Here is a 288,358-nt window from a genome sequence, read left to right as displayed (position 1 = left end):
TAGATGGCAACTCACCTCCTCATAGAAGGTTAATAGATTGGTTTGGAAAGAACGATTCTTCATGAATCCATGCTGATTACTGCTAATGATACCGTTCTTATTACTAAAATCTTGTATATAGTCCCTTATCATCCCCTCCAAGAGTTTACATACTATTGATGTTAGGCTAACTGGTCTGTAATTCCCAGGGATGTATTTTGGGCCCTTTTTAAATATTGGTGCTACATTGGCTTTTCTCCAATCAGCTGGTACCATTCCAGTCAGTAGACTATCTGTAAAAATTAGGAACAACGGTCTGGCAATCACTTGACTGAGTTCCCTAAGTACCCTCAGATGCAAGCCATCTGGTCCCGGTGATTTAATAATGTTAAGTTTCTCAAGTCTAATTTTAATTCTGTCCTCTGTTAACCATGGAGGTGCTTCCTGTATTGTGTCATGAGGATAAACACTGCAGTTTTGGTTACTGAAGCCCCCCAATTCACTCGTGAAGACTGAGGAGAAGAATAAATTCAATACCTTCGCCATCTCCCCATCATTTGTAACCAGATGTCCTTCCTCATTCTTTATGGGGCCAATATGGTCTGTCCTCCCTTTTTTACTGTTTACATACTTAAAGAATTTCTTGGGATTTTTTTTGCTCTCCTCCGCTATGTGTCTTTCATGTTCTATCTTAGCTGTCCTAATTGCACCCTTACATTTCTTGTTGCATTCTTTATAAAGTCTGAAGGCTGAGGATGATCCCTCAACCTTGTATTTTTTGAAGGCCTTCTCCTTTGCTTTTATATGCATTTTTACATTGGAGTTAAGCCATCCAGGACTTTTGTTCGCTCTTTTAAATTTATTACCCAATGGGATACATTGGCTAATGCCCTTATTTAATATGCTCTTAAAGCAAACCCATCTCTCCTCCGTATTCTTTGTTCCTAATATTTTATCCCAATTTATGCCTTTTAGCAAGGTTTGTAGTTTAGGGAAGTTGGCTCTTTTGAAATTCAGTGTCTTTGTATTCCCTTTATGTTTCCTATTTGTGCGATTTATACTGAAACTAATTGACCTGTGATCGCTGTTACCTAAATTGCCCGGTATTTCCACATCCGTGATCAGGTCTGTATTGTTGGTAATCAATAGATCCAGTAATGTTTTATTTCTAGTTGGTGCGTCTACCATCTGACCCATAAAATTGTCCTGCAAGACATTAAGGAACTGGCGAGCCTTAAATGAATGCACGGTTCCCTCCGCCCAGTCTATGTCTGGATAATTAAAATCCCCCATTATGATAACACTTCCCATCTTTGCTGCTAATCCAATTTGTGATAGGAGATCCATCTCTACTTCCTCCCTCAGGTTAGGGGGCCTATAGCAGTATTATTTTCCCCTTAGCTTCATCCCTTTGGAGCTCTACCCATAAGGATTCCACCTCCTCTCTAGCTCCCTCAGTGATGTCATCTCTCACATTCACTTGTACATTAATCTTGATATATAGGCATACCCCTCCCCCTTTTTTACCCTCTCTATCCTTGCGGTATAGGGTATACCCTTGAAAGTTTGCCAGCCAATCATGAGAGCTGTTGAACCAGGTCTCTGAAATTCCCACATAATCCAAATCCTCCTCGTACAACAGTATCTCTAGCTCACCCATCTTGTCCGCCATGCTCCTGGCATTGGTGAACATGCCACATAGTTTAGACCGGTCGCATATTGTCCTCATATTGGGTGTTTTGAGACTGCAACTAGGACTTGCTACTATACTCACCTTGTGTTTTTGTGCTTTGGTTAACCTACCACTAATGCCCCCAATACTACCTTCTGGAATATCTTCCGCGCTGGCTATCTCTGCCTCTGGACCCTCCCCCCCATCGCCTAGTTTAAAAACCCCTCTAACTTTTTGGCCATCTTCATTCCCAGCAGATCTGCACCCTCCTCATTTAGGTGCAGTCCGTCCCTTCTATAGTACCGGTTACCGACGAAGTCGGCCCAGTCCTCCAGGAACCCAAACCCCTCCTTATTACACCAGCTCTTCAGCCACTTGTTTACTTCCCTAATCTCCCTCTCCCTTTCTGGTGTGGCTCCATGCACCAGTAGTATTCCTGAGAATACTACCTTGGAGGTCCTTTTCCTCAATTTAGCTCCTAAGTCCCTAAAATCCTTCTTTAGGACACTCCACCTGCCTCTGACTTTGTCATTGGTGCCAACGTGCACCATGACAGCCGGGTCTTCCCCAGCCCCTCCCAGTAATCTGTCCACAAGATCCGTGATGTGCCGAACCCGAGCGCCCGGTAGACAACATACTGTTCGGCGCTTCAGGTCTTGGTTACAGATTGCCCTCTCTGTCCTTCTAAGAATTGAGTCCCCTATCACCAGAATCTGTCTTTCCTTTCCCTTTGCTGCCCCCCCACTCTCACTGGAGGAGTTCTTCCCCCGGCAGTTAGGAGAGTCCCTCAGCTCCAGCAGTGCTGGTCCCTGACTGGTTTCACCAATGTCACTCAATGGAGCGTACTTATTGGGATGCTCCAGTCCTGGATCGGCCTCCCTGGCACTTCCCCCTCTACCCCTCCTGACTGTCACTCATCTACTCTTTGCTAGTGCCTGCACCTCTTTGTCTCCACCCGCCTCTGTGCTGGCCCCTTCCGGTACCTGCCGTGTACATTCCTGGCTCTCCTTTAGTATGGAGGGACTTCTCAGTGCTGACAGTTGCTTCCCCAGATTCAGAACCTGGGCTTCCAGGGAAACAATGTGCTTACATTTTGCACAGCAGTATTCGCCCTCGATTGGATGATCAAGGAACGCATACATGCAGCAAGATGTACAAAGAGTCACCTCTCCACACCCGCCGGGCATCGTACCTATTAAATTTAGTGAGGATTGGGGATTTTACCCTGTCCAAATTACCTAATAGCTAGCTTCCTGGCACTAATACTCAAGACAATACACAGGTACACAACAAGACAATACACAGGTACTCACAGACCTACGTGCAATCGCAGAACAGTCGCAGACCTACGTGCACTCACAATACTCAAGTATACAGTACACAATACACAAGTACTAACGATCCACACACACTACTCAGACAACACTTATGTACTCACACTACACAGGTACTATGACCCCTGTTATAACCTCCTGTTTTAAATTCTGGTTTTAACTCACCACTTAGACCAGTTCCACTAACTCTGGTTTTAACTCACCACTTAGACCACTTCCACTAACTCTGGTTTTAACTCACCACTTAGACCAGTTCCACTTGGTCTAAGTTCCTACAGCCTCACAATGAGCAGGCTCAGGATGAGTCCTACACACAGTTATATAGGCTGCAATCACATGTGAGCAATTAACCACTCCCCTTAATTGATAGCCTGAAGGAACCAAAGAAGAAAAAAAAAAAAAAGCTATTTAAAAAGTGACAGAAAAAGGTGATTGAAAAACTGAAGGGAAGGGAATCTATTGTTGCTGGGGGGGTCTACTGTTGCTGGATACGGGGGATTTATTGTGACAACAAATTCCAAACAAATTACTTAGCATCACCAATGTTACTGGGCTCTGCATTCTCTAAAAGGGGCTGTACTGGGAGGTGGGTAGGTGGTAGAACCAAGGTGATGTGAGCAAAATGTGTGGGCCGCTCAGGCTCCATAGGGGGGGTATGTAGACAACAGCTGCTAGAATGCTGACAGGGGATGGAGCCTGTCCTGGCTCCTGCAAAGGTTCAAGGAAAGGAAGGGTGACCCCTGGAAGTCGTAACATCTATGGTGGCCTGCTGCAATGAATGGAGTGGCAACCTCAGCCTGGACTCCGACCAGGCCACGACACAAACGCGTTTCATTCTACCCGCGGAGCTTACTGAAATGCGTTGGGGGCGTGGCCTGGTAGGAATCCAGGCTGAGGTTTCCACTCCATTCATTGCAGCAGGACACCATAGATGTGTGACTTCCAGGGATCACCCTTCCTTTATTGGTAGAACCAAGGGACAGTGCTCTGAGGTGGGTAGGGGGTGGAGACAAGAGGGGACTTGGCGGGGGGAGGGATAGGTGCCCCTATTCTGACAAAAAAAGCCCTGATGGTACTTATATAAACAATGAAGTAAAAATAACAAAAGAGAGTATCAGAGCTTGCACTCACTTTGTATGAGGATGTGGACTCAAAATGTTACTTGGCTCTGCACTCTCTAAAAGGAGTGTTAATTGGAGGTGGGTAGGATGGTAGAACCAAGGGATGGTGCTCTAGGGTTGGTAGGGGGTGGAGAGAAGGGGTGAATTGGAAGGGGGGGGGGGTACCTGCAACTATTCTCTAAGAAAAAAAGCCCTGATGGTACATTAATCAAGAATGAAGTGAAAATAACATAAAGGAGTATCGGAGCTTGCACTCACTTTGTACGAGGATGTGGGCTTCAGGGCTCTTTCTTCTAACATTTCCATCCTGGGATTGTACAGAACACTGATACCTTCCTGTGTTCTCTTCTCCGGCTTTACCAATCACATAACTGGTCTTCCTATCAGCACTTCTGATAATCTCAGAGTCTTTATAAAATGTATATAAGAGGATGGTACTACTTTGAACAGGATTGGTCACACAAACCAATGTCATCGGCTCGCCCTCATTCACAGGGAGTGCTGGATCAACTCTTATTTCTGGGAACAACTCTAGAACACATATTAAAAATTAATCAGGTTCAAAAAGACTTACATGAAAATCTGGTATTGTATTCAATATTTTTTAGTGAGCTAATGAAAATAAAAAATGATTAAAAATTCTAGTTTTGTAAAAAGTATTTTTCTGCCCAATGGATTACTCAACACTTGGACAATGGAGAACGTGTAAATATATGTTAAAGGTATAAAAATAATAACAAACAAAATCAGCATGAAAATAAAAATTAAATGGAGAGGGAGAATAAGGAGTTACTTAGGGCTGATTAGAGTAATTTAAGGGATTATAAGGGGTTAAACAGAGGAACATTTAATTAAAAAAATGTTTTTTCTTTTTTTTTATACTTGACTGGTTGCTTTAAACGGACTTCATCAGATTGAAGTTCATCCCTTTGATCTGTAGATGAGTAAACAGAAAGATACAAAATGAAACAATTTTTCTTTTTATCTTTCCATTTCAGCGGCTGAGCGATGTTGTTGATAAACATTTCGTGGCTGTTTTTTTTTTTTGAAAGCTCCAATTGCCGGGACTTTGTTTACACTCCAGCTGTCAAAGGGGAACACCACTGACAGCTGAATGAGTCATCGGTTGTTAAGGACGTGGCGGCCCCGCTCCTTAAAGCAGAGCTCCACCCAAAAGTGAAAGTTCCGCTTTAAGCTCTCCTTGCATTTGGCATGTAATTTATTTTGGAGGGGAAGTGGGTACCTGGTTTTTACAGGTACTTCCTGTCCCACTTTCTTCTTCCGTCTTCTGGCTGCCTAGGTGACTCCTCCTCTGCCCCTAGGCAGCCCCTCCCTCTCTGCAATCTTCTGAGACACGTCACAGGTCCCAGAAGATTGCCTAGCCACTAGGAGAGTGCAGTGTGACTCACGCATGCGCAGTGCGTTCACGGCCGTGAAGCAGCAAGCTGTCACAGCCGGTGCCCTCAGTTGCTTTGACGGCACCGCAGAGAGGAGGGGGAGAAAAGAGGGGCTTCGGGCGGCCGCATTGCTGGACCATGGGACAGGTGAGTGTCTGTTTATTAAAAGTCAGCAGATAAACTTTTTGTAGCTGCTGACTTTTAAAAAACTGAAAAACAAGTGGAACTCTGCTTTAACAACCGATAATTGCCAGCTTTTTTTTTTTTTTTTTTTTTTTTTTTTACATTTAAGCTGCCAGTGGGGGAATCCCGCTGTCAGCTGAAAGAACTGAGCCTGAAAGTATTGGTTTCAGGTATCGGAGCATTTGCGCAAGTACTGATACTCATACAAATTCTTAGTATCGGCACTGATACCGATATCGGTGCAACCCGAATTTCCACCGATGCATTTTTTGGAAAGGTGGAGGGACTTTTTGATATGGAAATTAAGGATATGAAAATTAAGGGGAACCCTGCGCCAATTTAAAAAAAAAAATGATTTGCCCCCTCTGACCCCACAGGGACTTTCCCATGGCTTCCCCGTGGTGTCAGAGGGGGGCGGGGCCACCCGGTTACATAAAATGGGTGACCCCGCCTCCTCTGACACTATGGGGAATCCATGGGAAAGTCCCCGTGGCGTCAGAGGGGGCGGGTCAACTGGGTACATCACCGGGTGGCCCCGCCGTCTGCTATATAAGAACTGTCAAAGGCGAAGAAGCGTCACATGACGGGAGCCTCCCATGGAGGCGGATTGGTGGCGCCTTTTATTTTTTTAATTTTTCGGTCCGTCGGCGGAGCGATATAAGAAGATGAAGGGACATCGTGGGACATTTTTATTTTTTTTATTTTTTAATAAAGGACTTGTCCCAAGCTGTGTCTTGTCTTTTTTAACATTTTGACACTTTTTTTGTGAAATGCTAGGGGAACTTGTACCCTGTTACCATTTCACACGGGGGGGGGGGAGGCCGGGATCTGGGAGTCCCCTTGTTAAAGGGGGCTTCCAGATTCCGATAAGCTCCCCTCCCGCAGACCCCCACAACCACCGGGCAAGGGTTGTGGGGATGAGGCCCTTGTCCCCATCAACATGAGGACAAGGTGCTTAGGGGGGCTACCCCAAGCACCCTCCCCATGTTGAGGGCATGTGGCCTGGCACGGTTCAGGAGGGGGGGCGCTCTCTCGTCGCCCCCCCTCTTTTCCTGCAGCCTGCCAGGTTATGTGCTCGGATAAGGGTCTGGTATGGATTTTGGGGGGACCCCTACGCTATTTTAAATTTGGTGCAGGGTTCCCCTTAATTTCCATATCAAACCCGAAGGGCCTGGTATGGATTTTAGGGGGGGACCCCCCCACGCAATTTTTTTTTTAAATTTTGGTTCGGGGTTCCCCTTAATATTCATACCAGACCCAAAGGGCCTGATAATGGACTGGGGGGGGGGTTCCCATGCTCTTTTTTTCAATGACTTTTATCTATATTGCCGAGACCCGACAATTCATTACAGCTGTGGTCAGTTTTAAATGACAATTTTTCCTTTAGAAATGTCAGTTTGCTGTGGTACTGTTCTAAACACGGGAAAAATATGCCACTTTACAGGCATACTATAGACACCCCCCAGGCACAATATTTAAAAGAATATTTCATTTTTATTGTTTCACTTTAAGCATTAAAAAAAATCACTGCTCCTGAAAAAACGTCAGTTTAAAAAAAAAAATGTTTGCATTGATCCATGTCCCCTGGGGCAGGACCCGGGTCCCCAAACACTTCTTATGACAATAACTTGCATATAAGCCTTTGGAAATTAGCACTTTTGATTGTTCATGTTAGTGTCCCATAGACTTTAACAGTGATTCGGCAGCTTTCAAATGTGCCACGAACACCGCTTATTGTTCGCTGTTCGGCAAACAGGCGAACACTCGATATTTGATTTGAATATCGGGCTCATCCCTAGTGGGGATGGTGTGTTCAGGGTGATGTGCAGTGTTAGTTTTCCACCACACATAGCGTTTTGTGGTGGAGGAAAAAAGTTGAATTTTGGTCTCATCTGACCAGAGCACCTCCTTCCACATGTTTGCTGTGTCCCCCACATGGCTTCTCACAAACTGCAAACAGGACTTCTTATGGTTTTTTTTCACCAATGTCTTTCTTCTTGTCACTCTTCCATAAAGGTCAGATTTGTGGAGAACACGACTAATAGTTGTCCTGTGGACAGATTCTCCCACCTGAGCTGTGGATCTCTGCAGCTCCTCCAGACTTACCATGGACCTCTTGGCTCTTCTATGATGAATGCTCTCCTTACCCGGCCTGTCAGTTTAGGTGGACGGCCATGTCTTGGTAGGTTTGCAGTTGTGCCATACTCTTTCCATTTTCGGATGATGGATTGTACAGTGCTCCGTGAGATGTTCAAAGCTTGGGATATTTTTTTTTATAACCTAACCCTGATTTATACTTCTCCACAACTTTATCTCTAACCTGTCTGGTGTGTTCCTTGGCCTTCATGATGCTGTTTGTTCACTGATGTTCGCTAACAAACTTATGAGGGCTTCACAGAACAGCTTTATTTATACTGAGATTAAATGACACACGGGTGGACTCTATTTACTAATTAGGTGACTTCGGAAGGCAATTGGTTCCATTAGATTTTAGTTAGTGGTATCAGAGTACTGGGGGGCTGAATACAAATGCCCCCCCACACTTTTCACTTATTTATTTGTAAAAAAATGTGAAAACCATTGATCATTTTCCTTCCACTTCACAATTATGTGCAACTTTGTGTTGGTCTGTCACATAAAATCCCAATAAAATACATTTACGCTTTTGGTTGTAACATGACAAAATGTGGAAAATTTCAATGGATATTTATTCATTTCAGGTACTTATATAGCACCATCAATTTACACAGCGCTTTACATATACATTGTACATTCACATCAGTCCCTACCCTCAAGGAGCTTACAATCTAAGGTCCCTAACTCACATTCATATACTAGGGCCAATTTAGACAGCAGCCAATTAACCTACCAGCATGTCTTTAGAATTTGGGAGAACATGCAAACTCCAGGCAGGTGGCGCCATGGTTGGGATTTGAACCAGCGACCCTTTTAGCTGCTAGGGGAAAGTGCTAACTACTACACCATTGTGCTGCCCGGTATGAATACTTTTTCAAAGCACTGTATATGTCAGAGATATATAAATGTATAATAATAATAGTGTCTGACTGTGGGGGGACATTAGAGTGTAAGCTCCTCTGGTGCAGAGTCTGAAGTGAGTGGCTCAGTTTTATTTGACATGATGCATTGCTATTACATAAAAATGTAAAGTAAAGAAATAATGAATACCAAAAAAGCTTTTTGGACAGAGATTCAAAAGCACAAATGAAGATATAGTATACCTTGAACAGTAACATATTCTTCAGCAGATATCCATTTATCAAACGCAAGAACAAGTCTAAAATATTTGTGACATTTGTATTTTCCAGTTGCAGCCGTGGTGACATTTGGAATATGTAAGATGTCGTCTGTGATGACCCATTTCTCATCATCCTTGTAAAAGATAGTCTCTTCATCGGTTTTGTATTTGTCCCCACTGCGACATCTCAGGCTCAGGTGATCGCCTTCTACTATGGCTAGTGGGGTCTGCAGGATGAGATAATCTAGAAACCAACCAAGAAAATTGTAAAAGAGATGTAATCAGAGAACTGCACATTTATTGATCAAGCGGTGATTGCAGTGGCATTGCTACAAAGGTGCGAACAGCATCCGAGTGACACCCACAAGAGGGGTGACACCATCAAGTAGCACTGTGGCAGGCTGGGGGAGGAGAGCCGCGCCAATGCGCTCAGCCTGCTCACTCAGTGCCCTACTGCCCTGTCCTGCTGTCACTCCTCAGTGGCAGGACAGAGTACTGTGACAGGCTAGGGGGGGGGGGGGACACCACTTATTATCACACCAGGTGACACCAACCCTAGTGATGCCACTAGGAGATTGGGAGTGAAGTATCTAAAAAATCATAGGTTTGCCCTGAGATTTTAAATGAGGAGCAACACACATCGCCACATAAATACATGATGTACAAATTTATTAAGGAATAAAAATACAATTCTCATTACATTGCATAAAAAGCAGATACAATGTTGTCAAGCTGATTTTTTAACGATTCCATGATACATTTCATACAGGTTAAAGATATTCCAAGTACTATCCTGTATGATAAAGATGAAAAATGCATCCTAAAAATTTGACGTGTTTCTGTTCACTTCATAAGAAGTAGATGCACATAAAAATATATCTGTAAATTTGAACATCAATCACAGGCACAGACACATGGACTGAAGCTTCTGTTTAACCTCCTCCTCTCAGTACTCATGCAAAAGCAATAAAAGAAATAGTGCTCTCAATACAATTTAAATAGGTTGAAACCCTATAAAAAAATTAAAAAAGAGATCCTGTTCCCTTATAGTAGGTTAAACAGCACAGCGCTTGTGGTGTCGAATCTGTCCCTTTCTATGCTTAAAAAAAAAAACAGGTTGATCCTGCCTGTTCTTAGTGTGCTGCTGATCCATGATTACCGTGGCCAGGTTACATGCCTCCGTCAACCTGCTGCTCTCCTCTCTCCCCCTCCCTCCTTGCCTGTCAGTGCCTGTATGTGTTTGCCGCTCCTCCCCTCTTGCCTTCATTAGTAGCTGGCAGTAAAGTTAAAGAAAGATTACTGCCAGCCCCTCTGTTGTACCAATCCATCCTATACTGTGTACATCAGGGGTCCTCAAACTACGGCCCGCGGGCCGAATCTGGCCCTCCAGCATTTTTTATCTGGCCCGCGGACTGCCCCTTTAACATCGCAGCACTCCCCCTGCCCTCTGCTACTTTTATAGGACAGGAAACATGACAGGTCTGGACAAAGGACCTTTTGTGTTAAGAAGCAGGTGATTGGTTACTAGGCATCGGGGCGGTCCCAGGAAGCAATCACCTGCCTTTCACTTGCAAAGTCCCGCCCTTTGTCCGGACCTACCATGCTTCGTGTCTTGTGTGATACAGGTAACAGAGGGGAGTGGGAGTGCTGTGATATTATACAAGGGGCGGCAGTGTAATATCGATGAGGGGAGTCTGTGATATGGGGGATCTGTGATATGGGGGGAGTCTGTGATGGGGGATCTGTGATGGGGGATCTGTGATATGGGGGATCTTTGATATGGGGGATCTGTGATGGGGGATCTGTGATATGGGGGATCTGTGATGGGGGATCTGTGATGGGGGATCTGTGATGATGGGGGATCTGTGATGGGGGATCTGTGATATGGGGGGATCTGTGATGGGGGATCTGTGATGGGGGATCTGTGATATGGGGGATCTGTGATGGGGGATCTGTGATGGGGGATCTGTGATGATGGGGGATCTGTGATGGGGGATCTGTGATATGGGGGGATCTGTGATGGGGGATCTGTGATGGGGGATCTGTGATGGGGGATCTGTGATATGGGGGATCTGTGATATGGGGGAGTCTGTGATATGGGGGAGATCTGTGATGGGGATCTGTGATATGGGGGAGTCTGTGATATGGGGGGAGTCTGTGATATGGGGGGATCTGTGATATGGGGGATCTGTGATGGGGGAATCTGTGATGGGGGAGTCTATGATGGGGGAGTCTGTGATGGGGAGATCTGTGATATGGGGGGATCTGTGATGGGGAGTCTGTTATGGGGGGATCTGTGATGGCGGAGTCTGTTATGGGGGGATCTGTGATATGCGGGGATCTGTGATGGGGGAGTCTGTTATGGGGGGATCTGTGATGGCGGAGTTTGTTATGGGGGGATCTGTAATGGCGGAGTCTGTTATGGGGGGATCTGTGATATGGGGGATCTGTGATGGGGGAGTCTGTTATGGGGGGATCTGTGATGGTGGAGTCTGTTATGGGGGGATCTGTGATGGGGGAGTCTGTTATAGGGGGGGGTCTGTGCTATGGGGGGGACTGATATGGGGGGATCTGTGACAGGGGAGTCTGTGATGGGGGGGATCTGTGATATGGGGGGACTGTGATATGGGGGGATCTGTGATGATGGAGTCTGTTATGGGGAAAGTCTGTGATGGGCCGTCTCTTATGGGGGTATCTGTGATGGGGGAAGTATGTGATATGGGGGAATCTGTTATGTGGGGCTTTGTGATAGAGAGAAGTTTGTGTTGGGGGCTTTGTGATGGGGGGATCTGTCATGGGGGGCTTTGTTATGGGCTGAGTCTGTGATGGGGAGGGGGGGTCTGTGATTGGGAGTGGTTCTGTAATGAGGGGAGTCTGTGAAATACTGATAAGTTCATATTGATTACAATTGTTCTTTATTTTAAATATTGTACTGTTATTTCCTGGTTTTTTTTGCACTACATATAAGATGTGTGCATAGGAATTAGTTCATATTTTTTTAAACTATAGTGCGGCACCCCAACAGTCTGAGGGACCGTGAATTGGCCCCCTGTCTAAAAAGTTTGAGGACCCCTGGTGTACATGTTTGTATGAAATTATGCCTTTAAATAACTTATCTCAGATCTTTTCTGGACGGTCATGTGACCTCAGCCCACTCTTCTCCCCTGATCTATGGGCTACAGTGGGAGAGGCCAAAATCCCCTCTGAGGTCACGTGACCACGGCGCCGGGGAGGTCATGTGACCATGGTGCTGTCTGCTCAGCCCCTCCTGCTGTAGCTCTTGGATCGGGGAAAGCGAGTAGCCAGAGGTCACGTGACCATCCAGAACAGATCTGAGTTATTTAGAGGCATTATTTTATACAAGTATGTACACGGTGTGGGATGGCCTGATAAAACAGAGGGGCTGGCAGTAATATTTATATGAGTTTACAACGCCTTTAGTCCTACTGAGGAAGCCTTTAGCGGTGTAACACATATAATCAGCACATTTGATGTCACCACTGGGAGGTGTGGAGACCCTACTTTTTTGGTAGAGAAAAGTACAGGTGATACTCGAAAAATTTGAATATTGTGAAACTAATATATGAGATAGACTCATTACATGCAAAGCAAGATAGTTCAAGCCACGATTTGTCATAATTGTAATGATTATGGCTTACAGCTCATGAAAACCCGAAATCCACAATCTCAGAAAATTAGAATATTGTGAAAAGGTGCAATATTCTAGGCTCAAAGTGTTCCACTTTAATCAGCTAATTAAGCCATAACACCTGCAAAGGGTTCCTGAGCCTTTAAATTGTCTCTCAGTCTGGTTCAGTAGGAATCACAATCATGGGAAAGACTGCTGACCTGACAGTAGTGCAGAAATCCACCATTGACACCCTCCATAAGGAGGGAAAGCCTCAAAAGGTAATTGCAAAACAAGTTGGATGTTCCCAAAGTCCTGCATCAAAGCACATTAATAGAAAGTTATGTGGAAGGGAAAAGTGTAGAAGAAAAAGGTGCACAAGCAGCAGGGACGACCGCAGCCTGGAGAGGATTGTCAGGAAAAGGCCATTCAAAAGTGTTGGGAACTTTCACAAGGAGTGGACTGAGGCTGGAGTCAGTGCATCAAGAGCCACCACACACAGACGGATCCTGGACATGGACTTCAAATGTCACATTCCTCTTGTCAAGCCACTCCTGAACAACAAACAACGTCAGAAGCGACTTACCTGGGCTAAAGAAAAACGGACCTGGTCTGTTGCTCAGTGGTCCAAAGTCCTCTTTACTGATGAAAGAAAATTTTGCATCTCATTTGGAAACCAAGGACCCAGAGTATGGAGGAAGAATGGAGAGGCACACACTGCAAGATTCTTGAAGTCCAGTGTGAAGTTTCCACAGTCTGTGTTGATTTGGGGAGCCATGTCATCTGCTGGTGTTGGTCCGCTGTGCTTCATTAAGTCCAGGGTCAACGGAGCCGTCTACCAGGAGATTTTGGAGCACTTCATGCTTCCTTCTGCAGACGAGCTCTATGGGGATGCTGACTTCATTTTCCAGCAGGACTTGGCACCTGCCCACACTGCCAAAAGCACCAAAATCTGGTTCAATGACCGTGGGATTACTGTGCTTGATTGGCCAGCAAACTCGCCTGACCTGAACCCCATAGAGATTCTGTGGGGCATTGCCAAGAGAAAGATGGGAGACATGAGACCGAACCATGCAGAAGAGCTGAAGGCCGCTATTGAAGCATCCTGGTCTTCCATAAGACCTCAGCAGTGCCACAGGCTGATAGCTTCCATGCCACTTTGCATTAAGGCCTACTGAGTACATATGCATGATTATACTTTTCAGAGGTCCGATATTGTTCTATGTACAATTCTTGTTTTATTGATTGCATGTAATATTCTAATTTTCTGAGATTGTGGATTTGGGGTTTTCATGAGCTGTAAGCCATAATTATCACAATTTATGGCTTGAACTATCTTGCTTTGCATGTAATGAGTCTATCTCATATATTAGTTTCACCTTTTAAGTTGCATTAGTGAAATAAATGAACTTTTGCACGATATTCTAATTTTTCGAGTATCACCTGTATAGAATAACAGATGGGCATTGCAGTGCCATGCAGGATAATACAAAGTACAGAGATGTAACTCCAGTGCGTAATAGTAATCTAATAATCCCATTATAGAACTGTAACAATAAAATGAAAAGTGGTAACATATAAAGTAGCAATATCATAACTTGTAGTAACAAAGATACTTCTGAAAGGAGGTATCAGTTTATGAACATAATCATGTAGGTGAAACAGTAGGCACCAAGAGTTTCCTCGAAATAAAACTACAAAAACTTGCAAACCAAAATCACATGAAAACAAAAGGAAACACAGAGAATGAAACAGAAGAAAGAAAAGAGAAGGGAAAAAGAAGAGGGAGTCAGAGGGAAAGGAAGTACTCTGAGAAAGAAGAAAAATCTAGGTTAAAAAAAGAGACAAAGAAAGGGAGGAGGAGCCCAGAGACCTTGACAAGCTGGTGGTCTGAGAGAGAGGAACGTGGAGATATGTTGCCCAAGGTTCCCAGGTACGCTCAAAGAGGGTCTGATGATCAATACTTGCAACTTTTTCATGAATCATAATCCACAACATTTTATATTTCAACGTTCTGAATGACACTAAATGACACTTCCATGCTCCTGCTATGGTGATCTTAGCAGCTAGTAGAACAAAGTAAACCAAACCTTTTAGTGGACAAGGCCACTCATGTGGGAACTCATTAAGCAACGTTAAACTGGGCTGTTGGTCAATAGACAACCCAGTCAGCTTCCAGAGCATCGAAAACACCCTGTTCCAGAAATACCTACGTTGAGGCAGGGCTGGTGTAAGGATTTTTGACACCCTAGACAAAACCTAATTTTGACTACACCCCCCTCTGCCCAGCCCATGTATACCTCACCTTTTTAATGAATCAAATGCAGCTTCACCAGCGCCCATCAAGTGCAGCCTCACCAGCGCACATCAATGCAACCTACCAGCACCCATCAAATGCAGCCTCACCAGTGCCCATCAAATGCAGCCTCACTAGTGCCAATCAAATTCAGCCTACCAACGCCCATCAATGCAGCCTCACCAGTGCCCATCAATAAATATTTGCTTGCTTCCATTCATTTGGGAGTCGGGACACAGACAAAGTCCTCCACTGCTGCTGCACCTCTGACACTATGTGCAAACGGAGCAGCGGCCGGAGGTCCCTCTCCAAAGCCAGCATGTATGATTGTTTCTGAACCAGGTTGAACAGCGACTTGTACACCATAGAAAAACCACCACGCATACACTGGTCTTTAGTACACCATTGTTCATAAGCTGTTACTGAGGGGGTAGGGGGGGGGGGTCTCCAGAGGGCCAGATAGAGCCTAAAAAGTGAAAAGAAGCTCCAGTCCATGTGTTGGTGCCTGTGATTGTTGCTGAGAGCCAGCTGGAGTATAGCTCTAGTGCGGCAAAAGTGCATTTGAACCTTGATTATTGATTAAGATCCAGTCTAGGAGGTGAGCGTATATGGTTCACTGGGTGTTATGCATGTGACATATGGGTGATCCGTCTAAGAGAAGAAGGCTGTGATATCTGGAATTCACTGGTGGTTGGCCACACATACATATTTAAACCCTTGCCTAATGGTCACTTTCACCTCCTTCCTGCCCAGACCAATTTTCAGTTTTCAGCGCTGTTGCACTTTGAATGACAATTGCGCGGTCATGCAACACTTTACCCAAACTAAATTTTTTTTTTTTTAGACAGACAGAGCTTTCTTCTGTTGGTATTTAATCACCACTGGGGTTTTTACTTTTTTCTAAACAAATGAAAAAAGTTCAACAATTTTGAAAAAAAACCCCAACTTTTCCATAGTTTGTTATAAAATTTTGCAAACAGGTAATTTTTCTCCTTCACTGATGTGCACTGATGAGGGTGCACTAATGGGCACTAATGGGAATTGATGGGCACTGATAGGCTGCACTGATGGGCACTAATGGGAATTGATGGGCACTGATAGGCTGCACTGATGGGCACTAATGAGGCTGCACTGATGAGCACTGATAGGCGGAACTGATAGGCAGCACTGATAGGCACTAATGGGAATTGATGGGCACTGATAGGCTGCACTGATGGGCACTGATGAGGCTACACTGATGGGCACTGATAGGCTGCACTGAAAGGCACTAATGGGAATTGATGGGCACTGATGAGACTGCACTGTTGGGCACTGATAGGCTGCACTGATGGGCACTAATGGGAATTAATGGGCACTGATAGGCTGCACTAATGGGCACTAATGAGGCTGCACTGATGAGCACTGATAGGCGGAACTGATAGGCAGCACTGATGGGCGCTGATAGATGGAACTGATAGGCAGCACTGATGGGCAGTGATAGGCGGCACTGATGGGCACTGACAGGTGGCACTGATGGGCACTGGTAGGCAACACTAATAGGTGGCACTGATGGGGAGGCACTGATGGACACTGATTGGCAGCACTGGTAGGCACTGATTGGCAGCACTAGTGGGCAAACTTTGGCAGCACTGGTAGGCACTGGTGGGCCTGCACCGATAATCAGGACACTAATAATCAGCATGAGGAAAGGAGTGCCGATCACTGGCTTCTGTTTACCTCCATGATGTGGTAAAGAGCTGCTGATTGGCTCTTTACCTCAATCTGTGATCAGCAGTGTCCATAGGACACTGTAATCACAGAGCTCGCCGCCCGCCCCTAGCAACAGGTGCGCTCACGGGATGCCATCATATGACAGCGTCCCAGAACTAGACGACCGCGCTGTAGCCATCATTCGGCTATAGCACCGTCGACAAGTGGTTAAGGACATTTTTTTGTTTTGTTTCACCATTTGGAACTCATTTATTTAAGAGACACTGTTTTAGTTGTGCTGCATCATTATTTGTATCATACAATTTATTGTCAAATTAGTAAAAAAAACTCACCTTGGGGTATTACACAGAGTTGTACAGGAACACTATGCGTGCCTCCTTTATATGAACACTCATAGGAGCCGCTATCTGCAACTATGGCAGTAAATTCTTTCTTCTCTCCATAAATGTGAAACTTCCCATCTTTATACCAAATGTAATCATTCTTTGTATATTTTCCTGATTTTGGTGAGCCCACCATACATGACAGGGTCACTTTATCTCCGCTATATACCGGGTTCCAGTTAGGGTCTAGTGTCACTATGGGTCTTTCTGAAGCATCTACAACACAGTACAATGTAAATTGTCGGTTTAAACTCCATACAAAATAAACAAGATTTAAAAAATTACTATCCGATATAAATGTAACATTGAAATGACAGTTTTTGTTAATTTTCAGTTTGGAGCTCTACCGAGAAGTAATTGTTTTCTGTCACTAGATGTGCTCAGTCTGATAGCCAGCATCATTCAACCCATGTCCTCTGAGCCCAGGTCATCCTGGACCCCCCCCCATCCTGTGACTGGACATTGAAAGGAGGAGCAGCACAGCGATAATCACACCTCTCTCTCATCCAACCAGTGCATGAACTGAGTGGCTCATTGTGCTGTCTCTTCCTCTCACACTCCAGGCTTGCTGAACAGGGATTGTCAGAGGCTGATGCCAGGTCACATTTAAACCTGACTTCTAGGTATGAATTCAATTGCATAGTCGCATTGGTTCACCAATGTAAGTGTGCATATCACATATCCGAAGGATGATTGGGGGAACCAACAACCACTAAAGTAGTAGGCACTACCGCAGTGATCACCACTTCACTATATTGCCAAAAAGTATTGGGACACCTGCCTTTACACGCACATGAACATCCCAGTCTTAGTCCGTAGGGTTCAATATTGAGTTGGCCCACCCTTTACAGCTGTAACAGCTTCAACTCTTCTGGGAAGGCTGTCCACAAGGTTTAGGAGTGTGTCTATGGGAATGTTTGACCATTCTTCCAGAAGTGCATTTGTGAGGCCAGGCACTGATGTTGGACTAGAAGGCCTGGCTCACATTCTCTGCTCTAATTCATCCCAAAGGTGTTCTATCAGTTTGAGATCAAGACTCTGTGCAGGGCAGTCAAGTTCCTCCACCCTAAACTCACTCATCCACACTATATTGCCAAACGTATTGGGCTACCCCTCCAAATCATTTGGTGGAGGGGGGATTATGGTGTGGGGTTGTTTTTCAGGGATTGGGCTTGGCCTCTTAGTTCCAGTGAAGGGAACTCTTAAGGTGTCAGCATACCAAGACATTTTGGACAGTTTCATGCTCCCAACTTTGTGGGAACAGTTTGGTGATGGCCCCTTCCTGTTCCAACATGACTGCTCACCAGTGCACAAAGCAAGGTTCAAAAAGAAATGGATGGGGGAGTTTGGGGTGGAGGAACTTGACTGGCCTCCACAGAGTCCTGACCTCAACCCGATAGAACACCTTTGGGGTGAATTAGAGCAGAGACTGTGAGCCAGGCCTTCTCATCCACATCAGTGCCTGACCTCACAAATGCTCTTCTGGAAGAATGGTCAAACGTTCCCATAGACACACTCCTAAACCTTGTGGACAGCCTTCCCAGAAGAGTTGAAGCTGTTATAGCTGCAAAGGGTGGGCCAACTCAATATTGAACCCTACGAACGAAGTTTGGGATTCCATTAAAGTTCATGTGTGTGTAAAGGCAGGCGGCCCAAAACTTTTGACAATATAATGTATTTTGATAGTGTGTAATCCACCAGAGTAATCCGAGCCAAAACTATTGAATTATATTTATTATATATGTATTGACAACTGCTACATTTTATTTGCATCATGCATCCAGGCACCCCTGCAAGACAAGCACAGCCAGGTTCTAGACTATCTACAAACTTGTATGTATAGTGAGTGATGCTGTGCTGTTGTGAAATCGAAATGTCCAATATAACACAAGATGATGCGAATGATGATATAAACAAACAATACTAAAAATGTGCACTTGGTGGCACTGAAACCAAACTTGCAAATATAAAATCTTCAATCACAATAAGGTATATAGCAAATAGTGTCCAATAGCATATATAACAAGCCAAAGTGGTGGATCAATCAGTGCTCGCTAACATCAACGTAACACTGAAAGGTGAAGTGAGAATGTGACACATGAACAGTTTCTGAAAAATCTTGAGATGAGGTATCAAACATATAGTGCATAATGAATATAAACAGGTCTTCATTCCATGCTGTGACACCTCTCTGTGAAGTGGCCTCTCACCTTACTGCTGTAAGGTAACAGCATAGGAAAGCCAATGATTCCAATATCCTCTGGGGGTCTTTACATGGATGACTGATGACTTTTAAAATCTCAGTTTCCTTTCTGGGTTGCACGTTTTGAGTTACAGAGGAGGTCTAGGGCTACAATTATTGCTCTCACTCCACCAATCGCGGCGATACCTCACATGAAGCTTGATACCTCACGTGTAGCACCGTTTTCATATGCGGGCGCTACTCACAAATGCGTTTGCTTCTGCACGCGAGCTCGGTGAGCTTTTATTTTTTTATTTTACACTGTTTTTAAAAAAAATAAAAATTGTGTTACTTCTATTCCTATTACAAGGAATGTAAACATCCCTTGTAATAGAAAAAAAGCATGACAGGTCCTCTTAAATATGAGATCTGGGGTCAAAAAGACCTCAGATCTCATATTTAGACTAAAATGATTTAAAAAAATGGCCCTTTAAGAGCTATGGGCGGAAGTGACGTTTTGACTTTGCTTCTGCCCTGCAATGTCATGGAGATGGGTGGGGGCCATTTCCCCTCACTCATCTCCATGCACAGCCACAGAGAGGACCAGATCACCTCCGCCGCAGTGGGAGGGGGGCCCTCTCCCGCCGCCGATAAAAGTGATCTTGCAGTGAATCTGCTGCAGAGACCACTTTTATCTTGTAGTGGACCACCGACCAAACACGAGGCTACCGGGGTTATGGCAGCTAGCTGCTGCCATAACAACGATATCTGTCCTCAAAGTAAGGACGTATATCGGTGTGCGGCGGTCCAGAAGTGGTTAAATAACATGTTGGGTTTCTTGATTTACACCAATTTAGTTATATGCAGAGCACAGGTGCCACCTACTGTTCTTTTTCTGGTATAGCTTTAGCTGTTTTGTATTCCTTACATATTGTAATTTATTAGAATGTGTTAATAAAGTTGTTAGGAACCAGTGCATTCTTGGAGAATTTTCTAGAGGAAGTGAGTCAGTCACCATTTTAAGAATCTTCAGCAAGACAGTGAGGCATATTTTCTTCAATCTCTCGCCATCACCCCTCAGCGAGCTTAAAAATTAGTTCTTGTTTTTTCATTCTGTGTTATAGAGCATTGTTTCTTTATTATATGCAAAATTGATGTTTATTTTATCAATTTGTAGTTTCACCTGGCTTGTTCTAATAAATTTAAGATAAAAAAAAATATGGTATCTGAAGTTTTATGAGGCAAGAAGCCTCTGTCCTAGAGACAGAACAAATTATTTTATTGGACACTATTTGCTATATACCTTATTGTGATTAATTTGAACATTGTATATTTGCACGTTTGGTTTCACTGCCACCTAGTGCACATTTTTAGTATTTTTTTTTATATTATCATTCACATCATCTTGTGTTATATTGGACATCTAAATTTCACAACAGCGCAGCATCACTCACTATACATATGCATTTATTGGTTAAGGATTCACCTATCGGTGTTTGCAGCAGTTGTTTTGGTTTATTCCTTTTTTTAGTTTTCTTCACTGCCAGTGGTAGTATGGGAGTACTCTTCAAAAGTTTTGCATCTAGAAACTTGTGCTATGGAACCCGGTCAGGGACCCACCTCAGCCCATGATTGGACAATAAATAGGCATCAGCACTCTGATGAGGCCATCTCTGCACCGTCCATTCTGGTAAGCGTAGCAACCGTGTAGCACTGTTCTAAAGAAGAGAGCTATCATTACTTTATAGTGGGGTCTTCAAATTATGGCCCAGGGGCCAAATAAAGCCCTCTACAGGATTGCATCTGACCTGCAGCTAGTGTCAAGTTCCAAGCATATGTTTTCTTTCCCCAAGACAGTCAGTAATGCCCTGTACACACGGGCGGACTTTTCGTCATTAAAGGTCCGAGGGTCTTTCCGACGATCTTTCCGACGGACTTCCAATGGACTTTCGAACGAACGGACTTGCCTACACACGATCACACCAAAGTCCGACGGATTCGTACGTGATGACGTATGACCGGACTTAAATAAGGAAGTTGATAGCCAGTAGCCAATAGCTGCCCTAGTGTCGGTTTTCATCCGTTGGATTAGCATACAGACGAACAGATTTTTCGACTGGACTCGAGTCCATCAGAAAGATTTGAAACGTTTCAAATCTAAAGTCCGTCTGATTTTCGACCAAAAGAGTCCGCTGCAGGTCCGATGAAGCCCACACATGGTCGGATTGTCAGACAGATTCATCCCGTCGGACCAGTCCGGTTGAAAAGTCCGCCCGTGTGTACACGGCATTACTAGAACTGCTGGTATAATAGAAACCAATGACATGTTTGTCCCAGCACTAGGATGGAACTTCGTCTGTCCATACCGGTGCCAGCTCCAGTCCTGCTGCTACAGTGACTACAGCCAAACTGTAATCAAGGTAAGGGCAGACCACTGATAGGGACTCCTTAGGTGGATTCTGATGTAGAGGATGACTCCTATGGTGGACTCTAATGTAAAGGGAACTCTGATGTATAAGGGGACTCCTATAGTGGGCACTGAAGGAGGTCTCTGATGTATGGGAGACTCTGATGGGGACTCTGATGTATGGGAGGACTACAAAGGTGGACTCTGATGTAAGAGGGCACTACTAAGGTGTTCTCTGAGGTAAGGGGGCTCTGATGTTAGGGGGGAATTTGATGTAAGGGGGGGCTTCTAAGATGGACCCTGTTGTATGGGGAACTCTGATGTAAGTGGGAACTACTAAGGTGTACCCTGATATAAAGGGGATTCTGATGGGGACTCCTAAGGTAGATATTTGATGTAGGGTGGACTCCAGTGGTGCCCGCTTCTTTAGGGGTGCAGAGGCAACACCTCCCCTAATCCATGCGCCTGGCCCCTTATCTGCATGCAGGGCGCCGGACCCATGGATTTCAATGGATTTTTTTTTTAGCACATGATTAGAGCCTGAGGCTCTAATTGGCTCCAAGAGCACTGCACCCACCTAGTTGTGTGACATTAGCAAATTAATATTTTATATGTTTCTCCTCCCAGCCAATCAGGAAGTGGGTCCTGAGACCCTGTTGGCCGGGAGAACCTAATACCCATTTGGCCGTGAGTCCTAAGTCCTGATTGGCTGGGAGGAGAATCGACCGCCAGGACTCGGGAGAAGATGCAGGTGGGGGAGCCGGGACCTGGATGAGGTAATTGCGGAGCAAAACGATGATTGATTGAGCGAGCGACAGGGGGGGTCGATGGCGATCAAACCATTGAGCGCCGGGGGTGGGGGGTGGTTGGCTGGCTGGGGTGGGTTAGCTGGATGGGGGCTGTGCTGCCACTAGTGGACTCCCCCCAAGGTGGCCCCTAATGTAAGGCAGAATGTGATGTAAGGTGGACTCTGATGTAAGGGGGGGGACTCCTGAAGTGCACCCTAATGTAAGGGGAACTCTGATGGGGATCTTGATGTAATAAGGACTCTGATGTAAGGCTGTGATCGGATCTTGATGTAAGGGGAACTATTAAATTGTCTCTGACATAAAGGGAGACTCTGATGGGGACCTTGATGTAAGGGGGAACTTGTGATGTACCATGTGGCCCACTTAGTGAAATGTTTGGAGATCCATATTTTAGAGCATTGCCCCTTCAACTTGCATTCTAATTGCTGCTGTACAGAAAGTTACAGGAGGATGATATCAATGCAGATAAGCTGCTAATTCTAGTTGTATTTAAATACATTTTAATTTTGGAGAACTCTAGATGGAATAAAAAAAAAAAAAAAGAGGGAATTAGCGAATAGATATAACTTACATTTATTTGCTAATTCCCTCTAGCGCTCTTTGAAATCGAACATTGTATCTCTCAGAAAGACATACCTATGCTCCTCAGCTACATCTAGTGGCCATAATGTGGTATTTTACTTTTGCCCATAAAAAATATAATTCATTCAGAAGAGAAAATAGATGAAAGGACATGAAAGGACATTTGTTTTTGCACAGAACGAATGTATAAAAAGAATAACTGGATGAACAGTTATGCAAATTCTTTTATAAATAGATCTCACAGTATCTCAAAGTCTGCATAGATACCTTCCAATACAGCACACATGGCAATCTATAATATATAAATCAACTATTTGTGAGAAGATTGCAATGTATATAAAGTAACAATGAAGAATTAGTTAGTAGTTACATATCACAACGTTCGCTCACGTAAACTACCCTTTCAGATGCTAAACCAGTTTGCTTATTTTTGGATTCTTTCCGTTTACTGACCTGCATTCTTCACTGCCAGAACTGAAAGAGAAAAGAAGAGAAAAGAAGAGACATAAAATACATATAAAATTGCTTTGAAGAGTTACATAATGATGAACCAACACAATACTTTAACTATAGGACCCAGTCTTTTTCTGACATTTGTTGTTTACAAGTAAAAATCAATATTTTTTTGCTAGAAAATTACTTAGAACCCCCAAACATTATATGTATTTTATTATTAGAGACCCTAGAGAATAAAATGGCGGTTGTCGAAAATTTTTATGTCACATTTTTTGCACAGCAATTTTTAAAATGCAATTTTTTGGGGAAAAACTACACTATTATGAATTAAAAAAAAAACATTATATATATATAGATATATCTATATATATAGATATAGATATATCTATATCTATATATATAGATAGATATAGATATATCTATCTATATATATATATATACACAATTTTTTTTTTATAAAATGAAAGATAATGTTCTTCCAAGTAAATAGATACCTAATATGCCACGCTTTAAAATTGTGCACGCTCGTGGAATGGCGCCAAGCTATAGCTATACTTAAAAATTTCCATAGGCAACGCTTTAAAAAGAGTTAGAGAAGGAGGTCTGGTGCTAGAATTATTCCTCTCCCTCTGATGTTTGTGGCGATACCTCGCATGTGTGATGCAAACATCATTTACATACAGTTGTGCTCATAAGTTTACAGATTTTTATGATTTCCTGGCCATTTTTCAGAGAATATGAATGATAACACAAAAACTTTTCTTTCACTCATGGTTAGTGTTTGGCTGAAGCCATTTACTATCAATCAACTGTGTTTACTCTTTTTACATCATAATCACAACAGAAAAATGACCCTGATCAAAAGTTTACATAACCCAGTTCTTAATACCGTGTATTGCCCCCTTTAACATCAATGACAGCTTGAAGTCTTTTGTGGTATTTGTGGTTGAGGCTCTTTATCTTCTCAGATGGTAAAGCTGCCCATTCCTCTTGGCAAAAGCCTCCAGTTCCTGTAAATTCTTGGGCTGTCTTGCATGAACGGCATGTTTGAGATCTCCCCAGAGTGGCTCAATGATATTGAGGTCAGGAGACTGAGATGACCACTCCAGAACCTTCACTTTAATCTGCTGTAACCAATGACGGGTCGACTTGGCCTTGTGTTTTGGATCATTGTCATGTTGGAATGTCCAAGTACGTCCCATGTGCAGCTTCCTGGCTGATGAATGCAAATGTTCCTCCAGTATTTTTTGATAACATACTGCATTCATCTTGCCATCAATTTTGACCAAATTTCCTGTGCCTTTGTAGCTCAAACATCCCCAAAAACATCAGCGATCCACCTTCGTGTTTCACAGTAGGAATGGTGTACCTTTCATCATAGGCCTTGTTGACTCCTCTCCAAATGTAGCGTTTATGGTTGTGGCCAAAAAGCTCAATTTTGATCTCATCAGTCCAAATGACTTTGTGCCAGAAGGTTTGAGGCTTGTCTCTGTGCTGTTTGGCCTATTGTAAGTGGGATACTTTGTGGCATTTGCATAGTAATGGCTTTCTTCTGGCAACTCGACTATGCAGCCCATCTTTCTTCAAGTGCCTCCTTATTGTGCATCTTGAAACAGCCACACCAAATGTTTTCAGATAGTTCTGTATTTCACCTGAAGTTATTTGTGGGTTTTTCTTTGCATCTTGAACAATTTTAATGACAGTTGTGGCTGAAATTTTAGTTGGTCTACCTGACCGTGGTTTGGTTTCTTTCAACAGAACCCCTCATTTTCTACTTCTTGATTAGAGTTTGAACACTGCTGATTGCCATTCTCAGTTCCTTGGATATCTTTTTATATCCCTTTCCTGTTTTATACAGTTCAACTACCTTTTCCTGCAGATCCTTTGACAATTCTTTTGCCTTCCCCATGACTCATAATCCAGAAACGACAGTGCAGCACTGGATGAAAGATGCAAGGGTCTGTCAGGAGTCCAGAAACTCATTGACCTTTTATACACACACACTAATTATAAGCAAACAGATCACAAGTGAGGATGGTTACCTTTATTAGCCATTCAAACCCCTTTGTGTCAACTTGTGTGCATGTTACCAGGCCAAAATTACCAGGGTATGTAAACTTTTGATCAGGGTCATTTGGGTAGTTTCTGTTGTGATTATGATTTAAAAAGAGTAAACACAGTTGATTGATAATAAATGGCTTCAGACAAACACTAACCATGAGTGAAAGAAAAGTTTTTGTGTTATCATTAATATTCTTTGAAAAATGGGCAAGAAATCGTAAATTCTGCCAGATTATGTAAACTTATGAGCACAACTGTATGGGGGCATGACCTACATATGCGTTCACTACTGAATGCGAGAATTGGGCGACGGGGGCGCTTTAAAAAAAAAAATTATTTTTTTTCATTTTTATTACATTTTTTATATTTTTACACTGTCCCTTGTAAAAAAAAAAAAAAAAAATCTTCCTTAAAAACGAAAGATCATTAATGTGGTTAAAGGCGAAGGACAGGCCTACCATGATGTGCCCGAGCCTGTCTTTCTCCCTAAATTTGTGGGACAGACTGTCTACAGCACATGGGTTTGGTTCCCAACACTCCCCCTTGGCTCCTCTACTCGGGAATACCCTGTTCACTCCGGGTCTTCAACCCCGGAACTTCTCGTGGTGGACCAATAAAGGTTTAATGCGCATTGCAGATTTTTGTGACCACAGAGGTGCCCTATCGAAATCAACTCTACAGGAGAAATACGAATTTCCAAATTCAGAACTTTTCCGCTTTACCCAGATAAGACATTTTTTAGCGACATTGAATCGCACCTTTGATATCACCACATTCACCCCAATGGAAAACCTCTGTAAGAATTTCGATAGGCACACTGGTCATATTTCACAGATATATAATATGTTGACTTCATCTACCTCAAAACTGTATTATATGCACAAATGGGATCAGGACTTAGATACGGATTTAGATATGGAAATATGGAATAAGATAATATTGAATGCATCTAAGTCGCTAGTTAATACCTCCCTGATAGAGGCAAACTATAAAGTAATGATGCGATGGTATATGGTCCCAGAGAGGATAGCAACTTTCGTTCCGGGGGCGTCCCCCCGGTGCTTCAGAGGATGTAATGTAAATGGCACCTTTTTCCACACTTGGTGGACGTGCCCCAAAGTGAGGAGATTCTGGATACGTACGTACAACCTAATATATTCCCTCACACAAGTGAATCTAATCAAGTCACCTCTGCACGCGCTGTTGGGACGCCCAGTGGAAGGGACTTCAAAGGCAATGCGCAGACTAATCACATTTATATTTGTGGCGGCCAGAATTTCAATAGCTAAGTCCTGGAAGTCTCCCACAGTCCCCTTTTACCTACTAAAAGCCAAACTATCATGGATAATGGTAAACGAACGCCTTACGGCAATCCTGAAGGATAAGATGACCGGATTCAACAAAACATGGGATCCTTGGATAAAATACCTCACCAACACGTAGGTTGCCGAATGATTGCGACACCTGCGGTGGGGCAGGAGCGTATCCCCTACCACCTTTCCCCTCCCCCCCCCCCCCCAACTCCCTCCCTGGTCTGTCCTTCCTCCTTTCACTTCTCTTTTCTTTCTCTCTTCCCAGGTTCTCGATGACACTATCATGCATTAACGGGTTGATGAATAGTTTGTGCTCGGCAAATATAGTAATGTAAAATGCTTAGATGTCGGGTAGCACACAGGTTACAACAACACAATAAGCTAATGATTGAGTCCATTACAGTGCTAAAATCCTCACATTGGTGAAGTACATGGACACTTGTATTCCCCCGGTCTGGTTCGGGAGCTTTACTGATAATGAATAAAAGATAGATGCCAATAAATGGATATAGCGTGGAGGGGACTGCACCCTCGCCTAGCCACAGCAAGCTCCCAGGGGGGTGGCGGGTGGGGGAATGCAGCGCCATCTGCACAAGGAATGAACTCCATGAACCAGGCCGGGAGGAGGTAACTTTAAGTTTAAAACTAACCTGAAAGAGGTTACTCTCCCCCATAATTTTGTCCCCCCCCCTTCCCCCCTCCATTTTCCCTCCCCCCCCCCTGTTTTTAAATTTTTTTTTCTTTTTTTTTTCTTCTCTTTTATTTACTTTATTTTATTTTATTTTATTTTATGTTCCATACCTCTCACCACAGTAAATGACATCTGTAACAATATGTTAAAATAATGTTCTTGGTTGTTTACTTTATTTTCTGTAAACTTGAAAAACTGAATAAACACCATTGTTTAAAAAAAAAAAAACGAAAGATCAAAAACTTTTTTTAAATCTTTTGCTTTAGGAAAAAAAAAAACATGTTTGCACGGCCTGGGAACCGGACGTGATGTCCTCCAGTCCTCCAAGGGCATAGAGATGAGCGGTGGCCATCTTGCCATCACTTATCTCTATGGGAAAAGAATGCCGACACTGGATAGGTCCCAGGCTCCGGAAATGTAAGCCTGGGAACCACCAGGAAGTTGAAAGACAGCCACCTGAGAGAAAAGAAAATACTGGGTTATGGCATCTAGTTGCAGCCATAATCCCGATATTTAACGTCAAAGTCATGACGTATATTACCAGTTAGGTGGTCGACAAGTGTGGAAGGGTTAGACATCCTGTTGGGTTTTTTTTTTGCTGTCTGTGTCCCCTTTAGGGAGCTTCACCCCTCTATTTGTCCAGTTGACCATAGCCTCTAAGAAAAGAATTGATGGGAAATACAAAATGTTAGAGTTATCACAATAGCAGGAGGTGATTGTAGATCTTCCCATGAGAAAACCTGTTTGGTATGGATTTTGGGGGGACCTCATATAGTTTTTTTTGTAAATTTTGGCATGGGGTTCCTCTTAAAATCTATACCAGACCTGAAGGGCCTGGTGTGGATTGGAGGCGGGAAAGGGGAGACTAGAAGTTGTGAATCCTCTACTTATTATAAAGGTTTATCTAAAAAAATTACACTATCATCAAAAAGTTATTTTATTTTAGTAATTAAATTCAAAAAGCGAAACTAACATATTTTATATACTGTAGATGTGTTACATACAAAGTGATATATTTCAACCATTTCTTTTTGATTATTATGGCTTACAGCTAGTGAAGATTACACCAAGATTCAGTATCTCAGAAAAATAGAATATTACATAAGACCATTAAAAAAAGGCTTTTTAATACAGAAATGTTTGCTTACTGAAAAGTACGTCCATGTACAGTATAGTATGCACGCAATACGTGGTCGGGGCTCCTTTTGCATGAATTACTGCATCAATGCGGCGTGGCATGGAGGCGATCAGCTGAGATGTTATGGAAGCCCAGGTTGCTTAGATAGCGGCCTTCAGCTCGTCTGCATTGTTGGGTCTGGTGTCTCTCATCTTCCTCTTGACAATACCTCACAGATTCTCTATGGGGTTTAGGTCAGGCGAGGTTGATGGCCAATCAAGCACAGTAATACTATGATCATTAAACAAGGTATTGGTACTTTTGGAGGTGTGGGCAGGTAGCTAAGCCCTACTGGAAACTGAAATCAGCATCTCCATAAAGCTGATGAGCAGAGGGAAGCATGACGTGCTCTAGAATTTCCTGCTAGAGGGTTGCGCTGACTTTGGACTTGATAAAACACAGTGGACCAACACCAGCAGAGGACATGGCTCCCCAAATCATCACTGACTGTGAGGTCCAGTGTGAAGTTTTCACAGTCAGTGATGATTTGGGGAGCCATGTCATCTGCTGATCCCATTATTCAAGTGTGCCATATTGTAGATCGTTGCTTTCAAATATGTTGGCACATGGTCAAGCAAGATGATGACAACCTTATCTCACATATGAAAGATGTAAGGATGAGAGATGATGGCTCTCCTTAGTTTAACCCCTTTGCGCCTAAAGGTAAAACAAATGTTAATGACTAACCAAAATGTTACAACTTTGACACGTGTTAGTAAAACGGTACATAGCATCACAACTACTTTGTACATCCAGGTGGCTTATACCACATTTTTTTTCGGGACAAATTGGGCTTTCATTTGGTGGTAAATGGTAATGGATATCTCCTGATTTTTTTTCTATTATCGAAGAAAAACTGGCCCAAAGTAGTAAAAATAATCCTTTTTTAAAATATTTCTTGCTATTACCATAACCCATCACCAAAAAACAACCCAAAATAAATTCTCCTGCTCCTGGCGATTGCAGCGATACCACATATGTGTATGTTAGTTGTTTAGCACTTCACCCCGAGCCCACCCACTTGTGTGACAATAGCAAATTAATATTCGCTAATGTCTTCGTGCTTCTCCTCCCGGCCAATCCGGAAGCAGGTCCTGAGCCTAGATTGGCCGGGAGTAGGACTCAGGACCCGCCTCATGTTCGGCTGGGAAGAGAAGCAATGGCCCCCGGTGGCAGCAAAACCCTTTTCCAGGTGCCCGGATTCAGCAGTGCACCACCACTTCATGCTGCACCCCGCACCTCTTCCGCAGTACAAGGTAAGGCCAAGGATTGCGCTCACACGCACGGGCGCGGGGGGATCAGAGCCGCGACGTATACTTGTGGATTGAGAGAAAAGACTTACACTTGCCGACCAGCGCAGCAAAAATAAGTCATTTCTTTGACATTTTTATGTTGGTGTTATGGCAGCAGCTATCTACGCTAACCTTGGTATAATTTTTTACTCTGGCTGGTTCTCTGTAACACTTTTAGAAGCAGCGGGAGTGCCCCCCCTCCTTTCCCCGTCGTTCCCGGGCTTTCCTGACCCATTAATGAAGCTCGGGAGTGATCCGATGCAGCCATTTGCTTGGCAGGAAGACAAGTGAGGCCGAGATGGCCGCCACTCATCTCTATGCCCTTGGAGGACCGGAGCAAAATCTAACGTCACTTCCGGTTCTCGGGCCATAATACATTTTTTTTTGTCTTTTGCTTTTAAAGGTAAATGAGAGATTAATGGTATTTTTGAACCCCAGATCTCATTTCTATTACAAGGGATGCTTACATTACTTTCAATGGGAATAAAAGTGATAACATTTTTTTTAAGTGAAGGGTCAGTTTAAAAATAAAAAATAAAAAGTTAAATAAATAAGAAAAAAAAATTAAAGCGTCCCGTTCCTCCGTGTTTGTGCGCAGAAGCGAATGCATATGTAAGTCGTGCATGCATATGTACACAATGCTCAAATCAAACCACACATGAGTGAGAGCAATAATTCTAGTGCTAGACCTCCTCTGTAACTCTAATCTGGTAACCTGTGAAAATGTTTAAAATGTCTTCTATGGAGATTTTTAAGTACCGTAGTTTGTCGCCATTCCACGAGCGTGCGCAATTTTAAAACGTGACATGTTAAGTATCTATTTACTCAGTAAACATCATCTTTCATGTTATACAAAAAATTGGGGTAACTATTGTGTTTTCTTTTTTTATAATTCATTTAAATGTATATTTTCCAAACAAAATTGCGTTTAAAAGACCATTGCGCAAATACGGTGTGACATAAAATATTGCAACAATCGCCATTTTATTCTCTATGGTCTCTGCCAGGGCTGCTGTTAGAAATCACGGGGGCCCCATACAGCCTACCTGACAGGGCCCCACTGGCCGAAAGTGACTGAGGACATAGATTTATCAGTCCCTTTTTCTGCAACCTCAGCTGCACAGATGAATGAATTGGAAGCGCTCCAAGGATTCCTACTCATTCACAAACTAAAGCATATTAAATACAGTGTACAATGCTTCAGTGATAAATGGACACAGGAGTGACCGGTACCAATTGCTCACTGTGTTCATTCAGTAAAGGAAGGGGCCAGAAAATGACATATTTACTGGCCCCTTCCCCCGCTCTCCATCCTGAAACATCCCCCTGCCTGCCTGCAGAAGCTGTCAGCGGGAGAGGAGAGGAGGGAAGCCAGCAGCACTGCTGGGAAAAAGGGGCACACAGGGGGGATGGACAGCAGTTGGAGGCAGCACATGTGCTAAAACCAATCCCCCTGCAGTGCAGCCAGAGGCAGGAAGAGGAGGAGAAGCTAGCAGTGTTGCAGGGGGAGGCAAAAGTGGATTGGTGTCTGCAATAAGACAGTAAAGCCAGCCCTCGTGCTCCCCTTTTGAACTGATGGGGCCTGGGCCCAGTACAGGAGGGCTGGCTGTACTGCCTTATCAGCGGCCCTGGTTTCTGCTAAAACAAAAAATATATTGTTTAGGGGTTCTAAGTAATTTTTGAGCAAAAAAATACTAATTTAAATGTGTAAACAAAATGTTTCAGAAAAAGCCTGGTCAGCAAGTAGTTAAAGTGCATTGAAACCTGGAATTGTACTTTTAATTGGCTCTCCGCCTTTTTATTTTGGATATCCCATTTGGCTTTATTCCCTCCCTCCTTTTTTTCTGTTCCCAATGATACTGCACATGGAATCAAGGGAAGGGCTGCTCTTAGAAATCATGGGGCTACCTGACATGCCCCCCCCCCCCGGCTGAAAGTGACTGAGGACATAGATTTATTAGTCCCTTTCTCTACAGCCTCAGCTGCAACGATGAATGAAGAGGAAGCCCTCTGAGGCTTCCTGCTTATTCAAAATTTGAATGGACACATGAGTGATTGGTACAGATCACTTGCTGTGTTCATTCAGGAAAGGAAGGGGCCAGTAAGTGATATCCCCCTGTGCGTCCACAGCAGCTGCTGGTGGGAGAGGAGGAAAGCCAGCAGTGCTGCAGGGGAAAGGGGCACACAAATGGGCCCAGACAGCAGATGGAAGGGGCGTATCCACTATAACAAATTCCCTTGCAGTACAGCCAGAAGGAGGGAAAGAAAGAGAAGCTGGTAGCACTGCAGTGGGAGACAGAAGAGGATCAGTCTGTAATAAGACAGTTCAGCCAGCCCTCCTGTTCAGCAGGTGGCTGGGCCCCCCTCTTTGAAATGATGGAGCCCGGGCCCAGTACAGGAGGGCTGGCTGACCTGTCTTATCAGTGGCCCTGATCAGGGGTGAAGGGAAATCCCCCCAAAGGAGAAAAGCCAACATTCTCCAACCCTTTCCCACACTACACAAAGTGGAAATCATTTTTAACATAAATGAGCTACAGTAACAAAATAAACCCATTATATATTTAAATATCTACTTTGAGATAGCTCAACAATGCTACTATCCTGTGAGTAACCTTGTTATGCATCAATAGACAGAACATGACCTTTTATATTTTGCAGAAGCTGATGATCTGTGACTGTGAACCTTATCTGATTGGGAGTGGCCCTCAACTGAGCTTCCTCAAAAAAAAACAAAACAATGAAATAAAAAAAGATTTAATACAGCCACTGGTACTGATATTAATACTGTTATGTCAAGTCCCCAGATGCCGTGATTGGTGACAGAATATAATAATGAAGACCCAGGTGCTGTATATGAGGTCATTAGATAAAAAAAATTCCATCTAGCTAAGCATGGAACTCCTTGTGTTCTGTATACAGATGGGAGGCTCTCAAGAAGACTCGGAAGAGACCAGCCCTACCACAGTAAGATGAACAGATTTGAAAAATTAAATCTGGGGACAACCTACTGACCACACCCACTTTTATTGGGGGTGGGGCAGGATCGGAGCAGGAGGTCAGGGATATGAGCGGCATGCAAAAAAATGGCACACCTAATGTTGGGTGTGGCAAAAAATTTTTGTTAACAGTTGGTTGGGCTTGAATGAAGGTGGTTTAAAACACCTGAACAACTTTGCTCTGGTGCGCAGGCCCAGATGTGCATTTCATGTCACTTGCACAAGCAAGGTCAAAGCAGTAAATAATCCCTATCTTTACCTCCCGCAACCAAGTCTACACAAGCGAGAGAGGGACTAGGAAAACCACATAATATCAACATGTGACATCATTAACTACTTCCGCCGGGAGGGCGTACATTAAAGTCCTCCTGTCTCAGTGGTTATATCTGGATGATGCCCTGCACCTACAGGCTGGTATTGATCTTTTCAACCAACCATTAACTGCACCATAAGAACAATAATAGCTGTTGTTCAGCCATTGATTGTCACTTCTACCAGCTCGCCCGTGCGATCGGTGAGCCGGAGAAGGAATCCGCCGCCAGCGGAAGTTTATCTTAAAGAATACAAGTGACCAGATGGTCCCTGGCAGTCTCTATAACTCTCGGAGGCCCGGGCGCAATGTTACATCACGTCAGGCCTGGCAGCTGTAAATATTGCCGTGTATTCGGCCTGAAATCTGAGATCGCTTTATTTTATTTTTGATCTCAGGACCTGTCATACCCTATTCCTATTCCTATTACAAGGGATGTTTACAAATTTTAAGGGAAAGTGTAAAAAAAATAAAAAATAAAAACATTAAATAAAATAAACAATAAAAAAAAATAAGTTAAATTGCCTCGTCCCTGCGTGCTCACATGCAGAAGCGAGCGCATACATACGTCGCGCCCACATATGTAAACAGCGTTCAATCCACACATGTGAGGTATCACTGCAAACGTTAGAGCGAGAGCAACAAATCTATCCCAAGACCTTCTCTTTAACCCTAAACAGGTAACCTATAAAAATGTGTGCACAATTTTAAAGCGTGACATGTTAACCACTTCAGCCCCGGAAGGATTTACCCCCTTCCTGACCAGAGCACTTTTTACAAATTGGCACTGCGTCGCTTTAACTGCTAATTGCGCGGTCATGCAATGCTGTAACCAAACGAAATTTGCGTCCTTTTCTTCCCACAAATAGAGCTTTCTTTTGATGGTATTTGATCACCTCTGCCGTTTTTATTTTTTGCGCTATACACGGAAAAAGACCGAAAATTTTGAAAAAAAATGATATTTTCTACTTTTTGTTCTAAAAAAAATCCAATAAACTCAATTTTAGTCATACATTTAGGCCAAAATGTATTTGGCCACATGTCTTTGGTAAAAAAAATGTCAATAAGTGTATATTTATTGGTTTGCGCAAAAGTTATAGCGCCTACAATCTAGGGTACATTTTCTGGAATTTACACAGCCTTTAATTTATGACTGCCTATGTCGTTTCTTGAGGTGCTAAAATGGCAGGGCAGTACAAAACCCCCACAAATGACCCCATTTTGGAAAGTAGACACCCCAAGGAAATTGCTGATAGGCATGTTGAGCCCATTGAATATTCATTTTTTTTGTCCCAAGTGATTGAATAATGACAAAAAAAAAAAAAAAAAATTACAAAAAGTTGTCACTAAATGATATATTGCTCACACAGGCCATGGGCATATGTGGAATTGCACCCCAAAATACATTTAGCTGCTTCTCCTGAGTACGGGGATACCACATGTGTGGGACTTTTTGGGAGCCTAGCCGCATACGGGGCCCCGAAAACCAATCACCGCCTTCAGGATTTCTAAGGGCGTACATTTTTGATTTTACTCCTCACTACCTATCACAGTTTTGAAGGCCATAAAATGCCCAGATGGCACAAACCCCCCCCAAATGACCCCATTTTGGAAAGTAGACACCCCAAGCTATTTGCTGAGAGGCATGTTGAGTCCATGGAATATTTTATATTTTGACACAAGTTGCGGGAAAGTGACAATTTATTTATTTATTTTTTTTTTTTTGCACAAAGTTGTCACTAAATGATATATTGCTCACACAGGTCATGGGCATATGTGGAATTGCACCCCAAAATACATTCTGCTGCTTCTCCTGAGTATGGGGATACCACATGTGTGGGACTTTTTAGGAGCCTAGCCGCGTACGGGACCCCGAAAACCAATCACCGCCTTCAGGATTTCTAAGGGTGTACATTTTTGATTTCACTCTTCACTGCCTATCACAGTTTCGGAGGTCATGGAATGCCCAGGTGGCACAAACCCCCCCCAAATGACCCCATTTTGGAAAGTAGACACCCCAAGCTATTTGCTGAGAGGCATGGTGAGTATTTTGCAGCTCTCATTTGTTTTTGAAAATGAAGAAAGACAAAAAAAAAAATTTTTTTTTTCTTTTTTTAATTTTCAAAACTTTGTGACAAAAAGTGAGGTCTGCAAAATACTCACTATACCGCTCAGCAAATAGCTTTGGGTGTCTACTTTCCAAAATGGGGTCATTTGGGGGGGGTTTGTGCCACCTGGGCATTCCATGGCCTCCGAGACTGTGATAGGCAGTGAAGAGTGAAATCAAAAATTTACGCCCTTAGAAAGCCTGAAGGCGGTGCTTGGTTTTCGGGGTCCCATAAGCGGCTAGGCTCCCAAAAAGTCTCACACATGTGGTATCCCCGTACTCAGGAGAAGCAGCAGAATGTATTTTGGGGTGTAATTTCACATATTCCCATGGCATGTTTGAGCAATATATAATTTAGTGACAACTTTGTGCAAAAAAAAAAAAAAAAAAAAAAAATTTGTCTCTTTCCCGCAACTTGTGTCACAATATAAAATATTCCATGGACTCGACATGCCTCTCAGCAAATAGCTTGGGGTGTCTACTTTCCAAAATGGGGTCATTTGGGGGGGGTTTGAACTGTCCTGGCATTTTATGCACAACATTTAGAAGCTTATGTCACACATCACCCACTCTTCTAACCACTTGAAGACAATGCCCTTTCTGACACTTTTTGATTACATGAAAAAATTATTTTTTTTTGCAAGAAAATTACTTTGAACCCCCACACATTATATATTTTTTTAAAGCAAATGCCCTACAGATTAAAATGGTGGGTGTTTAATTTTTTTTTTTCACACAGTATTTGCGCAGCGATTTTTCAAACGCATTTTTTGGGGAAAAAACACACTTTTTTACATTTTAATGCACTAAAACACACTATATTGCCCAAATGTTTGATGAAATAAAAAAGATGATCTTAGGCCGAGTACATGGATACCAAACATGACATGCTTTACAATTGCGCACAAACGTGCAGTGGCAACAAAATAAATACATTTTTAAAAGCCTTTAAAAGCCTTTACAGGTTACCACTTTAGATTTACAGAGGAGGTCTACTGCTAAAATTACTGCCCTCGATCTAACCGTCGCGGTGATACCTCACATGCATGGTGCAATTGCTGTTTACATTTGACGCCAGACCGACGCTTGCGTTCGCCTTAGCGCGAGAGCAGGGGGGACAGGGGTGCTTTTTTTTTTTTTTTTTTTTTTTTCTTTATTATTTTTTTGCTTTTTTATCTTATTTTAAAACTGTTCCTTTCATTTTTTTTTTTTTTTTAATCATTTTTACTGTTATCTCAGGGAATGTAAATATCCCCTATGATAGCAATAGGTAGTGACAGGTACTCTTTTTTGAAAAAATTGGGGTCTATTAGACCCTAGATTTCTCCTCTGCCCTCAAAGCATCTGACCACACCAAGATCGGTGTGATAAAATGCTTCCCCAATTTCCCAATGGCGCTATTTACATCCGGCGAAATCTAAGTCATAAAATGCTCGTAGCTTCCGGTTTCTTAGGCCATAGAGATGTTTGGAGCCACTCTGGTCTCTGATCAGCTCTTTGGTCAGCTGGCTGAATCACTGGCTGCATTCTCAGGTTCCCTGTTGAGACAGGAGAGCCAGAGAAAAACACGGAAGACGATGGGGGGGGGCATTCTCTCCCACTGCTTGTAAAAGCAGTCTAGAGGCTAATTAGCCGCTAGGATTGCTTTTACATGAAAGCCGACCGCTGGCTGAAAAGAATGATACCAAGATGATACCTAAACCTGCAAGCATCATTTTGGTATAACCACTCAAAGTCGTGAATGCTGTACCTGAAGACAAAAATATGGCTAACAATAAAGCACAGTAAATGGTAAAGTATAAAAAATTGCATACCTGAAAAGCAAACATGATAAAACATAATAACAATAAAACATTGCAGAATAGAATACAGTAAAAAAGAGCAGAACAATAGAGAGAATAGAGAGAGAGAGAATAGAGAGAGAACAATAAAACGACAACTATTACTTTTTATTTTATATTTTTGTTTGTGTTTTTTTTTTTTTTTTACACTTTTTTTGTAACTGTAACTTTTATAACTGTAACCGGTTCCAGGTTCGGGTCTCTCAAAATGCGATGGCATCTTGGGAGACCCTGTGAAAGTGTGCCTAGTCTGTGCAATGCTGTACCCTACGCTAATACTCAGCTAGTGAATGGTAGCATTCAAAACATTCACCAATGCAAAGACCAGGATTGTCAGGACAGGAGGGACAATAATAGCGGGTGTCACGCCTATATCCGCGCTTACTGCAGACACGACATCTTTTTTGGGGGAGTTCGTTGGGTAGGGGTACTCGGGGGAGGACATAAAGAAAATGCCTCTCATGCAGCCGACTGCATTTGGTTGGGGATGTGAATGGGGGAAGTACGGGCGCTGCAGAAGTGGTGGGTTCCCAATTAGGATTGGCGAATGCAGCAGGAAGGGCATTATGGGCACGACGGGCCTGTGTTTGTCTTCTTTGTGGCAGCGGGACACTACTTGTGCTTGCCACCTCACCAGCTTGAACTGCACTTATGGGACTCGCCACGTCACCAAGTGTTACTGCAGTGCTGGTTTGACTATGACCGGGGTGTACTAGGCCACTGGCGCTTGCCAGTTCACCAAAACGCTACCAAAAAAACTGTTAACGATCGCAGGGATCAGGCCTGACTCTGCGAACGCTGCAGTTATGCGTTTAGAGTTTTGTAAGTGACAGTGATCGATCGATACTGCACTTGGGTGGGCTGGGCTGGGCCGGGCGGAGGGGCAAAACGCAGGTGCTAGCAGGTATCTGGGCTGATCCCACTAACACTGCGTTTTTGGGAACCCTAAACTGCTGGGGATGCCAGTATAGATCTGATCGGATCAGATCAGATATTGATCAGTTCAGATACTATACCACTAAGGGAGGTGTACGGTGCGTGCATGGGTGTTAGCGCTACTGGCACTAACCTGACGCTGCCTGGGGCTGGTGCTTGCCAGTTCACCAAAACGCTACCAAAAAAACTGTTAGCGATCGCAGGGATCAGGCCTGACTCTGCGAACGCTGCAGTTATGCGTTTAGTGTTTTGTAAGTGACAGTGATCGATCGATACTGCACTTGGGTGGGCTGGGCTGGGCCGGGCGGAGGGGCAAAACGCAGGTGCTAGCAGGTATCTGGGCTGATCCCGCTAACACTGCGTTTTTAGGAATCCTAAACTGTTGGGGACGCTAGTATAGATCTGATCGGATCAGATATTGATGCGTTCAGATACTATACCACTAAGGGAGGTGTACGGTGCGTGCGTGGGTGTTAGCGCTACTGGCACTAACCTGACGCTGCCTGGGGCTGGTGCTTGCCATTTCACCAAAACGCTACCAAAAAAACTGTTAGCGATCACAGGGATCAGGCCTGACTCTGCGAACGCTGCAGTTATGCGTTTAGTGTTTTGTAAGTGACCGTGATCGATCGATACTGCACTTGGGTGGGCTGGGCCGAGCCGGGCGGAGGGGCAAAACGCAGGTGCTAGCAGGTATCTGGGCTGATCCCGCTAACACTGTGTTTTTGGGAACCCTAAACTGCTGGGGACGCTAGTATAGTTCTGATCGGATCAGATATTGATCCGTACAGATACTATACCACTAAGGGAGGCGTATGCTGTGTGCGTGGGTGTTAGCGGTACTGGCGCTAATCTGACGCTGCCTGGGGCGACGCATATCACCGCCGGGCGATCAGGGGGCTAAACCTTTATTCGGTAATAAACGGCGGGTGCCCTGACACTATAAAAAATAAACAAACTAACCTGCGTCACCCGTAACGGTTATACGGTGATCAGTGGTGAAAGGGTTAACTAGGGGGCCATCAAGGGGTTAAAACATTTATTAGGTAGTATATGGGGGTCCCTGTCGCTATAAAACGCTGACGGCGAACCTAAATATTTACCTCACTAACTAGCGTCACCAGCGACACTAATACAGCGATCAGAAAAATGATCGCTTAGCGACACTGGTGACGGGGGGTGATCAAGGGGTTAAAACTTTATTAGGGGGGGTTAGGGGGGTACCCTAGACCTACAGGGGGGTAATACTAACTGTCCTAACACTGTAAATGTCACAAACTGACACCAATACAGTAATCAGAAAAAAAAAAAAAAAAAAAAAAAACCTGCTGGTGTCAGTTTGTGACAGGGGGGGGAGGGTAATTGGGGGGGGATCGGGGGGCGATCGGGGGGGGGATCGGGGTGTTTTGTGTGCCTGGCATGTTCTACTGTGTGTGTGTGTGTTGTGCACTCACATTGCAGTCTTCTCTCCTCGGCCCGGAACGGAAAATACCGAGCCGAGGAGAGATGACATCATTTCCTCTGCCTCTGTGTACAATACAGAGGCAGGGAAATGATCCCATTGGCTGAGAGCGATCGCGAGGGGGGGCCACGAATGGATGGCCTCCCCCTCACCTCCGATCGCCGGGGGAGATTTGCCGACCGCCGCTGGCACCGGGGGGGGGTCCGATCGGACCCCCCACCCGCGGGCAGGCAAGGACGTACATGTAAGTCCTTTTGCCTGCCCGTGCCATTCTGCCGACGTATATAGTCGTGCGGCGGTCGGCAAGTGGTTAATCTATTTACTCGACATAACATCATCTTTCACAATGTGCAAAAATATTGGGCTAACATTAGGGTTTTTTGTAATTTTTTAATTCATAAAACTGTTTTTTTTCCAAAAAAAGTGTTTGAAAAATTGCTGCGCAAATACCATGTGACATAAAAAGTTGCAACAACCATCATTTTATTTCCTAGGGTCTCTGCTAAAATAGTCCCCCTCCAACAGAATACACAGATCAGCACTGATCGAATGCTGGTTTTCCAGTGTAACACACTGCACTGTTACTGATTGCAGGATGTTAATTAACCACAAGATGGCAGTGTTCTGCAGTTTAGTTATTATAGACTTCAATATAGCCAAGCAAAGCATTGTTAAACTTGTATGCTGATAACAGGACTTCTGTACCCGCTGAATGAAGACTACACTTCCCAGAAGAGCTGGCAAAGGAGTGGGAGCCTAAATAATCAAAATCCTGGGAACTTTGAGGGAGAGAAAGGAGGAGACTGTGAGAGGGTGAGGATGTGTGTGAGACGACATTGCTGGACTTGGAGGACCCAGGCCTGCTTGGGTAGTATCTGGGAGCCACAAAGAGTGGCTACAGTATACTGGTATCGCTGAGAGGCAGGAGAGTCGACCCTGCAGGCAGTTGGATTGTGGTATCCTCATCGGCATCACTTCTACCACAGAAGGGGCGAGAGAACAAGGGGCCCCCCCAACCGAGAGACCTTTCTTCACTTTGCTAAGACTACAGACTGCGTGAGAGGCTTCCATAACCCAAACCATCACAAGCTAAAAGTGATTCTGTTGTTTCCATTTTTTTTCAGTTTAGTACACCTCACATCACAGTTTGCCACACGCAGACTTCCTAGCCCATTCAGTACTGCTTAGTGTCTCCCTATTGCTCTGAAATTTCTGGACTCTTGCTACAGCATGTTTCTCTGCAGACACGAATACTGTTAGTATCTTATCTAGGGCCTTATCTAGGAACTTGCTTCATCAGACTGGTTAACCACCTACAGGGGTTCAATTCTGCTGAAGTCTACTTCCACTTCTTTCTCAACTTTAGCCATTCTGTATTCATCTTTAGTGTTAAAAGCGACCTTCTCCAGTTTTTTACCATCAGGCCAAGGAGGAATTTTCTTGTTGCTGTACCATCTTCAGGAGACCCGTTTCCAACCTAAAGGTCCTCAACTCTTACCTGCACCAACTAGGGCCCCATCAAGCATGCAGAAGAGTTTGTTCCTATACTTGAAAGCCTAATCATTGTATATCTTCGATGTGAGATCTCAGGTACTGCTGCTTCTGTTGGTCTCAGGTTAAGACTAAGACTAAGATTTGGTGATGTCACTTCTGTGCTGCTCACTGTTATCCTTGCTAGAGGTTTGACATGAGGAAGCAAAGCCCTGCCTCTACCAAGATGGCGTCTCCAACAAGAACACAGCGCAAGATAAAGCACGGTAAGTCAGTAATGGGGCAATTGGAGAGAAAACACAGAAAATACCAGTGACTAGTCCTTTACCCTCTGCCTAATGTTTTTGGGCACAGGTTCCAGAGTTCAGTTCCTATTAAAGTCGTCAAACCTGCTAAATACAACATTAAAAAAAACAAACATCCATTGGGTTTAATTAATAAAGAAGCAGATCATGTTTGCTTTTCAAAGTGATCATCTTTTACTCTTACTATATCAATCAGAGGAGAACTGGAGAAAGTACAGAGAAGGACAACCAAATTAATAAAAGTCCTAGGGGAGCTCAGCTATGGGGAAAGATAATATTGAGGAAAGATTATCTGAACTAAATACATTCTCTCTTGAGAAGGAGAGATTAGGAGTGGATATCATCACCACATAAATATATAGGTAGTCCATATAGTGAACTTGGCAGTGGCAGCCCATAATGCAGGGTGCACGGGCTCCGCCCCACCTATCCATGCGTCTAGCCCCCTAATTCTAATAGGGTTCTAATAGGCATCAAAAAAGGGTGGGCTGCTCTGCGCCCCGAGCCCACCCAGCTGTGTGACAATAGCGAATTAATATTCTCTATTGTCTTCCTGATTCTCCTCCTGGCCAATCAGGAAGCGGGGTCCTGAGACCCGTCACCCGATTGGCCAAGAGGAGAAGCGATCCTATTGGCTGCCTAGGAGGAAAGAGGAAGAGGGAGGAGACGAACGTCAGAAGCCGCCGTGATGCCGTGGGAGGAGACGCTGGGGGAATTTGCTGCGCACTGCCCACAACCTAGATGGGGTAAGTGTGGGGCTGGTGACCGACTGATTGGGCTTGCTTGTTTACCACCCCCCCAAAAAATATACCACCATCCGCCACTGGAACTTGGTGTAGAGTTATTCATTTTCAGGTCATTACAGAGAACAAGAGGGCACTCTTTACGTCTGGAGGAACAGATTTAACCTCCACATATGGAAAGGTTTCACAGTAAGAGCTGTGGAAATGGTGAAAAGACTCCCTCAGGAACTAGTTCTGATCAGCTCAGTGGATTCTTTTAACCACTTATGGACCACCTGCCCGTAATGTACTGCGGATGGGTGGCCTGTGCAAAGTGTTGCTGCCTGCTTCTGGGTTTAGGCCACGAATGTACCCCCGACCCCTGCTGTGATCGCAAAGTAGGGATAAGAAACAAATAGATATGTTAAAAAAAGCAGCACACATTACACATTGTTAAGCACACATTTAACTCTTTGATTGCCTTAGATGTTAACCCCTTCCTAGCCAGTGTCATTAGTACATTAACAGTGTATAGTATTATCATTCATCACTGTATTATTGTCACTGGTGATGTCAATGACAGTTAGTCAGTTCCCACCCAATGTAAGTGAATGTCAGATTTCCTGCTGTCCCATTAAAAGTCACCGATCACCGCCATAAAAGACTCCATTCTAATGCCCTGTACACACGACTGTTTTGCCGTCGGAATAAACTCCGAAGGTTTCTCTGACGGAACTCCAACGGAATTCCATTAAAGCGGTCTTGCCTACACACAGTCAAACCAAAGTCCGACCAAAGTCCGACTGTCCAGAACTAGGTGACGTACAGCACGTACAACAGGACTAGAAAAAGGAAGTTCAATAGCCAGTAGCCAATAGATTCTGTCTTGTACTTGCTTCAGAGCATGAGTCGTTTTTGGTCCATCGGAACAGCATACAGATGAGCCGTTTTTCCGATAGGAATTGGTTCAGTCGGAAATATTTAGAACATGTTCCACTTCTGGGTCCGTCAGATTTAAAAAAAGAAAAAGTCCGATGAGGCATACTCACGATTGGAATAGACGATGAAAAGCTTCCGTCTGACTTTTTCTGTCGGACATTCCGCTCGTGTGTATGCAGTATAATTCATCCCAAAGGTGTTCTATCGGGTTGAGGTCAGCACTCTGTGCAGGCCAGTAGAGTTCCTTCACCCCAAACTCGCTCATCAATGTCATTATGGACCTTGCTTTGTGCACTGGTCCAAATCATTTGGTGGAGGGGGGATTATGAAGTGGGTTGTTTTTCAGGGGTTGGGCTTGGCCCCTTAGTTCCAGTGAAGGGAACTCTTCAGGCGTCAGCATAACAAGACATTTTGGACAGTTTGGGGATGGCCCCTTCCTGTTCCAAAATGACTGCGCATCAGAGCACAAAGCAAGGTCCATAAAGACTTGGAAGAGCGAGTTTGGGGTGGAGGAACTTAACTGGCCTGACCTCAACCCAACATTTGGGATGAATTAGAGCGGAGACTGTGAGCCAGGCCTTCTCGTCCAACATCAGTGCCTGACCTCACAAATGCGCTTCTGGAAGAATGGTCAAACATTCCCATAGACACACTCCTAAACCTTGTGGACAGCCTTCCCAGAACAGTTGAAGCTCTTATAGCTGAAAAGGGTGGGCCAACCCAATATTGAACCCTATGGACTATGTAATTATGTAACTAGAGGGGGAGAAATTTCATTTTTTTTCCTGGTATTAACATTACAGGAGAACTTGGTCTACAGCTCTGCAGGGGCACTAAAATTATGTAGTGACCTATTAGTGGAAAATAAGAAACAGCCCCTTATTTACTATTCCCTTTAATCAACCCCCCCACCCCCCAGCTTTTATCCTGTCTGCATCCAGACTTATTATCAAAGAGAAGTCACCAGGTAAAGTGAAAATGTACTAAATCTTCCCCATTACATCCAATGACCAGGAAAATAAAAGGAAAGTTGTCCACTTACAGATGAAGATGATTGGAGTCAGGCGAGGCATGGTAACTGCTCCGTGGTAACATAATCCTATTCTCATCTCTGTGCTGGGATTCAACAATGACAACTTCCTCTTTTTTTTACAATAGAAAAATGTGTTGGCAGAAGGTGGAGCGTCTGTTCACACTTTTTGAGACAAAAGAGGAAATTAATGTGACACTTCCAGTAAATTCAGCAATGTTAGAGCAAAATTCAACTATATGATATCTGTTTTTATTTCAGATAAATCTTTCCAGAGAAATATATGGAAGCTTCTATCATTGACCCCCTCCAAAAAACCTATTGGCTGCCATGTTGGTTCCTGGCAGTGGCAGCTGGTACTCAAAAATGTTTGGGGAGGGTGCAAACAAACTGAAAAATACTGACCCCCCCATCAATTGCAGCCTCTCTGTGCCCATCAAATGCAGCCATTGTGCCCTTCAAATGCAGCCATGTGTGCCCATCATATGCAGCCACTTGTGCCCATCATATGCTGCCATTGTGCCCATCAAATGCAGCCACCTGGGCCCATCAAATGCAGCCACTTGTGCCCATCAAATGCAGCCACTTGTGCCCATCAAACGCAGCCACTTGTGCCCATCAAACGCAGCCACTTGTGCCCATCATATGCAGCCACCTGTGCCCATCAAATGCAGCCACCTGTGCCCATCAAATGCAGTCACTTGTGCCCATCAAATGCAGCCACTTGTGCCCATCAAATGCAGCCACTTGTGCCCATCATATGCAGCCACCTGTGCCCATCAAATGTAGCCACCTGTGCCCATCAAACGCAGCCACATGTGCCCATCAAACGCAGCCACTTGTGCCCATCAAATGAAGCCACTTGTGCCCATCATATGCAGCCCCCTGTGCCCATCAAATGCAACCACCTGTGCCCATCAAATGCGGCCACTTGTGCCCATCAAATGCAGCCACTTGTGCCCATCAAACACAGCCACTTGTGCCCATCATATGCAGCCACCTGTGCCTATCAAATGCAGCCACCTGTGCCCATCAAATGCAGACACTTGTGCCCATCAAATGCAGCCACTTGTGCCCATCAAACGCAGCCACTTGTGCGCATCATATGCAGCCACCTGTGCCCATCATATGCAGCCATTGTGCCCATCAAACACAGCCACTGTGCCCATCAAACGCAGCCACTTGTGCCCATCAAATGCAGCCATTTGTGCCCATCATATGCAGCCACCTGTGCCTATCAAATGCAGCCACCTGTGCCAATCAAATGCAGCCACTTGTGCCCATCAAATGCAGCCATTTGTGCCCATCAAACGCAGCCACTTGTGCCCATCAAACGCAGCCACTTGTGCCCAACAAATGCAGCCACTTGCCCATCAAATGCAGCCACTTGTGCCCACCGACCCCCCCCCCACTCGCAGCTCTGGCATTATCCCCCTCCGAGTGGATCACGGCTCTGGCACCCCCCCACGGATCACGGCTTGGGGCTCTGCCACCCTCCCCGTGTGCTTCTCTGACAGATCCGAGGGGACTTACCGCAGCACTGTCAGCAGCAGATGCTTTCAGAGTGGTGGCGACTTCCCTTCCAGCACGAGTCTCCTCGTTCTCTTCCAAAGCACCAGGCATCCAATAGGGTGGCCTGGCATTTTGGCCAATCAGGAAACAGGTCTGACATCCTGTCTCCTGATTGGCGGGGAGGAAGGTTAGTGTGAAAATAGCGAAAATTAATTCGCTATCGTCAGACAATTGGGTGGGATCAGGGCACACTCTCTGTGCCCCGAGCCCACCCTATCTTGAAGCCTATTATAGCCTCGGGCTCTAATCAGGTGCTTCAAAAAATACCACCCCCTCCCACCCCTGCCATAGGAATCCATGCATCCAGCGTCCTGAAAGGGGCCGGGCGCATGGATGGGGGGGCGGTGCCCGTGCACCCACAGTGCATGGGCTGCCACTGGTTCCTGGCTTCAATACTTCTTAAAGAGGAGCTCCAGGCGTTATGATGCTTATTAAAAGTCAGCAGCTATTAAAATCGTATAGCTGATGACTTTTAATAAACACACACCTGTCCCAGGATCCATCAATGCGGCCGCCCAAATGCTCGATTGTCTTCCTCTCCTCTCGCTGGCACCAGCATTGCAAGTGTGGGAACCCGGCTGTGACAGCTTGCGGTTCACAGCCAGGTGCGCACTGCGCATGCTCAATTCGTGCTGCGCCTCCCGAATGGTCAGGCAATCTTCTGAAACCTATGACGTGTCCCAGAAGACTGCAGGGGGGGAGATGAAGAGGAAAACTTCAACTTGGATCACCTAGGTGGTCCGAGTGGAAGTGGGAGCAAGTACCTGTCAAAACTAGAGCCTTTTGGGTGGAATTCACTGATGCAAAACAAGTATGATGAACAGGGAAAGCAAAGAAAAGTCAGAAATCCTTATTATTATTAATATTATTATTCAGGATTTATATAGCGCCAACAGTTTACGCACCGCTTTACAACATCAGGGCAAGACAGTACAGTTACAATACAAATCAATACAGGAGGAATCAGAGGGCTCTGTTCGTTAGAGCTTACAATCTAGAACGGAGGGTCAAATGGAACAAAAGGTTATAACTGTGGGGGATGAACTGATGGAGAAAATGAAAATACAGTTGTTAGGTGTGGGTAGGATAGGCTTCTCTGAAGAGAAGTGTTTTCAGGGATCGTCTAAAAGTTAATAGAGTAGGAGATAATCGGACAGATTGGGGTAAGGCATTCCATAGGATTGGAAAGGCTCTGGAAAAGTCCTGGAGGCGAGCATGGGAGGAGGTGACGAAGGAGCTAGAGATCAGGGGGTCTTGAGAGAAACAAAGAAAATGAATAGGTTGGTATTTAGAGACTAGGCTAGTGAAATAGCTGGGGGCTAATTTGTGGATGGCTTTGTAAGTTGTTGTCAGTATTTTGAATTTAATTTGTTGGGTGAGCGGAAGCCAGTGGAGGGATTGACAGAGAGGAGTAGCAGATTCTTTGCAGTTGGTAAGGTGGATGAGTTTGGCAGCAGCATTCATAATGGATTGAAGAGGTGATAGACTACAGTATGTAGAGGTAAGCCAATGAGAAGGAAGTTACAGTAGTCGAGGCGAGAAATGACCAGGGAGTGAATTAAGAGCTTTGTTGTGTCATTGGTTTGAAAGAGGCGTAATTTGGAGATGTTGTGGAGGTTGAGGAGGCAAGATTTGGACAGTGATTGGACGTGGGGATTAAAGGAGAGTTCAGAGTCCAGGGCTACACCTAGGACCTTGGCATGTGGGGATGTGATTATAGTTGTGCCATCAATTTTGACAGAGAGATCAGGGGAAGGGGAAGGGGCACATGGGGGAGGAAAAATGATAAGTTTGGTTTTGAAAAGATTGAGTTTGAGGAAGTGGTGTGACATCCAGACTGATATATCTGTTAGCAAATTAGTGATACGTGAGGAGATGGAGGGAGTGAGCTGAGGGGTAGAGAAATAGATTTGGGTATCGTCAGCATAGAGGTGGTATTGGAAGCCATGGGAGGCTATCAGCTGACCCAGGGTGGAGGTGTAGATTGAAAATAGGAGAAGTCCAATAACAGAACCTTGGGGGACCCCAACAGAGAAAGGAAGAGAAGAGGAGAAAGTAGAATTGTAAGTAACGCTAAAGGTGTGGTTGGATAAGTAGGAGGAGAACCAGCGAACAGTACAGTCACAGAGACCAAAGGCATGGAGTTTTTTGAGGAGGAGAGGGTGGTCAACCATATCAAAGGCAGCAGAGAGGTCCAAGAGTAGAAGTACAGAGCAGTATCCATTGGTTTTGGCCATTAGTAGATTGTTAGTTTTAGGAGAGCAGTTTCTGTGGAGTGTTGAGGACAAAATCCAGACTGAAGGGGATCAAGAAGACTATTATCAGCAAGGTGGTTGCTCAGTCAGTTGTAGACCAGACGTTCAAGGAGTTTGGATAAAAAGGAGGGCTAGAAGATGGGGTGTAGGTTGTCAAAAATGGATGGGTCAAGTGAGGACTTTTTGAGTATGGGGCTGACAAGTGCATGTTTTAGAGAGTTGGGGAAGATGCCAGAAGAGAGGGAGAGAGTTAAGATGTGGGTTAGAGTGTGTAGAATAGAGCCAGAGGGTGAACGTAGCATTTGCAAGGGACAGGATCCAGAGGGCAAGTGGTAAGATGGAAGTTAGCAACCTTGCCTATAGTGGTGGGGTTGAAAGAGGAAAGTAATACTTGTACCTGTGGGCATGAAGTGTAAAGCATGGAGGGTATCTGAACAGTAGAGATCTCCTTGCAAATTGTATCAATGTTCTGTTTGTGACTGGCGATCTCTTGGGCAGTGAGTGAGTTGGTGGGTGGAGGCAGTGGAGGACGAAGTAGAGAGTTGAAGGTAGAGAAGAGTTGATGGGGACGGGATGATAAATTGTTAATGAGAGTGATAAAATAGGTCTTCTTGTCAGTAACGAGGCTGGAATTGTATTTTTGAAGGGCAGATTTATACTGATTGAAGTGTTTATGAGATGTTTTTTCAGACTTCTAGTATTATCTGTTTGCCAAGGTTGAAGGGGTCAGGGCCTAATTCTGTGTGTACTGAGGGGGGCCAGTGAGTTCAGTGAGGCTAGTAGAGAAGCGTTGTAGTCAGAAGAGAATAGGTCATGCAGGATAGGAGTGAGCTTTTGCCATAGAGGTCATCGGTAGCAGAGAAAAGAAGGGTTGAGATGATGTAGGTTTCTGCGGGTAACTTTTAAGCGGTTGGAAGGAGAGGAGGTAGATGAGAGGGAGAGAGTAAAGCTAATAAGGTAGTGCTCAGAGAGAGCGAATGGATAGTTTACAGAGGTTGCATGGAGTGCATAGGTGGGAGAAAATGAGGTCAAGGGTATTGCCTTCAGAGTGAGTAGGAGCGTGTATCCATTGCTTCAGGTCAAAGGAGGAGGTTAGACTGAGAAGTTTGAAAATGGCAGGAGTGTTAGTATTAATAGGGATGTTAACCACTTCAGCCCCGGAAGGTTTTACCCCCTTCCTGACCAGAGCACTTTTTACAATTCGGCACTGCGTCGCTTTAACTGCTAATTACGCGGTCATGCAATGCTGTACCCAAACGAAATTTGCGTCCTTTTCTTCCCACAAATAGAGCTTTCTTATGATGGTATTTGATCACCTCTGGCGTTTTTATTTTTTGCGCTATAAACGGAAAAAGACCGAAAATTTTGAAAAAAAATGATATTTTCTACTTTTTGTTATAAAAAAAATCCAATAAACTCAATTTTAGTCATACATTTAGGCCAAAATGTATTTGACCACATGTCTTTGGTAAAAAAAATGTCAATAAGCATATATTTATTGGTTTGCGCAAAAGTTATAGCGTCTACAAACTAGGGTACATTTTCTGGAATTTACACAGCTTTTATTTTATGACTGCCTATGTCATTTCATGAGGTGCTAAAATGGCAGGGCAGTATAAAACCCCCCCAAATGACCCCATTTTGGAAAGTAGACACCCCAAGGAAATTGCTGAGAGGCATGTTGAACCCATTGAATATTTTTTTTTTTTTCCCAAGTGATTGAATAATGACAAAAAAAAAAAAAAATTACAAAAAGTTGTCACTAAATGATATATTGCTCACACAGGCCATGCGCATATGTGGAATTGCACCCCAAAATACATTTAGCTGCTTCTCCTGAGTACGGGGATACCACATGTGTGGGACTTTTTGGGAGCCTAGCCGCGTACGGGGCCCCGAAAACCAAGCACCGCCTTCAGGATTTCAAAGGGCATAAATTTTTGATTTCACTCCTCACTACCTATCACAGTTTTGAAGGCCATAAAATGCCAAGATGGCACAAAACCCCCCCAAATGACCCCATTTTGGAAAGTAGACACCCCAAACTATTTGCTGAGAGGCATGTTGAGTCCATGGAATATTTTATTTTTTGACACAAGTTGCGGGAATGTGACAATTTTTTTTTTTTTTGCACAAAGTTGTCACTAAATGATATATTGCTCACACAGGCCATGGGCATATGTGGAATTGCACCCCAAAATACATTCTGCTGATTCTCCTGAGTACGGGGATACCACATGTGTGGGACTTTTTGGGAGCCTAGCCGCGTACGGGGCCCCGAAAACCCAGCACCGCCTTCAGGATTTCTAAGGGCGTAAAGTTGTGATTTCACTCCTCACTACCTATCACATTTTTGAAGGCCATAAAATGCCCAGATGGCACAAAACTCCCCCAAATGACCCCATTTTGGAAAGTAGACACCCCAAGCTATTTGCTGAGAGGCATGTTGAGTCCATGGAATATTATATTTTTTGACACAAGTTGCGGGAAAGTGACAATTTTTTTTTTTTTGCACAAAGTTGTCACAAAATGATATATTGCTCAAACATGCCATGGGCATATGTGGAATTACACCCCAAAATACATTCTGCTGCTTCTCCTGAGTACGGGGATACCACATGTGTGGGACTTTTTGGGAGCCTAGCCGCGTACGGAGCCCCGAAACCAAGCACCGCCTTCAGGATTTCTAAGGGCATAAATTTTTGATTTCACTCCTCACTACCTATCACAGTTTTGAAGGCCATAAAATGCCAAGATGACACAAAACTCCCCCAAATGACCCCATTTTGGAAAGTAGACACCCCAAGCTATTTGCTGAGAGGCATGTTGAGTCCATGGAATATTGTATTTTTTGACACAAGTTGCGGGAAAGTGACAATTTTTTTTTTTTTTTGCACAAAGTTGTCACTAAATGATATATTGCTCAAACATGCCATGGGCATATGTGGAATTACACCCCAAAATACATTCTGCTGCTTCTCCTGAGTACGGGGATACCACATGAGTGGCACTTTTTGGGTGCCTAGCTTCATACGGGGCCCCAAAATCCAATCACCGCCTTCAGGATTTCTAAGAGCGTTAATTTTTGATTTCACTCCTCACTACCCATCACAGTTTTGAAGGCCATAAGATGCCAAGATAGCACAAAACCCCCCAAAATGGAAAGTAGACACCCCAAGCTATTTGCTGAGAGGCATGGTGAGTATTTTGCAGCTCTCATTTGTTTTTGAAAATGAAGAAAGACAAGAAAAACATATTTTTTTTTTCTTTTTTCAATTTTCAAAAGTTTGTGACAAAAAGTGAGGTCTGCAAAATACTCACTATACCTCTCAGCAAATAGCTTTGGGTGTCTTTTTTCCAAAATGGGGTCATTTGGGGGGGGGGGGTTGTGCCATCTGGGCATTCCATGGCCTCCGAAACTGTGATAGGCAGTGAAGAGTGAAATCAAAAATTTACGCCCTTAGAAAGCCTGAAGGCGGTGCTTGGTTTTCGGGGTCCCGTACGCGGCTAGGCTCCCAAAAAGTCTCACACATGTGGTATCCCCGTACTCAGGAGAAGCGACAGAATGCATTTTGGGGTGTAATTTCACATATTCCCATTGCATGTTTGAGCAATATATCATTTAGTGACAACTTTGTGCAAAAAAAAAAAAAAAATTGTCTTTTTCCCGCAACTTGTGTCACACTATAAAATATTCCATGGACTCGACATGCCTCTCAGCAAATAGCTTGGGGTGTCTACTTTCCAAAATGGGGTCATTTGGGGGGGTTTTGAACTGTCCTGGCATTTTATGCACAACATTTAGAAGCTTATGTCACACATCACCCACTCTTCTAACCACTTGAAGACAAAGCCCTTTCTGACACTTTTTGTTTACATGAAAAAATTATTTTTTTTTGCAAGAAAATTACTTTGAACCCCCCAAAAAAAACTGCTATTGGGGTCAGAGTGACAGGGGGTACAGGGGGGTGATCGGGGGGTGATCGGGGGGTGATCGGGGGGTGACTGGGGGGTGAAAAGTGTGCCTGCGTGTTCTACTGTAAGTGTAGTGTTGGATGTACTTGGATGTCTTCTCTCCTCTGCGCCGGGACGAAAAGACCGGCTCGAGGAGGGATGACATCACTTCCTTTCCCTCTGTTTACATTACAGAGGGAAAGGAAGTGTTTTCATTCGCCGGGAGCGATCGGGAGGGGGTGGCCAACAATGGATGGCCTCCCCCTCACCTCTCATCGCCCGCGAACGAGAGCCGACCACCTATGGCACCGGGGGGGGGGGGGTCCGATCACGTACAGGTATGTGATTCTGCCTACCCGTGCCATTCTGCCGCCGTATATATGCGTTAGGCGGTCGGCAAGTGGTTAAAGTCACCCAGAATGATTGTGGGGATTTCAGAAGAAAGAAAGTAGGGTAGCCAGGCAGAGAAGTCATCAAGAAAGGTTGATACCGGTCCATGGGACCTGTAGATCACAGCTATTCTTCGAGAAACTGGAGAGAAAAAACAAATGTAGTGTGCTTCGAAAGAGGAGAGTGACAGAGAGGGAGGTGAGTGAAATACCTGAAAGGCGCTATGTGGGACTAGAAGGATTCCAACACCTCCTCCCTTATGTCCACTGGATCTGGGGGAGCGAGTCCAGAGTAGACCACCATGGGATAGGGCAACAGAGGACACAGTGTCGGATTCATGAAGCCAGGTTTCGGTAATGGCGAGTAGGGATGAGCTTTGAGTTCGAGTTGAACCCATGTTCGACCATTCGTCGAATTGGGAACGATATAGGCCATCACGGCCCATAATTCACTGCGGAATTGCATTGCTGGCTGATGATTGGCCAAGCATGCACTATATATATATATATATATATATATATACACTGTATTCTGTTTAGCTAAATCCATTCCTGTTATTCTCTTCCTAATATACTGACAGGCAGGCAGGTGTTTTTACAGTATTTACAGTTAGTGTACTGTGTACCCTGCACAGTTGCAACTACAGTATAGCTACCTGAAGACAAGTGCTTGTGTTCTTCTGATCCTATTAATAGCACAGGCAGGCTCTTGAAATATTTACAGTTAGTGTACTGTGTACCCTGCACAGTTGCACCTATAGCTACCTGAAGACAAGTGCTTGTGTTCTTCTTCTGATCCTATTAATAGCGCAGGCAGGCTCTTGAAGTATTTACAGTTAGTGTACTGTGTACCCTGCACAGTTGCACCTATAGCTACCTGAAGCCAGGTGCTTGTGTGCTTCTTCTGATCCTATTAATAGCACAGGCAGGCTCTTGAAGTATTTACAGTTAGTGTACTGTGTACCCTGCACAGTTGCACCTATAGCTACCTGAAGACAAGTGCTTGTGTTCTTCTTCTGATCCTATTAATAGCACAGGCAGGCTCTTGAAGTATTTACAGTTATGTCGCGTACACACGACCGGACTTTACAGCATACTTTGCTCGACGGACCGGAGTCCATCGGACAATTCGATCGTGTGTGGGCTCCTGCGGCCTTTTTTTCCCCAAAATTTAGACGGACCTAGAAATGAAACATGTTTCAAATCTTTTCGACGGACTTGAGTCTGGTTGAAAAGTCCGCTCGTCTGTATGCTAGTCCGACGCTCAAAAACTGACGCTAGGGTAGCTATTGGCTACTGGCTATGAACTTCCTATGTTTTAGTCCGGTCGTACGTCATCACGTACGAATCCGTCGGAATTTGGTTGATCGTGTGTAGGCAAGTCCGTTCATTCAGAACGTCCGGCGTAAAGTCAGTCGAAAAGTCCGCAGGACAAAGTCTGCCGTAAAGTCCGCTCGTGTGTACGCGGCATTAGTGTACTGTGTACCCTGCACAGTTGTACCTATAGCTACCTGAAGACAAGTGCTTGTGTGCTTCTTCTGATCCTATTAATAGCACAGGCAGGCTCTTGAAGTATTTACAGTTAGTGTACTGTGTACCCTGCACAGTTGCACCTATAGCTACTGTTCTGCCCATATTGTTCATAATAATATGTGCTATGTGCTGTTACAGTTTATACTGTAATGTTAGTTTTATGTTGTTGCCATCTAGTAGTCAGAGATGGTTATTACTTTGCCAGAGCTTGAAGGAAGTAGGATTCTCCTCATAGTAAAGGCAGTAACCTTTAACCTGGAACTGTATTTCCTTCATTTCTTTACTGCTCCTGGATCTAACAGACTGCATGCAGAAGAGCTCTTAAACTATTCCTGGACTAATGATGGAATTGTCTTTTTACAAAGTTATTCGGGATAAAGAATACATACAGATCGGATGTCTCACGTTTCTTGACTTCTGAATTATTATTAAGCTGTCTGACTAGTGTTATACAACAGTTCCATAACGTGAAGCAGAACAGTAAAAAGACACCCATGTGGCAGTCTGGAATAAACTGAGATGCCATTACTGCAGCATGAGTCTAAGATCAGGAACAAAGTACCAGGCTGATGGCACGCTACCGCCGACACAGCAAGGAAGGGAGAACATTCCCAGTGCCCAGCAAGACGATGCACATTCGCATGTGTCCAGATCTTTACAGGCTAGCAAGATGTCCCCAGCAGTTAAAGCTCGTGCCAAGGCAGAAGCTGCCCGAAATCAGCTACAGTACGCAGAAAAAGAAGCCATGATGATGCCGGAGTTAGCAGCAAAGAAAGCTGCCATCGCACAAGAAGAAGCAAAGAAAGCTGCCATCACACAAGAAGAAGTGGAATTAGAATCAAAAGTGCTCATCCTGCAGCTGCTGAAGCAGAGGCCGCTGCCTACATGGGAACAAGTCGTTCTGGAAGTGAAAAATCATATAAAGACTTAGAGGTTCCAGAAAAACCTCTATTCTCTGCAGATTGTACAAGCGACTACATCCAGAACCTTACTACTGCGCATGCAAAGGAACAGTCTCTTAAACCTGAAGCAAAGGAATTCAGGCCGAATTCAATAAGCCCCCTGAGCAGGCCCAATCAACCACATGAGGTCAGCGGCTGCCAGCAAATCAAGAATGAAGCACCAGAAACCCCTAAGAACAAAAAACAAGTGTTCCCATCACCTCAACCTATAGATTACATGTGCAAACAACAATGTGCAGTGGATGTCACCAAATATCTCATCCGCAAAGAAATCGTAAGCTCGGGCTTTCTCCAATTTGATGACTGTCCTGAAAACTATTGGGCATGGAAATCTTCCTTTCTGAATGCCACTGAAGGTCTAAACTTTTCACCAGCAGAAATGCTTAATTTAATGATAAAATGGCTTGGTACCGAGTCAGCAGAGCATGCTAAGAGGATGAGAAGAGCAAACCTGTTCAACCCTGCAGCAGGACGCAACATGATCTGGAAAAGACTAGAAGAAACGTATGGATCCCCAGAGGTAATAGAAGGAGCACTGTTGAAAAAACTTGAAGTCTTTCCCAAGGTGGGCTACAGAGACAACGTGCAGTTACAAGAACTAAGTGATCTTCTACTAGAGATAGAATACGCCAAAGAGGATGGCTACTTGCCAGGACTTTCATACCTAGATACAGCTAGAGGCACTAATCCCATAGTAGAGAAACTACCCTCAAATCTGCAAGACAAGTGGATGTCTGTGGGAGGTAAATTCAAAGAAGATTATGGAGTCGCTTTCCCCCCTTTCTCTGTGTTTTCTAAGTTTGTCCATCAGCAAGCGAAAATCTGAAGTGATCCCAGTTTCGCCTTCACCACCAGCGGCAATCAATCACACAGACCTGAGAAACCTCACAGACCTCACGGTAAGACCTCTGTATCCACACACAAAACAGCTGTACCTTCAGAAGTCACAGACTATCAAAGCACACACAAGGTACACACCCCATAGAAAACCCTGATAGACATTGCCCAATACAGAAAAAACCACATCCACTAAAGAAATGCAAAGGCTTCAGAAGCAAACCTATTGCAGAGCGGATGTCCTCCCTTAAACAAAATAGCATCTGTTTCAAGTGTTGCGGATCTACTTATCACGTTGCTAAAGACTGCAAAATACCAGTAGAATGTACAGAATGTGGCAGTGAGAGACATATTGCAGCTTTGCACCCAGGCCCTGCTCCTGCCCCACTAGAGACTGTAGAACCCAGGAAAGATCAGGGCAGGGAGCAACAAGAGATCCCACTCTCCTCAGTAATGTCTAATTGCACTGAAGTATATGGACAAGGCAAGAGTGCACGTTCATGCTCTAAAATCTGTTTAGTGGCTGTGTATCCCACTGGCAAGAGAGAAAGAGCAGTGAAAATGTATGCAGTGCTGGATGAACAGAGCAACAGATCCCTTGCAAAGTCAGACTTCTTTGATATCTTTAATCTTAAGGCAAGTGCAGTTCCATACACTCTAAGGACATGTGCGGGGACAATGGAAACCACAGGGAGAAGAGCTTCTGACTTTACCATTGAGTCCTTCAATAAGAAAGTGCAGTTCCCACTTCCTACCCTAATAGAGTGTGGCATGATACCTGACAACAAAACTGAGATTCTCTTTCCAGAAGTAGCCCATCACCACCCTCACCTCCGCTCAATTACTCACCTTATCCCAGCTGTTGAGCCAGATGTTTCTATCCTTCTACTTCTTGGGAGAGACATCCTTCAGGTACACAAGGTGCGCCGGCAAATCAGTGGACCTTATAATGCCCCCTATGCACAGAGACTGGACCTGGGGTGGGTCATTGTAGGAGAAGTTTGCCTGGGGACAGTGCACCAGCCTGACAATATTACCACTTTGAAGACATCTGTGTTAACAAATGGACGCACATCCCTTCTCAGTCCCTGTCACAACAGCTTCATTGTCAAGGAAAGCTTTGGCAGGTCAACACAACAATGTGACTCTTCTACTCTATATGGTAAAGAAGAAGTCAATTTCAACATTGAGACAGACAATTTAGGGATTACAGTGTTCCAGAAAACTAAAGATGATGATAAACAGGCCCTCTCTATAGAGGATCAGACCTTCTTGCAGATTATGGATAGAGAGGCTTACCAAGATGACAATCACAGTTGGGATCTAGAAACAGATAGTTTTGTTTTCAGAGTTTCCTCAAGGGAAAAGCCTTTTACACGTAGAGGCATTCTATCTATTGTAAGTAACTTCTATGATCCCCTAGGGTTTGTATCACCTGTGACAATAAAAGGCAAGGTCTTAGTTTGAGAACTGTCATCTGGGAAAAGTGAATGGGATGCATTGCTTCCACAGGAGAGACTAAGCGAGTGGGTTCAATGGACAGAATCCTTGCAAGCGTTAGAGCACCTAAAGATAGACAGATGCTATGTGCCCGTATCTCTATCATCAGCTTGCAGGAAAGAACTGTGCATCTTCTCAGATGCATCCACCACAGCTATAGGTGCAGTAGCTTACTTGAAATTAATTGATGCAGAAAATGTGTGTCATGTTGGATTTGTCATGGGAAAGTCCAAAATAAGCCCTAAACCAGCCCACACCATTCCTTGTTTAGAGTTGTGTGCTGCTGTACTTGCAGTCTAAATGTCTGAGCTAATCACAGATGAACTAGACACTGACTTTGATGCTGTGAAATTCTTCACTGATAGCAAGACTGTCCTAGGGTACATTTGCAGCGCCACTAGGAGGTTCCAGCTGTATGTCTCCAACAGAGTGAATAGAATCAGGCAATCTTCACACCCAGATCAGTGGTTCTATGTATCTACAGAGCAAAACCCTGCAGATTATGCCACTAGACCTACTCCAGCAACATGTCTTCAGAACTCTATATGGTTCTCAGGCCCATCCTTTCTGTACCAACCACACTGTGAGCAGATAGACACTGCTATTGTTTATCCACTCATAGAGCCTGAAGCTGACCCTGAAATCAGATCGGAAATTACGAGTTTCAGTACCAAAGCTTCTGAAGCCACACTTCACTCACATTGCTTTGATAGATTTTCTTGCTGGAAGATATTAGTTAAGACCCTAGCCAGACTCATCCATGTCGCTAAAACCTTCCGGAGAGAAACCAATAGCGGTCAGGTCAGGAGGTGGGAAAGTTTCCATGAACAGGTCAATCTGGTAGAACTTGCTCAAGCAAAGTCTGTTATAATTTCTTCTGTTCAAAACAAATATTTCCAGAAGGAAATTGACTGCATCAAAAAACAAAAGGCATTCCCAAAACAAAGCCGTCTTAGGAGGCTTAGCCCCTTTTTAGACAAGAATGGGTTGTTGAGAGTAGGTGGACGTTTGTCTCCTGCTGAACTTTCAGCAGAAGAGAAACAGCCTGTCATTATACCTTATGATCACCACGTTGCGACACTGCTTGTTAGGTACCATCATGAACAAGTAGTTCACCAAGGGCGACACATCACAGAAGTGCAATTAGATCCGCAGGTCTCTGGATTCTTGGTGGCAAACACTTGGTATCAGCTGTTATACACAAATGTGTCATCTGTCGCAAACTGCGAGGAAGTTTACAAAGTCAAAATATGGCAGAGCTACCAGAGGACAGAGTAATTGCTCAACCACCTTTCACCAATGTGGGCCTAGATGTATTTGGTCCATGGTCTGTTTTAACCCGTCGCACTAGAGGAGGCAGCACGGACAGTAAACGATGGGCAGAGTCCTTTTCACTTGTTTGTCCACCCGAGCTGTACACATAGAGCTACTTGAAGCCATGTCAACATCAAGCTTTATTAATGCCTTGAGGAGATTCTTCTCAATTCGTGGCCCAGCAAAACTGCTCCGTTCTGACAGAGGGACAAACTTTGTGGGAGCCTGCAAAGAACTTAACATTTGTGACAGCGAATCACAATTGCAAGACTTTCTCCAAGACAGAGGATGTACATGGGTCTTTAATCCTCCACACTCCTCACATATGGGTGGTGTCTGGGAAAGACTTATAGGTATTGCCAGGCGAATCTTGGACGCTATGTTGTTACAAACCAAATCTGCTCACTTGACCCATGAGACTTTAAGCACCTTTATGGCAGAAGTTACGGCTATTATGAATGCCAGGCCTATAGTTCCTGTGTCCTCAGACCCAGATACACCTATGGTCCTTACCCCAGCAATGTTGTTGACTCAAAAGGTAAACTCTTTGTCTGCTCCATCTGGGACCATAAGTACAACACAAGTTCATGCAAAATAATGGAAGCAAGTGCAATGCTTGGCAGCCACCTTTTGGAAAAGATGGAAGAGAGAGTATCTGTCAAATCTGCAACGCCGTAGGAAATGGACTGAGGATCGCCCAAACGTAAAAGTGGGTGATGTTGTTCTGTTGAAGGACAGCCAAGAGGGCAGGAACGAGTGGCCCGTACAACTTATTGTCAATGCTCTACCAAGCAGGGATGGCAAAGTTAGAAAGGTGGAGGTCAAAACTGTAAAAAATTAGACCGCCAGAATTGATCTCAGACCTATAACTGACATTATAGTTTTGATCTCAGACTAGCTAGGATTCCATTTTCCTGTTTATATGTTTTTTCTGCATAGCAGTAGTTATTTAGGTAATGACATAATAAATTATGCCAGACAGGGAGTGTTCTGCCCATATTGTTCATAATAATTTGTGCTATGTGCTGTTACAGTTTATACTGTAATGTTAGTTTTATGTTGTTGCCATCTAGTGGTCAGAGATGGTTATTACTTTGCCAGAGCAAAGGAAGTAGGATTCTCCTCATAGTAAAGGCAGTAACCTTTAACCTGGAACTGTATTTCCTTCATTTCATTACTGCTCCTGGATCTAACAGACTGCATGCAGAAGAGCTCTTAAACTATTCCTGGGCAAATGATGGAATTGTCTTTTTACAAAGTTATTTGGGATAAAGAATACATACAGATCTGATGTATCACGTTTCTGGACATCTGAATTATTGTTAAGCTGTCTGACTAGTGTTATACAACAGTTCAATAATGCGAAGCAGAACAGCTACCTGAAGACAAGTGCTGGTGTGCTTCTTCTGATCCTATTAATACGACAGGCAGGCATTCTGCTAGCTGCTGTATAATCAGTATATATATATATATATATATATATATATATATATATATATATATATATATACATCCCAGTTTTGTGCAGCTACATCTCACTGCAGTGCAGGCCATTAGTATGTCTTGAAGGCCAAGGAGAGGCAGACAGTCACAAGCCAATAAAAGAGGGCAAGCAGGCTCTGTGTCTGAAGGCAACAGTGCTGGTCATGGACACAGTGCATCCTCATCAGCATGTGGCCGTGGGACACGCTTGTCCTTTTTTTCGGCAGCTGGTCGCGTTGAGCAGCAACATGCAGAAGACTTGGTAGAGTGGATGACCAAGCCGTCCTCATCCTCCTCATCCTCTCTCACCCAGGCTCGTGGGTACGTTGTCTGGCAAAGCAGCTGCAAACGCGGCCTCTTCCCTTGGCTCAATGGCATCAGTCACTCCTTCCCTAGCCCCACCATGTCCTCCTGAGGAGTCCCCCGAACTGTTTGACCACAGTGTTGGGTACATGCTCCAGGAGGATGACCAGCGTTTTGAAGGCTCCGATGATGGTACTCAGCTAGAGGAAGGCAGTAACGTGAGCCCAGACAGAGGGGGTGCCCAAGAAGGACAGCAATCTGGCAGTCATGTTCCCCCAGCTGCAGCATACTGCCAGCTTTGCTCCAGTGATGAGGAGGGAGGGGATGATGAGGTCACTGACCCCACATGGGTGCCTAATAGGAGAGAGGAGGAGGAGGCACATCACCAACGAAGCAGGATGCCCTCCAGGGGCCAGCTTAAGGGCAGCACACCGACTGTATCACACCGCAGAGCTCCACATGTGCAGGGCGCTGCTGTCTCTGCACGCTATTCCAAAAGTTCTTTGGTATGGGCCTTTTTTGAGACGAATGCATCAGATCCCACTGCTACTATTTGCAACATATGTCTCAAGCGTATCTCGCGTGGCTAAAACATCACCCACTTGGGCACCACATGTTTGACCAGACATATGTTGACCTGCCATGCAGTTCGTTGGCAAGCGTACCTGAAAGACTCACACCAAAGAACAAAGTGGACCTCTCCTTGCTCCTCATCAGCTGGGATCTCCAACCCCACTATACCTTCAGTCCTCTCTGAGACCTGCACTGAGAGGAATTAAGGTGTAGAATTAGGTGTGTCACAGCCAAGTACTTGCGGGCAATCTGCTATTGGTACACTGACGTGAGATTGTACCAGGCAAATTTCCCTGCCCCAGCTGCTGCACTGAATAAAGAAGTTCGCTCCCAGCCATTCACATGCCCAGCGGTTGAATGCTAGCTTGGCTAAATTGCTAGCACTTCAACTGCTGCCTTTTCAGTTGGTAGACTCTGCCCCCTTCCATGAGTTTGTGGAATGTGTGGTTCCTCAGTGGCAGGTACCCAAACGCCACTTTCTCTCATGGAAGGCGATTCCGGCTCTCTACCGTCACGTGGAAGGCAATGTCTTGGCCTCGCTGGACAGGGCGGTCAGCGGTAAGGTGCATATTACCGCTGACTCATGGTCCAGCAGGCATGGACAGGGACATTACCTATCTTTCACAGCGCATTGGGTGACTCTTCTGGCAGCTGGGAAGGATGCAGGACAAGGTGCAGTAGTGTTGGAAGTTCTTCCGCCACCACGCCTCCAAAATTCTACTACTGGTGATTCTGACACACCTCTCTCCTCCACCCCCTCCTCTTCTTCTTCCTCCATGGCCTCTTCCTGTGCTTTATCCTCAGAACCAGCGGTGCTCCGTAGGCATTCAAGGGGCTACACAAGTATGCAGGCCAAAAGATGCCATGCGGTGCTTGAGCTGGTGTGCTTGGGGGACAGGAGCCACACGGGGGCAGATATTCTGTCAACTCTGCAGGGGCAGGCTTAGAGGTGGTTGACGTCACACCAGCTTCAGCCAGGAATGGTGGTTTGCGACAATGGCACCAACCTCCTCTCCGCCCTCCAACAAGGACAACTGACCCATGTGCCCTGTTTGGCTCACTTCCTTAACTTGGTGGTGCAGCAGGTCTTGGGTAGGTACCCGGGCTTACAGGATGTCCTGAGGCAGGCCAGGAAAGTCTGTGTGCATTTCTGCCGGTCATATAATGCCAGTGCTCGGCTGGCTGACCTCCAAAAGGAATTTAACCTGCCCAAGAACCGCCTAATCTGTGACATGCCCACCAGGTGGAACTCAACGTCGGTCATGCTGCAGCGGCTGCACATGCAGCAGAGGGCCATCAATGAGTACCTGTGTGACTATGGCACCAGGACAGGGTCAGGGGAGCTTGTTTTTTTCCCACGCCAGTGGGCCATGATCAGGGATGCATGCACTGTCCTGTCACCATTTGAGGAGGCCACGAGGATGGTGAGCAGTGACAGTGCATGCATCAGTGACACTGTCCCCCTTGTCCACCTGTTGGAGCACACGCTGCGTGGAATAATGTACAGGGCACTTGAGGCAGAACAGAGGCAGGAAGAGGAGGACTTCCTTACCTCTCAAGGCCCCCTTTATCCAGACAGTGTTCCTGCATGCCCGTACACAGGAAGAGGACGAGGAGGAGGAGGAGGATTGTGTCAGCATGGAGGTGGAGCCTGGCACTCAACATCAGCAGCAGTCTTCAAGGGATCATTTACAGCCACGTACAAGTCCAAGAAACCCATGGACTTGTACGTGGCTGGGAGGAAGTCGCTGCAGGTCATGTCGTTATTAGTGACCCAGAGGACTCCGGACCGAATGCCTCAGCAAACCTACACTGCATGGCCTCCCTGATCCTGCAAAGCCTGCGGAAGGATCCTCATATTCGTGGTATTAAGGAGAGGGATCGTTACTGGCTGGCAACCCTCCTTGATCCACGTTACAAGGGTAAGGTTGCGGATCTTCGAGAGGCCTTGCAGAAAGGTCTGTGCAACACGTTCCCAGAGACTGGGAGGTTACAAACCCCTGTTTCTGGACAACGTGTTGCTGAGGCTTCGGTCAGTCAAAGAAGGAGCGGTGGAGAAGGTGGCCATCTGACCGATGCGTTCAGACAATTTTTTAGTCCGCAGCCCCAAGGTATGATCAGTTCCAGCAACCATCGCCAGCGTCTGTTTTACATGGTGCAGGAATACCTAGGGGCAAGATTTGACTTGGACACCTTTCCCACCGAAAATCCTCTGGTTTACTGGGTCTTGAGGATGGATCACTGGCCAGAGCTTGCACAGTATGCAATTGAGCTACTGGCCTGTCCTGCATCCAGCGTTCTTTCGAAACGCACATTCAGTGCTGCTGGAGGCTTTGTAACCGATCACAGGGTGCGCCTGTCCACCGACTCGATCGATCGACTGACCTTCATAAAAATGAATCGGTCTTGGATCACCACCAGCTACCAAGCACCTGATGATGATGTAACCGAATAATTTTTTTTGAAATGTCAGATCCCTTCAAGACTGCCTATGCTGATGCTGAGTGACTATCCTGTTATGCGGAATGACTATCCTCTTCCTCCTCAATGATCATGCTGATAGCTTGTAAGAATATTTTTGGCTCTGGGCACCGCCACCAGTGGCTAAGGCCCAATTTTTCAGCCCCTGTTTAACAGGGGCGTGTAATTACAATTTTTGATGCAATAATTTTCAAGGAGGTTTCGTTGCTGCGCTCAACTAGAGTATTTGTGTGGGGTTGCAGTGTTGTGGCACCAGCACCAGTGCCTAAAGCCCAATTTTTCTGCCCCTGTTTAACAGGGACGTGTAATTACAATTTTTGATGCAATACTTTGCAGCGGGGCTTGTTCCTGCGCTCAAACTAGAGTATCTGTGAGGGGTTGCAGTGTTGTGGCACCAGCACCAGTGCCTAAGGCCCAATTTTTCAGTCCTTGTTTAACAGGGGCGTGTAATTACAATTGTTAATGCAATAATTTGCAGCAGGGCTTATTCCTGCGCTCCAACTAGAGTATCTGTGAGGGGTTGCAGTGTTGTGGCACCAGCACCAGTGCCTAAGGCCCAATTTTTCAGTCCCTGTTTAACAGGGGCATGTAATTACAATTTTTGATGCAATACTTTGCAGCAGGGCTCGTTCCTGCGCTCCAACGAGAGTATCTGTGAGGGGTTGCAGTGTTGTGAAGGGAGCACCCAGACCTCGCCCCTCCCCCCATGTGAATGAGTATCGGGTACATAGTACCCCTACCCATTCACCAAAAAAGTGTCAAAAAGTAATAAAAATACAGAGAAAGTTTTTGACAATTTCTTTATTAAAAAATAAAAAAAAAAGTGTCCCCCGATTTAAATCCATCGTTGTCAATCACGCTGCCAGCCACACAAGAAAAAAATTAAAAAATGCTCCGCCTCCATTGATGGCTGACCACTGAAAGCCTCCTCTGCCGTTTGTCAGTTCTTATATTGGTAAGGACGGGGCCACCTGGCGACATCACCTGGTGGCACCACCCCCCTTGTGACATCACCGACTCAGCATGCACCCAGCATTTTCTTTATGTTTTAAAATAGCTGGGTGCTGGCCATTGCAAACGTAAGTCAATTTAAATGGGATTTGATTCGTTTTTTTATCTTTAGAAATGCCATTTTTTTCTGCAGCATGTTCTATGCATGCTATAGATGCTCCATTTTACAGGCAGACTACGGGGACCCCCAATGCTCTATATTAAAAGGATTTTTTCATTTTTATTGTTGCACTTTAAGCATCATTAAGATCTCTGCTCCTGAAAAAACAATTGTTTAAAAAAAAAAATGTTGCATTGATACATGTCCCACAGGGCAATGTCCAGACCCCCATACCCCTTTTATGGTCAATTACTTGCATATAAGCCTTCTAAATGGGCACTTTTGATTTTTAAGGTTCGGCTTACATAGACTTCAATGGGGTTCGCCATTTGGGTTAGAACATTGATCTGGGGGTTTTGCTGCAAACCAAACAGAGTGGGTCATTTGGCCCATCTCTAGTAGCGAAGTGATGCAATTTGTTTTTGAAATTCTTAATAAAAAGAGTTAAAAAAGTGCAGACATTATTTGAAGAACCTTCATATAAAATAAAATTAATGATATATTTTTATAGTCCCCCCTGTCACCCCCATACACACCCTATATAAAAAGCTCAGTGTAGGGCAAGCATGTATGTAAACATCAATTAGACCACACATGTGAGGTATTGTCCCATACTGTATGTTGGAGTGAGCACAATAATTCTAGGGCCATAATTCACAATTAACTCTAAACTGTTAACTCTGACATGGGCTTTTGAAGTGTCATCTATGGAGAATTTTGTGCACCAATTCCATGGGCGTGTGCAAATTTAAGACCTGACATGTTTAGTATCGATTTACTTGATGCTACCCAGTCTTTTATTTTTACCAAAAAAATGGAATAATATTGTGTTAGCACTAAACTTTGTTTTGGTGTATTGTCTTCTGAAAATATATGTTTGATAAATAACTGTGCAAATAGCATATAAGGAAAAAAATTGCAATTTTACCAATCAAAATTTTGATTTTAACATGTACAAAAAAATTACAGCATTGGCCCGATAGGCAAGTGGTTGGGTAAAGGAGTGAAGCATCTTTGCTTCACAAAGTGATCATGCTCTACTCTTGGTGTGTCAATCACCACCACTGGAGAACTAGAGAGAATGCATAGAAGGGCAACCAAACTGATAAGAGGCATGGAGGAGCTCAGCTACGAGGAAAGATTAGAGGAACTGAATTTATTCTCTCTTGAGAAGAGGAGATTAAGGTGTGATATGATCAACATGTATAAATATATAGGTGGTCCATATAGACTTGATTGGAGTCAAGTTCTTCACTTTAGGGTCAACCCAAAGGACTAGAGGGCACACTTTACATCTGGATAAAAAAGAATTTAACCAGCACATACAGAAAGTCTTCTTCCCAGTAAGAGCAATGAAAATGTGGAATAGATGCCACTCAGGAATTAGTTCTTACCAGCTCAGTAACAATTTCATCAACAATGAGCTGGACGCTTTCCTCAATACACAAAATATACTGTAACTGGTTACTAGCATTTTATAGGTAAGGGGTAGTTAATCCAGGGAATATCTGATTCCTTCTTTGGGGATCAGGAAGGAATTTATTTTCCCCAACTGGAGCAAATTGGATCATGCTTTTTATAGGGTTTTTTTGCCTTCTTCTTCCAGTTGTGAGTTTAGGGTTCTGTATATGGAGGTCTTCTATTTATTTTGTTTTTTTCCTATTGGTTGAACTAGATGGACTTGTGTCTTTTTACAACCTATGTAACAATATAACTATGTAACGAGGGAGAGAGAGAGAGAGAGAGAGAGAGAGTGTTAAAATTGCAGAACTTCCATCCCTCAGTCCACAGCTCTGCAGGGACACTATAATGATGTAGTGATCTATTGGAGGAAAACAGCAACAACCCTTCTTTTGCTATTCCCTTTAGGCAGCCCCCCTTCTTCTATCCTGTCTGTGCCCTGCCTTATTATTGAAGAGAACGTCACTGAGCAAAGTGAAAATTGTACTAAATCTTCCTCATCACATCCAATGACCAGGAAAATAAAATGAAAGTCATCCACTTACAGATGAAGATGATCGGAGTCAGACGAGACATGGCAACCGCTCCGTGGAAACATAATCCTTTTCTCGTCTCTGTGCTGAGATAATGAACAATGAAAACTTTCTCTTTTTGGTCAAACTCTGAGTTTGGTTTTACAACAGAAAAATGTGTTGACAGGAGGTGGAAATTCTGTTCGCATTAATTTAAAAGAAAAGAGGAAATTGGTGTGCACCTACTAGTAAATTCAGCAATGCTAGAGCAAGATTCAAATATATGATAGCTGTATTTAGATAATCTTTACAGAGAAATATATGGGAGCTTCTATCACTTGACCCTCTTCTAAAAACCCATTGGCTGCCATGTTGGTTCCTGGCTTCAATACTAGTCACCAATGCAGGACAAGTATACTGAACAGGGAAAACAAAGAAAAGTCAGAAGTCCTTATTTGCACCCTTGTTCTGAGTTAAGCCGCGTACACACAATCGGATTTTCCGATGGGAATTGTGTGATGACAGGCTGTTGGCGGAAAATCCGACCGTTTGTACGCTCCATCGGGCAATTGTTGGATTTTCCGCGGACAAATGTGGGATGCCAGGTTTTAAAATTTTGCACGGACAAATGTCTGTTGTCGGATTTTCCTGAGCTTGTGTACACAAGTCAGTCGGACAAAAGTCCAAAGTACAAACACGCATGTCGCGGCGAATTATGAAATCTCAAAATGCAGTGTACTTTCTCTTCTTCTTTAATAGGATAATAATGAAGCTGCTTTGCTGGTGATACTGATGGAGCTATTGCAAACAATTTTTGAAAGGCCTTTTTTTTAGTGATATCAAGAATAATATTATTATGCTTTTTTTTTTTTATTTTGGCAAGTTACCACAACACCATTATCCCGTAGTTTTTAAGATCAAAGATACAACTATGTTGGTGTCCCTTGTCAATTTTACATTGTATTTTATTTAAATGTAACTGCCTACTCCCAAACTGTCATTTGAAGTAAAATACATAGCCAAGTATTATTCTCCACAATTTTTTTATTGTGCATTAAAAAAAGAAAACAAATAAAATTAGACATGCTATCTGCCAATAGAACTTAATCAAAAAGTGCATTCTATGCATCCAAAAATAAATAAAATATAACAAATCAAATCATTATTATTCAACCAAAAAATAAAATAAAAGCTTCATGCATGTGTGCTGCTTCTTAATATAGGGGGTCACCAATCCCAAGAGTTGGTGAAAGCAGGGGTCCTTCATCTGGAGATAATTCTGAAAATCACCAGGATTATTCTCCTGGAGCTCCCGCAGCAAAGGCATATCACATAATTGGTCACGATTAATAAAGCAACCAATTTTTGGTCCAAGAACTCCTCCTCCTGTTCCTGGACTGGACTTGGGTCAAAGCAATAACTCCAAGGCCAATAATAAATAACACGTTATCTCCTCCGATTCCGCAACATGTCTGGTTGACGAACGGCCATTCAGAGACGAACTGAAAAGCACAAAATGAAAAGCGCAAACTGAAAAGCACGAATCAACACTCACCAAACTTCTACTAATATGAAATTAGCAGAAGGAGCCCAAAGGGTGGCGCTAAAGAGCTGAAAAACCATGTAGTATGTCCCTACGTTCGTGTTTGTTGGCCGACAATTACTTGCTGTTTGTATGCAAGACAAAATACAGGCACACGCCTTCGGACAAAAGTCAGAGGTTTTGTATGCGGAAAATCCGATTGTGTGTACGAGGCTTAATGCTGGCCATAGATTATGCAATTTTCTTTCCTTCAACCATGGTTTGAAGGAAAGAAAATAACTTGAAGCCCCCATCAACACAGTCAGCGGGAGGTTTTTCCACTATTAGAATACAATGAGTAGTGCTGGAGGCTAAAGCCTACTAAACTGGCCAAATTCTGATCTTTCTTGATGGGCTTTAGTTACTTAACCACTTCAATACCGGGCACTTTCCCCCTTCCTACCCAACCACGTTTCAGCTTTCAGTGCTGTCGCTTTTTAAATGACAATTGCGCGGTCATACAACACTGTACCTAAGCAAAATTTTTAGAATTTTGTTCCCACAAATAGAGTTTTCTTTTGCTGGGTTTTTATTTTCTGCTAACAAAATAAAAAAAGACTAAAAATTTTGAAATATGTTTTTCTTTTGTTTCTGTTTCAAAACTTTGTAAATAAGTTAGATTTCTCCTTCACTGATGGCCACTGATGAGACTGCACTGACGGGCACTGATAAGGCGGCACTGAAGAGGTGGCACAGATGAGGTGGCACTGATGGGCACTGATGATGGGCACTAATATGCGGCACTGATGGGCACTTATGGGCACTGATAGGTGGCACTGATGGGCACTGATAAGTGGCTCTGATACGCAGTACTGATGGGCATTGATAGGTGGCACTAATGGGCACTGATGGGTGGCACTGATGTACACTGATAGATGGCACTGATGATCATCACTGATAAGGAGGCACTGGCAGGCATTAGTGATGGGCGCTGATTGACATCAATTATGGGCACTGATTGGCATCCCTGGTAGCCATGGGTGACATGCCTGGTAGTCACAAGTGGTGGGCATCCCTGGTGGTCCTGTTGGTGTCCCTGGTGGTCCTGGGTGGGCATCCTTGGGGGGGCTGCGCTGATAATTAATCAGCGTAGACCCCCCTGTCAAAGGAGCAGCTGATTGGCTCTCCTCTACTCACATCTGACAGACACGAGTGAGGAAAAGCCGATACATGGCTTTTCCTGTTTACACCGTGATCATCTGTGATCATGGTGATCTGCCCCTTTTACTAGCACTCCTAGCTGTCTATCTACACCAGTCTGCCCCACTGACTCTTCCTCAGCCCACCTGGCTGACTCTCAGGAGATCTCTCAGGGAAAAGGCTGAAGACTTATGCACACCACTGTCTTCAAGGAAACTGACTACATGTGGCAGTCTCTCCACTTTGTTAGTCCCCAACAGTGTTGCACTACTCACTCTGCCCTCACTTGCTCCCATGCCTCCAGGAAAGATTCCTTCCTTGTGTCTTTGGCAGCATCCTTCCAGCACCAAAGCCCTGGCCTAAGGTAGGGCACCCCCCCAGACTAGGGGCACCAGGGCCATCAACAGCCTCCTCAACACTGTATCTCCATCTTCCACCCGACTGCCTTTGCTGGCATGGACCATGTCTATTTAGGTAGGTAAGCTCTGCCCCCTCCCATCCCACTACTGGTGAAGTGGTGATTGGCTGAGGCCTCATAAATATGCAAGGCAACTCCTGCTAACCCCCACCCTCTAGTTCTATAAGATTCTCCAAACTTCTAGACCAGGGGGAGGTACAAGAGAGCTGCCAGGATGAGTCACCCAGCCCTGAACTCTAATAAACCCTGACCCAATTAAGATTCATCAGCTTAACTGTGAGTCAGAGTATGCCCACACTTACTTCTAGCACACACTAGAGGGTACTTTATCAGTACAATGGTTTACAGGATCAGTGCCAGCAGAGACATGACCTCTACAATACACACATATATCACTAGCCAGGTTACACCTTCATTGTATGCAACTAGTCTGTAATGCATGTGTATAACTCATCAGTGACAGGTTTCCAGTCTATAAGGTTTAACCCCTCAGTGACCGCTCCTCAATGTTTAAGCCATAACCCCTAAGTTACAGATATTTAAGTGTTTAAGCCTTAACCCCTCAGTAAAAGTCACCAATGTATAAGCTTTAACCCCTCAATGACTGGTCTCCAGTGTATAATCCTTAACCCATCAATGGCTGGTCTCCTGTGTATAAGCCTTAACCCTTCAGAGACTGGTCTCCAGTGTAAAAGCCTTGACCCCTAAGTGACAGGTCTTTGGTTTATAAGCCTTAACCCCTCAGTGATTATTCTCCATGGAATCAACCCATCAGTCATCTATCCTCAGCAGGATCAAAGACAGCAATAAAACATAAATACAGGAAAAACATAGAAGCACTACTCCATTTATAAAAGTCCAGAATAAGATTTTATTTGCAATAGCAAAGGAAAGGCCGACAAGTTCTGAGGGTTGCAATGATCCCCCTTCTTCAGGGCCCATTTAAAGCCACGCTCCACTACAGATCATGTTTATAAAACACACATATATATGTATACATTATGTCCTCCCTATATGAATGTGTGGCCCATTCACGTGGATTTACTGATGGATAAGATCTATTTGAAGGTCATTATCATATTGTGTGATTTATTCAACTGATATCATGCAAAATAAGATAAGCAGCAATGCATGCGGGTCCATATGTACATGTGTCTTTTGCAACATGATGGATGTGTATTATATTGTTTGTGAATGAAGGGGTTAACTCCCGCCCACAGGATGAGTGAGAGGTGCCCCTGCTTGACAGTAGGTACACTATTTGGTCACTTAAAGTGGATGTAAACCCGATTTTTTTTGTTTTTTTTAAATATATATATTATACTGTAGAGTATAAGATTTCCTATCATTTGAGCCCAGTCTTGCCACACAGAGCTAATCCATCTCTGAGCAATCCCCTTTTATTGTTCAGTGAGAAAAATCTTGACAAACTGAGGAAAACTTTGTCAAATCCTCCCCCTTGCTGTGAGTGACAGCCTAAGACACAGGCATGATTTTTTAATTCCCTCCCCCACTCCTTTCTTCAGCAGCTCTGCAAGGATTGGCTGTTCCACACCTCACCATGATTTGGCATGCTGAAATCATGTGGTTACAACATACAGGGATATACAATGCAATACTGACACATAATCACACACATAGGTTGGACTTGATGGACTTGTGTCCTTTTTCAACCTCACCTACTATGTAACTATGTAACTATGTAACTATGTACTTTCCTGTCTTTTCACTGGATGTTAGAGATCATAGCAGAAGTTCAGTGTAAGAAATACACAGGAGAAAATGCATATTGACAAGGGGAGTGTAGAGGTGGGCGGGGAGTCTACTGACATCACAACTCCACCCACCGAGCTCCAGACAACAGACCCACCCACAGAATCTGCAGTTTTTCGGGTCTCATAACAGACAGAGGGGAGACATTTGACAGGTAAAGATACAATCAGGAGGCATGTATATCCTTATAGATAACCCCTATGGCAGTAGTTTAGAAAGGATGACATTGGGTTTACATCCACTTTAAGTGTTGGTGCAAGGCATAGGTCCTTTGGCTCTGAAGAAGAAGGCAAATCCCTCAAAATGCGTTAGCCTGCTGGATTTTTATTGAGATGCTGAAGCTGATGTATTATGACAAGTTTTAAAGTACCTGTTGGTTTGTGAGTATATTACTTACCACTTTTTAACAATAAAAGTTATGCTTTTAGGACAATGCACTATGCTGGTGTGTCCTCTGTTTTGTTTTATGGTTACATCCAATGATCTAGGCTAGTGTTCTCCATTAAAAAATTGGTAAAAAGATTTACCTACTCGCGCATATGGAAAATTAAATTGGTTAAGGAGCAGCACGTTATAAATGAAGAAAAATTAAGAAAAATAATTAGCTGTCTAATTACAAACCGCGCTCCTGTGCAAAATTACTCTATATAAACAACATGATGAAACCGTGAGAAATTGTGAAAAATTATATATCTGCCAACTAAATGTTAAATTATCAAAGTGAAAGATACCAGGCAAAGGTTAAATTAATCAGATGTGCAAAATTCAAAAAGAATATTAAAATTCAAAAAGAAAGTCCACCATTATTAGCCAATGTGTGCAACAAATTAGTGTTCAAAAATTCAAAAACTAATGTTCAAAAAATAAATGTTCAAAAAATATTTATATTTTGAAAACAGAGCTTCTGGGTGGGTAGAGCTTCTAGGCATATCTTCCTTGGGTACAACAAAGCATCAAACAGCAGCATTCAATTGCCATCACCAGCCACACAGCCTACTCACCAGATGGAGGTGTCAGATGCGCTTTGGGGTTAACCAACAAGGCTTCTCCCGATCATGACCAGGTGCAGATGCTGGAGCTCAGGCGCTAGAACTCAGGCGTCTTGATCAGCGGTAGGTTACTTGGATGCATGCGACCGGACTTCCCAGATTCCCAGGGTAGGTCACAAAGACCGTGAATGTTTGAAGTTGGGGAGAGATAAATAAGAAACTCCCATAGTGAAGTAAGCCAAAATATTTATTTAAGGTAAAAACGGCTTAAAACCACATTCCCCACATTAGGGTACATGCGGGCAAAATTCAAACAGGGAAAGCAGGAAATAAAATACGAGCGGAAATGGCGTATCACGTTCGTTTACGTCCGACCGGTTTTGTCAGAACGTTCTGACGTCATCAGGGATCGTACGGACGGGCACGCCACCTCCTTAAATATACATCTCCATTAGAGGCATCCAATCCGGTGACATCTCCTCTAATGGGGAATTAATCCGAAAATAACTGCCATCTTGTGGCCAGAAAGTAAAATGCAACGAAAATTTGTTATAAATTTGCAATGACATACATACTGCCATCTTGTGGAGAGATGCCAGACTGCACAACCAAATCAAATTAAATTAGATTAAATAAAATATGTAAATAAATTTTAATTAAAATATAAAATTTAAAATATATTTTAATAATTAAAATGTGATAAAGAATACAAAGAGGTGAAACCGAAATGGACAGCCCCTTTACAAATGAAAGGATGGAAAAAACAGATGTTCAGTAATTGGACAAATAGAAGTTTAAATCAATATCAACATTGATACCTGCCAGGGTAAGTGTGTCCAATCGGTAGATCCATTCCGTTTCGTTTTTTGATATTCTCTGAACCATATTGCCTCCCCTCCAATCAGCATCCAGCTTATCAATGCCAAAAAATCTGACCAAGCTAGGATCCTGTAGGTGGTGGATTCTGAAATGGTTAGAGAGGCTGTGCTTGGGAAAACCGTTTTTAATATTTGCGAGGTGTTCATTGATACGTATGCAGAGATTTCTTTTGGTACGCCCAACGTACTGTAACCCACATGGGCAAACGATAAGGTACGTGACAAAGGTGGATTTACAAGTGATAAACTTATCTATTTTATATTCTTTACCTGTACTGAAGGATGTGAAAAGTTCCACTTTCCTTACATTATTTCTAGTTAGTTTACAGGCTTTGCACTTCCTACAATAGAAAAACCCTTTTACATCCAGGAAAGTGGGAGCTCTCCTGGGAGGATTTAAAACATTCGGGGCTAGCTTGTTACGTAGATTCGGTGCACGTCGATAGATAAACCTAGGATGTTCTGGTAGGAAGCTCGACAAGGTCTTGTCACCCAACAGAACCGGCCAATGTTTTAAAAGGTTTTTTCAACACTTTTATAGTCCCTGTTGAAACTAGTAAGGAAAGGGACATAATCCAGTTCACATTTCTCTTTAATGTTATCTTTCAAAAGCTGATCCCTGTCCATCTGTAAAATTAGTGATTGAGTAGCCCTGAGATCTTTTTCACGGTAACCTTTTTCTTTAAATCTATCCACTAGTAAGTTGGATTGAGACATGTAATCTGACGTAGAGTCACAGTTACGACTAATTCGTAATAATTGACCCTTAGGGATCCCTCTTAGCCAGTTTAGATGGTGACAGCTGGCCGTGGGTATATAGCTGTTCCTGTCAGTCCCTTTAAAATAAGTTTTTGTCTGAATTCTACCATTATTCTTATATAGGATTAGATCAAGGAAACTAATCTCACTATTGTTCCAATTACCTGTAAATCTAAGGCCATAGCTATTGTGAATAATATTATTGATGAACGACTCTAAAGCCTCCACTGTGCCGTTCCACAAAATCACAATGTCATCTATGTACCTTTTGTACAGGCAGATCTCGGGGGCACGGGTTCCAAATATGCTGTGGTCCTCCCAGAGGCTCAAGAGTATGTTGGCCACACTAGGAGCATACTTGGTCCCCATAGCCACACCCTTGATCTGCCTGTAACAAGACCCCTCATGCCAGAAATAGTTGTTGGACATAGCCAACTCCAAAATCTCGATCAAAACATTTTTTTGTTCTACCTTCAGATTAGACTTAGAATCAAGAGCCCTCCTTGTAGTTCTCAAAACATCCTTCTGAACCAGATTGGTGTATAGCGATTCAACATCAATCATAACAATGATTGTGTCATCTTGAACCGGTATATCCTTAAGCAGGTTCAGAAGATGCTTACTATCTCGCAGGTATGAAGGGTATGATTGAACAATGGGCTGTAGATAATAATCGACATATTCCCCTAACCTGGAAAAAATGGAGTCTATGCCGCTGATAATAGGTCTACCAGGTGGGCACTGGGGATTTTTGTGTATTTTGGGCAATTGGTAAATTATAGGGAGTCTAGGCGCATCAGGGACTAAATATCTAGCTTCTTTCTTGTTGAGAATTCCTATCTCTCTAGCTTTGTGTATACTATCTTTCACTAACGTTTTAAGTTTTTTTGTGGGATCACTGGTTGAGAAGGAAATCAGTCTGTTTTCAACCCCAAAAGGTCATCTAACCATTTTCTTGAAACGTTCAAAAGTATGATTGAGAAGGATATTAACCTTATTAAAACCAAAAGAGGGAAAAAGAAGGGTAACATACAAAAAGGTATAGAGGCATTAGAAAAAAAGAAAAATATCGCCATCCGGCAAGCGGATAAAGGGGGGGAATAGTGGTTCTTAATAGAGACGATTATTTGGAAGAACTTAATATGTTGGTAATTGACACAGTCACCTACAAGAAAATTAAAAGTGATCCCACAAAAAGATTTTGGAGTTGGCTATGTCCAACAACTATTTCTGGCATGAGGGGTCTTGTTACAGGCAGATCAAGGGTGTGGCTATGGGGGCCATGTATGCTCCTAGTGTGGCCAACATACTCTTGATGTTTCATATTCCCATCGCACACGTTCCTGGTATAAGCTCTTAAAGGGCGGGTGCTGCAGCAACAACTAGCTGGATACTGGTTCAAGTCACAATGTATATATTTGCCAGCACACCAAGGATCAGCACACGGTGGCGTCCAAACGGTTTAATTTATTGCATGATCACAACACAAAAGGTGCTAACGTTTTGGAGTCGCGCAGCACCCCTTCGTCAGGCATGTGATAAATGTGACAATTTCAGTGAAGAGAATTTAAATAACCATCAACCAATCAAAAATCAAGGAAAAGTAAAGAAACAATGAAACTCCTCCCCCCCAGGGGGGTGTGGCCTCACAAAACCCGCCAGAAAGACTCAAAAATAAACATAATAAAAGAATAGCATGTTTAAAACAGATCACCAAACATATGTAAATGAGGGGTTAAAAAAACCCCTGACATTACCTGTATTTGATAAGTGAAATGGTGGATCCTGAGCCCATACAGGGACGAGCCCGTTGCTAGGGAACGGAACTGATTGTAGCATGCTTCAGTAAGGTGTCAACTGGTACTAGTACGGAGATGTATAGGTTAATCTTGGATGGCAATCATCGATCACACTTGTGCGATGTGGCGGCGGAACCAGGCAGCAGTGACACTGTAATGCCAGGGGCCTGCCGATGCCATAAACTTGTATGCGATCGGCACCAGATCGGCGCTCTTGTGGGGGTATTTTCTTTTGACTAGGTAGACACTGGCCGCGCGTGCGTGATGCACGGGCGGTAACTAAGCAACGGGAGACGCTGCATTGTCGGGGCCGCCGGTGTTCTGCCGAATAAGTTCCGCTCGGCGGATAAGTTCCTCACTCTACTGCGCATGCACAGTACGATCCGGCGGAGATAGCCGAAGCGGAACAGCTGAAAATCAGCTGTACACGGCGCCTGTAAGAGGGCCCCTCGCGGGCTCGCTTTGCTCGCCACGCTTCGGGCACGGCCTCGCTGCGCTCGGCTCTTTTAGATTCCCCCTCTAGGTCCACTTGGATGGTGGGGAAGGAATCTGGACCCAGAGCGCAGGCGCCGTGTACAGCTGATTGAAGCGTTTGAGCTTCGGCTATCTCCGGCGGCTGACAGTAGTTGGGGAGGAACTTATCCGCCGAGGGAACTTTCTCGGCAAGACACCAGTGTCATAGAAACCAGTGACGCCCGCTGGCCCCACCCACCAAGGCGGACGGCATCCAATCAGGGGAGGTGGGGAGGATGTGAGTAGTGTGAGTGAAATGGATGAAGAGAGACAGAACGTGAAGGTAGTAAAGAAGGGAAAAGCGCAGGGGGAGGAAAGAGGGAGAGATCGAGACCTAGGAGTTGAAAATAAAAAAGAAGGAAAGGATTGAAAGAGAACGAAGAGGAGAGAGAGAAGGGAGAGGGGGAAAAGGTGGTGAAAATTAGAGGTGCAGATCATTTTGAAAAAAGTAGTGGTGACACAAGAAAAAGAAAAAAAGAAAAATAAATAAACAATAAATGAAAAAGATTGTAAGAGATGTGAGTCATAAAATGGGTAGGATACAGAGTAAATAGACAGAATGCAGCAGCACAGCAGTCTGAGCAGTGGCCACACTTTGGGATATGTGATCAACCGTGTGGAGAGGATATTTCCATGAAAGCATTTGGGACCCCTATTTCTCCTGGTTGCCAAGATCCCCCTCATTGCCGGTGGGCAATACAAGCCGGTTTGACCCTTACAGTATATGCTGTTTCGGGTTCAAACCCTCCGGTAAGCCTCCAACTTTACTGGTTGTGGGAATTTCACACATTCTTTTATAGGACACTGAGGTGGACTTTGTTCAGTTTTGTCGGATTTCTGGAAATCTTTGTTTACATTTGATTGATGAACGATCAACAACCATCACCATAATATTTTGTTTATGTTATTTTGGGGCGCAGGATAGCCCAGACTGTTTTCGCTTATTCTGGTGACGGTATTTTCACTAGCCTCACAGCTAATGACTATAATGGTCCTATTCACATATGGACTACAATGATGAACTTTTTCACGTTAATATAAGACACGTTAAATTAGTGTGTTCATCTCTCGCTGAGGCTACTGGAGAATGAAAGCCGGCACCCTCAGCATCCAATTGGATTCAGGCGCTATCCAACCGACAATTTTCCACCTGATCTCTTTAGTTTTTTAAATGAACGATGTTGGGTCAGTGGAGGGGATGACAGGGCTACCTACAGAGTAAATGTTAGCTGGTTCAATCGGACAAAATTTGCTCAGTGGTGTCGCTATGGGGGTGCAGACCACACTGTGGCAGGCTAGTGTGGGGGGTGGGGATGACACACCTTGATTTACCTACCAGGTGAAACCAACCCTAGTGACGCCTCTGAGAAAGAGAAAGTTGTCTGCTTACAAATGAGGATAACCAAAGCTGGGAGGGATACGGTGTCTGTTCACTGAGTACATGATTATATTTTCTGCCCCGCTTTAGAATGAAGTACATCCAACTAGGGTTGCCACCGCATCCCTTTAAACCCGAACACTTTTGAATTACACAGGTTCTGAGGCTAATTAAATGCAGATAAGGCACCAAGTGAGTTTAATTACCACCTTAATCAGCCACAGAACCTGTGTAATTAATATGTGTTTGGGTTTACAGGGATGATGTGGCAACTCTACATCCAACACTTCCTCATTTTCTTCAGATGCTCTGATATGATTGAACAATTGATCAATATTTTTCAAATAAAGAGGAAACATAATTTGCATGTATCCCTTTATTTAGTTTTGTTTAAAGTAACATGATAAGTCACAGCTACTATTACCGTATACTGTATATCTGTCCAGAGTCCAGTATACTCCAGTCCAGTCCAAAGCACCTTCTGCATCCCAGCTTCTATGTTTTCATGCATAGGACATGGAAACAATTCTAAGCAACTTAACTATGCAGGAAAACATAGGAACTGGGGTGGAGAAAAATGGCAGCTGTTGGAGAAGGGCTGGAGAGCGGTACAATAATAAATGTCTGCAGGCAACTGGTGGAGTCCTTTTTTTTTTAGCAAACTCCATGTGTCTTGCACTAAGGAGAGGCTTCCGTCTGGCCACTCTGCCATAAAGCCCCAACTGGTGGAGGGCTACAGTAATGGTTGACTTTCTACAACTGTCTTCCATCTCCCAACTGCATCTCTGGAGCTCAGCCACAGTGATCTTTGGGTTCTTCTTTACCTCTGTCACCAAGGCTCTTCTCCCCCAATAGCTCAGTTTGGCCAGACGGCCAGCTCTAGGAAGGGTTCTGGACATCCTAAACGTCTTCCATGTAAGGATTATGGAGGCCACTGTGCTCTTAGGTACCTTAAGTGCAGCAGAAATTTTGTTGTAACCTTGACCAGATCTGTGCCTTGCCACAATTCTGTCTCTGAGCTCTTCAGGCAGTTCCTTTGACCTCATGATTCTCATTTGCTCTGACACGCACTGTGATCTGCAAGGTATTATATAGACAGGTGTGTGGCTTTCCTAATCAAGTCCAATCAGTATAATCAAACACAGCTGGACTCAAATGAAGGTGTAGAACCATCTTAAGGATGATCAGAAGAAATGGACAGCACCTGAGTTTAATATACGAGTGTCACAGCAAAGGGTATGAATACTAATGGCCCGTACACACGATCCGAATATCGTATGACAGATCGTACGACCGCTTTTGCTTAATAGTCACAAGCAGAAATTGAATAGGTAAATAAAGTCACGACATAAGCAAAAAGTAAAACCGCGCTAAAGAGTTAAATATATCCAAGACTATAGCTGCACGAATGAAACACCAATATCTGTGTAAATTAACCAAATAAAACAAAAAAAGTGCGCTCATAATCAGTGTACAAAACGGATCGTATTAGAGCGATCCAAATCAATACAAGTGAATTAGTGTGCAAAACAGATCGCGTTGAAGTGATCCGAATCCATACAAATAGATTAAAATAAATTACTTGGAACAAACATTGATCAAAATACCATTAATAGATGATCTAAAATGAAATGTGTGCTGGTGTGCTTAAAACCATATATCTATGAACAACTTAAAATATCCCACACTGAATAAGTTGTTACATTAACCAGTCCACAAGTATAAAAAAACTTCTCAGCAGTGAAAAAGGTGGAGGTAGTCCATAGAATGGATGACAGAAGGAAAAGTTCCATAAGTAAGTATCAGCTTCACGAAAGCAGAGGGAGGCATCCGCGATCCATCAGGTCAAAAGCCACACAAATAGATGGAGAGGGAGGGAGTGTGCAGATGAAACTCTCACAGAATCCAAAGATATTAAAAGATGGACCCTTACCCTCAATGGTGGACCTCCCTTCTGGCGAAGTCTAACGTGCAAGCAGACTTAGCCCTCTGCGGGGACTGTAGGTAGATGGTATCCAAAACTGCTGATGTGCCCTGCATCTCTGACCTGGCGTAAACCAACTCGTCCACCTGAGGGGGGGTGATAAGCCCACTTGGCTTCTCCATTCACACAGAGCCAAAACAGGAAGTGACAGGGCGTTAAGTTGTTCATAGATATATGGTTTTAAGCACACCAGCACACATTTCATTTTAGATCATCTATTGATGGTATTTTGATCAATGTTTGTTCCAAGTAATTTATTTTAATCTATTTGTATTGATTCGGATCACTTCAACGCGATCGGTTTTGCACACTAATTCACTTGTATTGATCGCTCTAATACGATCGGTTTTGTACACTGATTATGAGCCCACTTTTTTTGTTTTATTTAAATAAAGTCACGAAAATTCTCGTACAACAGAAAAAAAATCGGAAGTGATGTCATGTGTAGTAATGTATTTATATTGTATTTTCGGACGACAACTATACTGACTAAACGAAAATTGTACGATCTGGAATCGTACGAGGAAGATTTTCGTGCATGTGCGCTTGAATAATATCGGATGAACTGTCGTGATCAGATGTCGAAAGTAGTGTACACACAATCCGAAAATCGTATGATTCTTCCTCGGACGACCGTTTTCTTCCGATATTCGGATCGTGTGTACGGGTCATTAGGACCATGTGATATTTCAGTTTTTCTTTTTTAATAAACCTGCAAAAACGTCAACAATTCTGTGTTTTTCTGTTAATATGGGGTGCTGTGTGTACATTAATGAGGGGAAAAAAAATGAACTTAAATGGTTTTAGCAAATGGCTGCAATATAACAAAGAGTGAAAAATTTAAGGGGGTCTGAATACTTTCCGTATATACATACTCGTACAACTGCACCACAGTTTCCAGCGTTTCTTCATCAGGAACGCTTGGACTTTTGGCCCAAATGCAATGCTCTCCATGCACACATTCAAGAAAACTGTCTGTTCAGTGATGCTGGGTGCTGTAATGACCATGGGCAGAAAACTGTGGATGATCAAAGTGAAGAAAATGTCATCAGTACACCAAGGATTTCTCGAAAGGGTCCAAAGCTTTATTTCAGGGTCACATGATAGATATACAGCAACGTTTCGGAGCCACGCAGAGACCCTTCGTCAGGCAAGGTCAAGGATGGGTGAACACAATGATGATGATGATGATTAGACTTCTGGAAGACGCTGCAGCCCGCATTACATTTGAATGTGTGACATGTTGTTAGTGATGATCTTCAGCTGTTTCTATAGAACTATTTGTAAGAAAGAATAGACGGGGCACCAGCCTAGGTGTAGTAGTTTTAAATACAGTTTTAATATATAAAATATATATATATATATATATATATATATATATATATATATATATATATATATATATATATATATATTAGCTACTCACAAATGTGGTGCTATACAAAGCATGTATCGAGCAAATATCAGGATAGTTAACATTGTCCCCGGCATCTGTGGCAGATGGTGAACACTGTGAAGCCTGGTGTATGTGTCTGGATCATAGAATGTCAGCCGACAAGCTGACAACCAGCCGTGCCGTCCAATAGGAGACCTCGGAATGGCCAGGTGACACCTTTCAAAGCTTCCGCTTCTTCTTCAGACCTCTGGTTGAACAATTGCACAGAGCAGGTAAGGCATCAAAATAAAAAGTGCTCAAAGTTTTTGTTTTCTTTACAAATCAGTCACAGCATGGGTAGAAATGCCTGTCCCCCGCCAGCATTCTGCAGACTAGGATCTTAGTTGTATTGAAAAATAGACCCAAAAGCCCAAATAAACTCACTTTAAATCAACTACGTATGTAAATTCCAGGGTCTTAGAGTGGGAATTCATAGGAAAATACCCACAGCTTAAGTAGAAAAGTCTTACCTATTCCAGCTGCTGCTGCAAAGAAAGCAGTGGTATCGCTGCGGAGGTTTAACCCCCTGCAGAGTCTGAGCTATCACCCTGCTAATTGGAAAGGTTTAGCTCTGAACCACAGAGGGGCATATTGGACTCACACCACAAGCTTCTTGGACCACATGCTGTCAGTAGGGATTATGGCATGTTCAGGGATTTGGTAGATACGGGCAGGTTGAAGATTCTGCACTGACTCCTGGACCAGTTTTCATACATGTGCCAATGGTAAGGAAATGACTATCATTAATCTATGTAAAGAGGAACATTTTAGTCCATCCCAAGACATCACACTCTTCTTAGAATGAACCTTCCTAGTGTCGCTCGGCATTGAAATTCTGGTAGACGTTGGCAGAGTCATCTGTCTCCTGGGTGGCTTGAGACTCCGTTGAAGCGCCCGGAGGTTTAAGCACAGAATACACAACAGAGGGCTCATCCTGGACAGAAACCACAAAGAGCTTGTTATAAAACAGATTTAAAAAGTAAAAACATTTACTTTTTATTTCTTACAAAAAAATTGAAGAATAGAAAAAACTTTATGATCTATAGATATCTAGGTAGACACTCATAGTATTATAAACGTCACTCTATTTGAGGAGTTTTGTATGGTCCTTAGAACAGAACAGAAAACAGTTACATTACAGTAGATGTAAACCCAGTTACTAAAATCCAATATAAGATTTAAAGTGGAGTTTCAGGCAAAAAAGAGAACTCAGTGTCAAACAAAAGAACACCCCAGCCCCCCTCGTTTTTGGATATTTTTTTTTTCGTTTTTGTACCATTTTGGTATGTTTTCTTCAGGACTTCCGTCCCATGTCACCACTTCTGCGGTTTTATCCGGCCCTCCTCCTTCCCCCCTGTTGCCTTCTGGGACCTGTGTGTGTCCCAGAAGATGACAGGACCATTCAGGAAGTGCCGTGCAGCTTGCGCATGCACAATAGGAGACCAGCTGTAAAGCCTGAAGGCTTCACTGCCAGTTTTTCTTACTTGCAGTTGCCGACACCTGCATCCGCAGCCGATGGACAGATTGGCTTGGAGTGCCAACATTGCGGGCTCTCTGGACAGGTAAGTGTCCTTATATTAAAAGTCAGCAGCTACAGGATTTGTAGCTGCTGACTTTTAATTTTTTTTCCCCCAGGCTGGGACTCCGCTTTAACATGTTAATGTCTTTGCAAAAGTTGTTTTTAAGATTTTTAAATCTGCAGCTTTTATTAAAGTGGTATTAAAGGCTTTTAAAAAAATAAAATAAATAACAAACTTGTCATACTTACCTGCCCCCTGCAGTGGTTTTGCACAGAGCAGCCCAGATCCGCCTCTTCTCGGGTCCCCCACCGGTGCTCCTGGCTCCTCCTCCTTGACCAGTGCCCCTCATAGCAAGCGCCTTGCTATGTGGGCACTGGTGAGTGCTCGCTCCCAAGCCGTGCTCTATGTCTCCATAAGACACACAGAGCTGTGGCTCAGCCCCACCCACCACACTCTCCTCATTGGTTTACTGGCTGTGATTGACAGCAGTGAGCCAATGGTTTATACTGCTGCCTCGGCTAATGAGGAGAGGGAGTCCCAGAACAGCCAGGCTCTTGTGCGCTGGATCCAGAAGGGGCTCAGGTGAGTATTAGGGAGGCTGTGGGGGAGCAGCACCTAGAAGGTTTTTTACCTTCATTCATAGAATACATGAAGGTAAAAAACCTTCAGCCTTTACAACCACTTTGAAATAATCCCTGGTGATCCTGCCATAGGTTTTTGTTCGGGCACTTCTTGTTATGGTATGACAATGTTTTGCCTCTGCCTTCCAGCTGTAGTCCTATGTTGTCCACCTGTAGCCCAGGTGGAGACTACAATTGCTGTCACACATTGCTCAGGCATGGCCCCCCATTGTCTGGGTTCGGAGAGTCCTGAACAATAAGGCGCAGCCAATACTGGAGCGTGTGACTGTAGACAGGAAGTGGTGGCTACAAATCACCTGGTTGGGGTTTAGATAGACTTTGGGTGTTGGGCTAAGGGAGTTCCTGATGGTTCCATCAATAAAGTTTTTATGCAAAACCCTACACACTCTTATGTCTTATAAATAAACGCTTACCTTTTTGTTGGTGGGACCTGCAGAAGCCGGGTAAAGGAGGACACAAAATAAAATAAAAAGTATCAGGTGTTATGTATGTAAGTGTAATCACAGAGTGATATATATCACACCAAAGTATATTCCCTTTATTGGACAACTAAATTGATTGCTGGGAAGATTTTGAGGTACACTGACCACTTCTTTGGGCAGAAAAATCCAGTGTGCCTCCAAAGCTTACACCTCAATCTATTTCAAAAGGACTCACCTTTCTTTGTATAGGGGTCTCAAGTGTGGCCACTGACATTACCAAAGGGCCACACATAATATTCAGTAAGGGCAATGCATCAAAAAGCTGTCAGAGATGCAGACATACAACTGGAGATGGTCAGAGACTATGGGCATGTTATAAGAGATGGGCAGAGAATACGGACATGCTACGAGAGATGTCATAGACTACGGGCATGCTACAAGAGATGCCTGGAGACTATAGGCATGCTATAAGAGATGATCAGAAGCTATGGACATGCTACAAGAGATGGCCAGAGATTACAGACATGCTATAAGAGATGGTCAGAGACTGCAGGCATGCTACAAGAGCTGGTCAAAGACTATGATCATACTACGAGTGCTGGTTGGAGAGTACAGTCATGCTACAAGAGATGGTCAAAAGGTATGGGCATGCTACAAGAGATGGTCAGAGACTACAGGCATGCTACAAGAGCTGGTCAAAGACTATGATCATACTACGAGTGCTGGTTGGAGAGTACAGTCATGCTACAAGAGATGGTCAAAAGGTATGGGCATGCTACAAGAGATGGTCAGAGACTACAGGCATGCTACAAGAGCTGGTCAAAGACTATGATCAAGCTATGAGCACTGGTTGGAGAGTACAGTCATGCTACAAGAGATGGTCAAAAGGTATGGGCATGCTACAAGAGATGGTCAGAGACTACAGGCATGCTACAAGAGCTGGTCAAAGACTATGATCAAGCTATGAGCACTGGTTGGAGAGTACAGTCATGCTACAAGAGATGGTCAGAAGGTATGGGCATGCTACAAGAGATGGTCAGAGACTAGAGGCATGCTATAAGAGATGGTCAGAGACCACAACTATGCTGTAGAAGTTGTTGGAGACTGGAGACATGCTGTCAGAGATTACAGACATACAAATGGAGATGGTCACAGGCTATGGACATGCTACAAAAGCTGATCAGAAACCATTGGCATGCTACAAGAGATGGTTAGAGACTAAGGGCATGCTACAAGAGATGGTTGGAGACAATGGGCATGCTACAAGAGATGGTTGGAGACTATGGGCATGCTGCAAGTGATGGTCAGAAACTAGGGTCCAGCTACAAGAGATGGTCAGAGACTATGAATATGTTGTAGGAGTTGTTGGAGACTGGGGACATGCTTCAGGATACATGAACAGGAGTCACGGTACATGAGACTCTGATAATACAGCACAATGAGGAAACACAGACTACTGGTGGTACGCGCCCCGAGGACTGCACAGAAAGTCCGAAAGGACCGTATGTGACCCCGGGGCTCCAGGTTGGGCACCACATTGAAATTTATAAACAAACTATAGTATAAGACAAAAAGCAGTTGCTGACCTTTTATCTTACTGATATCAATGTAAGTGTAGGAGATGTCACCTTCCTCTTCTTGTGAAGACACTAAGGGGGGACAGAATGATAAAGTAATCTTCATATGTATTTTCCAAATTCCCATATTATGACTTGGTTTGCGAGTGTTATTTTGCAAAACAAGCAGAATTCTTGCTAATGGGCGGTACAGTACTGCATTTGGCCAGAGGTGCAGGGGCGCCAGGGACACTCAGATTGGTTCGGAGCTGCCCGGAGCCATTCGAAAATACTCGTAACTACTCGGAAATACTCGGAAACACTCGGAAATACTCAGTTCCCGAGTGTTTTGGAGGCTTTCCGAGTTCAGCCGAGCTGTCCCTGAGTATTTCCGAGGCTCTCTGGCACCCCCCACCTCTGGCCACATATGGTGTTGGATGTAATAGAAGTCAATGTGGAACGAATTATCTTTGTTTCCATTGACTTCTATGGGGAAACTCATTTTGATATGTGAGTGCTTTGGATTACAACCATTCTCCTGGAACGGATTATGCTTGTAATCCAAGGTTCCACTGTAATACTATGACTTCCTATGATCATCAGCTCCATCTAGTGGCCAAAATGTGATATATTTTTCTGAAATGTATATCGCATTTTGGTCACTAGATGGTGCTGACGATCATAGGATGTATTAATATTAGAGAAAATATGGAGAAAATGTGTAAAGTCTGGAAAAATACTTTAAACATTCACCCAATGAATATTTTATAAATAGAACCTCATAAAGGCATGATCATTTTAATAATCTAATAGTGAAGTGGAAGAAGTAGCTGGTCATTCAACCCACCATTGCCATAGAGTTGCTGATTGTTATCGGTTTCATCTGGACCATTTGTACCCTCATTTTCTGATCTTCCATCATCCCTAGATTAAGAAAGATGGCAGAAGCCACCACACCAAATTATAAAATACAATAATAAATAGATGTACTTATTTAGTTTAAGCAAGAAAGTAATACAATAATAAGTCTTATCCACTCAGATGATTGAATGGCAAGAGACCATTCTACTTTTATTTTATACATTGATACTTATTATCGGTCAGCAATCTTCCATTGGTTCCGGGGATTCTAATACCGTCATACAGGACCATATATCACAGAATCTCCAAATCTTATAATATCCCTACAAGAATTCTTGCAAGGTGTGCTTTTTTTATCTGTTATATATCTTTATAACGAATTTACTAAATTGTTTTAAAAAGCAGAACAAGAATAATAGCGCCACATAACAATGAATAGCTGATTAAAAGATAAAGGGGTCAATTTACTAAGAGTTAATTAACAGTAAATAAAATGCGGTGAAAATAACGCTCGTGTTTAATCCGTTTTGAGTGCAATTCACTAAGAATTTTGCTTTAAATAACGAATGTGTTGTTTGTTCAATTGAGCGGTAATTACAGCATTTTTTTAATGCGATCATTTATCGCATTGAGCTGGTTGCTGAGGAGCAGTTTGGGAAGCCGGCCGCTGTGTCCTTAACAACGGATGACTCATCAGCTGCCAGCGGGTTTCCTGCTGACAGCTGAATGTAAAAAAAACATGATGGCAATTAAAATTATGAAAAAAAAACCCAGCCTGGGGTTCCCCCCCCCTCAAAGCCTACCAGGCCCTTCGGGTCTGGTATGGATTTTAAGGGGAACCCCATGCCAAAATTTAAAAAAATGGCGCCGGGTCCCCCCAAAATCCATACCAGACCCTTATCCGAGCATGCAGCCCAGCAGGCCAGGAAAGGGTGCATGCTCGGATAAGGGGAATCCGCTGACAGCTGATGAGTCATCCATTGTTAAGGACACGGCAGATGGCTTCCTGGCCTTCTGCTTAGCAACCAGATATTGGGGTTACCCCCATGCTGTTTCTGACAAATACCACACGCGATACCGCCAGCAAGACTCTGGTGATAAATATTGCATGTTTTTTTACTCTCTGTTCTGTTTGTGAATTGGACTTAAGAGCTCACCGCATGGTTTTTGGACGATATTTACCGGCACATTTTGCGGTGAATACCGCATTTTTCATTTTGCGGTAAATACTGCATACAGTAAACGTTAGTGATTTGCACCTATGATAGCAAAACCAGTTTTTACTGCAATTTTTTTTCCCGGACACTAGGTGTCCTTAGTCTGATGCAAAGCATCATTTATCAATGCATGCTGGAATCTGTGGTCCACCATCCTTGCTATATCCCTCAATGCATGCTAAGACCTGTAGTCTTCCACCCCGTATCTTCCTCAATACATGCTGGGACCTGTGGTCTTCCACCCCCCATATCTTCCTCAATACTAGCTGAGACCTGTAGTCTTCCATCCCCCTTATCTTCCTTAATACATGCTGGGACCTGCAGTCCACCACCATCCCCATTATCTTCAACAAGGCATGCTGGAATCTGTAGCCCGCCATCCCCTTTATATCCCTCAATGTATGCTGGGATCTGTTCCCCATCCCCTTTTTGCCATCAATGCATGCTGGGATCTGTAGTCCGCCATCCCCTTTATCTCCCTCAATGCATGCTGGTATTGGTAATCTGCCATCCCCTTTATCGCTTAGTGGTGTAGGTATTTTGGGAAACGGTTAACTAGCCCCTTAAATCCCACAACCTGTGGAGTAGATAGGCTGCATGTACTGAGGAAAAGATCAACACTACTTCTGACAAGGGCTGGTCGGGAGTAGCAGAGATCCTTTCCTCAGTACATTTACTAACCCCCTGGATTGGTATTAGGACAAGTTTGCACCCAGCAGTGTATTGAGGTTTTGTGCTGCCCTAGGCAAGACTAAAATCGGGCGCCCCCCCCAATTTAAATTTGTCCCACCCCAGCTGTAGTATACCATTCTTGTCTCAGAGTCTGATGGGGAAGCTGCAGCCATTCATAGTGAACAGCTGCGACTTCCTCCTCAGACCCTAAGACACGATTCGTCCAAGTGCCATATATAGAATTACTGCCCATGATGTGAGATACCTCACATATGCGGGATGATTGTGTACAGGACCGACACATGCATTTGACTTTGAGCATGAGCACAAAAGGATGGGGCACTTTAATTTTTTAAATTTTTTTTACACTGTTGCTTTAATTTTTTTTTCATTATTATTATTATTTATTTATTTATTTTTACACTGTTGCTTTCATTTTTTTTAATATTATTGTTTATTTATTTTTTACACTGTTGCTTAAATTTTTTTATATATAATTATTATTTTTTTTTACACTGTTGTTTCATTTTGTATTTATTTTGCAATCACTTTTATTGCTGTCACAAGGAATGTAAACATCCTTGTGACAGCAATAGGCATGTGACAGGTACTCTTTATGGAGAGATCTGAGGTCTATAAGATCCCAAATCCCTTCTCTGCACTTAAAACTTCAAGATTGGTCATGTCATCGCTTCTGGTTTACTGTTACGAACAGCCGATCAAAGACTATCTCGTCTATGATTGGCCATCCAGGCAGCTGGCAGACCCACCGGCTGGTTGCTTGGGTCTCCCGGGGGGATGGAAGAGCCAGAGAGAGCTGCAGAAGGTGAGGGGAAGGGTGGAACGTCCTATCCCAATGCTGGTAATAGCAATTAAGCTGCTAGTAAGCTGCTCTGATTGCTATTACAAGAGAGCCGACCAGCAGCTCTAAAAAACAATACCGGAGTGATGACTGCAGTAACAGGTTTCATCCCGGTACAACCACAGAAAGGATGGGAAGTGGTTAAAGAGCCGCCTCTGCCCTTCTGCCCCCCCGGAAAATACCGCCCAAGGCAAACGCCTTGTTTGCCTTGTGGTGGTTACGCCTCTGCCTGCACCCCATGTTCTACGACACAGGGGTATGCTTTCACCTGTACTTTGAGCGGCACCAAAAGCAATCAAACAGGTCACAGACTGTATGTACCCTTATATAAGAATTTAAAGAAACAAATGGGAGTGACTACTCACCGAGGGCGATCTTTATCAAAGGTGGATTCTGGAACAAAACACATTTCATCGTTAGGTAACATTAAAAAAAAGATATCTTTGTTTGTATAGTTAGTTATAAACATTCAAATTAGTTTTAAAGAAAATAAGTTACTAATTTTCACAAAGCTAATGAGTAGTACTTCGAAAAACCAAAATATCCAACTAACCACAATGAGACCGTGACAGCACCAAACCAAAAGTAATGACCCCAGCAATGCAAAGCTGACATGCGCTCCATTTCAAAGGCAGAGCGTTCCTTAATAAGCTTGGAAGGGTTTATGTATAAAATATCCCTTGTGCAAATGTAACAAAAATCTGCACATTTAAAATGAAAATTGCCATATTTCTCTGATATATACTTCATATTTTATCGGCGCCAACTAGGGGCCATACTGTGTTTCTTTTTCCATATATGCCTCAATCAGGAAAAAGAAATAAATCATATTTTAGCCACTTGGTGGTCCTGACAATATAGGAACTATATACACTATATCACCAAATGTATTGGGACACCTGCCTTTACACGCACACGAACTTTAATGGCATCCCAGTCTTAGTCCGTAGGGTTCAATATTGAGTTGGCCCACCCTTTGCAGCTATAACAGCTTCAACTCTTCTGGAAAGGCTGTCCACAAGGTTTAGGAGTGTGTCTATGGGAATGTTTGACCATTCTTCCAGAAGCGCATTTGTGAGGTCAGGCACTGATGTTGGACGAGAAGGCCTGGCTCACAGTCTCCGCTCTAATTCATCGCAAAGGTGTTCTATCGGGTTGAGGTCAGGACTCTGTGGAGGCCAGTCAAGTTCCTCCACCCCAAACTCACTCATCCATGTCTTTATGGACCTTGCTTTGTGCACTAGTCCAAATCATTTGGTGGAAGGGGGGATTATGGTGTGGGGTTGTTTTTTGAGGGTTGGGTTTGGCCCCTTAGTTCCAGTAAAGGAACTCCTAAGGCGTCAGCATACCAAGGCATTTTGGACAATTTCATGCTCCCAACTATGTGGGAACCATTTGGGGATGGCCCCTTCCTGTTCCAACATGACTGTGCACCAGTGCACAAAGCAAGTTCCATAAAGACATGGATGAGCGAGTTTGGGGTGGAGGAACTTGGCACAGAGTCCTGACCTCAACCCAACAGAACACCTTTGGGGTGAATTATAACCGAGACTGCGAGCAAGGCCAGTCAAGCCCAACCCCTGAAAAATAACCCCACATCATAATCCCCCCTCCACCTAATGATTTGGACCAGTGCACAAAGCCAGGTCCATAAAGACATGGATGAGTGAGTTTGGGGTGGAGAAACTTGACTGACCTCAACCCGATAGAACACCTTTGGGATGAATTAGAGCAGAGACTGCAAGCCAGGCCAGTCAGGTTCCTCCACCCCAAACTCGATCATCCATGCCTTTATGTACCATTTCTATAAATGTTTCAATTTCAAATAAGCACAGGGCCATGATTACCTGAATTTTGTTGGTGACATAACGAAGAAAATAATGAAGATAATTTTCTCTTCTTTACAAACAGCAAGATGACAACAAGCAACAGCAGTAAAGCTAAAACTCCGAGTACCGGCCATATGATATTGCTTCCTGAAAATAAAGAGTTAGTTATAACTTATTATCAATATCTGAATGACAAATTACAAGAAATCAATGAACTGCAATAAACATAAATGAAAATGTACCCACTATCCCAAACAACTCTTTTTGATTTCTCTGGATTAAATTCTAAGAACCCTTAACATATTCTTCCTTCACCAGAATTGAATGCATATGGGTATTAGATTTAATTGTTACCCATGTGGCCTTTATTTGATCTACTTAATAGACATTAGCACTGCCAAAAAATTCATTCATTTTCGTTTAATTTGCTTTTTTGTTTGTTTTTTCGTTTTTTGGGTCATTCATTATGATCGAAATTTGTTAATTTGAAAATGTGAAAATCCGTAAATTCGTAAATTAAAAAAATTCAAAAATTTGTCAGTTCGAAAATTCAGAAATTCGAAAATCCGAAAATTTGAAATTCCGAAAATCCAAAAAAATTAAAATCCGAAAATTGTAAATAATAACTAAACAACTAATAATAACTAACTATTGTAATTTCCTTTCAAATTTGGTTGTATTCAACGTAACGAATACAAAGTTATCCAAAGTTACAAATTATCCGAAATAATGAATGCCGCATCTAGACAAATGAAACGGAATGAATTAATAATAATAATAGAAATAAAATGTTTTTATTAGCATTATTATTGTTATTTAATTTTATTAATTCGTTACATTCCATTCGTTTAGATATGGCATTCGTTATTCATAACTTCGGATAAATTCATATTCCTTACATTCTCTAATGAAAGCCAAATTTGAAAGGAAATTCCAATACCCATAATTTAATAGTTAGTAACAGTTAAGTTATTATTAGTTAGTTATTATTTCAGGTTTTTGAATTTTTGGGTGTTCGAATTCTCGTTCTTATTTTCAGATTTTTGTTCTTTTGAATTTTCGTTCTTATCTCCGAATTTCCGAATGTTTGAATATTCGAATTTACGAAATTACGAAAATTCAACTTTACGAATTTTGGAATATGCAAATTTACGAATATTCGATTATTCGGATATTTCCAAATTAACGACTTTGCTCAAATTCATGAAAAAACTATTTCGGAACAAAACGAATTGCACATGTCTACTACTTAATATGTTTTATAGCACTAATACTTTTCAAAAGCCAAAACATATTTTTCTCATGTGGATAGAGTAGCAAGTAGTAGCGTAGTTACACCCCTGGAAAACTTTTTGCCATCTGTCTTATCGGGGGGGGGGGGATTTCCCAAAGTGAGGGAAATCCCCTTAGGCAGTTGTCCTCAGAAAGATTTCCCCATTGGTAGATTTCCACTTTAAAACTTTTCTGGTGACAGCTCAATTTTTTAAAAATGTTTCCCTATTTTAAGTTCAGTTGCCAATGATCACCAGGGCAAATACAGTAGATCTCCCTGATAGGGACAGTAATGTAAACCCAATAGTAGTTCTAACTAGGGATGAGCTGAACATCCCCCGATTCGGTTGGCATCAGAACATGCGAACAGGCAAAATATTTGTTTGAACATGCGAACACCGTTAAAGTCTATGGGACACAAACATGAATAATCAAAAGTGCTAATATTAAAGGCTTATATGCAAGTTATTGTCAGAAAAAGTTTTTGGGGACCCGGGTCCTGCCCCAGGGGACATGTATCAATGCAAAAAGAAGTTTTAAAAACGGACGTTTTTTCGGGAGCAGTGATTTTAATAATGATTAAAGTGAAACAATAAAAGTGTAATATTCCTTTAAATTTCGTACCTGGGGGGTGTCTATAGTATGCCTATAAAGGGGCGCATGTTTCCCGTGTTTAGAACAGTCTGACAGCAAAATGACATTTCAAAAGGAAAAAAAGTCATTTAAAACTACTCGCGGCTATAATGAATTGTCGGTCCGACAATACACATAAAAGTTAATTGATAAAAAAGGCATGGGATTTCCCCACAGGGTCTGGTATCGATATTAAGGGGAACCCCGTGCCAAATTTTTTTTAAAAAAATGGCGTGGGGGTCCCCCTAAAGTATGGATATTAAGGGGAACCCCGCGCCAAAATAAAAAAAATGGCGTGGGGGTCCCCCTCAAAATCTCGTCCCGCATCTTCCTCCAGGCTTCTTCTCCGCTCCATCCGCACGTTCCACCCCAGTGGGAGTCTTCAGCCGTGTGACGCTTCGCTTCTTCTGACATTTCTTATATAACCCGGTTAAGTGACCACCCCTCTGACAAATCGGGGAAAGCCTCAGGGAAGTCCCGTGAATTCACTGTGCGTTAAAGGAGGGCGGGGTCACCGGGTGGCCCCGCCCTCCTCTAACACACGGGGAATTCACGGACTTCCCTGAGGCTTTCCCCGTGTTGTCAGAGGGGGCGGGGTCACGTAACCGGGTTGTTATAAGAAACGTCAGAAGAAGCGAAGCGTCACCGCTGAAGACTCCCACTGAGGCGGATTGTGCGGACAGAGCAGAGAAGAAGCCTGGAGGAAGATGTGGGACAAGAAGAGCGGAGGAAGAAGAAGATGGAGAAGAAGAAGATGGAGGAAGAAGAAGAACACTGAAAGAACACCTGAAGAAAGAAGATGGAAGAAGAAGCCGAAAGAAGAAGAAATTAATAAGCTAAATTGAGGAGCTAAATTGAGGAAAAGGACCTCCAAGGTAGTATTCTCAGGAATACTACCGGTACATCGAGCCACACCAGAAAGGCAGAGGGAGATTAGGGAAGTAAACAAGTGGCTGAAGAGCTGGTGTAGTAAGGAGGGGTTTGGGTTCCTGGAGGACTGGGCCGACTTCTCAGTCGATAACCGGTACTATAGAAGGGACGGACTGCACCTAAATGAGGAGGGTGCAGATCTGCTGGGAATGAAGATGGCCAAAAAGTTAGAGGGGTTTTTAAACTAGGCGATGGGGGGAGGGTCCAGAGGTAGAGATAGTCAGTGCGGAAGATATTCCAGAGGGTAGTATTGGGGGCATTAGTGGTAGGTTGACCAAAGCACAAAAACACAAGGTAAGTATAGTAGCAAGTCCTAGTTGCAATCTCGAAACACCCAATACGAGGACACCGGTCTAAACTATGTGGCATGTTCATCAATGCCAGGAGCATGGCGGACAAGATGGGTGAACTAGAGATACTGTTGTACGAGGAGGATTTGGATTTTGTGGGAATTTCAGAGACCTGGTTCAACAGCTCTCATGATTGGCTGGCAAACATTCAAGGGTATACCCTTTACTGCAAGGATAGAGAGGGTAAAAAAAGGGGAGGGGTATGCCTATATATCAAGAATAATGTACAAGTGAATGTGAGAGATGACTTCACTGAGGGAGCTAGGGAGGAAGTGGAATCCTTATGGGTAGAGCTCCAAAGGGATGAAGCTAAGGGGAAAATAATACTGGGAGTATGCTATAGGCCCCTTAACCTGAGGGAGGAAGTGGAGACAGATCTCCTATCACAATTTGGATTAGCAGCAAGGATGGGAAGTGTTATCATAATGGGGGTTTTTAATTATCCAGACATAGACTGGGCGGAGGCAACCGTGCATTAATCTAAGGCTCGCCAGTTCCCTAATGTCTTGCAGGACAATTTTATGGGTCAGATGGTAGACGCACCAACTAGAAATAAAACATTACTGGATCTACTGATTACCAATAGGGATGAGCCGAACACCCCCCGGTTCGGTTCGCACCAGAACCTGCGAACGGACCGAAAGTTCGCACGAACGTTAGAACCTCATTGACGTCTATGGGACTCGAACGTTCGAAATCAAAAGTGCTCATTTTAAAGGCTAATTTGCATGGTATTGTCCTAAAAAGGGTTTGGGGACCCGGGTCCTACCCCAGGGGACATGTATCAATGCAAAAAAAACTTTTAAAAACGGCCGTTTTTTCGGGAGCAGTGATTTTAATGATGCTTAAAGTAAAAAAAAAAAAAGTGAAATATTCCTTTAAATATCGTACCTGAGGGGTGTCTATAGTATGCCTGTAAAGTGACGCGTGTTTCCCGTGTTTAGAACAGTCCCTGCACCAAATGTCATTTTTAAAGGAAAAAATCTCATTTAAAACTGCTTGCGGGTTTAATGTAATGTCGGGTCCTGGCAATATGGATGAAAATCAGTGAGACAAACGGCATGGGTACCCCCCAGTCCATTACCAGGCCCTTTGGGTCTTGTATGGATATTAAGGGGAACCCCGCACCCAAATTAAAATAAGGAAAGGTGTGGGGCCACCAGGCCCTATATACTCTGAACAGCAGTATACAGGCTGTAGGTTTGTTGTTAAGTAGAATCTCTTTGTAATTTTGAACGGGTACATTTTTAACGTGTTTAGCTCCAGCCAAAAAATCTTTTTTAAGCTTTTTGGAAAACATAGGGAAGGGTTATCACCCCTGTGACATTTGTTTTGCTGTCTTTCCTCCTCTTCAGAAGATTTCACCTCACTTTTTGTCCCAATGGATTGGAAAGCATCAGTGGAAAGGAGAAATGTTTTTCCCATATTAACTCTTACAGGAGAGAATTTCCCTTCCTAGGGGTAGATTTATTCTCACTTCCTGTTGTCTCCTTCCATTTGCAAGTAGGAGTCGTTTGTAAGTTAGTTGTTTGAAAGTAGGGTCCTGCCCTATATACTCAGCAGAAATTTGGGCCTTAGGTGTTGCTGTGGCCACAACACTGTAAGCCCTCACAGGGCTCTGCTGTGAAATATTAGATCAAGAATTGTAATTACATGCCCCTGTTGAACAGGAGCTGAAAAATTAGGCCTTAGGCACTGGTGCTGGTGCCACAACACTGCAACCCCTCACAGACACTCTAGTTGGAATGCAGGAACGAGCCCTGCTGCAAAGTATTGCATCAAAAATTGTAATTACACGCCCCTGTTAAACAAGGGCTGAAAAATTGGGCCTTAGGCACTGGTGCTGGTGCCACAACACTGCAACCCCTCACAGACACTCTAGTTGGAATGCAGGAACGAGCCCTGCTGCAAAGTATTACATCAAAAATCGTAATTACACACCCCTGTTAAACAGGGGCTGAAAAATTGTGCCTTAGGCACTGGTGGTGGCGCCCAGAACCAAAAATGCTCTTACAAGCTATCAGCGTGATGATTGAGGAGGAAGAGGATAATTACTCAGGAATAGTCACTCAGCATCAGCATAGGCAGTCTTTGAAGGGATCTGAGATTTCAAAAAAAATTATTCAGTTACATCAGCATCAGGTGCTTGGTAGCTGGTGGTGATCCAAGACTCATTCATTTTTATGAAGGTCAGTCGATCGACCGAGTCAGTGGACAGACGCACCCTGTGATCGGTTACCACGCCTCCAGCAGCACTGAATGTGCGTTCCGAAAGAACGCTGGATGCAGGACAGGCCAGTAGCTCAATTGCATACTGTGCAAGCTCTGGCCAGTGATCCATCCTCAAGACCCAGTAACCCAGAGGATTTTCGGTGGGAAAGGTGTCCAAGTCTGATCTTGCCCCTAGGTATTCCTGCACCATGTAAAACAGACGCTGGCGATGGTTGCTGGAACCGATCATACCTTGGGGCTGCGGACCAAAAAATTGTCTGAACGCATCGGTCAGACGGCCACCTTCTCCACCGCTCCTTCTTTGACTGACCGAAGCCTCAGCAACACGTTGTCCAGAAACAGGAGTTTGTAACCTCCCAGTCTCTGGGAACGCGTTGCACAGACCTTTCTGCAAGGCCTCCCGAAGATGTTTCATCCTCTGCTCCCTCTGCGATGGCAAGATAAGGTCCGCAACCTTACCCTTGTAACGTGGATCAAGGAGGGTTGCCAGCCAGTATTGGTCCTTCTCCTTGATACCACGAATACGAGGATCCTTACGCAGGCTTTGCAGGATCAGGGAGGCCATGCAGCGTAGGTTTGCTGAGGCATTCGGTCCGGAGTCCTCTGGGTCACTAAGGACGACATGGTCCGCAGCCACCTCCTCCCAGCCACGTACAAGTCCATGTGTTTCTTGGGACTGATCCCTTAAAGACTGCTGCTGATGCTGAGTGCCAGGCTCCACCTCCATACTGACACAATCTTCCTCCTCCTCCTCCTCCTCCTCTTCCTCCTCGTCCTCTTCCTGTGTGATCGGCGGGCACGCAGGAACACTGTCTGGATAAAGGGGGCCTTGAGAGCTAAGGAAGTCCTCCTCTTCCTGCCTCTGTTCTGCCTCAAGTGCCCTGTCCATTATTCCACGCAGCGTGTGCTCCAACAGGTGGACAAGGGGGACAGTGTCACTGATGCATGCACTGTCACTGCTCACCATCCTCGTGGCCTCCTCAAATGGTGACAGGACAGTGCATGCATCCCTGATCATGGCCCACTGGCGTGGGGAAAAAAAACCAAGCTCCCCTGACCCTGTCCTGGTGCCATAGTCGCACAGGTACTCATTGATGGCCCTCTGCTGCGTGTGCAGCCGCTGCAGCATGGCCAACGTTGAGTTCCACCTGGTGGGCATGTCACAGATTAGGCAGTTCTTGGGCAGGTTAAACTCCTTTTGGAGGTCCGTCAGCCGAGCACTGGCATTATATGACCGGTGGAAATGCACACAGACTTTCCTGGCCTGCCTCAGGACATCCTGAAAGCCCGGGTACCTGCCCAAGAACCGCTGCACCACCAAGTTAAGGACGTGAGCCAAACAGGGCACATGGGTCATTTGTCCCTGTCGGAGGGCAGAGAGGAGGTTGGTGCCATTGTCGCAAACCACCATTCCTGCCTTAAGTTGGCGTGGCATCAACCACCTCTGAACCTGCCCCTGCAGAGCTGACAGAACCTCTGCCCCAGTGTGGCTCCTGTCCCCCAAGCACACCAGCTCAAGCACCGCATGGCATCTTTTGGCCTGCGTACTTGCGTAGCCCCTTGAACGACTACGGAGCACCGCTGGTTCCGAGGAAGAGGCCATGGAGGAAGAAGAAGAGGAGGGGGTGGAGGAGAGAGGTGTGTCACAATCATTAGCATTTTGGAGGCGTGGTGGCGGAACAACCTCCAACACTACTGCACCTTGTCCTGCATCCTTCCCAGCTGCCAGCAGAGTCACCCAATGCGCCGTGAAACTTAGGTAACGTCCCTGTCCATGCCTGCTGGACCATGAGTCAGCGGTAATATGCACCTTACCGCTGACCGCCCTGTCCAGCGAGGCATGGACATTGCCTTCCACATGCTGGTAGAGAGCCGGAATCGCCTTCCGTGAGAAAAAGTGGCGTTTGGGTACCTGCCACTGAGGAACTGCACATTCCACAAACTCACGGAAGGGGGCAGAGTCTACCAACTGAAAAGGCAGCAGTTGAAGTGCTAGCAATTTTGCCAAGCTAGCATTCAACCGCTGGGCATGTGGATGGCTGGGAGCAAACTTCTTTCGGCGGTGCAGCAGCTGGGGCAGGGAAATTTGCCTGGTACAATCTGACGTCGGTGTACCAAAATCAGATTGCCCACAAGTACGTGGCTGTGACACACCTAATTCTACACCTTCATTCCTCTCAGTGCAGGTCTCAGAGAGGACTGAAGGTCTAGTGGGGTTGGAAATCTCAGCTGATGAGGAGCAAGCAGAGGTCCTCTTTGTTCTTTGGTGTGGGTCTTTTAGATACGCTTGCCAACGAACTGCATGGCAGGTCAACATATGTCTGGTCAAGCATGTGGTACCCAAGCGGGAGATGTTTTGGCCACGCGAGATACGCTTGAGACATATGTTGCAAATAGCAGCGGTGCGATCTGATGCACTCGTCTCAAAAAAGGCCCACACCAAAGAACTTTTTGAATAACGCGCAGAGACTGCAGTGCCCTGCACATGTGGAGCTTTGGGGTGTGATGCAGTCAATGTGCTGCCCTTAGGCTGGCCCCTGGAGGGCATCCTGCCTCGTTGGTGATGTGCCGCCTCCTCCTCCTCCTCCTCCTCCTCTCTCCTATCAGGCACCCACGTTGAGTCAGTAACCTCATCATCCCCTCCCTCCTCATCACTGGAGCAAACCTGGCAGTATGCTGCAGCAGGGGGAGCATGACTGCCAGATTGCTGTCCTTCTTGGGCACCCCCTCTGTCCGTGCTCGTGTTACTGCCTTCATCGAGCTCAGTATCATCATCAGAGCCTTCCAAACGCTGGGCATCCTCCTGGAGCATGTACCCAACACTGTGGTCAAACAGTTCGAGGGACTCCTCAGGAGGACATGGTGGGGCTAGGGAAGGAGTCACTGATGACATTGAGCCGAGGGAAGACGCCGCTGCTTTGCCAGACAAAGTACCCTGGGCATGGGTGAGAGAGGATGAGGAGGATGAGGACGGCTTGGTCATCCACTCGACCAAGTCTTCCGCATGTTGCGGCTCAACATGGCCAGCTGCCGAAAAAAAGGCCAAGCGTGTCCCATGGCCACATGCTGATGAGGATGCACCGTCTCCACGACCAGCACTAGACACAGAGCCTGCTTGCCCTCCCTTATTGGCTTGTGACTGTCTGCCTCTCCTTCTTGGCCTTCCAGACATACTAATGGCCTGTAGCTGCACTAAGCTGGGATATATATATATATATATATATATATATATGTACTGATACTGCAGCTAGCAAAATCAACTGCCTGCCTGTAGTATGAGAACACCACCAACCTTCTACAGGTAGCTTTAGCTGAACACTGTGAGCAAGACGCACCTCACTAACTTGTAGGTTTAGCAGAACACTGTGAGCAAGACGCACTGCACTAACTGTAAATAGTCTAGCTGCCTGACTGTGGTACTAATAGGATCAAAAGAACACCAGCAATTTTCTTTAAAATACTGTAACAAGACAAGCCTGCCTGTCAGTAAGAAGATAACAGGAACGGATGTAGCTGAACACTGTGAGCAGGACGCACCCCACTAGCTTGTAGGTTTAGCTGAACACTGTGAGGTGGACGCACCCCACTAACTTGTAGGTTTAGCTGAACACTGTGAGCAGGACGCACCCCACTAACTTGTAGGTTTAGCAGAACACTGTGAGCAGGACGCACTGCACTAACTGTAAATAGTCTAGTTGCCTGACTGTGGTACTAATAGGATCAAAAGAACACCAGCAATTTTCTTTAAAATACTGTAACAAGACAAGCCTGCCTGTCAGTAAGAAGATAACAGGAACGGATCTAGCTGAACACTGTGAGCAGGACGCACCCCACTAGCTTGTAGGTTTAGCTGAACACTGTGAGGTGGACGCACCCCACTAACTTGTAGGTTTTGCTGAACACTGTGAGCAGCACGCACCCCACTAACTTGTAGGTTTAGCAGAACACTGTGAGCAGGACGCACTGCACTAACTGTAAATAGTCTAGCTGCCTGACTGTGGTACTAATAGGATCAAAAGAACACCAGCAATTTTCTTCAGGTAGCTGTATTTACTGTAACAAGACAAGCCTGCCTGTCAGTAAGAAGATAACAGAAACGGATCTAGCTGAACACTGTGAGCAGGACGCACCACACTAGCTTGTAGGTTTGCTGAACACTGTGAGGTGGACGCACCCCACTAACTTGTAGGTTTAGCTGAACACTGTGAGCAGGACGCACCCCACTAACTTGTAGGTTTAGCAGAACACTGTGAGCAGGACGCACTGCACTAACTGTAAATAGTCTAGCTGCCTGACTGTGGTACTAATAGGATCAAAAGAACACCAGCAATTTTCTTCAGGTAGCTGTATTTACTGTAACAAGACAAGCCTGCCTGTCAGTAAGAAGATAACAGAAATGGATCTAGCTGAACACTGTGAGCAGGACGCACCCCACTAGCTTGTAGGTTTAGCTGAACACTGTGAGGTGGACGCACCCCACTAACTTGTAGGTTTAGCTGAACACTGTGAGCAGGACGCACCCCACTTACTTGTAGGTTTAGCAGAACACTGTGAGCAGGACGCACTGCACTAACTGTAAATAGTCTAGCTGCCTGACTGTGGTACTAATAGGATCAAAAGAACACCAGTAATTTTCTTTAAAATACTGTAACAAGACAAGCCTGCCTGTCAGTAAGAAGATAACAGGAACGGATGTAGCTGAACACTGTGAGCAGGACGCACCCCACTAGCTTGTAGGTTTAGCTGAACACTGTGAGGTGGACGCACCCCACTAACTTGTAGGTTTAGCTGAACACTGTGAGCAGGACGCACCCCACTAACTTGTAGGTTTAGCAGAACACTGTGAGCAGGACGCACTGCACTAACTGTAAATAGTCTAGCTGCCTGACTGTGGTACTAATAGGATCAAAAGAACACCAGCAATTTTCTTTAAAATACTGTAACAAGACAAGCCTGCCTGTCAGTAAGAAGATAACAGGAACGGATCTAGCTGAACACTGTGAGCAGGACGCACCCCACTAGCTTGTAGGTTTAGCTGAACACTGTGAGGTGGACGCACCCCACTAACTTGTAGGTTTTGCTGAACACTGTGAGCAGCACGCACCCCACTAACTTGTAGGTTTAGCAGAACACTGTGAGCAGGACGCACTGCACTAACTGTAAATAGTCTAGCTGCCTGACTGTGGTACTAATAGGATCAAAAGAACACCAGCAATTTTCTTCAGGTAGCTGTATTTACTGTAACAAGACAAGCCTGCCTGTCAGTAAGAAGATAACAGAAACGGATCTAGCTGAACACTGTGAGCAGGACGCACCACACTAGCTTGTAGGTTTGCTGAACACTGTGAGGTGGACGCACCCCACTAACTTGTAGGTTTAGCTGAACACTGTGAGCAGGACGCACCCCACTAACTTGTAGGTTTAGCAGAACACTGTGAGCAGGACGCACTGCACTAACTGTAAATAGTCTAGCTGCCTGACTGTGGTACTAATAGGATCAAAAGAACACCAGCAATTTTCTTCAGGTAGCTGTATTTACTGTAACAAGACAAGCCTGCCTGTCAGTAAGAAGATAACAGAAATGGATCTAGCTGAACACTGTGAGCAGGACGCACCCCACTAGCTTGTAGGTTTAGCTGAACACTGTGAGGTGGACGCACCCCACTAACTTGTAGGTTTAGCTGAACACTGTGAGCAGGACGCACCCCACTTACTTGTAGGTTTAGCAGAACACTGTGAGCAGGACGCACTGCACTAACTGTAAATAGTCTAGCTGCCTGACTGTGGTACTAATAGGATCAAAAGAACACCAGTAATTTTCTTTAAAATACTGTAACAAGACAAGCCTGCCTGTCAGTAAGAAGATAACAGGAACGGATCTAGCTGAACACTGTGAGCAGGACGCACTGCACTAAATGTAAATAGTCTAGAAGATAACAGGAACGGATCTAGCTAAACTGAATACAGTGTATGTATATATATATATATATATATATATATATGCAACACCTGGGATGCATATATATACACAATACACTTTAAGTGCAGCTAACTGACTGACTGTCCTGCCTAATCTAGCTAACTCAAATGAAATGACACTGTCTCTCTCTCTCTCTAAGCACACCGGAACACGCTGCACAGGGCCGCCGTGCAGGCGGCCTTATATAGTGTGGGGCGTGTACTAAATCCCCTGAGCCATAATTGGCCAAAGCCTCCTTGGCTTTGGCCAATTATGGCTCTCTGTTAAGGCGGCGCTGTGATTGGCCAAGCATGCGGGTCATAGTGCATGCTTGGCCAATCATCAGCAAGCAATGCACTGCGATGCCGCAGTGAATTATGGGCCGTGACGCGCCACACGAATTTGGCGCGAACGGCCCATATCGTTCGCAATTCGACGAACGATCGAACAGCCGATGTTCGAGTCGAACATGGGTTTGACTCGAACACGAAGCTCATCCCTAATTATCAACAATACAGACCTGATCACGGATGTGGAAATACGGGGCAATTTAGGTAACAGCAATCACAGGTCAATTAGTTTCAGTATAAATCACACAAATAGGAAACATAAAGGGAATACAAAGACACTGAATTTCAAAAGAGCCAACTACCCTAAACTACAAACCTTGCTAAAAGGCATAATATGGGATAAAATATTAGGAACAGAGAATATGGAGGAGAGATGGGTTTGCTTTAAGAGTATATTAAATACATTAGCCAATGTATCCCATTGGGTAATAAATTTAAGAGAGCGAACAAAAGTCCTGGATGGCTTAACTCCAATGTAAAAATGCATATAAAAGCAAAGGAGAAGGCCTTCAAAAATTCAAGGTTGAGGGATCATCCTCAGCATTCAGACTTTATAAAGAATGCAACAAGAAATGTAAGGGTGCAATTAGGACGGCTAAGATAGAACATGAAAGACACATAGCGGAGGAGAGCAAAAAAAATCCCAAGAAATTCTTTAAGTATGTAAACAGTAAAAAAGGGAGGACAGACCATAATGGCCCTATAAAGAATGAGGAAGGACATCTGGTTACAAAGGATGGGAAGAGGGCGAAGGTATTGAATTTATTCTTCTCCTCAGTCTTCACGAGTGAATCGGGGGGCTTCAGTAACCAAAACTGCAGTGTTTATCCTCATGACACAACACAGGAAGCACCTCCATGGTTAACAGAGGACAGAATTAAAATTAGACTTGAGAAACTTAACATTAATAAATCACCGGGACCAGATGGCTTGCATCCGAGGGTACTTAGGGAACTCAGTCAAGTGATTGCCAGACCGTTGTTCCTAATTTTTACAGACAGTCTACTGACTGGAATGGTACCAGCTGATTGGAGAAAAGCCAATGTAGCACCAATATTTAAAAAGGGCCCAAAATACATCCCTGGGTATTACAGACCAGTTAGCCTAACATCAATAGTATGTAAACTCTTCGAGGGGATGATAAGGGACTATATACAAGATTTTAGTAATGAGAATGGTATCATTAGCAGTAATCAGCATGGATTCATGAAGAATCGTTCTTGCTAAACCAATCTACTAACCTTCTATGAGGAGGTGAGTTGCCATCTAGATAAAGGAAGGTCCGTAGACGTGGTGTATCTGGATTTTGCAAAAGCATTTGACACAGTTCCCCATAAACGTTTACTGTACAAAATAAGGTACGTTGGCATGGACCATAGGGTGAGTACATGGATTAAAAAATGGCTACAAGGGCGAGTTCAGAGGGTGGTGATAAATGGGAAGTACTCGGAATGGTCAGGGGTGGGTAGTGGGGTTCCCCAGGGTTCTGTGCTGGGACCAATCCTATTCAATTTGTTCATAAACGACCTGGAGGATGAGATAAACAGATCAATCTCTGTATTTGCAAAGGATACTAAGCTAAGCAGGGTGATAACTTCTCCGCAGCATGTGGAAACCTTGCAAAAAGATCTGAACAAATTAATAGGGTGGGCAACTACATGGCAGATGAGGTTCAATGTAGAAAAATGTAAAATAATGCATTTTGGTGGCAAAAAATATGAATGCAATCTATACACTGGGGGGAGAACCTCTGGGGGAATCTAGGATGGAAAAGGACCTGGGGGTCCTAGTAGATGATAGGCTCAGCAATGGCATGCAATGCCAAGCTTCTGCTAACAAAGCAAACAGAACATTGGCATGCATTAAAAAGGGGATCAACTCCAGAGATAAAATGATAATTTTCCCACTCTACAAGACTCTGGTCTGGCCGCACCTAGAGTATGCTGTCCAGTTCTGGGCACCAGTCCTCAGGAAGGATGTACTGGAAATGGAGCGAGTACAAAGAAGGGCAACAAAGCTAATAAAGGGTCTGGAGGATCTTGATTATGAGGAAAGGTTGCGAGCACTGAACTTATTCTCTCTGGAGAAGAGACGCTTGAGAGGGGATATGATTTCAATATACAAATACCGTACTGGTGACCCTACAATAGAAATAAAACTTTTTTGCAGAAGAGTTTAACAAAACTCGTGGCCACTCATTAAAATGAGAAGAAAAGAGGTTTAACCTTAAACTACGTAAAGGGTTCTTTACTGTAAGAGCGGCAAGGATGTGGAATTCCCTTCCACAGTTGGTGGTCTCAGCGTGGAGCATCGATAGCTTCAAGAAACTATTAGATAAGCACCTGATTGACCGCAACATACAGGAATATACAATGTAATACTGACACATAATCACACATAGGTTGGACTTGATGGAATTATGTCTTTTTTCAACCTCGCCTACTATGTAACTATGTAATTAAGGACTTGTCAAAAACCGTCTCTTGTGTTTTTTAATCTTTTTTACACTTTTTTGTGAAATGGTTGGGGTACATTTGTACCCCATTAACAATTCACACAGGGGGGGGCGGGATCTGGGGGTCCTCTTGTTAAAGGGGGCTTCCAGATTCCGATAAGCCCCCTGCCTGCAGACCCCCACAACCACCGGGCAAGGGATGTGTGGATGAGGCCCTTCTCCCCATCAACATGGGGGCAAGGTGCTTTGGGGGGCTACCTCAAAGCACCCTCCCAATGTTGAGAGCATGTGGCTTGGTATGGTTCAGGAGGGGGGGCGCTCTCTCGTCCCCCCTCTTTTCCTGCAGCCTGCCAGGTTGCGTGCTCGGATAAGGGTCTGGTATTGATTTTGAGGGGACCCCCACACCATTTTTTTAAAATTTTGGCGCAGGGTTCCCCTGTGGGGTAATCCCATGCCGTTTTTATCAATGAACTTTTATGTGTATTGTCAGACCAACAATTCATTATGGCCGCAAGTAGTTTTAAATGACTTTTTTTCCTTTGAAATGTCATTTTGCTGTCAGACTGTTTTAAACACGAGAAACATGCGCCCCTTCACAGGCGTACTATAGACACCCCCCAGGTATGAAATTTAAAGTAATATTACACTTTTATTGTTTCACTTTAAGCATTATTAAAATCACTGCTCCCAAAAAAACGTGCGTTTTTAAAACTTCTTTTTGCATTGATACATGTCCCCTGGGGCAGGACCCAGGTCCCCAAACACTTTTTATGACAATACCATGCATATAAGCCTTTAACATTAGCACTTTTGATTTCTCCCATAGACTTTTAAAGGGTGTTCCGCAGCTTTCGAATTTGCCGCAAACACCCAAATTGTTCGCTGTTCGGCGAACTGGCGAACAGCCAATGTTTGAGTCAAACTCATGTTCGACCCGAACTCGAAGCTCATCCCTAGTTTTAAACCTTTCTTACTTTATCCATAACTACCCATTTTACCTTTAGATGCACTTTAAGGCCATGGTGTGATCTGAACACTATTTAACTCATTGAACAGTTTTTAAAACAAAATATCTATTATAATACATATGAATAGGGATGAGCTTCGTGTTCGAGTCGAACCCATGTTCGACTCGAACATCGGCTGTTCGATCGTTCGTCGAATTGCGAACGATATGGGCCGTTCGCGCCAAATTCGTGTGGCGCGTCACGGCCCATAATTCACTGCGGCATCGCAGTGCATTGCTTGCTGATGATTGGCCAAGCATGCACTATGACCCGCATGCTTGGCCAATCACAGCGCCGCCTTAACAGAGAGCCATAATTGGCCAAAGCCAAGGAGGCTTTGGCCAATTATGGCTCAGGGGATTTAGTACACGCCCCACACTATATAAGGCCGCCTGCACGGCGGCCCTGTGCAGTGTGTTCCGGTGTGCTTAGAGAGAGAGAGAGACAGTGTCATTTCATTTGAGTTAGCTAGATTAGGCAGGACAGTCAGTCAGTTAGCTGCACTTAAAGTGTATTGTGTATATATATGCATCCTAGGTGTTGCATATATATATATATATACACTGTATTCAGTTTAGCTAGATCCATTCCTGTTATCTTCTAGACTATTTACATTTAGTGCAGTGCGTCCTGCTCACAGTGTTCAGCTAGATCCGTTCCTGTTATATTCCTACTGACAGGCAGGCTTGTCTTGTTACAGTATTTTGAAGAAAATTACTGGTGTTCTTTTGATCCTATTAGTGCCACAGTCAGGCAGCTAGACTATTTACATTTAGTGCAGTGCGTCCTGCTCACAGTGTTCAGCTAGATCCGTTCCTGTTATCTTCTTACTGACAGGCAGGCTTGTCTTGTTACAGTATTTTAAAGAAAATTACTGGTGTTCTTTTGATCCTATTAGTACCACAGTCAGGCAGCTAGACTATTTACAGTTAGTGCAGTGCGTCCTGCCCACAGTGTTCTGCTAAACCTACAAGTAAGTGGGGTGCGTCCTGCTCACAGTGTTCAGCTAAACCTACAAGTTAGTGGGGTGCGTCCACCTCACAGTGTTCAGCTAAACCTACAAGCTAGTGGGGTGCGTCCTGCTCACAGTGTTCAGCTAGATCCATTTCTGTTATCTTCTTACTGACAGGCAGGCTTGTCTTGTTACAGTAAATACAGCTACCTGAAGAAAATTGCTGGTGTTCTTTTGATCCTATTAGTACCACAGTCAGGCAGCTAGACTATTTACAGTTAGTGCAGTGCGTCCTGCTCACAGTGTTCTGCTAAACCTACAAGTTAGTGGGGTGCGTGCTGCTCACAGTGTTCAGCAAAACCTACAAGTTAGTGGGGTGCGTCCACCTCACAGTGTTCAGCTAAACCTACAAGCTAGTGGGGTGCGTCCTGCTCACAGTGTTCAGCTAGATCCGTTCCTGTTATCTTCTTACTGACAGGCAGGCTTGTCTTGTTACAGTATTTTAAAGAAAATTGCTGGTGTTCTTTTGATCCTATTAGTACCACAGTCAGGCAGCTAGACTATTTACAGTTAGTGCAGTGCGTCCTGCTCACAGTGTTCTGCTAAACCTACAAGTTAGTGGGGTGCGTCCTGCTCACAGTGTTCAGCTAAACCTACAAGTTAGTGGGGTGCGTCCACCTCACAGTGTTCAGCTAAACCTACAAGCTAGTGGGGTGCGTCCTGCTCACAGTGCTCAGCTAGATCCGTTCCTGTTATCTTCTTACTGACAGGCAGGCTTGTCTTGTTACAGTATTTTAAAGAAAATTGCTGGTGTTCTTTTGATCCTATTAGTACCACAGTCAGGCAGCTAGACTATTTACAGTTAGTGCAGTGCGTCTTGCTCACAGTGTTCTGCTAAACCTACAAGTTAGTGGGGTGCGTCTTGCTCACAGTGTTCAGCTAAAGCTACCTGTAGAAGGTTGGTGGTGTTCTCATACTACAGGCAGGCAGTTGATTTTGCTAGCTGCAGTATCAGTACATATATATATATATATATATATCCCAGCTTAGTGCAGCTACAGGCCATTAGTATGTCTGGAAGGCCAAGAAGGAGAGGCAGACAGTCACAAGCCAATAAGAGAGGGCAAGCAGGCTCTGTGTCTAGTGCTGGTCGTAGAGACGGTGCATCCTCATCAGCACGTGGCCATGGGACACGCTTGGCCTTTTTTTCGGCAGCTGGCCATGTTGAGCCGCAACATGCGGAAGACTTGGTCGAGTGGATGACCAAGCCGTCCTCATCCTCCTCATCCTCTCTCACCCATGTCCAGGGTACTTTGTCTGGCAAAGCAGCGGCCTCTTCCCTCGGCTCAATGTCATCAGTGACTCCTTCCCTAGCCCCACCATGTCCTCCTGAGGAGTCCCTCGAACTGTTTGACCACAGTGTTGGGTACATGCTCCAGGAGGATGCCCAGCGTTTGGAAGGCTCTGATGATGATACTGAGCTCGATGAAGGCAGTAACACGAGCACGGACAGAGGGGGTGCCCAAGAAGGACAGCAATCTGGCAGTCATGCTCCCCCTGCTGCAGCATACTGCCAGGTTTGCTCCAGTGATGAGGAGGGAGGGGATGATGAGGTCACTGACTCAACGTGGGTGCCTGATAGGAGAGAGGAGGAGGAGGAGGAGGAGGAGGAGGCGGCACATCACCAACGAGGCAGGATGCCCTCCAGGGGCCAGCCTAAGGGCAGCACATTGACTGCATCACACCCCAAAGCTCCACATGTGCAGGGCGCTGCAGTCTCTGCGCGTTATTCAAAAAGTTCTTTGGTGTGGGCCTTTTTTGAGACGAGTGCATCAGATCGCACCGCTGCTATTTGCAACATATGTCTCAAGCGTATCTCGCGTGGCCAAAACATCTCCCGCTTGGGTACCACATGCTTGACCAGACATATGTTGACCTGCCATGCAGTTCGTTGGCAAGCGTATCTAAAAGACCCACACCAAAGAACAAAGAGGACCTCTGCTTGCTCCTCATCAGCTGAGATTTCCAACCCCACTAGACCTTCAGTCCTCTCTGAGACCTGCACTGAGAGGAATGAAGGTGTAGAATTAGGTGTGTCACAGCCACGTACTTGTGGGCAATCTGATTTTGGTACACCGACGTCAGATTGTACCAGGCAAATTTCCCTGCCCCAGCTGCTGCACCGCCGAAAGAAGTTTGCTCCCAGCCATCCACATGCCCAGCGGTTGAATGCTAGCTTGGCAAAATTGCTAGCACTTCAACTGCTGCCTTTTCAGTTGGTAGACTCTGCCCCCTTCCGTGAGTTTGTGGAATGTGCAGTTCCTCAGTGGCAGGTACCCAAACGCCACTTTTTCTCACGGAAGGCGATTCCGGCTCTCTACCAGCATGTGGAAGGCAATGTCCATGCCTCGCTGGACAGGGCGGTCAGCGGTAAGGTGCATATTACCGCTGACTCATGGTCCAGCAGGCATGGACAGGGACGTTACCTAAGTTTCACGGCGCATTGGGTGACTCTGCTGGCAGCTGGGAAGGATGCAGGACAAGGTGCAGTAGTGTTGGAGGTTGTTCCGCCACCACGCCTCCAAAATGCTAATGATTGTGACACACCTCTCTCCTCCACCCCCTCCTCTTCTTCTTCCTCCATGGCCTCTTCCTCGGAACCAGCGGTGCTCCGTAGTCGTTCAAGGGGCTACGCAAGTACGCAGGCCAAAAGATGCCATGCGGTGCTTGAGCTGGTGTGCTTGGGGGACAGGAGCCACACTGGGGCAGAGGTTCTGTCAGCTCTGCAGGGGCAGGTTCAGAGGTGGTTGACGCCACGCCAACTTAAGGCAGGAATGGTGGTTTGCGACAATGGCACCAACCTCCTCTCTGCCCTCCGACAGGGACAAATGACCCATGTGCCCTGTTTGGCTCACGTCCTTAACTTGGTGGTGCAGCGGTTCTTGGGCAGGTACCCGGGCTTACAGGATGTCCTGAGGCAGGCCAGGAAAGTCTGTGTGCATTTCCGCCGGTCATATAATGCCAGTGCTCGGCTGACGGACCTCCAAAAGGAGTTTAACCTGCCCAAGAACCGCCTAATCTGTGACATGCCCACCAGGTGGAACTCAACGTTGGCCATGCTGCAGCGGCTGCACACGCAGCAGAGGGCCATCAATGAGTACCTGTGCGACTATGGCACCAGGACAGGGTCAGGGGAGCTTGGTTTTTTTTCCCCACGCCAGTGGGCCATGATCAGGGATGCATGCACTGTCCTGTCACCATTTGAGGAGGCCACGAGGATGGTGAGCAGTGACAGTGCATGCATCAGTGACACTGTCCCCCTTGTCCACCTGTTGGAGCACACGCTACGTGGAATAATGGACAGGGCACTTGAGGCAGAACAGAGGCAGGAAGAGGAGGACTTCCTTAGCTCTCAAGGCCCCCTTTATCCAGACAGTGTTCCTGCGTGCCCGCCGATCACACAGGAAGAGGACGAGGAGGAAGAGGAGGAGGAGGAAGATTGTGTCAGTATGGAGGTGGAGCCTGGCACTCAGCATCAGCAGCAGTCTTTAAGGGATCAGTCCCAAGAAACACATGGACTTGTACGTGGCTGGGAGGAGGTGGCTGCGGACCATGTCGTCCTTAGTGACCCAGAGGACTCCGGACCGAATGCCTCAGCAAACCTACGCTGCATGGCCTCCCTAATCCTGCAAAGCCTGCGTAAGGATCCTCGTATTCGTGGTATCAAGGAGAAGGACCAATACTGGCTGGTAGGGATGAGCTTCGAGTTCGAGTCGAACTCATGTTCGACTCGAACATTGGCTGTTCGCAAGTTCACCGAACAGCGAACAATTTGGGGCGTTCGCGGCAAATTCGAATGCCGCGGAACACCCTTTAAAAGTCTATGGGAGAAATCAAAAGTGCTAATTTTAAAGGCTAATATGCAAGTTATTGTCATAAAAAGTGTTTGGGGACCTGGGTCCTGCCCCAGGGGACATGGATCAATGCAAAAAAAAGTTTTAAAAACGGCCGTTTTTTCAGGAGCAGTGATTTTAATAATACTTAAAGTCAATCAATAAAAGTGTAATATCCCTTTAAATTTCGTACCTGGGGGGTGTCTATAGTGTGCCTGTAAAGGGGCGCATGTTTCCTGTGTTTAGAACAGTCTGACAGCAAAATGACATTTTGAAGGAAAAATCTCATTTAAAACTACCCGCGGCTATTGCATTGCCGACAATACACATAGAAGTTCATTGATAAAAACGGCATGGGAATTCCCCAAAGGGGAACCCCGAACCAAAATTTAAAAAAAAAAATGACGTGGGGGTCCCCCTAAATTCCATACCAGGCCCTTCAGGTCTGGTATGGATATTAAGGGGAACCCCGGCCAAAATTTAAAAAAAAAAATGACGTGGGGTTCCCCCTAAATTCCATACCAGACCCTTCAGGTCTGGTATGGATTTTAAGGGGAACCCCGCGCCAAAAAAAAAAAAAAAAACGGCATGGGGTCCCCCCAAAAATCCATACCAGACCCTTATCCGAGCACGCAATCTGGCAGGCCGCAGGAAAAGAGGGGGGGACAAGAGTGCGGCCCCCCCTCCCTCCTGAACCGTACCAGGCCACATGCCCTCAACATTGGGAGGGTGCTTTGGGGTAGCCCCCCAAAACACCTTGTCCCCATGTTGATGAGGACAAGGGCCTCATCCCCACAACCCTGGCCGGTGGTTGTGGGGGTCTGCGGGCGGGGGGCTTATCGGAATCTGGAAGCCCCCTTTAACAAGGTGACCCCCAGATCCCGGCCCCCCCCCTGTGTGAAATGGTAAGGGGGTACATAAGTACCCCTACCATTTCACGAAAAAAGTGTAAAAAATGTTAAAAATGACAAGAGACAGTTTTTGACAATTCCTTTATTTAAATGCTTCTTCTTTCTTCTATCTTCCTTCATCTTCTGGTTCTTCTGGCTCTTCTGGTTCTTCTGGTTCTTCCTCCGGCGTTCTCGTCCAGCATCTCCTCCGCGGCGTCTTCTGTCTTCTTCTCCTCGGGCCGCTCCGCACCCATGGCATGGGGGGGAGGCTCCCGCTCTTCTCTTCTTCTCTTCTTCTTTTCTTCTTTTCTTCTCTTCTTCTCTTCTTCTTCATTTTATTCTCCGGGCCGCTCCGCAATCCATGCTGGCATGGAGGGAGGCTCCCGCTGTGTGACGGCGCTCCTCGTCTGACAGTTCTTAAATAACGGGGGGCGGGGCCACCCGGTGACCCCGCCCCCCTCTGACGCACGGTGACTTGACGGGACTTCCCTGTGGCATTCCCCGTGACGTCACAGGGAAGTCCCGTCAAGTCACCGTGCGTCAGAGGGGGGCGGGGTCACCGGGTGGCCCCGCCCCCCCCGTTATTTAAGAACTGTCAGACGAGGAGCGCCGTCACACAGCGGGAGCCTCCCTCCATGCCAGCATGGATTGCGGAGCGGCCCGGAGAAGAAAATGAAGAAGAAGAGAAGAAGAGAAGAAAAGAAGAAAAGAAGAAAAGAAGAAGAGAAGAAGAGAAGAGCGGGAGCCTCCCCCCCATGCCATGGGTGCGGAGCGGCCCGAGGAGAAGAAGACAGAAGACGCCGCGGAGGAGATGCTGGACGAGAACGCCGGAGGAAGAACCAGAAGAACCAGAAGAGCCAGAAGAACCAGAAGATGAAGGAAGATAGAAGAAAGAAGAAGCATTTAAATAAAGGAATTGTCAAAAACTGTCTCTTGTCATTTTTAACATTTTTGACACTTTTTTCGTGAAATGGTACCCTTACCATTTCACACAGGGGGGGGGCCGGGATCTGGGGGTCACCTTGTTAAAGGGGGCTTCCAGATTCCGATAAGCCCCCCGCCCGCAGACCCCCACAACCACCGGCCAGGGTTGTGGGGATGAGGCCCTTGTCCTCATCAACATGGGGACAAGGTGTTTTGGGGGGCTACCCCAAAGCACCCTCCCAATGTTGAGGGCATGTGGCCTGGTACGGTTCAGGAGGGAGGGGGGGCCGCACTCTCGTCCCCCCCTCTTTTCCTGCGGCCTACCAGGTTGCGTGCTCGGATAAGGGTCTGGTATGGATTTTTGGGGGGACCCCACGCCGTTTTTTTTTTTTTTTTGGCGCGGGGTTCCCCTTAAAATCCATACCAGACCTGAAGGGTCTGGTATGGAATTTAGGGGGAACCCCACGTCATTTTTTTTTTTAAATTTTGGCCGGGGTTCCCCTTAATATCCATACCAGACCTGAAGGGCCTGGTATGGAATTTAGGGGGACCCCCACGTCATTTTTTTTTTTTAATTTTGGTTCGGGGTTCCCCTTTGGGGAATTCCCATGCCGTTTTTATCAATGAACTTCTATGTGTATTATCGGCAATGCAATAGCCGCGGGTAGTTTTAAATGAGTTTTTTCCTTCAAAATGTCATTTTGCTGTCAGACTGTTCTAAACACAGGAAACATGCGCCCCTTTACAGGCACACTATAGACACCCCCCAGGTACGAAATTTAAAGGGATATTACACTTTTATTGTTTGACTTTAAGCATTATTAAAATCACTGCTCCTGAAAAAACGGCCGTTTTTAAAACTTTTTTTTGCATTGATCCATGTCCCCTGGGGCAGGACCCAGGTCCCCAAACACTTTTTATGACAATAACTTGCATATAAGCCTTGAAAATTAGCACTTTTGATTATTCATGTTCGTGTCCCATAGACTTTAACGGTGTTCGCATGTTCGAACAAACTTTTTTCCTGTTCGCATGTTCTGGTGCGAACCGAACAGGGGGGTGTTCGGCTCATCCCTACTGGCTGGCAACCCTCCTTGATCCACGTTACAAGGGTAAGGTTGCGGACCTTATCTTGCCATCGCAGAGGGAGCAGAGGATGAAACATCTTCGGGAGGCCTTGCAGAAAGGTCTGTGCAACGCGTTCCCAGAGACTGGGAGGTTACAAACTCCTGTTTCTGGACAACGTGTTGCTGAGGCTTCGGTCAGTCAAAGAAGGAGCGGTGGAGAAGGTGGCCGTCTGACCGATGCGTTCAGACAATTTTTTGGTCCGCAGCCCCAAGGTATGATCGGTTCCAGCAACCATCGCCAGCGTCTGTTTTACATGGTGCAGGAATACCTAGGGGCAAGATCAGACTTGGACACCTTTCCCACCGAAAATCCTCTGGGTTACTGGGTCTTGAGGATGGATCACTGGCCAGAGCTTGCACAGTATGCAATTGAGCTACTGGCCTGTCCTGCATCCAGCGTTCTTTCGGAACGCACATTCAGTGCTGCTGGAGGCGTGGTAACCGATCACATGGGGCGTCTGTCCACTAACTCGGTCGATCGACTGACCTTCATAAAAATGAATGAGTCTTGGATCACCACCAGCTACCAAGCACCTGATGCTGATGTAACTGAATAATTTTTTTTGAAATCTCAGATCCCTTCAAAGACTGCCTATGCTGATGCTGAGTGACTATTCCTGAGTAATTATCCTCTTCCTCCTCAATCATCACGCTGATAGCTTGTAAGAGCATTTTTGGTTCTGGGCGCCACCACCAGTGCCTAAGGCACAATTTTTCAGCCCCTGTTTAACAGGGGCGTGTAATTACGATTTTTGATGTAATACTTTGCAGCAGGGCTCGTTCCTGCATTCTAACTAGAGTGTCTGTGAGGGGTTGCAGTGTTGTGGCACCAGCACCAGTGCCTAAGGCCCAATTTTTCAGCCCTTGTTTAACAGGGGCGTGTAATTACAATTTTTGATGCAATACTTTGCAGCAGGGCTCGTTCCTGCATTCCAACTAGAGTGTCTGTGAGGGGTTGCAGTGTTGTGGCACCAGCACCAGTGCCTAAGGCCTAATTTTTCAGCTCCTGTTCAACAGGGGCATGTAATTACAATTCTTGATCTAATATTTCACAGCAGAGCCCTGTGAGGGCTTACAGTGTTGTGGCCACAGCAACACCTAAGGCCCAAATTTCTGCTGAGTATATAGGGCAGGACCCTACTTTCAAACAACTAACTTACAAACGACTCCTACTTGCAAACGGAAGGAGACAACAGGAAGTGAGAATAAATCTACCCCTAGGAAGGGAAATTCTCTCCTGTAAGAGTTAATATGGGAAAAACATTTCTCCTTTCCACTGATGCTTTCCAATCCATTGGGACAAAAAGTGAGGTGAAATCTTCTGAAGAGGAGGAAAGACAGCAAAACAAATGTCACAGGGGTGATAACCCTTCCCTATGTTTTCCAAAAAGCTTAAAAAAGATTTTTTGGCTGGAGCTAAACACGTTAAAAATGTACCCGTTCAAAATTACAAAGAGATTCTACTTAACAACAAACCTACAGCCTGTATACTGCTGTTCAGAGTATATAGGGCCTGGTGGCCCCACACCTTTCCTTATTTTAATTTGGGTGCGGGGTTCCCCTTAATATCCATACAAGACCCAAAGGGCCTGGTAATGGACTGGGGGGTACCCATGCCGTTTGTCTCACTGATTTTCATCCATATTGCCAGGACCCAACATTACATTAAACCCGCAAGCAGTTTTAAATGAGATTTTTTCCGTTAAAAATGACATTTGGTGCAGGGACTGTTCTAAACACGGGAAACACGCGTCACTTTACAGGCATACTATAGACACCCCTCAGGTACGATATTTAAAGGAATATTTCACTTTTTTTTTTTTTTACTTTAAGCATCATTAAAATCACTGCTCCCGAAAAAACGGCCGTTTTTAAACGTTTTTTTTGCATTGATACATGTCCCCTGGGGTAGGACCCGGGTCCCCAAACCCTTTTTAGGACAATACCATGCAAATTAGCCTTTAAAATGAGCACTTTTGATTTCGAACGTTCGAGTCCCATAGACGTCAATGGGGTTCTAACGTTCGTGCGAACTTTCGGTCCGTTCGCAGGTTCTGGTGCGAACCGAACCGGGGGGTGTTCGGCTCATCCCTACATATGATCTGGCCTGGACATTTCTTCAAAATTTGTTTGAAAGACCTGACTTTCTCTTAGCTTTGATGTAAACTGTGTGACATTTTACGAAACAGACAAATGTGGAATTTGTTGGACCTAAAACTGGACACATGCATTGCATGAATCTATCCATAGCCGCTGCGGCCACCCCCTATTCAGGTGTCTGGCCCCTTTTTGGACGCCGGGCGCCTGAATTACAGTGGCTCTAAAAGGCTTCAAAAAAGGTGGACTCCAAGCGCAGAGCATTGCGCTCGGAGTCCACCCAGGTGTGTTAGAAAAGAAAATTAATATTTGCTTTTCTAACACTGAACCGCCTCTCCACCAATCACAAGTGGGCACAAGGGGCACAAGTGGCTGCATTTGATGGGGCACAAGTGGCTGCATTTGATGGGCATAAGTGGCTGCATATGAAGGGGCACAAGTGGCTGCATTTGATGGGGCACAAGTGGCTGCATTTTATGGGCAAAAGTGGCTGCATTTGATGGGCACAAGTGGCTGCATATGACTGGCAAAAAGTGGCAGCATTTGATGGGCACAAGTGGCTGCATTTGGTGGGCACAAGTGGCTGCATATCATGGGTAAAAGTGGCTGCATTTGATGGACACAAGTGGCTGCTTATTATGGGCAAAAGTGGCTGCATACAATGTGCACAAGTGTCTGCATTTGATGGGCACAAGTGGCTGCATATTATGGGCACAAGTGGCTGCATTTGATGGGCAGAAGTGGCTGCATTTGATGGGGCACAATTGGCTGCATATGATGGCCACAAGTGGCTGAATTTGATGAGCATAAGTGGCTGCATACGATGGGCACAAGTGGCTGCAATTAATGAGCACAAGTGGCTGCATATGATGGGCAAAAGTGGCTGCAATTGATGGGCACAAGTGGCTGCATTTGATGGGCACAAGTGGCTGCATTTTATGGGCACAAGTGGCTGAATTTGATGGGGCACAAGTGGCTGTATATGACGGGGCACAGTGGCTGCATTTGATGGGCACAATGGCTGCAATTGATGGCACAGTGGCTGCATTTGATGGGGCACAAGTCGCTGCATATGATGGGCACAAGTGTCTGCATTTGATGGGAAAAAGTGGCTGCAAATGATGGGCACAAGTGGCTGCATTTGATGGGCACAAGTGGCTGCATATGATGAGGCACAGTGGCTGCATTTGGTGGGCATAAGTGTCTGCATTTGATGAGTGCAAGTGTCTGCATTTGATGGGCACAAGTGGCTACATTTGATAGGCACAAGTGGCTGCATATGATTGGCAAACGTGGCTGCATTTGATGGGCACAAATGGCTGCATTTGATGGGCACAGTGGCTGCATTTGATGGGCACAAGTGGCTGCATATGATGGGCAAAAGTGGCTGCATTTGATGGACACAAGTGGCTGCATTTTATGGGCACAAGTGGCTGAATTTGATGGGGCACAAGTGGCTGTATATGATGGGGCACAGTGGCTGCATTTGATGGGCACAATGGCTGCAATTGATGGCACAGTGGCTGCATTTGATGGGGCACAAGTGGCTGCATATGATGGGCACAAGTGTCTGCATTTGATGGGAACAAGTGGCTGCATATGATGGGCACAAGTGGCTGCATATGATGGCGCACAGTGGCTGCATTTGGTGGGCATAAGTGGCTGCATTTGATGGGCACAAGTGGCTGCATATGACTGGCAAAAAGTGGTGGCTATTGATGGGCACAAGTGGTTGCATTTGGTGGGCACAAGTGGCTGCATATCATGGGTAAAAGTGGTTACATTTGATGGACACAAGTGGCTGCTTATTATGGGCAAAAGTGGCTGCATACAATGTGCACAAGTGTCTGCATTTGATGGGCACAGGCGGCTGCATATGATGGGCACAAGTGGCTGCATTTGATGGGCAGAAGTGGCTGCATTTGATGGGGCACAATTGGCTGCATATGATGGCCACAAGTGGCTGCATTTAATGGGCATAAGTGGCTGCATATGATGGACATAAATGGCTGCAATTGATGGGCACAAGTGGCTGCATTTGATGGGCACAAGTGGCTGCATTTTATGGGCACAAGTGGCTGAATTTGATGGGGCACAAGTGGCTGTATATGATGGGGCACAGTGGCTGCATTTGATGGGCACAATGGCTGCAATTGATGGCACAGTGGCTGCATTTGATGGGGCACAAGTCGCTGCAAATGATGGGCACAAGTGTCTGCATTTAATGGAAACAAGTGGCTGCATATGATGGGCACAAGTGGCTGCATTTGATGGGCACAAGTGGCTGCATATGATGGGGCACAGTGGCTGCATTTGGTGGGCATAAGTGTCTGCATTTGATGAGTGCAAGTGTCTGCATTTGATGGGCACAAGTGGCTACATTTGATAGGCACAAGTGGCTGCATATGATTGGCAAACGTGGCTGCATTTGATGGGCACAAATGGCTGCATTTGATGGGCACAGTGGCTGCATTTGATGGGCACAAGTGGCTGCATATGATGGGCAAAAGTGGCTGCATTTGATGGACACAAGTGGTTGCATTTGATAGGGCACAAGTGGCTGCATATGATGGGCACAAGTGGCTGCATTTGAGGGGCACACGTGGCTGCATTTGATAGGGCACAAGTGGCTGCATATGATGGGCACAAGTGGCTGCATTTGATGGGCACAAGTTGCTGCATATGATGGACACAAGTGGTTGCATTTGATGGGCACAAGTGGTTGCATTTGATGGGCACAATGGCTGCAATTCATGGCACAGTGGCTGTATTTGAAGGGGAACAAATGGCTGCATATGATGGTCACAAGTCGCTGCATTTGATGGGGTACAAGTGGCTGCATTTGATGGGCACAATGGCTGCAATTGATGGCACAGTGGCTGCATTTGATGGGGCACAAGTGTCTGCATTTGATGGGGCACAAGTGTCTGCATTTGATGGGAACAAGTGGCTGCATATGATGGGCACAAGTGGCTGCATTTGATGGGCACAAAATGGCTGCATATGATGGGGCACAGTGGCTGCATTTGATCGGTATAAGTGTCTGCATTTGATGAGCGCAAGTGTCTGCATTTGATGGGCACAAGTGGCTGCATTTGATAGGCACAAGTGGCTGCATATGATTGGCAAATGTGGCTGCATTTGATGGGCATAAGTGGCTGCAATTAATGAGCACAAGTGGCTGCATATGATGGACAAAAGTGGCTGCAATTGATGGGCACAAGTGGCTGCATTTGATGGGCACAAGTGGCTGCATTTTATGAGCACAAGTGGCTGAATTTGATGGGGCACAAGTGGCTGTATATGATGGGGCACAGTGGCTGCATTTGATGGGCACAATGGCTGCAATTGATGGCACAGTGGCTGCATTTGATGGGGCACAAGTCGCTGCATATGATGGGCACAAGAGTCTGCATTTGATGGGAACAAGTGGCTGCATATGATGGGCACAAGTGGCTGCATTTGATGGGCACAAGTGGCTGCATATGATGGGGCACAGTGGCTGCATTTGGTGGGCATAAGTGTCTGCATTTGATGAGTGCAAGTGTCTGCATTCGATGGGCACAAGTGGCTACATTTGATAGGCAGAAGTGGCTGCATATGATTGGCAAACGTGGCTGCATTTGATGGGCACAAATGGCTGCATTTGATGGACACAGTGGCTGCATTTGATGGGCACAAGTGGCTGCATATGATGGGCAAAAGTGGCTGCATTTGATGGACACAAGTGGCTGCATTTTATCGGCACAAGTGGCTGAATTTGATGTAGCTCAAGTGTCTGTATATGATGGGGCACAGTGGCTGCATTTGATGGGCACAATGGCTGCAATTGATGGCACAGTGGCTGCATTTGATGGGGCACAAGTCGCTGCATATGATGGGCACAAGTGTCTGCATTTGATGGAAACAAGTGGCTGCATATGATGGGCACAAGTGGCTGCATTTGATGGGCACAAGTGGCTGCATATGATGGGGCACAGTGGCTGCATTTGGTGGGCATAAGTGTCTGCATTTGATGAGTGCAAGTGTCTGCATTTGATGGGCACAAGTGGCTACATTTGATAGGCACAAGTGGCTGCATATGATTGGCAAACGTGGCTGCATTTGATGGGCACAAATGGCTGCATTTGATGGGCACAGTGGCTGCATTTGATGGGCACAAGTGGCTGCATATGATGGGCAAAAGTGGCTGCATTTGATGGACACAAGTGGCTGCATTTGAGGGGCACAAGTGGCTGCATTTGATAGGGCACAAGTGGCTGCATATGATGGGCACAAGTGGCTGCATTTGATGGGCACAAGTCGCTGCATATGATGGACACAAGTGATTGCATTTGATGGGCACAAGTGGTTGCATTTGATGGGTTTGATGGGGCACAGTGGCTGCATTTGATGGGCACAATGGCTGCAATTGATGGCACAGTGGCTGCATTTGAAGGGGAACAAATGGCTGCATATGATGGTCACAAGTCACTGCATTTGATGGGGTACAAGTGGCTGCATTTGATGGGCACAATGGCTGTAATTGATGGCTCAGTGGCTGCATTTGATGGGGCACAAGTGTCTGCATTTGATGGGGCACAAGTGTCTGCATTTGATGGGAACAAGTGGCTGCATATGATGGGCACAAGTGGCTGCATTTGATGGGCACAAATGGCTGCATATGATGGGGCACAGTGGCTGCATTTGATCGGCATAAGTGTCTGCATTTGATGAGCGCAAGTGTCTGCATTTGATGGGCACAAGTGGCTGCATTTGATAGGCACAAGTGGCTGCACATGATTGGCAAACGTGGCTGCATTTGATGGGCATAAGTGGCTGCAATTAATGAGCACAAGTGGCTGCATATGATGGGCAAAAGTGGCTGCAATTGATGGGCACAAGTGGCTGCATTTGATGGGCACAAGTGGCTGCATTTTATGGGCACAAGTGGCTGAATTTGATGGGGCACAAGTGGCTGTATATGATGGGGCACAGTAGCTGCATTTGATGGGCACAATGGCTGCAATTGATGGCACAGTGGCTGCATTTGATGGGGCACAAGTCGCTGCATATGATGGGCACAAGAGTCTGCATTTGATGGGAACAAGTGGCTGCATATGACGGGCACAAGTGGCTGCATTTGATGGGCACAAGTGGCTGCATATGATGGGGCACAGTGGCTGCATTTAGTGGGCATGAGTGTCTGCATTTGATGAGTGCAAGTGTCTGCATTTGATGGGCACAAGTGGCTACATTTGATAGGCACAAGTGGCTGCATATGACTGGCAAACGTGGCTGCATTTGATGGGCACAAATGGCTGCATTTGATGGGCACAGTGGCTGGATTTGATGGGCACAAGTGGCTGCATATGATGGGCAAAAGTGGCTGCATTTGATGGACACAAGTGGCTGCATTCGAGGGGCACAAGTGGTTGCATTTGATGGGCACAAGTGGTTGCATTTGATGGGTTTGATGGGGCACAGTGGCTGCATTTGATGGGCACAATGGCTGCAATTGATGGCACAGTGGCTGCATTTGAAGGGGAACAAGTGGCTGCATATGATGGCCACAAGTCGCTGCATTTGATGGGGTACAAGTGGCTGCATTTGATGGGCACAATGGCTGCAATTGATGGCACAGTGGCTGCATTTGATGAGGCACAAGTGTCTGCATTTGATGGGGCACAAGTGTCTGCATTTGATGGGAACAAGTGGCTACATATGATGGGCACAAGTGGCTGCATTTGATGGGCACAAATGGCTGCATATGATGGGGCACAGTGGCTGAATTTGATCGGCATAAGTGTCTGCATTTGATGAGCACAAGTGTCTGCATTTGATGGGCACAAGTGGCTGCATTTGATAGGCACAAGTGGCTGCATATGATTGGCAAACGTGGCTGTATTTGATGGGCATAAGTGGCTGCAATTGATGAGCATAAGTGGCTGCATATTATGGGCAAAAGTGGCTGCATTTGATGGACACAAGTGGCTGCATTTGAGGAGCACAAGTGGTTGCATTTGATAGGGCACAAGTGGCTGCATATGATGGGCACAAGTGGCTGCATTTGATGGGCACAAGTCGCTGCATATGATGGACACAAGTGGTTGCATTTGATGGGCACAAGTGGCTGCATTTGATGGGGCACAAGTGGCTTCATATGATGGGGCACAGTGGCTGCATTTGATGGGCACAATGGCTGCAATTGATGGCACAGTGGCTTCATTTGATGGGGCACAAGTGGCTGCATATGATGGGGCACAGTGGCTGCATTTGATGGGGCACAAGTGGCTGCATATGATGGGGCACATGGGCTGCATATTATGGGGCACAGGGGCTGCATTTGATGGGCACAATGGCTGCAATTGATGGGCACAAGTGGCTGCATATGATGGGGCACAGTGGCTGCATTTGGTGGGCATAAGTGGCTGCATTTGATTTGCACAAGTGGCTGCATATGACTGTCAAAAAGTGGCGGCTATTGATGGGCACAAGTGGTTGCATTTGGTGGGCACAAGTGGCTGCATATCATGGGTAAAAGTGGCTGCATTTAATGGACACAAGTGGCTGCTTATTATGGGCAAATGTGGCTGCATACAATGTGCACAAGTGTCTGCATTTGATGGGCACAAGCGGCTGCATATGATGGGCACAAGTGGCTGCATTTGATGGGCACAATTGGCTGCATATGATGGCCACAAGTGGCTGCATTTAATGGGCATAAGTGGCTGCATACGATGGGCACAAGTGGCTGAATTTGATGGGCACATGTGGCTGCATATGATTGGCAAACATGGCTGCATTTGATGGGCACAAATGGCTGCATTTGATGGGCACAGTGGCTGGATTTGATGGGCACAAGTGGCTGCATATGATGGGCAAAAGTGGCTGCATTTGATGGACACAAGTGGCTGCATTCGAGGGGCACAAGTGGTTGCATTTGATGGGCACAAGTGGTTGCATTTGATGGGTTTGATGGGGCACAGTGGCTGCATTTGATGGGCACAATGGCTGCAATTGATGGCACAGTGGCTGCATTTGAAGGGGAACAAGTGGCTGCATATGATGGCCACAAGTCGCTGCATTTGATGGGGTACAAGTGGCTGCATTTGATGGGCACAATGGCTGCAATTGATGGCACAGTGGCTGCATTTGATGAGGCACAAGTGTCTGTATTTGATGGGGCACAAGTGTCTGCATTTGATGGGAACAAGTGGCTACATATGATGGGCACAAGTGGCTGAATTTGATGGGCACAAATGACTGCATATGATGGGGCACAGTGGCTGCATTTGATCGGCATAAGTGTCTGCATTTGATGAGCACAAGTGTCTGCATTTGATGGGCACAAGTGGCTGCATTTGATAGGCACAAGTGGCTGCATATGATTGGCAAACGTGGTTGCATTTGATGGGCATAAGTGGCTGCAATTGATGAGCACAAGTGGCTGCATATGATGGGCAAAAGTGGCTGCATTTGATGGACACAAGTGGCTGCATTTGAGGAGCACAAGTGGTTGCATTTGATAGGGCACAAGTGGCTGCATATGATGGGCACAAGTGGCTGCATTTGATGGGCACAAGTCACTGCATATGATGGACACAAGTGGTTGCATTTGATGGGCACAAGTGGCTGCATTTGATGGGGCACAAGTGGCTTCATATGATGGGGCACAGTGGCTGCATTTGATGGGCACAATGGCTGCAATTGATGGCACAGTGGCTTCATTTGATGGGGCACAAGTGGCTGCATATGATGGGGCACAGTGGCTGCATTTGATGGGGCACAAGTGGCTGCATATGATGGGGCACATGGGCTGCATATTATGGGGCACAGGGGCTGCATTTGATGGGCACAATGGCTGCAATTGATGGGCACAAGTGGCTTCATATGATGGGGCACAGTGGCTGCATTTGGTGGGCATAAGTGGCTGCATTTGATGGGCACAAGTGGCTGCATATGACTGTCAAAAAGTGGCGGCTATTGATGGGCACAAGTGGTTGCATTTGGTGGGCACAAGTGGCTGCATATCATGGGTAAAAGTGGCTGCATTTGATGGACACAAGTGGCTGCTTATTATGGGCAAAAGTGGCTGCATACAATGTGCACAAGTGTCTGCATTTGATGGGCACAAGCGGCTGCATATGATGGGCACAAGTGGCTGCATTTGATTGGCACAAATGGCTGCATTTGATGGGTACAGTGGCTGCATTTGATGGGCACAAGTGGTTGCATATGATGGGCAAAAGTGGCTGCATTTGATGGACACAAGTGGCTGCATTTGAGGGGCACAAGTGGCTGCATTTGATAGGGCACAAGTGGCTGCATATGATGGGCACAAGTGTCTGCATTTGATGGGCACAAGTCGCTGCATATGATGGACACAAGTGGTTGCATTTGATGGGCACAAGTGGTTGCATTTGATGGGTTTGATGGGGCACAGTGGCTGCATTTGATGGGCACTATGGCTGCAATTGATGGCACAGTGGCTGCATTTGAAGGGGAACAAATGGCTGCATATGGTGGTCACAAGTCGCTGCATTTGATGGGGTACAAGTGGCTGCATTTGATGGGCACAATGGCTGCAATTGATGGCACAGTGGCTGCATTTGATGGGGCACAAGTGTCTGCATTTGATGGGGCACAAGTGTCTGCATTTAATGGGAACAAGTGACTGCATATGATGGGCACAAGTGGCTGCATTTGATGGGCACAAATGGCTGCATATGATGGGGCACAGTGGCTGCATTTGATCAGCATAAGTGTCTGCATTTGATGAGCGCAAGTGTCTGCATTTGATGGGCACAAGTGGCTGCATTTGATAGGCACAAGTGGCTGCATATGATTGGCAAACGTGGCTGCATTTGATGGGCATAAGTGGCTGCATTTGATGAGCACAAGTGGCTGCATATGATGGGCAAAAGTGGCTGCATTTGATTGTTATACCTGAAAGGTTCCACATGTACTGTCACTTTAAGGCTGGCTCCACCCAGAAATGATGACAAGGGTCAAGGGGTATAGTAGCCATCTTAGAGCACATGTAAGGAAGCATATAAGATGTACCTGTGCTGAGATGCATGTTGCAGTGTACAGTGTGTACTGTAATAAACATCCATTGTTCCAGACCAGAGTCTTGTGTCTCTCACAACTCAGAGGATATAACAGTGGCGACGAGGATGGGATTTACAAAGTGTCTATCAGTCTGAGAGAGAGACAAAGACAGTGTGGATTGTCATCTGGATAAAAGCAATCACAGAGCCCAGCAGGAAAATGTCATTGATTGGGACATTAGGTGAATTTGATGGGGAACAGACATCCTGGAGTTCCTGGGTTGAGAAACTGGAACAGTATTTCAGTGCAAATGCCATCCCAGACAACAGGCAAGTAGCAGTATTCCTGACAGTGGTTGGTGCTAAGACATATGACACTCTTAGAGATCTCCTTTTCCCTGTAAAGCCAGCAACTAAGACATTGGCAGAGCTCCTGACACTGTTAGAGGATCACTTCCAGCCTAAACCACTAGAGATTGCAGAAAGATTTAGGTTTTATCAGCGGCAGCAGCAGCCAGGTGAAGAAATTAAAGCTTATGTGCTCGCCCTTCGCAGACTAGCCTCTACCTGTTCTTTTGGGGAGTATCTACCTACTGCACTGAGAGATAAGTTTGTAATGGGACTGAATTGTGAGTCTAGCCAAAAGAGACTTTTAACAGAGAAAGATCTTACCCTTACAAAGGCAATTGAAATAGCTTCAGTGAAAGAAATGGCTGTGAAAGATACAGAGGAATTGAACACCCAGGGCAGAAGGGAAGAGGTGAAACAGGAAGTTGTCATAACAGCAGTCAAGCCAACTGCTGCAAACTGGAAATACAGACCCCCACCAAGTCGGGAGTCAGCCTGCTACCATTGTGGAAATACAGACCATGACCACAAAGTCTGCCGGTTTAAGGATCAGACCTGTCATAATTGCGGTAAGACAGGCCATCTTAAACGAGTTTGCCGTAGCAAGAAGGTGCGAGATAAACAACCTCTGAACCCCAAGACAAAGACATATATGGTGGGAAGATATACATCATCATCTTAGTCAGAGGATGAGGAAGTGCTCCACAGATTAGACATACATCATATGCATCCAGCACCCTCCGCAATGACTGTAGAGGTAACTGTGGAGGGAAAGAAACTCAAGATGGATGTAGACACAGGAGCAGCAGTTTCAGTTATCACCCAGAAACAATGGAGACAACTTCAGACCCAAACAACTGTCCGCCCAACACCAATCAAACTGCAGACATATTCAAAGCAGATACTCCACCCACTGGGTTATGCGAAAGTACAAGTATTGTACAAGGATCAGACAAAGAGACTGCCATTATATATCCTAGAAAATGGGGGACCCCCTCTCTTTGGGAGGGACTGGATTGCTCACTTTGGTATGCCGGACATCACCATAAATCCCTGTAACACTGTTACAATTCCATTAGGAGATAATGAGGGATGGGTGGTGTCCCTGAAGCAGCGTTTCCCAAAGATCTTTGATGACCAGTTGGGGAAAATAAAGCACGACTGTGTAAGACTCAAGCTGAAACCCAACGCTCAGCCTAAGTTCTTCAAAGCTCGGACAGTACCTTTCGCACTGCGAGCAGGAGTGGAAGCAGAACTAAGTCGGCTGGTGGAACAAGGTGTCATCTCCAAGGTAGAGCACAGCGAGTGGGCATCACCAGTTGTACCAGTAAAGAAAGCGAATGGGGACTTACGCATTTGTGTCGATTTTCGCATGGCACTGAACTCCCAACTGGAGATAGACCAGTATCTTCTACCCAGAGTAGATGACATTTTTTGCCTCTCTTGCAGGGGGCCAAAAGTTCACCAAGCTTGATCTCAGACAAGCATATTTACAGTTTGAGGTCCATCCTTCTTCCCGCAAGTTTCTAACCATCAACACCCACAAGGGACTGTATGAATACAATCGGATGGTGTTTGGTGTAGCCTCCGCCCCAGCCATTTGACAACGAAAAATGGACGAGATTTTGGCGGACATTCCTTTCACGCAGTGCCTGCTAGATGACATGCTCATCACAGGACGGACAGAGCAGGAACACAAGCGGAACGTGGAGCTTGTGTTGGCGAGACTCCAAGAACAGGGTCTAAAAGTGAACTTAGCAAAATGCCGATTCATGGTGCCTAAATTGGAGTTTTGTGGCCACCTAGTGGATGCAGAGGGTATACACACCACGGAGGCCAAGGTTGATGCTTTAGTCAAAGCTCCAGCCCCAACCAACGTCCAGCAGTTGCGATCATACCTTGGCTTGCTGAACTATTACCACAAATTCCTGCCAGATCTGGCACACACCTTGTTTCCGCTGGACAAGCTTTTGGAAAAACACTCAAGATGGGACTGGTCAGCTGCATGCCAACGGGCTTTTAAAGTCTCTAAGCGGAAGCCGTTGGCGTCACGCATGCCCGTGCACTATGACCTCCAGAAACCTATCACCTTGGCTTGTGATGCCTCACCCTATAGTCTGGGTGCTGTACTATCTCACATCTTACCAGATGGGTCAGAAAAACCAGTGGCATTTGCCTCCAGGTCTTTGACAAAAGCAGAAAGCAATTACTCACACATTGACAAAGAGGCTCTAGCGCTGATATGGGCAATTAAGAAGTTTCATCTTTACCTGTATGGTAGGAAATTCACCATACTGACAGACCATAAACCACTCCTTCAGATCTTTAGCCCTGACAAAGGCATCTCTCAGACTACTGCGGCCCGCCTCCAACGCTATGCCCTATTCTTGGGAGCATACAGCTACAAAATCCAGTATCGCGGTCATGATTCCAATGCGAATGCGGACGCAATGTCCCGACTGACAGGGAAGTCAATGGACTCTTCTCCACCGGTCAAGAGTTGTCATTACACCAGCCTGTCCTTCTTGTCTTCTGGGGAGATAGCAGCCCATACAGCCAAGGATACCTTTCTGAAAACAATACTCTGCTGGGTACGGTCCGGTTGGCCTGCAACCGTCACACAGGATTATGAACCTTATTTTCATAGGCGTATGGAATTAACTGTGGCTGGCAACTGTGTTTTATGGGGAGACCGAGTGGTCATTCCACAGACACTCCGGAGACATATTCTGGACTTGCTACATACTGGTCATCCCGGGGGCACACGTATGAAACAAAAGGCCCGAGGCTATGTGTGGTGGCCAAACCTAGACTCAGATATCACAACATATGTGAATGCTTGTGCTGGATGTGCACAAACTGCAAGAGACCCTCCTCGAGGGTTGTGTCCAGCCCTGGACTTGGCCCACGGTTCCTTGGTTTCGCCTACACTTGGACTTTGCAGGTCCGATCAGAGGACACACCTTCTTGATCATAGTGGAAGCCCATTCAAAGTGGCTTGAGGTAATTCCTGTTACTCAGCCAACGACTAAGGCAACGGTTTCCATACTGTTACATCTCGCTGCTATGTTTGGATACCCCAGAGAGATCGTCACTGACAATGGTGCACAATTCACCAGTCAGGAGTTTCAGCGTTTCCTGACTGCCCACAACATCAAGCACAAGTTGACTGCACCTTACCACCCTGCTACTAATGGTCAAGCAGAACGGTTTGTGCAGACTTTTAAACGCTATTTCAAAGCTACAGTGGCTGCAAGTAAACAACTGTCCCTGTCACCCCAGCAGCTGGACTCCTTCCTTTCTGCTTACAGAAACACACCACATGCAACCACCGGGAAAACTCCAGCAGAACTCCTTCTGGGTCGGCAGCCATGGACTGTTTTGGACATGCTCCGTCCTCAAACAGTCCAGGAACATGTACTGCAATCCCAAGACAAGATGGTCAAACATGATGAGCTCCCTCGATTCACAGCCCAACAAAAGGTATGGGCCGATCTTATGGGGCTTCCAACGCCCGGTGGCTTCCTGCTGTCATTGCAGAGACTTTGGGACCCAAGATGTATAGGGTCTGCCTGGAAGATGGTTCCATTTGCAGACGGCATGCAGACCAACTGCGTCCTCGTTTTCAATTGCCCGAATCCCTGACGCCAGCTGAACCACCAGTGTCACAAGGATCTGCTCCCAGCGGATCAGAATGCACGGGGACTGATGATTGGGGGGACTCTGAACTTTTTAACTCAGCTCCAACAGAGCCCCCCCAGCCCTGGTCCGGAGGTCTGTTCACCCACTGAGCTGGTGGATCCCTTCTTGGCCCCGCCGGTGCCCATTCCGGCCAGCCCTGTTTCCTCCGGTCCCGAGTCACTGGGTGCCCGACCTCAACGACACTGTCGCCCTCCTGATCGGTTTCAGCTTCCAGACCGGTTACGAGACTTTCAACGGGTCCGCCAAAAGTGATCCGATGACATTGTATCCCCGCAACTGTCCCTGGAAGCTTGGTCTCACATCTGGATGCAGGAAATATCCGGTGCATCTCCTGTGTTTGGAGGACTGTTATTGGACAGTTATTAGTTAATGTTTTGTGCCTTTTCTCGTTTTGTTGTAATTTTTTTTTTTTTTTTAGGGATGGATGGAAGGTGTTATACCTGAAAGGTTCCACATGTACTGTCACTTTAAGGCTGGCTCCACCCAGGAGTGATGACAAGGGTCAAGGGGTATAGTAGCCATCTTAGAGCACATGTAAGGAAGCATATAAGATGTACCTGTCCTGAGATGCATGTTGCAGTGTACAGTGTGTACTGTAATAAACATCCATTGTTCCAGACCAGAGTCTTGTGTCTCTCACAACTCAGAGGATATAACATGATGGACACAAGTGGCTGCATTTGAGGGGCACAAGTTGTTGCATTTGATAGGGCACAAGTGGCTGCATATGATGGGCACAAGTGGCTGCATTTGATGGGCACAAGTCGCTGCATATGATGGACACAAGTGGTTGCATTTGATGGGCACAAGTGGCTGCATTTGATGGGCACAAGTGGCTTCATATGATGGGGCACAGTGGCTGCATTTGATGGGCACAATGGCTGCAATTGATGGCACATTGGCTGCATTTGATGGGGCACAAGTGGCTGCGTATGATGGGGTGCAGTGGCTGCATTTGATGGGGCACAAGTGGCTGCATATGATGGGCACAAGTGGCTGAATTTGATGGGGCACAAGTGGCTGCATATTATGGGGCACATGGGCTGCATATTATGGGGCACAGGGGCTGCATTTGATGGGCACAATGACTGCAATTGATGGGGCACAAGTGGCTGCATATGATGGGCACAATGGCTGCATTTGATGGGGCACAAGTGGCTGCATATGATGGGCACACGTGGCTGCATTTGATGGGGCACAAGTGGCTGCATATTATGGGGCACAGGGGCTGCATATTATGGGGCACAAGTGGCTGCATATGATGGGCACAAGTGGCTGCATTTGATGGGGCAAAAGTGGCTGCATTTGATATGGCACAAGTGACTGCATATAATGGGCAAAAGTGGCTGCATTTGATGGGCACAAGTGGCTGCATATCATAGGCACAAGTGGCTGCATATGATGGGCACAAGTGGCTGCATTTGATGGGCATAAGTGGCTGCATATGATGGGCACAAGTGGTTGAATTTGATGGGCACAAGTGGCTGCATTTCATGGGCATAAGTTGTTGCATTTGATGGGCACAAGTGGCTGCATTTTATGGGCACAAGTGGTTGCATTTGATGGGTTTGATGGGGCACAGTGGCTGCATTTGATGGGCACAATGGCTGCAATTGATTACACAGTGGCTGCATTTGAAGGGGAACAAGTGGCTGCATATGATGGTCACAAGTCGCTGCATTTGATGGGGTACAAGTGGCTGCATTTGATGGGCACAATGGCTGCAATTGATGGCACAGTGGCTGCATTTGATGGGGCACAAGTGACTGCATATGATGGGCACAAGTGGCTGCATTTGATGGGGCACAAGTGTCTGCATTTGATGGGGGCACAGTGGCTGCATTTGATGGGCACAATGGCTGCAATTGATGGCACAGTGGCTGCTTTTGATGGTGCACAAGTGGCTGCATATGATGGGCACATGTTGCTGCATATGATGGTGTACACTGGCTGCATTTGATGAGCGCAAGTGTCTGCATTTGATGGGCACAAGTGGCTGCATTTGATAGGCACAAGTGGCTGAATATGATTGGCAAACGTGGCTGCATTTGATGGGCACAAGTGGCTGCATTTGATGAGCACAAGTGGCTGCATATGATGGGCAAAAGTGGCTGCATTTGATGGACACAAGTGGCTGCATTTGAGGGGCACAAGTGGTTGCATTTGATAGGGCACAAGTGGCTGCATATGATGGGCACAAGTGGCTGCATTTGATGGGCACAAGTCGCTGCATATGATGGACTCAAGTGGTTGCATTTGAGGGGCACAAGTGGTTGCATTTGATAGGGCACAATGGCTGCAATTGATGGCACAGTGGCTGCATTTGATGGGGCACAAGTGGCTGCATATGATGGGGTACAGTGGCTGCATTTGATGGGGCACAAGTGGCTGCATATGATGGGCACACGTGGCTGCATTTGATGGGGCACAAGTGGCTGCATATTATGGGGCATATGGGCTGCATATTATGGGGCACAGGGGCTGCATTTGATGGGCACAATGGCTGCAATTGATGGGGCACAAGTGGCTGCATATGATGGGCACAATGGCTGCATTTGATGGGGCACAAGTGGCTGCATATGATGGGCACACGTGGCTGCATTTGATGGGGCACAAGTGGCTGCATATTATGGGGTACAGGGGCTGCATATTATGGGGCACAGGGGTTGCATTTAATCAGCACAATGGCTGCAATTGATATGGCAAAGTGGCTGCATATGATGGGCACAAGTGGCTGCATTTGATGGGGCAAAAGTGGCTGCATTTGATATGGCAAAAGTGACTGCATATAATGGGCAAAAGTGGCTGCATTTGATGGGCACAAGTGGCTGCATATGATAGGCTCAAGTGGCTGCATATGATGGGCACAAGTGGCTGCATTTGATGGGCATAAGTGGCTGCATATGATGAGCACAATGGCTGCAATTGATGACACAGTGGCTGCATTTGAAGGGGAACAAGTGGCTGCATATGATGGTCACAAGTCGCTGCATTTGATGGGGTACAAGTGGCTGCATTTGATGGGCACAATGGCTACAATTGATGGCACAGTGGCTGCATTTGATGGGGCACAAGTGGCTGCATATGATGGGCACAAGTGGCTGCATTTGATGGGGCACAAGTGTCTGCATTTGATGGGGCACAGTGGCTGCATTTGATGGGCACAATGGCTGCAATTGATGGCACAGTGGCTGCTTTTGATGGGGCACAAGTGGCTGCATATGATGGGCACACATTGCTGCATATGATGGTGTACACTGGCTGCATTTGATGGGCACAATGGCTGCAATTGATGGCACAGTGGCTGCATTTGATGGGGCACAAGTGGCTGCATATGATGGGCACAAGTGGCTGCATTTGATGGGGCACAAGTGGCTGCATTCGATGGGCACAAGTGGCTGCATATGATGTGCACATGTGGCTGCATATGATGGGCAAAAGTGGCTGAATTTGATGGGCACAAGTGGCTGCATATGATGGGCACAAGTGGCTGCATTTGATGGGCACACGTGGCTGCATTTTATGGACACAAGTGGCTGCGGTTGATGGGGCATAGGTGGCTGCATATGATGGGCACAAGTTGCTGCATTTGATGGGCACAAGTGTCAGCATTTGATGGGGCACAAGTGGCTGCATATGATGGGCACAAGTGGCTGCATTTGATGGGCACAAGTTGCTGAATATGATGGGGCACACTGGCTGCATTTGATGGGCACAATGGCTGAAATTGATGGCACAGTGGCTGAATTTGATGGGGCACAAGTGGATGCATTTGATGGGCACAAGTGGGTGCATTTGATGGGCACAAGTGGCTGCATTTGATGGGGCACACGTGGATGCATATGATGTGCACAAGTGGCTGCATTTGATGGGGCACAAGTGGATGCATATGATGGGGCACAGGTGGCTGAATATAATGGGGCATGTATTTTTTGTTTATATTTAAGAGATTTTTGAGATCCTTGCTATCTACTCCAGTGGTTCTCAACCTCAGTCCTCAAGTACCCCCAAGAGGCCATATTTACAGGTTTTCCTTTATCTTGTACAGGTGCTTTAAATCAGAGTCAATGGCTTGGTATTTTGGACAGCTATTTTATCTAAGAGAAGTTCCCAAAACATGGTCTGTTGGGGGTACTTGAGGACTGAGGTTGAGAACCACTGATCTACTCTATTCCTCTTTGATCTTTGAACTAAAGCCCCTGGAGTGTCTCTGCCACTTCTGGTTAATATGCAGCATCAGCTTTAGACACACTCTGTTATACATGTTATGTGAGTATATAATCTAAGTCCTAACATCATTGGTTAATAAGGAAGTTATGAGATGTTTGGACTATTAACATATGTTAACTTATATTATTATATAGTACTCCATGGTCTCCTGAGGAAGTGACACACTGCAAAACACATTGGGACCTTTAGGACCTTCTTGTAAACTTTGAAGATGCAGAACCTCCTACCATTTAGGATTGTCATGCCTTCTATGTGACTTAACAACTACTGTATGTGATAGTGACTTGATGCATTGACCTATGGAGGTCTGGTCTATTTGTAGGGAGATACAGAGGTTGTGTTTGTGGCTCAGCTTAGGAAATTATGAATACATACTTAGTTGCTTGGCTTTATTTAAGTTTAATCTTTTGTACACAATTAATATAATCACTTTTAAGACTTTTAAGTTGTGGCTTCATTCCTGAGAATTATGGCACAGTAGAAAATCCAATTTTTTTTGTCTATTTACATTTTTTCCCAAACAAAACCAGATTCACAGCTAGAATTCAATTCATTTGAGAAAAGTTTTCCATCCTGCTCCTTCAAATTTTCTCATTCCTGTGATCAAAAATGAACATCAATGTGACTCAACTAAGCACTGGAAAATTTAAGAACGTGCCGAAAATAAAAATCCTTTAATGAAATTCTGCTGTTGTGTGGCCAGCAGGGCTGGATTTCCCACAAGGCCACCGAGGCCAGGCCTCGAGGCGGCAGTGGTGCAGGGGCAGCGGCGCTCCTGCGGGGCCCCTTTGAAGACGTCATCTATGATAAAACATGTAGGGCGTGGCTACGTACTGTACGCCATCACGCCGTCCACCCCATGTTTGCACGGGTGTTCGCTTTTTATGCCGGCTTTTTTATATTTATTTTAATTACTGTATGGTGGAGTTGTCTTTCCTGCCTGCGTTCAGCAATAAATTTTAAATCCTACTACACCAACGGAGCCTTTGTTTTTTGCTTCTTTTTGCAAGTATGGCCCCTCGGGCCCAGCAGGTGCCCCCCTCCAGGTAGACGCGCTGGAATCATCCCCTATTGGAACGCTGTTCACATCGGCTGATCCGGACGCCATCATCCAGCTGTCCCTGCAGAGGGCTGTATCTGCACGGTTACATGACCTTGCTATCAGGGAGGTCCACCATTCCTGGTAAGGGTCCATCTGTAGTATCCCCCGGAGTCACTGTCTGTTCGGATATCCCTTCACACCATTTTCCCTTCCTTCACCTACACTAGTGGTTTTCCAAAGAACTGTGGATATGTGATCCTTCCTTAATGGGACTGATGCATCGTCATTGAATTTTTTATGAATGAACTTTTCTTTTTATCTAGTTTTATCACTCAGGATATTTTGACCCCTCTATGTTTATTCACATGTTTTATTATTTATTGTGCACTTAACTTATTATTTAAGTTTACCTATTTTTAAGCACTTTTTGATTGTGTTATGTGATTCACCAATTACGCACAGTATACACGCACTCATATATTTATGCAAGTAGTATATGAATTTACATCTGTGATCATTTGATTGCAAGCGCACTTAACTTTTTTACTTTGGTTTACTACACAGATATTGGTGTTTTTTTGTTGCAGCTGCAGTCTAGTTTTCTGTTTATTACTTTTTAGCGCAGGTTCTCCTTTTATATTTTTTGGGTCTGTACTAATGGAGGGGGGTTTGTCCTGGGGGGGTCTGTACTAATGGAGGGGGGGGTGGTTTGTCCTGGGGGGGTCTACACCCAGGAAAGTACACCCAGGGCTCCAGAGGGAGAGGGCAGTGCTGAGAGAACACCATCAGAGAGAGAACCCCGCTGCCCTGCGCCACCAGAGGGAAAGCCACACAGCCTGGCACCATCCCCGGCAGAGAAAGGAATGGAGTCATTGCAGGAATACAGATCTGGGTGCTACCCAGCGGAGTCGCCACGGGCAATTCAGAGTGAGCTCACTCCTGATCAGAGGAACCATTGCTGTATCGCTGGGTCAGGTGAGAGGGCCGATCGGCCATTATCTACTAACGTCCATAGGAACTGCAGTCTCTGACCATCTCCTGTATTATATATGCAGTCTCTGTCCGTCTCCTGTATCATGTTTGTAGTCTCTGACCATCTCCTGTATCATGTCTACAGTCTCTGACCATCTCTTGTATCATGTCTTCAGTCTCCGACCATCTCTTGTATCATGTCTGCAGTCTCTGACCATCTCCTGTACCATATAGTAGTGGGTATGTGGACAGGGGATTATAGCGGTGCTAGGGTCCAGGGATATAGAGAAGAGAAATGTGAAAACAAGAGATTTATACAAAAAAATATAAAAAATTACAAAGTTTATTAATAGTTGTACATAAGTGAAAAATTACATTTAGGACGATTGACATTTAAAATAAGTACATAAATTGTATATGACCCAAAGTATAGTAAAGGAGGCCTGATGGAGATGGCCATCAAAAGAGGGGGGGCTCGATTTCCTACATGTTTCGCCAAGACATTGGCTTCTTCAGGGAACAAGAGCTCAAGAAATGGAAATAGAGAAAGGGTTCTGTATACGGAGATATAGAAAACATCATGTGAGCAGATATATTCGTCAATACAATACTTGGTATATACTTGACAGAGTTAATATTGTGGCTGGACAATCATGCACCCCAATGGTCCCACCAATTCCGATATTGCAAACGTACCTGTAGCGTCGGCACCAAAGGAGCGGCCGCACGGAGGCGTCACTGCAAGGGAGTGGGCAGGCCGCACCGTAAAGTATGCCTGCAGGGGGTATACAATATACCTGGCAATGGAATGTATTGACATTGTGTAAATAATTGTTAGATTTTACATATGAAGATCAGTAGATAGTTATATGTCAATTGCGTGAAACTAAATTGTGTATATATAGTGTATCAGATTGTCATTAGGGCGATATAAACTCACTTTGTTCTTTAAAAACGGTAGAATAGAGTGGACATAGAGTGCCTGTGGATGGATGCACACACACAGCAGGGCAGTCAATGAAATCAACAAGATTGGCAATCAATTGAGAAAAAGCCTGAGCAAAAAAATAAATTGCTTAGAGAGTAGTACTAGTAATAGTTCTGGACTTCACATGGCAAAAGTCATCAAAAAAGTATATTTACTTACTCTGACTGTCAAATAGAGGCTTAGAAATGATGCAGCCACATATGTAAGATGTTTAGCTTAGGGGTTTTTTAATAAATTTTCTTTAGAGTAAGACAGAAGCTGCAATACATCCTAAAAAGAGTAAATATAAAAAGAAAAGACTTTTTTTTTTTTTTTTTTTTATTATAAAACATCATGGATTCTATTGAACAGAAACAAGGCTGATAGGGAGACAGAAAATATCTTACCTAATCAGCCATACAATAGATGATGTTGCTCAAGGAAATCTGTATTTGCAAAAAGGATGGATGATGAGTCCAAAATGCCTCCTATAAATAGTGTTTAGGAGCACAATGAGTGGTATACTAGGAGAAAAGTCGTAGCAAAGTGCCATAGAATAAAAGAGTTACCTGAATGCTGTGTGTGGGATAGAAGCAGGCACGTCCCTCGTCCAACAGAGGAACTGAGGGACTGGCCGGTTATTGTTATACCCCCCACACCTGATCCAATGCTGATCAGGTGTGCGGACGCAACAAGGGCACATCCGCGCCTGCGCATAGCGCGGTGCCGCGGAACTACACGTTCCACCATGCATCGCGAGCGCATGCTCAGAACAAGCGGGCCGTCTGGCGAACGGGAGAGCGAGACGTCACGGGATAGGAATTCCCTAGGCGCCGCTTTCTCCCATCAGCCGATGGAAACAGAAGGGCCAAGGAGTCCGAGTGCGGCGCGGACGTGCTGGGCAGACAAAAGTCTGCCCTGGGCGTCCGTACAAGCAAAACACAGTGCTGGCGAAGCACCTCCCAAGAGGGAAGTCAGCGCCACGACCACCTACCCCAGATTGCCGAATTGCCAGAGATGCGAAGCGATCGGGTGAAGGGGCACATCGAGCGCACAAAGAGGTGGGCGGAGACACAGGGTGGGGGAGCATAACTAGCTGACCCTCACACGGCAATCCCCAAGGGTCCATGGGGATGCCGGAAATACCTGTGTGTCAGCTCATAGTGTCCAGCCACAAATTGCATAGTATACATAGAGAACCACAGGGTTCTAGTGACGGAACAAAGTATCTAAAGAAACAAAAACAATACTTAAGTGATATAGGCTTGCATCAGAAAAACATGTGGATCAAAAAGATTATTTTTGTATGAATACAATATCCAACATATCTGTAGACATAAAAAGAAATTTTAAAAGATTTTTTTTATAAGACAAAAAGTCAAAAAGTAAATGAAGTGTGTTGCTGTGGAAAAAAGAGCATTTATGGCAAATCACAGTGACATAATAAAAGTTACCTTAACAGAGCTGTAAACGAAGCCACAAGTGGAGCCATGGCAGGAGAGTGGAAAACGAAAAAGAAAAAAGTTTTCCACTCTCCTGCCATGGCTCCACTTGTGGCTTCGTTTACAGCTCTGTTAAGGTAACTTTTATTATGTCACTGTGATTTGCCATAAATGCTCTTTTTTCCACAGCAACACACTTCATTTACTTTTTGACTTTTTGTCTTATAAAAAAAATCTTTTAAAATTTCTTTTTATGTCTACAGATATGTTGGATATTGTATTCATACAAAAATAATCTTTTTGATCCACATGTTTTTCTGATGCAAGCCTATATCACTTAAGTATTGTTTTTGTTTCTTTAGATACTTTGTTCCGTCACTAGAACCCTGTGGTTCTCTATGTATACTATGCAATTTGTGGCTGGACACTATGAGCTGACACACAGGTATTTCCGGCATCCCCATGGACCCTTGGGGATTGCCGTGTGAGGGTCAGCTAGTTATGCTCCCCCACCCTGTGTCTCCGCCCACCTCTTTGTGCGCTCGATGTGCCCCTTCACCCGATCGCTTCGCATCTCTGGCAATTCGGCAATCTGGGGTAGGTGGTCGTGGCGCTGACTTCCCTCTTGGGAGGTGCTTCGCCAGCACTGTGTTTTGCTTGTACGGACGCCCAGGGCAGACTTTTGTCTGCCCAGCACGTCCGCGCCGCACTCGGACTCCTTGGCCCTTCTGTTTCCATCGGCTGATGGGAGAAAGCGGCGCCTAGGGAATTCCTATCCCGTGACGTCTCGCTCTCCCGTTCGCCAGACGGCCCGCTTGTTCTGAGCATGCGCTCGCGATGCATGGTGGAACGTGTAGTTCCGCGGCACCGCGCTATGCGCAGGCGCGGATGTGCCCTTGTTGCGTCCGCACACCTGATCAGCATTGGATCAGGTGTGGGGGGTATAACAATAACCGGCCAGTCCCTCAGTTCCTCTGTTGGACGAGGGACGTGCCTGCTTCTATCCCACACACAGCATTCAGGTAACTCTTTTATTCTATGGCACTTTGCTACGACTTTTCTCCTAGTATACCACTCATTGTGCTCCTAAACACTATTTATAGGAGGCATTTTGGACTCATCATCCATCCTTTTTGCAAATACAGATTTCCTTGAGCAACATCATCTATTGTATGGCTGATTAGGTAAGATATTTTCTGTCTCCCTATCAGCCTTGTTTCTGTTCAATAGAATCCATGATGTTTTATAATAAAAAAAAAAAAAAAAAAAAGTCTTTTCTTTTTATATTTACTCTTTTTAGGATGTATTGCAGCTTCTGTCTTACTCTAAAGAAAATTTATTAAAAAACCCCTAAGCTAAACATCTTACATATGTGGCTGCATCATTTCTAAGCCTCTATTTGACAGTCAGAGTAAGTAAATATACTTTTTTGATGACTTTTGCCATGTGAAGTCCAGAACTATTACTAGTACTACTCTCTAAGCAATTTATTTTTTTGCTCAGGCTTTTTCTCAATTGATTGCCAATCTTGTTGATTTCATTGACTGCCCTGCTGTGTGTGTGCATCCATCCACAGGCACTCTATGTCCACTCTATTCTACCGTTTTTAAAGAACAAAGTGAGTTTATATCGCCCTAATGACAATCTGATACACTATATATACACAATTTAGTTTCACGCAATTGACATATAACTATCTACTGATCTTCATATGTAAAATCTAACAATTATTTACACAATGTCAATACATTCCATTGCCAGGTATATTGTATACCCCCTGCAGGCATACTTTACGGTGCGGCCTGCCCACTCCCTTGCAGTGACGCCTCCGTGCGGCCGCTCCTTTGGTGCCGACGCTACAGGTACGTTTGCAATATCGGAATTGGTGGGACCATTGGGGTGCATGATTGTCCAGCCACAATATTAACTCTGTCAAGTATATACCAAGTATTGTATTGACGAATATATCTGCTCACATGATGTTTTCTATATCTCCGTATACAGAACCCTTTCTCTATTTCCATTTCTTGAGCTCTTGTTCCCTGAAGAAGCCAATGTCTTGGCGAAACATGTAGGAAATCGAGCCCCCCCTCTTTTGATGGCCATCTCCATCAGGCCTCCTTTACTATACTTTGGGTCATATACAATTTATGTACTTATTTTAAATGTCAATCGTCCTAAATGTAATTTTTCACTTATGTACAACTATTAATAAACTTTGTAATTTTTTATATTTTTTTGTATAAATCTCTTGTTTTCACATTTCTCTTCTCTATATCCCTGGACCCTAGCACCGCTATAATCCCCTGTCCACATACCCACTACTATTTGATCAACTTTGGGGATGAGGTGCTGTATCTCACGGTACCACCTAGCCAACCACATATTATCTCCTGTACCATGTCTGCAGTCTCTGACGTCTCTTGTATCGTGTCTACAGTCTTTGACCATCTCTTGTATCACGTCTGCAGTCTCTGACCAGCTTCTGTACCACGTCTGCAGTCTCTGACCACCTCTTGTATCATGTCTACAGTCTCTGACGTCTCTTGTATCATGTCTTCAGTCTTTGACCATCTCCTGTACTACGATTGCAGTCTCTGACCGTCTCTTGTATCATATCTGCAGTCTCTGACCATCTCCTGTATCATGTCTGCAGTCTCCGACCATCTCTTGTATCATGTCAGCAGTCTCTGACCATCTCTTGTATCATGTCTGCAGTCTCCGACCATCTCTTGTATCATGTCTGCAGTCTCTGACCATCTCTTTTATCATGTCTGCAGTCTCCGACCATCTCTTGTATCATGTCTGCAGTCTCTGACCATCTCCTGTACCATATCTGCAGTCTCTGACGTCTCTTGTATCATGTCTACAGTCTTTGACCGTCTCTTGTATCATGTTTGCAGTCTCTGACCAGCTTCTGTACCACGTCTGCAGTCTCTGACCGTCTCTTGTATCATGTCTACAGTCTCTGACGTCTCTTGTATCATGTCTTCAGCCTCTGACCATCTCCTGTACCATGGTTGCAGTCTCTGACCGTCTCTTGTATCATATCTACAGTCTCTGACCATCCCCTCTGTGTGTGCATCAGAGAGACTCCCCTCCAGGTCTCATTAGAGTACTCTCTTCCTGTATTTTCTTTATTGTTAAGAGATCATGGGAGGATCCCAAGGTAATGACTTCTAAGGGGAGCATCTCTGTGTTTGAGTTGTTGCCATAGAAACATTTATAAAGGGGAGGGGTTGGTAAGATGACCACGCCCATGTGGGGGCGCCAGAAATATTTCTGCACCCAGGCGTCTGTGACCCTAGGATCGGCCCTGGCTGCATGGCAGGTTCGGCAGGTCCGTGCCTTCTTTAATATCACTGCACTGCCCCCTCCCCACACTGCCTGTCTTATTCACACAAAACATGAAGTGTGGCCGCTCTAGACAAAGGGCGGGACTTTTTAAGTTAAGAAGTGGGTGATTGGTTGCTAGGCAGTGGGGCGGTCCCAGCAATAAATCACTCACTTTTAACATGAAAAGTCCCACCCATTGTCCAGAGCGGCCAGGCTCCATGTTTTGTGTGAATAAGGTAGGGTTCTCTGGGGAGGGGGGAGTGCTGTGCTGTAAAGGAGTTTGATATTGAGAGAGGACTGTGATGGGGCTCAGTCTGTGATTGGGGGGGTCAGTCTGTGATTTGAGGGGTCAGTCTGTGATTTGGGGGGTCAGTCTGTGATGGGGGTCTGTGATGGGGAGTCTGTGATGAATCAGGACCAATTTGTGATGGGGAGCCAGTCTGTGATGGGGGGTCTGTGATGGGGGGGTCAGTCTATGATGGGGGGTCTGCTATGGGTCAGGTCAGTCTGTAATGGGGGGTCTGTGATGGGGAGTCAGTTTGTAATGAGGGGTCTGTGATTTGGGGGGTCAGTCTATGATGGAAGGGTCTGTGATGGGTCAGTCTGTGATGGGGGGTCTGCTATGGGTCAGGTCAGTCTGTAATGGGGGGTCTGTGATAGGGAGTCAGTTTGTAATGAGGGGTCAGTTTTTGATGGGTCAGTCTGTAATGGGGGGTCTGTGATGGGGGATTGTGATGAGGCAGGGGGGGATGTGACATAAGGGGGGGGCTAAGGACACTGATGTAAAAGGGGGTTGTGATGTAAAGGGAGGACTGAGGACACTGATGTAAAAGGGGGTCTGTGATATGATGTGAAAGAGGGGACTGAAGACACTGATGTAAAAGGGGGTCTGTGATTTCTGCACTAGCAAAACACAGGTCTCTGCAAGGGCAATAGAAAACAATTGTTTTTTATATGTCCTTTTCACACTGCAACAGCGCCACTGCGTGCTGAGCAGTGTGGTGCAAAATGCATACTCTTTCTATGCACTGCAACTGAGCTGTGGTGCATAAAAATCAATGAAATGTATTTGCATAAAGAACTATTTATGATCATCTTTGGGTCAAGAAAGACTGAACAGTTTAGCTTTACTTGCCATTGAGTCAGAACTTTTAAATACTTTATCTTACGAAGATATTATCGATGAGTTTGCCAAAAGAAAAGTTAGAACTAAAAAATTGTAGGGAGTTTCTTACTGCTATAATCTTTAAAAGGCATTTTCTGCATTACAGAGTATTTTCAGCCTGTACAATTAAAGCCAGTTATTTTCAGTGTTTTCGTGTGTGGAGATATGTTTTTAATTGATCTATTGTAGCAGTCATCGATAAAGGATGAGAATGGTGGTGTATGTGTGTGTGTGTGTGTGTGTGTGTGTGTGTGTGTGTGTGTGGGGGGGGGGGGGCATTGAAGGAGCCAGCCTTGGGGCGGCAAAGGGAGTAAATCCGGGCTTGGTGGCCAGCCTAATGATTTACTGTATATTGGCTAGACTACTCAAACAAGACAAACAGACTTTATCGGTCTTCATAAATGTGGACTCACCAAGTGGATGGCTTTCCAAGATTTGGTTGATCTGAAATGTTTCCACAATATAGAAAGGCTTATTGTCTGCCAAATTTTTGCTGACCTTACAACTATAAGTTCCTGCATGATGACTTTGGAGGGATTCAATGTATAGGACTTTGCCATTGTCTCGTAGTTGGTAGAATGCAGAGTCTTTTTCTACCACTGTCTCATTGTGCAACCACAGAAATAAGGGGGACATTCCTTTCTTTATGGAGCAATTCAACGTCAAAGATTCTCCATATACAAAATCCTTATTGTCTTTATCCATGGTGATATTTATACCTGTAAAAAAAGAAATAAGCTTAAATATTTTAATAAAAAAAAGACACAAAACTGATATCTTGGTTGTGGAAAGAAAACTGCGATGTGTTATTTTGCAGACACAAAACAAATCTCTCCTGCGCTCAGGTGTCCAGGAACTGAACATGTGGTGCGACCACCTATACCAAGGTATTGCCTAGCGTCTTGCAGCCCTCCTCTGAACAATGGGTATTCATGCTAGAAAAAACAGAAAAAGAAGGAGGGCGCACTAACCTAGTGCATTACCACTATAAAACTTTATTGCAGCATAAAAACAGCAAAGATTATACTCACAAACGAGCTATCGAAGCCAGCTTTAAAAAGGGCGCAAATGCGCTGTTCTATGGATCGACACACCAGGACCTATTGCCAAGAGAATCAGACCGGTGCAAATGGCCAATGGCTAACGCGTTTCAGGGGAGCACCCCCTTCTTCAGAGCCTGAACGGGCAATGGCTAGTCTCTCGAAATTGCCATTTGCACCGGTCTGATTCTCTTGGCAATAGGTCCTGGTGTGTCGATCCATAGAACAGCGCATTTGCGCCCTTTTTAAAGCTGGCTTCGATAGCTCGTTTGTGAGTATAATCTTTGCTGTTTTTATGCTGCAATAAAGTTTTATAGTGGTAATGCACTAGGTTAGTGCGCCCTCCTTCTTTTTCTGTTCTTCTTTTTCTGTGTTATTTTGCAGGACATTTTATACTTTTTAGAGCTGGTGTTAAATTTGGTTGTTTTTGCATCATTCCAACAGTGAGTAAATATATTTATATATCCAGGCTAAATTACATCATGCACAATGTCAAACAATGAGGCGAAGATAACACAATAGACAGCAGAGCTGGCACTCACTTTGTATGAGGATGTAGATGTTGGTGCTGTTTTTTCTAACATTCCCATCCTGGGATTGTACAGAACACTGGTAGCTTCCTGTGTTCTCTTCTTTGGCTTTATCAATCACATAAATGTTCTTTATAGCAGCACTCTGGATAATTTGAGAGTCTTTATAAAACAAATATTTAAGGCCGGTCTTTTCTTTAGGATCAGTCACACACTCCAATGTCACCTGCTCGCCTTCTTTCACAAGGAGTGATGGACCAACTCTGATTTCTGGTGTTGTGAACAACTCTAGAACACATTTCAATAATTAAATAAATATAAAATAAACTTATATGACAATATGACGTTCTTAGACCACCATATGGGCCTTCAAATTTCTTATCTATCTGGAGTCTATGGTGACTTTATAATAAAAAAACAAATTCAAATGTAAACACTACTAATTACACTACAATGGACCTTGGTCTATAATGATCTATAAAGGAGGGTGGGCTGACGTGATGTGCGGCTGACGTCAGCACAGGGGAGGAGCCCAGCGCCGGCTCCAGGAAGTTGTGAGACGGGACGCTGACAAGCCGAGGTGATGCCTCGTGGGGTGAGAGACCACGAGCGGCCGGTCTAGGTACGAGCGTCCGGCTCTTCATCCGTCCCGCTCCCCCCCACCACCGCAACTAGCAGCAGCGGCCTTGTAGTGCCCCTCCGTTACTGACCCAGTGAGGGCTGTCCTCTGTGCACCCCTCCTTATGTGCCCCGCCGGGAGAGGCAAACCACCGGCAGAAAATTCTCTCCACATGTCCTACTAGGGAGGTCACAGAGCGGAGCTACGGCCCCCTAACTGAGGCGAGTGCTGGGCGCTGCCAAAGGAAGCAAGACAAGCAAGCAACAGACCCTCTACATCGCTCAATGGGTTGGATGGGAGAAACAGGTAGGAGACGCGTCATCGATCCTACTGTTGATTCCACCGCCTAATAATATTTAAATCTTGGACATGATTTTATTGGGCTTACCTTGAACACCTGGCGTCAACTAGGGGGTTTGGAAAACGCACATAATCAGGGGGCACTACTATCCTGTCCAAGGACAGGTCAAAAGGACTGGAATACTGAGGCCTATCTGGCTTCTCCCCTCCCCCCATGTTCATTAGTTTGAAGCGGACATCCTAGCTGAGCGGTTTAGCTTATGCTTACTGTGCCCCCCCCGGCAGGGATTGTCGGCTTGCCACCCCCCAGCTGTTAGGGGACCAGTCTCTCAATCCCTAGCACTTTCCATGGGTTGGGGCAGGCACTGATAATACACGTTGTCATAAGTAACCCTCCCCAGCGACTTGTGGTCTGGAAGGGGGAATAAAACAGGTTACCCACCACAGAGACTCTATACACCCCCCAGGGATGGTGTAAACCCTCCACCCTAACTGACCGAGGGTGGGAGGGGATCATTAAACTGCAAAGCATATAGAGCTGATACTGTGAGACGGCGCCTCCTTAAACCACAAAAAGGGGACAACCGGGAAAGGGAGGAAATATGAGGGGCCGGTCATCGAGATCAGCGGAACCCAATAACCCAAGAGAGAGCTTAAACAATAGCTCCATTCAAAAATATTTAAAAGAAGCAGGTGCAAAAAGCCCAGGAATGGAGGCGAAACACCCAGGTACTAAGAAGAAGGAGCAACAGAAACCAAAGGGGGGACAGGGTGACAGACCTCACGAGGAGCTGGATCTGGTGGGGGCGCCAGCATGTGTCGCAGCTGATGAGCAGAGAATTATGGCCCTAGTGCCTAGTAAATCAGACATGAGTGAAATGCTTGCTAAACTGGAAAAAAAACTAGAAAGCGTCATAAAAGAGGAGATCTTAAATGTTCGCTCTGATATGGGACACCTCCTTCGCCGAGTAGAGGAGGCTGAAGAGGCCTTCGGCATTCAAGCTAAGGACATAGCAGATTTAAAAGAACAAGTCAAGAAGATGCAAAACGAAAACCGCTTGCTGGCGTTCAGACTTGAGGAACAGGAGAACCAGAGTCGATGACAAAATTTACGCATTAGATCTATCCCGGAACAACAAAACGAGGATCTGGGGGAGAAGATGAGGAAGATTTTCAATCCCCTGCTGGGCAGGCAAGAAGACGAAGCTCTGAGGATCGACAGGGTCCATAGAATAAGGAAGCCCCCCCATATTAAGCAAGACACCCCTAGAGACGTTATAATTAAGTTTCATCTATATGAGGACAAAGAAAAAATTTGGAAAAAACTAAAGGGGGCCCCTCCATTAAAATTTGAAAACAAGGATCTGCAGATCTTCACTGACCTTTCAGCGGGGACTCTGGAGAGGAGAAGACGGATGAGACCAATTCTGGACCAACTCAGGAGGGCTAATTTAAAGTACAGTTGGGGGTTCCCAACATCCCTGATAGTTATCAAAGATGGAAGATCCTACAGAATGAGACACATGGAAGAAATGCAGGACTTCTGTAACAACTTGGGGGGGGGTGGGTCTCCTTTTTTTTTTTTTTTTTCTTTCTCTTTCTTTACGCTCTCTCGTCTCCTCCCCTCCCCCCCCCTTCACTCCTCACGGGGGCAGCTATCCCTGGAGCACGAGGACTTATGTATCATGGACTCTAGTTATTAGCGAATACAAAGCAGTAAGGGGGACAGAGGAGGGTTACGTGGCCTCACCTAATCAACATAAAATAATCTGCAGCAAGCATAGGGGAGGGGATCGCGGGGCGCTTGAGGGTGCACCCCTGGGCGGGGACGTCCCGAGCCCCCACCTCCTGCTTCTCCCCATTATTGGGAGGAGCGGGCGCTGGATGCCGGTGCTGGAGCTCACCCCCTGAGGGAGAAGCACCGCAGTGTGGAATGAGTGTATTTCCATACGGGTGGGCTTTCGGCATAGCTAACGCCACGGGGGGGAAGGTGGGAGGTGGGTGGGAGGGGGAGGTGGGGAGGGGGTGGGGGAGGTGCGAGGGGGTGGGTAGCGGGACGGGGGGAGGAGGAGGGGAGGGGGGGCTTGAGGGAAGGAGGGTCATCAGATGGGAGGGGATAGGAAGGGGGAGGGGGCCGGCGGGATGTGTTCGAGGGGTGCAGAGCACAGAGGTAAACGCTTGCACCATTAACGATGCCTGATATCAAATTTATATCTTACAATGTAAAGGGGTTGAACTCACCCAGGAAAAGACACAAAATATTGGGGGAACTGTGTCTTCTACGAGGGGACATAGTCTTCCTGCAGGAAACCCACCTGACCCTGGACACAAGGGTCAGGTTGTTTTCCCCAAAGATCCCTCAATGGTTTTACGGTGATTCCCTCGATAGGGGGTCTAAAGGAGTAGCGATAGGGCTGTCCAAGGCAGCAAATTTTTCAGTAAGGGACAGATTAATAGACCCTGAAGGTCGTTATATATTTTTGAAGGGCTCTATAGGCACAAGAATGTTTACGTTTGCCAATGTGTACTGCCCGAATAGAAGTCCAACCACCTTCCTGGGACAAGTGCTGGAGAAACTGTTAGGATTTGGGGAAGGAGAGGTGGTCTTGGCAGGTGATTTAAATTTTTGCTTGGACCCTGCTCTAGACAGTACGTCCCGTGCCCAGGGGATCAAGAAGGTGTCACTAGGAGCTATCAGGCGGAAATTATTCCACAGCCAGTTAATGGATGTGTGGAGAGTACAACATGTTAAAGAGAGGGACTACACCTTCTTCTCCCCTGTGCACGGGACCTACTCCAGGCTGGACTACATTTTTGTGGACCACAGCCTGCTGGAGGGGGTCGCAGAAACTAGAATCGAAACAACAACCCTCTCAGATCATTCACTGGTCACGATGAGGCTGAAGCTCCCAGAGGTGGGACGAAGTTCTTGTTTGTGGAAGCTGAATGAGGACCTGCTCAAGGACCCCGAAGTGTTAGATCGGATCCAGAATGAGTTGAACCTGTTTTTTAAAATAAATGACACGGGTGAGGTATCACCCTCTATTCTCTGGGAGGCGCACAAAGCCTATATCCGAGGGATCCTTATATCCATAGGAGCAGGTCTAAAAATAGAAAAAGAAGGAGAAAAGGGAAAAACTGATAGCGGACCTGTTCCATCTGGAACAAGCACATAAAAAGACCAAAGGGCAGGATCAGGACTGCTACCGTGCATTGGTTGCCGGGAGAGAGGAGCTGAGGGACATGATGGAGCAGGAGGCTAAGAGAGCCATCAATTTAATAACCAGAAATAAATATCTATGGGCCAACAAATCCAGCAAACACTTGGCGAGATTAATTAGGAAAAAAAGAGGGTGGAATTTTATCGAGAAAATAAACGGTCCAGGAGGGAAAGAGATTGTGTCTAGTGAAGGCATGGCCGACGAGTTTAGAAAATTCAATGCCGATCTGTATTCTATAGGACAAAAGGGGGGGGAGGATAGTGCCCGGTTGGCAAGGAGCAGAGAATTCCTAAAAGAAGCAGGTCTGAAGGTACTACCGGGGGAGGATAAGGATCTCTTGGATAAACCAATTGAGGAGGAGGAAATCGTGGCAGCGCTTAGAGACACCCCAAAGGGCAAGAGTCCAGGCCCAGACGGTTTCCCTTCCACCTACTTAATGAAAATGAAACACATACTGGTCCCCAGGCTATGCCAATATTGGAACGACCTGGGCACCAGATGTGAGATGGAACGTGAGGCCCTGTCTGCTACGATAACCTTAGTATTGAAAGAAGGGAAGGATACTAGGCTATGTTCAAGCTACCGGCCCATATCTCTGCTCAACGCGGATGTAAAATTATACGCTAAGGTCCTAGCGAACAGACTAAAGGGATATTTGGCCGGCCTGGTGCACCCAGACCAGTCCGGCTTCGTCCCGGGAAGACAGTGCAGGGACAACGGGGTACGGGCGGTGCTGCTATCGGAGTATTGTAGAGGCAGGGGACCCCCAGCTCTATTCCTGTCGATAGATGCCGAAAAGGCTTTCGATAGGGTAGACTGGGGGTTCCTGCTGAACACGTTGGAAGTCATGGGGTTCGGGCCCAGGTTTATTTCCTGGGTCAAGGTCCTATATAGTAAACCAACAGCAGTGGTAAGGGTGAACGGGGCCATTTTAAAATCTTTTGGAATGAGAAATGGAACAAGGCAGGGGTGCCCGCTCTCCCCCCTTCTGTTTGTTTTGTCCCTCGAACCTCTCCTGGCCTCCATCCGGAATAGCCCTGACTGTAATGGGGTATGGGTGGGAACGGAGGAGCACAAACTGGCAGCATTTGCCGATGACATACTATTTTTTGTCACAAATCCCAGAGTAACCCTCTCCAACGTTCTCCGAATCCTTAGATTATACGGAGAGGTTTCCAACTTCAAAATCAACCCCGGCAAGTCCGAAATCTTAAATATTAGTCTAACTAAGCAGGAAGAAGCTCACTTGACCTCAGTGTTCCCCTTTCCCTGGAGAAAGGAGATCAAGATTGCGGTCTAGGCCGCTCTCATGGTTTGGACGAGCGAATGCGGTCAAAATGATGATTGCCCCCAAAATTTTGTATAAATTTCAATTGCTGCCGATTCCCCTCCCAAGGTATTTCCTGAGGGTTTTAGGGAAATTAATTAGGGAGGCTGTCTGGGGTGGCAATATACCACGCATCTCCTATGCAACATTGAGTAGAGGGAAAAAAAAAGGGGGAATAGCAGCACCAGACTTTAATAGGTACTACATTGCTGTAGTGCTTTCACGGGTTATAGAATGGAGTAAGAAAGGGACAGATACGCGTTGGGTGAACATAGAGTTCTCCTTAAGTGATAATAATTTGGCACACTCACTATGGAATCCCCCAAAATTTTGAATATTCAGCATTAATACTTCTTTGTTAACTCTAAACACTTTTAAACATTGGGACAAAATTCACACTCAACACAAATGGTCGTACAATTCACCGTTAATATATATGAAAAATAATTTATTTTTCGAACCAGGGATGTGGGCGGTGGGAGGGAACTGGTTAAAAGAGGATGCCCTCCAACTGAAAAACTTTATTAAAAAGGGGAAAATACGCACTTTCACGGAATTGAGTAGAGAATCAGAACTTTGGGTGATGGATAGGTGGTGGTATCTCCAGCTCTCCCATTTTATAGGAAAACTTCCGAAAACCCTAAGAGGCATGGAAGAGCTTAGACCCCTGGAGAAACTCTGTACGACGGAGTACCCAGGTGGTGTCATTGGTCAAATTTATAAAATACTGGGGGCGGAACAGGAGGATATCGCCTCCGTACATCAAAAGGTGGGAGCAGGAATTGGGGTCACTTTGTAATAGAAACACGTTAGGAAAAATCTTGAATTTGGTCCACTACTCAGCACTTGACAATAGGAGAACGGAAATCCATTACAAAGTCCTAGCAAGATGGTATGCCACCCCAGACAGAGTAAGCAAGATAGATGGGACAAAGGGCAACACCTGCTGGAGGGGATGCCCAACTGTAGGCACAATGTCCCATATCTGGTGGGAATGCCCCATCATTAAGGTCTTCTGGAAAAAAATTCTGTCACTGACAAAGGAATTCACGGGGAGGGAAATTGAGGAAGACCCATGGGTCTGTCTCTTCCATGGTACTCAGGATCCAGCCAAGAGTTACAAAACCTCCTTGCTCCCTATAATATTAGATACGGCCAAGAGACAGATTGCCCTAAACTGGCTGAACCCTTCAAGCCCCAAAACGAGAGACTGGTTATTTGATCTTAATGAAATATTTAATGTGGAGTGCGTAGACCGGCGGGGAATGGAAAGAAATCATGGTCCTATTTAACGGAGATTATATAAAAAGGGTATAACAAAGAAGGGTCGATCATGGAGGAGGGAGTGAGTAAGTCGCGATTAGCCCCCACAGAAGTACATCCCGCAGGGGAGGGTAGGGGATGGGAGGGGGGGAGGGTGGAGGGGGGGGGGCGGGCATGGGGAGGCAGCTTGTCTATCTTTTTTTTTTTAACTTATAGAAGGATTTGTATTACTGGCACGCCCCCTTCGGGAAATGTTTTGTATTGGAAAATGATAAATAAAGATTAAAAAAAATATATATATAATGATCTATAAAGCATCAAACTATTAATTAACCAGTTAATGCTTCAATAGCGATGTACCAGTTTTATAATCATTTAATGTGCAAAATATATACATAAAACTATCCTGGTATAAAAAATAAAAAAAACATAAAATCACACCCAGCGCATCTCCCACAGAGACCTCTTTTATATATTTAAATGGGCTATTATTCCCAGGATGATTTTGTTCAGAAAGGGAAAGAGCCTAAAGGACTAAGAAAGAAAAAAGCAGCCCACATAAAAATAAAAAATGTACATGCATTCTGATGCAGATCATAAATGTACATGTAGGACTATTTCATTTTATAGACAAAATAAAGAACCAGAAAAGACATGTCCTATAATATTAAACAACATTCCAGAACTTGTATTCAGTTGCAATAAGACTAATGACATGTCTTTGAACCACCGCTTCCATTAGGATCTTTTATATGAGTCTTCTGACCCATGGCTCACGAATGAGGAAGAAATCCATATTACCCTTGTAAGGTCTATTGTTGCTGGCTGCTGGAGATATATTGTTGCTGGGGTGGATCTATTGTTACTAGGGGGAAGGGACAACAAATTCCAAACAATTTACTTAGCACCGCAAAATGTTACTTGGCTCTGTATTCTCTAAAAGGGTCTGTACTGGGAGGTGGGTAGGTGGTAGAACCAAGGTGGGGTGAGAAATATGTGTGTGGGCCGCTCATGCTTAATAGGGAGGGGGTATGTGGACAACTGCTGCTAGAGTGTTGGCAGGGGATGGAGCATGTCCTGGCTCCTGCAAAGGTTCAAGAAAGGAAGGGTGACCCCTGGAAGTCGCACATTTACGGTGTTCTGCTGCAATGAATGGAGTGGCAACATCAGCCTGGATTCCGACCAAGCCACGCCCCAAACGTGTTTCGCTCCGCCCCCCGGGACTTATGAAATGCGTTGGTGGATCGTGGCTTGGTTAGAGTTCAGACTGAGGTTGCCACCCCATTGATTGCAGCAGGACATCATAGATGTGCAACTTCCACATTCACACATGAAAAATACCTTTAAATATTGTGCCCAGGGATCCCCTTAGTCTGCCTGTAAAGTGACGCATCTGTACTGTGTAAAGAAACCTGCTGCAGAAAAACAGACATTTCTAAAGAAAAAGAAATTAGATTTAAATTTCCGGCAACACAATACCAATGGCAATTTAAAAAATGTAAAAAGAAACAGCGCAGGGGTTTCCCCCCAGGTCATACCAGGCCCTTTGGGTCTGGTATGGATTTTAAGGGGAACCCCATGCCAATTTTTTTTTTTAAATGGCGTGGGGTCACCTCCCAAAATCCATACCAGACCCTTATCCGAGCATGCAGCCCAGCAGGTCAGGAAAGGATGGGGGGGACGAGCAAGAGGGAAATTGAGGAAGACCCATGGGTCTGTCTCTTCCATGGTACTCAGGATCCAGCCAAGAGTTACAAAACCTCCTTGCTCCCTATAATATTAGATACGGCCAAGAGACAGATTGCCCTAAACTGGCTGAACCCTTCAAGCCCCAAAACGAGAGACTGGTTATTTGATCTTAATGAAATATTTAATGTGGAGTGCGTAGACCGGCGGGGAATGGAAAGAAATCATGGTCCTATTTAAGGGAGATTATATAAAAAGGGTATAACAAAGAAGGGTCGATCATGGAGGAGGGAGTGAGTACGTCGCGATTAGCCCCCACAGAAGTACATCCCGCAGGGGAGGGTAGGGGATGGGAGGGGGGGAGGGTGGAGGGGGGGGCGGGCATGGGGAGGCAGCTTGTCTATCTTTTTTTTTTTAACTTATAGAAGGATTTGTATTACTGGCACGCCCCCTTCGGGAAATGTTTTGTATTGGAAAATGATAAAGATTAAAAAATATATATATATAATGATCTATAAAGCATCAAACTATTAATTAACCAGTTAATGCTCCAATAGCGATGTACCAGTTTTATAATCATTTAATGTGCAAAATATATACATAAAACTATCCTGGTATAAAAAATAAAAAAAACATAAAATCACACCCAGCGCATCTCCCACAGAGACCTCTTTTATATATTTAAATGGGCTATTATTCCCAGGATGATTTTGTTCAGAAAGGGAAAGAGCCTAAAGGACTAAGAAAGAAAAAAGCAGCCCACATAAAAATAAAAAATGTACATGCATTCTGATGCAGATCATAAATGTACATGTAGGACTATTTCATTTTATAGACAAAATAAAGAACCAGAAAAGACATGTCCTATAATATTAAACAACATTCCAGAACTTGTATTCAGTTGCAATAAGACTAATGACATGTCTTTGAACCACCGCTTCCATTAGGATCTTTTATATGAGTCTTCTGACCCATGGCTCACGAATGAGGAAGAAATCCATATTACCCTTGTAAGGTCTATTGTTGCTGGCTGCTGGAGATATATTGTTGCTGGGGTGGATCTATTGTTACTGGGGGGAAGGGACAACAAATTCCAAACAATTTACTTAGCACCGCAAAATGTTACTTGGCTCTGTATTCTCTAAAAGGGTCTGTACTGGGAGGTGGGTAGGTGGTAGAACCAAGGTGGGGTGAGAAATATGTGTGTGGGCCGCTCATGCTTAATAGGGAGGGTGACCCCTGGAAGTCGCACATTTACAGTGTTCTGCTGCAATGAATGGAGTGGCAACATCAGCCTGGATTCCGACCAAGCCACGCCCCAAACGTGTTTCGCTCCGCCCCCCCGGGACTTATGAAATGCGTTGGTGGATCGTGGCTTGGTTAGAGTTCAGACTAAGGTTGCCACCCCATTGATTGCAGCAGGACATCATAGATGTGCGACTTCCACATTCACACATGAAAAATACCTTTAAATATTGTGCCCAGGGATCCCCTTAGTCTGCCTGTAAAGTGACGCATCTGTACTGTGTAAAGAAACCTGCTGCAGAAAAACAGACATTTCTAAAGAAAAAGAAATTAGATTTAAATTTCCGGCAACACAATACCAATGGCAATTTAAAAAATGTAAAAAGAAACAGCGCAGGGGTTTCCCCCCAGGTCATACCAGGCCCTTTGGGTCTGGTATGGATTTTAAGGGGAACCCCATGCCAATTTTTTTTTTTAAATGGCGTGGGGTCACCTCCCAAAATCCATACCAGACCCTTATCCGAGCATGCAGCCCAGCAGGTCAGGAAAGGATGGGGGGGACGAGCAAGTGCTCCCCTCCTAAACCATACTAGGCCACATTTGGGGCGGGGGGCCCCCAAAGCACCTTGTCCCCATGTTGATGGGGACAGGGGCCTCTTCCCCACAACCCTGGCCATTGGTTGTCGGAGTCTGTGGGCAGGGGACTTTTTGGAATCTGGAGGCCCCCTTTAACAAGGGGGTCCCTTCCCTATGTGAACGAGTTTAGGGTACATTGTACCCCTACTCATGCACCAGAAAAGCGTCAAAAATATATAGACAGGAAGCAGTTTTTGACAATTGTAATCGTCAATCATGACGCCCGCCACACCGCAAAAAAAAAAAAAGGCTAACCGCCAAATGCCTGCTTCGCCGTTTAACAGTTCTTAAATAGGTAAGGGGCAGGCCATCTGGTGACATCACCTGGTGGCACCGCCCCACCCTTGCAACGTCACCGGCTGGTGCATGCCTGCTGGGGGATCTATTGCTCTGGGGGGGGTCAATTGTTGCTGGGAGGGAGCTACCGTTGAGGGAGAGGTCTATTGTTGCTGGCTGCTGGAGATATATTGTTGCTGTGGTGGATCTATTATTATTATTACTGGGGGGATTTCACTGCAGGGGGAAGGGGGGGTCTATTGTTGCTGGGGGGTGTTTCATTATAGGGGGGTTTATTGTTGCTGGGGGGTGATGTTGCTAGGGGTCTACTATTGTTGGATGCAGGGGATCTATTTCATTGCTTTTCTTGTTATCAACAACACATTCCATACATATGACTTAGCACCGCAAAATGTTACTTAGCTCTCTATTCTCTACAAGGCGCGGTACTGGGAGGTGGGTAGGTGGGAGAACCAAGGGATGGTGCTCTGAGGTGGGTAGGGGGTAGGGTTGCCACCTGTTAGGGATTCACCCGGACAGTCCGGGTTTTGAATCATGTGTATGGGTTTCAAGTGGACTGAAACCCAGACACATTATTCAGACTGGACTGTGGCTCCCCAAGTAACCAACATAGTCACATACAAATCTGTTGCCATCCAGGAATTGTGAGCAACTGTCTGGGGGCACTTTCAGCATCACTGAGGGGCAGGGCAATGATGTCAGCAAGAGCAATTTGGCCACACCCACTGTTGGCCATGGTGCGCTATGTGGACCGCATTTCTGCTCTCCTTGGGGCACCCAAAGGTGTCCCAGGCTGCTAAAGTGTTCGGGTTTGGCTTGAAGAAAAGGTGGCAACCCTAGTAGGGGGTGGAGAGAAGGGGTGACTTGGAAGGGGGGATAGCTGCACCTATTCTCTGAGAAAAAAGCCCTGATGGCAAATATATAAACAATGAAGTGAAAATAACATAAGAGAGTTTCAGAGCTTGCACTCACTTTGTACGAGGATGTGGACTTCAGTGCTGTTTTTTCGAACCTTTCTATTCCAGGATTGTACAGAACACTGATATCTTCCTGAGTTCTCTTCTCCGGCTTTACCAATCACATAACTGGCCTTCCAATCAGCACTTTGGATAATATGAGAGTCTTTATAAAATGTATATAAGAGGGTGGTGCCACTTTGAATAGGATTGGGCACACACTCCATTGTCACCCACTCGCCCTCATTCATGGGGAGTGATGGATCAACTATTATTTCTGGTGACGGGAACAACTCTAGAACACATATTAACAATTAATCAAGTTCAAAAAGACTTGCATGAACATCCGGTATTGTATTCAATATTTTTTTTTAAGGGGCCTAATGTAAAAAATGATTAAAAACCCTAGTTTTGTAAAAAGTCTTTCTCTGCCCAATGGATTATTCAGCACTAAGACAATGCAGAGCTGATATGACCAACCTGAGATCCTGGACTGCTAGCTGTTCACAAATCCCCCCCCCCCCAACCCTGCCCCACTGGGTTATAACTAGAGATGCACCGATACCATTTTTTTTAATAGGGAGTACGAGTACCAATACTTATTTTTAATACTCGCCGATAACAATTACCGATACCTACTGACAACTGTTTGGTTTACACGTTAGCTGTCAGCAATGGTACAAAGCATTGAAAAGTTATTTACAAATTGAATACATTTTTTTTTTTTTGCGCTTTTTTCAAATGTGAACTATGTAAATATATGTTAACGGAGTAAAAGTATAAACGAACAAAGCAAACAAAAAAAAGTTATAATTATCAATAGTTCATAAAAAATCAGCAGAAAAATAATAATTAAATGGAGAAGGACACTAAGGAATTAGGGCTGATTAGAGTAAATTAAGGGTTAATAAGGGGTTTAATAGAGGACCATTTAATAAAAAATAAAAAAATAAAACATCTTTTTTTTTTTTTACTTAAAGCAAAGGTCCGCCCACCGCTGAAAAATTAAAAGCCAGTAGCTACACATACTGCAGCTGCTGGTTTTAATTATAGGACACCTACCTGTCCTGGAGTCCAGGCACCCAGCTGATGTTTCCATCAGCTGTCGGGTGCTGCCACCACCATTACCGGTAAGGGAAGCCGGCAGTGTAGTCTTATGGCTTCACGCCGGGAGCCCTACTGCGCATGCGCGAGGCTCCGCTCCTCTCTCCTACTAGCCTGGCGACAGGGGGAGGAGGAGGGAGCCGAGTAGTGATGTTCATAGCCACCCCAAACTCGCTCATCCATGTCTTTATGGACCTTGCTTTGTTCACTCGTGTGCAGTCATGTTGGAACAGGAAGGGGCCATCCCCAAACTGCTCTCACAAAGTTGGGAGCATGAAATTGTTCAAAACGTCTTGGTATGCTGACATCTTAAGAGTTCCCTTCACTGGAACCAAGGGGCAAAAACAATCCCCTGAAAAACAATCCCACACCATAATCCCCCTCCACCAAATGATTTGGAGGGCTGGCCCAATACTTTTGGCAATATAGTGTGGATGAGCGAGTTTGGGGTGAAGGAATTTTACTGGCCTGCACGGAGTCCTGACCTCAACCCGATAGAACACCTTTGGGATGAATTAGAGCGGAGATTGCGAGCCAGGATTTCTTGTTCAACATCAGTGCCTGACCTCACAAATGCGCTTCTGGAAGAATGGTCAAACATTCCCATAGACACACTCCTAAACTTTGTGGACAGCCTTCCCAGAAGAGTTGAAGCTGTTATAGTTGCAAAAGGTGGGACAACTCTATATTGAACCCTACGGACTAAGACTGGGATGCCGTTAAAGTTCATGTGTGTAAAGGCAGGCGTCCCAATACTTTTGGCAATATAGTGTACATACCTATATTACTCCAGCAGGACCAATGCAACTATCCAAACATTTCCATACCTTGAATTCTTATTTAAGAACACAGTAAGGACATGGAGGTTTAAGAAACCCCCTAAAGTGTTGGTTGCCCAACAGACTTTGGACATTTGGCGGGGAATGCATTAGGGGAGGTAAGCATTTGTGCTTTTTATTTGTAGGCTAATCTTTTGGCCACTTTATTTTAACAACAGGGTCACTTTAAAGAACAGTTTTCAGAGTCATTCTTCCATGCTCACCTTGGATCTGAATAAATATCACATTGCTGTTCTTCCTCACAGTGTCAGATGTCGTCCTCACTTCACAGGTATATTTTCCAGAATCCTCCAGCTGAGCTGACTGCACTCTGTATGTATTGGATGAACTGAGTTTCTGCACAGTCCGTCCATCTCTGTAGAAGGCAAAGTGCAGCTCTGTGCCGCCTCTGAGACGGTTAAGTCTGGTGTTACAGGTAAAGGTTGTCTGAACTCCTTCTAGTACAGAATTAAGATCATTTTGTATTTCTGGAGCACTGAACAGATCTATAAAAGATAATGAAAATTCCGTGAGCTGATTTTTTTATTTATTTACACAAACAGTATAGATATAGCCTTATAGGGCCAAATCAATTGATTATAGCAGATAATTGAGTGGGGGTAACATAGGGTGCTGGATGGGTGTCCCCACTATATCTAGGGGGACATGGCAACCCTGGGCCTGAAGACTTGCTTTAAAATCTATATAAAGCCAAACCATTTTTTTTGTAGTATTGGATATAGTAGGATTTCCGTGATATACGAATTGACATACATTCTTAAACCCAGTCTTTCTGGACAGTATGGTCATCTGCTGACTTTGCTACCATCCACATGCAGTCTAATGCCTCGTACACACGATCGGACATTGCGAGAACAAAATCCATGTTTTTTTTTTCTGACGGAATTTGACTCAAACTTGTCTTGCATACACACGGTCACACAAAGTTGGTTGGAAATTCTGAACGTCAAGAACGCGGTGACGTACAACACATACAACGGCACTAAAAAAAGGAAGTTCAATACCAAGTGCGCCACCCTTTGGGCTCCTTCCACTAATCTTGTGTTAGTAGAAGTTTGGTGACAGACAATTTGTGCTTTTCAGCCTCCTGCTTTTCCAATACTTACTGCTCTTCAGTTTGTGCTTGTGGGTTCGTATTTCTATTACGTATTTGTTTTTCAGTGCGTTCTTGTCCGCTTGTTTCTGATTTTCAGCTTCGACCTTTGTTTTTCAGTGCTTTCTGTTAGTTCGTTCTGACCAGCCGACCGTTTTGAAGCCATGAGGACCCTCACCCCGGACCAGAGGGTTAACAACTACGGTCTTGCCAGAGCCAGGAAGAGTGGTGGAGAATGTTTTCGGGATAAAGCACTGTGGGAGTTATTTCCTAAAGGCAAATACACTTTACACTCCAACACTTAAAAGTGCACATGAAACTGCACTGAAAGTGCACTTGTAGTGCAAAGTGGATTTGCCTTTAGTAAATAACCCCCATTGTCACTGTAAACACCAACTTACAGCAAAAATTGCTATTGAGCATTAAAAGAAGAAGCCACACATTGTTGAGTAGAAAACATTTTACTCAAAGCACATTCACATGTGCTTTAGAAAAGGGTTTTTGAACAAACCAACATCTTTGGTGTATATTTTTTTTCACATGGTAAAGATCCTTTTTTTGGTTAAACAGGCATTTTTCAAAGCATAACATACACAACTCAGGAACTTACAAAGTTCAACTTTGATAAAGTGAAGGCAATATCAGACATTAGTATGTCCAAACTGTGCTGATGTTGCCTTCATTAGATAGGGTGATGTCACCCCTGTAAAAGCCAAATTTTGAAGATGCACACAAATTGAGAGTAAAAATGGGGATTTCCCTCCTGATCCCATGCCTAATGTCAACATGTGCTAGCTCCCATCATGGGGATCAATGGACGTGTTTTGGGGGTGCAACCCCTTCCTCTCATCTAATTGAGTTGGGAGGAAGGGGTTAAACCCACAAAACGCGTACATTAATATCCCCTGATGGCAGATAGCACATGTTGACACACTGTGTGTATCTTCAAAATTTGGCTTTTATAATACTTTAAAGTGTTTTTTTTAAATAAAAAATACACAATAAAACAGTACATTTTTGTTATTTTTTATATTCTGCCTAAAACATCAATGATGTTCTTCATTTTTTGTTGAACATCATTGATGTTTTCCTTTATATTTTCTAAATCCCTATTGCACCCCATTCTCTCCCCGATGAGGATCTGGGCACTTTCACTTGTGAAATGAGATTCTTCTTCCACAACATCCACATCACCTAAAATAAAAAACACACCATGTATTATAAATATGCAGGCATAGATCTCTTACCTGAAGCTGTGGTCTCAGACACTCACCTGTTGTGGTGACAATTTCACCAACTTCATAAACCTCGCCCTTCTCATCCTCTGCTTGTGTTTTGGTGACTTCCCCTTCTTTATGAGGTGGGGGGTCCCTGGTGTCCCCAGATGTCCCGAGTCTTTTCTCCCCTATGTGAATAAAAAATAGGTATACTTAGCACACAGATATTTTATGGCAGAAATAGGAATATGAAACATTGCTTGGAAGTGTTGTACAATTGTCTGTTTTGGCAGAGTTCCAAGCTGAAGAACATTTTATTTCCTTTCTCAAGCTGGAATACTTCCCTTTTTTGTTAAAGTATCACACATGTAGAGACCCCTAGTATCCACTGGAGCACCTGTGTGGGACACCCAAAAAAGTTTGTTCTGGTGTCCCACACTAGTGCTCCTGCATCCAGATGTGTAAACAGCTGCTGAGTGTCCTCTCCTTACACTGAATCAAGTTTACATTTCATTGTAGTTACAAACCCATCTAGACAACAAACTTATTTTAATACAAATAGGCACGAACAAATGTAGTTAACCTGTATCTGCCAAAATCATCTTAAATTGGGCAGACGAACGATGTTTCCTACGACCGATTACTGTGCCCATGAACATCAAAAGTAGCCATTTTAAAATGTACAAGAGTAAAGAAAAGCACATGGGGCAGCACGAATGTTAAGAAGAATAGAAACACACGAAAAAAAATACTTTTTGCAGCACTCTCTTGCTTCTTCTGTACTAATCCTGCTCCCTCAATTTGAGGTCTGACCATCGTTTCCTCAGTTGATCCTTGGATCGCCATACCCCAAAATTCCACTGCAGACTCTTCACAACTTTAGGCATGATCTTGGTCTTTCTCACATTTGGGTTTGGGTAAGGTCCATGCTTCCCGTCATAGTCAGCCCTCTTCAAGATGTCCACCATCTCCACGCATGAGAGATGGTGGACGCATGCGCGGTGTATATAAAGCATAACACGCATGCATCGTACGTACGATCTGTGAGAGGAGGACGAAGTAACGGAAGCGACAATCGTTATAACGAAGGTACAATTTTAAGTTGGTGCATTAGTGGCCTATACTGCTTATAGATTAAGGCCTACTGTATATTGGGTCAAGATTAGGAGAGTTTCGCCTGACACTAGGGTTTGTCTTGTCTTGTGTCTTGCATAGAAAATGGATCTATTCAACAATGAGGACTTTATCCCCATATTCATTGATATGTACAGGGAGCTGCCCTGTCTGTGGCAGGTAAACCACCCATTTTATAACAATAAACCAAAGAGGAAGGCAGCGCTGGATCAATTGCTGGAATTTGTGAACCCGGTGATCCTCACGGCAGATATTCCTTATTTGAAGGCCCTAATTGGTGGCATGAGGAGCACTTATAATAGGGAGCGCAAGAAGGTCCAGGATTACCAGAGATCAGGAGCTGCAGCAGATGACATTTATGTACCCAGGCTGTGGTATTATGACAGACTGCATTTTCTGGCAGGCCAGACTGAACCCAGGCCAGCACTCTCCAGTCTTCCTTCAAGACTTCCTTCCCCCCAGCTGAGGCTTCCAACGACCAACCTGGGCTTTCCAGGCAGCAACATGTGGAGGAGCCCAGCTTGAGTCAGGTATTTCTGGTTGTCAAATTAATGATGTTAAATATATGTTAGTTTTGATAACTACTTTCTGATTTCACAAAGTGTTTTACATATCAATAGACAGTAGTGGCCACAGATTGGGATAAGAATGAAAAATGCTTGGGTCAGAATGATAGTCTTTTCTATTTATTAACATTCAATTTGCAACAGTCATGAGCTGAAAATTGTATGTGATTGATGAACAAAAAACTAAAACTATGTCCCATTTTCATACACAGGAAAGTCTCAGCCAAGAGGAGGCTGTGGAAAGTGGCAGCCAGGAGGTGGCGGGGTAAGTGGCAGCTAGGAGGTGGCCGGGCTCAGTAGCCTGCGAGAATCCCAGATCCCTCCCCTCGGCCTTCCACAAAAAAGTGCCAGGAAGAGGAGTAACCTGAAGGAGGCAGCAATTGACCTATTTCTGAAGGCTACTGCGGCCCTCAGAAACCCCCCCAGTGTTCAAGAGGACTATGCCTACATGACAGCCTGCAAAATGCTGGAAATAGAGGAGGGCCAACGTCTCTTATGTGAGGAAGTGATGTTACAAGCCCTAAATAAGGGGTTGAGAAGCGAACTCACAAGCCAAAGCCACGTTTGTGAGTTCAACCATGGTCCTCCACCTCCTGCCACAACTCAACACCAGAGCCACAGCCTGGAAGGAAGCGTCTAAGGAGGACAAGAGTGTGATGGCCTGGGTTCAGTCTGGTCTGGCAAGAGCTGCAGGCTGTGGTCTGACCACAGCCTGGGGACATAGAAGTCATCTGCTGCTGTTCCTGATCTCTTGTAGTCCTGGACCTGATTGTGCTCACTATTATAAGGACTCCTCAGGCCACCAATTTTGATTGTAAAATTATTGATGTCTGCCTTGGGGTACAAAGACATCGCAAATTTCAGCTGTTTCTGCAGCATTGCCTTCCTCTTTATTTTGTTATGACCCAGAATAAATGGCTATTTATTTTTCACAAATACTTGCCTATGTGTTTTACTTCAAAAAGGACAGTTTGTTTGTGAGTAGGCAGGTACATTTAAAAAATACAAGGTCAAATTAACAAGGGACACCAACCAACCTCCTTGAGGTAAAAAAAATACAAGATAATAATGGTGTTGTGGTAACTTGACACACAAAACGAGAAATAATATTATGGAGAGCACTAGAAAAATAAGAAAATGCAGATCTTGATAAAAAAACAAAAAATAAACAAAAAAAGCACATTATTATGGAGATGTGACGAAAAACAAAATTAATATTATTCATGAGATCAAGAGAAATACTAAAGAAATCAGTTTGTGAGAACTCTGTGTGAATATGAGCAGCAAAACAACTTCATTCTTCTAGCATTCTAAAGAAGAAGAGAATGCGCTGCATTAAACTATTCAAAAAATTGCAGCCTGACGAATGTGCTATCTCCTTTACGAACGCTAGTTTTACCAGACCGAGCGCTTCCGTGTCGTAATCTATTCTGAGCATGCGTGGCACTTTGTGCGTCAGAATTGTGTACACACGATCGGAATTTACGCGAACGGATTTTGTTTTCGGAAAATTTGAGAACCAGATCTCAAATTTTGTGCGACGGAAATTCCGATGGAAACTGTCCGATGGAGCCTACACACGGTCTGAATTTCTGACAAAAGGCTCACATCGAATCCGACCATGTCTATGAGGCATTCCTCTTCAATAAGACACAGAAGTTGAATCCAACATCATTTTACTTAAGCTAATTGAAGTACAGAGGATGTGTTTGTAGTCTTTTAAAGTGTAAGAAGACAATGACTTTCCCGAGCCCTGTCTCTATGAATAACTAACACTGACTGAGGGAACATGGAAGGAGTAGGGAGCAGGGCTGGTGCTGCCACTAGGCAAAATAGGCAGCCACCTAGGGCGCACTGCTGCCTAGGGAGCCCGGCCACTGGTGTTCCTACTTTCTTCTCTCTGCAGCAAGCAACTAAGTCTCAGCATCAGCAGGCAGCCGACCCGCTCTGTTCGCACATAGTGTCAGAGGCGCAGCAGCGGTGGAGGACTGTGTCTGTGTCCCGACTCCCGAATAAATGGAAGCATGCAAACATTCATTGATGAGCACTGGTAGGCTGTTCTGATGGGTGCTGGTAGGCTGCATTTGATGGGCGCTGGTGAGGCTGCATTGATGGGTGCTGGGGAGGCTGCAATTGATGGGCGCTGGTAGGCTGCATTGATGGGCACTGGTAGGCTGCATTGATGGGCGCTGGGGAGGCTGCAATTGATGGGTGCTGGTAGGCTGCATTGATGGGCACTGGTAGGCTGCATTTGATGGGCGCTGGTGAGGCTGCAATTGATGGGCGCTGGTAGGCTGCATTGATGGGTGCTGGTAGGCTGCATTAATGGGCACTGGGGAGGCTGCAATTGATGGGTGCTGGTAGGCTGCATTGATGGGCACTGGTAGACTGCAATTGATGGGCGCTGGTAGGCTGCATTGATGGGCGCTGGTGAGCCTGCATTTGATAGGGGTTGGTGGGCTGCATTTAATGGGCGCTTCATTAAAAAGGTGGGGTATACGTGGGCAGGGCAAAGGGGGTGGAGTCAGGGGTGGAGCCAATGGGGGGGAGGCAAAATGAGGTTTCGCCTAGGTTGTCAAATATCCTTGCACCAGCCCTGGTAGGGAGGGTCTAGCTAGGACTGAACTAACCACACTAAACAGAAGAGGAGGACAAAGGAAGATACCAAAATCACATTGAAAATAAACTGCAGCCCAAAACCACCACTACATATGAGCATACTGCAAAGAAAAAGTGGGGCAGAACAATTCCTGTTCTGGTGAAAACTCAAAATGTTGCATTTCCATCAATTTATATCTTGGTCAAAGGAACAAATAGAGAGAGTGAGTCTTCACAATGGAGGCACAGACAACAATGAAAACCCCACAGGGGTTCTAACCAATCACCACTCCATTCCAAATTAAATAGAAAGTTTTGACTTTAGATACATTTTAACTTAAATTGTGCTATATACTGTATATATACTGTATATATACTATACATACACTATACTGTCAAAAGTATTGGGACACCTGCCTTTACATGCACATGAACTTTAACTACTTGCCGCCCCCCACCCGACGGCGGGACGTTGCGGCTCTCGTTCTGGGATGGTGTCATATGACGGTGTCCCAGAAAAGCCACTATCGTGGCCGCGCCATGTTGCTAGGAGACGGCGCGACCCCAATCACAGCCGGTCACATATAAACATGAAAATACCGGTAAAAAAATGCGCTCCTCACCTCACATTGACAGAGGGTGTGGCGAGGAGAGACGATCAGCAACATCTCCTCATAGGAGATAGCAAAACATGTAAATCAGGGCACTGATCATCAGTGCCCTGATTAAAATATAGCGCCACCATGTCACCAATCACTGCCAGCAATTAGTGCCGACCATTGCCCACCAGTGCCTGCAATCAGTGCCAACCAGTGCCAACCAACAGTACCCATCAGCGCCCACAAGTGCCATCAATCAGTGCCCATTAGTGATGTCAGTCAGTGCTGGCTATCAGTGACGCATATCAATGCTGCCCATCAGTGCCCATCACTGCTGTCCATCAATGCCTATCAGTGTCGCCCATCAATGCCCATCAGTGCCCATCAGTGCCGCCTATCCGTGCCCTCTATTAGTGCTCACCAGGGCCACCCATCAATGCCAATCAGTGCCACCCATCAGTGCCCATAAGTGCGGCATATCAGTGCCTCCTCATCAGTGCCACCTAATCAATACTCATAAGTGCCGCCTCATCAACGCACAGCAGTGAAGGAGAAAAATGATTTACAAAATTTACTGACAGAAACTAAGTAAAAAAAAAAATAATTTTCAAAATTTTTGATCTTTTTTTTTTTTTTTTTTCAGTAAAAAAATAATAAACTCAGCAGTGATTATATACCACCAAAAGAAAGCATATATTTTGTGCCAAAAGCTAAAAAATGGCCTGGGCAGGAAGTGCCCTGTAGGCAAGTGGTTAATGGCATCCCAGTCTTACTCCGTAGGGTTCAATATTGAGTTGGCCCACCCTTTGCAGCTATAACAGCTTCACCTCTTCTGGGAAGGCCGTCCACAAGGTTTAGGAGTGTGTCTATGGCAATGTGTGATCATTCTTCCAGAAGCACATTTGTGAGGTCAGACACTGATGTTGGACGAGAAGGTCTGGCTCGCAGTCTCCACTCTATTTTAAACAAAAAAAAAATGCGCTTAGGTGTATGCTAAGCTGCTGCTCCCCTGAAAGAAGACTTAACGGGTGAAGTCCAATAGATTGATTTTAAGAGGAAGGGAAATTGGCACTGCTTACAACAATTAGTAAAAATCATGTGTACTAATAACTGTGAAATGCAATCGGTATTTATAAAATATGTGTGAATCCCTAAAAAGGCTTGCTTATATTTTTAGGGATTCACGCATATTTTATAAATACCAATTGCATTTCACAATTATTAGTACACATAATTTTTATTAATTGTTTTAACCACTTCCCTACCCGCCCATAGTCATATGACGTCCACAGATGGGATCTCCCATCCTGGGTGGATGTCATATGACGTCCTGGGATTCCCGGCCGCCTAGGGGGCGCGCGCGCGCCGCCAGGAGAGCGCGCACGCGCCCGCCACGTTCCTCGGGACCCGGTGCTTGTGCCCGGCGACCGCGATGTCCGCCGGGCACCCGCGATTGCCCGTTAACTGGGCCGGCATGTGGATCTGTGTGTGTAAACACACAGATCCACAGCCTGTCATTTCTGAGGAGAGCGATCTGTGTTCCCAGAACGGAGGAACACAGATCGGTCTCCTCCCCTAGTGCGTCCCCTCCCCCTTCAGTTAGTAATCACTCCCTAGGAAACATATTAACCCCTCCCCGCCCCCTAGTGGTTAACCCCTTCACTGCCTGTCACATTTACACAGTAATCAATGCAATTTTATAGCATTGATCGCTGTATAAATGTGATTGGTCCCAAAAATGTGTCAAAAGTGTCCGATGTGTCCGCCATAATGTCGCCAAAAAAAGCGATCGCCGCTAAAAAAAATAAAAAAATATATTTTTTTAAAAAATGTCATAAATCTATCCCGTATTTTGTAGACGCTATAACTTTTGCGCAAACCAATCAATATACGGTTATTGCGATTTTTTTTTACCAAAAATATGTAGAAGAATACGTATCGGCCGAAACTGAGGAAAAAATGTGTTTTTAAAAAGAAAAATTGGGATATTTATTATAGCAAAAAGTAAAAAATATTGTGTTTTTTTCAAAATTGTCGCTCTTCTTTTGTTTATAGCGCAAAAAATAAAAACCGCAGAGGCGATCAAATACCACCAAAAAAAAGTTCTATTTGTGGTGAAAAAAATGACGTCAATTTCTTTTGGGTACAACGTCGCACGACCGCGCAATTGACGTTTAAAGTGCGACAGCGCTGAAAACTAAAAATTGGCCTGGGAAGAAAGGGGGTGAAATTGCCCTGTATTGAACCGGTTAAGCAGCGCCAATTTCCCTTCCCCTTATAATCAGTCTCTACTCTAATTCATCCCAAAGGTGTTTTATCGGGTTGAGGTCAGGACCTCCACCCCAAACTCGTCATCCATCTCTTTATGGACCTTGCTTTGGGCACTGGTCCAAATCATTTGGTGGAGGGGGGATTATGGTGGTGGGGTGTTTTTCAGGGGTTGGGCTTGGCCCCTTAGTTCCAGTGAAGGGAACTCTTAAAGTGTCAGCATAACAAGACATTTTGGACAATTTCATGCTCCCAACTTTGTGGGAACAGTTTGAAGATGGCCCCTTCCTGTGCTAACATGACTGCACACCAGTGCACAAAGCAAGGTCCATAAAGACATGGATGGGTGAGTTTGGGGTGGAGGAACTTGACTGGCCTGCACAGAGTCCTGACCTCAATCTGATAGATCACCTTTGGGATAAATTAGAGTGGACACTGTGAGCCAGGCCTTCACATCCAACATCAGTGCCTGACCTCACAAAGGTGCTTCTGTAAGAATGGTCAAACTTTCTCATAGACCCACTGAACCATCTTTCTTCCTATCTCTGCCATCTTTCTCATATTGGAGACATTGAGCTAATGCAGCACATTCCTTTTTTTTGGCTTATGATCCTCATTGGCTTATAGCCAGACTGGTACTAGTTCTGGCTTATGATCCATATTGGCTTATGATCAGACTGGTACTAGTTTTGACTTATGATCCATATTGGCTTATGACCGGACTGGTACTAGTTTTGGCTTATGATCCATATTGGCTTATGGCCAGACTGGTACTAGTTCTGGCTTATGATCCATATTGGCTTATGATCAGACTGGTACTAGTTCTAGCTTATGATCCATACTGGATTATGACCAGACTGGTACTAGTTTTGACTTATGATCCATATTGGCTTATGACCGGACTGGTACTAGTTTTGGCTTATGATCCATATTGGCTTATGGCCAGACTGGTACTAGTTTTGACTTATGATCCATATTGGCTTATGACCGGACTGGTACTAGTTCTGGCTTATGATCCATATTGGCTTATGACCAGACTGGTACTAGTTTTGGCTTATGATCCATATTGGATTATGACCGGACTGGTACTAGTTTTGGCTTATGATCCATATTGGCTTATGGCCAGACTGGTACTAGTTTTGGCTTATGATCCATATTGGCTTATGATCAGACTGGTACTAGTTCTAGCTTATGATCCATACTGGATTATGACCAGACTGGTACTAGTTTTGACTTATGATCCATATTGGCTTATGACCGGACTGGTACTAGTTTTGGCTTATGATCCATATTGGCTTATGGCCAGACTGGTACTAGTTCTGGCTTATGATCCATATTGGCTTATGACCAGACTGGTACTAGTTTTGGCTTATGATCCATATTGGATTATGACCGGACTGGTACTAGTTTTGGCTTATGATCCATATTGGCTTATGGCCAGACTGGTACTAGTTTTGGCTTATGATCCATATTGGCTTATGATCAGACTGGTACTAGTTCTAGCTTATGATCCATACTGGATTATGACCAGACTGGTACTAGTTTTGGCTTATGATCCATATTGGCTTATGGCCAGACTGGTACTAGTTTTGGCTTATGATCCATATTGGCTTATGGCCAGACTGGTACTAGTTTTGGCTTATGATCCATATTGGATTATGACTAGACTGGTACTAGTTTCAGCTTATGATCCATATTGGCTTATGACCAGACTGGTACTAGTTTGTCTTCATGACTGTGATGGAAACAGTAAGCTCTTTTGGAGCAGACACTGTTGTCAGTTTTATTTTGTCTGTAAAATGCTGAACAATAAACAGCTTACATAAAAATAAGTGAAGTGAAAATTGAAAACAGAAATTCAAAATGGTCACAATTAAGGTAAGAAATAGAAAGTTACCTTGTACATAAATGTATTTTTCAGCCTTTATCCATTGTTTATACATAATAAGAAAGTTGAAATATTTTTCACATTTGTAAGTCCCACTCATACTCGTGTTTACATTTGGAATGTGTAAAATATCATTCCTGGATCCTGATAGTTCATTATCGTTGTAAAAATAATTTGCTGTTGAGACTGTAGAACGTGGCCGGTTGATGCAACTCAGACTCAAGGAGTCCCCTTCAATAACATTGGGTGGTGCTTGTAGGATGAGGTAGTCTATAAAAAGAAAGGTCAATATTAACACCCATTTCCAGGAAAACTTTTTTTAAGAAAGGGGAGATAAGTCTCTTGTGGGTATTTTTTTTAAGCTGGAGGTTTATTTGGTCAATCAGACACAAACATTGGGGTTGATTTACTAAAACTGCGGAGTGCAAAATGTGGTGCTGCTGTGCATGGTAGCCAATCAGCTTCTAACTTCAGCTTCTTTAATTAAGCTTTGACATCAAAACCTGGAAGCTGATTGGTTTCTATGCATGGTTGCACCAGATTTTGCACTCTCCAGGTTTAGGAAATCAGTCCCAATGTCTTTTGTGGCTAACCAGTCCACTTCATCAGGTTGGGTGCTATACAACACAAGGGGGTGGAGTTACTAAAGGCAAATAGACTGTGCACATTGTAAAGAGCAGTTGCTCCAGAACTTAGTAAATGTGCAAAAGCTCTGCTGACTTCCATCATCCAATCATGTGCAAACAAAAATGCTGTTTTTTTTTCCTTGCATATGATTGGGTATTCTTTGCAAAGTGAAGGTGTACCTCATTTACTAAGCTCTGGAGCAACTGTACGTTGCAAAGTGCACAGTCTATTCCCCCATACCTCCATGCACTTTGCTTTTTTATTGTCTCTTTTTCATGTCTTTGTTCACTTCTTATTTGAAGAAATTGCAGAATGTGGAAAACCGAAAAAGTTGTGGAGTGGCCACAAAAAACACAAGTGGTCATTCTATGATCTCCTTCCAGCAACTTACTGTTGAAGTAATCTTCCCCCAGTATGATATTAATACCTTTTAATTGCACAAATCCAAAGCAAAAGACTGCAATCAGAAAAATTCACATGCGGGAAACTTTGTTCATCCAGACATCATGAACAACAAGTTCCCGCCTGCAAAATCCTGTCTGACATGTTTCAACCACAAAGCTGGCCTAAATTGTAGAGTTGAGGAGGAATAGGCAAAGGAGAGAAATCTATAATAAATGTTATTAGTATATGATGATGATATTAAAAAGAAACAGACACATGCATGTTCTTTCAAGTGTCACCATTTGTAGTAATGATATCTCTTCAACTTGGAGCTATACAGCGAGGGGAAAAAGTATTTGATCCCCTGCTGATTTTGTACGTTTACCCAACGCCAAAGAAATTAACAGTCTATAATTTTTATGGTCGTTTTTTTTTATAACAGTATGAGACAGAATAACAACAAAAAAATCCAGAAAAACGCATTTCAAAAAAGTTGTAAATTAATTTGCCTTTTAATGAGTGAAATAAATATTTGACCCCTTCGCAAAACAAGACTTAGTACTTGATGACAAAACCCTTGTTGGCAATCACAGAGGTCAGACGTTTCTTGTAGTTGGTCACCAGGTTTGCACACATCTCAGAAGGGGGTTTTGTCCCACTCCTCTTTGCCGATCCTCAACAAATCATGAAGGTTTCGAGGCTGACATTTGGTAACTCGAACCTTCAGCTCCCTCCACGTATTTTCTATGGGATTAAGGTCTGGAGACTGGCTAGGCCACTCCAAGACCTCAATGTGCTTCTTCTTGAACCACTCCTTTGTTGCCTTGGCCATGTGTTTTGGGTCATTGTCATGCTGGAATACCCATCCATGACCATTTACAATACCGTGGCTGAGAGAAGAAGGTTCTCACCCAAGATTTGACTGTACATGGACCCGTCTAGCGTCCCTTTGATGCGGTCCTGTCACCTTAGCAGAAAAACACTCCCAAAGCATAATGTTTCCACCTCCATGTTTGATGGTGGGGATGGTGTTCTTGGGGTCATAGGCAGCATTCCTCCTCCTCCAAGCACGGCAAGTTGAGTTGATGCCAAAGAGCTTGATTTTTGTCTCATCTGACCACAACACTTTCACCCACTTCTCCTCTGAATCATTCAGATGTTCATTAGCAAACTTCAGATGGCCTGTACATGTGCTTTCTTGAGCAAGGCGACCTTGCAGGCACTGCAGGATTTAATTCTTCACGGCGTAGTGTGTTACCAATTGTTTTCTTGGTGACTATGGTCCCAGCTGCCTTGAGATCATTGACAAGATTCTCCCGTGTAGTTCTGTGCTGATTCCTCACCATTCTCATGATCATTGAAACTCCACGAGGTGAGATCTTGCATGGAGCCCCAGACCGAGGGAGATTGATCGTTATTTTGTGTTTTTTCCATTTGCGAATAATCGCACCAACTGTTGTCACCTTCTCACCATGCTGCTTGGGGATTGTCTTGTAGCCCATTCTAGCCTTGTGTAGGTCTACAATCTTCTCCCTGACATCCTTGGACAGCTCTTTGGTCTTGGCCATGGTGGAGAGAATAGGAATCTGATTGATTGCTTCTGTGGACAGGTGTCTCAGCTAACAAGCTGAGATTAGGAGCACTCCCTTTAATACAGTTCTCCTAATCTCAGCTCATTCCCTGTAAATCTTGTTGATTGATATGGGAACAAATACTTATTTCACTCACTACAATACAAATCGATGTATAATGTTTTTGAAATGCGTTTTTCTGGATATTTTTGTTGTTATTCTGTCTCTCACTGTTAAAATAAACCTACCATTAAAATTACGGACTGATCATTTATTTGTCAGTGGGCAAATGTACAAAATCAGCAGGGGATCAAATACTTTTTTCCCTCACTGTAAGTTATCCCCTCTTTGGGAAAATCAAGATGTAAAGCCAAAACACTGCTAAGAGAAGATAATGCATATAACAGATGATCGTGCTTGATACATGTGTCTATTGCTTTAAATGTCATAAAATACTACTTACACTGTGTGTATGCATATACACTAACCGGCCACTTTATTAGGCCCACCTTCCTAGTACCGGGATGGACCCCCCTTTTCCTTCATTCTTCGTGGCATAGATACAACAAGGTGCTAGAAACATTCTGCAGAGATTTTGCTCCATAGTGACATGATAGCATCACGTAGTTGCTGCAGATTTGTTGGCTGCACATCCATGATGCCAATCTGCCGTTCCACCACATCCCAAAGGTGCTCTATTTTACTGAGATCTGGTGACTGTAGAGGCCATTGGAGTACAGTGACCTCATTGTCCAGTGGTGAGATAATTTAAGCTTTGTGACATGGTGCATTATCCTGCTGGAAGGAGCCATTAGAAGATGGGTACACTGTAGTCATAAAGGGATAGACATGGTCAGCAACAATACTCAGGTAGGCCGTGGCATTTAAACGATGCTCAATTGGTACTAAGGGGCCCAAAGTGTGCCAAGAAAATATCCCCCCCACCATTACACCATCACCACCAGCCTGATCCGTTGATACAAGGTAGGATGGATCCATGCTTTCATGTTGTTTACGCCAAATTCTGACCCTACCATCTGAATGTCCCAGTCAGTGGTGGCTGGTGCTCAATATTGTGGGAGGGGGTGGCAAACTAACGCCACCCCCCCACCCACCCATGGGAGATGGCTGGGAAGGTGGTGATCACCCCCCATGGGAGATGGATGGACTGGAAGGCAGCGATCAGAGGCCTCCTTACTTTAGGAGGCAGATGACAGGTCCTGGCCGGGAAGACATGGAGATCTCCCTTTCTTTTTCCTCAACTGTCCAAAGTGGGGGAGTGCTGGATATGGCTGCAGTTGAGCTGTCCCTGGAAGTTGGTCACACTTCTCCTCAGGAGGATCTGATGCTAATCTGCTGGATCATGGCTCCTGACTGGAGAGGACCATGCCACTGGCTGAGCTGCTCCCTGACTCTCACCCTGATGGTGGCTGGTGCTCAATATTGTAGGGGGGGTGGCAAACCAATGCCACACCGCCACCCACCCATGGGAGATGGCTGGGAAGGTGGTGATCACCCCCCCACGGGAGATGGATAGACTGGAAGGTGGCGATCAGAGGTCTCCGTACCTTAGGAGGCAGGTGACAGGTCCTGGCCAGGAAGACACACAGATCTCCCCTCCTTTTCCTTCAACTGTCCGAGTGGGGGAGTGCTGGATGTGGCTGCGGTTCAGCCATTCCTGGAAGTTGGTGGCGCTTCTTCTCCTCAGGAGGATCTGATGCTGATTTGCTGGATCATTGCTCCTGGCTTGAGAGGACCATGCCACTGGCTGAGCTGCTCCCTGACTCTCACCCTGATGGCTTCAGTCTTCTAAGGTGAGAAGACCTTGCTCCAGGGCCGTTGATTTTCCTCCCGAACAGAAAGTGGGTCCTGAGACCTGATTGGCCAGGAGTCCTAAAACTCCTTGGCCAATTGGGTCTCAGGACCCACTTCCTGATTGTCCAGGAGAAGAATCAGGGAGGCAATAGCAAATATTAATTTATATTGTCACACAACTGGGTGGGCTCAGGGCGCAGTGCTTTGCGTCCCAAGCCCACCCTTTTTTTAAGCCAATTATAGCCTCAGGCTCTAATCATGTGCTTCAAAAAAAAAAACCCCAATTGGAATCTATACATCTGGCGCCCTGCATGTAGATTAGGGGCTGGGCGCATGAATTAAGTGGGCAGCGCCCCTGCTCGCAGCTTAAATCGAGAACCATCAGACCAGGCAACATTTTTCCAATCTTCTATTGTCCAATTTTGGTGAGCCTGTGCGAATTGCAGCCTAAGTTTCCTGCTCTTAGCTGGCAGGAGTGGCACCTGGTGTGGTCTTCTGCTGCTGTAGCCCATCTGCTTCAAGGTTGGATGTGTTGTGTGTTCAGAGATGGTATTCTGCATACCTTTGGAGTAATGAGTGGTTATTTGAGTTACTGTTGTCTTTCTATCATCTGGAACTAGTCTGCCCATTCTCCTCTGACCTCTGACATCAACAAGGCATTTTCCTCCACACAACTGCCGCTCACTGGATATTTTCTCTTTTTCCCACCATTCTCTGTAAACCCGAGAAATGGTTGTGTGTGAAAATCCCAGAAATACTCAAACCAGCCCGTCTGGCACTAACAACCATGCCACATTTAAAGTCACCTAAATCCCCTTTCTTCCCCATTCTGATGCTTGGCTTGAACTTCAGAAAGCTGTCTTCACCACGTCTAGATGCCTAAATGCACTGAGTTGCTGCCATGTGATTGGCTGATTCACGATTTGTGTTACCAAGCAATTGAACAGGTGAGCCTAATAAAGTATATATATAAAATGTATCTCCTTTACCTTCACCGTTTCACCGCTATGATTAAGCCCAGTCTTGTACAGTGCCTTGCAAAAGTATTCACCCCCCTTGGCTTTTTATGTATTTTGTTACATTACAGCCTTTAGTTCAATGTTTTTTTTTAATCTGAATTATATGTGATTATATGTGATGGATCAGAACACAATAATCTAAGTTGGAGGAGTAAAATTAGAAAAATATATACATAAAACTATTTTTTACAAATAAAAAACTGATAATTGGCATGTGCGTATGTATTCACCCTCTTTGTTATGAAGCCCATAAAAAGCTCTGGTGTAACCAATTACCTTCAGAAGTTACATAATTAGTGAAATAAATTTAAAAATGTCCTTCGCGCTGGTGGATAATAAAAAGTGAAGTGGCCCAATGGTTAAAAAAGTGGGTAGTGATTGTGAAAGAAGTGATAATATTGCAGCAAAATGGGGGTGTTCACATCAACACTTAATAACATAAATATTTAAATATATTTCGCGCAATATTAAACCGAAATAAACTGTGTAGGTGAATAAATAAAGTGCATATTATAATGCAGATGTGGGATACTGGTGACTAATGTTATTAATGCAGGGATCAATGATCTCTGTTTTGCAATATAATAATCGCTGCTATAATGATCGTATTCAAATAATTGCAGTAAATACTATAATAAAAAATGCCACCCTGTAAACAGCATGAAAGAATAAACAATGGCAATTCCTGGTGAATAAAAAATATAATCTTCTAAAATCAATAATCAAGTGTTAGAATATTATAAATGCCACCCTGTAATCAGCATAAAAGAATATGTGCATAAAAATGATGATTCCTGGTGGATAAGAGCAAAATGAAATCTTCTAAAATCAACAATCCAAACTGTGCAGTGAAACATAAGTGTAACCTTAAAAAATACACATATATATAATGACCATTCAAAATAAGTGTAAAGAGTCTGTTTTGGTGCTACAATAAAGTGTGGGTGTTCAGGTAAAGAAGTGCTTTAAAAAGACATAAGTGGGTACTAATGTATGAAAAAGTCTGTGAATAATTCTTCTATTTAATTTTGAAAGTTGAAATGTGACAAATGTGTATCCTTCTGCTGCTGGTGTCTCCTAGTGTGGTCTCACAGAACCCTCACCTTCAATTGGTAGTAATCAGGCATTCAGTAGTATGTCTTTAAGGTGTGGGAGTGGTCTCTGGCAGCCTTTTCTTTCTTTGTTATTTTTTCTCCTCCAACATTTCCTCTATGCAGCTCCGCTCTGGTAAACTCAGTTTTGGGGGGGGGGGGGAATAAAATAGGGAGGGGGGAGAAGAAAAAGGCTCCACTAGTGCATTAAACTTTTAAAATCAAAGGGGGAATGTTTATTAAGTAATGCTCTTACATCTCTCATAATAAACCTGCCTGTTTTTATTATGCACTAGTGGAGCCTTTCTCTTCTCCCCCCTCCCTATTTATCTCCCCCCAAACTGAGTTTACCAGAGCGGAGCTGCATAGAGGAAATGTTGGAGGAGAAAAAATTATAGTATTTACTGCAATTGTTTGAATACGATCATTATAGCAGCGATTATTATATTGCAAAACAGATCCCTGCATTAACAACATTAGTCACCAGTGTCCCACATCTGCATTAAAATATGCACTTTATTTATTCACCTACACAGTTTATTTCGGTTTAATATTGTGCGAAATATATTTAAATATTTATAATTAGTGAAATGATGTCCATCTGTGTCCAATTTAAGTGTCACATGATCTGTCATTACATAGACACACCTTTTTGAAAGGCCCCAGAGGCTGCAACACCTAAGCAAGAGGCACCACTAACCAAACACTGCCATGAAGACCAAGGAACTCTCCAAACAAGTAAGGGACAATGTTGTTGAGAAGTACAAGTCAGGGTTAGGTTATAAAAAAAATCCAAATCTTTGATGATCCCTAGGGGCACCATCAAATCTATCATAACCAAATGGAAAGAACATGGCACAACAGCAAACCTGCCAAGAAACGGACGCACACCAAAACTCATGGATCGGGCAAGGAGGGTATTAATCAGAGAGGCAGCACAGAGACCTAAGGTAACCCTGGAGGAGCTGCAGAGTTCCACAGCAGAGACTGGAATATCTGTACATAGGATGACAATAAGCCGTACGCTCCATAGAGTTGGGCTTTATGGCAGAGTGGCCAGAAGAAAGCCATTACACAGCAAAAAACAAAATGTCACGTTTCGAGTTTACGAAAAAGCATGTGGGAGACTCCCAAAATGTATGGAGGAAGGTGCTCTGGTCTGATGAGATTAAAATTTAACTTTTTAGCCATCAAAGAAAACGCTATGTCTGGCACAAACCCAGCACATCACATCTCCCAAAGAACACCATCCCCACTGTGAAACATGGTGGTGGCAGCATCATGCTGTGGGGATGTTTTTCAGCAGTTGGGACGGGGAAACTGGTCAGAGTTGAGGGAAAGATGGATGGTGCTAAATACAGGGATATTCTTGAGCAAAACCTGTACCACTCTGTGTGTGATTTGAGGCTAGGACGGAGGTTCACCTTCCAGCAGGACAATGACCCTAAACAGACTGCTAAAGCAACACTTGAGTGGTTTAAGGGGAAACATGTAAATGTGTTAGAATGGCCTAGTCAAAGCCCAGACCTCAAGCCAATAGAAAATCTGTGGTCAGACTTAAAGATTGTTGTTCACAAGCGCAAACCATCCAACCTGAAGGAGCTGGAGCAGTTTTGCAAGGAGGAATGGGCAAAAATCCCAGTGGTAAGATGTGGCAAACTCATAGAGACTTATCCAAAGCGACTTGGAGCTGTGATAGCCGCAAAAGGTGGCTCTACAAAGTATTGACTTTAGGGGGGTGAATAGTTATGCACATTGACTTTTTCTGTTATTTTGTCCTATTTGTTGCTTGCTTCACAATAATAAAAAAAAACATCTTCAAAGTTGTGGGCAGGTTCTGTAAATTAAATGATGCAAATCCTCAAACAATCCATGTTAATTCCAGGTTGTGAGGCAACAAAACATGAAAAATGCCAAGGGGGTGAATACTTTTGCAAGGCACTGTAGGTGGATGACATCAATTGAGGAGATCCTGGGTGATCCTGGGTGGCTACTCCCTGTTCATGTTGCCTAGATAAATAAAGTTAGCAGCATTTGAATTGTTCTCAGAGTGCATACAGTCTTGTACTTTAAATTTGAGCAGTCTGAGGGGTACACCCTGCTGGCATTTAGCACCCGATCTTCCAAAAGAGTAATAAGGAGAGCTGGCAAAACTGTAATCCTTGAAGTGACGTTTATTGGTACATCAGAGTGACAATAAAACAATAAAGCTTTATTGTTTTATTGTCAGTCTGATGTACTGTACCAATAAACGTCACTTCAAGGATTACAGTTTTGCCGGCTCTCCTTATTACTGTTGCATTGGAGTGTGCTGGGACACATCGAGCCTCGGCACCTGTGAGTGGACCTGGTGTATTGATTAAGTTGTCCCTGCAGAGAGCGCTGTTACCTTTCTTCTTTTCCTTCCAAAAGAGTGGCCCAATTCAGGTGGTCTTCAAAGCAGCATATCCCATACTTCTACCAACACATTATCAATTTAGGTTTTGTTGATCTGCACAATATCGATATATGAAATGTACATCCTAACATGATCTCCTCTAATTATACATTGCTAAATTCCCTCCTAGACATGTGCGATCTGTTAAGTTACGAATCGAAATTCTGAAGAAATTTTCATTATTCAGAGATTCTGGGGTATCCGAATTTTCAAATCACAATAGTAGCAAATTTCAACAAATCTGAAATAAATTATAATGAAACAAATTATCCAAATTCCAAAATTAATTCACATTTAAAATGGAAACATTGCAATAAATACAGTAAGGTATAACATTGAAATAAGATGGTAATTCCTATTTAGACTGCTTTATAGAAAAGAATAGAAAAAAAAATAAATAAAGGAATGGAATAGAATAACATAGAATAGAATAAAACAGAATACAATTCAATACAATAGAATAGAGTATAATATATAAGAATAGAATATAATAAGCAGAATAGAATGGAATATAAACGAACAGAGTATAATACAAAAGAATAGAATAGAATAAGCAGAATAGAATATAATAGAAAGTAGTAGAATAGAATAGAATAGAATAGTATATAATAGATAAAATAGGTTAGAATAGAATAGAACTAATATAGCCGTCTTCCGAAATTCTAATTTTGGAATTCAAAATTTGAACTTCAAATTTCGGAAGGTAGTTATATTTGTTCTATTCTATTCTGATCTATTCTATTTCTTCTAGTCTAGTCTATTCTGTTTTATTCTATTATCTTATTTTCTATTTTATACTATTGTTCTATTCTGTATTTTATTTTCAATTCTATATTGTTCTGTTATATTATGTGTTATTTTATTCTATTCAAATGTATCCCTTTATTGTCTATTCTATTCTACTCTGTTTTATTCTATTCCAATCTATTCTTTAATTTTCTATTCTAGTCTGTTTTATTCTATTCGATTCTCTTCTATTCCTTTATTTTCTTTTTTGTTTTATTCTATTATATTCTATACTATTCCTTATTTCCTATTCTATTCTATTCTGTTTTATTCTATTATTTTATATTCTCTTATATTCTATTTTTTATATTCTATTCTATTCTTTTTTATTCTATTCTATAAAGCAACCTAAGTAGGAATCATAATCTTATTTCACTTTTATACATTATAAAATACTATATTATACCTTATATTATACCTTATAAAATACTGTATTTATTGCAGTATGTTTCCAATTCAAATTCACTTTCAAATTCATGTTGATAATTTTTTGAACATACAAAATGAATCCAAATAAACAAAACAAATTTGGAAAAAGAATAATTCTAACATAACAAATATGATGAAACCAAACGATTAACTTAACAAACTAATCCACAACAGAACACATTTTAGTGTTGTGCACATCTCTATTTCCTCCAGCATTCCTCACCACGGCTACAGAAAACTGTATAAATCTGGGTTGTATAAATAAGCTGGATTCCATTTCAGATGAAAAATGAAATTTTCTTTTAATGGACGACAGTTCTCTACAACTCCAGTTTTACAAATCTACCCTTATGGCTTTTTTTAATATTTCAAATGGATTAATATTAGCGATGAGTGAATAGATTCACCCAACAAAGTATCATCCCTGATCAAATATGTGCACAATTTGGGTATTGGTGCAATTCACTGGAAAACCCTCTTTTGGTGACTGGCAGAAGAAGATGCAGCCATCTGATGTAATTGACTTAGTAAGAAAATAATATGGGGTTACATAGTAGGTGAGGTTGAAAAAAGTCCATCAAGTCCAACCTATGTGTGTGATTATATGTCAGTATTACATTGTATATCCCTGTATGTTGCGGTCGTTCAGGTGCTTATCTAACAGTTTTTGAAACTATCAAGGCCCCCGCTGAGACCACCGCCTGTGGAAGGGAATTCCACATCCTTGCCGCTCTTACAGTAAAGAACCCTCTACGCAGTTTAAGGTTAAACCGCTTTTTGTCTAATTTTAGTGAATTGCCGCATGTCTTTTTATGTTCCCTTGCTCTGAAAAGTTTTATCCCTATTGTGGGGTCACCAGTACAGTTATTTGTATATGAAATCATATCCCCTCTCAAGCGTCTCTTCTCCAGAGAGAATAAGTTCAGTGCTCGCAACCTTTCCTCATAACTAAGATCCTCCAGACACTTTATTAGCTTTGTTGCCCTTCTTTGTACTCGCTCCATTTCCAGTACATCCCTCATGAGGACTGGTGCCCAGAACTGGACAGCATACTCCAGATGCGGCCGGACCAGAGTCTCATAGAGCGGGAGAACTATTGTTAATTCTTGATTTACTAAAACTGGAGAGAGAAAAATCTGATGCATCTGTGCATTGAAGCCAATCAGCTTCTAACTTCAGCTTGTTTATTTAAGCTTGGACAATAAAACATGGAAGCTGATTGGTTTCTATGCAGTGCTGCACCAGATTTTGCACTCTCCAGTTTCATTAAATCAACCCCATAGTATTTTCTTACTAGGTCAATTACATCAGATGGCTGCATCCTTTTCAATCCCCATCTTCTTTTGCCAGTCACCAAAAGAGGGTTTCCCAATGAATGGCACCAACTGATCCAGTTTTAGTAAATCAACCCCTATATGTCTATTTCAAAATGCCCCCCTAATACTGTACTTGCCAAAATAGGATAGGGGTGCTCAATGATCTAAAACTAAAGAACAATATTAAATAGCTTAAGCTGGCCATACACCTATAGATTATCTGCAGATTTTCTATGGTTAGATGGAAAAAGTGGGAGATTCCTCCATCCACACAGTTTAGCGAACATGGAGAAATCTGTTGCACTTTTTCCATCTAACCAGAGAAAATCTGCAGATAATCTATAGGTGTATGGCCAGCTTTACGCTTATTTCTGAACTGATTGAAGGATAGCAAGTCCACCCTTGTGAACTATGGAACACTTCGATCTCTTACTAGTTCACTACAAGCAGGGCAGATTTTTCATTGATGGGCTTTTTGCTGAAGCTGTCTCATCATTAATTATTATTCTAAGGTTTGTTAGTTCTAAAAAGACAGAACAATTCCAGGAACACATCTTTAATACAATGGATAGTTGCTGTTTGATTTCTGTGTCCCTCCCTTTAAAAGTAATAAGACTTACCAGATTTTACTTCTAAAATGACTGGGAAGCTGAGATCATTTCCTCCAAAACCGCACTGATAATTCCCACTGTCTCCTACTGTAGACCTATTGATGATGAACTCTTTCTTTGAATATCGTTTGATTTGTTTTCCATCTTTCTTCCAGACATAATGCTGTTGGGTTTTGGTGGTATAACAAGTCATAGTCATCATCTCATTTGTGAATATTATCCCCCAGTTAGGAGACATGGTTACAAAAGCTCTTTCTGATTTTTCTGTAACACACAAAATAAAAGATCAACCAAGTTTTATTTTCTAAACAGCAGAGGTCCCACACACTCCCTGCTAACTTAGAGTAGAGTAGAGATCTCCAATCAGCAAGGAACATGAGCTTTCCCGATTGCAGAGCTCTAAATATGAGCTGAAATTTCCCATGGTGTGTGTAATAAGAAAAGTAGAGAAAGTCAGGAGCTGACTTGTAGAGGACCATCCTGAAGGCATTGATGTCCTGTCGGTAAATGGAGGACAGAGTAATTTCTACCTTATGGAGAGTAATGGTGAAGGGTGTGATATCATATTGGTGAATGGAGGACAGAGTATTTTCTACCTTATGGAGGGCCATCTTTAAAGTGGATGTAAACCCTCACATATAACCAGTGAAGTATATCAAGTAAAAAGGCGCAGCTCATGTAGATTATTGCAATTGCAATCCATATGGTTTATCTTTTACCCCCGTTGCTGATCCCACCAGTCTTGCTTTTTTGGATTTAGAACTATCCCATGCAGGTGACACCATTATCGCTAAAAACTATACCAAACCTACTGCCGGCAATTCCTTTCTACACCACAAAAGTTGCCACTACCCAAAATGGATACAAAATATACCCAAGGGACAGTTCTGCTGATTACGACAATGTGACAGTCAATTTGGGTGGGGGGGGTTTGTGGAACTTAGCTTACCTTGGAGAGCTCTGGAAACTCCGTGTCCAGCTTCCCCGGACCCTCTTATGTGTAAATCACCCTGTGTCCATTAGGGGCCCAGAGTGCCTGAGAACTCCACTATGATCTGTGCTATTTAGACACACTGTACAGCCACACTGGAATGTTGTATATATGTATATATTGTGTGTTGTCTCATGCTGTTGTGGACTCTTTGCTGTGATCCTTTGGGGTGGGGTTGTATTCCAATGTTCTATTGTGTCTGTTTGCCTTGGATATTATGGGACGTGTATGTAAATTAGCTGTGAGATTGATGGGGGCGAATTCCTCCAACAGCTCTCCCTGCTGATAAGACTGTTCACTGATGAGAAATTTGAATACACCTGACCTGTGTGTCTATTGTGATTGGACAGTTTACCCCCCCCCCCCGAATCCAAGGGTCGGGGGGAGTGTCTCTGAGTTATATATCTGTTGTAACATGTGCACAAAAGGAAAAACCTATTTACTGGATCATTTCTACAACTGTTCATCAGACTTTGTGGGCTATGGCCTTACATGCCTCTGTGGACTCATCTATGTTGGCTGTACTATCTGCCCTCTTAGGCAGTGGTTCGGCCAACCTAGAAGACTCATCGAAGGGGGCAAAGACATGCACAGTGTCCCACTGCATTTTGCAGAGTACCACAAAAAATCCACCATTGGCCTAACAGTATAGGTAATTGAACAAATCTCTAAATCCCTGACAGCAGCTGAACGTTTCAAAAAACTTTGCTCCAGAGAAATGTTCTGGATATATAATCTTAATGTCCTCTCACCAGGTGGCCTTAAGGAGGGTATCGAGATTGCGACTGTACTTTGAATTTTTTTCTATAGATTATTGAATGACATTCATCTCAACTCTACTTTTGTTATCATTACCACAGGTTCCTATATCCTTCTCTATCTTATATGGGGGTATCGGGTTCGCATTCCTGTGAGTATATGGTAATTCGGCCCTGATACAAGATTTGATATAGAACATTATGTATTATGCTATGACTTTTTCTTCCCTTATCCCCTCATACCTCCCTTCCTTTTCTTTTTCTCTCCCCCCCAAAAAACACCCCCTCTCCCTTTTTAAAAAAAAACAACCCCTCTCCCCCGATGATAATGAATCATTATCATATACTCTATCTATTAATTGATTTTCTGTCCACAGATCTCTAGGTAGTTCTAGGTCATTTAAAATATAAATTGAATACATTATATATCTATTTAATGATCAATCAAATTACTCTTATCCTTTATTTATTTCTTTTCCCTAAATAAAATTCTATCTATCAAATAGTAACCGATGTGTATGTGTGTGTGTGTATATATATATATATATATATATATAAGTTAATTTACACATGGGCCAGGCTGCAGTATATGTTATATTTTTTCATTATGCACAAATAATCACATCATTATGTATTTGCTATAGTGCTAAATGTCTGTATTATGTGTCATTTGTTTATAATCATTAATATATATTACATTCCAGCATATGTTATTATTCTTTTATTATTTGTCTTTTGGTTTATCCACATGTATGTATTGTCAGTATTTCGATTGGATTTTACTTAAAACCATTGCCATTGTTATTATTGTAATGTATCCCTCTTGACTCCGCCCCTTGCTTCCCATAAATCATTGCCCCTTCACCCCATTCATCATGCTTGACAAAGGAGCAAGGCTATCACACTACTCATAGCCTGCACATTTAGAAACGTGTCACATACTAATGACGTCATCATCCTGTGGTGCCACGCTGTTTTGCTGCTCAAGCCTCGTTCTGGTTCCCACACCGCACGGCTGTTCTCCATCCTCGCGGTCACCGGACAGGATCATCAAGCTACAGCGTTGTTCTTCCCATAGGCTCTGACGACCCACCACCCTTATCCTTCCTGGGACCTGATGTGCTGCACTGTGCCAGCAAGAAGAGGACTGTCTGTGACGTGTAGTCCTACCTGCTAAGCCCATGGATGCACTATCTTCCATGTGAGTGGATATTATTTTTATAATAAAATATTTTTGATACATATTCAGAGGTGCCCCTCTTCTTGTCTATACCCAGTGAAGTGAACAGCCTCAGATGATACACAGAGATGAAACAAATCTCCCTACATATGTTTTACATGTATATCTGTTGTCTTCAGCTTGAGATATTCTTCAGAAAGTTCAGATCGTGTTACAGATTTTCTCTTCCTGGTTAACACTGCAGCGAAGCTTGGGCATACAGCCAAGACAGCTGATTGGAGGAAAGACACACACCCTCTCCTCATAGGCAAAGACAGGCAGAAACTTGCAGAGCTGTTTCCTGAATAATTCAGCTCTCTGCTAATCCATTTATAGCAACCTCCCTAACACATAATTCAGGCTGCTTTTATCTCAGTTGGCAAGGAACTTGCCAGAAGTTATCATGCTGATAAAAGAAGAACGGAGCAGGAGGAAGTCACGGGACATAGTGCTTTGAAGAGAGATAAGAAAACACTGCAGATAGATGTGCCCAGCTCAAATTTCATGAATTGGGTTTACATCCACTTTAAGGGTGTGAGATCATAATGGCGAATGGAGGACAGAGTATTTTCTACCTTATGAAAGGTCCTGTTGAAGAGTGTGATATAATTTTGGTGAATGGAGGACAGAATGTTTTCTACCTTATGGAGAGTCATGTTGATGTGTGTGATATCATCATGGTAAACGGAGGACAAAGTATTTTTCGACTTATGGAGGGTCATCTTGAAGGGTGCAATATCATAATGGTGAATGAAAGACAGAGTATTTTATGACTTATGGGTGGTCATGTTGAAGATTGTGATATCATAATGGTGAATGGAGGACAGAGTATTTTCTGCCTTATGGAGGACAGAGTATATTTTGCTTTATTAAATGCAACAATCTAAAGGGCGTACTATTAGTTCTACACAGTTCTGTTTTTGGTCTAATTCCATCTATCAAACACATAGAAACTCAACAGTGCTATGTGTAATCGAATGCAATCTTTGAATATCCAACTTGAAAAAGCTGAAGTTCTATTCAATGATCAGAACAGGGATATCTAACATAGACAAGTCCAGGCTACTCTCCAGTCAACATTGCATTCTTACTGAGATTACCCAAAATGTATAGACCAAAGTTCTAACAACATCAAGTTTCAAGTTATTTTGTAAAGTCTATCTAAAGCAGGGGCGGAACGTCCATTAGGGGGGAAAGGGCACCGCCAACCGCCATCCATGCGTCTGGCCCCTTTCAGGACACCAGCGCATGAATTCCAATGCGGAGGGGCTGTATTTTTGAAGCTCCGATTAGAGCCAGAGGCTCTAATAGGCTTCAATATAGGGTGGGCTCAGGTTGCAGAGAGTGCGCTCTGATCCCACCCAGGTGTGTTACAACAGCAAATGAAAATTTGCTGTTGTAACACTGATCCTCCTTCTGGGCAAATCAGGAAGCCATTTTTTTCACTGGTCACCCGATTGGATGAAAGGACAGGCGATCCTATTGGACGCTTAGTTAGAGGAGGAGGGGAGGAGCTGGAAGCCCCCATGGAGGAGAGGACATGGAGCCACTGCACCACGCCGCCTGCTGCCTGCCACCTACCGCCACTGCCGATGGAGTAAGTGAACTGATCTAAAGCTAAAACTTTGACTTTAACTTTTGATGTAGCAGAGGAGGGTTGGAACCCCTGCCTGATTTTCATTGTTTAGTAATGAAAATAAGTAAAGTAATCAAACCAGTGTAAAGTTGGCCCTACACTGTAAGATTTCACTTGTTCATCCCCATGGGCCCTTCTGCCCTGCTAGTTATTGTACTAAGGGTCAAAATGATAAGAGGTGTTGGACCAAAGATCCCAGAAGGTGGATGAAACTTGATGACTTAATCTAGGCAGCTCCATCACAAGGTGGATTCCCACAAGATAATGGGCAAGGGTTTTTCACTAGAATATGAGACCAAAAGAAATTAATCCAGTTGGTCTTTTTAAGTCTGCTAGCATTTTATTTTCTGATAAAGTTCAGATCTCTGGAAAACAAAAGATAATATTCCTCTTCATCAGGACAGAAACAAGACACATTGGGGTTGATTTACTAAAACTGGGGAGTGAAAAAGATGTGTTCTGCATAGAAACCAATCAGCTTCCAGGTTTCATTGTCAAAGCTTAATTGAACAGATATATATAAAAACACTTTAAATAATAATTTTAAATAGACCAAAATGGAGTAAACAAGAGAAGTACGTTGTCAGGTTTATTTGTGTATACACTTTTATAAATCAGTACAGAGAACTTACCACCAGAGATAACATGTAGTTGGACGGGGTTACTATAGATGTCAGATTCCACTGAGCACTTATACACTCCATTGTGTTCTACATTGGCAATAATAATAAATGTTTTGCTCCTTTCATACTTGTTGTTATCTTTATACCAGGTGTAGGAGTATGTGCGGTCATTGTCTTCTACCGATCCCACACTGCATGACAGAGTCACCCAATCTCCGGAGTATACATTGTTCCAATTAGGGCTCAGGGTGACTACAGGGGTGACTGCAGCTTCTACAAAAATTACAATACAAATGGTTAATCCCTTTATTACAGCAATATACATATATGTGATGGTACTGTGGGTGGGCGTAAATGTCCAGCTGCTGCACATATACATCACTGCCTTGTTCTGGATTCTGCTTCATTGGTGCCCCTAAAACTGTGACTGAGTTGTCAGCAACAGCTCATGGTCAACTACTGACGATCAGAAGCTGGTGGGGGGGGGGGGTCCCAAGATGGTTGCACTGTGCAGGCCATCACAGTGCTGCATGATTGGGAGCCACTCATACCAGTCTTGGGCGTTATGGTCCCAGTAGCATAAAGGGGTAATATAACAACTAGATATATGCTGGTACAGGTGGAAGAATAGCAGGGGGCAGCGGCGGCCCCTACATACGGGGCGCAGAGGCATTACCCCCCAATCCATGCAGCCAGCACCTAATCTACATTCCGGACGTATGGATTCAAATGGTGTGTTTTTTTTTTTTTTTTTAAGAAGCACATGATTAAAGCCTGAGGCTCTGAATGGCTTAAAAAAAGGGTGGGCTCTACGCCCCGAGCCCACCCACTTGTGTGACAATAGAAAATGAATCATGGGTTTGTGCAGGGGGTGTGCCAGGTGTGCCTGAGCACACCTTAATCACTACGTGCAGTGCAAATTCCATCTACTGCCCAGGCTTCCCCCGTGTTGGCCCCTGACCCGCAGTGCTGCTGGCTCCCCACTCCCCCCAGCTGCTGGGGGGGGGGGTGTTTCAGGATAGAGAGTGAGGGAAGGGGCTGTTAAATATGTAATTTACCAGCACCTTCCTTTTCTAAATGAACACACTCACTCACTGTGTCCATTCAGAACGGAAGCATAGTAAACTGTGTTTACTATGTTTCCGTTTGTGAATGAACAGGAAGCACAGAGCACTTCCCATTCATTCACTGTCCAGTGTAGCTGAGGCTGCAGAGAAAGGCATGTGTGTTTGAGCTTTGGGGTGCACACCCTAATGTAATAGGCTGTGCACACCTATAGAATTAATTTTCGCTGTTGTCTTCCTGATTCTCCTCCTGGCCAACCAGGATGTGGGTCCTTAGACACGTCACCTGATTGACCAAGAGGAGAAGTGATCCTATTGGCTGCCTAGGAGGAGTAGCAGGGAGGAGATGCATGGCGGAAGCCGCCATGATGGGGGAGCACATTGCAGGGGCTTTTATCTCTAAGTGATTCTTTCTACAAGTGATATGCACTTCAATCTCTTCTTCAAGTTCTGCCTCACCTGAACATTCCTTCTCTGTCTCTCTACAGGTATGTGTCAGCTCAACCTCATCTTCCACCTTTAAATAAAGTTGGGATCTACTTGCTGTTTCTGTGTATGTGTCTTTGGTATGTGGCCTTCTCTATCTGTTGCCCTGTGTGCATAACCATGACGTTGTTTTTTTGTTGCTCTGGACTATCCTACCTAAGTTTTATGTGTTGATCTTATCTTGGCCTCTGGCCTCTTGCTATTCTGACTTTAGAAGCGAAAGGTCTACTTTGATTGTTAGGCATTCTTATATTCACTCATGATTAGTTAACAAACTTCCACCCCACCCTCATAACAGTATAAATTTGAGCATCGTTAAGGGGTTTAGCATATTGCTGGGGGAGCACATTGCAGGGGCTTCTATCGCTAAGTGATTCTTTCTACAAGTGATATGCACTTCAATCTCTGCACTTCAGCGATTTCATGAAGCAAACATATATAGCAAATTGCACTGGAAAGCACCTAACAGACTGCAGGTGACCCTGTCTCTCTATTAAGCTCTCCTTCCACTCTGTAACATGCGCTCTCTACCACTTCTTCTGACACTTGTGTCCTCTCTCCTCAAACTCTCTTACCTTCACCCCTCTTCTCTGCTTATACATATCACCCTGCCTTCTGTACTCTCCCTACTACTGCTCCTACCAACTCTTGCTCATTCTACATCCATATACCGATAAATCCTCCAATACTCTGAGACATGCCCCTTCATATCAATCACATTCCCACATTACCTCCCTCACCCTCCTGCTTCTCCTAACCTCTGGTGACATATCCCCAAACCCTGGGCCACCATCATCTGTTTTTGCCCAACGTTCCCATCCCCCTACACTCTCTGGCAGCAGCCACAACCCACAGAACTTGGTCTCTATTCCTCTTCTTTCCAAAACCAGCCCCCCCCCATTTTCTTGTGCCCTTTGGAACACACGCTCTGTCTGTAACAAACTCACCGCCCTCCACGACCTCTTTATCACAAATTCCTTTAACCTACTTGCCATTACTAAAACCTGGCTTCATGAATCAGATACTACTTCTCCTGCTTCCCTCTCCCATGGTGGCCTTCTCTGTACTCACTCCCCCAGACCAAGTGGACGGAAGGGAGGTGGAGTGGGAATCCTTCTAGTCCCATGCAGCACCTATCAGATACTTCACCCACCTCCCTCTTTGACACTCTCCTCTTTTGAGGCACATTGCATTCGTCTATTCTCTCCCATTTCTCTAAGAATTTCTGTCATCTACCGGCCCCCTGGACCAGTATCAGCCTTCCTTGATGACTTCTCTGCCTGACTACCCTACTTTCTCTCTTCTGAAATCCCCACAATTATTCTCTGTGACTTCAACATCCCTGTTAACATTAACACTACTATTACTTCTAAACTTCTCAGTCTAACCTCATTGATTGACCTGAAGCAATGGATAAAGGCTCCTACTCAATCCAACGGCAACACCCTTGACCTTGTCTTCTCCTATCTGTGCACTCCGTGCAACCTTTCCAACAATCCTCTCCCACTCTCTGATCACCACCTTATTAGTTTTGCTCTCTCCCTGTGTTCCACCTCCTCTCCCTCCAACCGCCTAACAGTTACACGTAGAAACCTTCGTCACTTCAACCCTTCTCTTCTCTACTCTGCTACTGATTACCTCTATGACAAAATCTCACCCCTGTCCTGCCCCAACCTAGCCACTTTCATCTACAACAGCTCACTGTCTTCCTCCCCAGAGAAGCTTGCCCCCCTCACTACATGCAGAATTAGGCCCCGACTGCTACAACCCTGGTAAACAGATGACACCAGAAGTCTCAGAAAAAGTTCCAGGAAGACTTCACACAATATAAATCTGCCCTCCTAAAATATTATTCCTGCCTTCTAGGGATGAGCCGAACACCCCCCGGTTCGGTTTGCAGCAGAACATGTGAACAGGCAAAAAATTTGTTCGAACACGCGAACACCGTTAAAGTCTATGGGACACGGATGTGAAAAATCAAAAGTGCTAATTTTAAGGGTTAATATGCAAGTTATTGTCATAAAAAGTGTTTGAGAACCTGCCCCAGGGGACATGTATCAATGCAAAAAAAGTTTTAAAAACGGACGTTTTTTCGGGAGCCGTGATTTTAATAAAAGTGAAATATTCCTTCAAATTTCGTACCTGGGGGGTGTCTATAGTATGCCTGTAAAGTGGTGCAGTTTTCCCGTGTTTAGAACAGTCCCTGCACAAAATGACATTTCTAAAGTAAAAAAAGTCATTTAAAACTACTCGCGGCTATAATGAATTGTCGGGTCCCGGCAATACAGATAAAAGTCATTGAATAAAACGGCATGGGATCCCCCTCAGTCCCTTTGGGTCTGGTATGTATATTAAGGGGAACCCCAAACCAGAATTTCAAAAAAAAAAATTGCATGGGGGTCCCCACAAATTCTATACCAGGCCCTTCAGGTCTGGTATGGATATTAAGGGGAACCCTGCACCAATAAAATCCACTCCTTTGGTCTCTGTGACTGTACTCTTCGCTGGTTCTCATCCTACCTATCCCACCGCTCCTTCAGTGTCACTTACAACTCTACTTCCTCATCTCCTCTTCCTTTCTCCATTGGGGTCTCCCAAGGTTCTGTTCTTGGACGTCTCCTTTTCTCAATCTATACCACCTCCTTGGGTCAGTTGATTGCCTCCCACGGCTTTAAATATCATCTCTACGCTGATGACACCCAAATCTATCTCTCCACCCCCCAGCTCTCTCCATCTGTCTCCTCACGCGTTACCAACTTACTAGCAGACATATCAGCCTGGATGTCACATCACATCCTCAAACTCAACCTATCCAAAACCGAGCTTATGATATTTCCTCCCTCAGGTGCTGCTTTCTCTGATTTCTCTGTCAATACCAACGGCTCAACTATCAACTTGTCCCCCCCACGCCAAGGTCCTAGGTGTGTAATCCTGGACTCTGAACTAACCTTTCAGTCCCACATCCTATCGCTATCCAAAATTTGCCACCTCAACCTCCGCAACATCGCCAAGATACGCCCCTTCCAAACCAATGTCACCACAAAGCTTTTAATTCACTCCCTGGTCATCTCCCACCTCGACTACTGCAACTCCCTCCTCATTGGCTTACCTCTAAATAGGCTATACCCACTTCAGTCCATCATGAACGCTGCTGCCAGGCTCATCCACCTCACAAACCACTCAGCGTCTGCTATACCCCTCTGCCAAATCCCTCCATTGGCTGCCACTCATAACCTGGCCCCCAGCTACATCACTAACCTAGTCTCAAAATACCAACCTAATTGTTCTCTTCGCTCCTCCAAAGACCTCCTGCTCTCAAACTCCCTTGTCACCTCATCCCCTTCAGGACTTCTCCAGAGCCTCTCGCATCCTCTGGAATGCTCTACCCCAATCTGTCAGATTTTCTCCTACTTTATCCACTTTCAGACGATCCCTGAAAACTAATCTCTTCAGAGAAGCCTATCTGGCCCCCACCTAACAACTGTACATTTATCTTCTCAATCAGCACATCCCCCACAGTTATTACCTCTTGTATCTCTTGACCTTCTCTCTTAGATTGTAAGCTCTAAGGAGCAGGGCCCTCTGATTCCTGCTGTATTAAAGTGTATTGTATTTGTTCTGTCTACCCTCAAGTTGTAAAGTGCTACGTAAACTGTTGGAGCTATATAAATCCTGTATAATAATAAAAAATAATAATAGAAAAATACATATCAGCCGAAACGGAGGAAGAAATTCGTTTTTTGATATATTTTTGGGGGATATCTATTATAGCAAAAAGTAAAAATTATTGCTTTTTTTCAAAACTGTCGCTCTTTTTTTGTTTATAGCACAATAAATAAAAACCGCAGAGCTGATCAAATACCACCAAAAGAAAGCTCTATTTGTGGAAAAAAATTTTGTTTGGGTACAGCGTCGCACGACCGTGCAATTGTCAGTTAAAGTGATGCAGTGCCGAATCGCAAAAAAGCGCCTAGTCAGGAAGGGGGTAAATCCTTCCGGGGCTGAAGTGGTTAATAAACAGCAGGAACTTTTGGCCCGCTCACAGCTGATGACTGGTTTCCCGGCTCTGCTCCCAACAGCATATTGACTGTGCGTTTGGCGGGCGAACCTCCCGCCGAACACACAGAAAATTCGGGTGTTCGCGATGTTCAGGCCGAATGGTTCACCCAACACTAGTTTTTTAAGACTTCTGAATAACTAAATATCATCCAATTAGGTGTTAGATCTTCTTATTAAACACATAACTGGCGTAAATACATTTTTAAGGGCGTTTTTTTAGGGTCCATGTTGAAAGGGACGCAGGTTAGATGCAGGTAAGAAAAATCCTATTGACTTTAAATGTGTTGTAAACATGGCAGTTTAAAGGCTGTGCCTGACCTGCAACACGTTGGGTTTCTTTGGAAGTAGCATGTCCTATAAAGTTGCTTTTGAACTGCAGGCAAATCAGGTCAAACACGGCCTTTCCTGTGATTTTTTTAAGTGTTTGACCAGAATGCCTATTGACATGAACCCGACATTTTACTAGAGTCCGGTTTCAGTCAAACATTGACCAACAATTTTATTCTCAATATGACTGAACATATAGTGCCTCAACATTTGCATACCGTGTTTCCCCCGAAAATAAGACCTACCCCAAAAGTAAGACCTAGCGTTATTTTTCAGGAGGGCTGCAATATAAGCCCTACCCAGAAAATAAGCCCTAGTTTAGAATGATTGTAAAATCCTATAACCCACTCTATTACAGTAGTATATAATGTACAATGTGTGTGTTTCTGTCATATAATTGCGGGGAAAAGAGCTCCGGCGGGTCACAGAAACGCAGAGCGGCGCTATAACGAAGGCATTTGGCACAATTATATTACAGAAACACACACATTGTACATTATATACTACTTCAATAGAGTGGATTATAGGATTTTACAAGCATTTTAACTCAGTTCACACTGGGGATTCCTGACAGGCAGGGAGAGAGAGGGGGAGAGAAGACAGTACATTACATGGTAAGACCTACCCCGAAAATAAGCCCTACTGTGTCTTTTGTTGCCAAAATTAATATAAGACTCAGGCTTATTTTCAGGGAAACACAGTAGATATATACCCAACCTTATAATACACAGGATAACCATCTAATACAGTCAACTAATCACGACCAGATTATTATTTTGAAGGCATTAAGGGTTACAATGAGGAACAAGTAGTTTTAAAAAAAAAAATTCTTTTCATTCACACAAATACAGACTGTCATTTCAGGTTTTAATCCAATACATAATCCATTAGTAGATCCTTCTCATTTACTGACCTGTGTTCTTCAATGCCAGAACTGGAAAAGAAAAAAAGAAACATAACATACATATAACAAAAGACAAAAACACTTACATAATTAATTAATTGAATACTTAAATTTTTTTTACATTCGCTTCTTGTTGTCTTCCTGCATTCATTTTGTTTTAAAAACTAAAGCTATCACTTTACTGCTTTTAGATATACACTATATTACCAAAAATATTGGGACGCCTGCCTTTACACTCACACATGAACTTTAATGACATCGCAGTCTTAGTCCGTAGGGTTCAATATTGAGTTGGCCCACCCTTTGCAGCTATAACAGCTTCAACTCTTCTGGGAAGGCTGTCCACAAGGTTTAGGAGTGTGTCTATGGGAATGTTTGACCATTCTTCCAGAAGCGCATTTGTGAGGTCAGACACTGATGTTGGACAAGAAGACCTGGCTCTCAGTCTCCGCTCTAATTCATCTCAAAGGTGTTCTATCGGGATGAGGTCAGGACTCTGAACGTAACGAATACAAATTTATCCGAAGTTACAAATTATCCGAAATAACCAATGTCGCATTTAAACAAATGGAACGGAACTAATTAATAATAAATAATAATAATAAAACGTTTTTATTGTTATTATTGTTTTTTATTATTATTAATTCATTGCGTTCCATATACGGCAATCGTTATTTCATATAATTCGTAACGTCAGATAAATTCGTATTTGTTACGTTCACAAACAGCCAAATTTGAAAAGAAATTCCAATACCTATAACTTAATAGTTAGTTTTCTAATTTACAATTTACGAATTTACAAATTTTCGAATTTTCAAATTTACAAATTTTCTAATTTACGAATTTACACATTTTCGAATATTCAAATTTACGAATATTCTGAAAAATTTGTTAAACGGGTTTTCGTTAATTCGAATTCGTAATGAAACAAATTGCACATGTCTATAGGCCAACTCAATATTGAAAACTATGGACTAAGACTGTAACGCCATTAAAGTTCATGTGCGTGAAAAGGCAGGCGTCCCAATACTTTTGGTAATATTGTGTATTTTCTATAAAGTTTCAATATGGTCAGGTTTTAACTTCCTTTGCTAGTTCAGTCCTTAAAAGGTTATTAAAGGGTCCACTTTATTTCAGTTCAGTAGTAGGAATTAGGGATGAACTGAATTTCCTTGGGTCTGATTCAATCATGGTTGGGCAACATTTCCTTGCTGACTTCTATTTGACAAAGAAGTCAATGGCATTGCCCAAATATGGCCAGTTATCTCTTTTGGGCAGTGATGCCACTTCTATCCTTGCCCTGCAAGGCAATGTGGCGATGATAATGGCAGTTACCAGGGATGCAGTGGAAGCCAGCACCCTCTGCTTCTTTAGGAACCATTGATGGCAGGAAGCTGTCATATATAGAAGCAGTAGAAATACCACTTCTATACATAATGCTTGGCTCCCGCTAAACAGATGTTTGAACTGGCAACATTTTGGGTGAATGTTCCTCAAAGTTTGAACCGTGTGAACTTTGTGATAGACCCAATTAAAGTGTGGCAGTGGCAAATCTAGTTATTCAATTTTGGACATTTGTAGAGTTTATATGCTTGCTATTGTCAAGCAAAAAGACATGGAAAGCTGGACACTGCCATGGGTGCCATACCACAGCCAAAATTAAACAATAAATAAATTGTTAAAAAGAAAGCGCAAGGCAGTCACTAATAGCTCAAACATACATTGATAATATGGCTGGCAACATTTTGGGTGTTCTTCCAATCGCCTAAAGAGCCAAAGTTTGCTCTGGACCTAGGTTTGGACCAAACTATTTGTTTATTCCTAGTAGGGATGAGCAAATCTGCCTGGGTTCAGTGTGCAAGCAATTTTGTGAATTTTCCTCAAAGTTTGAACTGTGTGAACTTTGTTATAGACCCAATTAAAGTGTATCAGTGGCAAATTTTGTTATTAATTTTTGGACATTTGTAGAGTTTATATGCTTGCTATTGTCAAGCAAAAAGACATGGAAAGCTGGGCACTGCCATGGGTGCCATACCAAAGCCAAAATTAAACAATAAATAAATTGTTAAAAAGAAAACGCAACGCTGTCACTAATAGCTCAAACATACATTGATAATATGGCTGCTGTGAGCCCATCCTTTTAAAAAAAGGGGCGTGGTTATCTATTCCTTCAAATGATTGGCTCAGCTGACCAGAAGCAGTAGCTCCACACTGTGTCACAGGTTGTTTCTTATTTCTGTTGAAGAACCTGTGAAAGTTTGTGATATGCAAACTCAGTGAATCCCAGGGAATTCAAAGAGAACATATGGGACAGTGAGCCCAAACCACACCCCTATGCATTAGTCCAACACAATTGGATTGCATAATTTTTAAAGCAAAATCTTTGTGTTAAGATTTTGGGATAAAGTATGATTAGTCGATCATTGTAAGAATGATGTAAATTATTACTTCATTATTATAACACCACCCTCTCCCTCCTCTAGGAGTCATCTTCCTGTCAACCAATCTTGTTCTAATTGCTAGTCTTGGTTGCAATCATTTTTCCAAAATTTTGCTAATATTATTCTCAATTTCCCAAAGCCAGTTCCTCAATTTTAGTCTGCCATCTTGTAAATTTGCTGGCACATCATCAAGCAAGATGATGACAACCTTATCTCACAGATGACAGATGTAAAGACAAGAGATGATGGCTGTTCATGATTTAAGATTTCCATTCCCTGTTACCATTTTATTCTTATCAGTTTTGACTCGGTCATACACTAAGCCACAAGAACTAGCACATACCTCCACAAGGGTGTGCACTGAGAACTGCTAGCTGACCACATACGTGCCAAATTCATTTGTGTGAAAACGATAACAATCAACTTACTGAAACAAAGCAGGAAGGAAATGGAACTCAACAGAACCCCCAGAAAGAAAAAAAAAACCTCACAAGGCAAAAAAACAAAATACAAGGAACAAAACTGTTATTACTTAAAATAAACTGGCCATAGTTGTTTTTTTTTATTTTAGCAAAAATTAGAACATGCCTATTTATCCATTCTACAATCATCACTGAGCTTCTCACTGAGAACAAATGTTTTGGGTCCAGGTTGGCAATTTTGGTTTTGAAAAAAAGTGATAGTCAAGGTGAGTATGTGCTGGCAAAAAGGCATTACCACAAACCTTTTGCTTTTACCTTTATGGTTTAAGCTGTCTATACAGGTTTAAGCTGTCTACACATTTGTAGGTTTTTCCATGAAAAATCTCATAAGCATGCAATTGGAGACTTGACAAATGTCACTCGAAAGTACTTCAAAATTGCATTTACCTTTTGGATTCCATTTATGGAATGAATGGAATTTCCTAAATAAAAACCATATTCTCTACAGGAAAATTGTTCTTTCATGAAAAATTTTCCATCCTGTTCCTTTAATGTTCCCCCAGTCAAAAAAGATCCTCGATTTGACCCCACCAACAATTAGAAAATGAAACGAACATTCCAAAAACAATTTGTTTTTTTTAGGGAAATTGTACTAGTGTTAGGCCAGATTTATTTTGAGTTTAGGTTAAGGTCAGGTTTAGGGTTCAGTCTGAGATTCAGGGTTGGGCTCAGATCTCGTGATAAGTCATTGGGTAGCTAAGCACACAGATAAATAGAATTTTCATTTTATTCTAATTGTTCTAATTGTTGGTCACTGTTGGCCAGGTTAGATGTGTTTTTAGCTTTTTGTTCCAGAAAGCTATCAAGAACCTACAGCTAGTGGATCACCCATACCGTATTTCCCCAAATATAAGAACTACCCCGAAAATAAGACCTAGCGTTATTTTCCAGGAGAGCTGCAATATAAGCCTTACCCCAAAAATAAACCTGAGTTTAGAATGATTGTAAAATCCTATAGCCCACTCTATTACAGTAGCATATAATGTACAATGTGTGTGTTTCTGTAATATAATTGCGGGGAAGAGAGCTCAGGCAGGTCACAGAAGCGCAGAGTGGAGCTATAACAAAGGTATTTGGCACAATTATATTACAGAAATACACATATTATACATTATATACTACTGTAATAAAGTGGATTATAAGATTTTACAAGCATTTTAACTCTGTTCACACTGGGGATTCCTGACGGGCAGGGGGAGAGAGGGGGAGAGAAGACAGCACATTACATGGTAAGACCTACCCTGAAAATAAGCCCTACTGTTTCTTTTGTTACCAAAATTAATATAAGACTCAGGCTTATTTTCAGAGGAAACACGGTACTGTAGATTGTAGCTTTGTAGTAAGTCAATATGTGAGCGACTGCAGCAGGGGATGATGGAAATCAGAGGAAGCCTTGTGTCCACCTATAAAAATACAAGGCTTCTCATGATTGGCTCACTCTCCAATGCCAGCAACAGACAAGAAGTTGTTTGTACAGTTGCCAGAACAGTGTAGCTTACTATATGTAGCTAATGCAATGCACACAGCAGCCCCATCTTTATGTAACAGATATAATTCATTTCGGCCAGCTTGGCCCAAACAAACAATTTAAAGTGCAAAGAAACCTGGAGTTCTACTTTAATATGGCCATACACTTGTTACTTCTAGGATATCCCCTTTGGGGTATTATCCCCTCCCCCCTTTTCTGGTCCTAATTATACTGCACATGGGATTTGGAGTTAAAGGGAATCTTCCCAATGGTGCCCACAAAGGAGAAAACCCAACAGTGTCCCTCCGACCCTTTCTTACACTACACAGTGGAATTAAGCGGAGATCATTTCTATTCCACATTAAATTTCTATTCAACATACATGAGTTACAGTAAAAAAAAAGATAAACTATTTATATAAAACTTCAATGAAGCAAGAAAAGCCGTTTCAGGTGAGCGAGTCTCTGGTTAATCCCCAGCTTGCATGCTGTGTAACATAAGAAAATAGTTCCGGAGGGCTGCACTTTCAAAAATCCTTTTATTGAAGCTTCATATGACAAGTGGTTGACAGATGGAGCAGGGGACAAAGAGGTAGACGCATTTCACGCAAATGTTAGCGCTTAGTCATTACCTATTGGAACTAGTCACCACAATCACCTATATACTGCTCTAATGTGTCATCATTAGGTTAAAGGTGAACTAACCAATTAAAATTAGTACTCAGCTGGTGTTACAAAGAAAACCCAGCTAGAATTTATATAAAACTATCTGCTGTGTCTGAGCTCAAGCACACCAACATTGCTACCCTGGGGAAAAAAACCTTGTTATGCATCAACAGACAGAACATGACAATTTATATTTTGCACGAGCTGATGATCTGTGACTGTGGAGCTTAGCTGATTGGGAGTGGTTCCTAATTTAGTTTCCTCATCTCAAAAAATAAATAAATAAATAATAAATAAAATAAAGATATAATACAAAATAGTAGTTTATAGTCCTGTGAGCCTCCAAGTGTTAATAGACCAAATATGGTCTCCGAACTGATGTAACCCACAAATGATCAGCTGCTAACGTATATACATGTCTCATAAACCATGCAAATAGTCAAGTCAAGTTATAAGTACGCTGCGCTATCAGAATGGCTAATATATAATTTAGTGCTAAATTACAAGTGGCATCATTAAGATCACTGCTCCTGAAAAAAACAATTGTTTAAAAAAAAAATGTTGCATTGATACATGTCCCCCAGCGCAATCCCCAGACCCCCATACCCCTTTTATGGTCAGTTACTTGCATATAAGCCCTCTAAATGGGCACTTTTGATTTTTCATGTTCGGCTCACATAGATTTCAATGGGGTTTGCCGTTTGGGTTATAACATAGTTCTGGGGGTTTTGCTGCAAACCGAAAAGGGGGGGAGGGGGGCGTTTAACCCATCTCTAGTAGTGAAGTGATGTAATTTGTTTTTGAAATTCTTAAAAAAAAAAAGAGTTCAAAAATTGCAGACATTTTTTGAAGAAAACTCATATAAAATAAAATAAATTATATATTTTTATACCCCCCCCCGTCACCCCCATACACACCCTATATTAAAAGCTCAGTGTAGGGCAAGCATGTATGTAAACATCAATTACACCACACATGTGAGGTATTGTCCCGTACGTTGGAGTGAGAGCAATAATTCTAGGGCCATAATTCACAAATAACTCTAAACTGTTAACTCTGATATTCTATAAAGGCTTTTGAAGTGTCATCTATGGAGAATTTTGGGCACCATAGTTTCTTGCAATTCCATGGGCGTGTGCAAATTTAGGACCTGACATGTTTAGTATCGATTTACTTGATGCTACCCAGTCTTTTATTTTTACCAAAAAAATGGAAATCATATTGTGTTTGCACTAAACTTTGTTTTGATGTATTGTCTCTTGAAAATATGTGTTTGATAAATAACTGTGCACATAGCATAAAAGGAAAAAAAAATCAATTACCACCATTTTATTGTCTAGAATCTTTGCATCCAGAATTTTTTCCTTTTTATGGGGGGGTTGGGGGCATCGCTTTTCATTCTACCAAAAACTTTTGATTTTAACGTGCACAAAAAAATTACAGCATTGGCCCAATAGGCAAGTGATTGAGTAAAGGAGTAAAGCATGTTTGCTTCACAAAGTGATCATGCTCTACTCTTGGTATGTCAACCACCACCACTGGAGAACTGGAGAGAAAGCATAGAAGGGCAACCAAACTGATAAGAGGCATGGAGGAGCTCCGCTATGAGGAAAGATTAGAGGAACTGAATGTATTCACTCTTGAGAAGAGGCGATTAAGGTGTGATATGATCAACATGTATAAATATATAGGTGGTCCATATAGACTTGACTGGGTCAAGTTCTTTACGTTAGGGTCACCCAAAGGACTAGAGGGCACTCTTTACATCTGGATAAAAAGGAATTTAACCAGCACATACAGAAAGTCTTCTTCCCAGTAAGAGCAATGAAAATGTAGAATAGATGCCACTCAGGAATTAGTTCTTATCAGCTCAGTAACAATTTCATCAACAATGAGCTGGTCGCTTTCCTCAATACACAAAATATAACTGGTTACTAGCATTTTATAGGTAAGGGGTAGTTAATCCAGGGAATATCTGATTCCTTCCTTGGGGATCAGAAAGGAATTTATTTTCCCCAACTGGAACAAATTGGATCATGCTTTTTATAGGTTTTTTTCTGCCTTCTTCTTCCAGTTGTGAGTTTAGGGTTCTGTATATGAAGGTCTTCTATTTATTTTGTTTTTTTCCTATTGGTTGAACTAGATGGACTTGTGTCTTTTTACAACCTATGTAGCGAGAGAGAGAGAGAGAGAGAGAGAGAGAGAGAGGGGTGGAAAACAGCAACAACCCTTCTTTTGCTATTCCCTTTAGGCAGCCCCCCTTCTTCTATCCTGTCTGTGTCCTGCCTTATTATTGAAGAGAACGTCACTGAGTAAAGTGAAAATTGTACTAAATCTTCCCTATCACATCCAATGACCAGGAAAATAAAATGAAAGTCATCCACTTACAGATGAAGATGATCGGAGTCAGACGAGACATGGCGACTGCTCCGTGGGAACATAATCCTTTTCTCGTCTCTGTGCTGAGATAATGAACAATGACAACTTCCTCTTTTTGGTCAAACTCTGAGTTTGGTTTTACAACAGAAAAATTCATTAATTTAAAAGAAAAGAGGAAATTGGTGTGCACCTACTAGTAAATTCAGCAATGCTAGAGCAAGATTCAAATATATGATAGCTGTATTTATTTCAGATAATCTTTACAGAGAAATATATGGGAGCTTCTATCACTTGACCCTCTTCTAAAAACCCATTGGCTGCCATGTTGGTTCCTGGCGTCAATACTTCCTAAGTCACCGATGCAGGACAAGTATACTGAACAGGGAAAACAAAGAAAGGTCAGAAGTCCTTATTTGCACCCTTGCTCTGAGTTAAGCTGCGTACACACAATCGGATTTTCCGATGGGAATGGTGTGATGACAGGCTGTTGGCGGAAAATCCGACCGTTTGTACGCTCCATCGGACAATTGTTATTGGATTTTCCGCAGACAAATGTGGGATGCCAGGTTTTAAAATTTTCCACGGACAAATGTCTGTTGTCGGATTTTCCAAGCGTGTGTACACAAGTCCGTCAGACAAAAGTCCAAAGTACAAACACGCATGTTGCGGCAAATTATGAAATCTCGAAATGCAGTGCACTTTCTCTTCTTCTTTAATAGGATAATAATGAAGTTACTTTGCTGGTGATACTGATGGAGTTATTGCAAACAAATTTTAAAAGGCTTTTTTTTTAGTGATATCAAAAATAATTTTATGCTTTTTTTTTTTTTTTATTTGAGCAAGTTACCACAACACCATTATCCTGTAGTTTTTAAGATCAAAGATACAACTATGTTGAAGTCCCTTGTCAATCTTACATTGTATTTTTTTAAATGTAACTGCCTCCTCCCAAACTGTCATTTGAAGTAAAACACATAGCCAAGTATTATTCTCCACAATTTTTTTATTGTGCATTAAAAAAAGAAAACAAATAAAATTAGACATGCTATCTGCCAATAGAACTTAATCAAAAAGTGCATTCTATGCATCCAAAAATAAAGAAAATATAACAAATCAAATCATTATTATTCAACCAAAAAATAAAATAAAAGCTTCATGCATGTGTCCTGCTTCTTAATATAGGGGGTCACCAATGCCAAGAGTTGGTGAAAGCAGGGTCCGTCATCCGGAGATAATTCTGAAAATCACCTGGATTATTCTCCTGGAGCTCCCGCAGCAAAGGCATATCACATAATTGGTCACGATTAATAAAGCAACCAATTTTTGGTCCAAGAACTCCTCCTCCTGTTCCTGGACTGGACTTGGGTCAAAGCAATAACTCCAAGGCCAATAATAAATAACACGTTATCTCCTCCGATTCCGCAACATGTCTGGTTGACGAACGGCATTCAGAAACTAACTGAAAAGCACAAAATGAAAAGCGCAAACTGAAAAGCACGAATCAACACTCACCAAACTTCTACTAACATGAAATTAGCAGAAGGAGCCCAAAGGGTGGGGCTAAAGAGCTGAAAAACCATGTAGTATGTCACTACGTTCCTGTTTGTTGGCCGACAATTCCTTGCCGTTTGTATGCAAGACAAAAGCCAGGCACACGCCTTCGGACCAAAGTAAGAGGTTTTGTATGCGGAAAATTTGATCATGTGTACGAGGCTTGAGGGTGGCCATAGATTATGCAATTTTCTTTCCTTCAACCATGGTTTGAAGGAAAGAAAATAACTTGAAGCCCCCATCAACACAGTCAGCGGGAGGTTTTTCCACTATTAGAATACAATGATTAGTGCTGGAGGCTAAAGCCTACTAAACTGGCCAAATTCTGATCTTTCTTGATGGGGTTTAGTTACTTAACCACTTCAATAACGGGCACTTTCCCCCTTCCTACCCAACCACGTTTCAGCTTTCAGCGCTGTCGCTTTTTAAATGACAATTGCGCGGTCATACAACACTGTACCCAAAAAATTTTTTTAGAATTTTGTTCCCACAAATAGAGTTTTCTTTTGCTGGGTTTTTATTTTCTGCTAAACAAATAAAAAAAGACCGAAAATTTTGAAAAAAAATATGTTTTTCTTTTGTTTCTGTTACAAAACTTTGTAAATAAGTTAGTTTTCTACTTCACTGACGGCCACTGATGAGACTGCACTGATGGGCACTGATAAGGCGGCACTGATGGGCACTGAAGAGGTGGCACAGATGAGGTGGCACTGATGGGCACTGATGATGAGTACTAATATGCAGCACTGATGGGCACTGATAGGTGGCACTGATGGGCACTGATAAGTGGCTCCGATACACAGTACTGATGGACATTGATAGGCGGCACTAATGGGCACTTATAGGTGGCACTGATAGGCGACACTGATGGGCACTGATAGACGACACTGATAGGTGGCATTGATGGTCACAGATGGGCACTGATAGGTGGCACTAATGGGCACTGATGGGTGGCACTGATGTACACTGATAGATGGCACTGATGATCATCACTGATAAGAAGGCACTGGCAGGCATTAGTGATGGGCACTAATTGGCATCCCTGGTAGCCATGGGTGACACACCTGGTAGTCACAAGTGGTGGGCATCCCTGGTGGTCCTGTTGGCATCCCTGGTGGTCCTCGGTGGGCATCCTTGGGGGGGCTGCGCTGATAATTAATCAGAGCAGACCCCCCTGTCAGAGGAGCAGCCGATTGGCTCTTTCCTGTTTACACCGTGATCATGGTGATCTGCCCCTTTTACTAGCACTCCTAGCTGCCTATCTACACCAGTCTGCCCCACTGACTCTTCCTCAGCCCACCTGGCTGACTCTCAGGAGATCTCTCAGGGAAAAGGCTGAAGACTTATGCACACTGCTGTCTTCAAGGAAACTGACTACATGTGGCAGTCTCTCCACTTTGTTAGTCCCCAACAGTGTTGCACTACTCACTCTGCCCTCACTTGCTCCCATGCCTCCAGGAAAGATTCCTTCCTTGTGTCTTTGGCAGGATACTTCCAGCACCAAAGCCCTGGCTCAAGGTAGGACACCCCCCCAGACTAGGGGCACCGCTCAGGGCCATCAACAGCCTCCTCAACACTGTATCTCCATCTTCCACCCACCTGCATTTGCTGGCATGGCCCATGTCTTTTTAGGAGGTAAGCTCTGCCCCCTCCAATCCCACTACTGGTGAAGTGGTGATTGGCTGAGGCCTCATAAATATGCAAGGCAACTCCTGCTAACCCCCACCCTCTAGTTGTATAAGATTCTCCAGCCTTCTAGACCAGGGGGAGGTACAAGAGAGCTGCTCAGGATGTGTTAAAAAACTACTGCAACAGACATAAAAAATGTAATGATTTAATAAACCAAAATGTAATTAGATAGTGGTAACTATTGAATGATTAAACCACAATGTGTACAAAAATATATATAGAAAAGCTGTTGCAGAGAGCACCACAGTAACACAGAGTTAAAAAACAATAATAATTAAAAAACAATAACCAAAAATGATAACGAAGATAAAAAGTGCATTTAAATAATAACATATGAAAGGCACTAGCAATAGCGGACAGTCAGCTCTCTAACGACAGGAGACCAGCACAGGAGATTAGTCCAGAAAAAAAGTCAATACAAAGCAATGAGTAGGATGACAAATGTGAAGTGTAGTACTTGGAGCAAATGACAATGGGTAGAGTGATGGAAGCAGGAGAACGTGGAGAGAAGACACTAACAGCCTACCCGTGGTGAAGGGAGTCTAACCTCATGACGGGGAGCTAGCCGGCTCCAGTGAACTGTCGGGTGGCTGTGGTGTTCAGGGAGATTGGAGGAATGTAGCCTCATGCAGGGGGGCTCGCCGGCTCCAGTGAGCTGTCGGGTGGCTATGGAAATCGATGAGCCGACGCTCTGTCATGTGGAGTATTCAACCACCAATGACGGTCTTATATAAGACCGAAATCTCCTAGACTCCCATCTCCCGAGTCTGCGCACAGCAGCCTCCTCCAAACCGCATCTGGCAGCTTCTGTAGCTGCCCCTATGTGGAAGGAGTGTGAAGCATACTCCGACCCTACCAAACCAGCCCTTTGTAGACATCTTTGAAAAATCGTTACAAATTGATAACGTGACAGATAAGACCCATCCTTGTGCCTAAGGAAAGGCCCTGCCCCCTTGCCCCTGACCAACCTAAATGCCCTTACCGCCTCCACTGGGCATACCCTTGACCCTGGTAACTCAAAAAGGGGGACATCTTTCCCCGTCGGTCAGTTTTGGACTTTCGCAAACGTAAACACACCCTCCCCCTCTCCAAGCGAACATCATTGTCCAACAAACCTCCCCCAACCCGTCTTGACGGGCTAACCAATTCCCCTATCCGAAAAGCCCCATAAAAAGCCAGTGAAAAGGCCGCCGTGAACAGTCGGCTTTCATACTCTGACCGACAAACGAACTCCAACATTTCACATATTGAGACTAGATTCGCAAATGTGACAGGCCATCTCACATCCCGTTTTTTGTGTTGTTTTCTATAGCCCTTTAAGGCCTGCCGAACCCAAAAATCCCTGGTCCAATCTTCATCCCCCATTAATTTAAACAAAAACGACAAACCTGCCAACTTCCGATCAATAGAGGACGCTGCGCACCCCTTTTCCATATTCCTAGAAACAAAATACAACACCAATAAACTAGTGAATACCCCCTAGGGATCAGCATTTCAGGATTATCCCAGCTGCCTCGATGTAATCTCTTCCCATCCATGGCATCGGAGGGAGCCCTTGTGAACATTCTACCTATTAGAAAGCCACCTGCATACCCGGGTCTGGGAATCTATTGGGATAACCAACGGATACCATCCTGCAAAGTCCGCCAGATCAGCGTGGAAAAGAGATCGTGAAAGAGACATCTCATGCTGGTTGCCCCTTTACGGGGCTGTTGCATCTGGTGAGTGGGGATCTGAAGGGGGAGCACTAAAGTCACAGGAATTACCCGAGAGCACCCAAGTCACGAAATTGTTTGGAATACTGGATTTGAACAAGTTTATTTTATGGACTATTATCACTAATTACTGGTCTCCTTTGCACTTAATTTGATCACATTTATGTTCATTTGATTATTATATGTAATGTTTGGGTAACACATTTTTTATGTATGCTCATTTATGTATGTTCACTTTGCACGGGAGCAGAGTGTTTGGATTACTTTGGATTATTTTGGATTATTTTTGCAGTAGAGCAATTATAAGGTTACACACACATGATTACCTAGTGGTGGCATATGTATCACAGCCACAGGGGCTCTAGCCCACACCCCTTGTAATTAGGTCTGAATGAACCAGCCCACACCTCTTTTAATTAGGTCTGAATGAACCATCTTCAGAATTATTATTATTATTATTATTTTTGTTGATATAAGCGGGTGTATATGGATGTATGTGTGTATATCTAACCATAGACATACATACCCGTACGGTAACATAGTTTGTCCCTGGTAGATACCAGGTACCTGTATTGGGGTTCATTGAGAGAACCACACGTGTACATTACTAACACCCCTCCCATCCAGTACCCCATAGGAAGCGCCACAACCCTTGTTTATACATATATTAACACCAATAACCTGCCTTCTGACCCCAGTACCACCACACCGGCCTCCCTTACCAACCCCGACCACTCCTTCCATACCTTGCTGTAGGCCGTCCAAGTGGAATCACTTAATGACTGCCGGATCCATCCCGCGGCGACTCCAAAGGCAGCTCCCACATCCAAACCGGGCAAGAAACTCCTTCCTTGTCTGCCCCCGGCGCCAGCTCCCTGAACTTGTCCCACTGAAAACGAGACAAGGAGTCAGCCAGCGCATTGTCCACACCCGGAATGTGAACCGCATAAATGAAAATATTTAGACTCAAACACCTAAACACCAGCTGTCTCAAAAGCCGAATCACCGGCTGCAAAGATGCTGACATGCGGTTCACCACCTGCACTACACCCATGTTGTCGCAATTGATCCTTAGCTTCAAATTCCTGCATGCCTCTCCCCACAACTCCAATGCCAGCACCACTGGAAACAATTCCAGCAGGACCAGATTACCTAGTAAACCCGCCCTCTCCCACGACTGTGGCCATGGTTCCGCGCTCCATTTTCCTTGAAAATATGCCCCGAAACCCGTGGAGCCCGCCGCGTCAGTGACCAATTCCACATCAAAATTGCTCACCGGGCCAGACATCCACACCGCCCTCCCGTTGTATGAAGTTAAAAATTCATACCAAACTTTTAGATCCTCCCTGCGTTCCCTTGTCAGCCGGATGAAATGAGTTGGCCGTTTTACCCCTGCTGTAGCAGCCGACAGCCGTCGGCAAAAAACCCTCCCCATTGGGATAATTCTACAAGCGAAATTCAACTTACCCAACAATGACTGAAGGGCTCTCAACTGCACCTTCCTCAGCCCGTGGATGTCCCAAATTTCCTTCTGCAGGTCCTCCAACTTCCCCCTGGGTAAACGGCACTCCATAGCCGTCGAGTCTATAACTATGCCTAAAAAACTAAGTTCAGTCTTGGGGCCTTCAGTCTTTTCAGCCGCCAAGGGGACTCCGAACCTGCCTGCGATGTGCTGCAACGTGGAAAGTAAAATCGCACACACAGCGGAGGCAGGGGGGCCTATACACAGAAAATCATCCAAATAGTGTATCACTGAGTCTAGGCCCGCGACTTCCCTAACTACCCATTCTAAAAATGAGCTAAACACCTTAAACATGGCACAGGAAACTGAACAACCCATGGGCAAACATTTGTCAATGTAGAACTGTTCCTGCCAGTGACACCCCAACAGCCGAAAACTCTCCGGATGCACCGGCAACAATCGAAAAGCTGACTCTATGTCAGCTTTTGCCATGAGAGCCCCTTGGCCGTAGCGCCGCACCCACTTGACTGCCGCATCAAAGGAAGTGTATGACACTGTACACTCCTCCGGGTCAATGAAATCATTGACCGAACCCCCCCTTGGGAAGGACAAGTGGTGTATCAATCGGAACTTATTAGGTTCTTTCTTGGGCACCACCCCCAAAGGTGATACCACTAAGTCCGGCCAAGGTTTATTGGCAAACGGCCCTCCCATGTGTCCCAATGCTACTTCCTTCTGCAATTTTTCCCCAACTACCTCTTGATGTTCTAATGCCGATTTAAGATTCCGTGCCATAGGGGGAACGATCACCAATGAACAAGGAATCCTAAAACCCTCCTTAAACCCCGACTCCAACAACCTAGCTGCTTCCCGATCCGGATACTTACTTAGAAAAGGGAGCATTCTTTCCACTCTCACCGGCGTCATCCCTCTTCTGCGCTGTGTCACCGGCACGCTTTCCTCGTTTAAAACATTTTGACAACGGGTGAGCCCCCCCACACCCCGAGCATTCATGTCTAAACTTACATGTCCCCCCGAATTTGCAGGCGCCTTCATTATACTGCCAGCACACACCCCACTTTTTTCCGGCCGACGATCCTGAGGAATTTGCACCCCCGGCCCCCCCTTGAAACGGCTTCGCCGAAGACATGAGCCTCATCCATAAGCTAATATCTTTATGGTCCCAACGCAGGGACGGGCGAACCGCCATCCGCTGTCTGAACTGCTCGTCATATCTCAGCCAAGCAGTACCCCCATATACCCTATGTGCCTCTCCAATAGCGTCCATGTAACAGAATAACGCTGAACAATGCTCGGGGCTCTTCTCCCCAATTACGCTTGCCATAATGGCAAACGCCTGAAGCCAGTTTACAAATGTCCGCGGTATCAGCCTATACCTCCTCTTTTCTTCATCATCCTTTTTGGACGAATCGGGTTTTACCCTGTCCAAATTAAATTTTTCCAATGGTAGCAGTGAAAAAATTTCCACATACTCACCTTTTTGAATCTTCTCCCTGACATCCTGCTTCAGATGTGCTCCCAAGGGGCCCTCGAAGCAGACGTAAACCTCGCACCTCGCAGCATCCGCCAACCTAACCACATCGGACCTTTCCGCCTTCTCTGTGGACCCTGCTTTTTCTGCCTCCACCACCACCCCGCCAACCCCGGATTGTCCAGGAGGCGAGATTGCCGGAGATTGCTCTACCGGAGATTGCTCTACCCCCCTGCCCCATTACTCCCCCCCCGGACTCTGTCACCGGTGCTGTCCACGGGGCCACCTGGGGAGGCTGTCCGTGTCCCCCTTCAAATCTTCCCATTAAGGTCCGTAGTCCCTGTAAAAATTCCATCATTTGTTGGCCGGACCCTGCACTGGCAGGATTGCTCCCCGCCAGCTGCTGTTCCGGCCTGACCCCCCCCGACTGTGTCCCCAGACCCCCTTGTGCTACCATACCCACTGTAACCCCCCCTAATAAATCCTGAACTGCCCCAGACAATGATACTGAATTAATCGACTTACCAGGCTGACCAGGCACATTTCCCACAGCCGTCGCGGTGTTCGCCCTCGCTGGTATTGTTGGCTCCTCTTCCTCCGACAGCTCCCCTTCCGACCAGTCGTCCCGCTCTCCATCCTCCTGACTGTGAAGCCGCCTGGGTGACGCAGCCCCAGAGGCCGTGGGGTGAGATGGCGATGGAGCCATCCTCACTTCGGAAGCACTGCTGCTGTCAGACAGGCGTCGCTGACCTGACTTGACCGTCTGTGCACTAACAGTCTTGTCTCCTTCACCATCCTGCTGACTGGACTGCTTGCTGCTCTTCTCCCGTCTCCCGCTCCTCCGTCAGGCTCCGCCCCCTCCCGATCTTCACAGCATGTCTGGGGCCCTCTTCCAAAGCTCTGCTCGGCTCACCGACCATCCTCGCCGTCCTCTCCTGCATTCCTCTGCGCTCCACAGATGGACTCTTCATCCTGCTGCTCTCCCTGGGCAGGGAACCGGCGCCATGTTGGCCCGTGGCCCCGCCCCCCCAATTTGGCCAGCGGCGTGTGGACCGCCCGGGGGCCGCCGAGTCTTGTCTCCTCTTCCCTGGGGGGACCGATCTCACCTCCCTCTGGCTCCTAGTGCTCTGAACGGGCCGCGATGTAGGCCCTGGTGAAAAACGCGACCTCTGCGCGTGATAAGGCACCTCACCCACCGCCGATCTGCTCGGTTCCTCATCTCCTATGTCCCCTACTTGCTGCTGCAACCATTCGGGTCCCTTCTGTGCTGCCACCCTCCTCAGCAATTTGCTCAGTGGTGTCGCTATGGGGGTGCAGACCACACTGTGGCAGGCTAGTGTGGGGGGTGGGGATGACACACCTTGATTTACCTACCAGGTGAAACCAACCCTAGTGATGCCTCTGAGTAAGAGAAAGTTGTCTACTTACAAATGAGGATAACCAAAGCTGGGAAGGATACGGTGACTGTTCACTGAGTACATGATTATATTTTCTGCCCTGCATTAGAATGAAGAACATCCAACTAGGGTTGCCACTTCATCCCCTTAAACCCGAACACATATGAATTACACAGGTTCTGCGGCTAATTAAATGCAGATAAGGCACCAAATGAGTTTAATTACCACCTTAATCAGCCACAGAACCTGTGTAATTAATATGTGTTTGGGTTTAAAGGGATGAGGTGGCAATCCTACATCCAACACTGCCTCATTTTGTTCAGATGCTCTGATATGATTGAACAATTGATCAATATTTTTCAAATAAAGAGGAAACAGAATTTGCCTGTATCCCTTTATTCAGTTTTGTTTAAAGTAACGTGATAAGTAACAGCTACTATTACCGTATACTGTATATCAGTCCAGAGTCCAGGATAACCATCAGTCCAAAGCACCTGCTGCCATTTTTCTGCACCCCAGCTTCTATGTTTTCATGCATAGGACATGGAAACAATTCTAAGCAACTTTACTATGCAGGAAAACATAGGAACTGGGGTGGAGAAAAATGGCAGCTGTTGTACCTGGAGAGCGGTACAATAAGTGTCTGCAGGCAACTGGTGGAAATTTCTTGCACGTTTAAGGTTGCATTTCCGCAAATGGAGTTGGAGATTTGGGCAGGATCAATGCTGAGAAATACAGGCAGATGCCTATCCATCATGCTATACCATCAGAGAGGTGTGTGATTGGCCCCAAATTTATTCTGCAGTAGGACAACCACCCAAAACATACAGCCAATGTCATTAAGAACTATCTTCAGTGTAAATAAGAACAAAGAGTCCTGGAAGTGATGGTTTGACCCCCACAGAGCCCTGATCTCACCATCATGGAGCCCAGCTGGAATGACATGAAGAGTTAAAAGGATTTGAGACAGCTGACATCCACAGAAGATGTGTGGTTCATTTTCCAAGATGTTTGGAACAACCTACCTGCCAAGTTCCTTCAAAAACTGTGTGTAAGTGTACCTAGATAACTTGATTCTGTTTTGCAGGGAAAGGGTCATCACACCAAATATTGATTTAATCTGTATTTCTCTTCTGTTCATTTACTTCCCATTTTGTTAACCAATTCTATTTCTAAAAAGCATTCTTCATTACAGCATTTTTTACATCAAAAACTGTGTGCAAGTGTACCTAGATAAATTGATTCTGTTTTGCAGGGAAAGGGTCATCACACCAAATATTGATTTAATCTGTATTTCTCTTCTGTTCATTTACTTCCCATTTTGTTAACCGATTCTATTTCTAAAAAGCATTCTTCATTACAGCATTTTTTACATCTGCTTAAAACTTTTGCACAGTACCGAATGTATATGTATTTATATATATATATCTATATATCTATATATAGATATATATATATATATCTATATATAGATATATAGATATATATATATATATATATAGATATATATATATATATCTATATATATATATATATAGCGGGGACGGAAAGTATTCAGACCCCCTTAAATTTTTCACTCTTTGTTATATTGCAGCCATTTGCTAAAATCATTTAAACTCATTTTTTTTCCTCATTAATGTACACACAGCACCCCATATTGACAGAAAAACACAGAATTGTTGACATTTTTGCAGATTTATTAAAAAAGAAAAAATGAAATACCAGTATTACATGGTCCTAAGTATTCAGACCCTTTGCTCGGTATTTAGTAGAAGCACACTTTTGATCTACTACAGCCATGAGTCTTTTTGGGAAAGATGCAACAAGTTTTTCACACCTGGATTTGGGGATCCTCTGCCATTCCTCCTTGCAGATCCTCTCCAGTTCTGTCAGTTTGGATGGTAAACGTTGGTGGACAGCCATTTTTAGGTCTCTCTAGAGATGCTCAATTGGATTTAAGTCAGGGCTCTGGCTGGGCCATTCAAGAACAGTCACGGAGTTGTTGTGAAGCCACTCCTTCGTTATTTTAGCTGTGTGCTTAGGGTCATTGTCTTGTTGGAAGGTAAACCTTCGGCCCAGTCTGAGGTCCTGAGCACTCTGGAGAAGGTTTTCGTCCAGGATATCCCTGTACTTGGCCGCATTCATCTTTCCCTCGATTGCAACCAGTCGTCCTGCCCCTGCACCTGAAAAACACCCCCACAGCATGATGCTGCCACCACCATGCTTCACTGTTGGGACTGTATTGGACAGGTGATGAGCAGTGCCTGGTTTTCTCCACACATACCACTTAGAATTAAGGCCAAAAAGTTCTATCTTGGTCTCATCAGACCAGAGAATCTTATTTCTCACCATCTTGGAGTCCGTCAGGTGTTTTTTTTAGCAAACTCCATGCGGGCTTTCCTGTGTCCTGCACTGAGGAGAGGCTTCCATCGGGCCACTCTGCCATAAAGCCCTGACTGGTGGAGGGCTACAGTGATGGTTGACTTTCTACAACTTTCTCCCATCTCCCGACTGCATCTCTGGAGCTCAGCCACAGTGATCTTTGGGTTCTTCTTTACCTCTCAAGTCCAATCAGTATAATCAAACACAGCTGGACTCAAATGAAGGTGTATGCAATTAGGGATATGCAATTAGCGGACCTCCAGCTGTTGCAAAACTACAAGTACCATCATGTTTCTGCCTCTGGGTGTCATGCCTGTGGCTGTCAGAGTCTTGCTATGCCTCATGGGACTTGTAGTTCTGCAACAGCTGGAGGTCCGCTAATTGCATATCCCTGGTGTAGAACCATCTCAAGGATGACCAGAAGAAATGGACAGCACCTCAGTTAAATATATGAGTGTCACAGCAAAGGGTCTGAATACTTAGGATCATGTGATATTTCAGTTTTTCTTTTTTAATAAATCTTCAAAAATGTCAACAATTCCATGTTTTTCTGTCAATATGGGGTGCAGTGTGTGCATTAATGAGGAAAAAATGAACTTAAATGATTTTAGCAAATGGCTGCAATATAACAAAGAGTGGAAATTTTAAGGGGGTCTGAATACTTTCCCCACTGTATATATATATATAGATATATATATATATCTATATATATATATACACACACACACACTCGTACAACTGCACCACAGTTACCAGCATTTCTTCATCAGGAACGCTTGGACTTTTGGCCCAAATGCAATGCTCTCTCTCCATGCACACATTCAAGAAAACTGTCTGTTCAGTGATGATGGGTGCTGTAATGACCATGGGCAGAAAACTGTGGATGATCAAAGTGAAGAAAATGTCATCAGTACACCAAGGATTGCTCGAAAGGGTCCAAAGCTTTATTTCATGGTCACATGATAGATATACAGCAACGTTTCGGAGCCACGCAGGGCCCCTTCCTCAGGCAAGGTCAAGGATGGGTGAACACACTGATGATGATGATGATTAGACTTCCGGAAGACGCTGCAGCCGGCATTACATGTGAGGGTGTGACATATTGTTAGCGATGATCTTCAGCTGTTTCTATAGAACTATTTGTAATAAAGAATAGATGGGGCGCCAGCCTAGGTGTAGTAGTTTTAAATACAGTTTTAATATATAAAAAATATATATTAGCTACTCACAAATGTGGTGCTATATAAAGCATGTATCGAACAAATATCTGAATATTTAGCGTTGTCCCCGGCATCTTTGGCAGATGGTGAACACTGTAAAGCCTGGTGTATGTGTCTGGACCATAGACTGTCGGCCGACCAGCTGACAACCAGCCGTGCCGGAGGTGCCGTCCGATAGGAGACCTCAGAATGGTCAGGTGACACCTTTCAAAGCTTCCGCTTCTTCTTCAGACCTCTGATTGAACCATTGCACAGAGCAGGTAAGTATAACATGGTTGTTTTTTTACTTAAAAAAAAAAAAACACAAAGGTTTATAATCACTTTAATACTGTACATTCCAGAGGCATCAAAATCAAAAGTGCTCAAAGTTTTTGGTTTTCTTTACAAATCAGTCACAGCATGGGTAGAAACGCCTGTCCCCCGCCAGCATTCTGTAGACTAGGATCTTAGTTGTATTGAAAAATAGACCCAAAAGCCCAAATAAACTCACTTTAAATCAACTATGTAAATTCCAGGGACTTAGAGTGGGAATTAAAAGGAAAGTACCCACAGCTTGAGCTGCTGCTGCAAAGGAAGCAGTGGTATCTCTGCAGAGGTTTAACCCCCTGTAGAGTCTGAGCTATCACCCTGCTAATTGGAAAGCTTTAGCTCTGAACCACAGAGGGGCATGTTGGACTCACATCACAAGCTTCTTGCACCACATGCTGTCTATGGGGATTATGGCATGTTCATGGATTTGGTAGATACGGGCAAGTTGAAGATTATGCACTGACTCCTGGACCAGTGTCCATACATGTACCAATGGTAAGGAAATGACTGTCGTTGATCTATGTAAAGAGGAATATTTTGGTCCATCCCAAGACATCACACTCTTCTTAGACTGAACCTTCCTAGTGTCACTTGGCATTGAAGTTCTGGTAGACGTTGGCAGAGTCGTCTGTCTCCTGGGTGGCTTGAGAACCCGTTGAAGCGCCCGGAGGTTTAAGCACAGCATACACAACAGAGGGCTCATCCTGGACAGAAACCACAAAGGGCTTGTTATAAAACCGATTTAAAAAGTAAAAACATTTACTTTTTTCTTCTTACAAAAAAAATTGAAGAATAGAAAAAACTTTATGATCTATAGATATCTAGGTAGACACTCATAGTATTATAAGCATCACTCTATTTGAGGAGCTTTGAATGGTTCTTAGAACAGAGCAGAAAACAGTTACATTACAGTAGATGTAAACCCAGTTACTAAAATCCAATATAAGATTTAAAGTGGAGTTTCAGGCAAAAAGAGAACTCAGTCTCAAACAAAAGAACACCCCAGCCCCCCTCGTTTTTGGATATTTTTTTTCTTTTTTGTACCATTTTGGTATGTTTTCTTCAGGACTTCCGTCCCATGTCGCCACGGTGAGGTACGTCACTTCTGCGGTTTTATCCGGCACTCCTCCTTTCCCTCTGTTGTCTTCTGGGACCTAGGGAGGCTGTGGGGGAGCAGCACCTAGAAGGTTTTTTACCTTCATTCATAGAATACATGAAGGTAAAAAACCTTCAGCCTTTACAACTACTTTGAAATAATCCCTGGTGATCCTGCCACAGAGGTACTTGGTCAGGCACTTCTTGTTATGCTATGACAATGGTTTGCCTCTGCCTTCCAGTTGTAGTCCTGTGTTCTCCACCTGTAGCCCAGGTGGAGACTACAATTGCTGTCACACATTGTTCAGGCATGGTCCACCATTGTCTGGGTTCGGAGAGTCCGGAGCAATGAGGCGCAACCAATACTGGAGCGTGTGAATGTAGACAAGAAGTGGTGACTACAAATCACCTGGCTGGGGTTTAGATAGACTTTGGGTGTTGGGCTAAGGGGGTCGGGGAGTTCCTGATGGTTCCATCACTAAAGTTGTTATGCAAAACCCTACACACTGTTATGTTTTATAAATAAACGCTTACCTTTTTGTTGGTGGGACCTGTAGAAGACGGATAAAGGAGGACATGAAATTAAATAAAAAGTATCAGGTGTTTTGTATGTAAGTGTAATCACAGAGCGATATATATCACACCAAAGTATATTCCCTTTATTGGCCAACTAAATAGATTGCTGGGAAGATTTTGAGGTGCACTGACCACTTCCTTGGGCAGAAAAATGCAGTGTGCCTCCAAAGCTTACACCTCAATCTATTTCAAAAGGACTCAACTTTCTTGATATAGGGGGTCTCAAGTGTGGCCCTTGACATCACCAAAGGGCCACACATAATATTCAGTAAGGGCAATGCATCAAAAAGCTGTCAGAGATGCAGACATACAACTGGAGATGGTCAGAGACTATAGGCATGTTATAAGAGATGGTCAGAGAATACGGACATGCTACGAGAGATGGTCATAGACTACGGGCATGCTACAAGAGATGCTTGGAGACTATAGGCATGCTACAAGAGATGGTCAGAAGCTATGGACATGCTACAAGAGATGGCCAGAGATTACAGGCATGCTATAAGAGATGGTCAGAGACTGCAGGCATGCTACAAGAGCTGGTCAAAGACTATGATCATGCCACGAGTGCTGGTTGGAGAGTACAGTCATGCTACAAGAGATGGTCAGAAGGTATGGGCATGCTACAAGAGATGGTCAGAGACCACAACTATGCTGTAGAAGTTGTTGGAGACTGCGGACATGCTGTCTGAGATTACAGACATACAAATGGAAATGGTCACAGGCTCTGGACATGCTACAAAAGCTGATCAGAAACCATGGGCATGCTACAAGAGATGTTTAGAGACTAAGGGCATGCTACAAGAGATGGTTGGAGACTATGGGCATGCTACAAGAGATGGTTGGAGACTATGGGCATGCTGCAAGTGATGGTCAGAAACTAGGGTCCAGCTACAAGAGATGGTCAGAGACTATAAATATGTTGTAGGAGTTGTTGGAGACTGGGGGCATGCTTCAGGATACATGAACAGGAGTCACAGTACATGAGACTCTGATAATACAGCACAATGAGGAAACACAGACTACTGGTGGTAGGCGCCCTGAGGACTGCACAGAAAGTCCCAAAGGACCATATGTGACCCCGGGGCTCCAGGTTGAAATTTATAAACCAGCTATAGTATAAGACAAAAAGCATTTGCTGACCTTTTATCTTACTAATATCAATGTAAGTGTAGGAGATGTCATCTTCCTCTTGTTGTGAAGACACTAAGGGGGACAGAATGATAAAGTAATCTTCATATGTATTTTCCAAATTCCCATATTATATTCAAATACATAAAAAAAAAACACTATCTATCTATTTAAAAAAAACATTTGTTGGGATGAATGTCACAAGCATTCGTACAAACTGCATGAATTACATATTACAGTGGAACCTCGGTTTAAGAATAACACGATTAACAAGCGTTTTGAAAGATGAGCAACTTTTTTTTTAAATTTCTGACTTGGTTTGCAAGCGTTATTTCGCAAAACGAGCAGAATTCTTGCTAATAGGCAGTGCAGTACCGCATTTGGCCAGAGGTACGGGGGCACCGGGGACACTCGGAACGGTTCGGAGCCACCCGGAGCCGTTCGAAAATACTCGGAATTACTCGGAAATACTCGTAAACACTTGGAAATACTCAGTTTCTGAGCCTTTCCGAGGCTTTCCGAGTTCAGGTGAGCTGTCCCCGAGTATTTCCGAGGCTCTCCGGCGCCCCCCCACCTCTGGCCACATACGGTGTTGCATGTAATAGAAGTCAAAGAATTATCTTCGTTTTCATTGACTTTTATGGGAAAACTCACTTTGATATGCGAGTGCTTTGGATTACAAGCATTTTCCTGGAACGGATTATGCTTGTAATCCAAGGTTCCACTGTAATACTCTGACTTCCTATGATCATCAGCTCCATCTAGTGGCCAAAATGTGATATATTTTTCTGAAATATATAGCGCATTTTGGTCACTAGATGGTGCTGACGATCATAGGATGTATTAAGATTAGAGAAAATATGGAGAAAATGTGTAAAGTCTAGACAAATACTATAAACATTCACCCAATTAATATTTTATAAATAGAACCTCATATAAGCATGATCATTTTAATAATCTAATAGTGAAGGAGAAGGAGAAGAAGTAGCTCACCATTGCCATAGAGATGCTGATTGTTATCGGTTTCATCTGGACCATTTGTACCCTCATTTGCTGATCTTCCATCATCCCTAGATAAAGAAAGATGTCAGCCACCACACCACATTATAAAATACAATAATAAATAGATGAACTTATTTAGTTTAAGCAAGAAAGTAATACAATAATAAGTCTTATCCACTCAGATGATTGAATGGTAAGAGACCATTCTGCTTTTATTTTATACATTAATACTTATTATCGGTCAGTGATCTTCCATTGGTTTCGGGGATTCTAGTACCGTCATACAGGACCATATCACAGAATCTCCAAATCTTATATCCCTACAAGAATTCTTGCAAGGTGTGCTCTTTTTATCTGTTATATCTTTATAACTAATGTTATAAATTGTTTTAAAAAGCAGAACAAGAATAATAGCTCCACATAACAATGAACAGCTAATTAAAAGATAAAGGGGTCAATTCACTAAGAGTATTCACTAAGTATTTCCAGTTACTGTACTGTGTACCCTGCACAGTTGCACCTATAGTATAGCTACCTGAAGCCAGGTGCTTGTGTAGGCTCTTGACATATTTCCAGTTACTGTACTGTGTACCCTGCACAGTTGCACCTATAGTATAGATACCTGAAGCAAGGTGCTTGTGTAGGCTCTTGACGTATTTCCAGTTACTGTACTGTGTACCCTGCACAGTTGCACCTACAGTATAGCTACGTGAAGCCAGGTGCTTGTGTAGGCTTTTGACGTATTTCCAGTTACTGTACTGTGTACCCAGCACAGTTGCACCTACAGTATAGCTGCCTGAAGCCAGGTGCTTGTGTAGGCTCTTGACGTATTTCCAGTTACTGTACTGTGTACCCTGCACAGTTGCACCTACAGTATAGCTACCTGAAGCCAGGTGCTTGTGTAGGCTCTTGACGTATTTCCAGTTACTGTACTGTGTACCCTGCACAGTTGCACCTACAGTATAGCTACCTGAAGACAAGTGCAGGTATTCTCATACTAATAATACTACAGGCAGGTAGTTGATTCTGCTAGCTGCAGTATAATCGGTATATATATACATCCCAGTTTTGTGCAGCTACATCTCACTGCAGGCCAATAGTATGTCTGGAAGGCCAACAAGGTGAGGCAGACAGTCACAAGCCAATAAAAGAGGGCAAGCAGTCTCTGTATCTAGAGGCAACAGTGCTGGTCATGGACACGGTGCATCCTCATCAGCACGTGGCCGTGGGACACACTTGGCTTTTTTTTCGGCAGCTGGCCGTGTTGAGCTGCAACATGCCGAAGACTTGGTCCAGTGGATGACCAAGCCGTCCTCATCCTTTCTCACCCAGGCTCAGGGTACTTTGTCTGGCAAAGCAGCTGCCAACGCGGCCTCTTCCCTCGGCTCAATGACATCAGTGACTCCTTCCCTAGCCCCACCATGTCCTCCTGAGGAGTCCCCCGAACTGCTTGACCACAGTGTTGGGTACATGCTCCAGGAGGATGCCCAGCGTTTTGAAGGCTCCGATGATGGTACTCAGCTAGAGGAAGGCAGTAACGTGAACCCATACAGAGGGGGTGCCCAAGAAGGACAGCAATCTGGCAGTCATGTTCCCCCTGCTGCAGCATACTGCCAGGTTTGCTCCAGTGATGAGGAGGGAGGGGATGATGAGGTCACTGATTCCACATGGGTGCCTGATGGGAGAGAGGAGAATGAGGAGGAGGCACATCACCAACGAGGCATGATGCCCTCCAGGGGCCAGCCTAAGGGCAGCACACTGATTGCATCACACCGCAGAGCTCCGCATGTGCAGGGCACTGCTGTCTCTGCACATTATTCCAAAAGTTCTTTGGTGTGGGCCTTTTTGAGATGAATGCATCAGATCACATCACTGCTATTTGCAACATATGTCTCAAGCGTATCTCGCGTGGCCAAAACATCTCCCGCTTGGGCACCACATGCTTGACCAGACATATGTTGACCTGCCATGCAGTTCGTTGGCAAGCGTACCTAAAAGACCCACACCAAAGAACAAAGAGGATCTCTCCTTGCTCCTCATCAGCTGGGATCTCCCACCCCACTATACTTTCAGTCCTCTCTGAGACCTGCACTGAGAGGAATGAAGGTGTAGAATTAGGTGTGTCACAGCCAAGTACTTGCGGGCAATCTGCTATTGGTACACCAACGTCAGATTGTACCAGGCAAATTTCCCTGCCCCAGCTGCTGCACCGCAGAAAGAAGTTCGCTCCCAGCCATCAACATGCCCAGCGATTGAATGCTAGCTTTGCAAAATTGCTAGCACTTCAACTGCTACCTTTTCAGTTGGTAGACTCTGCCCCCTTCCATGAGTTTGTGGAATGTGCAGTTCCTCAGTGGCAGGTTCCCAAACGCCACATTTTCTCACGGAAGGCGATTCCGGCTCTCTACCGGCATGTGGAAGGCAATGTCTTGGCCTCGCTGGACAGGGCAGTCAGCGGTAAGGTGCATATTACCGCTGACTCATAGTCCAGCAGGCATGGACAGGGACGTTACCTAAGTTTTACTACGCATTGGGTGACTCTTCTGGCAGCTGGGAAGGATGCAGGACAAGGTGCAGTAGTGTTGGAGGTTGTTCCGCCACCACGCCTCCAAAATGCCACTACTAGTGATTCTGACACACCTCTCTCCTCCACCCCTCCTCTTCTTCTTCCTCCATGGCCTCTTCCTGTGCTTTGTCCTCGGAACCAGCGGTGCTCCGTAGAACCAGCGGTGCTCCGTAGGCGTTCAAGGGGCTATGCAAGTACACAGGCCAAAAGATGCCATGCGGTGCTTGAGCTGGTGTGCTTGGGGGACAGAAGCCACACTGCGGCAGAGATTCAGAGATTCAGTCAGCTCTGCAGGGGCAGGTTCAGAGGTGGTTGACGCCACGCCAACTTAAGCCAGGAATGATGGTTTGTGACAATGGCACCAACCTCCTCTCTGCCCTCCGACAGGGACAACGGACCCATGTGCCCTGTTTGGCTCACGTCCTTGACTTAGTGGTGCAGCAGTTCTTGGGCAGATACCCGGGCTTACAGGATGTCCTGAGACAGGCCAGGAAAGTCTGTGTGCATTTCCGCTGGTCATATTATGCCAGTGCTCAGCTGGCTGACCTCCAAAAGGAATTTAACCTGCCCAAGAACTGCCTAATCTGTGACATGCCCACCAGGTGGAACTCAGTGTTGGCCATGCTGCAGCGGCTGCACATGCAGCAGAGGGTCATCAATGAGTACCTATGTGACTATGGCACCAGGACAGGGTCAGGGGAGCTTGGTTTTTTCCCCATGCCAGTGGGCCATGATCAGGGATGCAGGCACTGTCCTCTCACCATTTGAGGAGGCCACGAGGATGGTGATCAGTGACAGTGCATGCATCAGTGACACTGTCCCCCTTGTCCACCTGTTGGAGCACATGCTGTGTGGAATAATGGACAGGGCACCTGAGGCAGAACAGAGGCAGGAAGAGGAGGACTTCCTTAGCTCTCAAGGCCCCCTTTATCTAGACAGTGCTTGCCGATCACACAGGAAGAGAACAAGGAGGAGGACTAGGAGGAGGATTGTGTCAGCATGGAGGTTGAGCCTGGCATTCAGCATCAGCAGCAGTCTTTAAGGGATCATTTACAGTCAAAAGAAACCCATGGACTTGTACGTGGCTGGGAGGAAGTGGCTGCGGATCATGTCGTCCTTAGTGACCCAGAGGACTCCGGACCGAATGCCTCAGCAAACCTACCCTTCATGGCCTCCCTGATCCTGCAAAGCCTGCGGAAGGATCCTCGTATTCGTAGTATCAAGAAGAGGGATCGTTACTGGCTGGCAACCCTCCTTGATCCACAAAATGTAAGGGTGGCTAGATGGTACCAAAGGATGCAGCACCTCATCCCCAAAATAGTCAAATATTTAATGGGTATGTGGACGGGGGATTATGGCGGTGCTATAGTCAAATAGATTTCTCAAAGAGGAATAAACAAGAAAAAGTGTAAGAAGCAAAAAAATAATAAAAAATACAAAATTTATTGATAATCTAACATAGACAAAATATACATTACAAACAATTCATGTTATACTTAAAAAAAGAGATTATGGGTACATGTACTGTAAGTGACCCTAGGGATGGTAGAATGGGCCAGATGGAAAATGGCCGTTTAGAGGAGAAGGGCTCGATTTCCTACATGTTTCGCCAAGACATTGGCTTCTTCAGGGAACAGGAGCTCATAAGATAGATAAATAAAACAGTTCTGTGTAATAAACATGAAAAACATAGTAAGAACAATAATTTAACCAAACACTGCATAGTGTAGACAGTAAAGAGTTAAAATTGTGGCTGGACATTTATGCAACCATAGGCTCCACACAAAATACCGATAATGCAAACATACCTGGGGCGTCAGTGCCCGATAGGGGAAGCAGGAAAGGGGAAGGGAAAACACAGCCAAGCGAGGGGATCCCCGTAAGCCCCAGGTATGTTTGCATTATCGGTATTTTGTGTGGAGCCTATGGTTGCATAAATGTCCAGCCACAATTTTAACTCTTTACTGTCTACACTATGCAGTGTTTGGTTAAATTATTGTTCTTACTATGTTTTTCATGTTTATTACACAGAACTGTTTTATTTATCTATCTTATGAGCTCCTGTTCCCTGAAGAAGCCAATGTCTTGGCGAAACATGTAGGAAATCGAGCCCTTCTCCTCTAAACGGCCATTTTCCATCTGGCCCATTCTACCATCCCTAGGGTCACTTACAGTACATGTACCCATAATCTCTTTTTTTAAGTATAACATGAATTGTTTGTAATGTATATTTTGTCTATGTTAGATTATCAATAAATTTTGTATTTTTTATTATTTTTTTGCTTCTTACACTTTTTCTTGTTTATTCCTCTTTGAGAAATCTCCTTGATCCACATTACAAGAGTAAGGTTGCAGACCTTATCTTGCCGTCGCAGAGGGAGCAGAGGATGAAACATCTTCAGGAGGCCTTGCAGAAAGGTCTGTGCAACGCGTTCCCAGACACTGGGAGGGTACAAACTCCTGTTCCTGGACAATGTGTTGCTGAGGCTTCGGTCAGTCAAAGAAGGTGGCACAGTATGCAATTGAGCTACTGGCCTGTCCTGCATCCAGCGTTATTTCGGAACGCACATTCAGTGCTGCTGGAGGCTTTGTAACCGATCACAGGGTGCGCCTGTCCACCAACTCGGTCGATCGACTGACCTTCATAAAAATGAATCAGCTTTGGATCACCACCAGATACCAAGCACCTAATGCTGATGTAACCGAACACATTTTTTTGAAATGTCAGATCCCTTGAAGACTGCCTATGCTGATGCTGAGTGACTATCCTGTTATGCTGAGTGACTATCCTCTATCTCCTCAATGATCATGCTGATAGCTTGTAAGAATTTTTTTTTTTCTGGGCGCCGCCACCAGTGGCTAAGGCCCATTTTTTCAGCCCCTGTTTAACAGGGGCGTGTAATTAAAATTTTTGATGCAATACTTTGCAGCAGGGCTCATTCCTGCGCTCCAACTAGAGTATCTGTGAGGGGTTGCAGTGTTGTGGCACCAGCACCAGTGCCTAAGGCCCAAATTTTCAGCCCCTGTTTAACAGGGCCATGTAATTACAATTTTTGATGCAATACTTTGCAGCAGGGCTCGTTCCTGCGCTCCAACTAGAGTATCTGTGAGGGGTTGCAGTGTTGTGGCACCAGTGCCTAAGGCCCATTTTTCAGCCCCTGTTTAACAGGGGCGTGTAATTACAATTTTTGATGCAATACTTTGCAGCAGGGCTCGTTCCTGTGCTCCAACTGGAGTATCTGTGAGGGGTTGCAGTGTTGTGGCACCAGTGCCTAAGGCCCAATTTTCTCAGCCCCTGTTCAACAGGGACATGTAATTACAATTCTTGATGTTATATTTCACAGCAGGGCCCGTTTCTACTTCCACCAAGAGTAACTGTGAGGACTTACAGTGTTGTGGCACCAGCACCACCACCACCACCAAAGGCCCAATTTTTCTGCCCCTGTTCAACAGGGGCATGCAATTACAATTCTTGATCTAATATTTCACAGCAGGGCCCGTTCCAGCGCCCACCAAGAGTAACTGTGAGGACTTACAGTGTTGTGGCATCAGCACCACCACCACCAAAGGCCCAATTTTTCTGCCCCTGTTCAACAGGTGCATGTAATTACAATTCTTGATCTAATATTTCACAGCAGGGCCTGTTTCTGCGCCCACCAAGAGTAACTGTGAGGATTTACAGTGTTGTGGCACCAGCACCCCACCACCACCAAAGGCCCAATTTTTCTGCCCCTGTTCAACAGGTGCATGCAATTACAATTCTTGATCTAATATTTCACAGCTGGGCCTGTTCCAGCACCCACCAAGAGTAACTGTGAGGACTTACAGTGTTGTGGCACCAGCACCACCACCATCACCAAAGGCCCAATTTTTCTGCCCCTGTTCAACAGGGGCATGTAATTACAATTCTTTATCTAATATTTCACAGCAGGGCCCTGTGAGGGCTTACAGTGTTGTGGCAACACCATCACCTAAGGCCAAAATTTCTGCAGAGTATATAGGGCAGGACCCCACTTTCAAACATCCAACTTACTGTACAAACGACTCCTACTTGCAAACAGAAGGAGACAACAGGAAGTCGGATGAAATCTACCCCTAGGAAGGGAAATTTCGTCCTGTAAGAGTTAATATGGGAACAACGATTCTCCTTTCCACTGATGCTTTATCACCAATCCTTGTTTCACTAAAAACCCCAAATTTTCTAAAAACATTTGTCATTGGGACAGAATATGAGGTGAAATCTTCTGAAGAGGAGCACAGACAGCAAAACAAATGTCACAGGGATGATAACCCTTCCCTATGTTTTCCAAAAAGCTTAAAATAGATTTTTTGGCTGGAGCTAAACACGTTAATAATGTACCAGTGCAAAATTACAAACAGATTCTACTTAACAACAAACCTACAGTCCCTGTCTTGTTTGCACCGCCTGTATACTGCTTTTCAGAGTATATAGGGCCTGGGGGCCCCATGCTTTTCCTTTTTTCAATTTGGGTGCGGGGTTCCCCTTAATATCCATACCAGACCCAAAGGGTCTGGTAATGGACTGGGGGGTACCCATGCCGTTTGTCTCACTGATTTTCATCCATATTGCCAGGACCCGACATTACATTAAAGCCGCAAGCAGTTTTAAATTACTTTTATTCCTTTAAAAATGTCATTTTGTGCAGGGACTGTTCTAAGCAAGGGAAACAAGAGTCACTTTACAGGCATACTATAGACACCCCCCAGGTACGATATTTAAAGGAATATTTCACTTTTCTTTTTCACTTTAAGCATCATTAAAATCACTGCTCCCTAAAAACCGGACGTTTTTAAAAGTTTTTTTTGCATTGATACATGTGCCCTGGGGCAGGACCCGGGTCCCCAAACACTTTTTAGGACAATACCATGCAAATTTGCCTTTAAAATTAGCACTTTTGATTTACAACATTTGAGTCCCATAGACGTCAATGGGGTTCTAACGTTCGTGCAAATTTTCGGTCCGTTCGCAGGTTCTGGTGCGAACCGAACCGGGGGGTGTTCGGCTCATCCCTAGTGGTGATACCTAACATGTGTAGGACGATTGCTGTTTGCGTGTGTGCAGGACTTACACGTACATATGCGTGTGAGCACGGAAGGATGGAGGCACTTTAATTTTTTTTTACACTGTTTTCATTTAATTTTATGTAAACATCCCTTATGACAGCAATAGGCAGTGACAGGTACTCTTTATGGAGGGATCTGGGGGTCTATAAGACCCCAAATCTATCCTCTGCACTCAAAACATCAAAATCGGTCATGTCATAGTTACATACATAGTTACATATTAGGTGAGGTTTGAAAAAGACACAAGCCCATCAAGTCCAACCTATGTGTGTGATTATATGTCAGTATTACATTGTATATCCCTGTATGTTGCGGTCGTTCAGGTGCTTATTTAATAGTTTTTTGAAACTATCGATGCCCCCCCGCTAAGACCACCGTCTGTGGAATGGAATTCCACGTCCTTGCCGCTTTTACAGTAAAGAACTCTCTACGTAGTTTAAGGTTAAACCTCTTTCCTTCTAATTTTAATGAGTGGCCACAAGTCTTGTTAAACTCCCTTCCGCAAAAAAGTTTTATCCCTATTGTGGGATCACCAGTACGGTATTTATATATTGAAATCATATCCCCTCTCAAGCGTCTCTTCTCCACAGAGAATAAGTTCAGTGCTCGCAACCTTTCCTCATAACTAATATCCTCCAGACCCTTTATTAGCTTTGTTGCCCTTCTTTGTACTCGCTCCATTTCCAGTACATCCTTCCTGAGGACTGGTGCCCAGAACTGGACAGCATACTCCAGGTGCGGCCGGACCAGAGTCTTGTAGAGCGGGAGAATTATCGTTTTATCTCTGGAGTTGATCCCCTTTTAATGCATGCCAATATTCTGTTTGCTTTATTAGCAGCAGCTTGGCATTGCATGCCATTGCTGAGCCTATCATCTACTAAGACCCCCAGGTCCTTTTCCATCCTTGATTCCCCCAGAGGTTCTCCCCCCAGTCAGTGGAGGAATAAGGTGGTCATGGGCACCTAGGCTACTTTTTGTGTGGCCCCCTCCTAAGCATGCTTTACCAGAAAATCGTATTTTCTATCGGACATTTTGCCGCTTTGCTGACCTGTAGCACCCAGGCAGTGACGTATCATTTGAAGACCAATTTGACCTTAGGAACCCTGGCAACATATAGGGATAAAGTGAGCACTGAGCCCAACACAGTGTACACCTCTATCTCTATTGCTCCCAATGGGGAATTAATGTACAAAAACAATACAATTTTAAGAAAGGAAAAAGAATAAAATATGAATGACATTAGGCTGTAATAATGTCCATGAGGGCTATAATAATGTCCATAAAGTTCATGGAATAATAGCACTTGTGGAAGGCAGCCTCATTGAAGAAAAAGAAGCAATCCTCTGAGCACTCTGAAAATGAAACAAAGGCGCCACTCTAAGTGATATTTTTATTAATTAATATATATTTATGTATATGTAGAATAAAAGCATGGATGGGGAGACCTTTTTGATAGTCTGTGTGGGCCCATGAAACAAGGAATGGCGTGTAATGTTGAAAAAAGGAGGGGATAAAGAATGTGCGAGATGAAAAAAGGGGTTTGAAGAAATAATGATGATGGATGGTTTCATGGTTTCCCGAATAGCTCTGAACGATCGCAGCATTATCCAATGCACGGAGCGTTTTGTCAACCTATCAGTGTCACTCACTGGCTGTATAAACCCTGCCCAATCACAACCCACGTTAGGCCTGAGGAAGGAGCGTAGCTCCAAAAAAGCGTTGTATATTTGTGCCCTCTTCCGGAAGTGACGTCATCTTCCTGGTTCCCACTGTGCGTTCCAACGGCCGGAAGTGCCAGCATCAATCGGCGCAGCCTGTCCATCGGACACCACTGTAATACAGGAATCGGACCAGACTCACTCCCAGGATATCCGGTGTCTTGCCGAGAAAGTTCCCTCGGCGGATAATGACCTCCCCTGTACTGCGCAGGCGCAGCGCCTGCGCAGTACGAACTACTATCAGCCGCCGGAGATAGCCGAAGCTCAAAATCTACAATCAGCTGTACACGGCGCCTGCGCCCTAGGTCCAGGTTCCTTCCCCACCATCCAAGTGAACCTAGAGGGGGAATAAAAAAGAGCCAAGCGAAGAGAGGCTGTGCCCGAAGCGTGGCAAGCGAAGCGAGCCTGCGAGGGGCCCTCTTACAGGCGCCGTGTACAGCTGATTTTCACCTATTCCCCTTCGGCTATTTCCGCCGGATCCTACTGCACAGGCGCAGCGCCTGCTCAGTAGAGGGGGGTCCTTATCCGCCGAGCGGAACTTTCTCGGCAGAACACCGGCAGCTTTTGCCAACATGATTGTTCACTATGTACCTTTGTGAGTACCTTTTTACAGTTTTATTAAACTCCATGGTTTTTACTGCACTTAGAGTGGCGCCTTTGTTTCTTTTTCAGAGTGCATATAACATGCACCCTAACATTAAGAGGGAAGTTTCAGGACAAAAAAACTTCCCACAGCCCACTGCACAGTATACAGCACCCCTGCACAGTACACAGACCCCCAGCACAGTACACAGACCCCCTGCACAGTACACAGACCCCTTTCTCTGCACAGTACGCAACCCTCTGCACAGTACACAGACCCCCTGCACATAACACAGCCCCCTTTCCCTGCACAGTACACAGACCTCCTGCACATAACACAGCCCCCTTTCCCTGCACAGTACACAGCCCCTTTTCCCTGCACAGTAAACAGACCCCCTGCACAGTACACAGACATCTCACATCTGCATACTACACAAACCCCTTTGCCTGCATATCACACAGGCCTCTTTCATTATAAAGCCTCCCTGCACTCCCAGGAGACCCCCAGTCTCCTGGGAATGAATACTCTAAAGTTGAGAAAACATCACTGCCAGCCCTTTCTCATACACTGGTCCTCCTGTGTCACTCATTGTAAATCAAAGCTTCTAAATACCTCAATTAACGCCGTTCTTCGTGACCCGGTCATGTGACTGCTCTCCTCTGCTGTTTCATTGATGGTCACATGACTGCTCTCCTCCTGCAATCAAAGGCTACACTCGGGAAGGAGGTGGAGCGGGAGGAGGAGAGCGGACAGACAGCTTTAATTGAGGTATTAAGAGACTTCCATTTACATTGAGAGTGACATATGAGGAGCTGTGCATAAGAGAGGGCAGGCAGTAATGTTTTCTCAACTTTAAAGTATGCTGGCAGCGCTGTCCCAGGGCCAGAAGAGGCGGTACAGCTGGCCTGACACCCCCCCAATGGGTGGCACGCGGGGCGGATCGCCCTATCCCCGCCCCCTGTTGGTAAAAAAACATTTATCGGCTTATTCGTATAACATGCAGGCATGGTTTTTATTCTACATATACATAAATATATATAAATTAATAAAAATATCATGGCCAATCGGGGGCCCTTGCACATGTGGGGCCCTAGGCTGCAGCCTAGACCAGCCTGTGCATTAATCCGCCCCTGCCCCCATTGTATAGATTGCATTCATATTTTTGCCACCCAAATGCATTATTTTACATTTTTCTACATTAAACCTCATTTGCCATGTAGTTTCCCACCCCATTAATTTGTTCAGATCTTTTTTCAAGGTTTCCACATCCTGCAGAGAAGTTATTGCCCTGCTTAGCTTAGTATCGTCCGCAAATACAGAGATTAAACTGTTTACCCCATCCTCCAGGTCATTTATGAACAAATTAAATAAGATTGTCCCAGCACAGAACCCTGGGGGACCCCACTACCCACCCCTGACCATTCCGAGTACTCCCCATTTATCACCACCCTCTGAACTCGCCCTTGTAGCCAGTTTTCATGTACTCACCCTATTGTCCATGCCAATGGATCTTATTTTGTACAGTAAACGTTTATGGGGAACTGTGACAAATGCTTTTGCAAAATCCAGATACACCACATCTACGGGCCTTCCTTTATCTAGATGGCAACTCACCTCCTCATAGGAGGTTAATAGATTGGTTTGGCAAGAACGATTCTTCATGAATCCATGCTGATTACTGCTAATGATACCGTGCTCGTTACTAAAATCTTGTGTATCATCCACTCCAAGAGCTTGCATACTATTGATGTTAGACTAGCCTGTAATACCCAGGGATGTATTTTGGGCCCTTTTTAAATATTGCTGCTACATTGGCTTTTCTCCAATCAGCTGGTACCATTCCAGTTAGTAGACTGTCAGTAAAAATTAGGAACAATGGTCTAGCAATTACTTGACTGAGTTCCCTAAGTACCCCCGGGTGCAAGCCATCTTGTCCCGGTGATTTATTAATGTTAAGTTTCCCAAGTCTAATTTTACTTCTGTCCTCCGTTAACCATGGAGGTGCTTCCTGTGATGTGTCATGAGGATAAACACTGCAGCTTTGGTTACTGAAGCCCCCCGATTCCCTCGTGAAGACTGAGGAGAAGAATAAATTCAATAACTTCGCCATCTCCCCATCCTTTGTAACCAGATGTCCTTCCTCGTTATTTATGGGGCCAATATGGTCTGTCCTCTCTTTTTTACTGTTTATAGATTTCTAGGGATTTTTTTTGCTCTCCTCCGCTATGTGTCTTTTATGTTCTATCTTAGCCACCCTAATTGCACCCTTACATTCCTTATAAAGTCTGAATGCTGATGATGATCCCTCAACCTTGTATTTTTTGAAGGCCTTCTCCTTTGCATTTATATGCATTTTTACATTGGAGTTAAGCCATCCAGGAATGTTGTTCGCTCTTTTAAATGTATTACCCAATGGGATGCATTGACTAATGCGCCTTATTTAATATGCTCTTAAAGCAAACCCATCTCTCCTCCGTGTACTTTGTTCCTGATTTTATCCCAATCCATGCCTTTTAGCAAGGTTTGTAGCTTAGGGAAGTTGGCTCTTTTGAAATTCAGCGTCTTTGTATTCCCCTTATGTTTCCTATTTGTGTGATTTATACTGAAGCCAATTGACCTGTGATCGCTGTTTCCTAAATTGCCCCGTATTTCCACATCCGTGATCAGGTCTGTATTGTTGGTAATCAGTAGATCCAGTAATGCTTTATTTCTAGTTGGTGCGTCTACCATCTGACCCATAAAATTGTCCTTCAAGACATTTAAGAACTGGCGAGCCTTAGACGAATGCATGGTTTCCTCCGTCCAGTCTATGTCTTGATAGTTAAAATCCCCCATTATGATAACACTTCCCATCCTTGCTGCTAATCCAATTTGTGATAGGAGATCCGTCTCCCCCTCCTCCTTCAGGTTAGGGGGCCTATAGCATACTCCCAGTATTATTTTCCCCTTAGCTTCATCCCTTTGGAGCTCTACCCATAAGGATTCCACCTCTTCCCTAGCTCCCTTAGTGATGTCATCTCTCACATTCACATCTCATCGCTTCTGGTTTACTGTTATGAACAGCAGATCAAAGCCAATCTCATCTATGGTTGGCCGTCCAGGCAGCTGTCAGGTGCGCCGGCTGGTTGCTTGGGTCCCCGGTGGGATAGAAGAGCCTGAGAGAGCCACGGAAGGTGATGGGAAGGGTGGAACGTCCTATCCCAATGCTGGTAATAGCAATCAAGCGGCTAGTAAGCTGCTCTGATTGCTATTACAAGAGAGCCGACTGGCGGCTCTAAAAAACAATTCCCGGGGTGATGACTGCAGTAACAGGTATCATCCCGGTACATTCATAGAAAGGATGGGAAATGGTTAAAGAGCCGTCTCTGCCCTTCTGCCCCCCCTGAAAAAACACCTTGTTTGCCTCGTAGTAGTTACACCTCTGCCTGCACCCCATGTTCTGGGACACAGGGGTATGCTTTCACTTCTACTTTGATTGGCATAAAAGCAATCAAACAGGTCACAGACTGTATGTACCCTTATATAAGAATTTAAAGAAACAAATAGAGTGACTACTCACCGAGGGTGATCTTTATCAAAGGTGGATTCTGGAACAAAACACATTTCATCATTAGGTAACATTAAAGAAAGATATATTTGCATAGTTAGTTATAAAGATTTAAATTAGTTTTAAAGGAAATACAGCTCCTTGCAAAAGTATTCACCCCCTTGCAATTTTTCATCTTTTGTTGCCTCACAACCTGGAATTAACACAGATTGTTTTGAGGATTTGCATCATTTAATTTACAGAACAATTTAATTTCATGCTCCCAAATTTGTGGGGATGGCCCCTTCCTGTTCCAACATGACTGTGCACCAGTGTACAAAGGAAGTTCCATAAAGACATGGATGAGGGAGTTTGGGGTGGAGGAACTTTGCACAGAATCCTAACCTCAACCGGACAGAACACCTTTGGGGTGAATTAGAGCAGAGACTGCAAGCAAGGCCAGTCAAGTTCCTCCACCCCAAACTCGCTCATCCATGTCTTTATGGATCTTGCTTTGTTCACTGGTGCGCAGTCATGTTGGAACAGGAAAGGCCCATCCCCAAAGTGTTCCCACAACGTTGGGAGCATGAAATTGTCCAAAATGTCTTGGTATGCCAAAGCCTTAAGAGTTCCTTTTACTGGAACTACGGGGCCAAGCCCACCCCCTGAAAAACAACCCCACATCATAATCCCCCCTCCACCAAATGATTTAGACCAGTGCACAAAGCAAGGTCCATAAAGACATGGGTGAGTGAGTTTGGGGTGGAGGAACTTGACTGGCCTGCACAGAGTCCTGACCTCAACCCGATAGAACACCTTTGGGATGAATAAGAGTGGAGACTGCAAGCCAGGCCAGTCAAGTTCCTCCACCTCAAACTCGCTCATCCATGTCTTTATGGACCATTTCTATAAATGTTTTAATTTCAAAAAGGCACAGGGCCATGATTACCTGAATTTTGTTGGTGACTTAGCAAAGGAAATAATGAAGATAATTTTCTCCTCTTTACAAACAGCAAGACAACAACAACAAGCAACAGCAGTAAAGCTAAAACTCCGAGTATCGGCCATATGATATTGCTTCCTGAAAATGAAGAGTTAGTTGTAACTTACTATCAATATAACTTATTATCAATTACTTATATCTGAATGACAAATCACAAGAAATCAATGAACTGCAATAAACATAAATGAAAATGTACCCACTATCCCACTATTTTTTATTTCTCTGGATTGAATTCTAAGAACCCTTAACATATTCTATCTTCACCAGATTTGAATGCATATAGGTATTAGATTTAATTACCCATGTGGCATTTATTTGATCTACTTAATAGACATGTGCACTGCCGAAAAATTCATTCATTTTCGTTTCATTTGCTTTTTTGTTTTTTTGTTTTTTGGGTCATTCATTATGATCAAAATTCAAAAATGGGTAAATTCAAAAATTAGAACATCCGTAAATTTGTAAATTAAAAAATTCGTAAATTCTAATTTTTTTTAGAAATTCGAAAATTCAGAGATTCGAAAATCCGAAAATTTGAAAATCCGAAAATAAGAAAGAAAATCTGAAAATTCGAAAGAACGAAAATCCGAAAACTCTAAATAATAACTAACTAACTAACTAACTAACTAATAATGACTAACTATTAAATTATAAGTATTGAAATTTCCTTTCAAATTTGATTGTATTTAATGTAACAAATACAAATTTATCCAAAGTTACAAATGATCCGAAATAATGAATGCCACATCTAAACAACTGAAACGGAATGAAGTAATAATAATAATAGAAATAAATGTTTTTATTAGTATTATTACTGTTATTTAATATTATTAATTTGTTACGTTCCGTTTGTTTAGATACGGCATTCGTTATTTTGGATAATTCGTAACTTCGGATGAATTCATATTCGCTATGTTCTCTAACGAAAACCAAATTTGAAAGGAAATTCCAATACCTAAAATTTAATTGTTAGTAACAGTTAAGTTATTATTAGTTAGTTATTATTTCAGATTTTTAGGTTTTCGAATTTTTGTTCTTATTTTCGGATTTTCGTTCTTATTTTCGGATTTTTGAATTTAGAATTTCCGAATTTCCGGATGTTCACATATTTAAATTTATGAAATTACAAAAATTCAGCCTTACGAGTTTTCGAATATGCAAATTTACGAATATTCTGAGAAATTCGTTAAACGGCTATTCGGATATTTCCAAATTAACGACTTTGCTGGAATTGGTTAAAAAACTAATCTGGAACAAAACAAAATTCACATGTCTACAACTTAATATGTTTTATATCACTAATACTTTTCAAAAGCCATGTATTTTTCTTATGTGGATAGAGTAGCAAGTGGTAGAGTAGTTACACCCCTGGAAAACTTTTTGCCATCTATGTCTTATTGGGGGGATTACCCGAAGTGAGGGAAATCCCCTTAGACAGTTGTCCTCAGAATGATTTCCCCATTGGTAGATTTCCACTTTAATACTTTTCTGGTTACAGCTCATTTTTTAAAAGTGTTTCCCTATTTTAAGTTCAGGTGCCAATGGTCACCAGGACAAATAGATTAGATCTCCCTGATAGGGACAGTAATGTAAACCCAAAAGTAGTTCTAATCCTTTCTTACTTTATCCATAACTACCCATTTTGGCTTTAGATGCATTTTAAGGCCATAGTGTGATCAACTCATTAAATCGTTTTTAAACAAAATATCCATTATAATATATGTGATTAATCTGGCCTGGACCTTTGTTCGAAATGTGTTTGAAAGACTTGACTTTCTCTTAGCTTGGCTTTAAACTGTGTGACCTTTTACAAAACAGCTGAATTTGGAATTTGTTGGACTTAAAACTGGACACATGCATTGCATGAATCTATCCTTGGCCGCCACGGCCACCCCCTATTTAGGCGTCCATCCCCTTTTCGGACACCGGACGCCTGAATTACAGCGGTGGGGGTGTGGTTTTTTTGAAGCACCTGATTAGAGCCATAGGCTCTAATAGGCTTCAAAAAAGATGGACTTGGAGCGCAGAGCATTGCACTCGGAGTCCACCCAGGTGTGTTAGAAAAGCAAATGAATATTTGCTTTTCTAACACTGAACCGCCTCTCTGCCAATCAGGAAGCGTGGGTCTAATACCCATCACCTTACTGGCTTAAGGCACAGGCGCCCCTATTGGACGCCTAGAAGAATGGAAGAAGAGAGAAGGGAGAAGTATGGGGGACACATGAGCCGTCCCACAGCTCGTCGCCATCACCCGCTGCCTGACCTGCCACCAAGATGGGGTAAGTGCTGGGCAGACAGCGAGCAGATGAGGGTCACAGTGGCTGCATATGAGGGGCACAAGTGGCTGCATTTTATGGGGCACAAGTGGCTGCAATTGATGGGTACAAGTGGCTGCATTTGATGGGGCATAAGTGGCTGCATATGAGGGGCAAAAGTGGCTGCATATGATGGGCACAAGTGGCTGCATACGATGGGCACAAGTGGCTGCATTTGATGGGGCACAAGTGGCTGCATTTGATGGGGCACAAGTGGCTGCATTTGATGGGCACAATTGGCTGCATATGATGGGCACAAGTGGCTGCATTTGATGGGGCACAAGTGGCTGCAAATGACGGCCACAAGTGGCTGCATATAATGGGCAAAATTGGCTGCATTTGATGGGCACAAGTGGCTGCATTTGATAGGCACAAGTGTCTGCATGTGATGGGGCACAAGTGGCTGCATGTGATGGACACAAATGGCTGAATATAATGGTGCACAAGTGGCTGCATGTGATGGGCACACGTGTCTGCATATGATGGGCACAATGGTTGCATTTGATGGGCACAAGTAGCTGCAAATGATGGCCACAAGTGGCTGCATTTGATGGGCACAAGTGGCTGCATATGTTGGGCACAAGTGGCTGCATTTGATAGGCACAAGTTGCTGCATTTGATAGGGCACAAGTGGCTGCATATGATGGACACAAGTGTCTGCATATGATGGGCACGAGTGGCTGCATATGATGGGCACGAGTGGCTGCATTTGATGGGCACAAGTGGGTGCATTTGATGGGCACAGGTGTCTGCATATGATGGGCATAAGTGGCTGCATATGATGGGCACAAGTGGCTGCATATGATGGGCACAAGTGGCTGCATTTGATGGGCACAATGGCTGCAATTGATGGCACAGTGGCTGCATTTGATGGGCACAATGGCTGCAATTGATGGCACAGTGGCTGCATTTGATAGGGCACAAGGGGCTGCATATGATGGGCACAAGGGGCTGCATATCATGGGCACAAGTGGCTGCATTTCATGGGGAACAGTGGCTGCATTTTATGGGCACAGTGGCTGCATTTCATGGGCACAGTAGCTGCATTTGATGGGCACAGTGAGGCAGCAATTGATGGTTTTTTTTTTTAGTATTTTTCAGTTTGTTTGCGCCCCCCCAAAAATTTTGAGCACCAGTCGCCACTCTCCAGCAGGGCTGGTGCAAAGATTTTTTACACTCTAGGCGAAACCCCATTTTGTTGCCCCCCTTGGCTCCACCCCTGACTCCACCCTCTTTGCCCTGCCCATGTATACCCCACCTTTTTATAGACTGCTACCATTTTGGGGGTGGAGTCAGTCACTAGCCTGGCGCATGATACATATGCAGGAGCTTAGAGGTGGTGGTGGGGGGGGCACTGGCGTAGCGTGGTGCCCCTGACTGATGTGTGCTCTAGGCCGGTGCCTACCTTAGGTAGCGCTGGCCCTATACAGGGGATGTACACAGATAATCAAGGCATTGATGATCAGTGCAGGCCCATCAGTGCCACCTATCACTGCCCATTAGTGCCACCTATCAGTGCCCATTAATGCTGCCCATCAGTGCCCATGGGCACTCAGTGCCACCTATAAGTCTCCATCAGTGCCACTTACCAGTACAGCCTCATCAGTGCCCATCAGTACAGCCTCATTAGTGCCCATCAGTACAGCCTCATTAGTGCCCATCAGTACAGCCTCATCAGTGCCCATCAGTACAGCCTCATTAGTGCCCATCAGTACAGCCTCATCAGTGACCATCAGTACAGCCTCATCAGTGACCACCAGTGGGGAACCCCTCATACAGAGCACAGCAGGTGTTCAGACTTGAGAACTAAGCATGAGGATGGTAGGAACCCCTCATAATGGGCACAGCAGATGTACAGACCCGGGAACTCAGCACAGGGATGGTGGTAACCTCTCATAATAGGCACAGCAGGTGTACAGACCCAGGAACTCAGCACAGAGATGGTGGGAACCTCTCATAATGAGCACAGTAGGTGTACAGACCCGGGAACTCAGCACAGGGATGGTGGTAACCCCTCATAATGGGCACAGTGGGTGTACACTCAGACCCGGGAACTCAGCACAGGGATGGTGGTAACCCCTCATAATGGGCACAGCGGGTGTACAGACCCAGGAACTCAGCACAGGGATGGTGGGAACCCCTCATAATGGGCACAGCGGGTGTACAGACCCGGGAACTCAGCACAGGGATGGTGAAACCCGTCATAATGGGCACAGCAGGTGTACAGACCCGGGAATCAGCACAGGGATGGTGGGAACCCCTCATAATGGGCACAGTGGATGTACAGACCTAAGAACTCAGCACAGGGATGTTGGGAACCCCTCATAATAGGCACAGCGGGTGTACAGACCTGGAAACTCAGTACAGGGATGGTGGGAACCCCTCATAATGGGCACAGCGGGTGTACAGACCCGGGAACTCAGCACAGGGATGGTGGGAACCCCTCATAATGGGCACAGCGGATGTACAGACCTAAGAACTCAGCACAGGGATGTTGGGAATCCCTCATAATAGGCACAGCGGGTGTACAGACCTGGAAACTCAGTATGGGGATGGTGGGAACCCCTAATAATGGGCACAGAGGGTGTACAGATCCCTGGATAGGAGGGGGCAGCATTTACTTGAACTTATTGACTGTATTTTCTTCCTGCAGTCACTGACTGCTGGTGGAAGGGAGAGGAGAAGACTCCTTTAAGATACTACACGTGAAGGAAAATACAGCCTAGTTCTAGTAAATGCTGCATTAATATCAGAAGTAACTAGGAGAATACATATGGACTAGTGGGCAGCAGCCTAACTTGTAGGCAGTGTTTTCCTTTGGTGGTCACCAGCAGAAAAAAGAAACATAGAGCCCACACACTAACCACCCTGCACAGCACTAATATCAGCTCCAGTAACAGTTAATAATAGCATGTTGTATACCAGGACCAGGCACTCACCTACATCCTCAGCTTCCAACCTGCCATGCTGTGACCTGTGCATTGTGACCAGGGGAGGGGGACATTCCAGGGAGCTCGGGGTTATCAGAAGGAAGAGCTGAGTTCAACGTTGGTCATCCAGAAGGAACTGTTTACTGTTCTATAATGGGGGCGGCTGAGTGAGTACAGAGTGCAGTTTGCAGAGCAATCAGTGTTGTGTATAGGGCGGCATTTACAAGCATCAATCGGCTGTATTTTCCTCCTCTGATGTCTCCTTATACACAGGATGTGCAGCTCCCCAGCTAGGACTTTACCAGTGTGTGTGTCAGTGTCGGAAGCTGGTGAAGACACTTCCAGGCCAGGCTGCTCTGTGTATTGTAAGTAGGAGGGGAGCGCAGATCTCTCTCATACAGTGCGAAGCAGCTCTATCAAAAATCTTCTGCTTTCCCCAGTGACTGAGCCACGCCGTCTCCGCACTCCACCTACCTTCCCGTGTTTGTCAATCCTCTCAGACCCGGCTCTACACACAAGGCTGTGTCATCTCCTCACCAGAGAGCTGTGTACACAGCAGCTGAAGTTGCGCCCTAGGTGGCAGTGCGCACTAGGCGGCTGCCTTGTCCGCCTAGTGGTAGCACTGGCCCTACTCTCCAGTCTTAGTAAATCAACCCCTTTATAGATCCTTGCTATCTACTCCAGTGGTTCTCAACCTCAGTCCTCAAGTACCCCCACGTTTGCAGGTTTTCCTTTATCTTGTACAGGAGCTTTAAATCAGAGTCAATGGCTTGGTATTTTGGACTTAACATCAAAGTCCTAAAATTATTGATTAATAAGTAAGTTATGATATGTTTGGACTATTAACATATATTAACTTATATTATTATATAGTACCCCATGGTCTCCTGAGGAAGTGATACACTGCGAAACACATTGGGACCTTTAGGACCTTCTTGTAAACTTTAAAGATGCAGGACCTCCTTCCATTGAGGATTGTCATGCCTTCTATGTGACTAAACAACTACTGTATGTAAAAGTGACTTGATGCATTGACATATGGAGGCCTGGTCTATTTGTAGGGAGATACAGATGTTGTGTTTGTGGCTCAGCTTAGGAAATTGTGAATACATACTTAGTTTCTTGGCTTTATTTAAGTTTAATCTTTTGTACACCATTAATGTAATTATTTTTAAGACTTTTAAGTTGTGGCTTCATTCCTAAGAATTATGGCACAGTAGATAATCCATTTTTTTTGTCTATTTGATATTTAAAATTTTTCCCAAACAAAAACCAGATTCATAGCTAGAATTCCATTCATTTGAGAAAAGTTTTCTATCCTGCTCCTTCAAATTTTCTCATTACTGTGATCAAAAATGAACATCAATGTGACTCAACTAAGCACTGGAAAATGTAAGAACGTGCCGAAAATAAAAATCCTTTAATGAAATTCTGCTGTTGTATGGCCAGCTCAATGATCTACTGTATATTGGCTAGACCGCTCAAACAAGACAAACAGACTTTATCGGTCTTCATGAACGTGGACTCACCAAGTGGATGGCTTTCCAAGATTTGGCTGATCTCAAATGTTTCCACAATATAGAAAGGCTTGTTGTCTGCTAAGTTGTTGCTGACCTTACAACTGTAAGTTCCTGCATAATGACTTTGGAGGGATTTAATGTATAGAACTTTGCCACTGTCTCGTAGTTGGTAGAATTCAGAGTCCTTTTCTACCACTGTCTCATTGTGCAACCATAGGAATACTGGGGACATTCCTTTCTTTATGGAGCAATTCAATGTCAAAGATTCTCCATATACAAAATCCTTATTGTCTTTATCCACGGTGATAGTTATACCTGTAAAAAAAGAAACAAGATTAAATATTTTAATTAAAAAAAGACACAAAATTGATATCTTGGTTGTGGAACGACATCTGATATGTTTTATTTTGCAAGACATTTTATACTTTTTAGAGTTGGTGTTAAATTTGGTTGTTTTTGCGTCATTTCGACAGTGAGTGAATATATTTATTTTGGCTTCCAGGCTAAATTACATCATACACAATGTGAAACAATGAGGGGAAGATAACACAGTAGACAGCAGAGCTTGCACTCACTTTGTACGAGGATGTAGATGTTGGTGCTGTTTTTTCTAACATTCCCATCCTGGGATTGTACAGAACACTGGTAGCTCCCTGTGTTCTCTTCTTTGGCTTTATCAATCACATAAATGTTCTTTATATCAGCACTCTGGATAATTTGAGAGTCTTTATAAAACAAATATCTGGTCCTTTCTTTAGGATCGGTCACACACTCCAATGTCACCTGCTCGCCTTCTTTCACAAGGTGTGATGGAACAACTCTGATTTTTGGTGTTGTGAACAACTCTAGAACACATTTCAACAATGAAATAAGTATAAAATAAACTTATATGACAATATGACGTTCTTACACCACCATATGGGCCTTCAAACTTCTTATCTATCTAGTCTATAGGGACTTTATAATAAAAAAAACAAATCCAAATGTGAAAGCTACTAATTATATTACAATGGACCTTGGTCTATAATGATCTATAAACCATCAAACTATTAATTAACCAATTAATACTCCAATAGCCATGTACCCATTTTATAATCATTTAATGTGCAAAATATATTCATAAAAAATATCCTGGTATATAAAAAATAAACATAAAATCACACCCACCGCATCTCCCACAGAGACCTCTTTTATATATTTAAATGGGCTATTATTCCCAGGACGATTTTGTTCAGAAAGAGAAAGAGCCTACAGGACTAAGAAAGAAAAAAGCAGCCCACATAAAGAAAAAGGTACTTGCATTCTGATGCAGATCATAAATGTACATGTAGGACTATTTCATTTTATAGACAAAATAAAGAACCATAAAAGACATGTCCTATAATATTAAACAACATTCCAAAACTTGTTTAAAAAACTTGTATTCAGTTGCAATAAGACTAAAGACTTGTCTTTGAACCACCAGTGCCAGAGTCCATTAGGATCTATTATATGAGTTTTCTGGCCCATTGCTCAAGGATGAGGAAGAAATCCATATTACCCTTGTCTCTATAATTTTACAACTAAGCATGCCAGGTTTTGAGTACAGTGGAACCTCGGATTACGAGCATACTCTGTTCCAGGAGTATGCTCGTAATCCAAAGCACTCGCATATCAAAGCGAGTTTTCCCATTGAAGTCAATGGAAACGAAAATAATTTGTTCCGCATTGACTTCAATGGGATGCAATACCGCATGCGGCCAGAGGCGGGGGGCGCCGGAGAGTCTCGGAAACAGCCGAAAAGGCCCGAGGACACTACGGCTAACCTCGGCAAACCTCGGTAGGACTTCCTACCCGAGATTTGCCGAGGTCAGCCGTGCTGTTCTCGGACCTTTCTGTGCTTTTCCAAATGGGACGTTCGGCTCTGCTCAGCTCCGGCGCCCCCCACCTCAGGCCAAAAGCAGTACTGCACACCGCTTTGGCCTGAATCGTGCTCGTTTTGCGAGACAACACTCACAAAATGAGTTACGATATTTAAAAATACAGTGCTCGTATTGCGAAATGCTCGTTAACCGTGTTACTCGCAATCCGAGGTTCCACTTATCTTTTGTATAGGAGAGTTGGATTTGTATAGGAGAGCTGGCCTACTCTATAATGAGACTGAACTGTTGTTTCCACTACAGGACTTTGTGGTTTTTATATAGGTGACAAGTCTACATGGGATGTGACCAATGCTTCCTGAGGTGTTGTGGAACTACATTGTATTATTTGCCCAATACTGTTGGGTACTTTCAGTTGGGCACCTTCTAGGATTTTAAGCTACTACAGGGGTCTTCAAATTTTTCAGAATGAGGGACGCATCATATATTTCACAAATATTCACAGGCCAAAAAAAAAATCAGTTGTTAGAAACAAACAAATCAAATTTAAATAAGTGAATACTTTTTTGTAATCAACATGATATGGTTTAGAACAACATAGAAAAATTTCAGTGAACAAAACCAAGGAATTCAAAATAAACCCCATTATATGGGAGAGCCCACTTACAATCACAGTCTTCATCAGAGACCCCTTAAACCACAGTACTCCTCAAAGTCCCCCTTTCATCAAAGTCCACCTTACATGAAAGTCCACATAACTAGGTTCTGAAGTTTAAAGTCTTCAAAGAGTCTTGGGAAGACCAGACTCTCTGTCCAGGTCTTACTGGAGACCTGCAGGTTGAATTATAAAGGACCTAGCAGTAATTCAGAACTAAACCCGGGAGACATAAGATACCCTGCCGGGAGGAAGGGTGTGGGCCAGAGCAGCAGGAAGCTGCAAGAGAGAGCTCTGAGAGGGAGGTGCAGAGTTGCACATAAGCACAGTGGTGCTGAGAGATGGTCTGGTATGACCAGACCAAAGGCCTAAGCTTGACGCCTGAGCAGCAGTGCTGTGAGAGGAGGCCTGGAGGCTTGATGTCATTTTTATTTGTGTTTTTAATGATGGACCAGCTCTATCCAGTCTATTTTGCTAGCTGAGAATATGAAGAACTGTATGACAGATCTGTAAAGGCAACCCAAACTTTGAGAAAAACATTCTGTATGGGAAGTAAATGGACCAACAGAGAAACAAAGGCAAGGTTGGAAACCAAGGGGAATGCAGAAGAGGAGGCCATCTTGAATGTTTTAGCAGGAGGGGGCACAACAAGGGCAATACCTGAAACCTATGCTGCTGAATAGGGATGAGCTTGAATCTGGTTTCAGCCAGAAATAAAGCTGTCAGTGCAACGCCAATCAGCTGCAGGCAAGAGATTCCCTACCCTAAAGCTGCATGTACATCAAAGGGCAGGGATGCTCATGACATCATGTAGCCATGTTAGGCCAATTATGATATGATCATCATCCGTATCCCTGTCCCTTTATGTAGATGTAGCTGCAGGGTGGGGAACTTATTTGCTTGGCACTGACAGTCTCCCTCTGGGTTTGGCCAAACGTAGGACCAAACCCAAGCCTGATCCAAGCTCATCCTTAGTAGTTCACAGATCATGGAGAGACACTTTAGTCATTTTGCTTTGGGTAGCAAAGGACATTGTCCTGGCACTGGACGAAGGTGAGTATAAGATGTTGGCTGATGATAAACCTGTTGCTTTGAACACAAGGTCACTTTAAAAAGCAATTCCAAGGTCAGTATCTCAGGATCACCTTGGATCTGAATGTGTAATGTGTTGCTGTTCTTCTTCACAGTGTCAGACGTCGTTCTCACTTCACAGGTATAATTCCCAGAATCCTCCAGCTGAGATGACCGCACTCTGTATGTATCAGATACATTGTATCCCCGCACAGTCCGTCCATCTCTGTAGAAAGTATAGTGCAGCTCTGTGCCGGCTCTGAGTGGGTTAAGCCTGGTGTGACATGTTACTATCATGGCATCACCTTCATGTATAGAGTAAGGACCAGTTTGTATTTCGGGTCTAGAGAACAGATCTGTAAATTATAGGAAAAGATTACAATGTGTATACTTTTATTATATGCATAAGACAAAATGTGACCTGACCTATCTCTTCTTTCAACCAATTCCACCCAGCTGTGGAATCAAATGTAAGCATCTATGAGGGCCACCATATTATACATTTCACTATCAGAAAAATGAATCATCATAATAATATTTTTGACTTTGTTATTGGGTTAGGGTTTGGTTTACTTATATAATACTCATACAAGTTGAAGTGTGAAGTACACTGCACACCAGATAATAAGGTTCATAGCTTAAAGGGTTAGTTCACCTATACAAGGTTATTACCCATGCACCAAAGGGCCACCAGCACAATATGTATGTATAATCTTGGTGTATGGCTATGGTAGGGCATTAGAGTGTACATTATTTTTATTAAAAAATCATACAACCATACAGCTCATTAATAAAAAACACATTTACACAAAAATAAACAACTAAACAAAAGCAAGCGTGCTTACATCAGTAAGTAAAGAAAACCGTTTCCTGACAAGATACCACTTTAAGAAACATATTTTAATGACAACAAAAATGAGACCACAAACCCCAAACCTCAACTTAAACACAATCCAGGCTAAGAAACATTTTGAGATTTAATCACCATAGGGATGCGATTCCAAACTCCCCCCCACATCACTCACCCCGACTTCCACATCATTCACCTTGCATTCTGCACCAGCCACCCTCATTCCCTTCCCACCTCCCCCTCCACCATCATCCAATCCATCCCTCATTCCACCCCTCGGTGTCTGCCGACTTCCAGCCGCACTTCTGCCATGCCGAGGAGAAGGGGTTGGCACCACCATACATTCTGGTCCAGCACCCTCCTCTGCCTTTACTACACTAGGAGAAACAATAGGTGCAGACACAGACTTGACAACCACACTTTCTGACACTGACTGGGAGACCACAGACTGGGGGGACACTGACACCACAGACAGCCTCACAGACACAGATTCTGATGGGACAGAGACACTAGAATCCCCTGGTACAACCTCCGCCAACCCAGACTCTTCTCTATACGGACGGAAGAATTCCTCCACCAACTCTGGCTTATTGTGCAAAGCCTCATGGCACCGGCTATAAGGGTGACCAACCTTATCACATAGGTTACATTTAATGAGTTAGTCCCTCACCAGATGCCCAAGTTCCTGGCACAAAGAGCACTCCTGTTCTGGACATTTAGAGGAGAAATGTCCCTTGACTCCACATTTATGGTACAGCTTAGGTTGACCAGGGTAAAAGATGGTAATCCTATCTCTACCAATAAAGGCAGAGGAGGGCAAATGCTGGACCACATTCCCACACACACTAAACCTCATTGATACTGACCACCCACCCATCCAGATTTCTCTATGATCCACAATCTTTTTTAGGGGACACAACGTTTCACCAAACCTCCTCAACCAGACCCATAAAACCTCAGGGTTATAGACTCATTCCTAGTCAGGATAGTCACATTCTTAATCAAGGGCTGTCATGAGACCACTTTGGGGACAAGCCTCTTCCAGTCTGGCTGGGCCCTATATACATGATCAAACCGCTCCCAAAACAGATCCAGCCAATCTGGACGCACAAATGACAAATCATATTCAAAGGAACCAGCCAGACTGATAAGAGCATAAATATCCTCTGCCTTAAATCCCAAGGCTAGGATCTTATCCACAACCTCCCTCCTGATAGGTGGAGTATCTCCTCCTTCCGACCTGAGCTGTACCACATTCCTGCGTTTAATGGACAGTGCGTTAGGTGAAAGTCGCATAACTGGCTCCCTTCCACCACCAGCAGCATGACTTTGTCCCAAAACAGCCTTAGCATAATTCCTAACTGGGACAGATGAATCATTAACTGGCTGCATAGGAACCTCTGAAATCTGTTTTGGTAGATTACCCACCACATCATCCTCCCTCCTCCCCTCCAGCACAACAGTCCCGCTCACCATAGTTCCAGAAGTACCACAGATACCAACAGTCCTGTTATCAAGTAAAGTCTTCTGTTTAGAAAAAACACCAGCTGTTTCAGCGTTCATACGGCCCTCCTGCTCTGCAGTTCAAATGTTCATGCGACATTCCTGCTCTGCACTGTTAGTGTCCATGTGGGGCTCCTCGCAGCCAGCTCCTCCTGCTGATTGCAAGGATCTGTTGGCAGATGCAATCTCGGGAAAGTCTTCCACACATGGACAGATTTTCAGCAAGCACTCCATTATCATGATCTTCATCTGATGGGTCGGTGCCGCTCAAGGGAGATTCTATATCTGTAATGTCCTGCAGCAATCCCTCATTTTCCTCATCCTCCTCCTGAGATGACCCAGGCTGCTGGGGAGGGGGGGTGCAGATACTGACTCAGGCATGACAGATCCTGAGACAGGGGTAGTATTGGGGCCACCATGTGAAGCCACTTACTTACCCCCCATCTATACTGTGCCATTGCTCTGGTATCCACCCTCTAGCTGGTACTGGCACAGGCACTTTCCTTCATCTGTTGGAATCTCTCCTCATTCTCACACTTTTCTCTGAACACACCGCTGCTCTCTTTCAGAGAGAGACCAACTTCTCCTGCTTTTTCAATGCCTCTTCTAGAGACTTCAGCTTGGAGACTTCCCTGTTACTGTTTCCAGACTTACTGTGCAGGCATTTCTTTTTCCTGAGATCCTCTTTCATGACAGCAAGTTTCTGTTCCTCTTTAGCAATGCGGCAAAGTCTGTTCACCACTCTATCCTGGAGGCCTGGTAAGGATTCCTCTTGCATAGGGACAGGCCCTGGATCCATTGCAGCTTGAGCACATTGAGTAGGCCTCAGTGCCTCTGAAGTGCCTCCACGTTCCTCTTCCCCAACATGGTACATGCTTGCCTGGGAAAAGCCTGCATTAGAGGCCCCAGGCCTCTCCAGGTTCTGTTGGCTCACCCTGCTGTGATCTCAGCTGAGATCACAGCAGAGTGAGCCAACAGAACCCTGCAGAACAGTACCACCTGGTGGAGAAGCTCCTCTGGTACAGAGACTGATGTGACTGGCTCAGTGTTCTCTTTACAGCACTGCAGTATATGCCAGAGCTATATAATGGTAGAATAATAATAGTGTGTGACTGTGGAGGGACATTAGATTGTAAGCTCCTCACGTTTAGAGATTGATGTGAGCAGCACAGTGACTTAGTGATTAGCACTTCTGCCTTCCCAGTTTGAATCATGGAATTTGCATGTTCTCCATGTACATATTTGCGTGAGTTTCCTCTGGTTAATCTGGTTTCCTCCCATACTCTAAAGACATGCTGGGTAGGTTAATTGGCTGCTGTCTAAATTGCTCATAGTGTGTATGTATGTATGTGAGGGCTCTTAGATTGTAAGCTCCTTGCACGCAGGGACTGATGTGAATGTACAGTGTATAAAACTGCTAGGCAGAACAGGGAAATGCCTTGTTTACATAGGCATCTCCCCATTCTGACTCTCCTTGCCGCAATCGTGAGCCGCCGGCAAACATCGAGTTTGCGGGACTCACAGGCAAAATCCCACAGCGCGTGGCGGGCACGCGCACACCTGTTAGGCGGCAAATTCAACGCAACGTACAGGTACGCCCATTTGCCTGCCTGTGCCATTTTGCCGACATATATGTGTGTGCGGCGGTCGGCAAGTGGTTAACCCTTTATACCTTGTCCTGGCAGATCTTTGGAGCAGCAGGTGGGCTGGTAGACAAGCAGCCAGGAAGGTTGGTAGTACCTGCAGGCACTGGAACTGGGAGCAGTTATACAAGGTGAGAGGAGATACTCCTGCATGCAGCTTTTCAACATTAAGTGCTATTTTGCAAAGGAGCTGAGAGCTCCTGGTCCGTGAGGGACTTTGCCACTGATCCAAGGGACTGGGTGTTTCTAGCAAGGATAGCAGTCCAGGGTCTTTTCTCTGTACATTGGAAGGAAGTTGTCCTCATCTGTTGTTTTCAAGTCAAGTTGGACATCCCATAACCCCTCTACCCATCCAAGTTGTTTTCCCCAATAAAACAGCAAAAACAAGCCGACGGGCTGATTTCTTGTGTCTGGATGCAAGTTTGAAATGTGTGTTGCCTGGCTGTGCAGGAATAGGGGCAGCAGTTGGCAACAGCACCTGTGGGGGTAGTGCTACATTTGATTGCCATTTTTGGGGTGGCTCAAAGGGCAACATAACCCCAAAAATAAAAAGAGACCATGGGATGGGCCCTTTTTAGCAAAATTCATAGTGTTTGCAATTGTAAAACAGCTGCTCAAAATTGTGGGTGCCACAATAAAATTGTTGTTGCAAAGAACAGCAGCTATTGCCCCATTTTAGATGGTAATGGTAGCAGGCCTACTACAGTGGCAGCTAGTGGGATGTACTAATGGTGGCTTGGTGTGCTCATAGAGACTGGACATGGAAATGGTGGAATCATGGAATCATGGAATCATGTGAGATATGTTTTGTGGCCTAAAATGGTGAAGGGATCCCAGAATATTTAATTAGCAGTATCTGCAGTGTGGTAGCTGTATATAATTATCTTGAGCTACCTCCCTCCAGCCATATACTACTTTTCAGGGCATGAAACCCACCCCTTCAAGACTGCCCTATGTCATCTTTAGCCTCAATGTCCCCATGTCAATCATACTAATCGGGAGACACACGCCAACTGTGACCTCACAGGGACAGTGTCTGGATAGCTTGGTCCCTAAAATGCAAGGAAGTCCTCCTCCTCCTCCTGCTGGTCTTTCTCCTGTACCCTGTCCATCATGGGTGCTCATCCTGTGGCTCTCTAGCTGTTGCAGAACTACAAGTCCCATCATGCATCTGCTCTTGGTAGTCATGCTTGTAACTGTCAGCCTAGCAATGGGAGCTGGGAGACATATTGGTGCTGGGATGGATATATTGTTACTGGGGGGTATTTCATTGTAAGGGGTCTATTGTTGTTGTAAAGGGATCTATTGCTGCTGGGAGGTCAATTGTTGCTGGGAGGGAGCTACTGTTGAGGGAGAGGTCTGTTGCTGTTGGCTACTGAAGATATATTGTTGCTGGGGTAGATCTATTGTTACTGGGGGGAGGGGGTATTTTATTGTAGGTGGGTCTGTTGTTGCTGAAAGGGAATCTATTGTTGCTGGGGGGTCTGTTGTCGCTAAGGAGGTCCATTGTCCCTGGTGGGGATCTATTGTTGCTGGGGGGGTGTCAGGGCTGGGCTCAGCCCTTCCTTCTCTGAGCTGGCCGCTCAGCTGTTGGATAATTGCCAGCTCCTATCTCTCTACAGTGACTCACCTGTTGACGATATCCTGCTCGTCAGTCCTGCCTACTTAAACCGTCCAGTCCAGAGGAGCTCTGCCTTCGCCTTGGTCACACCTCTAGAGATGCTCTCCTGTGTTTCTGTTAAAGACTTGCTAGGCTGACATTCCTTCTGGCTCAAGATCCTGCTTGCTGTTCTACTACGCTGTTCTCTGGCTCCCTGACGTTTTGGCTTGTCTGACTATCCGTTCCGGTTCCTGAACTCTGGCTATGTTTTGACTACGTTTACTCTGTTTACCTTTTTTTTTTATTATAATTAAACAAGTGAGATTTAACTGTACTTCTGTCTCCGTCTAATTCATGGTTTCTGACAGGGGGTCAATTGTTGCTGGGAGGGCGCTACTGTTGAGGGAGAGGTCTATTGTTGCTGGCTGATGGAGATATATTGTTGCTGGGGTGGATCCATTGTTTTTGGGGGGTATTTTATTGCAGGTGGGTCTGCTGTTGCTGGAAGGGAATCTATTGTTGCTGGGGGGGGGGGGGGTGTACTGTTGCTGGATGCAGGGGATTTATTATAACAACAAATTCCATACAAATTACTTAGCACCACAAAATGTTACTTGGTTCTGTATTCTCTAAAAGGGGCTGTACTGGCAGGTGGGTAGGTGGTAGAACCAAGGTGACGTGAGAAAAGTGTGTGGCTTAATCGGGAGGGGGAATGTAGACAACAGCTGCTAGCATGCTGACAGGGGATGGAGCCTGTCCTGGCTCCTGCAAAGGTTCAAGAAAGGAAGGGTGACCCCTGGAAGTCACACATTTATGGTGTTCTGCTGCAATGAATGGAGTGGCAACCTCAGCCTGGACTCTGACCAAGCCACGTCCCAATCGGGTTTCACTCCGCCCCCCTGGGACTTAGTGAAACGCGTTGATGGGGCATGGCCTGGTTAGAGTTCAGACTGAGGTTGCCACTCCATTGATTGCAGCAGGACACCATAGATGTGCGACTTCCAGGGGTCACCCTTCCTTTCTTGGTAGAACCAAGGGACAGTGCTCTGAGGTGGGTATACCTGCACCTATTCTGACAAAAAAAGCCCTGATGGCACATATATAAACAATGAAGTAAAAATAACCTAAGAGAGTATCAGAGCTTGCACTCACTTTGTACGGGGATGTGGACTTCAGTGCTGTTTCTTCTAACATTTCTATCCCGGGATTGTACAGAACAGTGATATCTTCCTGAGTGCTCTTCTCCGGCTTTACCAATCACATAACTGGTCTTCCTATCAGCAATTCGGATAATCTGAGAGTCTTTATAAAATGTATATAAGAGGGTGGTGCCACTTTGAATAGGATCGGACACACACTCCATTGTCACCCGCTCGCCCTCGTTCACGGGGAGTGATGGATCAACTCTTATTTCTGGTGTCGGGAACTCTAAAACACATATTAACAATTAATCAGGTAAAAGACTTAAATGAAAATCTGGTATTGTAACCAACATTTTTTACATTTAAAAAAATGTTTAAAAATCCTAGTTTTGTAAAAAAGTCTCTCTCTGCCCAATGAACTACTCAATACTGGGAAAATGGAGAACTGATACGACTACCCTGAGATCCTGGATTGCTAGCCAGTGAAGACAAAATGCCATCTAGTGCCCAGGGCAAAGATCCCAAATGCCGCTGTCCCCCCAAACGCATTATGTGTCAGTAAAAATTCCCCCCCAAAAAAGTTTGAGCACTAATCTTCACAATTATCCCCTAAGCATAAATTCCCTCAAACAAAAATTTCCCATTTTCCCAGCTCATATCCCCCTCACAGCTCAAATCCCCCCTTCTAGCACAAATTCTGTACACCTAAAGTGTCCCCTCTGAGCATAAATCCTCTCCCCCCTACAAATCCCCCTCTTGCAGTATAAACCCCCTCCCAACTCAAATCCCCCCTCCTAGCACAAATCCTCTACCCCTTACATTTCCCTCTGAGCATAAATCCTCTCCCCCCTACAAATCCCCCTCTCCCAGCATAACCACCCCCTTAAAATCACCTCTCCTAGCACTAATCCAACCCCCCTAATCACTCTTTCTAGCACAAATTCCCCTACCTAGTATAAACCCCCTCCCTTCAAATCACCCCTTCTAGCACAACCTCTCAAATCCCCACCATGCCCAGGGCAGCCTCCCCTACTGCTCACCCCTTGGCCGGGCCTTGATGCTAGCTGTTTGATTTCACACATCTCACACAACCATGCCCCCCTGGGCTATAACCCTTGTCAGGTGTTTTTTTTTTTCTATCTGTGTCCTATAGGGAAGATTTCTCTTCACTTTCTGTCCCATAGCCAAAATATGAAGTGAGAAGAAATCCCTCCAAAATGAAGCTCTCCTGCTTAGTGTGGTCAGTTTTTAATAAGAAAGCAGAGAGACTGACAGGAACACCAGGGATGTCACACAAATGAGGCAATACAAAGAGAACATGAGACTTTCTCATACAAGTACATGGTACAGCAGCCACATATCAGGAAGATGAAGTGTTGGGGTAACAAATAGAGTTGGGCTGAACACCCTCTGGTTCAGCTCACGCCACAACTCTCAAACAAAAGTTTGGACCCGAAAGGCAAATCCTATTAAAGTCTGTGGGACTCGAACTTGCAAAAGCAATAGTCCCCAATTTGAAGGCTTATATGCAATTTATTGGCCATAAAAAGGGTATGGGGGGGGGGGCAGGGGGACATGTATCAATGCAATTTTTTTTTTTAAAGATAGTTTCTTCTGGAGCAGTGATTTTAATGATGCTTAAAGTGAAACAATAAAAATGAAAAATATCTTTAAATAAAGTGCTTGGGGGTCCCCTTAGTCTGCCTGTAAAGTGGCACATCTGTACTGTGTAGAGAAACCTGCTGCAGAAAAACTGACATTTCTAAAGAAAAAAAAATTACATTTAAATTGCAATACAATACCATTGGCAATAAAAAAAAATTTAAAAAGAAACGGCGCGGGGGTTTCCCCTCAGGCCATACCAGGCCCTTTGTGTCTGGTATGGATTTTAAGGGGAACCCCCCAAAATCCATACCAGACCCTTATCCGAGCATGAAGCTCGACAGGTCAGGAAAGGGGGGGGAATGAGCAAGTGCCCCCCCTCCTAAACCATACTAGGCTACATTTGGGGCAGGGGGGCCCCCAAAGCACCTTGTCACCATGTTGATGGGACAGGGGCCTCTTCCCCACAACCCTGGCCATTGGTTGTCAGGGGGTCTGTGGGTGGGGGACTTATTGGAATCTGGAGGCCCCCTTTAACAAGGGCCCCTTCCCTATGTGAATGAGTATAGGGTACATTGTACCCATACTCATTCAACAGAAAAGTGTCAAAAATATTCAAAGACAGGAAGCAGTTTTTGACAATCCCTTTAATAAATAAAATAAAAAAACAATGTCCCCCCATGTAGACCCATCATCAATCATGACGCCCGTCGCACCGCAAAAAAGAAAAAAAAAAGGCTAACCGCCAAATGCCTGCTCCGCCGTTTAACAGTTCTTAAATAGGTAAGGGGCGGGTCATCTGGTGACATCACCTGGTGGCACCGCCCCACCCTTGCGACGTCACCGACCAGTGCATGCTGGGTCGTTGACTATGTTACTGCATTGAATGTATGTAATGGCAAGGAGAGCTGTGGTATGCTGGAGGGTCTATTATTGCTGGCTGCTGAGGGATCTATTGCTCGGGGGGGGGTCAATTGTTGCTGGGAGGGAGCTACTGTTGAGGGAGAGGTCTATTGTTGCTGGCTGCTGGAGATATATTGTTGCTGGGGTGGATCTATTATTATAATTACTGGGGGGGATTTCACTGCAGGGGGAAGGGGGATCTATTGTTGCTGGGGGGTGTTTCATTGTAGGGGGGTTTATTGTTGCTGGGGGGGTAATGTTGCTGGGGGTCTACTATTGTTGGATGCAGGGGATCTATTTAAATTGCTTTTCTTGTTATAAACAACACATTCCATACAAATGACTTAGCACCACAAAATGTTACTTGGCTCTCTATTCTCTACAAGGGGCGGTACTGGGAGGTGGGTAGGTGGTAGAACCAAGGGATGGTGGACAGTCCCGAACTACAATCATGTGTCTGGGTTTCAGGTGGACTGAAACCAGGACACATTATTCAGACTGGGCTGTGGCTCCCCAAGTAACCAAGATAGTCACATACAAATCTGTTGCCATCCAGGAATTGCAGGCAGCTGTCTGGGGGCACTTTCGGAATCACTGAGGGGCAGGGCGGTGATGTCAGCAAGAGCAATTTGGCCACACCCACTGTTGGCCATGGTGCGCTATGTGGACCGCATTACTGCTCTCCTTGGGGCATCCAAAGGTGTCCCAGGCTGCTAAAGTGTTCGGGTTTGGCTTGAACAAAAGGTGGCAACCCTAGTAGGGGGTGGAGAGAAGGGGTGACTTGGAAGGGGGGATAGCTGCACCTATTCTCTGAGAAAAAAGCCCTGAAGGCAAATATATAAACAATGAAGTGAAAATAACATAAGAGAGTTTCAGAGCTTGCACTCACTTTGTACGAGGATGTGGACTTCAGTGCTGTTTTTTCGAACCTTTCCATCCCGGGATTGTACAGAACACTGATATCTTCCTGAGTTCTCTTCTCCGGCTTTACCAATCACATAACTGGTCTTCCTATCCGCACTTTGGATAATCTGAGAGTCTTTATAAAATGTATATAAGAGGGTGGTGCCCCTTTGAATAGGACCGGTCACACACTTCAATGTTATCCGCTCGCCCTCATTCACGGGGAGTGATGGATCAACTCTTATTTCTGGAGACGGGAACAACTCTAGAACACATATTAACAATTAATCAGGTAAAAGACTTGCATGAAAATCCGGTATTGTATTCAATATTTTTTTTTAGTGACCTAATGTAAAAAATGATTAAAAACCTAGTTTTGTAAAAAGTCTTTCTCTGCCCAATGGATTACTCAGCACTTATGCCGCGTACACACAATAGGATTTTCCGACAACAAAACCCATGTTTTTTTTCCGACGGATGTTGGCTCAAACTTGACTTGCACACACACGGTCACACAAATTTTGTCCGAAATTCCTAACGTCAAGAACGCGGTGACGTACAACGCGTGCGATGAGCCGAGAAAAATGAAGTTCAATAGCAAGTGCGGCTCTTCTGCTCTATTCCGAGCATGCATGGAACTTTGTGCGTCGGAATTGTGTACACACGATCGGAACCAGCTTTCAAATTTTGTGTGATGGAAATTCCGATGGAAAATATCCGATGGAGCCTACACACGGTCGGAATTTCTGACAACAAGCTCCTATAGAACATTTTCCGTCGGAAAATCCTATCGTGTGTACGGGGCATAAGTCAATGTAGAACTTATATGACCACCCTGAGATCCTGGACTGCTAGCTGTTCACAAATCCCCCCCCCCAGCCTGCCCCCTAACTAGGGATGCACCGATACAATTTTTTTTAATAGCAAGTACCAATACTTATTTTTAATACTCGCCGATAACAATTACCAATACCTACCGGCAACTGTTTGGTTTACATGTAAAGCTATCAGCAATGGTGCAAAGCATTAAAATCTTATTTAGAAATGGAATACATTTAAAAAAAAAAAATTTTTGTTAATTTTGCACTTTTTTCAAATGTGAAATATGTAAATATATGTTAAAGGAGTAAAAGTATAAACGAACAAAGCAAACAAGAAAAAAAGTTTTAATTATCAATAGTTCATAAAAAATCAGCAGAAAAATAATAATTAAATGCAGAAGGACAATAAGGAATTATTTAAGGCTGATTAGAGTAAATTAAGGCTTAATAAGGGGTTTAATAGAGGACCATTTAATAAAAAATAAAAAAAACAAAACATATTTTTTTACTTAAAGCAAAGGTCCGCCCACCGCTGAAAAATTAAAAGCCAGCAGCTACACATACTGCAGGTGCTGGTTTTAATAATAGGACACTCACCTGTCCTGGAGTCCAGGCACCGCAGCTGATGTTCCCATCAGCTGTTGGGTGCTGACACCGCCATTGCTGGTAAGGGAACCCGGCAGTGTAGCCTTATGGTTTCACTGCGCATGCGCGAGGCTCTGCTCCTTTCTCCTACTGGCATGGCGACAGGGGGAGGAGGAGGGAGCCGAGTGGTGATGTCAATAGCCACCCCAAAACTCACTCATCCATGTCTTTATGGACCTTGCTTTGTGCACTGGTGCATAGTCATGTTGGAACAGGAAGGGGCCATCCCCAAACTGTTCCCACAAGTTGGGAGCATGAAATTATCCAAAACGTCTTGGTATGCTGACACCTTAGGAATTCCCTTCACTGGAACTAAGGGACCAAGCCCAACCCCTAAAAACAACCCCACACCGTAATCCCCCCTCCACCAAATGATTTAGACCAGTACACAAAGCAAGGTCCATGAAGACATGGATGAGCGAGTTTGGGGTGGAGGAACTTGACTGGCCTGCACAGAGTCCTGACCTTAACCCAATAGAACACCTGCAGGGTTGGGCTTGGCCCCTTAGGGGCATGGTTTAGGATGAGAACTATGTCAGAAGCTTTCTGCTTTGATAAAAATTCATGGTGGGACTTTACTGAAGTGCGGCTTTGTCTTTCATTTCTCTATGTGTGCCAAGTGGGATGAGCTTCTGAAGCAAGCACCCAGTGCGGAGGGGGTGGCGGCAGGAGGAATATGCTTGGGGCTTGGAGTGGTGCAGACTTTTCTTTGTGTCTAGCCATGGACCTGCTTCAGTGAGGCCTCTGTCTGAACAGTCAGCATGAAGGGGTTAGTTAGAGAGGAGAGGGAGAGTTCTGTTACTATGGATGATAGAGGAATTCACATTTATTGGTGGAATGATTAAAAATGAAAAAAAAAAAAACATTTTGTGAAAAGACAATCGTGGTGAAAGACGAATGGATCACACTTTTCGTTTTTAAGGAGACTTTTATTTTTTTTTTTTATGTGTTCAAGTTTCTCTTATTGTGAATTTCATTATCACTTGAAAGTCATGTACTTTATGGGGGATTGTGTATAGTAGAGCATTGCATAATTTGGATATAAACTTTGTTGAAATTTGGGAGATTTGGTAATTGTAGCCCAGGGGGTGTGTCTATGACAACCTGAGCATACAGGAAGTGGTTAGAATGATGCTGGGAGCCATTTAACCCAAGAGAAGAACATGGACCAGCAATAGGGGGAGGACATGGAGGGCCGCACAATGTTGAGATGGGTTTCAGTTTATACACAGGGACAATGAGGTCATTTTTATTTCTGGTGAAGAGAAGAACTCTGGAAGAGCAGAATAGAAATGGAATCAGTATGAATCATATCACCCATGAATATCAATGGATGGAAAGGAAGACATTCATACAATCGTGTGAAAAAATAAGGTAAAAAACCTTAATGAGCCGCCCACTCTGGACCAATTGCAATATGATGTACAAAATTACAAATTAATACAAATATTAAAAAGTTTAAAAAGAGCAGCCCGCAGTGTGACCGAAGGTCTAATAATAAAAAAGAAACTGAAAAATAATTTCCATATCATGCTCAAAAAACATGTGCAGATCAATAAATAAATGTGAAGTCCATAAACCACCAAAAAAAACTTCAATCAGGTCAAAGTGAAGTATTCTTGTTTCTCTGAAGAATAAAGTGTCATCTTCCACCGATTAATGGGCAAACATCCTAGTCACCAGATAGAAAACAGTTTTAAAAGATGGATCTCAGACTACTATTAATTATTTTAGGGGCAAAAAATAAACCAATTTGTCTAGTATAGACGGGGTACCTCCACAACCTAGGTAATTTGTTCAAAACAATTTTTTGGGAAAAGGAATGGGAAGGGGACAAGTGGTTGAATGGAGGACCAAACCATGGTCTTCATATGCCATATGAAGACCATGGTTTGGCCTCCATTCAACCACTTGTCCCCTTCCCGTTCCTTTTCCCAAAAAATGATCCTACTCACCAGACTGACATGATACCCATTACAGGTAGTCAAATGGGCATGGTTAGCAGAGAGATGTCTCCCCCAATGGCAAACGGCCCCCAAATGAAAGTTCCACCAACGAAGGTTTAATCAAGTGTCAAAGAGAGAAGAGAGCACTCCTCATGGTGTAGCTTGTAACTATTTGTTTATTCAAAAAAGTATGCACTTACAGTTAAGTAAACTTTCAAAGGCTCATGGAATCGAGTAGGCATGCCAATCGTGTTTCAGAAGAATAGCGGACTAGACGCACTATCACTGTCACGCACTAGACAAACCAACACGTTTCATCAGCAACGTCAACCCCCTGATGATGTCAGATGTTGCTGATGAAACGTGTTGGCTCATCTAGTGCGTGACACATCACTTCCGCTATTCTTCTGGAATACAGGTAGAACGTGATCGGTATGCCTGCTCGATTCCATGGGCCTTTGAAGGTTTACTTAACTGTAAGTGCATACTTTTTTGAATAAACAAATAGTTACAAGCTACACCATGATGATTTCTCTCTTTGACACATTATTAAACCTTCATTGGCGGATCTTTTATTTGGGGGCCGTTTGCCATTGGAGGATACATTACTCTGTTATCCGTGCTCATTTGACTACCTGTAAAGGGGTCATGTCAGTCTGATGAGTAGGATGTTTGCCCATTAATCAGTGGAAGACAGCGCTTTATTCTTCACAGAAACAAGAATACTTCAATTTCACCTGGTTGAAGAATTTGGTGGTGGTTTATGGACTTCACATTTATTTATTTATTGATCTGCACATGTTCTTTGAGCGCGGTATGGAAATAATTTTTCAATTTCTTTTTCATTTATACAATTGTATAGTAGTGATAGATGACTGGATAGAACAGATGGTGATGGTGTCTTACATACTCACCACGTATCTGTATATAGAGCTCATCACTCATCTTCCTCACAGTGTCAGACACCGTCCTCACTTCACAGGTATAATTCCCAGAATCCTCCAGCTGAGATGACCGCACTCTGTATGTATCAGATACATTCAATCCCCGCACAGTCCGTCCATTTCTGTAGAATGAAAAGTGCAGCTCTGTGCCTTCTCTGAGTGCACTACATTTTGTGACACAGGTCAGAGTTACATCATCGCTTTCTCGTATGAAGGAAGGATTAGTTTGTATTTTAGGAGTAGTCATCAGCTCTATAAATAATAGAAAAAATTTACTATGGGCTCTGTTTATCAAAAATCTGCTGGAAAGTTATCACAAATAATCATTGTAACTTGTGTAATACAGTATATTCATTTCCTATAACCATCAACTCCATCTAGTGGAGTATTTTGCTAATTGAGGTGTTTCAGGAAAATACCGCATTATGGCCACTAGATGGAAATAGACAGTGATTATTCAAGACGGCAGGGCAAATGCTTGTGATATTTGTCCAGCAAAATTTTTATAAATTTACCCCCCCTCAAGTAGTTGCACATGCATAAGATAAAACATGGCCAACTCAATTTTCCTAAAAATAATATGTTCTCTGCTATAAAGAAACTTGATGTTCAAGGATGGTTAGCAAGTGTCAGTGTGTGGGACAGTCACAGGACTTTAAACACTGACCTCCAGGATCCTTGGACACTTGGCACTTCTCAGAGCAGAAGTAGAGTGATGAGTGTACCCAACATTACCATTGTGGCTGTTGGGTGGAGTGAACTTCTGCCTGATAGTCACAGTATGGTCTCGGCACCAGCAGAGGCACAACGATAGAGCAGGAGTTGTATTCAAGTAAGTAACTACTAAACAACAATGCTTAATTTTACTACCTCTGACACCAACGCTCTAAACTCTAATCTCCAACCTTGCTCTAACTGACACCAACGATTATGGATTAACCATGCTCCATCTGACAGCAACAGTTTGGGCTACACTTGCATTCAATTTGGGCTGACCTTGTTCCCACCGAAACCAGCTATTTTAATTTAACTTTGTTCTCACTGACACCAATGATTTGAGCTAACCTTGGGCTAACCTTGCACCCACTGACACCAATAATTTGGGTTTAACCTTGCTCAAATTCACAACAATGATTTGAGTTTACCTTGCTCCTACTGACACCAATAACTTGAGCAAACCTTGCTTCCACTGACACCAACAATTTGGGCAAACCTTGCTTCCACTGACACCAACAATTTGGGCAAACCTTGCTTCCACTGACACCAGCAACTTGGGCAAACCTTGTTCCCACTGAAATCAATTATTTGGGATAACCTAGCTCTTTCTGACACCAATGATTTGGGGTTAACTTTGATCTCAATAACATCAATAATTCGGCTAACCTTTCTCCCACTGAAACCAATGATTTATGGTTAACCTTGATCTCACTGACACCAACAATTTTGGAAAACCTTGCTTCCACTGACACCAACCATTTGGACTAACCTTGTTCCCACTGAAATCGATTATTTGGGGTAACCTTACTCTCACTGACACCAATAACTTGAGCTAACCTTGCTTTCACCGAAATCCAATGATTTAAAGTTCCCTTATTTTTCACTGACACCAACAATTTGGGCACACGTTGAATCCACTGACACCAACAATTTGGGCAAAACTTGCTTCCATTGACACCAACAATTTGAGCAAACCTTGCTTCCACTGACACCAACAATTTGGACTAACCTTGTTCCCACTGAAATCAATTATTTGAGATAACCTCGCTCTTTCTGACACCAATGATTTGGGGTTAACTTCAGTGGCGTCACTAGGGTTGGTGTCACCTGGTGCGGTATAACATGGTATCACCCCCCCCACCGCCCCAGTGTGAAAGGGGCCTAACCGAGGGCTCCAACATGATGAGTGACGTCATCGCAGCTCTGCCCCCACACTTTTCATTATCTGCTGTCCCCAGGGACAGATCCGATCCACTGTGTGGTGATCTCTGGTTTGGGTCTGACCCCGGGGACAGCAGATAATGGCATCATTGGCATTGATGATTTGATTTGCATTTTGGAACTGACCTGCTGACACAGCGTATTGCTTGCTGGACCGGATCTGATGACCACAGGGAAGATGCTGTAATCTGCTGACACGGCGTGTTGCTTGCTGGATGGATCTGATGTGGGTGTGGGTCACTGTCTGACTACACCTATGCTGTGGTCTGTAGACACCCCCCCTTATCAGACCAGCTTAGGGCGGCTCCGCTCAGTACCTGGTGACTGTGGACACAGCACCCCCCCATGAGACCAGCTCAGTCAGGGTGGGTGGGTGTGTCACTCAGCTACTGTGCCTATATCTAATATAATATATCTGTGTCCAGCAGCACCCCCCCATCATCATCAGACCAGCTCAGGGTGGGGGTGGCTCAGTCAGCTAATATAATATAGTGAGTGTTGTCTGTCTGATAAGGGGGGGGGTGCTACTGGACACAGATATATTATATTAGATATTAATAGGCACAGTAGCTGAGTGAGCTGGTGGGGGGGGGGGGGGGGCGTCTGGACCAGCTATATTACACTATATATATATTAACTATAGCTGTGTCTAGCAGACCACCTTGCACCCCCCCCCCTTCCTTATCATACTTGCACACAGCACAGGTCAGCCAGGGCGCCAGACAGTGAGAGTCCTCCCACACCAGCTCTTTGGTGGCGTGTCGGTACCATGGCAACCACCCTACCCCCTCGGAGTCGGCCTCACCTCACCCCTTGAGCTCGGGCCAGTGGAGGATACCAGGACACAACAACCCCCTCCACACACACCCCCCTCCTGTTCCGAATCTGGCAGCAGCTGGCTGGGGTCTGGAGAGAAGAGCGGAGAGCGGAGGGCAGCGCGCCGCCCAGGCGGAGATGGTGTGTGTGTAAGACAGTCAGTGACGTAATCACTCACTCTGCAGTGCAGTGTGAGAGATGAGATGTGACAGGCTCAGGCTGGCTCAGTAGGAGGAGGAAGAAGGACGACACGCAGCACGCTCACACTCACACTGACATACCAAGCGCCGCCACGGCGCTGGAGGTGTGTGTTTCAACCAGGCTGCGGAGTGCGGGGTGATGATCGGGACAGGTCAGCTGATTAAAAAAAAAAAAAATACCAGTGCTTTCCACACCGTCGGGATGGTGTCACCCCTTTAGCGGGTGTCACCCGGTGCGGGCCGCACCCCCCGCACCCCCCTAGCAACGCCTCTGGTTAACTTTGATCTCACTAACATCAATAATTCGGGCTAACCTTACTCCCACTGAAACCAATGATTTATGGTTAACCTTGTTCTCAGTGACACCAATTTTGGAAAACCTTGTTTCCATTGACACCAACAAGTTGGACCAACCTTGTTCCCACTGAAATCGATTATTTGGGGTAACCTTGCTCTCACTGACACCAATGATTTGGGCAAACCTTACTCCCACTGAAACCAATGATTTTAGATAAATATTGCTTCCCTTGACACCAACAATTTGGTTTAACCTTGCCCTCACTGACACCAATGATTTGAGATAACCTTGCTCTCAATGACACCAACAATTTGAGCTGATCTTGTTTCCACTGACACCAACAATTTGGGGTTAACCTTGCATCCATCAACTGACACAAACACATTAGGGTTAAATTAGAACTTTAGGCACGACTTTCTTTTAATTTTGGATAGAGCAAGGGAAGGTAATAAGCCCTGTCAGATTTTTTTTTTGCCATCTGTGTCCCATTGTGGAGATGTGGTCCCATAGAAAAACAGGAAGCAAGAGAAAATCCCTGCAAATTAAGGGAATTCCTTAGGGACCCCCAGATCACCAGAACTAGTGTCCCCATTGCAAGATATCTGCTCTATTACTTTTCTGGGGACAACCCAAAATGTGGGATTTTCTTTTACTTTCAATGATAACGATAAACAGGACAGATAGAGAAGGGGAATATGCCTAATGGAGACACTGACAGCAATAAAAACTGTCAGGGGGTCTAATCCCTCTCTACTCCATCCAAAATAGTTATACTTACTCTTACTGACTCTACGAGCGGGGCTTATTTTATCCCACTGATACCAAGAACATGGGAGTGTAAGCTCCTCTGGTTCAGAGACTGATGTGACTGGCTCAGTGTTCTCTGTACAGCACTGTGGTGTATGTCAGAGCTATATAAATGTATAATAATAATAGTGTGTGACTGTGCAGGGGGCATTAGAGTGTAAGCTCCTCAGGTGCAGAGTTTGATGTGACTGGCTCAGTTGTATCTGCCATGATGCTATTACATAAAAATGTAAAGTAAAGAAAAAATCAAAAACAGAGAAGTTTTTTGGACAGAGATTCAAAAACACAAATGAATATACAGTATACCTTCAACAGTAACATATTCTTCAGCAGATATCCATTTATTAGTCTTATAATCAATTTTCAAATATTTGTGACATTTGTATTTTCCAGTTGCAGCCGTGGTGACATTTGGAATGTGTAAGATGTCATCTGTGATGACCCATTTCTCATCATCCTTGTAAAAGGTAGTCTCTTTATCGGTTTTGTATTTGTCCCTACTGTGACATCTCAGACTCAGGTGATCACCTTCTACTACGGCAGGTGGGGTCTGCAGGATGAGGTATTCTATAAAACCAACCAATAAAATTGTAAAAGAGATGTAATCGAAGAACTGCACATTTAATGATCAAACGGTGACTGCAGTGGTGTCACTATGGGGGTGCAGGGGGGTTTTTATAGCACCGGGTAACACCAACCCTAGTGACGCCACTGAGTGATTGGGAGTGAAGCATCTAAAAAATCATAGGTTTGTCCTGGGACTGTAAATGAGGTGCAACACACATCGGCACTAAATACATGATGTACAAATTCAGTAATGAATAAATACAATTCCCATTACATTGCATGAAAAGGAGATGAAATATTATCAAGCCGATTTGTAACAATTCAATGATACCTTTCATACAGGATAAAAATATTCCAAGTATCGATATATATACGTTGAAAAATGCATTCTAAATACTTGACGGGTTTCGTGAATCTCTTCACTTCTTCAGGATAGACGCACATAAAAATATATCTGTAAAGTAGAACATCAATTTAAAGTACATAGCACGACTGGTAAGTAAATAGTATCACTTACACAACCCCCCAAGGGCCACCCCAGGGATCCAACACTTACAAATCAGCTACAATAAGGTACATATAGCACTATTTCCCAATGGTGACCTTCCAGGGACGTCTGACCCGGCAACAGTGAAAGTGGAACCGCATGGACCCAGGGGGACAAACAGAGGCTAGGTATATAACGTGGGTAAAGTGAAGATGTATTTGATCCGTGATATAACCTAAAATAATGTCTGTGAAAGAAAAAAATGTGCCTAATAGTATATACCTAAATCTAACAAGTGATGTCAGTCAGAATAAGGTGAAGAAAAAAGCAACAATGTAATAGTGGAAGCCAGATACATTGTAAACTGTGCTGCTAAGAGGCATACCTACTATTTATTTACCAGTCGTGCTATGTACTTTAAATTGATGTTCTACTTTTTAAGATATATTTCTATGTGCAGCTATTCCTGAAGAAGTAAACGGATTCACGAAATGCGTGTCGAGTTTTTAGGATGCAGTTTTCAAGTTTATCATATATCAATACCTGAAACATTTTTATCCTGTATGAAATTCATCATGGAATTGTTACAAACCAGCTTGACAATATTTTATCTGCTTTTCATACAAAGTAATGAGAATTATATTTATTCTTTAATAAATGTGTACATCATGTATTTAGTGGATATGTGTGTTGTACCTCATTTAAAGGAACACTAAAGATAATTTTTTTTTTTTTTTAAATAACAAACATGTTATACTTACCTCCACTGTGCAGCTCGTTTTGCACAGAGTGGCCCCAAACCTGATCTTCTGGGGTCCCTCGGCGGCTGTTTCAGCTCCTCCCCGCAAGAACTAATCACCTTCATGCAAGCTCCCTCTCATGGTGGTGAGTTCTTGTGGGCACGCTCCCGTGATACAGCCGGTGGGCATAGCCGCCCACTGTATCACTAGGCCCCGCCCCCGGGGCGCCGCGTCATTTGATGTGATTGACAGCAGCATGAGCCAATGACTGCGCTGCTTTAAATCCATCCACTCTAGCCAATCAGCGGCCAGGCTGATCAACGAAGAGGATGTCGGAGGCAAGCGCGGGACTTTCGAGGGGTCAGGTAAGTAAAATGGGGGGGCTGGGGGGGGGGGGTATTGTCAGAAGTTTTTTCACCTTAATGCATAGAATGCATTAAGGTGAAAAAACGTTTACCTTTACAACCCCTTTAAAGTCCCAGGGCAAACATATGTTTTTGTTTTAGTTATGTTTATGTAGGGATAGAGGCACATCACTGGATGTATCAGACCATATATTTTATTTTTCTGTGATTGGGAGTGAAGGTAGCAAATATTTCATCTATATAGATAGATAGATAGATAGATAGATAGATAGATAGATAGATGTCACGAATGTCACGTCTACCCCAACGCAGGTGGTCAGACACTATAGCAAGCTACTGTGTGCTTCACCTATAGTAGCCCCCTTTCCCTTACGGCAAGCAGGCCTACCGGTTCTTGTTTGCCCCCAGGACTTATACACAATGCTATAATGCCTGGCCACCACACCAGGGCAGATGCGAATAGACTACTTGCAGTTAGCAGAAAGATAGCGTGGTTTTATGATAGTCCAGGTAAAAGGTAGGCTGAGTTCAGGGAATAGGCCAATATCTGATCCAGGTCATACACAGGGAAATCCCGACTAGTGAAGCAGGGCAGACAAACGGGTGGCTTGAACAGGAACAAAGGTATATTGTCTCTTTCACAAGCAAGGGATAGAGTCTTCGGTTTGCTTATAACAGGTGATTGACCATATCAATCACCTTGCAGGTGGACACAAACAGGGAGAATGCAACAGCCAACACCCGGATGCTGAAATGAGGAGCAGGAGCACAAAAAAGATCCTGACACTTGATAGTTACTGTGACAGACCCAGCCAGGACAGGGGATTTTGGAGAGGACTGCAAGGTGGCCTCTTGCCTACTGACTATGGGCCCTGACTTTTGAGGGGGCTCTATTCTTTGGATTTATTGCTGGCAACTTTTCCACAGACTTTCAGAAGATCCTTCAAGGTGCTGCGCTTGAGGCTGGCATAGTGATGTTCCATCCGCTATAGGTGAGGAGGGTCCTGGTGGTGGTTTGGGTGTGCCTAGACAAGAGGAAGCATCCCACCGCTGCCACCAAATGTGATGGCCCACTTGGCAACCCTCTTGGGTGCCTCCTTCAGATAAAGCTTCCTACATTCTGGAACCAGGAACCAGGTATTATAGCTGAATATTGCACCCAAGATCTAGACAACACTAACTTAGGTGCAAGCTGGAACTGACTTTATTGTAAGTTCACATCGAATATATACCAGGTAAGAGCTTTATCCCAGTAACATAAACAGTATGCTAATCAACCATTAGTCACTTAAACAAGCCTAGGTGTCCAGACCATTTGGCACCAGTTTCACAGTAAGACTCAGTAAGTAAGACCTAGTCCAAATCTCTAGAAGGATTAGCAGACAGACAGTAACAAAAGGTGACTCAAATAACAATTCCAATTCACAACTGGGAGGCACAGAATGAGGAAATTATACCATGAGAGAGAGACTCCTCAGTAAACAGATTATAGCAGGAGGTCCCAGCATCAGGTTGTTTTGAGCTGATTATATTAACATCTGCTCTGTGTCTAGGAGGGGGGTTGAAGCAGTCAATGCTAATTTGAGCATAGATGCCCCAAATCTGTATCCAGGTCCTCCAGTGCTCAGAGTCTGTGTGTTTCGGGGGGACATGGACTAGAATCTGAAATAAAACCACTCCAGAGGTCTCCCAGGCACTCACCAATCAAAGAATAAAGCCCCCTCAAAAGCCAGGGTCCATAGTCAGTAGGCAAGAGGCCACCCTGCGGTCTCCTCCAAAAGCTCCTGTCCTGGTTGGGTCTATCACAGTTACCTATCCATGGCAGCATATTTTCCTTATCCAGCCTGTATTTTTGAACAAGAATGCTAATGAGGCTATTTCGCCACAGTTTTATAGGCTTATGTTTGGGCTGGTGGGTTGAATCGAGATTTGGCACCAACCATGCATAGAAACCCATACCTGGAGTTCAGCTTTAATGGGTTTCTCCTTGGCAAAAAGATTGACACACAGCGATCCTAAACCTTTGGAATGTTAGCAAAGTGTTCGGGCAAACACAGATCGATTAATTATTAATTCATCATGATCAGATGAGAATATTTCTAACATTTGATAATAGTGTACTGTACTCTATCACTGTAAACCCACTGGTGGGAGTATCAAAGTCCTGAATAAAAAGGTACATGGTATAAACCCTCTTTGGGTTGGGAGCTGGTGGTAGTCAGGGAAGAGGTCACCCTCCCGGCAGTGAGAAGAGGGTTCCTCAACAGTACATGCCTCAAGTGACCTGAGTCACCATGTCTAATGGTCTCCAGGTGTAGAGTTGGAATTTTGGAGCCTAAGCATTGAACCAAGAGATGACTGCAGGGCTCTGCAATGTAAGTAGCTCTTGGCTGAGCTGAGGAGTCAGAACTGAGGTGGACCAGGGGGGTGGCTTAGTGGGGTTTCAAACCTGCCATCCATACACCCTAGAGCAGACAGTAGGAGTCTGCTTTGGGAACTGAAGGCAGGAACTGAATAAACCACCCTGCCCCTGAGGAACCTTGCTAGGTGTGAGGCCCTGCAGGGGAAGAAAACTCACATGGAGACTGATTGATGCAACAGAGTGTATTAATGTAGCAATGCAGAGTGAAAACAGCATACTCTGTAAATATGGCCAGACCAGCCCAGAACATGCACAACAACCAGATAGGGAGTATGTGCACACTGGAGACACCGACATAATCTGGTTGGGGAAGCGACTGGAAAGGTGACCAAAAAACTGAGCACTTCACAGGAAAGATGTTGTAGATACACAGAGCCAGTCCCTGCTGTGTCCCTCCTCCTCTGGAACCTGTCCCTACACTACTCTGTTGGTCCCTAGCCAGCAAGGGTTCTGTCCTTAACCTACGCACTTTTTATAAGCACTGCCCATCCTTAAACATAGCTGCTGGGTCAACCAGGACAGCAGCATCCAAAAAGACAGTTGCTCCCCTAAAGAGACCTACAGAGGCCTCGGGGGGGGGGGGGGGGACCAACCACTTTGACCTCAACCCCCTCTGGACAGTGGCCGTCTATGGTGCCACCCATGCAGGTACATGGTCGCTCAGAGCCTTGGGCAAGGATCCAGAACTGCACCCCGCCTTCCCCACATGCCATATAATGGATGTACCACCCAGCATCTACTGTTTGCCCCTTTGCTGCTCTACGCTCTGGGGCAGCTGCCTCTCCTGCCCACCCCTTGTCCCGGCCCCTTTCTACTACACTGTACCTTGCGCTCACAGTTGCTGTTACCATTGTCCCCTTGTCCCAGCCCTGGCTGCACTACACCTGTCCACATGTTATATTAAAAAAAATGGGGAGCTCCCATAAGATATTTTCCCCGGACCCATCATTTTCTCCCTGGAAGCGAGACTGTTTATTTACTAAAGTGAATATTCACCTACCTAATAAATAAAGCAAAGCTGTGCTCAGTCCCATTTACATGCAAATAAAAATCTTGTTCCTTTCATTTTTGTTGCACGTAATTGAATATTTAAAGTGACCCCCAGATTTACCTTATTTGCCAATCCCAACTTTGCAACACAAGCAACCTCTACTCTCCTAGTAAATCAACGCCGCGGTGTCTGTAAATGTTTGTTCCCTCCCATCCAATATAAGCACATTTATATTAAAAGTTATATAAATGAGTCATTATAAGTCATTATTAGTCATTATAAAAAAAAGTTTTGGCTCGATATACAATTTATTGTCAAATTAGTAAATAAAAACTCACCTTGGTCTATTACACGGAGTTGTACAGGAACACTATGCGTGCCTCTTTTATATGAACACTTATAGGCTCCAATATCTGAAAATTTGGCAGTAAATTCTTTCTTCTCTCCATAAATGTGAAACCTCCCATCTTTATACCATTCGTAATCATTCATTAGATGTTTTCCTGATTTTGGTGAGCCCACCATACATGACAGGGTCACTTTATCTCCGCTATATACCGGGTTCCAGTTAGGGTCTAGTGTCACTATGGGTCTTACTGAAGCATCTACAACACAGTACAATGTAAATTGTCAGTTAAAGCAGAACTCCAAACAAAATAAACAAGATAGAAAATGATTATCAGATGGAAAGGTAACATTAAATTAACAGTTTTTGTTAATTTTTCAGTTCAGAGCTCTACCCAGCAATAATTGTTTTTTCTGTCACTAGATGTGCTCAGTGTGATGGCCAGCATCATTCAGCCCACTTCCTCTGAGCCCAGGTCACGTCATCCTGGACCCACCCCCAGCATGTGACTGGACAGTGAAAGGAGGAGTAGCACAGTGACAAGTGTACCTCTCTATCACTTTGCTCTCTCATCCAACCAGTGCATGAACTGATTGGCTCCTTGTGCTGTCTCTTCCTCTCACACTCCAGACTTGCTGAACAGGGATTGCAAGAGGCTGATGCCAGGTCACCTTTAAACCTGACTTCTAGGTATGAATTCAATTGCATAGTCACATTGGTTCACCAATGTGAGTATGCATTGCATATCATAAACACTATTTTGCCAAAAGTATTGGGACACCTGCCTTTACATGAATATGAACTTTAATGGCATCTCAGTCTTAAGCCTCATACACACGATCAGATTTTTAGACGACCGTTCGCCCGTCTTTTTTTTTTTTGCATGCTAGTCTCATATCAAAAGTGAAGAGGTTACTCCCCAATACGAAAATTCTCGTACGGCAGAATATAACTTTAGAAGTGATGTCATGTGTTGAATAGTTTTGTATGTATTCTTTTGTTTCTGAGCATGGACCCGCGGGCATGCTCACTGAGTACATGGCAGGCGCACGCGTGCACCCAGCCAGCGGCGTGCGCGCCCACAGGGCCGCGTCTTAAAGGGGATGTACAGGTACCCCTATTTACGCAGCGGTGCCATTGTGCCGATGTACGTCATCGTGCGCTGGTCGGCAAGCGGTTAAACAAAAATCGGACGTTGAGGTCACGTGCAACAAAAATTTTAAAGTCTGCACATCCAGCTTTTGTTGGACAAAAAAATCGGAATTGGCTGTCGATCCGAAAATCAGCAGATCGTTCGTCAGACGAAATTTAACTTCCAATTTTTGTATCCTGTGTATGGGCCTTTAGTCCGTAGGGTTCAATATTGAGTTGGCCCACCCTTTGCAGCTATAACAGCTTCAGGTCTTCTATGAAGGCCATCCACAAGGTTTAGGAGTGTGTCTATGGGAATGGTTGACCATTCTTCCAGAAGCACATCTGTGAGGTCAGGCACTGATGTTGTATGAGAAGGCCTGGCTTGCAGTCTCCACTCTAATTCATCACAAAGGTGTTCTATCGGGTTGAGTTCAGGACTCGGTGCAGGCCAGTCAAGTTCCTCCACCCCAAACTCGCTCATCCAAGTCCATGTCTTTATGGACCTTGCTTTGTGCATTGGTATGCAGTCATGTTGGAACAGGAAGAGGCCATCCCCAAACTGTTCTCACAAAGTTGGGAGCATGAAATTGTCCAAAATGTCTTGGTATGCTGACACCTTAATGGGGCGTACACACTGTCGGACTTTTCGGCTGAAAAAGTGCGAAGGACGCCGACGGACCAAATCCGGCGGACAATCCGATCGTGTGTGGGCTTCCCCGGACTTTCAGCGGACTTTTCCAGTCGCAAATCTGACGGATTTTAGATTTGGGACATGCTTCAAATCTTTACGTCGTAACTTCGCCGGACCCAGAAATCCGCTTGTCTGTATGCTAGTCTGACGGAAAAAAATCGACGCTAGGGCAGCTATTGGCTACTGGCTATCAACTTCCTTATTTTAGTCCGGTGTACGTCATCACGTATAAATCTGTCGGACTTTGGTGTGATCGTGTGTAGGCAAGTCCGTTCGTTAGAAAGTCAGCCGCAAGTCCGCCAAAAGTCCGTCGAAAGTCTGTCGGACTTTTGTAGCCAAAAAGTCCGACCGTGTGTACGCCCCATAAGAGTTCCCTTCACTGGAACTAAGGGGCCAAGCCCAACCCCTGAAAAACACCCCCACACCATAATCCCCCCTCCACCAAATGATTTCGACCAGTGCACAAAGCAAAGTCCATAAAAACATGGATGAGCGAGTTTGGGGTGGAGGAACTTCACTGGCCTGCACAGAGTGCTGACCTCACCCCGATAAAACACCTTTAGGATGAATTAGAGTGGAGACTGTGAGCCAGACCTTCTCGTCCAACATCAGTGCCTGACCTCACAAATGCGCTTGTGGAAGAATGGTCAAACATTCCCATAGACACACTCCTAAACCTTGTGGACGGCCTTCCCAGAAGAGTTGAAGTTGTTACAGCTGCAAAGGGTGGGCCAACTCAATATTGAACCCTACGGACTAAGACTGGGATGCCATTAAAGTTCATGTGCGTGTAAAGGCAGGCGTCCCAAAACTTCTGGTAATATAGTGTATCTGAGGGATCACTGGGGGAACCGACAATCACTGAAGTAGTTAAGACTACCACAGTGACCATGATCACCACTATCTTCCAGGTCAGGCTGCCCAACTGCATACTGACCACTGGGGGTCACTCATTCAGCATTTCTGACATTTATAGAACACCCCATATTTTTTCAATAAATAAAAGAGTGGTGATTGGATGAGGTGGCGATTGTAATGTTACTGCCCCTCTTTTCCACATTGTCCAATTAAAGAGTGCCTTTTATTAATTAAAAAAAAATACAAAGTGTTCTGTGAATGGCAGCACAGCAAACGATCGTCGCTCTGTGGTCAGTGTGCAGAGTGGAAGCCACTTGGCACGGAACCCAGAAGATCATGGCTATCATTGCAGTAGCATTAACACAGCAGCCAGGCACACAGTATTTTCAAAAGGAGAAATCGGGTATCACGTTATGTCATTATTGGGAATGGTCTTCACCTACTCAAAAAAATCACCCCACTCATGAATGGCATGTACAGTATTTTGATGGTGTGTAATCCACTGGAGCAATCTGATCCCAAGCTATTGAATTATATTTATCATTTATATATTGAACTGCTACATTTTATTTACATCATGCATCCAATTAAAGCTAAACTCAAGGCAAATTCCTCAGCCAGGCTTGTGATCCAGGCTCCCCTGCAAGACAAGCTCAGCCAGGTTCTGGACCTACCTACAAACTTGTGCTATAGAAACAGGCCAGGGACGCAGCTCAGCCCCTGATTGGGCAATGAATAAGCAGCAGCACTCAGATGGACTGAAACCCGGACACATGATTCAAAACCCAAACTGTCCAGATGAATCCTGGACAGGTGGCAACCCGACCTGCAGCTAGTGTCAAGTTCCAAGCATATGTTTTCTTTCCCCAAGGCAGTCAGTTACCAGAACTGCTGATATATTAGAAACCAATGACATGTTTGTCCCAGCACTAGGATGGAACTTCCTCCGTCCAATGTAAGGACAGACCACTGATAGGGAATGTGATCTAAGGGGGACTCGTGAGGTGGCTTCTGATGTAGGGGAGGACTCCTATGGTAGATTCTGATGGGGACTTTTGATGTAAGGGGGACTCTGATTCATGCGGGCCTCCTAAGGTGGACTCTGGTAGTGTTTGTAATATAAGGGGGGGGGGCTCCTAAGGTAGACTCTGGTAGGGTCTGTAATATAAGGGGGGCTCCTAAGGTGGACCTGTAATATAAGGGGGGCTCCTAAGGTGTATTCTGGTAGGGTCTGTAATATAAGGGGATTCCTAAGGTGGACTCTGGTAGGGTCTGTAATATAAGGGGGCCTCCTAAGGTGGACTCTGGTAGGGTCTGTAATATAAGGGGGGCTCCTAAGGTGGACTCTGGTAGGGTCTGTAATATAAGGGGGCCTCCTAAGGTGGACTCTGGTAGGGTCTGTAATATAAGAGGGCCTCCCAAGGTGGACTCTGGTAGGGTCTGTAATATAAGGGGGCCTCTTAAGGTGGACTCTGGTAGGGTCTGTAATATAAGGGGGCCTCTTAAGGTGGACTCTGGTAGGGTCTGTAATATAAGGGGGACTCCTAGAGTGGACCTTTAATATAAGGGGGGCTCCTAAGGTGGATTCTGGTAGGGTCTGTAATATAAGGGGGCTCCTAAGGTGGACTCTGGTAGGGTCTGTAATATAAGGGGGCCTCCTAAGGTGGACTCTGGTAGGGTCTGTAATATAAGAGGGCCTCCCAAGGTGGACTCTGGTAGGGTCTGTAATATAAGGAGGGCTGCTAAGGTGTATTCTGGTAGGGTCTGTAATATAAGGGGGCCTCCCAAGGTGGACTCTGGTAGGGTCTGTAACATAAGGGGGGTCCTAAGGTGGACTCTGGTAGGGTCTGTAATATAAGGGGGGGTCCTAAGGTGGACTCTGGTAAGGTCTGTAATATAAGGGGGGGTCATAAGGTGGACTCTGGTAGGGTCTGTAATATAAGGGGGCCTCCTAAGGTGGACTCTGGTAGGGTCTGTAATATAAGGGGGCCTCCTAAGGTGGACTCTGGTAGGGTCTGTAATATAAGGGGGCTCCTAAGGTGGACTCTGGTAGGGTCTGTAATATAAGGGGGGGGTCCTAAGGGGGACTCTGGTAAGGTCTGTAATATAAGGGGGCCTCCTAAGGTGGACTCTGGTAAGGTCTGTAATATAAGGGGGGTCCTAAGGTGGATTCTGGTAGGGTCTGTAATATAAGTGGGGTCCTAAGGTGGACTCTGGTAGGGTCTGTAATACAAGGGGGGGTCATAAGGTGGACTCTGGTAGGGTCTGTAATATAAGGGGGCCTCCTAAGGTGGACTCTGGTAGGGTCTGTAATATAATGGGGGCTCCTAAGGTGGACTCTAATGGGAACTCTAATGTATGAAATGACTACAAATGTGAACTCTGATGTAAGGGTACCCTGGTGGGGACTCTGATGTAAGGGGGGCTCCTAAGGTGGACTCTGATGGGAACTCTGATGCATGGGAGGGCTACAAAGGTAGATTCTGATGTAAGGGGGACTCTGGTGGTGACTCTGATGTAAGGGGGAATCTGATTTAAAGGGGGACTACTAAGGTGGACACTGAGGCAAGGGGGACTCTGATTTTAGGGGGTAACTAAAGGTAAGGGGGGCTCCTAAGATGGACCCTTTTGTATGGGGAATTCTCATGTAAGAGGGAACTCCTAAGGTGGACCCTGATATAAAGGGGACTCTGATATATAGGGGGACTCCTAAGGTAGACTTTGATGGAAGGGAGACTCTGTTGTATGGGAGGGCTCCTAAGGTGGACTCTGATGTAAGAGGGACTCTGATGTAAAGGGGACTCTGATTTAAGAGGGACTCTGATGTAAAGTGGGACTCTGATGTAAAGGAGGACTACTAAGGTGGACCCTTAGGTAAGGGGGGCTCTGATGTTAGGGGTGAATTTGATGCAATGGGGGTGGGGGCTCCTAAGATGGACCCTGTTATATGGGGAACTCTAATCTAAGGAGGAACTCCTAAGGTGGACCCTGATGTAAAATGGACTTTATATATATAGGGGGCTCCTAAGATAGACTTTGATATAAGGGGGGCTCTGATGTAAGGGAGGGCTCCTAAGGTGGACTCTAATATATAGGGGGACTTCTAAGGTAGACTTTGGTGTAAGGGGGACTCTGTTGGGGAGTATGATGTAAGGGGGCAATCTGATATAAGAAGTGACCCCTAAGGTGGCCCCTAATGTAAGGCAGAATGTGATGTAAGGGGGGAACTTCTGAAGTGAACCCTAATGTAAGGGGGACTCTCAGGGGGACCTTTATGTAAAAAGGACTCTGACAGGCACTCTGATGTAAGGGGAACTCAACAGCCAGGAGGAATCCTGAGGTGGACCCAACCCTGATGTAAAGAGGACTCTGATGTAAGGGTGCTCTGATTGGGATCTTGATGTAAAGGGGGACTAGTAAATTTAGCTCTGATATAAGGGATGACTCCCAGTTTGGCTTTGATTTAGGGGAGACTCTGATGGGGACCCTGATGTAAGGGGGAACTTGTGATGTACCATGTGGCCCACATAGTGAAATGTTTGGAGACCTATAAGCAGGGATCTCCAAACTATGGCCCTCCAGCTGTTGCAGAACTACACATCCCATGTGGCATTGTAAAACTCTGCCATTCACAGAAATGACTAGGCATGATGGGAATTGTAGTTCCTGAACAACTGGAGGGCCGTAGTTTGAAGATCCCCTGCTTTAGAGCATTGCCCCTTCCACTTGTGTTCTAAGTGATGCTGTACAGAGGGTTACAGAAGGATGATATCAATGCAGATAAGCTGCTAATTCTAGTTGTACTTAAATACATTCAAAATTTAGAGAACTCTAGACGGAATTAAAAATAAATAAATAAAAAAAGAGGGAATTAGCAAATTGATATAACTTACATTTATTTGCTAATTCCCTCTAGCGCTCTCTAAAATCGAATATTGTATTTCTTACAAAGACATACAGTATCTCACAAAAGTTAGTACACCCCTCACATTTTTGTAAATATTTTCTTCTCTCTTTTCAGGTGACAACACTGAAGAAATGACACTTGTCTACAATGTAAAATAGTGAGTGTACAGCTTGTATAACAGTGTAAATTTGCTGTCCCCTCAAAATAACTCAACACACAGCCATTAATGTCTAAACCGCTGGCAACAAAAGTGAGTACACCCCTAAGTGAAAATGTCCAAATTGGGCCCAAAGTGTCAATATTTTGTGTGGCCGCCATTATTTTCCAGCACTGTCTTAACCCTCTTGGGCATGGAGTTCACCAGAGCTTCACAGGTTGCCACTGGAGTCCTCTTCCACTTCTCCATGACGACATCACGGAGCTGGTGGATGTAAGAGACCTTGTTCTCCACCACCTTCCCTTTGAGGATCCCCCACAGATGCTCAATAGGGTTTAGGTCTGGAGACATGCTTGGCCAGTCCATCACCTTTACCCTCAGCTTCTCTAGTAGGGCAGTGGTCGTCTTGGAGGTGTGTTTGGGGTGGTTATCATGTTGGAATACTGCCCTGCGGCCCAGTCTCTGAAGGGAGGGGATCATGCTCTGCTTCAGTATGTCACAGTACATGTTGGCATTCATGGTTCCCTCAATGAACTGTAGCTCCCCAGTGCCAGCAGCCCCAGACCATGAAACTCCCACCACCATGCTTGACTGTAGGCAAGACACACTTGTCCTTGTACTCCTCACCTGGTTGCCGTCAAACACGCTTGACACCATCTGAACCAAATAAGTTTATCTTGGTTTTATCAGACCACAGGACATTGTTCCAGTAATCCATGTCCTTAGTCTGCTTGTCTAGAGCAAACTGTTTGCAAGCTTTTTGTGCATCATCTTTAGAAGAGGCTTCCTTCTGGGACGACAGCCATGCAGACCAATTTGATGCAGTGTGCGGCGTATGGTCTGAGCACTGACAGGCTGACCCCCCACCCCTTCAACCTCTGCAGCAATGCTGGCAGCACTCATCCGTCTATTTCCCAAAGGCACCCTCTGGATATGATGCTGAGCACGTGCACTCAACTTCTTTGGTTGACCATGGCGAGGCCTGTTCTGAGGGATAATTAGCCCGTGTAAAGGTGTATTCATTCACAGTGTGGATGGCCAGCCGATTTTGTTTTAGTTGGTCGTTGTTTTCCCCATGCGTGGTTTTTGTTATTGACATGGAGGTTGTTTGGTATCCACGGTGGTCACTGTTTAGTGCCAGGGCTAGGGCTAGAATTATTGCTCTCGCTCTACCGATCGCGGTGATACCTCACATGTGTGATTAGACCCCGGTTTTCATATGAGGGCACTACTAACGTATGCGTTCGCTTCTGCACTGGACTGGACGCGTTAAAAACATTTTTTTTCTTATTTATTTTACCTTTTATTTTTTTATTTTTACACTGTTCTTTGAAAAAAAAAATTGTGTCACTTTTATTCCTATTACAAGGAATGTAAACATCCCTAATAGAATAAAAGCATGACAGGACCTCTTAAATATGAGATCTGGGGTCAAAAAGACATCAGATCTCATATTTACCACTTCCAGCCCAAGGACGTCATATGACGTCCTGGACTTTCAGTGGGAATATCTGAATGATGCCTGCAGCTACAGGAATCATTCAGATATCCTTGTTTTCAGGCGGCGATTCTGTACACCATTAGAATGATCATAGCAGCAGTTCCATTAGAATGATCATAGCAGCAGATCATAGCAGCAGCAGAACGCAGCAGATCGTTCTTACAGGTGACGGGAGGGGACATCCCCCCTTCCCGCCGCCATCCGGTGCTTCCCGCCGCCATCCAGGGTTATGGCGGTGCATACTAGCTCATTATGCCTTTTGCTTTACAGGGGTAGAAAAAAAAAAAAAATTTGCGGGTATACAACTGCTTTAAGTACTGAAGTTTGGCGTCATTCCATGAGTGTGCGCAATTTTAAAGCGTGACATGTTGTGTATCTATTTAATTGGCGTAACATCATCTTTCACATTATACAAAAAAATTGGGCTAACTTTACTGTTTTGTTATTTTGTAAATCATGAAACTGTTTTTTTTCCAAAAAAAACGAGTTTGAAAAAATACTGTGCGACATAAAAAGTTGCAATGACCGCCATTTTATTCCCTAGGATGCCGGCTAAAAAATATATATATAAAGTTTGGGGGTTCTGAGTAATTTTCTAGCAAAAAAGATATGATTTTTACATGTAGGAGAGGAGTGCCAGAATAGGCCCGGTATTGAAGGGGTTAAAATGCAATAATTTTTTTTTTTTTTAAAAAGGCCCTTTAAGAGCTAAGGGGCGGAAGTGACGTTTTGACGTTGTTTCCGCCCAGCAATGGTATGGAGACGGATGGGGGCCATCTTCCCCTCACTCGTCTCCAAACCCATCAAGGAAGAGCATCTGATCGCCTCCGCCACTGCCGATGGCTCCGGTAAGTGGCGGAGGGCACCGGAGCACGGTGAGAGGGGGCCGCCGATAAAAGTGATCTTGCGGCGAATCCACCGTAGAGACCACTATTATGAGAAACCGGACCGCTGGCCGAAGAAGAGGATACCGGGGTTATGGCAGCTAGCTGCTGCCATAACAAAGATATTCCTCTTCAAAGTCAGAACGTATATTGGCATGCGGCGGTCCAGAAGTGGTTAAGAGAGCAGCTTATTTTTTTCTATTGCTATTTTGTGTTTATTTCACTTTGAGTTGCAGCTATATTGTTAGGTTTGTTTCCAGCGCAGTTCTCTTTTCTATACTATACTGTTCTGAGTGGAACCTGTCTTGGTAAACCACTGTATGGTCTTGGCCACCGTGCTGCAGCTCAGTTTCAGGGTCTTGGCAATCTTCTTATCGCCTAGGCCATCTTTATGTAGAGCAACAATAGTTTTTTTCAGATCCTCAGAGAGTTCTTTGCCATGAGGTGACATGTTGAACTTCCAGTGACCAGTATGAGAGAGTGAGAGCGATAACACCAAATTTAACACACCTGCTCCCCATTCACACCTGAGACCTTGTAACACCAACGAGTCACATGACACCGGGGAGGGAAAATGGCTAATTGGGCCCAATGTGGACATTTTCACTTAGGGGTGTACTGACTTTTGTTGCCAGCGGTTTAGACATTAATGGCTGTGTGTTGAGTTATTTTGAGGGGACAGTAAATTTACACTGTTATACAAGATGTACACTCACTACTTTACATTGTAGACAAGTGTCATTTCTTCAGTGTTGTCACATGAAAAGATAAAAGAAAATATTTACAAGAATGTGAGGGGTGTACTTACTTTTGTGAGATACTGTATATATTTCCTATCCCCTTCAGCTAGTGGCCATAATGTGTTTTTTTTTTTTAACTGCCCTTAAAAAATAACATTCATTCAGAAGAGAAAATAGATGAAAGAACATTTGTTTTTTTGTCCAATTCACACATCTTCAATGTACAGAGAATCACTGAACGGTTATGTAAATTCTTTTATAAATAGATCTCACAGAGACTCAACGTTTGCATAGATACATTCCCAACCTGCACACAGGGGAATCTATTTATATAAATCAACTATTTGTGAAAAGATTTTATTGAATATAAAGTAACAATTAAGAATTAGTAGTTACATATCACAACGTCCGTTCACATAAACTACCCTTTCAGTTGCTAAACCAAGGTGCTTATTTTTGGATTCTTTCCGTTTACTGACCTGCATTCTTCACTGCCAGAACTGAAAGAGAAAAGACGAGGCATAAAAAATACATATAAAATGGCTATAAAGAGTTACACAATGATGAACCAACACGATACTTTAACTACTTCAATACTGGGCACTTACACCCCCTTCCTGCCCAGGCCAATTTTCAGCTTTCAGCGCTGTCGCTGTTTAAATGACAATTGCGCTGTCATACAACACTGTACCCAAACAGAATTTTTATCATTTTGTTCCCACAAATAGAGCTTTCTTTTGGTGGTATTTGATTACCTCTGCGTTTTTTATTTGTTGCTAAACAAATAAAAAAAGACCAAAAATGTTTTTTAAAAAAAATGTTTTCCTTTTGTTTCTGTTAAAAAATTTTGTAAGTAAGTAAGTTTTCTTCTTCACTGATGGGCACTGATAAGGCGGCACTGACGGGCACTGATAAGGCAGTACCGATGAGGTGGCACCAATGAGGTGGCACTGATAGGTGGCACTGATGGGCACTGGTAGGCGGCACTGATGGGTTGCACTGATATGCTGCATTAATGGGCATTGATAGGTGGCACTGATGGGCACTCATGGGTGGCACTGATGGGCACTGATAGGCGACACTGATGGGCACTGAAAGGCTGCACTGATGGGTACTTATGGGTGGCACAGATAGGCTGCATTACTGGGCACTGATACATGGCACTAATGGGCACTGATACATGGCACTAATATGCAGCACTGATAGATGGCATTGATAGGCATCACTGATAGCACTGGCAGGCATTGGGGATGGGCACTGATTGGCAGCTGCCTGGGCACTGATTGGCATTTCCCTAGTGGTCTAGGGTGGCATCCCTGGTGGTCCTGGTGGCATCCTGGTGGTCCTGGGTGGGCATCTGAGGGGGGGCTGCGCTGATAAACAATCAGCAAAGACCCCCCCTGTCAGGAGAGCAGCCGATCGGCTCTCCCCTATTTGCGTCTGTCAGATGTGTGTGAGGAAAAGCCGATCAACGGCTCTTCCTGTTTACATCATGATCAGCCATGATTGGACATGGCTGATCACATGGTAAAGAGCCTCCGTGGGAGGCTCTTTACTGAGATCGGTGTAGCGGTGTGTCAGATTGACACACCGCACCACCAATCGGCGTGATGCACCCCCCCCCCCACGGGCACTCGAGAGCGGTCGTTCTGGAGGGCCATCATATGACGTCCACCCTGAACAAGAGCCGCGCCGCCCAGCCGTCATTTGACGGCCGGCGGGCGGGAAGCTGTTAAATTGTGGAAGGGTTAGACATCCTGTTGATTTTTTATTGCTCTCTGTGTCCCCTCTGGGGAGCTTCACTCCCCTATTTGTACGTTTGACCATAGTCGCTAAGAAAAGAAGTGATGGGAAATACAGTAAAACCTTGGATTGCGAAGCATAATTCGTTCCAGAAACATCCTTGTAATCCAAAGCACTTGTATATCAAAGCAAATTGCCCTATAAGATATAACGGAAATTGATTAATTCCACAACCATTTATTCATAGGTCCTTCAGTTTATATTTCATATAAAAAGATTATAGCAATGTGACCAGGTTGTGTAACCATAAAATGTCCATCTACAAATGGAAGCCTCCACAAGGGGATTAGAAGCAAAATCCAGCAGGAGCTCCAGAGTATAAAAGGGAAGACAGGCGCCTCTAAGTGTAGAAATATGTTTCTAAATGTTGTACATTCATTAAATGTAACCATATTGCTATACTTAGAGGTGCCTCTCTTCTCTTTTATACTCAGTTATGACATGTCGCTACTTGTATATGAAGGCATCGCTTGTATATCAAGTCAAAATGTATTAAAAAATGTTGCTTGTCTTGCAAAACGCTCTCAAACCAAGGTTTTACTGTACAACATTTTAGAATTATCACCAGAGCAGGAGGTGATTGTAGATCTTCCCATGAGAAAACCTGTTCTGGAGATAATGCTCCTCTCAGGGGTCTGAGCAGCCTTTAGGGTGCTACTGGTGCCCCTCAGTTTTACCCATCTCCTATGTTCCCCCTCCTTTCCCCTTTTTTTCCTCCTGGTGTCACTCATGCTACTTACTGTTAGGTATTGGACATCCTCATGGAGGTGGGTGGACATTAGATGATAATCATGGTTTTCTTGGCCCCTTTAAGAACAACAGCTTTGACCTTAGGAAACTCTCCCGCCACCCCCTATTAAGCTTGATCATCCCCCCTTTCCTGCATGCTCGGATAAGGGTCTGGTATGGATTTTGAGGGGACCCCACGCTGTTCTTTTTTTTTTTGCTTTCAGAAAATTTTTATTGTATTTGTCAAAAAAAGCAAAGCAACATTCGGTACAATAAAAACGTTCGAAGAATGACTGATAAAGGCATTTGACAACATGAGTAAGGAGTTGGGAATCATATTTACGAAGACCTATTCAAGAAAAATGTTCTAAGTGGTGTAGGTCCACATAGGGGAACAAATAGAAAGCAGAAATACTGTTGTCTTACGTCACGTTCTCTGTGCAGGTAATTGCAAAACAATTCTGTACATATAGCATGACATGAGCATTAAATCTGTCTACAGAAACGATTGCCAATGCAGTAAAACTACAGTCACATGTAAGAAAGGTGTTAGGAGAAGAGGAAAAAAAGGAGAAAAAAGAAGGACAGATAAATTCAGGTTCACCAACCTCCTCAATCGACCTCCCAACTCCCTAGGAATCAGGGATCCCTGGAATCAAAGATATACCCACGTAACGGGCCCAGGGTTCCCAGATTGCCTCAAACTTTTTAACAGAATCTAGCAAAGTACTAACCATTTTTTCTAGGGTCATATTCCACAAAATCTTTCTTTTGGTTGCAGCCAGAAAGAATCTGGGTTGTTTTCATGCTTTAGCTCTAGATATTTTGGCTCCCAGGAAGATGAATGAAATTGGCCTCTGGGTGTGTTTCGGTACTCTTGGGATGGGGAAATTAAGCAAGGCGGAGGATGGAGATCTGGGTATTAGGTAGCCAGTAACTTTACGGATGAGTTGGGTATTAGGTAGCCAGTAACTTTATGGATGAGTTGGGTATTAGGTAGCCAGTAACTTTACGGATGAGTTGGAAAATCTTATTCCAAAACCCCCTGATTTTCAGCATTCCCACCATACGTGTAGCATTGATCCCACGTTGTTTTTTTTTATAAAATTTTGGCCTGGGGTCCCCTCAAAATCCATACCAGACCCTTATCCAAGAGTGTAGGCAAGAAAGAGGGGGGGGGGCAGTGAGCGAGCTTAATAGAGGGTGGCTGGAGAGTTTTCTAAGGTCACAGTTGCTCTTCTTCTTCGATTAAAGTGGCCAAGAAAATCCATGGTTATCATCTAATGTCCACCCACCTCCACGAGGATGGCTGATACCTAACAGTAAGTAGCATAAGTGACATCAAGAGAAGAAAGGAGGGGGAACATAGGAAATAGGAAAAATTGAGGGGCACCAGTAGCACCCTAAAGGCTGCTCAGACCCCTGAGAGGAGCAATGCACTTACTTACAGTCAGGTCCATAAATGTTGGGACATCGACACAATTCTAATCTTTTTGGCTCTATACACCACCACAATGGATTTGAAATGAAGCGAACAAGATGTGCTTTAACTGCAGACTTTCAGCTTTAATTTGAAGGTATTTACATCCAAATCAGGTGAACGGTGTAGGGATTACAACAGTTTGTATATGTGCCTCCCACTTTTTAAGGGACCAAAAGTAATGGGACAGATTAACAATCATTCATCAAACTTTCACTTTTTAATACTTGGTTGCAAATCCAAGCGAGCGAGCGGCTTATCCTGCTGGACATCATTTGACGTCCAGTCAGGATAATAAAACCACTTTGCTATATGGCGGACGAAAAGTGGTTAATAAAGCTGGAACAGGGACACATTCTTTTAACTAGGGACAAAAACAGTGAAAAAATGGTGAATCCCCCACTTGTTCTATTGCATTCTGACAGTAGGGACTACCCCCACCAACATTATACAGATCAGTACTGAACGAATGCTGGTTTTCCAGTGTAACACACTGCACTGTTACTGATTGCAGGATGTTAATTAACCACAAGATGGCAGTGTTCTGCAGTTTAGTTATTATAGACTTCAATATAGCCAAGCAAAGCATTGTGAAACTTGTATGCTGATAACAGGACTTCTGTACCCGCTGAATGAACACTACACTTCCCAGAAGAGCTGGCAAAGGGGCGGGAGTCTAAATAATCAACAGCCTGGGAAATTCAGGGAGAGAAAAGAGACTATGAGAGAGTGAGAACGTGTGTGAGATGGCAGTGTGGAACTCGGAGGACCCAGGCCTGGTTGGGTCGCATCGTAGAGCCAGAAAGAAGGACTGCAGATCACTGACATCGCTGAGAGGCAGGATAGTCAACACTGCAGGCAATTGGATCGTGGTATCCTCATTGGCATCACTTCTACCACAGAAGGGCCAAGAGAACAAGGGGCCCCCCAACTGGGAGACCTTCCTTCACTTTGCTAAGACTACAGACCGGGTGAGAGGGTTCCATAACCCAAACCATCACAAGTTAAAAGTGACTCTGTTGTTTCCAGTTTTTTCAGTTTAATATACCTTGCATCACAGTTTGCCACATGCAGGCTTTCTAACCCATTCAGTACTGCGACCTACTGCTTAGTCATACCTCCCAACATTTTGAGATGGGAATGATCGACACCTACTTGCAAACGTATGTAGGTAAAGGACATGCACCCTGGCACACCACCTTAAAGAAGAATTAACCCACAAAAAGGTTAATTAAATCCACCAGGGCATTTTTTCCCACTCCTATTCCTTTATATTGGCTTTTAACATTTACAAATGCAGCAATTTTGCATTTAGATGAAAGGTTTAGCACTGGGAAACACTTTTTGAAAGATAAAAAGTGCATTTTATATACAACTATATAGATAAGACCAAAATGAGGGACAAATGAGGGGAAAGGAGGGACAAAGGGACATTGCTCCAAATCAGGGACAGTTGGGAGCTATGCTTAGTGTCTTGCTATTGCTCTGAAATTGTATGACTCTTGCTACAGCATGTTTCCCTGCAGACAGGAATACTGTTAGTATCTTATCTAGTGCCTCCATCTGTAAAAGAACTTGTTTCATCAGACTGGTTCACCACCTACAAGGGTTCAATTCTGCTGAAGTCTATTTCCACCCCTTTCTCAATTTTAGCCATTCTGCATTCATCTTCAGTGTTAAAAGGGACTTTCCCCAGTTTTTCACAAGAAGGCCAAGGAGAACTTTTCTTGTTGCTGGACCATCTTCAGGAGATACAGCTTCCATCCTAAAGGACCTCAACTCTTACCTGCACCAGCTAGGGCTCCATCAAGCGTGCAGAAGATTTTGTTCCTATACTTGGGAGCCTAATCATTGTATATCTCCGATGTGAGATCTCAGGCACTGCTGCTTCTGACTTTTGGTCTCACCTGATTTGGAGTAAGATTTGGTGATGTCACTTCTGTGCTGCTGCTCTGTTCTCCTTTCTGGAGGCTCTGATATGAGAAAGCAAAACCCTGCCTCTACCAAGATGTCTGCCTCCAACAAAGACACAGTGCAACATAAAGCACGGTATTTAATGTGTCCGACCCCCTAATCTACATTTGGAGTGCCAAATGCATGTATTCCAATGTCCTGAGACCCGTCACCCAATTGGCCTAGATGAGAAGCGATCCTGTTAGCCACCTAGGAGGAAGAGGGAGGAGGAGGGAGGAGAGGCACGGGGGAAGCCACCACGATGCCAAAGAGGAGGAGACGCAGGGGAAGCCGCTGCCCTCCCCCCCAGAGGAAGCGCTGCCTGCGACCTAGATGGGGTAAGTGCGGGGCTGGTGACCAACCAGGGGGAGGGGGCGGGGGGTGCTGTTGACCCGACCGACTGGGGGGGTGAGCTGTGGGTGCATTGTTTGCCGCCCCCCCAAATAAAAATATACCACCAGCCGCCACTATAACTTGGTGTAGTGTTATTCACTTTCAGGTCATTACAGAGGACAAGGGGTCACGCTTTACATCTGGAGGAAGAGATTTAACCTCCACATATGGAAAGGTTTCACAGTAAGGGCTGTGAAAATAGTGAATAGATGCCCTTAGGAACTAGTTCTGGTCATCTCAGTGGATTGTTTTAACCACTTACGGACCGTCTGCCCGTAATGTACTGCGGATGGGTGGTCTGTGCAAAGCGTTGCTGCCTGCTTCTAGGTTTAGGCCATGAATGGTCCCCTCCCCCCCACCCTGCCGACACCCGCTGTGATTGTACACTGCAGGAGTCTGTCAGCAAGTCCCAGCCAATGATTCATGGCTGGAACCTGCTGATCCGCTGTGTACAATCACAACCCAGAGCCCTGTGTTGACAATCAACACAGAGCCCTGTACAGAGAGAACAATCTCTCTAATTCTTATCCCTGCAAAGGGATAAGAAACAAAGAGATACTGTATGTTAGTAAAAGCTGCACACATTACACATTGTTAAGCACACATTTAACCCCTTGATTGCCTTAGCCTTAGTGTCAGGTTGCCCGATGCACTATGACAGTTCCATTAAAAGTTACTGATCACCGTCATTAGTAGTATATATAAAAAAAAAAGTTCCAGTATATACACCACACTTTGTAGACACTATAACTTTCACCCAAACCAGTCTGTATACGCTTATTGGGATTTTTTTTATCAAAAACATGAAGCAGAATACATTTTGGACAACATTTATGAAGAAAAATTTTTTTTTTTAAATTTATATTGCAAAAAATAAAAAACACAGTGGTGATCAAATACCATAAACAAAAAAAAGCTCTATCTGTGTGAAAAAAAAAAATTATATACAATTTATTTGTGTACAGCGTTGTATGTCCGTGCAATTACCAGTTGAGGTAACGCAGTGCTCATGATCAGACCAAAAAATAGTCTGATCATGAAGGGGATAAAACCTTCCGGAGGTCAAGTGGTTAAAGAAGAGCTAGATGCATTCCTGAATGCACAAGATAAAATTGGATATGAACATTTATAAGTAATAAGAAAACAGAGGAATTTATTTTATTTTTCCCCTTGCTGTTTCAACTTGGACCATGCTTTATTGTTTGTTTGTTTTTTGCCTTCCTCTAAATCAACTGTGGGTATAGGAGTTATTCTGTTTAATTATTCTATTCTTTTTTTCTATTGGTTGAACTAATTGGACTTGAGTTTTTTTTTTTAACCTGTGTAACTACTCCATATTACCAAAAGTATTAGGACACCTGCCTTTACACGCACGTGAACTTTAATGGCATCCCAGTCTTAGTCCGTAGGGTTCAATATTGAGTTGGCCCACCCTTTGCAGCTAGAACAACTTCAACTCTTTTGGATGGAGCATCATACTGATGCTGCATCTGTCCCCTGGCGTCTCTGCACTGAGAACCGAGCCACCGAACACCACTGATGGCTCGGTTCTCACTCCTCCCTGAGAAGAGTGATGCTTCTGCTCTACGTGTTCCTACTCATTGGAGCGATGAGCCTTGGAGGAGAGGGGATCGGCCATCTCAGCGTCTCAGTGGCTCTCTAGGACGCTGAGACTGCCATCAATCAAGGCAGCTGGCAGATCCAGACTTGGAAGTCGTGATGACATGCTGCCTCGACTGATCTTGGTGACGTCAACGGAGAGCGGACTTCAGATAGATCTCCGCTGAAAACGGGTCATAGGAGTGCAAAACGTATGGCACTCCTGTGACCCAGAGGAGAAGCCCAGCCTAAAAAGCTCAGGCTGGACTTCTCCTTTAAGCAGCCCCCCTGCTTCTATCCTGTCTGCGTCCTGACTTATTATTGAAGAGAACGTCACTGAATAGAGTGAAATTGTACTAAATCTTCCCCATCACATCCAACAACCAGGAAAATAAAATGAAAGTCGTCCACTTACAGATGAAGATGATCGGAGTCAGATGAGACATGGCGACCGCTCCGTGGGAACATAATCCTAGTTTCGTCTCTGTGCTGAGATAATGAATAATGACAACTTCCTCTTTTTAGTCAAACTCTGAGTTTGGTTTTTCAATAAAAACATGTGTTGGCAAGAGGTGGAAATTCTGTTCACTCTTTTTTAGACAAAAGAGGAAATCGGTGTGCTGCCACCAGTATATTCAGCGATGCTCGAGCAAAATATATGATAACTGTATTTATTTCAGATAATCTTTACAGAGAAATATATAGGAGCTTCTATCACTTGACCCTCTTCTAAAAAACCATTGGCTGCCATGTTGGTTCCTGGCTTCAATACCTCCTAATGCCCCTTACACACGATTGGACTTTCCGACAACAAAACCATGGAATTTTGTTTGAAGGGTGTTGGCTACAACTTGTCTTGCATACACACGGTCACACAAATGTTGGCCAACAATTACGAACGTGGGAACTTGGTGACGTACAAGACATACGATGAGCCGAGAAAAAGGAAGTTCAATAGCCGGTGCGGCTCCTTCTGCTTGATTCCGAGCATGCGTGAACTTTTGTGCGTCGGACTTGTGTACACACGATCGGAAATTCCGACAACAAAGTTTTGTTGGTGGAAAATTTGAGAACCTTCTAACCAACATTTGTTGGCGGAAAGTCCGACAACAAATGTTCAATGGAGCGTACACACGGTCGGACTTTCGGCCAACAAGCTCACATCCTACATTTGTTGTCGGAAAATCCGATCGTGTGTACGGGGCATAAGTCCCAGATGCAGAACAAGTATACTGAATAGGGAAAGCAAAGAAAAGTCAAAACTCCTTATACACACCTCAACTTTTTGAGAGGCGCATGAGGGACACCTATTAGCAAAAGTATGTAGGCATAGGACACACCCCCCTGCCACACCCCCTTAAGGGAGAATCATACAAAAAAAAAAGATTAGTTAAACCCACAAGTGCTTTTTTAACTCTATTATTCCTTTATATTGGCTTTTCAAAGTTTACAAATGCAGCAATTTAGAAATTGGATGGAAGGTTTAGCACTGGAAAACATTGTTTGAAAGATAAAAAGTACATTTTATATACAAATATATAGATCAGACCAAAATCAGGGACAAATGAGGAAGAAAAGGGGACAGAGTTTTTTTGTTTCAAATCAGGGACAGTTGGGAGATATGCTAATCTGCATTCTTATCTTGAGTTAGGCCTAGTACACACGGGCCGAATGTTGGACGACATCAGCTGGCTCAAAAGAAACCGGCATACATTTGGCCCATGCTGTTTGGACGGGAGCCAGCTGCTAGTTTAGCTTCTGTCATTGGGGCATAACTAAAAAAGTTCTGCCACAATAGCACAGCAGGGTAAATCGCTGTACAAATACCGCATGGTTAGTACAGCAGCTCCTCCAGAGCCCTGCTGGGTCGAATGAAAAAAAAACTACTAGTGTGTGCCAGGATTTAGTGACTTAAAGTATTGAAACCAGAGAATCATTTTAAGGGTTTTCTGGATCAGTGCCAGCGGAAGCCTCCAATACACATACAGTATCTCACAAAAGTAAGTACACCCCTCACCTTTTTATAAATATTTTATTCTATCTTTTCATGTGACAACACTGAAGAAATGACACTTTGCTACAATGTAAAGTAGTGAGTGTACAGCTTGTATAACAGTGTAAATTTGCTGTCCCCTCAAAATAACTCAACACACAGCCATTAATGTCTAAGCTAGTAACAAAAGTGAGTACACCCCTAAGTGAAAATGTCCAAATTGGGCCCAAAGTGTCAATATTTTGTGTGGTCACCATTATTTTCCAGCACTGCCTTAACCCTCTTGGGCATGGAGTTCACCAGAGCTTCACAGGTTGCCACTGGAGTCCTCTTCCACTCCTCCATGACGACATCATGGAGCTGGTGGATGTTAGAGACCTTGGGCTCCTCCACCTTCCATTTAAGGATGCCCCACAGATGCTCAATAGGGTTTAGGTCTGGAGACATGCTTTGCCAGTCCATCACCTTTTCCTTCAGCTTCTTTAACAAGGCTGTGTTCATCTTGGAGGTGTGTTTGGGGTCATTATCATGTTGGAATACTGCCCTGCAGCCCAGTCTCCGAAGAGAGGGGATCATGCTCTGCTTCAGTATGTAACATTACATGTTGGCACTCATGGTTCCCTCAATGATCTGTAGCTCCCCAGTGCCGGCAGCACTCATGCAGCCCCAGACCATGAAACTCCCACCACCATGCTTGACTGTAGGCAAGACACACTTGTCTTTGTACTCCTCACCTGGTTGCCGTCAAACACGCTTGACACCATCTGAACCAAATAAGTTTATCTTGGTCTCATCAGACCACAGGACATGGTTCCATTAATCCATGTCATTAGTCTGCTTGTCTTCAGCAAACTGTTTGTGGGCTTTCTTATGTATCATCTTTAGAAGAGGCTTCCTTCTGGGACGACACCCATGCAGACCAATTTGATGCAGTGTGCGGCGTATGGTCTGAGCACTGACAGGCTGACCTCCCATCCCCTTCAACCTCTGCAGCAATGCTGGCAGCACTCATACGTCTTTTTCCCAAAGACAACATCTGGATATGACGCTGAGCACGTGCACTCAACTTCTTTGGTCGACCAAGGCGAGGTCTGTTCTGTGTGGAACCTGTCCTGTTAAACCGCTGTAAGGTCTTGGCCACCGTGCTGCAGCTCAGTTTCAGGGTTTTGGCAATCTTCTTATAGCCTAGGCCATCTTTATGTAGAGCAACAATTTTTTTTTCAGATCCTCAGAGAGTTCTTTGCCATGAGGTGCCATGTTGAACTTCCAGTGACCAGTATGAGAGAGTGAGAGCGATAACACCACATTTAACACACCTACTCCCAATTCACACCTGAGACCTTGTAACACTAACAAGTCACATGACACCGGGGAGGGAAAATTACTAATTGGGCCCAATTTGGACATTTTCACTTAAGGGTGTACTCACATTTGTTGCCATCAGTTTAGGCATTAATGACTGCGTGTTGAGTTATTTTGAGGGGACAGCAAATTTACACTGTTATACAAGCTGTACACTCACTACTTTACATTGTAAACAAGTGTCGTTTCTTCAGTGTTCTCACATGAAAAGATTCTTATCAAAGCTTAATTAATCAAGCTGAAATTAGAAGCTGATTGGCTCCCATGCACAGCTGCACCAGATTTTGCACTCTCTAGTTTTAGTAAATCAACCCCCAAGCTTTCCAGTGTGATTATTTTGAATTACCTGTCCTCTTGATCAGGGCCGTTTTTAAGGCAGGGCAAAAGGGGCAGCTGCCCTGGGCCCTGTCATTGTTGCAGGGCCCAAAGCAGCTGCCTCATACTTTACAACTATCCTGGTTTAAATTCCCTCGTCCCTTGAAGTTTTAGTCCCATGCTATGTCCCAATATCTCAGTGTGAAGTGCTGCTACTAATGCTGCCCAGCTCTGCCCTATTGTTTTGTACAGATGGCTCACCCGCAGACCCTTTGTTTACATGTAAATAGCGGTGGCATTCATATGTAAATAGCGGCGGTCATCGGCATTGAGGTCATATCCACAGTAATCACTAGCAACCAATCAACAAGCAGAAATCATGTGTTGTAACCTCTAGCAACTAATCAGTGAGCCGTAATGTGTGTTGTAACCTCTAGCAACCAGTCAGTGAGCGGTAATGATACACTGTAACCTCTGGCAACCAATTGCAATAGCTGTCTAATCTTATTCAGTAAACTGATTTTGAGTCTAGCTGCTATTTATTGTATGTCTCAGAGCAGGTGGAGAGCGAAACTGCGTGGGGGGCCCCAAGAAAAGTTTTGCCCAGGGTCCATTTATTATTAAAGACGGCCCTGCTCTTGATACCACTGTCCAGTCTAGAGCCCATACTTTTGA

The 288,358-nt window shown here is 44.4% G+C and overlaps 4 protein-coding genes across 8 annotated transcripts in view; all 4 read right to left on the bottom strand.

Moving 5' to 3' along the window:
- The window catches only part of LOC141116940 (Fc receptor-like protein 2), a 48,294-nt gene extending 43,492 nt beyond the window's left edge, over nucleotides 1-4,802 (bottom strand). For 2 of the 3 annotated variants that reach the window (XM_073609452.1, XM_073609454.1), the window contains exon 1: nucleotides 4,365-4,676. In XM_073609452.1, the coding sequence (XP_073465553.1) occupies nucleotides 4,365-4,581 (217 nt within the window). In that variant the 5' untranslated portion in view covers nucleotides 4,582-4,676. Of the gene's footprint in view, nucleotides 1-4,364 lie in introns of all 3 variants that reach the window. The other variant, XM_073609453.1, reaches the window with a different exon arrangement.
- Nucleotides 4,803-8,432: 3,630 nt separating this feature from the next.
- LOC141116943 (high affinity immunoglobulin epsilon receptor subunit alpha-like) lies at nucleotides 8,433-66,418 on the bottom strand. Of its 2 annotated transcripts, none has more exons than XM_073609459.1 (4): nucleotides 66,341-66,418; nucleotides 23,393-23,413; nucleotides 16,909-17,175; nucleotides 8,433-9,186 (listed from the first exon to the last, which is right to left on the bottom strand). In XM_073609459.1, the coding sequence occupies exons 1-4, from the start codon at nucleotides 66,369-66,371 to the stop codon at nucleotides 8,897-8,899; spliced, it is 609 nt and encodes a 202-aa protein (XP_073465560.1). In that variant the 5' UTR covers nucleotides 66,372-66,418; the 3' UTR covers nucleotides 8,433-8,896. The 2 variants fall into 2 exon arrangements, with proteins under 2 accessions (XP_073465560.1, XP_073465559.1); XM_073609458.1 differs by lacking the exon at nucleotides 66,341-66,418 and adding an exon at nucleotides 44,081-44,180 and having other exon boundaries at nucleotides 8,439-9,186.
- A 14,424-nt stretch (nucleotides 66,419-80,842) lies between these two features.
- LOC141116937 (Fc receptor-like protein 5) lies at nucleotides 80,843-200,066 on the bottom strand. Its single transcript, XM_073609448.1, has 15 exons — nucleotides 199,866-200,066; nucleotides 192,431-192,451; nucleotides 185,591-185,854; nucleotides 180,364-180,618; nucleotides 168,278-168,538; nucleotides 157,109-157,390; nucleotides 154,979-155,257; nucleotides 143,425-143,700; nucleotides 142,256-142,561; nucleotides 90,554-90,682; nucleotides 89,072-89,099; nucleotides 85,942-86,018; nucleotides 85,125-85,187; nucleotides 83,530-83,546; nucleotides 80,843-81,889 (listed from the first exon to the last, which is right to left on the bottom strand). Exons 1-15 carry the CDS (start codon nucleotides 200,011-200,013, stop codon nucleotides 81,767-81,769), a joined length of 2,529 nt encoding a protein of 842 aa, XP_073465549.1. The 5' UTR covers nucleotides 200,014-200,066; the 3' UTR covers nucleotides 80,843-81,766.
- Nucleotides 200,067-213,072: 13,006 nt separating this feature from the next.
- Nucleotides 213,073-284,559, bottom strand: LOC141116936 (Fc receptor-like protein 3). Of its 2 annotated transcripts, XM_073609445.1 has the most exons (16): nucleotides 284,429-284,559; nucleotides 276,536-276,556; nucleotides 266,177-266,443; nucleotides 260,573-260,833; nucleotides 256,178-256,459; nucleotides 251,838-252,116; nucleotides 248,454-248,729; nucleotides 241,780-242,061; nucleotides 238,696-238,965; nucleotides 238,130-238,435; nucleotides 231,302-231,433; nucleotides 230,386-230,413; nucleotides 216,866-216,942; nucleotides 215,885-215,947; nucleotides 214,703-214,719; nucleotides 213,073-213,777 (listed from the first exon to the last, which is right to left on the bottom strand). In XM_073609445.1, exons 1-16 carry the CDS (start codon nucleotides 284,457-284,459, stop codon nucleotides 213,661-213,663), a joined length of 2,709 nt encoding a protein of 902 aa, XP_073465546.1. In that variant the 5' UTR covers nucleotides 284,460-284,559; the 3' UTR covers nucleotides 213,073-213,660. The 2 variants fall into 2 exon arrangements, with proteins under 2 accessions (XP_073465546.1, XP_073465548.1); XM_073609447.1 differs by lacking the exon at nucleotides 214,703-214,719 and having other exon boundaries at nucleotides 213,653-213,777.
- Nucleotides 284,560-288,358: the final 3,799 nt, after the last annotated feature.

The sequence above is a fragment of the Aquarana catesbeiana genome, linkage group LG13 (genome assembly GCF_042186555.1).
Source record: "Aquarana catesbeiana isolate 2022-GZ linkage group LG13, ASM4218655v1, whole genome shotgun sequence".
NCBI classification, from domain to species: domain Eukaryota; kingdom Metazoa; phylum Chordata; class Amphibia; order Anura; family Ranidae; genus Aquarana; species Aquarana catesbeiana.
Note: the sequence above shows the minus strand (reverse complement) of the source record. Positions and strands in the feature narration are given on the sequence as shown.

What these genes read in the sequence shown, in the direction of transcription:
- LOC141116943 (XM_073609458.1), bottom strand. Translation starts at nt 44,147, where the DNA reads ATGAGAATAGGATTATGTTACCACGGAGCAGTTACCATGCCTCGCCTG. An exon ending in GACTCCAATCATCTTCATCT is followed by an intron (nt 23,414 to 44,080) that starts GTAAGTGGACAA and finishes TTTCTCTTTCAG; the next exon opens with TTCTGGCAGTGAAGAATGCA. An exon ending in TCTGGCAGTGAAGAATGCAG is followed by an intron (nt 17,176 to 23,392) that starts GTCAGTAAACGG and finishes ACTGTGTTGTAG; the next exon opens with ATGCTTCAGAAAGACCCATA.
- LOC141116937 (XM_073609448.1), bottom strand. Translation starts at nt 200,013, where the DNA reads ATGAATTTTTCTGTTGTAAAACCAAACTCAGAGTTTGACCAAAAAGAG. An exon ending in GATATTTATTCAGATCCAAG is followed by an intron (nt 155,258 to 157,108) that starts GTGAGCATGGAA and finishes TATGTGTTCTAG; the next exon opens with AGTTGTTCCCGTCACCAGAA. An exon ending in CATCTACATCCTCATACAAA is followed by an intron (nt 142,562 to 143,424) that starts GTGAGTGCCAGC and finishes CTTTTTTTACAG; the next exon opens with GTATAAATATCACCATGGAT.
- LOC141116936 (XM_073609445.1), bottom strand. Translation starts at nt 284,459, where the DNA reads ATGTCTCATCTGACTCCGATCATCTTCATCT. An exon ending in GCTCTATATACAGATACGTG is followed by an intron (nt 252,117 to 256,177) that starts GTGAGTATGTAA and finishes TATGTGTTCTAG; the next exon opens with AGTTGTTCCCGTCTCCAGAA. An exon ending in TTTGATAAAGATCACCCTCG is followed by an intron (nt 216,943 to 230,385) that starts GTGAGTAGTCAC and finishes TTCTTTATCTAG; the next exon opens with GGATGATGGAAGATCAGCAA.